The sequence below is a fragment of the Lagenorhynchus albirostris genome, chromosome 11 (genome assembly GCF_949774975.1).
Source record: "Lagenorhynchus albirostris chromosome 11, mLagAlb1.1, whole genome shotgun sequence".
In the NCBI taxonomy this organism is placed as follows: domain Eukaryota; kingdom Metazoa; phylum Chordata; class Mammalia; order Artiodactyla; family Delphinidae; genus Lagenorhynchus; species Lagenorhynchus albirostris.
The window spans coordinates 346,285-590,077 of NC_083105.1; the positions used below are offsets into that span (position 1 = coordinate 346,285).

Consider the following 243,793-nt stretch of genomic DNA (forward strand, 5'->3'; position numbering starts at 1 on the left):
CCGAAGCCTGACCCTCACCCGTCCCCTAATCCTAACCCGTACGCTAACAATAACCCGCGCCCTCACACGTGCGCTCCCCCTAAAGCGTTGTCGTACCCTCACCTGGACCCTAAACCGTCCCCGTCCCCTAACCCTAACCCTAGCCCGAACCCTAACCCTAACCCTTCCCCGAAGCCTGGCCATAATCCGTCCCCTAATCCTAAACCTTACGTTAATACTAACCCGTGCCCTCACACGTACGCTCCCCCTAAAGCGTTGTCGTACACTCACCTGGACACTAAACCGTCCCCATCCCCTAACCCTAACCCTAGCCCGAACCCTAACCCTAACCCTTCCCCGAAGCCTGACTCTCACCCGTCCCCTAATCCTAACACGTACGCTCACACTAACCCGCGCCCTCACACGCACGCTCCCCCTAAAGCGTTGTCGGACCCTCACCTGGACCCTAAACCGTCCCCGTCCCCTAACCCTAACCCTAGCCCGAACCCTAACCCTAACACTTCCCCGAAGCCTGACCCTCACCCGTCCCCTAATCTTAACCCGTACGCTAACACTAAACCGCGCCCTCACACGCACGCTCCCCCTAAAGCGTTGTCGGACCCTCACCTGGACCCTAAACCGTCCCCGTTCCCTAACCCTAACCCTAGCCCGAACCCTAACCCTAACCCTTCCCCGAAGCCTGACCCTCACCCGTCCCCTAATCCTAACCCGTACGCTAACACTAACCGGCGCCCTCACACGCACGCTCCCCCTAAAGCGTTGTCAGATCCTCACCTGGACCCTAAACCGTCCCCGTCCCCTAACCCAACCCTAGCCCGAACCCTAACCCTAACCCTTCCCCGAAGCCTGACCCTCACCCGTCCCCTAATCGTAACCCGTACGCTAACACTAACCCGCGCCCTCAAACGCACGCTCCCCCTAAAGCGTTGCCGGACCCTCACCTGGACCCTAAACCGTCCCCGTCCCCTAACCCTAACCCTAGCCCGAACCCTAACCCTAACCCTTCCCCGAAGCCTGACCCTCACCCGTCCCTTAATCCTAAACCGTACGCTAACACTAACCCGCGCCCTCACACGTACGCTCCCCCTAAAGCGTTGTCGGACACTCACCTGGACCCTAAACCGTCCCCGTCGCCTAACCCTAACCCTAGCCCGAAACCTAACCCTAACCCTTCCTCGAACCCTCACCGTCACCCGTCCCGTAATCCTAACCCGTACGCTAACACTAACCAGCGCCCTCACACGTTCGCTCCCCCTAAAGCGTTGTCGGACCCTCACCTGCACCCTAAACCGTCCCCGTCCCCTAACCTTAAACCTAGACTGAACCCTAACCCTAACCCTTCCCCGAAGCCTGACCCTCACCCGTCGCCTAATCCTAACACGTACGCTAACACTAACCCGCGCCCTCACACGTACGCTCCCCCTAAAGCATTGTCGGACCCTCACCTGGACCCTAAACCGTCCCCGTCCCCTAACCCTAACCCTAGCTCGAACCCTAAACCTAACCCTTCCCCGAAGCCGGACCCTCACCCGTCCCCTAATCCTAAACCGTACGCTAACACTAACCCGCGCCCTCACACGTACGCTCCCCCTAAAGCGATGTCTTACGCTCACGTGGACCCTAAACCGTCCCCGTCCCCTAACCCTAACCCTAGCCCGAACCCTAACCCTAACCCTTCCCCGAAGCCTGACCCTAACCCGTCCCCTAATCCTAACCCGTACGCTAACACTAACCAGCGCCCTCACACGTTCGCTCCCCCTAAAGCGTTGTCGTACCCTCACCTGGACCCTAAACCGTCCACGTCCCCTAACCCTAACCCTACCCCGAACCCTAACCCTAACCCTTCCCCGAAGCCTGGCCCTAACCCATCCCCTAATCCTAAACCTTACGTTAATACTAACCCGTGCCCTCACACGTACGCTCCCCCTAAAGCGTTGTCGTACCCTCACCTGGACGCAAAACCGTCCCCGTCCCCTAACCCTAACCCTAGACCGAACCCTAACCCTAACACTTCCCTGAAGCCTGACCCTCACCCGTCCCGTAATCCTAACCCGTACGCTAACACTAACCCGCGCCCTCACACGTACGCTCCCCCTAAAGTGTGTCGTACACTCACCTGTACCCTAAACCGTCCCCGTCCCCTAACCCAAACCTTAGCCCGAACCCTAACCCTAACCCTTCCCCGAAGCCTGACCCTCACCCGTCCCCTAATCCTAACCCATACGTTAACACTAACCCGCTCCCTCACACGTACGCCCCCCCTAAAGCGTTGTCGTACGCTCACCTGGACCCTAAACCGTCCCCGTCCCCTAACCCTAACCTTAGACCGAACCCTAACCCTAACACTTCCCAGAACCCTGACACTCACCCGTCCCCTAATCCTAACCCGTACACTCACACTAACCCGCGCCCTCACACGCACACTCCCCCTAAAGCGTTGTCGTACCCTCACCTGGATCCTAAACCGTCCCCGTCCCCTAAACCTAACCCTAGACCGAACCCTAATGCTAACCCTTCCCCGAAGCCTGACCCTCACCCGTCCCCTAATCCTAACCCGTACGCCAACACTAACCCGCGCCCTCACACGTACGCTATGCCTAAAGCGTTGTCGTACCCTCACCTGGACCCTAAACCGTCCCCGTCCCCTAACCCTAACCCTAGCCCGAACCCTAACCCTTACGCTTCCCCGAAGCCTGACCCTCAACCATCCCCTCATCCTAACCCGTACGCTAACACTAACCCGCGCCCTCACACGTACGCTCCTCCTAAAGCGTTTTCCTACCCTCACCCGGACCCTATACCGTCCCCGTCCCCTAATCCTAAACCGAGCCCGAACCCTAACCCTAACCCTTCCCCGAAGCCTGACCCTCACCCGTACCCTAATCCTAACACGTACGCCAACACTAACCCGCGCCCTCACACGTACGCTCCCCCTAAAGCGTTGTCGTACCCTCACCTGGACCCTAAACCGTCCCCGTCCCCTAACCCTAACCCTAGCCCGAACCCTAACCCTAAACCTTCCCCGAAGCCTGACCCTCACCCGTCCCCTAATCCTAACCCGTAGGCTCACACTAACCCGCGCCCTCACACGCACGCTCCCCCTAAAGCGTTCTCGGACCCTCACCTAGACCCTAAACCGTCCCCGTCCCCTAACCCTAACCCTAGCCCGAACCCTAACCGTAACCCTTCCTCGAAGCCTGACCCTCACTCGTCCCCTAATCCTAACCCGTACGCTAACACTAACCCGCGCCCTCACACGCACGCTCCCACTAAAGCGTTGTCGGACCCTGACCTGGACCCTAAACCGTCCCCGTCCCCTAACCCTAGCCCGAACCCTAACCCTAACCCTTCCCCGAAGCCTGACCCTCACCCGTCCCCTAATCCTAACCCGTACGCTAACACTAACCAGCGCCCTCACACGCACGCTCCTCCTAAAGCGTTGTCGGACCCTCACCTGGACCCTAAACCGTCCCCGTCCCCTAACCCTAACCCTAGCCCGAACCCTAACCCTAACCCTTCCCCGAAGCCTGACCCTCACCCGTCCCCTAATCCTAACCCGTACGCTCACACTAACCCGCGCCCTCACACGCACGCTCCCCCTAAAGCGTTGTCGGACCCTCACCTGGACCCTAAACCGTCCCCGTCCCCGTCCCCTACCCCTAGCCCGAACCCTAACGCTAACACTTCCCCGAAGCCTGACCCTCACCCGTCCCGTAATCCTAACCCGTACGCTAACATCAACCCGCTCCCTCACACGCACGCTCCCCCTAAAGCGTTGTCGGACCCTCACCTGGACCCTAAACAGTCCCCGTCCCCTAACACTAACCCTAGCCCGAACCCTAACCCTAACCCTTCCCCGAAGCCTGACCCTCACCCGTCCCCTAATCCTAACCCGTACGCTCACACTAACCCGCGCCCTCACACGCACGCTCCCCATAAAGCGTTGTCGGACCCTCACCTGGACCCTAAACCGTCCCCTTCCCCTAACCCTAACCCTAACCCTAACCCTAGCTCGAACCCTAACCCTAACCCTTCCCCGAAGCCTGACCCTCACCCGTCCCCTAATCCTAACCCGTACGCTCACACTAACCCGCGCCCTCACACGCACGCTCCCCCTAAAGCGTTTTCGGACCCTCACCTGGACCCTAAACCTTCCCCGTCCCCTAACCCTAACCCTAGCCCGAACCCTAACCCTAACCCTTCCCCGAAGCCTGACCCTCACCCGTCCCCTAATCCTAACCCATACGCTAACACTAACCCGCGCCCTCACACGCACGCTCCCCCTAAAGCGTTGTCGGACACTCACCTGGACCCTAAACCGTCCCCGTCCCCTAACCCTAACCCTAGCCCGAACCCTAACCCTAACCCTTCCCCGAAGCCTGACCCTCACCCGTCTCCTAATCCTAACCCGTACGCTAACACTAACCTGCGCCCTCACACGCACGCACCCCCTAAAGCGTTGTCGGACCCTCACCTGGACCCTAAACCGTCCACGTCCCCTAACCCTAACCCTAGCCCTAACCCTAAACCTAACCCTTCCCCGAAGCCTGACCCTCACCCGTCCCCTAATCCTAACCCGTACGCTAACACTAACCCGCGCCCTCACACGCACGCTCTCCCTAAAGCGTTCTCGGACCTTCACCTGTACCCTGAACCGTCCCTATCCCCTAACCCTAACCCTAGCCCGAACCCTAATCCTAACCCTTCCCCTAAGCCTGACGCTCACCCGTCCCCTAATCCTAACCCGTACGCTAACACTAACGCGCGCCCTCACACGCACGCTCCCCCTAAAGCGTTGTCGGACCCTCACCTGGACCCTAAACCGTCCCCGTCCCCTAACCCTAACCCTAGCCCGAACCCTAACCCTAACCCTTCCCAGAAGCCTGACCCTCACCCGTCCCCTAATCCTAACCCGTACGCTAACACGAACCCGCGCCCTCACACGCACGCTCCCCCTGAAGCGTTGTCGGACCCTCACCTGGACCCTAAACCGTCCCCGTCCCCTAACCCTAACCCTAGCCCTAACCCTAACCCTAACCCTTCCCCGAAGCCTGACCCTCACCCGTCCCCTAATCCTAACCCGTACGCTAACACTAACCCGCGCCCTCACACGCACGCTCTCCCTAAAGCGTTCTCGGAACTTCACCGGGACCCTAAACCGTCCCCGTCCCCTAACCCTAACCCTAGCCCGAACCCTAACCCTAACACTTTCCCTAAGCCTGACCCTCACCCGTCCCCTAATCCTAAGACGTACGCTCACACTAACACGCACCCTCACACGCACGCTCCCCCTAAAGCGTTCTCGGACCCTCACCTGGACCCTAAACCATCCCCGTCCCCTAACCCTAACCCTAGCCCAAAACCTAACCCTAACCCTTCCCCGAAGCCTGACCCTCACCCGTCCCCTAATCCTAACCGGTACGCTAACACTAACCTGCGCCCTCACACACACGCTCCCCCTAAAGCGTTGTCGGACCATCACCTGGACCCACCCGTCCCCGTCCCCGTCCCCTAAACCTAGCCAGAACCCTAACCCTAACCCTTCCCCGAAGCCTGACCCTCACCCGTCCCCTAATCCTAACCCGTATGCTCACACTAACCTTCACCCTCACACGCACGCTCCCCCTAAAGCGTTGTCGGACCCTCTCCTGGACCCTAAACCGTCCCCGTCCCCTAACCCTAGCCCGAACCCTAAACCTAACCCTTCCCCGAAGCCTGACCCTCACCAGTCCCCTAATCCTAACCCGTACGCTAACACTAACCCGCGCCCTCACACGCACGCTCCCCCTAAAGCGTTGTCGGACCCTCACCTGGACCCTAAACCGTCCCCGTCCCCTAACCCTAACCCTAGCCCGAACCCTAACCCTAATCCTTCCCCGAAGCCTGACCCTCACCCGTCCCCTAATCCTAACCCGTACGCTAACACTAACCTGCGCCCTCACACTCACGCTCCCCCTAAAGCGTTGTCGGACCCTCACCTGGACCGAAACCCGTCCCCGTCCCCGTCCCCTTAACCTAGCCAGAACCCTAACCCTAACCCTTCCCCGAAGCCTGACCCTCACCCGTCCCCTAATCCTAACCCGTACGCTCACACTAACCTGCACCCTCACACGCACGCTCCCCCTAAAGCGTTGTCGGACCCTCTCCTGGACCCTAAACCGTCCCCGTCCCCTAACCCTAGCCCGAACCCTAAACCTAAACCTTCCCCGAAGCCTGACCCTCACCCGTCCCCTAATCCTAAACCGTACGCTAACACTAACCGGCGCCCTCACACGCACGCTCCCCCTAAAGCGTTGTCAGATCCTCACCTGGACCCTAAACCGTCCCCGTCCCCTAACTCTAACCCTAGCCCGAACCCTAACCCTAACCCTTCCCCGAAGCCTGACCCTCCCCCGGTCCCTAATCGTAACCCGTACGCTAACACTAACCCGCGCCCTCAAACGCACGCTCCCCCTAAAGCGTTGCCGGACCCTCACCTGGACCCTAAACCGTCCCCGTCCCCTAACCCTAACCCTAGCCCGAACCCTAACCCTAACCCTTCCCCGAAGCCTGACCCTCACCCGTCCCTTAATCCTAAACCGTACGCTAACACTAACCCGCGCCCTCACACGTACGCTCCCCCTAAAGCGTTGTCGGACACTCACCTGGACCCTAAACCGTCCCCGTCGCCTAACCCTAACCCTAGCCCGAAACCTAACCCTAACCCTTCCTCGAACCCTCACCGTCACCCGTCCCGTAATCCTAACCCGTACGCTAACACTAACCAGCGCCCTCACACGTTCGCTCCCCCTAAAGCGTTGTCGGACCCTCACCTGCACCCTAAACCGTCCCCGTCCCCTAACCTTAAACCTAGACTGAACCCTAACCCTAACCCTTCCCCGAAGCCTGACCCTCACCCGTCGCCTAATCCTAACACGTACGCTAACACTAACCCGCGCCCTCACACGTACGCTCCCCCTAAAGCATTGTCGGACCCTCACCTGGACCCTAAACCGTCCCCGTCCCCTAACCCTAACCCTAGATCGAACCCTAAACCTTACCCTTCCCCGAAGCCGGACCCTCACCCGTCCCCTAATCCTAAACCGTACGCTAACACTAACCCGCGCCCTCACACGTACGCTCCGCCTAAAGCATTGTCGTACCCTCACCTGGACCCTAAACCGTCCCCGTCCCCTAACCCTAACCTTAGCCAGAACCCTAACCCTAACCCTTCCCCGAAGCCTGACCCTCACCCGTCCCCTAATCCTAACCCGTACGCTAACAATAACCCGCGCCCTCACACGTGCGCTCCCCCTAAAGCGTTGTCGTACCCTCACCTGGACCCTAAACCGTCCACGTCCCCTAATCCTAAACCGAGCCCGAACCCTAACCCTAACCCTTCCCCGAAGCCTGGCCCTAACCCGTCCCCTAATCCTAAACCTTACGTTAATACTAACCCGTGCCCTCACACGTACGCTCCCCCTAAAGCGTTGTCGTACCCTCACCTGGACGCAAAACAGTCCCCGTCCCCTAACCCTAACCCTAGACCGAACCCTAACCCTAACACTTCCCTGAAGCCTGACCCTCACCCGTCCCGTAATCCTAACCCGTACGCTAACACTAACCCGCGCCCTCACACGTACGTTCCCCCTAAAGTGTGTCGTACACTCACCTGTACCCTAAACCGTCCCCGTCCCCTAACCCAAACCCTAGCCCGAACCCTAACCCTAACCCTTCCCCGAAGCCTGACCCTCACCCGTCCCCTAATCCTAACCCATACGTTAACAGTAACCCGCTCCCTCACACGTACGCTCCCCCTAAAGCGTTGTCGTACGCTCACCTGGACCCTAAACAGTCCCCGTCCCATAACCCTACCCTTAGACCGAACCCTAACCCTAACACTTCCCAGAACCCTGACCCTCACCCGTCCCCTAATCCTAACCCGTACGCTCACACTAACCCGCGCCCTCACATGCACACTCCCCCTAAAGCGTTGTCGTACCCTCACCTGGATCCTAAACCGTCCCCGTCCCCTAAACCTAACCCTAGACCGAACCCTAATGCTAACCCTTCCCCGAAGCCTGACCCTCACCCGTCCCCTAATCCTAACCCGTACGCCAACACTAACCCGCGCCCTCACACGTACGCTACGCCTAAAGCGTTGTCGTACCCTCACCTGGACCCTAAACCGTCCCCGTCCCCTAACCCTAACCCTAGCCCGAACCCTAACCCTTACGCTTCCCCGAAGCCTGACCCTCAACCATCCCCTCATCCTAACCCGTACGCTAACACTAACCCGCGCCTTCACACGTACGCTCCTCCTAAAGCGTTTTCCTACCCTCACCCGGACCCTAAACCGTCCCCGTCCCCTAATCCTAAACCGAGCCCGAACCCTAACCCTAACCCTTCCCCGAAGCCTGACCCTCACCCGTCCCCTAATCCTAACACGTACGCCAACACTAACCCGCGCCCTCACACGTACGCTCCCCCTAAAGCGTTGTCGTACCCTCACCTGGACCCTAAACCGTCCCCGTCCCCTAACCCTAACCCTAGCCCGAACCCTAACCCTAAACCTTCCCCGAAGCCTGACCCTCACCCGTCCCCTAATCCTAACCCGTAGGCTCACACTAACCCGCGCCCTCACACGCACGCTCCCCCTAAAGCGTTCTCGGACCCTCACCTAGACCCTAAACCGTCCCCGTCCCCTAACCCTAACCCTAGCCCGAAACCTAACCGTAACCCTTCCTCGAAGCCTGACCCTCACCCGTCCCCTAATCCTAACCCGTACACTAACACTAACCCGCGCCCTCACACGCACGCTCCCACTAAAGCGTTGTCGGACCCTCACCTGGACCCTAAACCGTCCCGTCCCCTAACCCTAGCCCGAACCCTAACCCTAACACTTCCCCGAAGCCTGACCCTCACCCGTGCCCTAATCCTAACCCGTACGCTAACACTAACCTGCGCCCTCACACGCACGCTCCCCCTAAAGCGTTGTCGTACCCTCACCTGGACCCTAAACCGTCCCCGTCCTCTAACCCTAACCCTAGCCCGAACCCTAACCCTAAACTTTCCCCGAAGCCTGACCCTCACCCGTCCCCTGATCCTAACCCGTACGCTAACACTAACCCGCGCCCTCTCACGTACGCTCCCCCTGAAGCGTTGTCGTACCCTCACCTGGACCCTAAACCGTCCGCGTCCCCTAACCCTAACCCTAGGCCGATCCCTTACCCTAACCCTTCCCCGAAGCCTGACCTTCAGTCGTCCCCTAATCCTAGCCCGTACGCTAACACTAACCCACACCCTCACACGTACGCTCCCTCTAAAGCGTTGTCGTACCCTCACCTGGACCCTAAACCGTCCCCGTCTCCTAACCGTAAACTTAGCCCGAACCCTAAACCTAAAACTTCCCCGAAGCCTGAACCTCACACGTCCCCTAATCCTAACCCGTACGCCATCACTAACCCGCGCGCTCACACGTACGCTCCTCCTAAAGGGTTGTCGTAACCTCACCTGGACCCTAAACCGTCCCCGTCCCCTAACCCTAACTCTAGCCCGAACCCTAACCCTAAACCCTCCCCGAAGCCTGACCCTCACCCGTCCCCTAATCCTAAACCGTACGCTAACACTAATCCGCGCCCTCACACGTTCGCTCCCCCTAAAGCGTTTTCGTAACCTCACCTGGACCCTAAACTGTCCCCGTCCCCTAACCCTAGCCCGAAACCTAACCCTAACCCTAAACCTAACCCTAACCCTAACCCTAACCCTAGCCCGAACGCTAACCCTAACACTTCCCCGAAGCCTGACCCTCACCCGTCCCCTAATCCTAACCCGTACGCTAACACTAACCGGAGCCCTCACACGCACGCTCCCCCTAAAGCGTTGTCAGATCCTCACCTGGACCCTAAACCGTCCCCGTCCCCTAACCCTAACCCTAGCCCGAACCCTAACCCTAACCCTTCCCCGAAGCCTGACCCTCACCCGTCCCCTAATCCTAACCCGTACGCTAACACTAACCCGCGCCCTCACACGCACGCTCCCCCTAAAGCGTTGCCGGACCCTCACCTGGACCCTAAACCGTCCCCGTCCCCTAACCCTAACCCTAGCCCGAACCCTAACCCTAGCCCTTCCCCGAAGCCTGACCCTCACCCGTCCCTTAATCCTAAACCGTACGCTAACACTAACCCGCGCCCTCACACGTACGCTCCCCCTAAAGCATTGTCGGACACTCACCTGGACCCTAAACCGTCCCCGTCGCCTAACCCTAACCCTAGCCCGAAACCTAACCCTAACCCTTCCTCGAACCCTCACCCTCACCCGTCCCGTAATCCTAACCCGTACGCTAACACTAACCAGCGCCCTCACACGTTCGCTCCCCCTAAAGCGTTGTCGGACCCTCACCAGGACCCTAAACCGTCCCCGTCCCCTAACCTTAAACCTAGACTGAACCCTAACCCTAACCCTTCCCCGAAGCCTGACCCTCACCCGTCCCCTAATCCTAACACGTACGCTAACACTAACCCGCGCCCTCACACGTACGCTCCCCCTAAAGCGTTGTCGGACCCTCACCTGGACCCTAAACCGTCCCCGTCCCCTAACCCTAACCCTAGCCCGAACCCTAACCCTAACCCTTCCCCGAAGCCTGACCCTCACCCGTCACCTAATCCTAAACCGTACGCTAACACTAACCCGCGCCCTCACACGTACGCTCCCCCTAAAGCGATGTCGTACGCTCACCTGGACCCTAAACCGTCCCCGTCCCCTAACCCTAACCCTAGCCCGAACCCTAACCCTAACCCTTCCCCGAAGCCTGACCCTCACCCGTCCCCTAATCCTAACCCGTACGCTAACACTAACCCGCGCCCTCACACGTACGCTCCGCCTAAAGCATTGTCGTACCCTCACCTGGACCCTAAACCGTCCCCGTCCCCTAACCCTAACCCTAGCCAGAACCCTAACCCTAACCCTTCCCCGAAGCCTGACCCTCACCCGTCCCCTAATCCTAACCCGTACGCTAACAATAACCCGCGCCCTCACACGTGCGCTCCCCCTAAAGCGTTGTCGTACCCTCACCTGGACCCTAAACCGTCCACGTCCCCTAACCCTAACCCTAGCCCGAACTCTAACCCTAACCCTTCCCCGAAGCCTGGCCATAACACGTCCCCTAATCCTAAACCTTACGTTAATACTAACCCGTGCCCTCACACGTACGCTCCCCCTAAAGCGTTGTCGTACACTCACCTGGACGCTAAACCGTCCCCATCCCCTAACCCTAACCCTAGCCCGAACCCTAACCCTAACCCTTCCCCGAAGCCTGACTCTCACCCGTCCCCTAATCCTAACACGTACGCTCACACTAACCCGCGCCCTCACACGCACGCTCCCCCTAAAGCGTTGTCGGACCCTCACCTGGAACCTAAACCGTCCCCGTACCCTAACCCTAACCCTAGCCCGAACCCTAACCCTAACACTTCCCTGAAGCCTGACCCTCACCCGTCCCCTAATCTTAACCCGTACGCTAACACTAAACCGCGCCCTCACACGCACGCTCCCCCTAAAGCGTTGTCGGACCCTCACCTGGACCCTAAACCGTCCCCGTTCCCTAACCCTAACCCTAGCCCGAACCCTAACCCTAACCCTTCCCCGAAGCCTGACCCTCACCCGTCCCCTAATCCTAACCCGTACGCTAACACTAACCGGCGCCCTCACACGCACGCTCCCCCTAAAGCGTTGTCAGATCCTCACCTGGACCCTAAACCGTCCCCGTCCCCTAACCCTAACCCTAGCCCGAACCCTAACCCTAACCCTTCCCCGAAGCCTGACCCTCACCCGTCCCCTAATCGTAACCCGTACGCTAACACTAACCCGCGCCCTCAAACGCACGCTCCCCCTAAAGCGTTGCCGGACCCTCACCTGGACCCTAAACCGTCCCCGTCCCCTAACCCTAACCCTAGCCCGAACCCTAACCCTAACCCTTCCCCGAAGCCTGACCCTCACCCGTCCCTTAATCCTAAACCGTACGCTAACACTAACCCGCGCCCTCACACGTACGCTCCCCCTAAAGCGTTGTCGGACACTCACCTGGACCCTAAACCGTCCCCGTCGCCTAACCCTAACCCTAGCCCGAAACCTAACCCTAACCCTTCCTCGAACCCTCACCGTCACCCGTCCCGTAATCCTAACCCGTACGCTAACACTAACCAGCGCCCTCACACGTTCGCTCCCCCTAAAGCGTTGTCGGACCCTCACCTGCACCCTAAACCGTCCCCGTCCCCTAACCTTAAACCTAGACTGAACCCTAACCCTAACCCTTCCCCGAAGCCTGACCCTCACCCGTCGCCTAATCCTAACACGTACGCTAACACTAACCCGCGCCCTCACACGTACGCTCCCCCTAAAGCATTGTCGGACCCTCACCTGGACCCTAAACCGTCCCCGTCCCCTAACCCTAACCCTAGCTCGAACCCTAAACCTAACCCTTCCCCGAAGCCGGACCCTCACCCGTCCCCTAATCCTAAACCGTACGCTAACACTAACCCGCGCCCTCACACGTACGCTACCCCTAAAGCGATGTCTTACGCTCACGTGGACCCTAAACCGTCCCCGTCCCCTAACCCTAACCCTAGCCCGAACCCTAACCCTAACCCTTCCCCGAAGCCTGACCCTAACCCGTCCCCTAATCCTAACCCGTACGCTAACACTAACCCGCGCCCTCACACGTACGCTCCGCCTAAAGCGTTGTCGTACCCTCACCTGGACCCTAAACCGTCCCCGTCCCCTAACCCTAACCCTAACCAGAACCCTAACCCTAACCCTTCCCCGAAGCCTGACCCTCACCCGTCCCCTAATCCTAACCCGTACGCTAACACTAACCAGCGCCCTCACACTTTCGCTCCCCCTAAAGCGTTGTCGTACCCTCACCTGGACCCTAAACCGTCCACGTCCCCTAACCCTAACCCTAGCCCGAACCCTAACCCTAACCCTTCCCCGAAGCCTGGCCCTAACCCGTCCCCTAATCCTAAACCTTACGTTAATACTAACCCGTGCCCTCACACGTACGCTCCCCCTAAAGCGTTGTCGTACCCTCACCTGGACGCAAAACCGTCCCCGTCCCCTAACCCTAACCCTAGACCGAACCCTAACCCTAACACTTCCCTGAAGCCTGACCCTCACCCGTCCCGTAATCCTAACCCGTACGCTAACACTAACCCGCGCCCTCACACGTACGCTCCCCCTAAAGTGTGTCGTACACTCACCTGTACCCTAAACCGTCCCCGTCCCCTAACCCAAACCCTAGCCCGAACCCTAACCCTAACCCTTCCCCGAAGCCTGACCCTCACCCGTCCCCTAATCCTAACCCATACGTTAACACTAACCCGCTCCCTCACACGTACGCTCCCCCTAAAGCGTTGTCGTACGCTCACCTGGACCCTAAACCGTCCCCGTCCCCTAACCCTAACCTTAGACCGAACCCTAACCCTAACACTTCCCAGAAACCTGACCCTCACCCGTCCCCTAATCCTAACACGTACGCTCACACTAACCCGCGCCCTCACACGCACACTCCCCCTAAAGCGTTGTCGTACCCTCACCTGGATCCTAAACCGTCCCCGTCCCCTAAACCTAACCCTAGACCGAACCCTAATGCTAACCCTTCCCCGAAGCCTGACCCTCACCCGTCCCCTAATCCTAACCCGTACGCCAACACTAACCCGCGCCCTCACACGTACGCTACGCCTAAAGCGTTGTCGTACCCTCACCTGGACCCTAAACCGTCCCCGTCCCCTAACCCTAACCCTAGCCCGAACCCTAACCCTTACGCTTCCCCGAAGCCTGACCCTCAACCATCCCCTCATCCTAACCCGTACGCTAACACTAACCCGCGCCCTCACACGTACGCTCCTCCTAAAGCGTTTTCCTACCCTCACCCGGACCCTAAACCGTCCCCGTCCCCTAATCCTAAACCGAGCCCGAACCCTAACCCTAACCCTTCCCCGAAGCCTGACCCTCACCCGTCCCCTAATCCTAACACGTACGCCAACACTAACCCGCGCCCTCACACGTACGCTCCCCCTAAAGCGTTGTCGTACCCTCACCTGGACCCTAAACCGTCCCCGTCCCCTAACCCTAACCCTAGCCCGAACCCTAACCCTAAACCTTCCCCGAAGCCTGACCCTCACCCGTCCCCTAATCCTAACCCGTAGGCTCACACTAACCCGCGCCCTCACACGCACGCTCCCCCTAAAGCGTTCTCGGACCCTCACCTAGACCCTAAACCGTCCCCGTCCCCTAACCCTAACCCTAGCCCGAACCCTAACCGTAACCCTTCCTCGAAGCCTGACCATCACCCGTCCCCTAATCCTAACCCGTACGCTAACACTAACCCGCGCCCTCACACGCACGCTCCCACTAAAGCGTTGTCGGACCCTGACCTGGACCCTAAACCGTCCCCGTCCCCTAACCCTAGCCCGAACCCTAACCCTAACCCTTCCCCGAAGCCTGACCCTCACCCGTCCCCTAATCCTAACCCGTACGCTCACACTAACCCGCGCCCTCACACGCACGCTCCCCATAAAGCGTTGTCGGACCCTCACCTGGACCCTAAACCGTCCCCGTCCCCTAACCCTAACCCTAACCCTAACCCTAGCTCGAACCCTAACCCTAACCCTTCCCCGAAGCCTGACCCTCACCCGTCCCCTAATCCTAACCCGTACGCTAACACTAACGCGCGCCCTCACACGCACGCTCCCCCTAAAGCGTTGTCGGACCCTCACCTGGACACTAAACCGTCCCCGTCCCCTAACCCTAACCCTAGCCCGAACCCTAACCCTAACACTTCCCAGAAGCCTGACCCTCACCCGTCCCCTAATCCTAACCCGTACGCTAACACGAACCCGCGCCCTCACACGCGCGCTCCCCCTAAAGCGTTGTCGGACCCTCACCTGGACCCTAAACCGTCCCCGTCCCCTAACCCTAACCCTAGCCCTAACCCTAACCCTAACCCTTCCCCGAAGCCTGACCCTCACCCGTCCCCTAATCCTAACCCGTACGCTAACACTAACCCGCGCCCTCACACGCACGCTCTCCCTAAAGCGTTCTCGGACCTTCACCGGGACCCTAAACCGTCCCCGTCCCCTAACCCTAACCCTAGCCCGAACCCTAACCCTAACACTTTCCCTAAGCCTGACCCTCACCCGTCCCCTAATCCTAAGACGTACGCTCACACTAACACGCACCCTCACACGCACGCTCCCCCTAAAGCTTTCTCGGACCCTCACCTGGACCCTTAACCGTCCCCGTCCCCTAACCCTAACCCTAGCCCAAAACCTAACCCTAACCCTTCCCCGAAGCCTGACCCTCACCCGTCCCCTAATCCTAACCGGTACGCTAACACTAACCTGCGCCCTCACACTCACGCTCCCCCTAAAGCGTTGTCGGACCATCACCTGGACCCACCCGTCCCCGTCCCCGTCCCCTAAACCTAGCCAGAACCCTAACCCTAAGCCTTCCCCGAAGCCTGACCCTCACCCGTCCCCTAATCCTAACCCGTATGCTCACACTAACCTGCACCCTCACACGCACGCTCCCCCTAAAGCGTTGTCGGACCCTCTCCTGGACCCTAAACCGTCCCCGTCCCCTAACCCTAGCCCGAACCCTAAACCTAACCCTTCCCCGAAGCCTGACCCTCACCAGTCCCCTAATCCTAACCCGTACGCTAACACTAACCCGCGCCCTCACACGCACGCTCCCCCTAAAGCGTTGTCGGACCCTCACCTGGACCCTAAACCGTCCCCGTCCCCTAACCCTAACCCTAGCCCGAACCCTAACCCTAATCCTTCCCCGAAGCCTGACCCTCACCCGTCCCCTAATCCTAACCCGTACGCTAACACTAACCTGCGCCCTCACACTCAGGCTCCCCCTAAAGCGTTGTCGGACCCTCACCTGGACCCAAACCCGTCCCCGTCCCCGTCCCCTTAACCTAGCCAGAACCCTAACCCTAACCCTTCCCCGAAGCCTGACCCTCACCCGTCCCCTAATCCTAACCCGTACGCTCACACTAACCTGCACCCTCACACGCACGCTCCCCCTAAAGCGTTGTCGGACCCTCTCCTGGACCCTAAACCGTCCCCGTCCCCTAACCCTAGCCCGAACCCTAAACCTAAAACTTCCCCGAAGCCTGACCCTCACCAGTCCCCTAATCCTAACACGTACGCCAACACTAACCCGCGCCCTCACACGTACGCTCCCCCTAAAGCGTTGTCGTACCCTCACCTGGACCCTAAACCGTCCCCGTCCCCTAACCCTAACCCTAGCCCGAACCCTAACCCTAAACCTTCCCCGAAGCCTGACCCTCACCCGTCCCCTAATCCTAACCCGTAGGCTCACACTAACCCGCGCCCTCACACGCACGCTCCCCCTAAAGCGTTCTCGGACCCTCACCTAGACCCTAAACCGTCCCCGATCCCTAACCTTAACCCTAGCCCGAACCCTAACCCTAACACTTCCCCGAAGCCTGACACTCACCCGTCCCCTAATCCTAACCCGTATGCTAACACTAACCCGCGCCCTCACACGCACGCTCCCACTAAAGCGTTGTCGGACCCTCACCTGGACCCTAAACCGTCCCCGTCCCCTAACCCTAGCCCGAACCCTAACCATAACCCTAACCCTTCCCCGAAGCCTGACACTCACCCGTCCACTAATCCTAACCCGTACGCTAACACTAACCTGCGCCCTCACACGCACGCTCCCCCAAAGCGTTGTCAGACCCTCAACTGGACCCTAAACCGTCCCCGTCCCCTAACCCTAACCCTAGCCCGAACCCTAACCCTAACCCTTCCCCGAAGCCTGACCCTCACCCGTCCCCTAATCCTAACCCGTACGCTAACACTAACCCGCGCCCTCACACGCACGCTCCCCCTAAAGCGTTGTCGGACCCTCACCTGGACCCTAAACCGTTCCCGTCCCCGTCCCCTAACCCTAGCCCGAACCCTAACCCTAACACTTCCCCGAAGCCTGACCCTCACCCGTCCCCTAATCCTAACCCGTACGCTAACATCAACCCGCTCCCTCACACGCATGCTCCCCCAAAAGCGTTGTCGGACCCTCACCTGGACCCTAATCCGTCCCCGTCCCCTAACCCTAACCCTAGCCCGAACCCTAACCCTAACCCTTCCCCGAAGCCTGACCCTCACCCGTCCCCTAATCCTAACACGTACGCTAACACTAACCCGCGCCCTCACACGCACGCTCCCCTTAAAGCGTTGTCGGACCCTCACCTGGACCCTAAACCGTCCCCGTCCCCTAACCCTAACCCTAGCCCGAACCCTAACCCTAAAACTTCCCGAAGCCTGACCCTCACCCGTCCCCTAATCCTAACCCGTACGCTAACATCAACCCCCTCCCTCACACGCACGCTCCCCCTAAAGCGTTGTCGGACCCTCCCCTGGACCCTAATCCGTCCCCGTCCCCTAACACTAACCCTAGACCGAACCCTAACCATAACACTTCCCCGAAGCCTGACCCTCACCCGTCCCCTAATCCTAACCCGTACGCTAACACTAACCCGCGCCCTCACACGCACGCTCCCCCTAAAGCGTTGTCGGACCCTCACCTGGACCCTAAACCGTCCCCGTCCCCTAACCCTAACCCTAGCCCGAACCCTAACCCTAAACCTTCCCCGAAGCCTAACCCTCACCAGTCCCCTAATCCTAAACCGTAGGCTCACACTAACCCGCGCCCTCACACACACGCTCCCCATAAAACGTTGTCGGACCGTCACCTGGACCCTAAACAGTCCCCGTCCCCTAACCCTAACCCTAGCCCGAACCCTAACCCTAACCCTTCCCCGAAGCCTGACCCTCACCCGTCCCCTAATCCTAACCCGTAGGCTCACACTAACCCGCGCCCTCACACGCACGCTCCCCCTAAAGCGTTGTCGGACCCTCATCTGGACCCTAAACCGTCCCCGTCCCCTAACCCTAACCCTAGCCCGAACCCTAACCCTAACCCTTCCCCGAAGCCTGACCCTCACCCGTCCCCTAATCCTAAACCGTACGCTCACACTAACCCGCGCCCTCACACCACGCTCCCCCTAAAGCGTTGTAGGACCCTCACCTGGACCCTAAACCGTCCCCGTCCCCTAACCCTAACCCTAGCCCGAACCCTAACCCTAACACTTCCCCGAATCCTGAACCTCACCCGTCCCCTAATCCTAACCCGTACGCTCACACTAACCCGCGCCCTCACACGCACGCTCCCCACAAAGCGTTGTCGGACCCTCACCTGGGCCCTAAACCGTCCCCGTCCCCTAACCCTAACCCTAGCCCGAACCCTAACCCTAATCCTTCCCCGAAGCCTGACCCTCACCCGTCCCCTAATCCTAACCCGTACGCTAACACTAACCCGCGCCCTCACACGCACGCTCCCCCTAAAGCGTTGTCGGACCCTCACCTGGACCCTAAACCGTCCCCGTCCCCTAACCCTAACCCTAGCCCGAAACCTAACCCTAACCCTTCCCCGAAGCCTGACCCTCACCCGTCCCCTAATCCTAACCCGTAGGCTCACACTAACCGGCGCCCTCACATGCACGCTCCCCTTAAAGCGTTGTCGGACCCTCACCTGGACCCTAAACCGTCCCCGTCCCGTTACCCTAACCCTAGCCCGAACCCTAACCCTAACCCTTCCCCGAAGCCTGGCCCTCAATTGTCCCCTAATCCTAACCCGTACACTAACACTAACCCGCGCCCTCACACGCACGTTCCGCCTAAAGCGTTGTCGGACCCTCACCTGGACCCTAAACCATCCCCGTCCCCTAACCCTAACCCTAGCCCGAACTCTAACCCTAACCCTTCCCCGAAGCCTGACCCTCACCCGTCCCCTAATCCTAACACGTACGCTAACACTAACCCGCGCCCTCACACGCACGCTCCCCTTAAAGCGTTGTCGGACCCTCACCTGGACCCTAAACCGTCCCCGTCCCCTAACCCTAACCCTAGCCCGAACCCTAACCCTAACACTTCCCGAAGCCTGACCCTCACCCGTCCCCTAATCCTAACCCGTACGCTAACATCAACCCCCTCCCTAACACGCACGCTCCCCCTAAAGCGTTGTCGGACCCTCCCCTGGACCCTAATCCGTCCCCGTCCCCTAACACTAACCCTAGCCCGAACCCTAACCCTAACACTTCCCCGAAGCCTGACCCTCACCCGTCCCCTAATCCTAACCCGTACGCTAACACTAACCCGCGCCCTGACACGCACACTCCCCCTAAAGCGTTGTCGGACCCTCACCTGGACCCTGAACCGTCCCCGTCCCCTAACCCTAACCCTAGCCAGAACCCTAACCCTAAACCTTCCCCGAAGCCTGACCCTCACCAGTCCCCTAATCCTAAACCGTAGGCTCACACTAACCCGCGCCCTCACACGCACGCTCCCCATAAAACGTTGTCGGACCGTCACCTGGACCCTAAACCGTCCCCGTCCCCTAACCCTAACCCTAGCCCGAACCCTAACCCTAACCCTTCCCCGAAGCCTGACCCTCACCCGTCCCCTAATCCTAACCCGTAGGCTCACACTAACCCGCGCCCTCACAGGCACGCTCCCCCTAAAGCGTTGTCGGACCCTTATCTGGACCCTAAACCGTCCCCGTCCCCTAACCCTAACCCTAGCCCGAACCCTAACCCTAACCCTTCCCCAAAGCCTGACCCTCACCCGTCCCCTAATCCTAAACCGTATGCTCACACTAACCCGCGCCCTCACACCACGCTCCCCCTAAAGCGTTGTCGGACCCTCACCTGGACCCTAAACCGTCCCCGTCCCCTAACCCTAACCCTAGCCCGAACCCTAACCCTAACCCTTCCCCGAATCCTGACCCTCACCAGTCCCCTAATCCTAACCCGTACGCTCACACTAACCCGCGCCCTCACACGCACGCTCCCCATAAAGCGTTGTCGGACCCTCACCTGTACCCTAAACCGTCCCCGTCCCCTAACCCTAACCCTAGCCCGAACCCTAACCCTAATCCTTCCCCGAAGCCTGACCCTCACCCGTCCCCTAATCCTAACCCGTACGCTAACACTAACCCGCGCCCTCACACGCACGCTCCCCCTAAAGCGTTGTCGGACCCTCACCTGGACCCTAAACCGTCCCCATCCCCTAACCCTAACCCTAGCCCGAACCCTAACCCTAACCCTTCCCCGAAGCCTGGCCCTAACCCGTCCCCTAATACTAAACCTTACGTTAATACTAAATCGTGCCCTCACACGTACGCTCCCCCTAAAGTGTTGTCGTACCCTCACCTGGACGCTAAACCGTCCCCGTCCCCTAACTCTAACCCTAGACCGAACCCTAACCCAAACCCTTCCCTGAAGCCTGACCCTCACCCGTCCCCTAATCCTAACCCGTACGCTAACACTAACCCGCGCCCTCACACGTACGCTCCCCCTAAAGTGTGTCGTACCCTCACCTGTACCCTAAACCGTCCCCGTCCCCTAACCCAAACCCTAGCCCGAACCCTAACCCTAACCCTTCCCCGAAGCCGGACCCTCACCCTTCCCCTAATCATAACCCGTACGTTAACACTAACCCGCTCCCTAACAAGTACGCTCCCCCTAAAGCGTTGTCGTACGCTCACCTGGACCCTAAACCGTCCCCGTCCCCTAACCCTAACCCTAGACCGATCCCTAACCCTAACACTTCCCAGAACCCTGACCCTCACCCGTCCCCTAATCCTAACCCGTACGCTAACACTAACCTGCGCCCTCACACGCACGCACCCCCTAAAGCGTTGTCGTACCCTCACCTGGACCCTAAACCGTCCCCGTCCCCTAAACCTAACCCTAGACCGAACCCTAACCCTAACGCTTCCCTGAACACTGAACCTCACCCGTCCCCTAATCCTAACCCATACCCTAACACTGATCCGCGCCCTCACACGTACGCTCCCCCTAAAGCGTTGTCGTACACTCACCTGGACCCTAAACCGTCCCTGTCCACTAACACTAACCCTAGCCCGAACCCTAAACCTAAACCACCCCCGAAGCCTGACCCTCACCCGTCCCCTAATCCTAACCCGTACGCTAACACTAACCCGTCCCCTCACACGTACGCTCCCCCTAAAGCGTTGTCGTACCCTCACCTGGACCCTAAACCGTCCCCGTCCCCTAACCCTAACCCTAGCCCGAACCCTAACTCTAACACTTCCCCAAAGCCTGACCCTCACCCGTCCCCTAATCCTAACCGTACGCTAACACTAACCCGCGCCCTCACACGTACGCTCCCCCTAAAGCGTTGTTGTACCCTCACCTGGACCCTAAACCGTCACCGTCGCCTAACCCTAACCCTAGCCCGAACCCTAACGGTAACCCTTCCCCGAAGCCTGACCCTCACCTGTTCCCTAATCCTAAACCGAACGCTAAAACTAACCCGCGCCCTCACACGTACGCTCCCCCTAAAGCGTTGTCGTACCCTCACCTGGACCCTAAACCGTCCGCATCCCCTAAACCTAACACTAGCCCGAACCCTAATCCTAACCCTTCCCCGAAGCCTGACCCTCACCCGTCCCGTAATCCTAACCCGTACGCCAACACTAACCCGCGCCCTCACACGTACGCTACGCCTAAAGCGTTGTCGTACCCTCACCTGGACCCTAAACCGTCCCCGTCCCCTAACCCTAACCCTAGCCCGAACCCTAACCCTAACGCTTCCCCGAAGCCTGACCCTCAACCGTCCCCTAATCCTAACCCGTACGCTAACACTAACCCGCGCCCTCACACGTACGCTCCCCCTAAAGCGTTTTCCTACCCTCACCTGGACCCTAAACCGTCCCCATCCCCTAATCCTAAGCCGAGCCCGAACCCTAACCCTAACCCTTCCCCGAAGCCTGACCCTCAGCCGTCCCCTAATCCTAACACGTACGCCAACACTAACCCGCGCCCTAACACGTACGCTCCCCCTAAAGCGTTGTCGTACCCTCACCTGGACCCTAAACCGTCCCCGTCCCCTAACCCTAACCCTAGCCCGAACCCTAACCCTAACACTTCCCCGAAGCCTGACACTCACCCGTCCCCTAATCCTAACCCGTACGCTAACACTAACCCGCGCCCTCACACGCACGCTCCCACTAAAGCGTTGTCAGACACTCACTTGGACCCTAAACCGTCCCCGTCCCCTAACCCTAACCCTAGCCCGAACCCTAACCCTAACACTTCCCCGAAGCCTGACACTCACCCATCCCATAATCCTAACCCGTACGCTCAAACTAATCTGCGCCCTCACACGCACGCCCCCCCTAAAGCGTTGTCGGACCCTCACCTGGACCCTAAACCGTCCCCGTCCCCTAAACCTAACCCTAGCCCGAAACCTAACCCTAACCCTTCCCCGAAGCCTGACACTCACCCGTCCCCTAATCCTAACCCGTAGGCTCACACTAACCCTTGCCCTCACACGCACGCTCCCCCTAAAGCGTTGTCGGACCCTCTCCTGGACCCTAAACCGTCCCCGTCCCCTAACCCTAGCCCGAACCCTAACCCTAACCCTTCCCCGAAGCCTGACCCTCACCCGTCCCCTAATCCTAACACGTACGCTAACACTAACCCGCGCCCTCACACGCACGCTCCCCTTAAAGCGTTGTCGGACCCTCACCTGGACCCTAAACCGTCCCCGTCCCCTAACCCTAACCCTAGCCCGAACCCTAACCCTAAAACTTCCCGAAGCCTGACCCTCACCCGTCCCCTAATCCTAACCCGTACGCTAACATCAACCCCCTCCCTCACACGCACGCTCCCCCTAAAGCGTTGTCGGACCCTCCCCTGGACCCTAATCCGTCCCCGTCCCCTAACACTAACCCTAGACCGAACCCTAACCATAACACTTCCCCGAAGCCTGACCCTCACCCGTCCCCTAATCCTAACCCGTACGCTAACACTAACCCGCGCCCTCACACGCACGCTCCCCCTAAAGCGTTGTCGGACCCTCACCTGGACCCTAAACCGTCCCCGTCCCCTAACCCTAACCCTAGCCCGAACCCTAACCCTAAACCTTCCCCGAAGCCTAACCCTCACCAGTCCCCTAATCCTAAACCGTAGGCTCACACTAACCCGCGCCCTCACACACACGCTCCCCATAAAACGTTGTCGGACCGTCACCTGGACCCTAAACAGTCCCCGTCCCCTAACCCTAACCCTAGCCCGAACCCTAACCCTAACCCTTCCCCGAAGCCTGACCCTCACCCGTCCCCTAATCCTAACCCGTAGGCTCACACTAACCCGCGCCCTCACACGCACGCTCCCCCTAAAGCGTTGTCGGACCCTCATCTGGACCCTAAACCGTCCCCGTCCCCTAACCCTAACCGTAGCCCGAACCCTAACCCTAACCCTTCCCCGAAGCCTGACCCTCACCCGTCCCCTAATCCTAAACCGTACGCTCACACTAACCCGCGCCCTCACACCACGCTCCCCCTAAAGCGTTGTAGGACCCTCACCTGGACCCTAAACCGTCCCCGTCCCCTAACCCTAACCCTAGCCCGAACCCTAACCCTAACACTTCCCCGAATCCTGAACCTCACCCGTCCCCTAATCCTAACCCGTACGCTCACACTAACCCGCGCCCTCACACGCACGCTCCCCACAAAGCGTTGTCGGACCCTCACCTGGGCCCTAAACCGTCCCCGTCCCCTAACCCTAACCCTAGCCCGAACCCTAACCCTAATCCTTCCCCGAAGCCTGACCCTCACCCGTCCCCTAATCCTAACCCGTACGCTAACACTAACCCGCGCCCTCACACGCACGCTCCCCCTAAAGCGTTGTCGGACCCTCACCTGGACCCTAAACCGTCCCCGTCCCCTAACCCTAACCCTAGCCCGAAACCTAACCCTAACCCTTCCCCGAAGCCTGACCCTCACCCGTCCCCTAATCCTAACCCGTAGGCTCACACTAACCGGCGCCCTCACATGCACGCTCCCCTTAAAGCGTTGTCGGACCCTCACCTGGACCCTAAACCGTCCCCGTCCCGTTACCCTAACCCTAGCCCGAACCCTAACCCTAACCCTTCCCCGAAGCCTGGCCCTCAATTGTCCCCTAATCCTAACCCGTACACTAACACTAACCCGCGCCCTCACACGCACGTTCCGCCTAAAGCGTTGTCGGACCCTCACCTGGACCCTAAACCATCCCCGTCCCCTAACCCTAACCCTAGCCCGAACTCTAACCCTAACCCTTCCCCGAAGCCTGACCCTCACCCATCCCCTAATCCTAACCCGTACGCTAACACTAACCCGCGCCCTCACACGCACGTTCCCCCTGAAGCGTTGTCGGACCCTCACCTGGACCCTAAACCGTCCCCGTCCCCTAACCCTAACCCTAGCCCGAACCCTAACCCTAACCCTTCCCCGAAGCCTGACCCTCAGCCATCCCTTAATCCTAAACCGTACGCTAACACTAACCCGCGCCCTCACACGTACGCTCCCCCTAAAGCGTTGTCGGACACTCACCTGGACCCTAAACCGTCCCGGTCGCCTAACCCTAACCCTAGCCCGAAACCTAACCCTAACCCTTCCTCGAACCCTCACCCTCACCCGTCCCCTAATCCTAACCCGTACGCTAACACTAACCAGCGCCCTCACACGTTCGTTCCCCCAAAGCGTTGTCGGACCCTCACCTGGACCCTAAACCGTCCCCGTCCCCTAACCCTAACCCTAGCCCGAACCCTAACCTTAACATTTCCCCGAAGCCTGACCGTCACACCTCCCCTATACCTAGCACGTAAGCTAACTCTAACACGCGCCCTCACACGTACGCTCCCCGTAAAGCGTTGTCGTACCCTCACCTGGACCCTAAACCGTCCCCGTCCCCTAACCCTAACCCTAGCCCGAACCCTAACCCTAACCCTTCCCCGAAGCCGGACCCTCACCCGTCCCCTAATCATAACCCGTACGTTAACACTAACCCGCTCCCTAACAAGTACGCTCCTCCTAAAGCGTTGTCGTACGCTCACCTGGACCCTAAACCGTCCCCGTCCCCTAACCCTAACCCTAGACCGAACCCTAACCCTAACCCTTCCCAGAACCCTGACCCTCACCCGTCCCCTAATCCTAACCCGTACGCTCACACTAACCTGCGCCCTCACACGCACGCTGCCCCTAAAGCGTTGTCGTACCCTCACCTGGACCCTAAACCGTCCCCGTCCCCTAAACCTAACCCTAGACCGAACCCTAACCCTAACGCTTCCCTGAACACTGAACCTCATCCGTCCCCTAATCCTAACCCATACCCTAACACTGATCCGCGCCCTCACACGTACGCTCCCCCTAAAGCGTTGTCGTACACTCACCTGGACCCTACACCGTCCCTGTCCACTAACACTAACCCTAGCCCGAACCCTAAACCTAAACCACCCCCGAAGCCTGACCCTCACCCGTCCCCTAATCCTAACCCGTACGCCAACACTAAACCGCGCCCTCACAGGTACGCTACGCCTAAAGCGTTTTCGTACCCTCACCTGGACCCTAAACCGTCCCCGTCCCCTAACCCTAACCCTAGCCCGAACCCTAACCCTAACGCTTCCCCGAAGCCTGACCCTCACCCGTCCCCTAATCCTAACACGTACGCTAACACTAACCCGCGCCCTCACACGTACGCTCCCCCTAAAGCGTTGTCGTACCCTCACCTGGACCCTAAACCGTCACCGTCGCCTAACGCTAACCCTAGCCCGAACCCTAACCCTAACCCTTCCCCGAAGCCTGACCCTCACCTGTTCCCTAATCCTAAACCGTACGCTAAAACTAACCCGCGCCCTCACACGTACGCTCCCCCTAAAGCGTTGTCGTACCCTCACCTGGACCCTAAACCGTCCGCATCCCCTAAACCTAACACTAGCCCGAACCCTAATCCTAACCCTTCCCCGAAGCCTGACCCTCAGCCATCCCTTAATCCTAAACCGTACGCTAACACTAACCCGCGCCCTCACACGTACGCTCCCCCTAAAGCGTTGTCGGACACTCATCTGGACCCTAAACCGTCCCGGTCGCCTAACACTAACCCTAGCCCGAAACCTAACCCTAACCCTTCCTCGAACCCTCACCCTCACCCGTCCCCTAATCCTAACCCGTACGCTAACACTAACCAGCGCCCTCACACGTTCGTTCCCCCAAAGCGTTGTCGGACCCTCACCTGGACCCTAAACCGTCCCCGTCCCCGTCCCCTAACCCTAGCCTGAACCCTAACCCTAACCCTTCCCCAAAGCCTGACCCTCAACCGTCCCCTAATCCTAACCCGTACGCTAACACTAACCTGCCCCCTCACACGCACGCTCCCCCTAAAGCGTTGTCGGACCCTCACCTGGACCCTAAACCGTCCCCGTCCCCTAACCCTAACCCTAGCCCGAACCCTAACCGTAACACTTCCCCGAAGCCTGACCCTCACCCGTCCCCTAATCCTAACCCGTACGCTAACACTAACCCGCGCCCTCACACGCACGCTCCCCCTAAAGCGTTGTCGGACCCTCACCTGGACCCTAAACCGTCCCCATCCCCGTCCCCTAACCCTAGCCCGAACCCTAACCCTAACACTTCCCCGAAGCCTGACCCTCACCCGTCCCCTAATCCTAACCCGTACGCTAACACTAACCCGCGCCCTCCAACGCACGCTCCCCCTAAAGCGTTGTCGGACCCTCACCTGGACCCTAATCAGTCCCCGTCCCCTAACACTAACCCTAGCCCGAACCCTAACCCTAAACCTTCCCCGAAGCCTGACCCTCACCCGTCCCCTAATCCTAACCCGTAGGCTCACACTAACCCGTGCGCTCACACGCACGCTCCCCCTAAAGCGTTGTCGGACCCTCACCTGGACCCTAAACCGTCCCCGTCCCCTAACCCTAACCCTAGCCCGAACCCTAACCCTAACCCTTCCCCGAAGCCTGACCCTCACCCGTCCCCTAATCCTAAACCGTATGCTCACACTAACCTGCGCCCTCACACGCACGCTCCCCCTAAAGCGTTGTCGGACCGTCACCTGGACCCTAAACCGTCCCCGTCCCCTAACCCTAACCCTAGCCCGAACCCTAACCATAACCCTTCCCCGAAGCCTGACCCTCACCCGTCCCCTAATCCTAAACCGTACGCTCACACTAACCCGCGCCCTCACACGTACGCTCCCCCTAAAGCGTTTTCCTACCCTCACCTGGACCCTAAACCGTCCCCATCGCCTAATCCTAAGCCGAGCCCGAACCCTAACCCTAACCCTTCCCCGAAGCCTGACCCTCAGCCGTCCCCTAATCCTAACACGTACGCCAACACTAACCCGCGCCCTCACACGTACGCTCCCCCTAAAGCGTTGTCGTACCCTCACCTGGACCCTAAACCGTCCCCGTCCCCTAACCCTAACCTTAGCCCGAACCCTAACCCTATCATTTCCCCGAAGCCTGACCCTCACCCGTCCCCTAATCCTAACCCGTACGCTAACACTAACTCGCGCCTTCACACGCACGCTCCCACTAAAGCGTTGTCAGACACTCACTTGGACCCTAAACCGTCCCCGTCCCCTAACCCTAACCCTAGCCCGAACCCTAACCCTAACCATTCCCCCAAGCCTGACACTCACCCGTCCCATAATCCTAACCCGTACGCTCAAACTAATCTGCGCCCTCACACGCACGCTCCCCCTAAAGCGTTGTCGGACCCTCACCTGGACCCTAAACCGTCCCCGTCCCCTAAACCTAACCCTACCCCGAACCCTAACCCTAAGCCTTCCCCGAAGCCTGACACTCACCCGTCCCCTAATCCTAACACGTAGGCTCACACTAACCCGCGCCCTCTCACGTACGCTCCCCCTAAAGCGTTTTCCTACCCTCACCCGGACCCTAAACCGTCCCCGTCCCCTAATCCTAAGCCGAGCCCGAACCCTAACCCTAACCCTTCCCCGAAGCCTGACCCTCACACGTCACCTAATCCTAACACGTACGCTAACACTAACCCGCGCCCTCACACGCACGCTCCCCTTAAAGCGTTGTCGGACCCTCACCTGGACCCTAAACCGTCCCCGTCCCCTAACCCTAACCCTAGCCCGAACCCTAACCCTAAAACTTCCCGAAGCCTGACCCTCACCCGTCCCCTAATCCTAACCCGTACGCTAACATCAACCCCCTCCCTCACACGCACGCTCCCCCTAAAGCGTTGTCGGACCCTCCCCTGGACCCTAATCCGTCCCCGTCCCCTAACACTAACCCTAGACCGAACCCTAACCCTAACACTTCCTCGAAGCCTGACCCTCACCCTTCCCCTAATCCTAACCCGTACGCTAACACTAACCCGCGCCCTCACACGCACGCTCCCCCTAAAGCGTTGTCGGACCCTCACCTGGACCCTAAACCGTCCCCGTCCCCTAACCCTAACCCTAGCCCGAACCCTAACCCTAAACCTTTCCCGAAGCCTGACCCTCACCAGTCCCCTAATCCTAAACCGTAGGCTCACACTAACCCGCGCCCTCACACGCATGCTCCCCATAAAACGTTGTCGGACCGTCACCTGGACCCTAATCCGTCCCCGTCCCCTAACCCTAACCCTAGCCCGAACCCTAACCCTAACCCATCCCCGAAGCCTGACCCTCACCCGTCCCCTAATCCTAACCCGTAGGCTCACACTAACCCGCGCCCTCACACGCACGCTCCCCCTAAAGCGTTGTCGGACCCTCATCTGGACCCTAAACCGTCCCCGTCCCCTAACCCTAACCCTAGCCCGAACCCTAACCCTAACCCTTCCCCGAAGCCTGACCCTCACCCGTCCCCTAATCCTAAACCGTACGCTCACACTAACCCGCGCCCTCACACCACGCTCCCCCTAAAGCGTTGTCGGACCCTCACCTGGACCCTAAACCGTCCCCGTCCCCTAACCCTAACCCTGGCCTGAACCCTAACCCTAACACTTCCCCAAATCCTGACCCTCACCCGTCCCCTGATCCTAACCCGTACGCTCACACTAACCCGCGCCCTCACACGCACGCTCCCCATAAAGCGTTGTCGGACCCTCACCTGGACCCTAAACCGTCCCCGTCCCCTAACCCTAACCCTAGCCCGAACCCTAACCCTAATCCTTCCCCAAGCCTGACCCTCACCCGTCCCCTAATCCTAACCCGTACGCTAACACTAACCCGCGCCCTCACACGCACGCTCCCCCTAAAGCGTTGTCGGACCCTCACCTGGACCCTAAACCGTCCCCGTCCCCTAACCCTAACCCTAGCCCGAACCCTAACCCTAAACCTTCCCCGAAGCCTGACCGTCACCAGTCCCCTAATCCTAAACCGTAGGCTCACACTAACCCGCGCCCTCACACACACGCTCCCCATAAAACGTTGTCGGACCGTCACCTGGACCCTAAACCGTCCCCGTCCCCTAACCCTAACCCTAGCCCGAACCCTAACCCTAACCCTTCCCCGAAGCCTGACCCTCACCCGTCCCCTAATCCTAACCCGTAGACTCACACTAACCCGCGCCCTCACTCGCACGCTCCCCCTAAAGCGTTGTCGGACCCTCATCTGGACCCTAAACCGTCCCCGTCGCCTAACCCTAACCCTAGCCCGAACCCTAACCCTAACACTTCCCCGAATCCTGAACCTCACCCGTCCCCTAATCCTAACCCGTACGCTCACACTAACCCGCGCCCTCACACGCACGCTCCCCACAAAGCGTTGTCGGACCCTCACCTGGACCCTAAACCGTCCCCGTCCCCTAACCCTAACCCTAGCCCGAACCCTAACCCTAATCCTTCCCCGAAGCCTGACCCTCACCCGTCCCCTAATCCTAACCCGTACGCTAACACTAACCCGCGCCCTCACATGCACGCTCCCCCTAAAGCGTTGTCGGACCCTCACCTGGACCCTAAACCGTCCCCGTCCCCTAACCCTAACCCTAGCCCGAAACCTAACCCTAACCCTTCCCCGAAGCCTGACCCTCACCCGTCCCCTAATCCTAACCCGTAGGCTCACACTAACCGGCGCCCTCACACGCACGCTCGCCTTAAAGCGTTGTCGGACCCTCACCTGGACCCTAAACCGTCCCCGTCCCGTTACCCTAACCCTAGCCCGAACCCTAAACCTAACCCTTCCCCGAAGCCTGACCCTCAATTGTCCCCTAATCCTAACCCGTACGCTAACACTAACCCGTGCCCTCACACGCACGTTTCCCCTAAAGCGTTGTCGGACCCTCACCTGGACCCTAAACCATCCCCGTCCCCTAACCCTAACCCTAGCCCGAACTCTAACCCTAACCCTTCCCCGAAGCCTGACCCTCACCCATCCCCTAATCCTAACCCGTACGCTAACACTAACCCGCGCCCTCACACGCACGCTCCCCCTGAAGCGTTGTCGGACCCTCACCTGGACCCTAAACCGTCACCGTCCCCTAACCCTAACCCTAGCCCGAACCCTAACCCTAACCCTTCCCCGAAGCCTGACCCTCAGCCATCCCTTAATCCTAAACCGTACGCTAACACTAACCCGCGCCCTCACACGTACGCTCCCCCTAAAGCGTTGTCGGACACTCATCTGGACCCTAAACCGTCCCGGTCGCCTAACACTAACCCTAGCCGGAACCCTAACCCTAACCCTTCCCAGAAACCTGACCCTCACCCGTCCCCTAATCCTAACCCGTACGCTCACACTAACCCGCGCCCTCACACGCACGCTCCCCCTAAAGCGTTGTCGTACCCTCACCTGGACCCTAAACCGTCCCCATCCCCTAAACCTAACCCTAGACCGAACCCTAACCCTAACGCTTCCCCGAACACTGAACCTCACCCGTCCCCTAATCCTGACCCATACCCTAACACTAATCCGCGCCCTCACACGTACGCTCCCCCTAAAGCGTTGTCGTACACTCACCTGGACCCTACACCGTCCCTGTCCACTAAAACTAACCCTAGCCCGAACCCTAACCCTAAACCATCCCCGAAGCCTGGCCCTCACCCGTCCCCTAATCCTAAACCGTACGCTAACACTAACCCGTGCCCCCACACGTACGCTCCCCCTAAAGCGTTGTCGTACCCTCACCTGGACCCTAAACCGTCCCAGTCCCCCAACCCTAACCCTAGACCGAACCCTAACTCTAAAACTTCCCCGAAGCCTGACCCTCACCCGTCCCCTAATCCTAACCCGTACGCTAACACTAACCCGCGCCCTCACACGTAGGCTCCCCCTAAAGCGTTGTCGTACCCTCACCAGGACCCTAAACCGTAACCGTCGCCTAACCCTAACCCTAGCCCGAACCCTAACCCTAACCCTAACACTTCCCCGAAGCCTGACCCTCACCCGTCCCCTAATCCTAAACCGTACGCTCACACTAACCCGCGCCCTCACACCACGCTCCCCCTAAAGCGTTGTCGGACCCTCACCTGGACCCTAAACAGTCCCCGTCCCCTAACCCTAACCCTAGCCCGAACCCTAACCCTAACACTTCCCCGAATCCTGACCCTCACCCGTCCCCTAATCCTAACCCGTACGCTCACACTAACCCGCGCCCTCACACGCACGCTCCCCACAAAGCGTTGTCGGACCCTCACCTGGACCCTAAACCGTCCCCGTCCCCTAACCCTAACCCTAGCCCGAACCCTAAACCTAATCCTTCCCCGAAGCCTGACCCTCACCCGTCCCCTAATCCTAACCCGTACGCTAACACTAACCCGCGCCCTCACACGCACGCTCCCCCTAAAGCGTTGTCAGACCCTCACCTGGACCCCAAACCGTCCCCGTCCCCTAACCCTAACCCTAGCCCGAAACCTAACCCTAACCCTTCCCCGAAGCCTGACCCTCACCCGTCCCCTAATCCTAACCCGTACGCTAACACTAACCAGCGCCCTCACACGTTCGTTCCCCCAAAGCGTTGTCGGACCCTCACCTGGACCCTAAACCGTCCCCGTCCCCTAACCCTAACCCTAGCCCGAACCCTAACCTTAACATTTCCCCGAAGCCTGACCGTCACACCTCCCCTATACCTAGCACGTAAGCTAACTCTAACACGCGCCCTCACACGTACGCTCCCCGTAAAGCGTTGTCGTACCCTCACCTGGACCCTAAACCGTCCCCGTCCCCTAACCCTAACCCTAGCCCGAACCCTAACCCTAAACCTTCCCCGAAGCCTGACCCTCACCCGTCCCCTAATCCTAACCCGTACGCTAACACTAACCTGCGCCCTCACACGTACGCTCCCCCTAAAGCGTTGTCGGACCCTCACCTGGACCCTAAACCGTCCCCGTCCCCTAACCTTAAACCCTAGACCGAACCCTAACCCTAACCCTTCCCCGAAGCCTGACCCTCACCCGTTCCCTAATCCTAACACGTACGCTAACACTAACCCGTGCCTTCACACGTACGCTCCCCCTAAAGTGTTGTCGTACCCTCACCTGGACCCTAAACAGTCCCCGTCCCCTAACCCTAACCCTAGCCCGAACCCTAACTCTAACACTTCCCCGAAGCCTGACCCTCACCCGTCCCCTAATCCTAACCCGTACGCTAACACTAACCCGCGCCCTCACACGTACGCTCCCCCTAAAGCGTTGTCGTACCCTCACCTGGACCCTAAACCGTCCCCGTCCCCTAACCCTAGCCCGAACCCTAACCCTAACCCTTCCCCGAAGCCTGACCCTCAACCGTCCCCTAATCCTAACCCGTACGCTAACACTAACCTGCGCCCTCACACGCACGCTCCCCCTAAAGCGTTGTCGGACCCTCACCTGGACCCTAAACCGTCCCCGTCCCCTAACCCTAACCCTAGCCCGAACCCTAACCCTAACACTTCCCCGAAGCCTGACCCTCACCCGTCCCCTAATCCTAACCCGTACGCTAAAATCAACCCGCTCCCTCACACGCACGCTCCCCCTAAAGCGTTGTCGGATCCTCACCTGGACCCTAATCCGTCCCCGTCCCCTAACACTAACCCTAGCCCGAACCCTAACCCTAACACTTCCCCGAAGCCTGACCCTCACCCGTCCCATAATCCTAACCCGTACGCTAACACTAACCCGCGCCCTCACACGCACGCTCCCCCTAAAGCGTTGTCGGACCCTCACCTGGACCCTAATCGGTCCCCGTCCCCTAACACTAACCCTAGCCCGAACCCTAACCCTAACCCTTCCACGAAGCCTGACCCTCACCCGTCCCCTAATCCTAACCCGTAGGCTCACACTAATCCGCGCGCTCACACGCACGCTCCCCCTAAAGCGTTGTCGGACCCTCACCTGAACCCTAAACCGTCCCCGTCCCCTAACCCTAACCCTAGCCCGAACCCTAACCCTAACCCTTCCCCGAAGCCTGACCCTCACCCGTCCCCTAATCCTAAACCGTATGCTCACACTAACCTGCGCCCTCACACGCACGCTCCCCCTAAAGCGTTGTCGGACCGTCACCTGGACCCTAAACGTCCCCGTCCCCTAACCCTAACCCTAGCCCGAACCCTAACCCTAACCCTTCCCCGAAGCCTGACCCTCACCCGTCCCCTAATCCTAAACCGTACGCTAACACTAACCCGCGCCCTCACACGTACGCTCCGCCTAAAGCGTTGTCGTACCCTCACCTGGACCCTAAACCGTCCCCGTCCCCTAACCCTAACCCTAGCCGGAACCCTAACCCTAACCCTTCCCCGAAGCCTGACCCTCACCCGTCCCCTAATCCTAACCCGTACGCTAACAATAACCCGCGCCCTCACACGTGCGCTCCCCCTAAAGCGTTGTCGTACCCTCACCTGGACCCTAAACCGTCCCCGTCCCCTAACCCTAACCCTAGCCCGAACCCTAAACCTAACACTTCCCCGAAGCCTGGCCCTAACCCGTCCCCTAATCCTAAACCTTACGTTAATACTAACCCGTGCCCTCACACGTACGCTCCCCCTAAAGCGTTGTCGTACACTCACCTGGACGCTAAACCGTCCCCGTCCCCTAACCCTAACCCTAGACCGAACCCTAACCCTAACCCTTCCCTGAAGCCTGACCCTCACCCGTCCCCTAATCCTAACCCGTACGCTAACACTAACCCGCGCCCTCACACGTACACTCCCCCTAAAGTGTGTCGTACCCTCACCTGTACCCTAAACCATCCCCGTCCCCTAACCCAAACCCTAGCCCGAACCCTAACACTAACCCTTCCCCGAAGCCTGACCCTCACCCGTCCCCTAATCCTAACCCGTACGTTAACACTAACCCCCTCTCTCACTCGTACGCTCCCCCTAAAGCGTTGTCGTACGCTCACCTGGACCCTAAACCGTCCCCGTCCCCTAACCCTAAACCTAGACCGAACCCTAACCCTAACCCTTCCCAGAAACCTGACCCTCACCCGTCCCCTAATCCTAACCCGTACGCTCACACTAACCCGCGCCCTCACACGCACGCTCCCCCTAAAGCGTTGTCGTACCCTCACCTGGACCCTAAACCGTCCCCGTCCCCTAAACCTAACCCTAGACCGAACCCTAACCCTAACGCTTCCCCGAACACTGAACCTCACCCGTCCCCTAATCCTAACCCATACCCTAACACTAATCCGCGCCCTCACACGTACGCTCCCCCTAAAGCGTTGTCGTACACTCACCTGGACCCTACACCGTCCCTGTCCACTAACACTAACCCTAGCCCGAACCCTAACCCTAAACCATCCCCGAAGCCTGGCCCTCACCCGTCCCCTAATCCTAAACCGTACGCTAACACTAACCCGTGCCCCCACACGTACGCTCCCCCTAAAGCGTTGTCGTACCCTCACCTGGACCCTAAACCGTCCCCGTCCCCTAACCCTAACCCTAGACCGAACCCTAACTCTAAAACTTCCCCGAAGCCTGACCCTCACCCGTCCCCTAATCCTAACCCGTACGCTAACACTAACCCGCGCCCTCACACGTAGGCTCCCCCTAAAGCGTTGTCGTACCCTCACCTGGATCCTAAACCGTAACCGTCGCCTAACCCTAAACCTAGCCCGAACCCTAACCCTAACCCTAACCCTTCCCCGAACCCTGACCCTCACCCGTTCCCTAATCCTAAGCATTACGCCAAAACTAACCCGCGCCCTCACACGTACGCTCCCCCTAAAGTGTTGTCGTACCCTCACCTGGACCCTAAACCGTCCCCGTCCCCTAACCCTAACCCTAGCCCGAATCCTAACCCTAAAACTTCCCCGAAGCCTGACCCTCACACGTCCCCTAATCCTAAAACTTACGCTAACCCTAACCCACGCCCTCACACGTACGCACCCCATAAAGCGTTGTCGTACCCTCACCTGGACCCTAAACCGTCCCCGTACCCTAAAACTAACCCTAGCCCGAACCCTAACCCTAACACTTCCCCGAAGCCTTACCCTCACACGTCCCCTAATCCTAATCCGTACGCTAACACTAACCTGCGCCCTCACACGTACGCTCCGCCTAAAGCGTTGTCGTACCCTCACCTGGACCCTAAACCGTCCCCGTCCCCGAACCCTAACCCTAGCCCGAAGCCTAACCCTAACCCTTCCCCAAAGCCTAACCCTCACCCGTCCCCTAATCCTAACCCGTACGCCAACACTAACCCGCGCAGTCACACGTATGCTCCCCCTAAAGCGTTGTCGTACCCTCACCTGGACCCTAAACCGTCCCCGTCCCCTAACCATTAGCCTAGCCCGAACCCTAACCCTAACCCTTCCCCGAAGCCTGATACTCACCCGTTCCCTAATCCTAAGCATTACGCCAAAACTAACCCGCGCCCTCACACGTACGCTCCCCCTAAAGCGTTGTCGTACCCTCACCTGGACCCTAAACCGTCCCCGTCCCCTAACCCTAACCCTAGCCCGAACCCTAACCCTAACCCTTCCCCGAAGCCTGACCCTCACCCGTCCCCTGATCCTAACCCGTACGCTAACACTAACCCGCGCCCTCTCACGTACGCTCCCCCTGAAGCGTTGTCGTACCCTCACCTGGACCCTAAACCGTCCCCGTCCCCTAACCCTAACCCTAGCCCGAACCCTAACCCTAACACTTCCCCGAAGCCTGACCCTCACACCTCCCCTATCCCTAGCACGTACGCTAATTCTAACATGCGCCCTCACACGTACGGTCTCCGGAAAGCGTTGTCGTACCCTCACCTCGACTCTAAACCGTCCCCGTCCCCTAACCCTAACCCTAGCCCGAACCCTAACCCTAACCCTTCCCCGAAGCCTGACCCTCACCCGTCCCCTAATCCTAACCCGTACGCTAACACTAACCTGCGCCCTCACACGTACGCTCCCCCTGAAGCGTTGTCGTACCCTCACCTGGACCCTAAACCGTCCCCGTCCCCTAAACATAACCCTAGCCCGAACCCTAACCCTAACCCTTCCCCGAAGCCTGACCTTCAGTCGTCCCATAATCCTAGCCCGTACGCTCACACTAACCCGAACCCTCACACGTACGCTCCCTCTATAGCGTTGTCGTACCCTCACCTGGACCCTAAACCGTCCCTGTCCCCTAACCCTAACCCTAGCCCGAACCCTAACCCTAACACTTCCCCGAAGCCTGACCCTCACACCTCCCCTATACCTAGCACGTACGCTAATTCTAACATGCGCCCTCACACGTACGCTCCCCGAAAAGCGTTGTCGTACCCTCACCTAGACTCTAAACCGTCCCCGTCCTCTAACCCTAACCCTAGCCCGAACCCTAACCCTCACCCTTCCCCGAAGCCTGACCCTCACCCATCCCCTGATCCTAACCCGTACGCTAACACTAAGCCGCGCCCTCTCACGTACGCTCCCCCTGAAGCGTTGTCGTACCCTCACCTGGACCCTAAACCGTCCGCGTCCCCTAACCCTAACCCTAGGCCGATCCCTAACCCTAACCCTTCCCCGAAGCCTGATCTTCAGTCGTCCCCTAATCCTAGCCCGTACGCTAACACTATCCCGCACCCTCACACGTACGCTACCTCTAAAGCGTTATCGTACACTCAACTGGACCCTAAACCGTCCCCGTCTCCTAACCGTAAACCTAACCCTAACCCTATCCCTAAACCCTCCCCGAAACCTGACCCTCACCTATCCCCTAATCCTAAACCGTACGCTAACACTAATCCGCGCCGTCACACGTTCGCTCACCCTAAAGCGTTTTCGTAACCTCACCTGCACCCTAAACCGTCCCCGTCCCCTAACCCTACCCCGAACCCTAACCCTAACCCTTAGCCGAAGCATGACCCTCACCCGTCCCCTAATCCTAAACCGTACGCCAACACTAACCCGCGCCCTCACACGTACGCTCCCCCTAAAGCGTTGTCGTACCCTCACCTGGACCCTAAACCATCCCCGTCCCCTAACCCTAACCCTAGCCCGAACCCTAACCCTAACCCTTCCCCGAAGCCTGACACTCACCCGTCCCCTAATCCTAACCCGTACGCTAACACTAACCCGCGCCCTCACACGTACGCTCCCCCTAAAGCATTGTCGGGCCCTCACCTGGACCTTAAACCGTCCCCGTCCACTAACCCTAAGCCTAGCCCGAACCCTAACCCTAACCCTTCCCCGAAGCCTGACACTCACCCGTCCCCTAATCCTAACCCGTACGCCAACACTAACCCTCGCCCTCACACGTACGTTCCCCATAAAGCGTTGTCGTAACCTCACCTGGACCCTAAACCGTCCCCGTCCCCTAACCCTAGCCCGAACCCTAACCCTAACCCTTCCCCGAAGCCTAACCCTCACCCGTCCCCTAATCCTAACCCGTACGCTAACACTAACCCGCGCCCTCACACGTACGCTCCCCCTGAAGCGTTGTCGTACCCTCACCTGGACACTAAATCGTACATGTCCCCTAGCCTTGACCCTAACCCTAACCCTAACCCTAACCCTAACCCTAACCCTTCCCCGAAACCTGACCTTCAGTCGTCCCCTAATCCTAGCCCGTACGCTAACACTAACCCGCACCCACACGTACGCTCCCTCTAAAGCGTTGTCGTACTCTCACCTGGACCCTAACTGTCCCCGTCCCCTAATCCTAACCCTAGCCCGAACCCTAACCCTAACACTTCCCAGAAGCCTGACCCTCACACCTCCCCTATACCTAGCACGTTCGCTAACTCTAACATGCGCCCTCACACGTACGCTCCCCGGAAAGCATTGTCGTACCCTCACCTGGACCCTAAACCGTCCCCGTCACCTAACCATAACCCTAGCCCGAACCCTAACCCTAACCCTTCCCCGAAGCCTGACCCTCACCCGTCCCCTAATCCTAACCCGTACGCTAACACTAACCCGCGCCCTCACACGAACACTCCCCCTAAATCGTTTTCGGACACTCACCTGGTCCCTAAACCGTCCCTGTCCCCTAACCCTAACCCTAGCCCGAACCCTAACCCTAACCCTTCCCCGAAGCCTGACCCTCACCTGTCCCATAATCCTAACCCGTACGGTAACACTAACCCACACCCTCACACGTAGGCTCCCCCTAAAGCGTTTTCGGACCCTCACCTGGACCGTAAACCGTCCTCGTCCCCTAACAGTAACCCTAGCACGAACCCTAACCCTAACCCTTCCCCGAAGCCTGACCCTCACCCGTCCCCTAATCCTAACCCGTACGCTAACACTAACCCGCGCCCTCACACGTACGCTCCCCCTAAAGCGTTGTCAGACACTCACCTGGACCCTAAACCGTCCCCGTCGCCTAACCCTAAACCTAGCCCGAAACCTAACACTAACCCTTCCTCGAACCCTCACCCTCACCCGTCCCCTAATCCTAACCCCTACGCTAACACTAACCAGCGCCCTCACACGTACGCTCCCCCTAAAGCGTTGTCGGACCCTCACATGGACCCTAAACCGTACCCGTCCCATAACCCTAACCCTAGCCCGAACCCTAAACCTAACCTTTCCCCGAAGCCTGACCCTCACCCGTCCCCTAATCCTAACCCGTACGCTAACACTAACCCACGCCCTCACACGTACGCTCCCCCTAAAGCGTTATCGGACCCTCACCTGGACCCTAAACCGTCCCTGTCCCCAAACCCTAACCCTAGCCCGAACCCTAAACCTAACACTTCCCCGAAGCCTGACCCTCATCCGTCCCCTAATTCTATCCCGTACGCTAACACTAACCCGCGCCCTCACACGTACGCTCCCCCTAAAGCGTTGTCGGACCCTCACCTGGACCCTAAACCGTCCCCGACCCCTAAACGTAACCCTAGCCCGAACCGTAAACCTAACCCTTCCCCGAAGCCTGACCCTCACCCGTCCCCTAATCCTAACCCGTACGCTAACACTAACCCGCGCTCTCACACGCACGCTCCCCCTAAAGAGTTGTCGGACCCTCACCTGGACCCTAAACCGTCCCCCTCCCCTAACCCTAACCCTAGCCCGAACCCTAACCCTAACACTTCCCCGAAGCCTGACCCTCACCCGTCCCATAATCCTAACCCGTACGGTAACACTAACATGCACCCTCACACGTAGGCTCCCCCTAAAGCCTTTTCGGACCCTCACCTGGACCCTAAACCGTCCTCGTCCCCTAACACTAACCGTAGCCTGAATCCTAACCCTAACCCTTCCCCGAAGCCTGACCCTCACCCGTCCCATAATCCTAACCCGTACGCTAACACTAACCCGCGCCCTCACACGTACGCTCCCCCTAAAGCGTTGTCAGACACTCACCTGGACCCTAAATAGTCCCCGTCGCCTAACCTTAACCCCAGCCCGAAACCTAACCCTAACCCTTCCTCGAACCCTCACCCTCACCCGTCCCCTAATCCTAACCCGTACGCTAACACTAACCAGCGCCCTCACACGTACGCTCCCCCTAAAGCGTTGTCGGACCCTCACCTGGACCCTAAACCGTCCCCGTCCCCTAACCCTAACCCTAGCCCGAACCCTAACCCTAACCCTTCCCCGAAGCCTGACACTCACCCGTCCCCTAATCCTAAACCGTACGCTAACACTAACCCACGCCCTCACACGTGCGCTCCCCCTAAAGCGTTGTCGTACCCTCACCTGGACCCTAAACCGTCCCCGTCCCCTAACCCTAACCCTAACCCGTACACTAACCCTAAACCTTCCCCGAAGCCTGACCCTCCCCCGTCCCCTAATCCTAACCCGTACGCTAACACTAACCCACGCCCTCACACGTACGCTCCCCCTAAAGCGTTGTCGTACACTCACCTGGACCCTAAACCGTCCCCGTCCCCTAACCCTAGCCCGAACCCTAACCCTAACCCTTCCCCGAAGCCTGACCCTCACCCGTCCCCTAATCCTAACCCATATGCTAACACTAACCCGTGTCCTCACACGTACGCTCCCACTAAAGCGTTGTCGTACCCTCACCCTGACCCTAAACCGTCCCTATCCCCAAACCCGAACCCTAGCCCGAACCCTAACCCTAACCCTTCCCCGAAGCCTGACCCTCACCCGTCCCCTAATCCTAACCCGTACGCTAACACTAACCCACGCCCTCACACGAACACTCCCCCTAAATCGTTTTCGGACACAAACCTGGTCCCTAAACCGTCCCTGTCCCCTAAACCTAACCCTAGCCCGAACCCTAACCCTAACCCTTCCCCGAAGCCTGACCCTCACCCGTCCCATAATCCTAACCCGTACGGTAACACTAACCCACACCCTCACACGTAGGCTCCCCCTAAAGCGTTTTCGGACCCTCACCTGGACCGTAAACCGTCCTCGTCCCCTAACAGTAACCCTAGCACGAACCCTAACCCTAACCCTTCCCCGAAGCCTGACCCTCACCCGTCCCCTAATCCTAACCCGTACGCTAACACTAACCCGCGCCCTCACACGTACGCTCCCCCTAAAGCGTTGTCAGACACTCACCTGGACCCTAAACCGTCCCCGTCGCCTAACCCTAACCCTAGCCCGAAACCTAACGCTAACCCTTCCTCGAACCCTCACCCTCACCCGTCCCCTAATCCTAACCCCTACGCTAACACTAACCAGCGCCCTCACACGTACGCTCCCCCTAAAACGTTGTCGGACCCTCACATGGACCCTAAACCGTACCCGTCCCCTAACCCTAACCCTAGCCCGAACCATAAACCTAACCTTTCCCCGAAGCCTGACCCTCACCCGTCCCCTAATCCTAACCCGTACGCTAACACTAACCCACGCCCTCACACGTACGCTCCCCCTAAAGCGTAATCGGACCCTCACCTGGACCTTAAACCGTCCCCGTCCCCTAACCCTAACCCTAGCCCGTACCCTAACCCTAAACCTTCCCCGAAGCCTAACCCTCACCGGTCCCCTAATCCTAACCCGTACGCTAACACTAACCCACGCCCTCACACGTACGCTCCCCCTAAAGCATTGTCGGACCCTCACCTGGACCCTAAACCGTCCCCGTCCCCTAACCCTAGCCGGAACCCTAACCCTAACCCTTCCGCGAAGCCTAACCCTCACCCGTCCCCTAATCCTAACCCATACGCTAACACTAACCCGTGGCCTCACACGTACGATCCCCCTAAAGCGTTGTCGTACCCTCACCTGGACCCTAAACCGTCCCTGTCCCCAAACCCTAACTCTAGCCCGAACCCTAACCCTAACACTTCCCCGAAGCCTGACCCTCATCCGTCCCCTAATTCTATCCCGTACGCTAACACTAACCCGCGCCCTCACACGTACGCTCCCCCTAAAGCGTTGTCGGACCCTCACCTGGACCCTAAACCGTCCCCGACCCCTAAACGTAACCCTAGCCCGAACCGTAAACCTAACCCTTCCCCGAAGCCTGACCCTCACCCGTCCCCTAATCCTAACCCGTACGCTAACACTAACCCGCGCTCTCACACGCACGCTCCCCCTAAAGAGTTGTCGGACCCTCACCTGGACCCTAAACCGTCCCCCTCCCCTAACCCTAACCCTAGCCCGAACCCTAACCCTAACACTTCCCCGAAGCCTGACCCTCACCCGTCCCATAATCCTAACCCGTACGGTAACACTAACATGCACCCTCACACGTAGGCTCCCCCTAAAGCCTTTTCGGACCCTCACCTGAACCCTAAACCGTCCTCGTCCCCTAACACTAACCCTAGCCTGAATCCTAACCCTAACCCTTCCCCGAAGCCTGACCCTCACCCGTCCCATAATCCTAACCCGTACGCTAACACTAACCCGCGCCCTCACACGTACGCTCCCCCTAAAGCGTTGTCAGACACTCACCTGGACCCTAAATAGTCCCCGTCGCCTAACCTTAACCCCAGCCCGAAACCTAACCCTAACCCTTCCTCGAACCCTCACCCTCACCCGTCCCCTAATCCTAACCCGTACGCTAACACTAACCAGCGCCCTCACACGTACGCTCCCCCTAAAGCGTTGTCGGACCCTCACCTGGACGCTAAACCGTCCCCGTCCCCTAACCCTAACCCTAGCCCGAACCCTAACCCTAACCCTTCCCCGAAGCCTGACACTCACCCGTCCCCTAATCCTAAACCGTACGCTAGCACTAACCCACGCCCTCACACGTGCGCTCCCCCTAAAGCGTTGTCGTACCCTCACCTGGACCCTAAACCGTCCCCGTCCCCTAACCCTAACCCTAACCCGTACACTAACCCTAAACCTTCCCCGAAGCCTGACCCTCCCCCGTCCCCTAATCCTAACCCGTACGCTAACACTAACCCACGCCCTCACACGTACGCTCCCCCTAAAGCGTTGTCGTACACTCACCTGGACCCTAAACCGTCCCCGTCCCCTAACCCTAGCCCGAACCCTAACCCTAACCCTTCCCCGAAGCCTGACCCTCACCCGTCCTCTAATCCTAACCCATATGCTAACACTAACCCGTGTCCTCACACGTACGCTCCCACTAAAGCGTTGTCGTACCCTCACCCTGACCCTAAACCGTCCCTATCCCCAAACCCGAACCCTAGCCCGAACCCTAACCCTAACCCTTCCCCGAAGCCTGACCCTCACCCGTCCCCTAATCCTAACCTGTACGCTAACACTAACCCGCGCCCTCACACGTACGCTCCCCCAAAGCGTTGTCGTATACTCACCTGGACCCTAAACCGTCCCCGTCCCCTTACCCTAACCCTAACCCTAGCCCGAACCCTAACCCTAAACCTTCCCCGAAGCCTGACCCTCACCCGTCCCCTAATCCTAACCCGTACGCTAACACTAGCCCGCGCCCTCACACATACGCTCCTCCTAAAGCGTTGTCGTACCCTCACCTGGACCCTAAACCGTCCCCGTCCCCTAACCCTAACCCTAGCCCGAACCCTAACCCTAACCATTCCCCGAAGCCTGACTCTCACCCGTCCCCTAATCGTAACCCGTACGCTAACACTAAACCGCGCCCTCACACGTACGCTCCCCCTAAAGCGTTATCGTACACTCACCTGGACCCTAAACCGTCCCCGTCCCCTAACCCTAAACCTAACCCTAACCCTATCCCTAGCCCGAACCCTAACCCTAACCCTTCCCTGAAGCCTAACCCTCACCCGTCCCCAATGCTAACCCGTACGCTAAACCTAATCCGCGCCCTCACACGTACGCTCCCCCTAAAGCGTTGTAGTACCCCCAACTGGACCCTAAACCGTCCCCGTCCCCGTCCCCTAACCCTAGATTGAACCCTAACCCTAACACTTCCCCGAAGCGTGCACCCTCACCCGTCTCCTAATCCTAACCGTACACTAACACTAACCCGCGCCCTCACACGTACGCTCCCCCTAAAGCGTTGTCGTACCTTCACCTGGACCCTAAACTGTCCCCGTCCCCTAACCCTAACGCTAGCCCAAACCCTGACCCTAACACTTCCCCGAAGCCTGACCCTCACCCGTCCCCGAATCCTGACCCGTACACTAACACTAACCCGCACCTTCACACGTACGTTCCCCCTAAAGCGTTGTCGTACCCTTACCTTGACCCTAAACCGTCCCCGTCCCCTAACCCTAACCCTAGCCCGAAACCTAACCCTAACCCTTCCCCGAAGCCTGACCCTTACCCATCCCCTAATCCTAACCCGTACGCTAACACTAACCCGCGCCCTCACACGTACGCTCCCCCTAAAGCGTTGTCAGATCCTCACCTGAACCCTAAACCGTCCCGGTCCCCTAACCCTAACCCTAGCCCGAACCCTAACCCTAACCCTTCCCCGAAGCCTGACCCTCACCCGTCCCCTAATCCTAACCCGTACGCTAACACTAATCCGCGCCCTCACACGTACACTCCTCCTAAAGCGTTGTCATACCCTCACCTGGACCCTAAACCGTCCCCGTCCTCTAACCCTAACCCTGGCCCGAACCCTAACACTAACCCTTCCCCGAAGCCTGACCCTCACCCGTCCCCTAATCCTAACCCGTACGCCAACACTAATTCGCGGCCTCACACGTACACTCCCCCTAAAGCGTTGTCGTACCCTCACCTGGACCCTAAACCGTCCCCGTCCGCTAACCCTAACCCTAGCCCGAAACCTAACCAAAACCTTCCCCGAAGCTTGACCCTCACCCGTCCCCTAATCCTATCCCGTACGCTAACACTAATCTGTGCCCTCACACGTCCGCTCCCCCTAAAGCGTTGTCGTACACTCACCTGGACCCTAAACCGTCCCCGTCCCCTAACCCTAACCCTAGCCCTAACCCTAACCCTAACCCTTCCCCGAAGCCTGACCCTCACCCGTCCCCTAATCCTAACCCGTACGCTAACACTAACCCGCACCCTCACATGTACGCTCCCCCTAAAGCGTTGTCGTACCCTCACCTGGACCCTAAACCGTCCCCGTCCCCTATCCCTAACCCTAGCCCGAACCCTGACCCTAAAACTTCCCCGAAGCCTGACCCTCACCTGTCCCCTAATCCTAACCCGTACACTAACACTAACCCGCGCCCTCACACGTACGCTCCCCCTAAAGCCTTGTCGTACCCTCAACTTGACCCTAAACCGTCCCTGTCCCCTAACCCTAACCCTAGCCCGAACCCTAACCCTAACCCTTCCCCGAAGACTGATCCTCACCCGTCCCCTAATCCTAACCCGTACGCTAACACTAATCCGCGCCCTCACACGTATGCTCCCCCTAAAGCGTTGTCGGACCCTCACCTGGACCGTAAACCGTCCCCGTCCCTAACCCTAACCCTAGCCCGAACCCTAACCCTAACCCTTCCCCGAAGCCTGACCCTCACCCGTCCCATAATCCTAACCCGTACGGTAACACTAACCCGCACCCTCACACGTAGGCTCCCCCTAAAGTGTTTTCGGACCCTCACCTGGACCGTAAACCGTCCTCGTCCCCTAACAGTAACCCTAGCCCGAACCCTAACCCTAACCCTTCCACGAAGCCTGACCCTCACCCGTCCCCTAATCCTAACCCGTACGCCAACACTAATTCGCGCCCTCACACGTACGCTCCCCCTAAAGCGTTGTCGGACCCTCACCTGGAACCTAAACCGTCCCCGTCCCCTAACCCTAACCCTAGCCCGAAACCTAACCAAACCCTTCCCCGAAGCCTGACCCTCACCCGTCCCCTAATCCTATCCCGTACGCTAACACTAATCTGCGCCCTCACACGTCCGCTCCCCCTAAAGCGTTTTCGTACCATCACCTGGACCCTAAACCGTCCCCGTCGCCTAAACCTAACCCTAGCCCGAACCCTAACCCTAACCCTTCCCCGAAACCTGACCCTCACCCGTCCCCTAATCCTAACCCGTACGCTAACACTAACCCGCGCCCTCACACGTACGCTCCCCCTAAAGCGTTGTCGTACCCTCACCTTGACCCTAAACCGTCCCCGTCCCCTAACCCTAACCCTAGCCCGAACCCTAACCCTAACCCTTCCTCGAAGCCTGACCCTCACCCGTCCCCTAATCCTAACCCGTACACTAATACTAACCCACGCCCTCACACGTACGCTCCCCCTAAAGCGTTGTCAGACCCTCACCTGGACCCTAAACCGTCCCGGTCCCCTAACCCTAACCCTAGCCCGAACCCTAACCCTAACCCTTCCCCGAAGCCTGACCCTCACCCGTCCCCTAATCCTAACCCGTACGCTAACACTAATCCGCGCCCTCACACGTACACTCCTCCTAAAGCGTTGTCATACCCTCACCTGGACCCTAAACCGTCCCCGTCCCCTAACCCTAACCCTGGCCCGAACCCTAACCCTAACCCTTCCCCGAAGCCTGACCCTCACCCGTCCCCTAATCCTAACCCGTACGCCAACAATAACTCGCGCCCTCACACGTACGCTCCCCCTAAAGTGTTGTCATACCCTCACCTGGACCCTAAACCGTCCCCGTACCTAACCCTAACCCTAGCCAGAAACCTAACCAAAACCTTCCCCGAAGCTTGACCCTCACCCGTCCCCTAATCCTATCCCGTACGCTAACACTAATCTGCGCCCTCACACGTCCGCTCCCCCTAAAGCGTTGTCCTACCATCACCTGGACCCTAAACCGTCCCCGTCCCCTAACCCTAAGCCTAGCCCGAACCCTAAACCTAAACCTTCCCCGAAGCCTGACCCTCACCCGTCCCCTAATCCTAACCCGTACGCTAACACTAACCCGCGCCCTCACATGTACGCTCCCCCTAAAGCGTTGTCGTACCCTCACCTGGACCCTAAACCGTCCCCGTCCCCTAACCCTAACCCTAGCCCGAACCCTGACCCTAAAACTTCCCCGAAGCCTGACCCTCACCTGTCCCCTAATCCTAACACGTACACTAACACTAACCCGCGCCCTCACACGTACGCTCCCCCTAAAGCGTTGTCGTACCCTCACCTTGACCCTAAACCGTCCCCGTCCCCTAACCCTAACCCTAGCCCGAACCCTAACCCTAACCCTTCCCCGAAGCCTGACCCTCACCCGTGCCCTAATCCTTACCCGTACGCTAACACTAACCCACGCCCTCACACGTATGCTCCCCCTAAAGCGTTGTCGTACCCTCACCTGGACCCTAAACCGTCCCCGTCCCCTAATCCTAACCCTAGCCCGAACCCTAAACGTAACCCTTCCCAGAAGCCTGACCCTCACCCGTCCCCTAATCCTAACCCGTACGCTAACACTAACCCGCGCCCTCACACGTACGCTCCCCCTAAAACGTTGTCGGACCCTCACCTGGACCCTAAACCGTCCCCGTCCCCTAACCCTAACCCTAGCCCGAACCCTAGCCCTAACACTTCCCCGAAGCCTGACCCTCACCCGTCCCCTAATCCTAACCCGTACGTTAACACTAACCCGCGCCCTCACACGTACGCTCCCCCTAAAGGGTTGTCGGACCCTCACCTGGACCCTAAACCGTCCCCGTCCCCTAATCCTAGCCCGAACCCTAACCCTAACACTTCCCCGAAGCCTGACCCTCACCCGTCCCCTAATCCTAACCCGTACGCTAACACTGACCCGCGCCCTCACACGTACGCTCCCCCTAAAGCGTTGTCGGACCCTCACCTGGACCCTAAACCGTCCCCGTCCCCTAACCCTAACCCTAGCCTGAACCCTAGCCCTGACCCTTCCCCGAAGCCTGACCCTCACCCGTCCCCTAATCCTAACCCGTACGCTAACACTAACCCGCGCCCTCACACGTACGCTCCCCCTAAAGCGTTCTCGGACCCTCACCTGGACCCTAAACCGTCCCCGTCCCCTAACCCTAACCCCAGCCCTAACCCTAACCCTAACCATTCCCCGAAGCCTGACCCTCACCCATCCGCTAATCCTAACGCGTACGCTAACACTAACCCGTGCCCTCACACGTACGCTCATCCTAAACCGTTGTCGTACCCTCACACGGACCCTAAACCGTCCCCGTCCCCTAACCCTAACCCTAGCCCGAACCCTAACCCTAACCCTTCCCCGAAGCCTTACCTTCACCCGTCCCCTAATCCTAACCTGTACGCTAACACTAACCCGTGCCCTCACACGTACGCTCACACTAAACCGTTGTCGTACCCTCACCCGGACCCTAAACCGTCCCCGTCCCTAACCCTAACCCTAGCCCGAACCCTAACCCTAGCCCGAACCCTAACCCTAACCCTTCCCCGAAGACTTACCCTCACACGTCCCCTAATCCTAACCCGTACGTTAACACTAACCCGTACCGTCACACGTACGCTCACCCTAAACCGTTCTCGACCCTCACCCGGACCCTAAACCGTCCCCGTCCCCTAACTCTAACCCTAACCCTAACTCTAAACCGTCCCGTCCCGGTTCCCTAACCCTAACCCTAGCCCGAACCCGAAACCTAACCCTTCCCCGAAGCCTTACCCTCACCCGTCCCCTAACCTAACCCGTACGCGAACACTAACCCGTCCCCTCACACGTACGCTCACCCTAAACCGTTGTCGTACACTCACCCGGACCCTAAACCGTCCCCGTTCCCTAACCCTAAACCTAGCCCGCACACTAACCCTAACCCTTCCCCGAAGCCTTACCCTCACCCATCCACTAATCCTAACCCGTACGCTAACACTAATCCGTGCACTCACACGTACGCTCACCCTAAACCGTTGTCGTACCCTCACCCCGACCCTAAACCGTCCCCATTCCCTAAACCTAACCCTAGCAAGAACCCTAACCCTAACCCTTCCCCAAAGCCTGACCCTCACACGTCCTCTAATCCTAACCCGTACGCTAACACTAACCCGTGCCCTCACACGTACGCTCACCCTAAACCATTGTCGTACCCTCACCCGGAACATAAACCGTTCCCGTCCCCTAAACCTAACCCTAGCCCGAACCCTAACCCTAACCCTTCCCCGAAGTCTAAACCTCACCCGTCCCCTAATCCTAACCCGTACGCTAACACTAACCCGCGCCCTCACACGTACGCTCACCCTAAACCGTTGTCATACCCTCACCTGGACCCTAAACCGTCCCCGTCCCCTAACCCTAACCCTAGCCCGAACCCTAGCCCTAACACTTCCCCGAAGCCTGACCCTCACCCATCCCCTAATCCTAACCCGTAGGCTCACACTAACCCGCGCCCTCACACGCACGCTCCCCCTAAAGCGTTTTCGGACCCTCACCTGGACCCTAAACCGTCCCCTTCCCTAATCCTAGCCCGAACCCTAACCCTAACCCTTCCCCGAAGCCTGACCCTCACCTGTCCCCTAATCCTAACCCGTACGCTAACACTGAACCGCGCCCTCACACGTACGCTCCCCCTAAAGCGTTGTCGGACCCTCACCTGGACCCTAAACCGTCCCCGACCCCTAACCCTAACCCTAGCCCGAACCGTAAACCTAACCCTTCCCCGAAGCCTGACCCTCACCCGTCCCCGAATCCTAACCGGTACGCTAACACTAACCCGCACCCTGACACGTACGCTCCCCCTAAAGCGTTGTCATACCCTCACCTGGACCCTAAACCGTCCCCACCCCTAACCCTAACCCTAGCCCGAACACTAACCCTAACCCTTCCCCGAAGCGTGACCCTCACCCGTCCCATAATCCTAACCCGTATGCTAAGAGTAATCCGCGCCCTCAGACGTACGCTCCCCCTAAAGCGTTGTCGGAACCTCACCTGGACCGTAAACCGTCCCCGTCCCTAACCCTAACCCTAGCCCGAAACCTAACGCTAACCCTTCCTCGAACCCTCACCCTCACCCGTCCCCTAATCCTAACCCGTACGCTAACACTAACCCGCGCCCTCACACGTACGCTCCCCTTAAAGCGTTGTCGTACCCGCAGCTCGACCCCAAACCGTCCCCGTCCCCTAACCCTAACCCTAGCCCGAACCCTAACACTAACGCTTCCCCGAAGCCTGACCCTCACCCGTCCCCTAATCCTAACCCGTACGCTAACACTAACCCGCGCCCTCACACGTACGCTCCCCCTAAAGTGTTGTCGTACCCTCACCTGGACCCTAAACCGTCCCCGGCTCCTAACCCTAACCCTATCCCGAACCCTAACCCTAACCCTTCCCCGAAGCCTGACCCTCACCCGTCCCCTAATCCTAACCCGTACACTAACACTAACCCGCGCCCTCACACGTACGCTCCCCCTAAAGCTTTGTCGGACACTCACCTGGACCCTAAATCGTCCCCGTCCCCTAACCCTAACCCTAACCCGAACCCTAACCCTAACTCTTCCCCGAAGCCTGACCCTCACCCGTCCCCTAATCCTAACCCGTACGCTAACACTAACCCGCGCCCTCACACGTAGGCTCCCCCTAAAGCGTTGTCGGACCCTCACCTGAACCCTAAACCGTCCCCGTCCCCTAACCCTAACCCTAGCCCGAACCCTAACCCTAACCCTTTTCCGAAGCCTGACCCTCACCCGTCTCCTAATCCTAACCCGTGTGCTAACACTAACCCGCGCCCTCACACGTACGCTCCCCCTAAAGCGTTGTCGGACCCTCACCTGGACCCTAAACCGTCCCCGTCCCCTAATCCTAACCCTAACCCTAGCCCGAACCCTAACCCTAACCCTTCCCCGAAGCCTGACCCTCAATTGTCCCCTAATCCTAACCCGTACGCTAACACTAACCCGCGCCCTCACACGCACGTTCCCCCTAAAGCGTTGTCGGACCCTCACCTGGACCCTAAACCGTCCCCGTCCCCTAACACTAACCCTAGCCCGAACCCTAGCCCTAACCCTTCCCCGAAGCCTGATCCTCACCGGTCCGCTAATCCTAACCCGTACGCTAACACTAACCCGTGCCCTCACACGTACGCTCCCCCTAAAGCGTTCTCGGTCCCTCACCTGGACCCTAAACCATCCCCGTCCCCTAACCCTGACCCTAGCCCGAACCCTAACCCTAACCCTTCCCCAAAGCCTGACCTTCACCCGTCCCCTAATCCTAACCCGTACGCTAACACTAACCCGCGCCCTCACACGTACGCTCCCCCTAAAGCGTTGTCAGACCCTTACCTGGACCCTAAACCGTCCCCGTCCCCTAACCCTAACCCCAGCCCTAACCCTAACCCTAACCATTCCCCGAAGCCTGACCCTCACCCATCCGCTAATCCTAACGCGTACGCTAACACTAACCCGTGCCCTCACACGTACGCTCATCCTAAACCGTTGTCGTACCCTCACACGGACCCTAAACCGTCCCCGTCCCCTAACCCTAAGCCTAGCCCGAACCCTAACCCTAACCATAACCCGAAGCCTTACCCTCACCCTTCTCCTAATCCTAACCCGTACGCTAACACTAACCCGTGCCCTCACACGTACGCTCACCCTAAACCGTTGTCGTACCCTCACCCGGAACCTAAACCGTCCACGTCCCCTAACCCTAGGCCGAACCCTAACCCTAAACCTTCCCCGAAGCCTTACCCTCACCCGTCCCCTAATCCTAACCTGTACGCTAACACTAACCCGTTCCCTCACATGTACGCTCACCCTAAACCGTTGTCGTACCCTCACCCGGACCCTAAACCGTCCCCGTCTCTAACCCTAACCCTAGCCCGAACCCTATCCCTAGCCCGAACCCTAACCCTAACCCTTCCCCGAAGACTTACCCTCACCCGTCCCCTAATCCTAACCCGTACGTTAACACTAACCCGTACCCTCACACGTGCGCTCACCCTAAACCGTTCTCGTACCCTCACACGGACCCTAAACCGTCCCCGTCCCCTAACTCTAACCCTAACCCTAACCCTAAACCGTCCCGTCCCCGTTCCCTAACCCTAACCCTAGCCCGAACCCGAAACCTAACACTTCCCCGAAGCCTTACCCTCACACGTCCCCTAATCCTAACCCGTACGCGAACACTAACCCGTCCCCTCACACATACGCTCACCCTAAACCGTTGTCGTACCCTCACCCGGACCCTAAACCGTCCCCGTCCCCTAACCCTAACCCTAGCCCGAACCATAACCCTAGCCCGAACCCTAACCCTAAACTTTCCTCGAAGCCTTACCCTCACCCGTCCGGTAATCCTAACCCGTAGGCTCACACTAACACGCGCCCTCACACGCACGCTCCCCATAAAGCGTTGTCGGACCGTCACCTGGACCCTAAACCGTCCCCGTCCCCTAACCCTAACCCTAGCCCGAACCCTAACCCTAATCCTTCCCCGAAGCCTGACCCTCACCCGTCCCCTAATCCTAACCCGTAGGCTCACAATAACCCGCGCCCTCACACGCACGCTCCCCCTAAAGCGTTGTCGGACCCTCACCTGGAACCTAAACTGTCCCCGTCTCCTAACCCTAACCCTAGCTCAAACCCTAACCCTAACCCTTCCCCGAAGCCTGACCCTCACCCGTCCCCTAATCCTAACCCGTACGCTCACACTAACCCGCGCCCTCACACGCACGCTCCCCCTAAAGCGTTGTCGGACCCTCACCTGGACCCTAAACCGTCCCCGTCCCCTAACCCTAACCCTAGCCCGAACCCTAACCCTAACCCTTCCCCGAAGCCTGACCCTCACCCGTCCCCTAATCCTAACCCGTACGCTCACACTAACCCGCGCCCTCACACGCACGCTCCCCCTAAAGCGTTGTCGGACCCTTATCTGGACCCTAAACCGTCCCCGTCCCCTAACCCTAACCCTAGCCCGAACCCTAACCCTAACCCTTCCCCGAAGCCGGACCCTCACCCGTCCCCTAATCCTAACCCGTAGGCTCACACTAAACCGCGCCCTCACACGTACGCTCCCCCTAAAGCGTTGTCGGACCCTCACCTGGACCCTAAACCGTCCCCGTCCCCTAACCCTAACCCTAGACCGAACCCTAACCCTAAAACTTCCCCTAAGCCTGACCCTAACCCGTCCATAATCCTAACCCGTACGCTAACACTAACCCGCGCCCTCACACATACGCTCCCCCTAAAGCGTTGTCGTACCCTCACCTGGACCATAAACCGTCCCCGTCCCCTAACCCTAACCCTAGCCCGAACCCTAATCCTAACCCTTCCCCGAAGCCTGACCCTCACCCGTCCCCTAATCCTAACCCGTACGCTAACACTAACCCACGCGCTCACACGTACGCTCCCCCTAAAGCGTTGTCGGACCCTCACCTGGACCCTAAACCGTCCCCGTCCCCTAACCCTAACCCTAGCCCGAACCATAACCCTAACCCTTCCCCGAAGCCTGACCCTCACACGTCCCATAATCCTAACCCGTACGCTAACACTAACCCGCGCCCTCACACGTACGCTCCCCCTAAAGCGTTGTCGGACCCTCACCTGGACCCTAAACCGTCCCCGTCCCCTAACCCTAACCCTAGCCCGAACCCTAACCCTAAAACTTCCCCGAAGCCTGACCCTAACCCGTTCCATAATCCTAACCCGTACGCTAACACTAACCCGCGCCCTCACACATACGCTCCCCCTAAAGCATTGTCGTACCCTCACCTTGACCCTAAACCGTCCCCGTCCCCTAACCCTAACCCTAGCCCGAACCCTAACCCTAACACTTCCCCGAAGCCTGACACTCACCCGTGCCCTAATCCTAACCCGTACTCTAATACTAACCCGCGCCCTCACACGTACGCTCCCCGTAAAGCGTTGTCGGACCCTAACCTGGACCCTAAACCCTCCCCGTCCCCTAACCCTAACCCTAGCCCGAACCCTCACCCAAAAACTTTCCCGAACCCTGACCCTCACCCGTCCCCTAATCCTAAACCGTACGCTAACACTAACCCGCGCCCTCACACGCACGGTCCCCATAAAGCGTTGTCGGACCCTCACCTGGAACCTAAACCGTCCCCGTCCCCTAACCCTAACCCTAGCCCGAACCCTAACCCTAACACTTCCCCGAAGCCTGACCCTCACCCGTACCATAATCCTAACCCATACGCTAACACTAACCCGCGCCCTCACACGCACGCTCCCCCTAAAGCGTTGTCCTACCCTCACCTGGACCCTAAACCGTCCCCGTCCCCTAACCCTAACCCTAGCCCGAACCATAACCCTAACCCTTCCCCGAAGCCTGACCCTCACCCGTCCCCTAATCCTAACCCATACGCTAACACTAACCGTGACCTCACACGTACGCTCCCCCTAAAGCGTTGTCGTACACTCACCTGGACCCTAAACCGTCCCTGTCCCCTAACCCTAACCCTAGCCCGAACCCTAACCCTAACCCTTCCCCGAAGCCTGACCCTCACCCGTCCCCTATTCCTAACCCATACGCCAACACTAACCCGCGCCCTCACACGTACGCTCCCCCTAAAGCGTTGTCGGACCCTCACCTGGAACCTAAACCGTCCCCGTCCCCTAACCTTAACCCTAGCCCGAACCCTAACCAAACTCTTCCCCGAAGCCTGACCCTCACCCGTCCCCTAATCCTAACCCGTACGCTAACACTAACCCGCGCCCTCACACGTACGCTCCCCCTAAAGCGTTGTCGTACCCTCACCTGGACCCTAAACCGTCCCCGTCCCCTAACCCTAACCCTAGCCCGAACCCTAACCCTAACCCTTCCCCGAAGCCTGACCCTCACCCGTCCCCTAATCCTAACCCGTACGCTAACACTAACCCGCACCCTCACACGTACGCTCCCCCTAAAGCGTTGTCGTACCCTCACCTGGACCCTAAACCGTCCCCGTCCCCTAACCCTAACCCTAGCCCGAACCCTGACTCTAACACTACCCCGAAGCCTGACCCTCACCTGTCCCCTAATCCTAACCCGTACGCTAACACTATCCCGCGCCCTCACACGTACGCTCCCCCTAAAGCGTTGTCGTACCCTCACCTTGACCCTAAACCGTCCCCGTCCCCTAACCCTAACCCTAGCCCACACCCTAACCCTAACCCTTCCCCGAAGCCTAACCCTCACCCGTCCCCTAATCCTAACCCGTACGCTAACACTAACCCGCGCCCTCACACGTACGCTCCCCCTAAAGCGTTGTCGTACCCTCACCTGAACCCTAAACCGTCCCCGTCCCCTAACCCTAACCCTAGCCCGAACCCTAACCCTAAACTTTCCTCGAAGCCTTACCCTCACCCGTCCCCTAATCCTAACCCGTACGCTAACACTAACCCGTGCCCTCACACGTACGCTCACCCTAAACCGTTGTCGTACCCTCACCCGGACCCTAAACCGTCCCCGTTCCCTAACCCTAACCCTAGCACGAACCCTAACCCTAACCCTTACCCGAAGCCTGACCCTCACCCGTCCCCTAATCCTAACCCGTACGCTAACACTAACCCGTGCCCTCACACGTACGCTCACCCTAAACCGTTGTCGTACCCTCACCCGGACCCTAAACTGTCCCCGTCCCCTAACCCTAACCCTAGCCCGAACCCTAACCCTAGCCCGAACCCTAACCCTAACCCTTCCCCGAAGCCTTACCCTCACCCTTCCCCTAATCCTAACCCGTACGCTAACACTAACCCGTGCCCTCACACGTACGCTCACCCTAAACCGTTGTCGTACCCTAACCTGTACCCTAAACCGTCCCCGTCCCCAACCCTAACCCTAACCCTCACCCTAACCCCAATCCTATCCCCAACCCCTAACCCTAACCCTAATCCTAACCTAACCCTAACCCTAACTCTAATCCTAACCATAACCATAACCCTAACCCCCTAACCCTATCCCTAATTCTAACCCTAATCCCTAACCCTAACCCTAAACCCTAACCCTAACCCTAACCCTAAACCCTAACCCTAACCCTAACCATAACCCTCTAACCCTAACAGATACCCTAACACATACCCTAACCCTAAACCGTAGCCATACCCTACTCTGTACCCTAACCCCACCCAAACCCTAACCCTAACCCTAACCCTTACCCTAACCGTACCCTAACCCTACAATGTACCCTAACCCTAACCCATACCCTAACCCTCACCCTAACCTCTACCCTAAACCTAACCTCTACCCTAACCCTAATATGTACCCTAACACGTAGCCGTACCCTATCCTGTACTCTAACCCATACCCGAACCCTAACCTTTACCCCTACCTGTACCCGAACCCTGCCCCATTCCCTAACCCTAACCCGTACCCTAACTCTAACATGTACCCTAACCCACACCCTAACCCTAACCCGTAGCCATACCCTAACCTGTACCCTAACTCGTACCCGAACCCAAACCCTAACCCTATCCCATACTAGTACCCAAACCCTACCCCGTTCCCTAACCCTAACATGTACCCTAACCCTGACACATATCCTAACACATACCCTAACCCTAAACCGTAGCCGTACCCTAACCTGTTCCCTAACCCCACCCGAACCCTAACCCTAACTCTAACCCATACCATAATTCTAACCTGTACATTAACCCATACCCTAACCCATACCCATACCCTAACCTGTACCTTAACCCATACCCTAACCGTATTGCTAACCCTAACCTGTACCCTAATCCTAACCTGTACCCTAAACCTAACCCATACCCTAAACCCTAATCCTTACCCTTAACTTAATTTTTTGTGTGTGTTTTAAAAAATATTTTTCTGGGGTTAAAACAAATTAGCAGAACAATAAAATAAGACAGAAAGTAACCTGAATGCCCCTCCAAAAGATAAGTCTGAAATACTTGGTACTTCTGTTCTATGGACTTTTATGTAGCCTATAAAAGGTGTGAGAGCTCAATCTGTTTTTCTACATTGAGAAACATGATGTTCCACATGTAAGGAACACCTGAATAAAATGAGAAAGCTATACATTATGCTGGTCGTTTCAGGGAGTGCAGAAGGATGGCAAGTGTTCAAATATTTTCTTTGCCTTTAATCTTTTTAAATTTCCATTGTTACAAAGAACTTGAATTATAATTGTACTTTTTAAAAGTAACAATGGAAATTTAAAAGAAAAAAATGTATATTGTGTGTTTAACTACATTTCATAGAATTATTATCCCTGAATCATAATTCTGTTAGTACACCAGTATAGAGATTAGTTCTTAATATTTAGGTGAGAACCATTTCCTTCTGTTTTTGAGAATAATTCTGTGAACTCATTTCCAGTAATGGCACTCTTCCCCAAATCAAAGGTTTAACAAGGGAGATGCAGGCAGAATAATCATGAAAACACAAAGCAATACAACAGCAACAAAAAATTTCTAACTTCCAATAACATCACAATTTACAAGAGGGTTTATATCTTCAGAAGAAAAGCATTCCTCCTTGACTTTCTAACCAGTCAAAATCTATGTATTCTACAGAAAATCTGTGATGTTATTCCCATAAATCTACCCTTTACTGCTTCTGTCTCCATTAGATTTCCTAAGCACTGGCGTTTTAATGGACAGGTTAAAAACAAAATCGTAATGTGATTTATTTATAATGTGTGTGTTCTTTGTCTTATCCTAGAGTCTAAAGTCTGCTCCTTGGCTGGACCCCAAATAACATTCCTTTCCATGCTAAGTGACATCTGGAGAATGGAAGAGGTTTAATAAATACCCTAACTCTAAAGCATACCCTAACCCTAACCCGTACCCTAACCCTAACCCGTAGCCGTACCCTAACCTGTACCCTAACTCGTACCCTAACCTGTACCCTAAGCCTAACCCTAACCCCTAACCCCTAGCCCTAGCCCTAACCCATAACCCCTAACCCTAACCCCTTACCCCTAACCCTAAGCAAGTTCACAAGTAAACTTCTTGCCCTCCTGGAGAGAGTGATTTAATTTTAAAGAGTAAAGACACAATCAGCTCAGTAATTGGCCACGGGGTCTTGAGGGGCCAAGGCTAACCTGAGCTGGAGGAACATGGATGCTTGCCTGGACGCTCAGAGGCCAAGGGCTGTTCTGAGACCTGCTTATACACCCATGCAGATGGAACAAAGGATCCATCCTGTCCCAGGAGGGCCCCACCAGCCCTCAAGAACACAGCACCGGACTTCCCTGGTCACGCAGTGGTTAAGAATCTACCTGCCAATGCAGGGGACATGGGTTTGAGCCCTGGTACAGGAAGATCCCACATGCCGCGGAGCAACTAAGCCCGTGCGCCACAACAACTGAGCCTGAGCTCTAGAGCCTGCTAGCCACCATTACTGAGCCTGAGCTCTAGAACCCGCGAGCCACAACTGCTGAAGCCCACGTGCCTAGAGCCTGTTCTCTGCAACAAAAGCAGCCACTGCAATGAGAAGCCCCCACTCGCTGCAACTAGAGAAAGCCTCCGCGCAGCAATGAAGACCCAACACAGCCAAAAATAAACTAATTAATTTTTTTAAAAAAGGCAGCACCTGGGGGCTGGCAGATTGATGCACCGAGTCTTATATAAACACACACACGTCTACTTAGTATCCTGCATGTCAGGGCCATGCTGGACCTGGGGCTGCCCAGACAGAGTGGGGCCTGCATCACACTTCCCAGGACGGAGGGTGGAGGGAAACCCTGCATGACCTCTGAAGCCCTAAGAACCCTTGACTAAGGCTGAGCTCAATTTGAAACAGTGAGTGACCAGAGCAGACATTTCATTCATCTATCAATCAGAATCCAGGACTGGAGGAGCAGAAAACAACGGCCGAGCTCAACCTTGACGCTAATCCTGACATGGATCCTCACCCTAAACTCTGGTCCTGACCCGAAGTCCTGACCTAACCTTAGCCCTAACCCGTACCCCAAACCTGTACCTTGCCCTAACCCATACTCTACCCGTATCGTACCTGTACATCAATTCTAACCCATACCCTAACACCCACTCTAACACAGAACGCTAACACCCTGAGACCAAAACCATAAACCGTAACCAATAAGCAAAACCATAACCATAACCAAACCATAAACCATAAAATACATTCATTAACCATACACATAAATAAGTCATAACCATAAAACGTAAACCCTAACAGCAATCATAAACCATACACAGCCTCAGCCCTCACACCAGTCCCAGCCCTAATGCTAACGCTCCAAACCACCTACACTGAGCCAAATCTAATCAGATTATACAAATACATCTTAAAAAAGAAAACTATGGAATTCTCTGGTGGCCCAGTGGTTAGGACTCTGTGTTTTCACTGCCAAGGGCTCGGGTTCGATCCCTGACTGGGGAACTAAGATCCCACAAGCCATGGAATGTGGCCAAAATAAATAAATAAATAAAATGAAATAAAACCACTATTTAAAAAAAGATTTAAAAATAAAGAAAAAAAAGAAAACTACACCAATATAACTTATAAATATGAATGTAAAAATCTATCACAAAATAATAGCAACATGAAACCAACAGAACTTTAAATGGATAATGCCATAAGCAAGTATCTCTACACCAGAAGTTTCAGGTTGCTCAACATATTAAAAGTAAGCAATGTAATAAATCACAATAATGGTATGAAGTAAAAACACATAATCATATCAATTAATGCAAAAAAACTACAATGAAAATCCAGTGTTATTTCATGATAAACACTCAAGAAAGCAGGACTAAAAGGAAATTTGTTCAATATGGAAAAGAGTAGTACAAAAAGCCACAGCAAACATCATGCTCAACGTTAAACACTGAAAGATTTACTCCTGAAATCAGGAGCAAGGCCAGGAAGCTGGCCTACATCACCGTTACTCAGTAGTGACTGGAAGTTCTACCCAGACTCTTGAGGAAAAAATGAAAGGCATCCGTGGGTGAATGGAAAAATTAAAACTGTGTCTCTTCACAGAACATAGGTCACATCATCTTATATATAAAACTACCTAAAATCAGCAAAGAAATTATTTGAGCTAATCATCTAATTAAGCAAAGTTATAGAACAAAATATCAATTCATGAAAATCTGTCTTATATGTATATGCTAGCAAAAAATAATCTGAAAAAGAATTTATGAAAACAATTCCATTTTAAATAATGTCAACATCAATATTTAGGAGTATATTTAATCAAGGTACAAGACTTGTTTTATGCATGTAAAGTTGTATGTTTGAAATTACTGGAAAGTAAATTACTTTTCAAAATATCATGTATGCCAATAGCATGCCAGAAAAGCAGAGAAAACATCAAACTTCCATATAGAAGCCAAGATTTACCCAGATCCAGTTCACCCAAAGTCCACATGTCATTTAGAGGCACTGTGGGAAGGTTATATTAGGAGCCACTGTCCTCCGTGTTGTGGACGACCTGGATATGATAGAAACAGTGGGATTTTTGAATTCCAATTTTCCACCTCATTCCACAAAAAAAACTATTAGAACTAATAAATGAATTCAGTAAAGTTGCAAAATCAATGCACAGAAATCAGTTGCATTTCTAAACACTAATAATGAACCATCAGAAAGAGAAAGAAAGCAACCCTATTTACAAATGCATCCAGAAGAACAAAATACCTGGAAATAAAGTTAACCAGGGATGTGAAAGACTTGCACACTGAAAAGTTTAAGACATTGATGAAGAAATTGAAAAACACATGAATAAATGGAAAGACATCCTGTTCTCAGGGAATGGAACAATTAATATTGTTAAAATACCCATTCTACCCAAAGCAATGTACACAGTGAATGCAATCCCTCCCAAAATTCCATGGTATTTTCCCCCAAAATAGAGCAAATCCTCCTAATATCTGTGTGGAACCAAAAAGGACCGCAAATAGCCAAAGCAACCCTGAGAAAAGAGAACAGGCTGGAGGCATATCCCTCCCTGACTTCACACTACATTACGAACCTACAGTCACCAAAACAGTGTGGAAGTGGCTCAAAACAGGCACAGGGACCATAGGAACAGGACAGAGAGCCCAGAATTCAACCCACAAGGACGGGGTCAGTTAATTTATGACAAAGGGACCAAGGACACACCACGGAGCACGACACTCCCCACAGTAAATGGTGCTGGGAAAACTGGACACCCCATAACTCATGCTGGCTACCCTGCACACAAACCTGACCAAAAACCCAGCTTTGCACACCAAGCCCTTCCTCGGTCACATGAAGACGGACCCCCTCAGCCGTCAGTCGCCCACAGGAATCTTCTCCCCACTTTTCCTCACTGTCTCTTCTCCTTTCCCTCAGGCATCACCTGGGTCCTCAGGAAACCTGTTCCCTAGTCAGCGTGGACGCAGCCCCACTTTGTCCTGAAGTCGAAACCCCAGCGAGTCCTAAGGAGACGGAGACCGAGCTCCTCTCAGCAGAGACGCTGAGCCGGGCGTCCCACCCGAAGCCCCCGCCCCCGCGCCGGAGGAGGCACAACTCATCTCAGCTGCGCTCAGAATCGAGTCCTCAGGGAATGGGCATACGCTGTGGGTCAGAGAGGGGAGCTTGGCGCCACCATGTGGTCAGTGCAGGAAGTGCAGGCAGCGCCTCCCTCACAGGTCACTGGAGACAGCGCCCCCTACTGACAGAACTGCTGAATCCATTAAACTGGAAATTCAAACTGAAATGGAGTCTCTATCCCAAACGTTTTCTAAAATTAGTTAAGGAACAATTAATTGGAAACCATTTGGAATGAAATGAATGTAGATTCAAACTTTACAACTTGTACCAAATTCACTCAAAGTTATTCAGAGGCAAATTTTATTTTATTTTATTATTTATTTTTGACTACGTTGGGTCTTCGTTGCTTCATGGGGGCTTTCTCTAGTTGCGTCGAGCGGGGCTACTCTTCGTTGCGGTGCACGGTCTTCTCATTGCGGTGGCTTCTCTTGTTGGGCAGCACGGGCTCTAGGCGCGCAGGCTTCAGTAATCGTGCCGCGCAGGCTTAGTTGCTCTGCAGCATGTGGGATCTTCCCGGACCGGGGATCGACCCCTTGTTCCCTGCATTGGCAGGCGGACTCTTTTTTTTTTTTTTTTTTTTTTTTTTTTTCTGCGGTACACGGGCCTCTCACTGTTGTGGCCTCTCCGGTTGCGGAGCACAGGCTCCGGACGTGCAGGCTCAGCGGCCATGGCCCACGGGCCCAGCCGCTCCGCGGCATGTGGGATCTTCCCAGACCGGGGCACTAACCCGTGTCCCCTGCATCGGCAGGCGGACTCTTAACCACTGCGCCACCAGGGAAGTCCCCACAGGCAAATTTTAAATACAAAACTATTCAAAATTATAGAAGAAAATTGACATGAGCTTGGGTTTGCCCATGTAAATCATGAGCTTTGGAGTTTTAACACACAACACAAAAAGGCAATCTAAAAATGAAAACAAGCAATAACATGGACTTAATTAAAGATTTGTACTCTGTGAATGACCTTACTCAGAAAATCAAAAGACAAGTCACAAACCAGGAGAAAAATATTTGCAAACACATATCTAATAAACGTTTTGTATCAAAACATACAAATAACTCTAACACAAACAACCCAATTAAAATAGGGAAAGATCTGAATGGACACCTGGCCAAAGAAGATACATAGACAGTACACAAAACTATGCCCAGGACTAGGGGGCAGAAAAACAATGGTCCAGCTCAACTCCCTGAGCCATCTGTAACTGTGGACTAGTCCTGTCCTTCATGGAGGTGTCAGAGACATGGAGAGAGAGGAAGGGGAAGAGGCCCAGTTATGCTTAAACCTAACTCTAACCCTGACCATTCCGGCCACTTTCATTTGACATGGTTTAAGAAGTCCTAGTCATAGTAATGAGATTTAAAAAAAATAAAAATAAAAGAATCTCATGGCAGAAGAAAAAGTAAAACTGTCATTATTTGTACATGACATGGTACTCTATACAGAAAACCTTGAAGAAGACACCCAAAACCAAATAGAACTCATCAGAAAGCACAGTTAAGTTGCAGCACACAAAATCAATCTACAGAAATCGGTTGCATCTCTATACACTCACAACAAAATGCCAGAATGAGAAATTAAGAAAACAACCCCATGGACAGTAACATTAACAAAGATAAAATGCCTAGCAATACATCTAACCGAGGAGGTGAAAGACCTATACTCAGAAAACTGGAAGACATTGATGAAAGAGATTGAAGACGACACAAACAAATGGAAAGACATACCATGCTCATGGATTAGAAGAATTCGTATTGTTAAAAGGATTCCACACCCCAAGGCTATCTAGAGATTCGATGCCATTTCTAGCAAAATACCAATGGAATTTTTAGGAGAACTAGAACAAGACATGAAGCCATAAAACTCCTAGAAGAAAACATAAGCAGTACACTCTTTGACATCAGTCTTAGCAATATTTTTTGGACCTGTCGCCTCAAGCAAGGGAAACAAAGGCAAAATAAAGCAATGGGACTCCATCCAACTGAAAAGTTTTTCAATGGCAAAGGAAACCATCCACAAAACAAAAAGGCAGCCTACTGAATGTGAGAAATATTTACAAACAATATGTCTGGTAAGTGGTTCATACACAAAATAGACCAAGAACTCACTCACACAAGTCAGCCTCCAAAAAAAAAAAAACCCAAATAAAATATTGGCAGAAGACCAAACATGTTTCCAAAGAATATATAGAGTTGACCAAAAGACACATGAAAAGATGGTCAACATCACTCATCACCAGGGAAATGCACATCCAAACCACAGTGAGATTATCACCTCACACCTCAAAGAATGGCTACCATCTAAAAGACAACAAATAACAAGTATTGCTCAGGATGTGGAGAAAGGGGAACCCTCATGCACTTTTGTTGGGAATGTTCATTGGTACAACCACTATGGAAAACAGTATGGAAGTTCCTCAAGTAATTAAAAATAGACCTACCATATGATGCAGGAATTACATTTGGTGGTATCTTTCTGAAGGAAACAAAACACAAATTCAGAAAGATATATGCACCCTTATGTTCATGGCAGCTTTATTGGCAATAGTCAAGATGTGGAAGCCACCAAAGTGTCCATCAATAGACAATTGGATAAAGAAGTTTTCATATATAGGTATGAAAACTGGACACACACACACACACACACACACACACACACACACACTGGAATATTACTCAGCCATAAAAAGAATGAAATCTTATGGCAACGTGAATGGACCTAGAAGGCATTATGCTAAGTGAGATGTAGCAGACAGAGAAAGACAATTACCTTACGATATCACTTATATGTAGAATCTACAAAACAAAACAAATGAACAAACACCACAAAACAGAAATGGACTCATAGATGCCAAGAACACGCTGGTGGCTGCCAGATGGGAGGGAGTGGAGGGATGAGTGCAATAGTTGAGAAAGATTGGGAAGTTCCAAATTCCAGTTATAAAACAAAAGTCCTGGGGTGTGGTTTACAGCATAGGGAATAGAGTCCATAATACTGTAATAACATTGTATGGTGACAAATTGTAACTAGACTTATCTTGGTGATCATTTTGTAGAGTATAAAAATATCAAGTCACTATGTTGTGTTCCAGAAAACTAATATATAATATTGCCTGTCAAGTATACACCAATTTTACAAAAGAAGAAAAAACACTATCTTAAAAAGAGGAGGGGGTTATAAAGCAGAAACTAACACACCATTGTAAAGCAATTATACTCCAATAAAGATTAAATAAAAAACCTCAGGTATAAAGAGAAAGAAAAAGAGAAGGGGGAACTTCCCTGGTGGCGCAGTGGATAAGACTGTGCTACCAATGCAGGGGGCCGGGGTTTGATCCCTGGTCAGGGAATTAGAACCCACATGCATGCCACAACTAAGAGTTCACATGCCACAACTAAGAAGCCCACATGCTGCAACTAAGGAGCCTGCCTGCCGCAACTAAGACCCGTTGCAACCAAATATATAAATAAAGATATATTTTTTAAGTGTTGGGGACTTCCCTGGTGGTCCAGTGGTTAGGACTCTGTGCTTTCACTGCTGAGGGCACAGGTTCAATCCCTGGTCAGGGAACTAATATCTGGCAAGCTGCACGCTGCAGGCAAAAAAATTTTTTAATTAAAAATGTGTAAAAAAGAGTGTAGTGAGATAAAGAGCGGGCGTCAGATGAAACTTTGAAAGGATGCTGATTGAAAGGCCAAGTGCCTCCTGAAGTTTGACTCTCAAGTGGTCCAGACAAATTGAGGACTTGAAGAGGAGGAGTCATATGATGCTACTGGAATGTTCATTTGTTTCTTTGTTTAAATGGGGTTTATTATTTTTTTAAAGAAGTTTTGAATGCACGGCAAAATTGGGCAGAGTACAGAGAGGTGCCACGTGCCCCCTGCTCTGCTGTTACTGCTCTCTCCATCCACCCCCTCCCCCCACCCACACAGGTGCTCAGAGTTTCCCTCTCCCCAACTAGCCTATCAACATTCTGTGTGTTGGTCATTATCGCGGAATCTACATGGACACATCATGGTCATCAGAGTCCAGAGTTTACACTAGGGTTCACTCCTGGTGTTGTACATTCTATGGGTTTTGACAAATGTATCTCGCCATGAATGTATCACAATGAATAGTTTCACTGCCTTGAAAGTCCTCTGTGCTTGAGCTGTTTATCATACCCCACCCCTTAACCCTGCCACAAACCCCTAGCAACCCACCCTTTCTGTGGTTCACCTTTTCCCAAATGTCATAGGTAGTTGGTACCCTAAGATGTGGCACCTTTCCAGATTGCCTTCTTTCAGTGAGTGACATGCAGTTAAGGTGCCCCACCTGTCACCCCGTGGCTCCCTCTCTCTCTCATTTTTCTTTTCGGTGCTGAAGAACATTCTGCTGCATGGATGGAGCCCCGTCTATCTGTCCATTCACCTCCCGAAGGACATCTTGGTTGCTTCCAAGTTCTGGCAGTTATGAATAAAGCTACCGTAAACGTCCAGAGGCAAGTTTCTGTGTAGATGGAAGCATTCGACTCATTTAGGTCCATCAGTACCAAGGAGTTTGAGGGCTGGATCGTAGAGGAAGAATGCGTTTCATTTTGAAAGACCCAGCCCATGTTCACAGAGCTTCTGAAGATGGTCGCTGAGAGCATGTCAGCATGCTGAGGAGTCAAGCCAAGGAAGGAGGTAGAATTCAAAGGTGCCGGCGGGGAAGATGTGGCCGAGACCGAACCTGACCTCCACCCTCTTAGAGCTGACGGCTGGTCCTGAGAATTAAATGGGTGTGAAACAGACTCACAGGAGGGAACCATACACATTTATTTCCCACAAGTTTTACCTGAGCCAGGGCCCCCTCCTAAGGAAATGAAGACCCAGAGAAGTGGCAGAAATTCTTTTCTGTTGGGTTGAACACAGAGGCGATTGTGGAAAAAGAACTACACTATGTGGGGAGGCTAAGGAGGTTGAGAATTAGGTTGAACAAGGTCTGTTTGTACAGAATTCTTTCACTCTCCACTGTCTGCCCTTGACGATCGCAATGTCACTCTACTTCCAGCAGAGGGAAGGCGTCTTGCTGGGGGTGGGGCGGGGGGACATGTTATCTGCTGCTTCCAGGAAGGAAAAGGAGAAGGCTCAGAACGCCCTTCTGCACCTGCTGTATTGGGGGGGGGAGTTGTTTTTGCTTTGTTTTTTGTTTGTTTGTTTGTTTGTTGTTTGTTGTTTTTTTTCTGCGGTACACGGGCCTCTCACTGTTGTGGCCTCTCCCGTTGCGGAGCACAGGCTCCGGACGCGCAGGCTCAGCGGCCATGGCTCACGGGCCCAGCTGCTCCGCGGCATGTGGGATCTTCCCGGACCGGGGCACGAACCCGTGTCCCCTGCATCGGCAGGCGGACTCTCAACCACTGTGACACCAGGGAAGCCCTGCTTTGTTTTTTGAAGTGTCCGTAGCTCAAGACAATATTCTGGTTTCCTTTACATCTAAGTCCTTTCCCTGGGGTTAGGCTTCTGACAAGAGGAGGGACACATGTTTCTGACATGACGGGCTGGGCAGGCAAGGAGGGATAAGATGGGATGGGTGCAGGCCTATGCCTGTTCTCTTCTCATGTGTTGGGAAGATGATTCTGCTCTTGCCAAATGGGATCTAACTTCTCCATGAACGATCTAGCAAGATAACAGCTGAAAAGAGGAAGAGTAAAGGTCAGTAAAATGTGGAGAAGATTGCTGATAGATGCTGGGGTCTCCTGAGCAGTGATTTTATCGGAGACACATGCACATCTCTGGTCTCTGAACCACCATGTTTAAGGCCGATTTGGTGTGTAGGTCATTTTCAATGTACGGTGGTACCATCAGGCCACTTTGGGGTACTGTCTCCGGCTAACCTGAGTGGTGCCGTCATGCCCACATAAGACGGGGCTCACCCGGGGTTGGCATGGTGCCAGAGAAAGGGAGACAGCGGTATGTCATTGAGCTTAAGGTATTTCTAAGAGAGTGGCTCTCTGGAGAGGTTGAGGTAGAAGGAGGCCAGCTGGATGTCTGTCTGCTTGTTTGTTGGGTATTGGGGGGGAGGGGCGTGTGCTGTTTATTTTCTGGATGAGGCGAAAGAACTCTTCAAATAGAGGTGTTTGTACAAGGGGTCTGGCAGGATGGGAGGGTGGGGCTCGGTCCATGTACCAAGATATCTAGAGAATCTATAGTGGCTCAGACTCAGGCCTTTTCTCATAAACAGGCAGGGAGAGGAGGTGGCTTTGTCATCACAAAGCTAACTAGCATCACAGTACTCACGACAGAAGGTTCCCAGAATGAACTGATTTGCAGGAGCCAACACACACAAACTGGAAAAGCATTCCTCATAACCAAGGCCGGAGAATACCTGTGGTCCAAAAACCTCTTGAAGATCAATGTTCTAAAAAGAGAGCAAACACATGCAATTCCAGTGAGAGGCCGTGCATATGGCCAGTGTATGTGAGAGATGCTCAACCTCTCAGATGAGGACACATGCAAACATAAACACTGTGGAGACAGCTTTGGTCACCACAGTGTTTGGTCACTGGCAGGTTTCTAGTCTGGTGACCACCAGCCCAGGGGACAAAGTGAGGAAGAAGAGGCCCCAGCAGATCCCCTAGAGGGAAGAGTGACCAGACACTCATCTCTGGGAGAACAGTGTGCAGGACCCATCAAAGTCCCACAGGTGCATCACTTTACTAGCAGTGATGATTCTTAGACTTGATCCCACTAAAATTCTTGCCCAATTTTTCAGAGATGTCATTTCAAGGGTATCCATCCCAGTACTGGTTGAAATAGTAGGGAACTGGCAACAACATGAATGTTCATGGAGAGGGGATGGGATCCATCATTTCTGGTCCACATGGACGAATGAATGCTTTGCAGCTAGGAAAGTGGGGACAGGGTGTGTACCTCATGAAAGGGGAGACCTCAGGATTCTCTTAGGTGGGAAGCATGAGGACCAACCATCTGCAGCCTGGATCCCATCTGTAAGACCACAAAGAGGTGAAATAAACAGAGATGTCAATAAATCTGCTTGTGTGGGAGACAGAGATAGAGAGAGACAGGAGAGAGACAGAGCCTGAGAGAGATGCACCAAACCGTTCATGATGGTCACCTCTGGGGGTGGGATTTGCAAACCTCTTCTCTTCTCCTTTAGGTGGTATTTCAATTCTTTATAATATGTGTATAATTCTAAAAAGATTAAAATCATGTTAAGTGTGATCCATTTATCACTCATCGTTGGAATAATTAAAGTAACATCATTTCATGTTTTAAAGATTTATTACAAGGACAGTAACCACTTATGAGGGTAAAATAATGAATTCTAAAGGAATTAAGAATCAAATAGGGCTTCCCTGGTGGCGCAGTGGTTGAGAATCTGCCTGCCAATGCAGGGGACATGGGTTCGAGCCCTGGTCCGGGAAGATCCCACATGCCGCGGAGCAACTGGACCCGTGAGCCACAATTACTGAGCGTGCATGTCTGGAGCCTGTGCTCCACAACAAGGGAGGCCGCGATAGTGAGAGGCCCATGTACCGCGATGAAGAGTGGCCCCCGCTTGCCACAAGTAGAGAAAGCCCTCGCACAGAAACGAAGACCCAACACAGCCATAAATTAATTAATTAATTAATTAAAAAAAGAATCAAGTAAAGAACAAAAGCTATTGGTGACTCAGTTCCAGGCCTGCTAGGCAGCAGTGAATGGCAGGGTTGGGGCAAGTTTCTCCCGGAGGTTGTATATGTTCTGAATCAGCATCCAGTAGAGGTGAGGGAAATGTGGGTAAGACTTGTACACTGAAAACAACAATTGCTTGTTGAAAGAAACTAAGAGAGAGCTAAATTCATGGAAAATAATCCCATATTCATGGATCAGAAGGCTTAATTCTATTAAGACGGCAATACTCCACAAATAAAGATTCAAGTCAATCCCTACCAAAATTCCAGGTGGTGTTTTGCAGAAATTGACAAGCAGTCTAAAATTCATGTGGAAAAAGGGCTCAGAATAGATCAAAGAATCTTGAAGAACAAAGTTGGAGGTATGGAGAGCCAGACAGAACCCCATGGTTGGTATAAAGACAATTTAAGCTGAAGATACTTGAGATTCAATAGATGCAGGAAAAAAAGAGCTTTCTTGGAGCTTCCCTCATCTGAATAAAAGCAGAAACTTCTGAGAAATGACCACTGCTGTAAATTCCCTCTTCAGGGTGGCTTCTATTCCCAGGAGAGAGACCAAGAGTAAACCCACCATAAGTCCCTTCTGTGAGGTGTTTTATGACCCTGAAGAAGACGCAAACATTATCACAAACTTTCTCATATCCCATTGTTTTCCAAAGAACCTGTTTGTCTTTCCTGAAGAAACCTCTCTGTTCTTCCCATAGAAACCAATTCTCCCCTCACCCTTTCCCTGTTAAGTTAGGTTATAAGCCTTTGACTCTCATTATTTAGCACTGAGTGACTGTTTTGGTTGGCTCCTGTGTGTGTGGAAACAAACATTTTCTCCTGTTAACCTGTCTTCTGTAAGTGTAATTTACAAGCCCCAGCCACTAATCCTGAGAAAGTCGAGGAAATTGTTTTCTTTTTTCACAGTTTTGGTGAACACAAAGGGAAGGCTGGGGCACACCACTCACTCCAGAGGCTGTGATGGATTCTCAGGACGTCTGAAAGAACAAAGAAAAGGTAATAATTCTGACTAAGTCAGCCTCCCAGATATCTGCTCTGACTGGGTCAAATGAGGGCAGTGACAATCTCTCCTTGTCTTCTCCTTTGCTCATCTAGACTGGCATGAGGAAACACTTGGGGGGACCTCTTCTCTGGGCATTGTGATTTTGCATGGCCCTCAGTTCTGGGTCCTCTCAGTGTCCTTTCCCTCCAGGTACAGCATTGCTTTCCCGTTTGCCCCATTTGGTATCCTGGGAGATTGGCCTGGATCCATTGAGAGTGTTCCCTCTGTGTCTTTCCTCCTGCAAGGAACACTGGTTGTATAGCCTGAGTGTACTGGCAGCCAACTGTCACATTTGGGTCCTTAGAATTTGTAGCTGGTTGTCCAGAAATGTGGGTTGCACCCCACTTGAGGCTGATGTGCTACTTAAGGGGCTGCCAGCTCTCAGGGACTCATGTAGTCTTTATTTCTTTTGGCTGTCTTTGGGAGTGACTCTGTATCACGGCTGCTCTTTTTTTCAACCTCTTTAGTGACATCTTTTTGTCCATTGTTAAGCTATAATAAGGCTTATTGGTTTTGAGGCATGTTTAGGAATAAGTATACCTTTGGAAACCGCCTGGGAGGGGAAAAAAGGGTTCAATACAGGAGAATTTACTGGTTGTCCTGGTCAAACACCTGATAAGATATTTGCAAGGATATTTTTAAAAGGTTCTCATCCCCTAATTGTCCATCGACAGATGAATGGATAAAGAAGATGTGGCATATATATACAATGGACTATTACTCAGCCATAAAAAGGAACGAAATTGAGTTATTTGTAGTAAGGTGGATGGACCTAGAGTCTGTCATATAGAGTGAAGTAAGTCAGAAAGAGAAAAACAAATACCGTATGCTAACACATATATATGGAATCTAAAAAAACTGATGCTGATCAACCTAGTGGCAGGGCAGGAATAAAGACGCAGATGTAGAGAATGGACTTGAGGCCACAAGGCTGCAAGGAGAAGCTGGGACGAAGTGAGACAGTAGCATTGACATATATACACTACCAAATGTAAAACAGATAGCTACTAGGAAGCTGCTGCATAGCACAGGGAGATCAGCTCGATGCTTTATGACGACCTAGAGGGGTGGGATAGGGAGGGTGGGAGGGAGGCTCAAGAGGGAGGGGATATGGGGATACCTGTATATGTACAGCTGATTCACTTTGTTGTACAGCAGAAACTAACACACATTGTAAAGCAATTATACTCCAATAAAGATGTAATAAATAAATAAATGTTCTCACCCTAAAACAAATATCCTATTGAAACCTCTCAGATGATCAAATTTTTTAAAAAGACGAAGAAGTATCATAGCGAGCCTAAGATCACTTCCTTAACAAAACAAAAGAACGGAAATCAGATTTAGAGGAAAAAATAAAATCCATGTACACAATCAACCATCACCCCATATATATACACTCTGCTCATGCCATTCTTCAGATGCCCCTGGAGAAAACCCTCTCCGAGACTGCAAATGGCCAGGTCCTTGGCCAGAACCTCCTGCTAATTTTCAGAACTTGGCCCCGTTGGAGGCTGCTCTTCAGGCCTGAGAGGAGTGATTTGTGAGGCCTCCTCTGCTAAGACCACCTGGGCTAAAATGGAACCATGCGCTCTGAGCGAGACAGAGCACGCCAAGCCTTTGTGGAAGGATTCGTGAAAACATCCCAAAGGCACACAGCTCTAATCCGCACACGAGAATTCTTTGATTTACATCTTAGTTGGAAATCTTCTCCTTGTTATAAAGAGGCAAATCCAAGATAGTGAAGTTGGATGGACAGTTCAGCCTCTTGAAATGATCACTGAGCAAGATATGCAATTCCTTGAAGAATTAAAAACAACCATCCTTGCTTTACTAATCTCATCTGCACGAAACAGAAATGCAGCTGTAGGAGGAATTCAAAGCCCACCCACCCTTCTTATCGATATGAAAGTCTCCACTTTCTTCTCATGTCTGGGCGTTGTGAAGAGAACTGTCCGACACTCCAGAATGAAGATAAACTTAAATAGTAATTGCCCTACATCTCTGATAACAGGAAATATGCCCCAGAAATTCTTATTTTAAATGCTTCCATCCTTCCCCAGGCCCTTCTCCCAGCACGAGCTGTGTCTTTAAATGTGAACATCCAAGGAAATAACTCTAAGTTGAGGGTGTCTTGCCTTTAATTGTGCTTCTTGCCTCCTGTCATAAAACATGAGACATTTCAAAAATATATCATGGACTTCCCTGGCAGTCCAGTGGTTAAGACTCCGGGCTTCCACTGTGGGGGGCACGCGTTCGACCCCTGGTCGGGGAAACTGCATGCCACTTGGTGCAGCCAAAAAAACAAAAACAAAAACAAAAATATATTATTATTAAGGATATTTGAACACGATTTACAGTATTCAAGATATTCAACTAGTCTCAAGGTTGATAATGTTTCTTGAAAAAAATTAGACATTTATTTCTTCACCTCATAAGTGCAATTAACACCCCCTCCCCCCCAAAAAAAAATCCGCAATGCTTTCTTGCCTGTCATGCCCAACCGTTGAACAGTAACTTACTCCACTAAAATCACTACCTGAGACCAGAAAGGAAAAAGCTAATTGTAGACAAACTAGATATTTTATCCACTCAGATTGATTTAAAAAAAGAAAAACAAGATGGATACATAGTATTTCCAGAAATTCCATTGTCCAGAATTCAGTCCACAGCCTCCATAAGATTACATATCAGGGCAAATCAAAAATCTTAAAAGTCTTCTCCCCATATATTAGTGAAAAGCTTTGGCTCTCACTAGGCAAGCAATCTTTGTCTTCCCTCTGCCAGAAACACAGTTCAGAGTCTACTATTTCACAGAAACAGATGATTTTGTATGACTCCGTTTTACTGACTCACAGCCAAAAGTTTGGAAATTTCTCTATATGCACTTGTCTGGATGATTATGTATGTCTCTTATTATGGGGGGGGTCCTCATCCAAGAACCTAGGAGGGTAGAGGGAAAATTATTCTTCCTCCCATTCACATGTAATGAAATACTATTCAGAAATAGGAAGGAATAAACCATCAACCCATGCACAAAACATGGGTGAATCTTACATGTATATTGCTAAGTGAAAGAATCCAGTCTGAAGAGGCTGCACACTGTATGACCCCATTTGTATGACATTCTGGGACAGGTAAAGCAGAGATGGTAAACAAGTTATGGGGTGGGCATTGAAATATTCCACATGATAATTTAATGTTGGATACCTGCCACTATGCATTAGTTTAAACCCATGGATTTTTACAACCCAACAAGTAAATAATATATAATCAAATTTAGTTATTTAGGATATAGGAGTTTCACAGGATGGAATAGAGAATGTGACAAGGAATCTAACTGATTTAGAAGTATACAAAACTCACTGTTGGTGGGGTGAGGTGTGGGGGGGCAAAAGGTACTTGACCTAATTAACCATGGAAAACAATGGAATCTGTAGAACAAAGGCGAAATGTACCATACATAAATACTGGAGTCTAAGTTCTTTCCCATGGTGATAGAAGCTAACAATACTGAAACTACTAAATCTGTAATCTGGACTGGAACAAGCAATGAATTCAATAAATGACAGAGGTGGAAGCCAGTTATCTTACACTCGGAGTGGGAAGTTACAGATAAGCAAAGGAGGACGGTTACAGTATCCATGTAATAATGGACAGATTATATTTCCTCAATTTTAAAAACTTCTGTGCATCAAAAGGTGATATACAGAGAGGGAAAATACAGCTCACAGAATGGAAGAAAATATTTGCACATCATATATCTGACAAGAGTCTGTTCTTCAGAATATATCAAGAACGTTTACAAATCATCAACAAAAAGACAACCCAATTTTTTTAGTGGAAAAGGACTTGAATAGGCACTTCTCTAGACAAGAAATACAAATAGTCAATAAATTCTTAAAAAGACGTCAAACATCAGTAATCATAATGGAAATGCAAGTTAATACCGCAGTGCAATCCCCCTTTACACATACTAGAATGGTTATTTAAAAAAAATAGAAAATATCAAACGTTGCCAACAATGTAGAGAAATTGGAACTCTTAAGCATTGCTTGTGGAAATGGAAAATGGTGCAGCCTATGTGTACATTTTTGACATTTCCTCAAAAAGATAAAAATACAGTTACCAGGCTTCCCTGGTGGCTCAGTGGTTAAGAATCTGCCTGCCAATGCAGGGGACACGGGTTTGACCCCTGGTCCGGGAAGATCCCACATGCGGCGGAGCAACTAAGCCCGTGCGCCACAACTATTGAGCCTGCGCTCTAGAGCCCTTGAGCCCCAACTACTGAGCCCTCGAGCCACAACTACTGAAGCCCACGCACCTAGAGCCTGTGCTCCACAACAAGAGAAGCCACTGCAATGAGAAGCCCGCGCACCGAAACGAAGAGTAGCCCCCACTCGCCGCAAGTAGAGAAAGCCCGCGCGCAGCAACGAAGACCCAATGCAGCCAAAAATAAATAAATAAACTTATTAAAAAATATATCTATACAATTACCTTATTACCTTATGGTTCAACAACTCCACTCCTAGATATAGACATCAAAGAATTGAATAATAGATGTTCAAACAAACGAAAAATATATATATATATACGAATATTCATAGCAGCACTGTTCACAAGAGCCAGAAGGTAGAAGTGACTGAAATGTCCATCAAAGGGTGAATGGATAAACAAAATGGGTAGATCCATAAACTATCCTATTATTCTACTATACAAAGAAATTAAGTAAAATGGCGCAGCCGCTGTGGAAAACAATACGGCAGCTCCCCAAACACTTAAGCAGTTAACGTACGATCTGTCAATTCCACTTCAGGGCATAGACTCAAGTATTTGAAAGCAGTAAGTAGAACGGTTATTTGTACAACCATATTCATACCAGCATCATTCACAATGGCCAAAAATGTGGAAGCAACCCACGTAACCATCGACTGATGAACAAATAACAAAACGTGGTATATGATATGATTCAGCCTTTAAAACTAAGGTAATTCCCACACATCGCACACATGATGAAACTTGAAGTCACCATGCTAAAACTAAGTTGGTCACAGGACAAGTATTATATGATTCCACTTATATAAGGTATCCAGATAAGTCAAATTCGGAGACAAAGACAATGTGGTTGCCAGGGGCTGAGTGGAGTTAGTGTGTAATGGACAGAGAGTTTCACTTGCGGAAAATGAAGAAGTCCCAGAGACGGATGGTGAGAATGATTGTACGACAATGAGAGGCAGCTAATGCCGCAGGACTGTACACTTAAAACGCTTAAATGGTAAATGTCATGTTACACATTTCTAATCACAATGATAAAAATAGTTAAGTACTGATATGTATTACAACATGGATGAACACTGAACTCATCCACAGTAAAAGGTGCTCTACAGAAAAGGCCACCAAACACAGACTCGCATCATGTGCTCTAAACCCCTGAAGACTGTAAAAATAAGGGGAAATCTCAGTAACGATTCCAGAAAAAGAAAACTGGGTCAGGATGCAAAGAGACATTTCCAAACAGCTGGAAAACCTGCTGAAAGTTGAAGTGGGCCTGTGGATTAAATTATAAAGTGGAAACCTTTTGATTTACTCATTTTTGGGTTATATGCTGGCTCCTGGGGAGAGTGTCCCTATTTTGGGTAAAATAAACTGGAATATTTCATGTGAAGTGGCAAATGTGAGCACTTTTTACTGTTATTGAAAGTGTTCTGTATGTTTGAAATGACTGGGAAGTAAATTACTTTTTAAAACAACCATGACAATACCATGTCAGAAAAGCAGAGGAGATATCAAACCCTAACTCTGACCCCTAACCCTAACCCAACTAATGGTCCAGTTCAACCTTTCATTCATGAGTGACCCTTAGAGAGTGCCGTCCTCCTAGAGGTCTCAGGGAGATGGGGAAAAAAGGAGAGAAATGTGGGCCAGTTACCCTTAACGCTAACATAACCCTCAAACCCTAATCCCTAATCTCTATGCCTAAATTCACTACTCCTAACCCTAACTCTAACCCTAACCCTGTAACCCTCTAACTCTAGCCCCTAGACCCCTTGGCCCTAGCCCTAGTCCTAAGCCCTAAATCCTAAAACCTAGCTTTTGTCCTAGCCCTAACCCTAGCCCTATCCTCTACTCTAACCCATACCCAAACCCATACCCTAACTAACCCATACTCCAACCCAAACCTGAACCCTAGTCCCTGACTCTTAACCCTTGAACCCTATCTCTAACTTCTGATCCCTGAACCTTATCCTAGATCTTGGACCCCCGACCACTGTCTCAAACCCTGATCCTGACCCTAACTACTAAACCCTAACTTCTCACCATAATCCTAATCTAAGATAATTAAAGAGAATAAGAAACAGCCAGAAAAGCAAGAAGGAAACCGAGAGAATGTGGTATCGAAAAAAGCAGTCGAATGCTGCTGAGAGTCTGGTATAGCTAAGCCTGGAATGTACTCACTATATTTGGCACCAGAGACATCACTGATGACATTGGCATGTGCAATTTCTGTAGTGTTGGGCATTCAAAGTAGGTTGGAGTGGGCTTGAATGAATAGGAGTGACCAAAGAAGGCAGAGGCTCAGCTGTGATGACATGCAACTTCAAAGAGTAGCAAAAGTAATAATAATAATAATAATAATCTATTCTGGGGGAAGGGGAGCAAAGATGTTGGTATCAAAGTCCGAAGTGTCTGGCTGTGAACTTCACCAACCACCAATGAAAATACACCCCCAAAAGAGAGTACCTGGTAGCCTTCCTGGTAGTTTACGGTCCAGCATGCAAGGAGTTCAGAAGTTGACACTCTGTCCTAACAAGTAAGAAGCTAAACTGAAAAACCACCAGCTATTCTTAGAGAGGTGAGGTCACAGAGCAAACCACTGCCCCCCAAAATGAAGAGAAAGACAGGCAGAGCAGAAACCCACAAGTAGAAACACATCGCAGGAACCAGCATCAGGAAAGGTAAACCTACCTACTGTAATTGACAAGTCACTGAACACTCAGTGTGGACAAATCTGAGAGCTAAAAACTCCAGGGTGGGCCCAGTCTTAGGGGAGCTCCCACACTTTTGTGAGTTTTACCTCCAGGAGAGCTCCAGGTCTTCACAGTGAATATTGGAGAAAAATCCCTCATGCTTCCAGCAGAAGGAAAGGAAAAATAACTACTTTAAAATACACCAGGGCATTCTGTTCTTAACAAGCCTGCCCTCAGGAGAAACCATTTTGCCAGAGCCTGACCTGTTAGGGTTTTATGAGAGCTCAACCAAACTGACAGAAGAGAAATACTCAACTCCAGCTAGCTCTATCCATCCTGTCCCACCTTAGGAGGGAAAAAACTGGTGAAGTTCACAGTCCAGGGGCACAGGCTCACCAAAGACTGAGGCCTAGTCACAGGACTACAGAGCACTTCTGTTCTCCCACATCTAACATCACATTACTAAGGCCTATTTACTACAGTTCCTTTTACTTAGTACATGTCCAACTTTCAACAAAAATTACAAGGCATACTCAAAAGGAAAAAACATAGTTAGAAGAGACTGAACAAGCATCAGAACCAGAGTCAGATATGGCAAGAATTTGGAATTATCAGATTGGGAATTTAAAACAATATTTATTAATATGCTAAGGATTTACTGGAACAAATAAATAACATGGATAATGTAAGAACAGAAATGGAATTTTTAAGAATTAGTTAAAAAGAAATGTTAGAGATCAAAAATACTGTAACAAAAATGAAGAACATTTTCGATGGGCTTATTAGGATCCGGGTTGTGGCTGAGGAAAGAATCTCTGAGCTTGAGGATATAAAAACCAGGACAGAATATCCAAGACAAAAGGTGTAACATACACATAATGGAAATACCAGAAAAAAACCCAGAACAGAACAGAAGCACTAAAGCCTGAGAATTTCCACCAAATTAATGTCAGACACAAAAACAGAGACCCAGGAAGCTCAGAGAACACCAAGCAGGATAAACGCCACCAAAAAAAAAAAAAAAACACCTAAGCATACCATATTCAAACTTCAGAAAAACCAACATACAGAAAAAACCTTGAAAAAAACCACAGGGAAAAAACATCTTACCCATGAAGTAACAAAGGTAAGAATTACATACTTCTCAGAAGCCAGGAATGCAAGAAGAGAGTGGAGTGAAGTACTTACAGTACTGAGAGAAAAAACCACGAAGCTAGAATTCTATGCTCTATGAAAGTATCTTTCAAAAGTGAAAGAGAGGGCTTCCCTGGTGGCGCAGTGGTTGGCAGTCCGCCTGCCGATGCGGGGGGCGCGGGTTCGTGCCTCGGTCCGGGAGGACCCCACATGCCGCGGAGCGGCTGGGCCCATGGGCCATGGCCGCTGGGCCTGCGTGTCTGGAGCCTGTGCTCCGCGGCAGGAGAGGCCACAGCAGTGAGAGGCCAGTGTACCGCAAAAAAAAAAAAAAAAGTGAAGGAGACTTTTTCAGACAAACAAAAATTGACCTGCCTTGCAAGAAATGTTATAAAGAAGTTCTTCAGAGAGAAGGAAAATAATGTAGATCATAAACTTGGATCCACATCTACCATCAGAGGATGAATAAGTGAAGGTAAAACTTTTCATTTAATTTTTCTTTTTCTCAGTTGCTCTAATAGATAACAGTTTATTCAAAATAATAATGTCAACAATGCATTCAGTTATGTGTGCTTATATATAAGTGAGATAAAGGACAGGTGGAAAGAATAGGAGTATTTCATTATTATAAGGCACCTGCACTACCTGTGAAGTGGTATAGTGTTATTAACCGGACTTGAATATTTTATAAATGTACATTTCAAACTCTAGGGCAACCATCAAAAATGTAAAAACAAAATAAGCATGATTGATATGACAGGAGAGGGGAGGAAATGGAATCATATAAAATTAAAATGCTCAGTTAAAACCCCAAAAGGCAAAAAAAAAAAAAAAAAAGTAGGAAAGACAAAATAGGAAAAAAAGAACAAGGGCAACAAATAGAAACTAGGAACAAATAGGTAGATATTAATCAAACAATATCAATAATCACTTTGAATATCAATTGTCTAAATATACCAATTACAAGACAGATTGTCAGAGTGAATCAAACAACAAGACCCAGCTATCTGCTGTCTAAAGTAAATGCATGGAGAAAGATATATCATACTAACACCAATTAAAAGAAATCAGGAGTAGCTATCTTAATTTCAGATAGAGAGGACTTCAGACCAAGGAAAGTTATCAGAGATAAAGAGAGGTATTACATAATGATAAAGGGGTCAATATTTCAAGAAGACATGCAATCCTTAATGTATGTACCAAACAACAGTGTGTCAAACTACTTGAGGCAAAAAGAAGAACAGCAATGAGAAACAGATGATTCCAGTATTATTTTGAGACTTCAACACCCCTCTCTCAGAAATGGACACAGCCAGCAGGCAGAAAATCAGTGAGGACGTAGCTGAACTCAATAGCACCTTCAATCAACTGGATATAATGGACATCTATACACTACTTCATCCAACAACAGCAGAATACACATTCTTCTCAAGCTCACATGGAACATATACCAAAATAGACCACATTCTGGGCCATGAAACACAACTTAACAAATTTAAAAGAATACAAATCATACAATGACTACTCTAATTCCGTTCCAAAAGGCTCTTTTGCCAGACAGCCTTTGAGTGGGGACTTTCCCTAGGTTAGCACCTAATTACCCGCTGAAGCCCAGCTCACTTCCCCTGTTGCTTTCTCTCGGCGTCCTGCGCACTTTCTTCAGAGGGTTTGTCTGTAATTTTATTACAACAGCTAGTTGATTTACACGTCTGCCCCACTGGAAGGTCAGCTCCAAGATGGCAGCTCTGTTGCTCTCCGCTGTACCCTCAGTCCCCACAAGGAATGCCTGTCTTAGCCCACAGCTGCCCTCAACAGGTACTTCTTGAATAAATCAATGAATGCCCCTGAGCCGGCATCTCACTGCCGAGCTGTGTGGAGGGAGAACTAGGTTCCCTGATAAACTTGGCTCAGTCGTGGCTGTCGCAATTCTCGGTTAACAACAATGGAGTAGAAAAATATGCTCATGGGACTTCCCTGGTGGCGCAGTGGTTAAGAGTCCGCCTGCCAATGCAGGGGATACAGTTTCCATCCCTGGTCCGGGAAGATCCCACATGCCGCAGAGCAACTAAGCCCGTGCGCCACAACTACTGAGCCTGCGCTCTAGAACCCGCGAGCCACAGCTACTGAGCCCTCGTGCCACAACTACTCAAGCCCGTGTGCCTAGAGCCCGTGCTCCGCAACGAGAAGCCACTGCAATGAGAAGCCCGCGCACCGCAATGAAGAGTAGCCCCCTCTCGCTGCAACTAGAGAAAGCCCGCGCGCAGCAACAAAGACCAAAAATAAATAAACTTTTTTTTTAAAAAAGAAAGAAAAATATGCTCAGAATCGCCCCAAGAGAGAATTACAAACTTTAGAAATCACCTAGTCTTCTGCCTCCCACACATGAGGCCCCACCCCCCCCCACTTTCCCCAGCGCTGCTCTGCGCCCCTTCCATCACCCCCAAAGAAGCCCCGCACTCGGGCACCAACGCCCACACAAGACTCCGGCCCCACACCTATGGTCCACCCACCGCACCTGAGCACCCTGCCCCCGTGCCTGCACCCCGCCCCACACGCCACAGGCCCCGCCCCCACGCCTCAGGAACGCTTCCCAAGTCGTTCCCCCCGCGGCCGCCCAGTCACTCCCCAAGGCCTACAGCCGCTTGAACCCTGGCTCAGCCCCGGGGCCAAAGCCCACCCCAGACGCCGGCTATTGGAAGCCCCAGGCCGGCCCGGTCCGGGTACTCATTGACCGGCAGTACTCTCGCCCGGCACTGGACTAGCCAGCCAGCCCCCGGCGAGGTCCTTCAGGCCTTTGGCCGGGCAGCCCTCCTAGGGTCCTTGCGCGGTTGCGTAGCATCTGCGAGGACGCGGGCAGCGCTGGAAGCTGAGTGAACCGCGGTTGGGACCCGGGCTGACTCGCGGGGTCCGAGACAGGGCAGGGTCCGGGACGGGGCGGGATCCGAGGGGGACTCGGGGCCCTGAGGGCGGCTGGCCGTGGGCGGACCGACCTGCGGCGTTCCTGGTCTCCAGCCCTCGCCCGGGAACGGCCGAGAAGACGAAGTCGCGCGGGTGGCGGCCTCGCATGTGGGAACCGCCCCTCCAAGGCCGTCCTCGGGCCCTTGGCCAGTGCGGGGAAGAACGGGACAGTGGGTTCTGGCAACGGTAGGGGGAGGGGGGGCGAAGGCAGCCCAGCCTGGCTGCGGGGGTAAAGTGGTTCTCAGACCTGTTTGGTGCCCGAAAACTACTTGAGTGAAAGAGAACTTATCCACTGGGTGGCGAGGACATCGACACCCATTGAAGGTCTTTGAGAACGGGTTTGGCCGCGTTTGGCTTCCGAACAGGTCGCTCCAGCTTCAGGGTGGAGGTAGAAGGGACAGCCCCTCATTATGCTTATCAGGCATCTGCCACTTCCCAGTCACTGCTTTTGAGGCTGAGGGTACCTCGGTAAAGAAGGCTGAGTCCCTACCTGAGCAGAAACAGTAGCATTGCAGTTAGGGAAACTCAGGGGTCCTGTCGGTATTTTCCACCCTTGTGTGCACGTCTGTCATTGCTCTTGCCACAGTAGACTGCCATCGTGTCTCCTATCCGGGTGCAAGATGTACCCGTGATGAACCCTCAGTAAGTGCGAGCACTGATGCTGCGTTGTCGTTGCATCATTTTTGTGTGCCGAGTTAACTCAGAGTGTGGACTACGGCACATTCCCAGTAATGTTTGTGAAGTTATATTTGGGCTTAGGGACATGAGGATAGTGGAATAGAGCTAGAGATTGTTACGCCTCGATGTTGGCATTGGGTGGCTGGTGATGTATTGTACAGACAGGGAACGTGAGGAGCGACTTTGGGGTGGGCAGGGCTTAGGTTTCACAGGTTATTTTTGCCTGTGTGGAATAGTTCGCTATTCAAAATCTGGTAGGCAATTGCATACCTGAGTCTGGCACTGAGGGAAGCGATCTCTGTGGAGATACAGATTTGGCATCATCAGCATTTAGGAGATACCTAAAACCAGTAGAGGTTGAAATAACCCTAGAGAAGAGGGTCTGGGGAATGCCTAGTTGAGAGAGGAAAAGGCAGCTACTGATGGCAGTATGATGGAAAATGAAGTGGAAGTGAGAAGCATGAGGTAGAGGATCAGGAATACAGGTTAGGGTTCTTTGGCTGTGTGATCTGTCATTCAGTGATGAGAATTCAGGCTTACAGAGCCCTCTTTGTCAGACAGTGTCTCAACTCAATCATGTGATGTGGGCACTGAGTTTTGTCCCTGCTTTACAAGTGAGAAAACGCTTGTAGGTAAAACTTGCAAAGCTTCAACATGGCTTTAGAATAGTCTCTCCAGGTGGGAGTGGGAGTTGTGGTTCTGAGCATAGCTGAAGTAAAGAGATGACATAGGGTAAACCACTCTCAGAAGATCTGGGTGGGGACAAGATTGCAGCCCCATGATTCAGCAAGTGCTAGCCAGGTGGGTGGTGAATAGAGAAGGATGTAAGTGTTTCCTTGGGCCCCTCTCTTGTCAGCTCATTGTCTCCCCTGTCCAGGAAGAGGAAGTGGATTTGGTGGAGGGGACTTCTCATCTCTTTAACAACAGCCTCTTCTTGATCTTCCCAGACGGTGACAAGACCCCCCTCCCCTGAGCTGATCCCCTTTCTACAGCCAGGAGCCAATGGCCGGGGACAGAGCCAAACCCTGTGAGCTGGACCAAGAGAAATACGATGCCGATGACAATGTGAAAATCATCTGCCTGGGGGACAGCGCTGTGGGCAAGTCCAAGTATGTTGGGAGATTAGGGAAGAAATGCCAGGCCCAGAGTGGGTCTAGGTTGTTAGAAAAATCCTCCAGAGGCATAGAGGAGCATGGCTTCTATGGGAGTGGTGAGAGAGTAGTCTTGGCTGGAGCCCAGGTCTGCATGGGGGAACAAGGGAGCATCACATCAGCAGCTGTGTGTGTTTGGGGAGGAGGGCGTCCCCAGGGGCAAGTCACAGGACGGAGGAAATTGAGCTTTATCCATGAGTCCTGGCAGAAAGTATGGGACCGGTCACCCTAGAGACTACTGAAGCAGTCCCGGTGAGGTGAGAGCTGGGGTATTCCTGTGTGTGGTGTGGGGCTGAGAGACTGCAAGATGCAGACAGTGGGAATGGGGAGAGGAGAGTGTGAGAAGTGTGACTGGCACAACCAGCCACAGGTCGAAGAAAGGTGGTGAAGATACTGTCTTGAAAGAACTCAGAGTTGAGAAGAGTGGATAGAAATGATGCCTGACTATAATCAGCGTAAAGATTTTTTTTTTCTTAAAAGATTTAATTTTTATTTATTTTGGGCTGTGTTGGCTCTTGGTTGCTGCGAGCGGGCTTTCTCTAGTTGCAGTGAGCGGGGGCTACTCTGTTGAGGTGAGTGGGCTTCTCACTGCGGTGGCTTCTCTTGTTGCGGAGCGTGGGCTTTAGGCGCGCGGGCTTCAGTAGTTGTGGCACACGGGCTCAGTAGTTGTGGCTCGTGGGCTGTAGAGCACAGGCTCAGTAGTTGTGGCGCATGGGCTTAGTTGCTCTGCGGCATGTGGGATCTTCCTGGACCAGGAATGGAACCCGTGTCCCCTGCATTGGGAGACAGATTCCCATCCACTGCGCCACCAGGGAAGTCCCAGTGTAAAGATTGACACACTCTTTTAACTGACTTCAGTGCCTCTGTGCACAGGCGTGGAACTTCCCCTGAAGGGAGGCTCTGCAGTGCTGGCAGCTTGTCTCCACAGGGTGTGAGCCTGTTTCTCAGCTGTCTTGGACCAGTGGGGCACACATCCATTTCTGCCTTCGCAGGATGAGGGTAAACTTGCCCCTAACCAGATGCCTAGTTTAGTCTTATACCCAGGTGCCCCAGTTCCACCTTGGTTTCCACTTTTATCTGTTATTAACATATCCTTAGACCCAGGTAGCTGTCAGTAATTCCCTAGGGGCTTTGCTGATTGGGGCAGAGGTCACTAACTTTTCTCAGCCTCAAGTCTGTTTATTTTAAAAGGTGCCCTGGGAAAAGCAAAGCAGGAACTTGTGGCGGGAATCCTAAACTCAGGTCCTCATCTAAATGTCCAGACTTTAGGTGTGAGCAGGATTGTCATGCTGTAAAATGTCTAGGAAGCAACTCACAATAACTGTTTTCTCATCACAGTGCTCTGGCTAGAACTGCCAGTACTGTGTTGAATAGAAGTGGCGAAAGTAGGCATCTTCCCTTGTGAAAGGGAAAGCTTTCAGTCTTTTGCAATTGAGTATTAACTGTGGGGTTTTCATATATGGCCTTTATCCTAGAGGTAATTACCTTCTATTCCTAGTTTTCGTCATGAGATGGTGTTGGTTTTTGTCAAATGCTTTTTCTGCATTTGTTGAGATGAATATGTAGGATTTTTCCTTTGTTCTATTAATATGATATGTTTGATTAATTTTTTTAAGTTGAACCATCCTTATACTCTGAGAATAAATCTCCCTTGGTCCTTTTGATGGTGTATAATCCTTTTAATATGATTTGCTTTGCCAGTGGATTTTTTTGAGGATTTTTACAACTAAATTCATGAGGAGTATTGGCCTGTAGGTTTCTTTTCTAGTAGTGTCATTGTCTAACTTTGGAATCAGGGTACCACTGGCCTCATAGAAAGAATTATGAAGTGTTCCCTCCTCCTCAATTTTTGGGAAGAGTTTGAGAAGGATTGGTATTTGTTCATGAAATGGTTGGTAGAATTCACCAGTGAAGCCATCCAGTCCCGGACTTTTCCTTATGGGAGATTTTTGAATACTGATATAATCTCCTTACTTGGTATAGGTCTACTCAGATTTTCTATTTCGTCTTGAGTCTGTTTGGTACTTTGTGTGTTTCTAGGAATTTGTGCACTTCATCTCAGTTATCCAGCTTGTTCGTTCATCGTATTCTCTTGTAATTCTTTTTGTTTCTGTAAAATTGATGTTACTGTCCCCAGTTTCAGTTCTGATTTTGATCATTTGTGTCCTCTCTCTTTTCTTAGTCTAGCTAAGGTTTGTTGATTTTGTTGATCTTTTCAGAGAACTAATTTCTGGTTACACTGATTTTTGTCTGTTGTCTTTCTATTCTGTATTTTGTTTATCTCCACTCTAATCTTTATTATTTCCTTCCTTCTGCTAACTTTGAGTTTAGTTTGCTCTTTCATGTCTACTACCTAAAGATGTACAGTTATGTTATTGATTTAATTTGACTAAATCTTCCCTATTTGATTTAATTTCCACCTTTTTGTGAAATTTCTTGTTTTTCTTCTGTTATTAATTTCTAGTTTCATTCCATTTTATTTGAAAAGATACTTTGTATGATCTAAGTCTTTTAAATTTTATTATGACTTCTTTTTGTGGCCTAACTCATGTTCACTTGAGAAGAATATGTATACTACTATTGTTGGGTGGAGTATTCTGTGTATGTCTGTTAGGTCTAATTGGTGGTTAGACCTAGTTAGTGTGGTTCAAGTCCTCTGTTTCATTGTTCTACTCATTATTGGAAGTGGGGTATTGAAATCTCAATATATTATTGTGCAACTCTCTATTTCTCCTTTTAGTTGTGTCAGTGTTAGCTTCATATATTTTGGGACTCTGTTGTGTGGTGCATATATGTTTATAACTTTCATATCTTTTTGATAGATTGAACTTTTTATCAATATATAATGTCCTTCTTTGTCTCTTGTAACATTTGTCACTTAAAAGTTTATTTTGTCTGACTGTAGTATAGTCACCCCATTTCTCTCTTGAATACTGTTTGCATGCAATATCTTTATCATCCTTTTGTTTTCCAACTTCTTTGTGACCTTGTATCTAAAGCAAGTGTCTTACAGTTAGGACATGCCTGGATCATGTTTTTTTAATATACACTCCCAATCTCTCACTTTTAATTGGAGAGTTTTATCTATTCTCATTTGCAACAACAATAATTAAAGCTATTACTGATAAAGAAGGATTTACTTCTGCCATTTAGCTATTTGTTTTATGTCTCCAGTTTTTTTTCCTCAAGTACTCCATTACTTTTTCTTTTTTTTAATTTTTTGTAGTGTACTATTTTGAGTCCCTTCTTGTCTTGTATAATTTTTTTAGTTGTTTATTAATGGTTGCCTTGAAGATTATAATTAATATCTAAAATTTATAGCAGCCTATTTGAATACCAGTTTAGTTATAATAGTATACCAACACTCTGCTCCTATATATTTCTATCCCTCCCCTTGATATTGTTTTGTCACAAATTACAACTTTATACATTGTGATCATTAACATAGATTTACAATTATAGTTTTAGATATTTGTCTTTTAAATCATGGGAAAAAAGAGGAGTTACAAACCAAAAATATGAGAATACTGGTTTGGGGTTTTTTTTTTTTTTTTTTGGCTGCGTTGGGTCTTTGTTGCTGCGCACAGGCTTTCTTCTAATTTCTGCAAATGGGGGCTACTCTTCGTTTTGGTGCACGGGCTTCTCATCATGGTGGCTTCTCTTGTTGCAGAGCATGGGCTCGAGGTGCGTGGGCCTCAGTAATTGTGATACACAGGCTCAGTAGTTGTGGCTCTTGGGCTCTAGAGCACAGGCTCAGTAGTTGTGGCACACAGGCTTAGTTGCTCTGCAGCATGTGGGATCTTCCTGGACCAGGGTTCGAACCCATGTCCCCTGCATTGGCAGGTGGATTCTTAACCAGTGCGCCACCAGGGAAGCCCAAGAATACTGGTTATTATCTTTACCTGTGTAGCTACCTTTACTGAAGATCTTTATTTCTTCATACAGCTTCAAGTTACTGTCTAGTGTCCTTTCATTTCAACCTAAAGGACTTACTGTACCATTTCTTATAGGACAGATGTACTGGTAATAAGTCACATCAGCTTATGTTTATCTGGGAATGTCTTAATTTCTCCTTCATTCTTGAAGGATAGTTTGCTGAACATAGAATTCTTTTTTGACAATTTTTTTTTCAGGACTTTAAATATATCATTCCACTGCCTTCTGATCTCAGTGGTGTCTGATGAGAAGTTAGCTGTTTATCTTATTGAAGATTTTGTCTTTGAGTTTTGACATTTTGCCTATAATGTGGATCTCTGTGAGTTTATCCTGTTTGGAGTTTGTTGAGCTTCCTGGGTGTGTACATTCATGTCTTGCATCAGGTTTGGGAAGCTTTTAGCCATTATTTCTTCAACTAGTCTCTCTGCCCCCACCCCTCTTCTATTTATGATGCATGTGTTAGGATGATTTATGTTGTCTGATAGGCTCCTTAGGCACTGGTCATTTTTACTCGTTTTTCTTTCTGCTTCTTAGACTGGATAATTCCAGTTGCCTTATCTTCAAGTTTGCTGATCCTTTCTTCTGCCTTCTCAAATATGCTGTTGAAACTGTCTAGGGAGTTTTTCATTTAAATTATTGTACTTTTCAGCTCCAGAATATCCATTTGGTTTCTTTTCATAATTTCTATCTCTTTATTAATACTCTCATTCTGTTTATATGTTGCTTTCTAATTTCCTTTAGTTCTTTGTCCATGGTTTTCTTTAGTTTTTTGAGCATATTTAAGATAATTGATTTAACTTCTTTGACTGGTAATTCCAGGGTCTGGATTTCTTCAGGTATTGTTTCTGTTAAATTCTTTTTATCATGAGAATAGGCTATACCTTCCTGTTTCGTTGTATGCTTTGTAATTTTCTGGTTGTTAATTAGACATTCTGAGTATTTTGATGTGGTGACTTTGGAACTCAGATATTCCCACTCCTCGGGTATAGCTGATTTCTGCTTGTTTAGAGCTGGAGTATCCACTTGTAACTTTTCCATATACTATTTTTGCAAAGTGTATATTCCTTCTTGTGTGTGGTCACTGATATTTCTATTCCATTATCTGTGATCATACAGTGACCTGATAAAGATTTCCTTAAATATTTGACTCCAAAAGGGGAAAGAAACAAAGAGGTATTCCTATCCCTTTAAATTTCCAATAGATGCCAGCAGGGGAAGACTCTGAAGCCTGAGAGAGCTGAGATCCGGCTCCTCGGCCAAACTTCTTGAGGAAAGTATCTCTACTGGAGCCAGACATTTGGAACACGGGTCACTGCCTAGCTGCAGTGGGCCTGAGGAGTGGGTGACCATTGCTGGTTTGTGCGTGTTGTTCTTTTGCACAAGACCAGCACTCTCCTTTTATCCAGCACTCTACTGGTCATTGTGTCCAGTCAGGTTCCAGAGTTCTGAAATAGTTGATTCTGATCATTTTTTCCAGGTATTGGTTGTTTCAGTTGAGGGAGTGACCCATAGAACTTCATACTCCACCATTTTAAGTAATGTCCTCAAGTAATGTTCATTTTTTTCCTACGTAGATATCCATTTGTTTCCACACCATTCCTTGATAAAACAATCCTTTACCCTGTTGAATTGCAGTAATGCTTTTGTCCTAAATCCAGTGACCATACACGTGGCTATATATATTTTAAGTGTGTGTTTACTGCCTGTCTTCACCCACTAGACTGTAAGCTCCATGAAGACAGGAATTTTCCTCTGTTTTGTTAAATGTTATATTATGGCACCTAGCATAGTATCTGGCAAATGGCAAGCACTCAGTAATTATTTTAAATTTTTTTGTACTAAAATATATTTGTCCATTCTTCTGTTGAAGAACAGTTATGAAATTACAATTTTTATGGTATTAGACACAATATTGCAGTGAATATTTTTATGCCTATCATCTTGGGCACACAGTCTATTAGACTTGGGGTGAAATTGCCCAGTTTTAGGATTAGCTCAAACTTTGACTTATCCCAGTTGCTCTCCAAAGTAGTAGTATATTAAGTTCGCACTCCTACCAGCACAGTACAAGAGTTTCCACAAAATGTGCAACATTTGGTATCATACGACTTTTTCAACTTTGCTAATCTGAAGGATGTGTGTGCTATTTCATTTTATTTTAATTTGCATGAAAATCATTAATTTACATTAAAATCATTCAAGATTGAGCATCTTTTCATATGTTTTTTAGCCATTCTTCTGAATTGCCTGTTCATATTCTTAGGACCCAGGTTGTGTGTGTGTTCTCTTATTCACGTATCAGAGCTGTTCATAATCTCTGTATATTAATTCTTTGTCAGTGATTGGCATTGCACGTAGCTTCTCCCAGTCTGTGTTTTGTTTTGTTTTGTTTATTTCTTAACTTTTCATTTTGAAATAACAGATTTACAGGATGTTGCAAAGAGAATACAGAGAGGGCCTGTGTACCCTTCACCCAGTTTCCCCAGTGGTTATATCTTACATAACTGTAGTACAAGATCAAATTCAGGAAACTGGCATTAGTTCAATGCATATGTATAATTCTGTGTCATTTTGTCACATGGGTAGATTTGTGTAAGCATCACTGGACTCAAGATACAAAACTATTCCATCACTGCAGAGGCCTCGGTCCTGCTGTCCATTTATAGTCACACCCACCCCACTTCACCTCCTACCACCCCTATTAACCCCTGTAGCCACTAATATTCTCCATCTCTATAATTGTGTCATCTTGGCAACATTGTATAAAAGGCATTATACAACGTGTGACCATTTTCACTCAGCATAATACCCTTAAGATTTGTTCAAATTGTTGGGTATATCAGTAATTTTTTCCTTGCTGTTGCTGAGTAGTAGTCCATATTATAGATGTACCACAGTTTGTTTATTCCCTAAAAGGAGGAAACTGGGGTCCCTGCCCACAGGGAAAGCATCTGTGGGTGCTGGGTCAGCGTTATAGCCGAAGGGTGTCAGGAACTTAAGGGGAGTCAGAAAGAGGGTGGGTGGGTGGTTCCTGGGCATTGTCCTTGAAAGGAAACTGTGTAGCTGTGGAAGGAGTGGGAGGGGGGAAGCCACAGCTGGCTTCCAAGTTTTCAACCCTTGGGTGGTGCAACAGGGGCAGGCAGGAGCGTTGAGGGATGCACCTGACCACTTGCACATTCTCCTTACAGACTTATGGAGAGATTTCTCATGGATGGATTGTATCCTTCAAGTTTTGAAATGCTCCTTGTTCCTGTGGCCCTTTCCACCCTCAGGCCAGCTCAGCCCCACTGCCCACCCCTTTGCTCCAGCGGTCCAGGGAGGAGGGATAAGTGAGTAAATTCGCAGGTTTCATTTCATGCTGGCTTCTCACCAGCTGACCCACGTGGCATCACATGTAGTTGGTGCTGCATATTTTCAAGCTTACTCACATCTGGATCTGCTTTCTATTAGGAAAGCAGTGGAATGGCTAACAGTAAGTACCTCGTCAAATGCCTGGACTCAAACCCCACCTCTTCCTTCTTAGTAGCTCTGGCGCTGGGCAAGTCACTTAACATCTCTGACCTCAGAGCTTGGGCTCTCTAATGTTTAAACATTCTCTGGTATGAGTCAACTTTGTAAAATAGGAAGCGCCAGCCCCACCCTCCTTCCGTGAATCGTTGCATTGTGCAGGTTTGGAATGAGACAATTGGGATGGTTTTTAAAAGCTTCCCGAGCGAGTCCGTTGAGAACTGGGGGTGAGAAGAACCCCAGAGCCCCCTGCTCCCTGCCCGGGGCCCCAGCCCCCCCGTGGTAGACTCTAAGTGTATCTTACGTCACCTTCTACCAAGTTCTCCTTTGCACCCACCCACCTGCATCATCCCAGCTCCGATGGTTAAACCACACAGCATCTTGCAGCTTCAGGAAATGTTATTCCCCAAGCTTTCTGATAGGGTTGCAAAAGGCAAACTACAGTTCATAAACAGTTTGTCAGCTGTCTGGCTTATGAAGACTTTTTTTCCCTGGAACTGTCATGTTGCTTCTTATGGCTGGGTTTCCTCTCTGGCCTGCAAGAGCCCCATCCATGGGGAGCTGGGGCATCCCCGCAGTCTCATTGGCCAACTACGTGATGCTGTTTCAGACAGCTTCTCTGTAAAATTCCATTCCATGTTTTCCCTTGGACTTAGGTGGCCAGGACATAATCCCAACCTCTCCCACCCCTCACCTTTCCATGGAGCTTGTGCCTGTGATATTTGAAGTTGATCCTCTGTCTGCAACACTCATTCAATTTAAAATCTAAATAACTTCTTAAAGAAGGAGAGAGAGAGCCCATTCCATCCCCCCAGCAGCCGCCCCCCAGCACCTTGCTTACGTCTCTTTTCATTCATCTTTGCCCCTTAACCTAAGTGCAGTCAGCCCCGGCAGCTGTCCACACACGCCCTGACCCTGTACAAGCACACGGCCACGGTGGACGGCAAGACCGTCCTTGTGGGTGAGCAGCACAGTGCCGAGCCACACCACCTCTCAGGAGGGAGAAGTAGTGGGGGAGAGAGTCAAGCAGGGGGAAATGAGACCCCAGGCATGGATGAAGGGTGATAGGTACAACCCAGAGAGCCCGGAAGCCAGGGAGGGTGGGAGGAAGCATGCGGGGTTCTGTTCCGGTGCTCTTCAGCCAGTGTAAAGAAACAACAGGGTTGGTCTGAGTGTCATCTGCCACAAAGGGTTTGGCTTTAAATGTGGTCACAACCTTCCCCTTGGCCAGGCCACACGTCCGGCCTGACTGTGTCCACCCTCTGTGATCAGCACACATGGGAATTGGGCCTAGTTGTGACCTTGGAGCGTCCTGCATCTTATAGGTGGGGGAAGGAGGTCACTGACCCTCTCCCTCTTGGGGCTCCCTGTCTGTACTCTCCTTCCTCCTGGCCCTGGGTCTCCCTCTCACCCGCCCCCACACACGCCCAGGTGCGTTACATCCTGACAACACACCCGCGAGCTGTGTGGTCTCCGTTGCTCCCCATCCTCCCACGGGTGCCTGTGTTTCCGAACACAGACACCGCACAGAGATGCTCAGCGTCTGGGGCTCTCTGCCCTTCATCCCCCATCAGGCAGTCAGAGCTGTGTTCACATTGCAGACTTTTGGGACACAGCAGGCCAAGAGCGGTTCCAGAGCATGCACGCCTCCTACTACCACAAGGCCCACGCCTGCATCATGGTATGAAACCAGCTGGAGGGCAAAGGCTCTGGGCAAGTCTGGCCTGAGGGGTGAAGGGATGAAGGGCCCAGCAGGACTGAGCCCTCCTCACCAGGGCTGGGTGCTGGAGGGAAGGATTAGCGCAGGCTTCAGAGTGCACGTGCTTCCCAGAGGTTCGGAGTGAGAACACGCCAGAGCCAGCTTCTCTTCCAGGGGTGGGGGGTGGGGGGTGGGGGGATGTGTGGAGCCACCATTCCAGCGGGAGGAGCAAGTTCAGGGCCTCATCATCAGGCAGAGCGTCTAAGAGTCCAACACAGTCCCTCCCTAATGGAGGCCTCCCTCATCCGCTGCTCTCTAGGGGCAGATGCTGGGGCTGAGCAGGCTCTGGTTCCCAGGGAGCTTTCCCCTCCAAAATGGCCCCCTCCTCCGTCTCAGCCTCTCACTTTGCTGTCTAGAGCACAGCCCTCAGAGGTCCAGCCCAGTAGCCAGTGGGTGACAGGTGCCGCAGGAGAGCCTGACACTCAGCTATGGCAAGGGCCACGAATAGAGAGAGGAACTGTAAACCTGTGTCCTTTAGGACCTCCTGCCCACAAACTCACTGGCTCCTTTCTCAGGCTCTTCTGTCCCTTAAGCACAAGATCTCTTGAAATTTTCCAAAATTTAATGCTAGTACCTATAATGGGACAAAACAAAAGAGGGTAACAGGGTAAGGCAAATGGGGGCCGACTAGTGCCAGCAGTCGTGACCTCTTGCCTCTGACACATCTCCACTAGCTCCTTTTGGGCCCTCTTCTGAGACCTGGGGTGTTCGTCCTGCCAGCCTCCCTGCATACCTGTATGTGCAGGTGCCTACCACCAGCCCCAGCCTGCTGTAGGGGGCCTTGCCGGTAGAAAGCGCTCAGCCTCTCGTGACCACACGGGGACCTGATAGTCCCAGAGGGAGCTGGGGTTCCACCCTCCACCTTGAAACCCCAAAGGGTATGCTTCTCAGCCTAACCAGCTCCTCAGCTCTCAAAACAAGGAAAGGAAGCTCAGGAAACCAGACCTGGACAAAGTGCGACTGACAGTCACCATGGCAGGCAGCCATGGGAGGTGTGAAGCAGATTCCGGAAGTTTCATTACAAGCGTATTTTAAAAGAAGTCTTTATTGGGAATTCAAGACAAAGTAGTCATTTATTGAAATTGGGCCTGGAGGGTACCGTAGAAGAGCCTCTCAGGCGGACCCCCTGCTGCCTCAGGTATGACAGCTGCTGACCAGAGCCCACTGCCGTGCAGGGGGCGTCCCTGGCCCTGGACACGGTTACTCCCATGAAGGGCTGGGTTGTTTAGAAGTAAGATCTGCCATTCCAGCAGGTTACAGGGTTGTGCATCGCAATCCACTGTTGTGCTGGGGCAGTTTGGACATGTGAGTCTCTTCTGGAGGGTGTCTGGGCAACAGAAAGCTGGCCTTTGAGAAGCTCCTGCGAGGGGCTTGAAGGATCCCTGTAGCAGCAACGTGAAGCATCTTAGGGCTTCTGTCCTCCCCGCCCTAGAGCCAGTCACAGTGCTCATGCTTCTTGCGGGCACTTTTCAATAGGTAAAAACTATAAATTATAGAAAGTTAATAAAATTATGATAAGCTACAGAATAATAAAAGACAAAAGTACTTCTACAAAGTCTAAAATACAAAATTAAAAGTTTATAATTAAAAGTAAATCAAAATAACTGAAAGGAAATTCTAGAAACATTTAAGATTATCATAGAGGAGGTGTTTTGGGTTTTTTTGGCCACACCACGCGTGGCATGTGGGATCTTGGTTCCCCAGCCAGGGATGGAACCCACGCTCCCTGCATTGGAAGTGTGGAGTCTTAACCACTGGACCAGCAGGGAAGTCCCATTATAAGGGAGTTTTTAAACAAAGTTTAAGCAGTAGTTAGACTACGAAAAAAACAAAAAGCTTACCATTTGTAACGGACTTATCAATAAGTAAAATGATAAAATCCGGTTAAAATAGGTAAATAAGGTGACCGGATGAAGGTTCTAGAGGGTGAGAAGGGTGGGCAAGGCATAGCCCTTGTGGTTAGAGGGGAGGCCGCTCAGAGTGGTGCGTGGTCCGAGTTGCCAAGCCCGTGTTTGCCTGCTTGTGTGTGTGTCACCTGCGGGTGGCATGCAGAGACACTGATGCACTTGGGCTGTCTTCTTTCCTCTGCTAATTGCAGGTATTTGATGTGCAGAGGAAAATCACCTACAAGAACCTGAGCACCTGGTATGCAGAGCTTCGGGAGTTCAGGCCAGAGATTCCATGCATTGTGGTGGCCAATAAAATCGATGGTGAGGCCACCTTACATCTGGGTGCCAGCAATTCATGGGGGACCCACCATCACACGTTTCCTCTTCCTTTCCTGGGCCAGCGAACCGTCAATGGTCCATTCTTTTTCCCGACACACAGCCCTTGGTTTCTTGCCATCACTGCCCTCCCAGTAAGGATCCCAGTGAGGCAACCTGCCTTCTCGAGACACAGATCCCAGTGAAATGAACTCTCTAAGACACGTCCCCTGGTTGTCCCTGCTCATCCCTCTTCCTAGAATGGGGACCTCCAGTGACCCACCCTGCAAAATTCTCTCCCTTTGCCTTTGTAGACAGGCCCATGTCCTACCTTCTCTCTACAGCAGACATAAAGATGACCCAAAAAAGCTTCAGTTTTGCCAGGAAGTTCTCCCTGCCCCTGTACTTTGTCTCAGCTGCTGATGGTACCAACGTTGTGAAGGTAATGGGAGACTGCAGAGACAGTCTCGTAAGGCCGGGGACGGCCTGGTGCTGAAGTTACCAGGGAAGCGATGGAGAGAAGGGCTGGCTGCAGGGCTGGTGGAGAGGACGGGCACTGTTTTGGGGGCTGTGCTGAGCATGTGGTGACAGGAAGGGGTCGTGTGAGCATTGACAGTAGGGGCGGTGGTGGGTTGGGCTTGGTGAAGAAAAGGTACATTGACCATGCATGGGGTCAGGGTGACAGGGAAAAGGTGAATTGAGGAGTGACCTTGCTGATTTTAGGGTGGAGTACTGTGTGGACATATGATGGGAGCGGGGCCAGTGGGTACAGGGCAGGCAGAGTCCAGGCCACTGGCCCCACGGCCTTGTTTTCCTTCCCACCACCTTCACCTTACCTCCAGCTCTTCAGCGATGCAATTCGATTAGCTGTGTCTTACAAACAGAACTCCCGGGACTTCATGGATGAGGTTTTGCAGGAGCTTGAGGTAGGTCAGGCCCGGATGTCAGGTGGCGTAGAGGAAGCGGCTTCCCCTCATAGGGGTGCAGAGCATAACCCAACAGACCGACTTTGCAGGCCACACGTGCTCGTCGAGGGCACTGCCCCTAGAGGTGTCAGAGCTACAGTTGGTCAAATGCAAGGCCAGGCCTCACCTGCAACCTTGTTCACAGAGCATCAGCTTGGAGCAGAAGGAGGAGGATATGCTGGGCAAAGAGCCGCGTGGCCACGTCGAGAGCCCATCTCCCTCCTGAGCCACAGAAGGAGGCCTCTCTCCACGGCCGACTTGGGGAGGGGGGGAGTTCAGAATACCCCTCCCTTCTGCAGTCCTTCAGCTCTCACGTGAGACATTCTTCCAGGCCATCCCCTGCTATGCCTCCTACAGACCCAACCATCCCATTTGCTCCCCCACTGCCATGGCCCGTGAGACCTGACCCGTCACAGTTGTTCCCTCCCCTGTAGTCGGGCAGGGAAGGGGTCCGCACCAGACCCTGGGGCAGAATTAAGGATGGACACTCCAGGTTATGTGGGACGGTGAAGAAAATCGAGCAACATTCTGTGTGTGTCTCTTAAATAAAAGGAAATTTAGGTGGTTTTTTTTCCCCCTCCCAGAACTGACCTCAGGGCCTATTCGTTGCATTTCTACCAAGGGAATGATTTCTAATTCCTGACTATCCTTTTTCCTCTAGTCTCCCAACGAAACCAACCATTTTAAGAAAATGGTTTTGAACAGAGAGCTGTTCATTCCGTAAGTTTTTCCAGAGTTCTTCTAGGTACAGCCAGTACATTGATGAACAGCGAGGCCAAGATCACAGGCCCAAGTTTGTTGTTAACATCACGTGAAAGCAGGCGACTGCTCTGGCCATACTTAGTAATACACAAACATCGTAGTTGTAAACATCGAGGGTCAATACAGCCACACCACAAGGCACACCTGTTTGCATTGTAAAAAACTGACTTTCGGAAAGCTTCCTTTAAAACCCCTATTTCAACAAGGGAGGATTTCCTTCATTTTTCTTGAGGACTAGTGTGGACATTGTACCTCCTTGGGTGGCAAGGGCTGCTGAGAACTCTCATGCTGCCTTTTCCATTTATCTCCAGGACTTGTGGTTCACTAGGATGCTTTTATGATCATCTTGTACATCATTTCCATTTTTAAAATTTATTTTTATTTACGTTGAATAGATGTGCATGCTTTGTGGGCATGGATTTCTCTGAGCAAAGAGTCACAAGAGAACGAGCGGATCATCGGCCACGTTAGTAAGGGGAGACTGCCGTGACCTCTCGTGTTATCTCTAGATTGATTGTCACAGAGACCATTTCCGTGGAATTCAGTGTTTTTAAAAGAATCGGTGTTTGTTTGGGAGTCAAGAACAAGCATTTTTACCCTTTAGATTACTGACGCTTGCAATTTCAACTTCACAGATTTAACCCGACCAGGAAATTTCAGGAATGCGTTACCCTGGTGAGATGTACTTTTAAAAACAACAACAGAAACAACCCTTTAGTTATTATAAATGATTAATAAGTGTTTTTTAAATATAATGGCTTCACTGAGATATAATTCAAAAACCGTATAATTCACCATCAGTATTGGCTTTACGGAACCATTTTGCATCAGGTTCCCTGGAAGCAAAGCCTGAGAAGGCAACTCTTGTTCAGATGACTCATTGTGGCAGTTTGCTGTCTCTGCTGGGGACCAGCTTCAGTCTCCCCCTTCCTAGGGAAGCTCTGGGGGACAAACTGCCCCACGAGGATGGTCCCACTTTGAGACCAGGGCCCTTTTTGTGCCAGTTGGCCAAGCGTGAGGGGGTGGAAGGGGTGGCTTGTAGTGTCCAGGGCAAAAGGGCTCCTGTTTTAGCAAGGGCAGTTCCCTGGGGAAGGGCCGCTGTGAGTTCCAACACTCAAAGTAGGTAGGGGACAAGTGCTCGGGCAGGGTGCCAGCAATACCATGGCCACCTGCCCATACTTTGCTCAAATCCACCTGCCTCTTAAAGCAGTATGTCATCCTGACACAGGAACACCACCCCTGAGCCTTCTTTAAATAATTCATTGAGGTGAAATTACGTAACATAAAATTAAAGTACACAATGCAGTGCCATTTAGTACAGTTACAGTGTCGTGCAACTGTCACCTCTATCTAGTTCTAAAACATCTCCATCACTCTGAAGTAAAACCCCTTACTCGTTAGTAGTTTCTCCAACACTCCCTCCCCTCAGCCCCTTTGAAACACTGATCCACGTGCTTTCTGTCTCTATGGATTTATCTACTCTGGATATTTCATATAAATGAAATAAAACGATACGTGACCTTTTGTGTCTTTCACTCAGCGTGTTTTCAAGATTCACGCATATATCATGTACTTCATCCCTCTCTATGGCTAAATAATGTTCCATTGTATTAAATAACACAAGTTGTCTATCCGTTCATCCATTGATGGATGTTTGGATCCATCTTTCAGCTATTGCGAATAGTGCTGCTATGAACATGCTTATACATGTGCTTATACGAGCAGTTTTCAATTCTTCTGGTGTCAGAGTCTGCTCAGGCTGCTGTAACAAAATACCACTCACTGGGTGGCTTACAACAGGTATTTATTTCTCACAGTTCCGGAGGCCGGGAAGTCTAAGGTCAAGGTGCTGGCAAGGTAGGTTTCATCCTGAAGCCTCTTCTCTTGGCTTGTAGGCAGCTGCCATCTCACTGTGTGCCCACATGACCTCTTTGTGTTCAGGTAGATTCCTCTTAAAACACTATGTCCTGGGACTTTTACCTGGTGGCGCAGTGGTTAAGAATCCGCTTGCCAGTGCCGGGGCCCGGGTTTGAGCCCGGGCCCAGGAAGGTCCCACGTGCCACGGAGCAACTAAGCCCGTGCTCCACAACTACTGAGCCTGTGCTCTAGAGCCTGTGCCCCGCAACGAGAAACCAACGCAGTGAGAAACCCACGCACCGCAACAAAGAGTAGCCCCCGCTCGCCACACCTAGAGAAAGCCCACGCGCAGCAACAAAGACTCAACGCAGCCAAAAAATAAATAGTTTTTTTAAAAAGACTATATCCTGTGACCCCCATAATGACATCCTAATTAGGGCCCCACGCTTATGACCTCATTTAACCTTAATTACTTCCTGAAGACCATGTCTCCAAATACAATCACATGAGGGTAAGGGCTTCAACATTTAAATTGGGGGGGTGTGGGAGGAGGGCATAGCACAGTGATCTAGGAGTGGAATTACAAGATCATATAGTGGGACTTTCCTGGTGGCGCAGTGGTTAAGAATCCTCCTGCCAGTGCAGGGGACACAGATTCCATCCCTGGCCCGGGAAGATCCCGCATGCCACGGAGCAACTAAGCCCATGTGCCACAACTACTGAGCCTGTGCTCTAGAGCCTGCGAGGCACAACTACTGAGCCCACGTGCCACAACCACTGAGCCCGTGCGCCTAGAGCCTGTGCTCTGCAACAAGAGAAGCCACCACAATGAGAAGCCCACGCACCCCAATGCAGAGTAGCCCCCGCTCGCCACAACTAGAGAAAGCCTGCGCGCAGCTTTCAACACAGCCAAAAACAAATAAATTTATTTTTTTTTAAAAAAGAAGATCATATAGTAATTTTATGTGTAAACTTTTGAGGAATTGCCAATGTGTTTTCCACAGTGGAACCACCATTTTACACCATTTTACATTGCTGTCCTACAAGCAATGTACAAGAGTTCCAATTTCCCACATCCTTGCTAGCACTTGTTATTTTCCATTTTTAAAGATAAGCCATCTTAGTAGTTATGAAGTGGTACTTCACTGTGGTTTTGAGATACATTTCCCCTTCATTTGTATTATTTATTTGGAGAAACAACTATTCAAGTATTTTGCTTTTTTTTTTTTTCCCGGTACGCGGGCCTCTCACTGTTGTGGCCTCTCCCGTTGCGGAGCACAGGCTCCGGACGCGCAGGCCCAGCGGCCATGGCTCACGGGCCCAGCCGCTCCGCGGCATGTGGGATCTTCCCGGACCGGGGCACGAACCCGTGTCCCCTGCATCGGCAGGCGGACTCTCAACCACTGCACCACCAGGGAAGCCCCTATTTTGCTTATTTTTAAATTGAGTTGTTTGACTTTTTGCTGTTGAGTTATAAGAATTCTTTACATATTCTGGATATTAAATTCTTATTTATGACTTTTACAAATATTTTTCCCATTCTACAGGTTGTATTTACACTTTCTTGATAATGTCCTTAATGAACAAAAGTATTTAATTTTATTTTTGGCCGTGCCTTGTGACTTTCGGGATCTTAGTTCCCCAACCAGGGGTCGAACCCGGGCCCTTGGCAGTGAAAGCACCGAGTCCTAACCACTGGACATCAAGGGAATTCCCTGAAAAGTATTTAATTTTGATCAAGTCCAATTTATCTTTTTTTTCTTTTATTGCTCATGCTCTTGGTGTCATATCTAAGAACGCATTGCCAAGTCCAAGGTCATGAAGACTTACCCTTATGTTCTCTTTTAAGAGTTTTATGGTTTTAGCTCTTATATGTAAGTCATTGATCCATTTTGAGTTAATTTTTATATATAGTATAACGTAGGGATCCAGCTTCCTACCTTTGCATGTGGATATCCCATTGTCCTAGCAATATTTGTCAAGAACACTATTCTTTTCTGTCTGAATGGTCTTACCACCTTTGTCAAAAATCAATTGGTCATAGTTGTATGAGTTTATTTCTGGACTCTCAATTCTATTCCATTGGTCTAGATGTCTATCCTTATGCCAATACCACACTATTTCAATTACTGTAGCTTTGTAGTACAGTTTTGAACTTGGAAAGTATGAGTCCTTCAACTTCTTTCTAAAGATTGTTTTGACATCTTAGCAATATTAAGTCTTCCAATTCATGAACACTGGATGTCTTTCCTTTTTTTTCCCATTTATTTATATCTTTAACTTCTTTCATCAATGTTTGTACTTTTCACGTATGAATCTCTCACTTATTGGTTAAATTTATTTCCAGATTTTTTTTAGATGCTATTTACTTTTTTATTTATCCCTTGCTGTTTATAGAAACAGCTGACTTTTGTGTGTTGATCTTGTACCCTGAAACTTTGCTGAATTCTTTTATTAATTCTAATAGTTTTCCTGCGCATACTTTGGGGTTTTTCTATAAATAGAATCATATCATGTGCATATTGAAAAGGTTTTACTTCTTCCTTTCCAATATGGGTGACTTGTATTTCCTTTTCTTGCCTAACTCCTCTGACTGGAATTTCCAGTACTATGTTGAATTAAATAGTAAAAGCAGCCATCCTTGTTTTGTTCCTGATCTTAGGGGGAAATTTTTCAGTTTTTCACCACTGAATGTGATGTTAGCTATGGGTTTTTCATATGGCCTTTATCATGTTGTAGAAGTTCCCTTCTATTCCTGATTTGCCGAGTGCTTTCATTATAAAAGGCTGCTGGATTTTGTCTAATGCTCTTCCTGCATTAGTTGAGATGACTGTGTGGTCTTTCCACCTCACTTCTATCAATGTAATGAATTACATTGATTGATTTTTTATATTGAGCCACCCTTTGCAAACCAGTAAACAATGCCAAAACAAAAGAGCAATTTGAAAATCTGTTACTGAATGGGACAAACAAGGAGGTTCTTTGTTGCTGGATGACTTTTGGAGCTGCAGGACTTGGTTCTGCTCTGGTGGCAGGGTTTTGCTATATTAATGACCTTACAGTAATCCAACCAACACAGAAGATGCACAAATACCTTGAGAGATGTTGAGAAACTTTGTCTTGGGTATGACAGCTGGGGTCAAGTAACTAACAGCTGCAGCATCCAAAGACTTCCTAAACTCACCATTTCAGTCTTGCTGGCTAAAGATGTTTCTGTATACCTTTTTCCGAAATAAGTTCCTACATCATATGCAGTCCAGGAGCTCAAAGCAGTTGGAGGTGTAATGATTACTGCCTCTCACAACTGCAAGGAAGAGAACAGACAAAGGGTCTATTGGGAAACTGGTGTTTAGATCACATCTCCTCATGATGAAGAAAGTCCAAAATGCATAGAGGACTGTGTGGAACCCTGGAGTGCTTCCTGGAATAATGATTTAGTGAATGCCAGCCTACTGGAGAGAGACTCTCTGCAGGACATTACAGGAGACACATGGAAGATCTGAAAAAGACCGATTTTCACAGGGAATCAAACTCAAAGACCACCTTGAAATTTGTACATATATCTTTTCATGGGGTCGGACATGACTATGTGCAGTTGACTCTGCACGTGTTTGGTTTTAAGCCTCCAATTCCATTACCAGAACAAAAAGATCCCGATCCAGACTTTTATACCATTAAATGCCCAAATATGAAGGAGAGTCTGTGCTGGAAATTTCCCAGAGACTGGCAGAGAAAGAGAACGCTCAGATAGTGCTACCTACAGGTCCCAGTGCAGACCAGCTGGCTGTGGCAGAACTCCAGGAGGATGGTCAATGGAAAGTTTTCACGGGGAATGAGTTGGCAACTTTGTTTAGTGGGGGGGGCGGGGGGGGTGGATATTTGATTGCCGGAAAAATAAATCAAGAAATTCTGATGTGAATAATGTTTATATGTTAGCCTCAGCAGTCTCTCTTCCAAAATTTTGTATCCAGTTGCACTTAAAGAAGGATTTTAGGGACTTCCCTGGTGGTGCAGTGGTTAAGAATCTGCCTGCCAATGCAGGGGACACAGGTTTGAGCCCTGCTCCAGGAAGATCCCACATGCCATGGAGCAACTAAGCCCGTGTGCCTCAACTACTGACCCTGTGCTCTAGAGCCTACAAGCCACAACTACTGAGCCCACGTACCACAACTACTGAAGCTCACATGCCTAGACCCCGTGTTCTACAATAAGAGAAGCCACCAAAATGAGAAGCCCTCACACCACAACAAAGAGTAACCCCTGCTTGCCACAACTAGAGAAAGCCCGTGTGCAGCAACGAAGACCCAACAGCAGCCGAAAATAAAATACATAAATAGATTATTTTTTTAAAAAAAAGAAGGATTTTTATTTTGAAGAAATATTACCAGACTTTAAATGGCTAGGAAGTAGGATAAAAGACCTGGAAAATGGGAAAGAAGTCATTATTGCATTTAAAAAGTCCATTGCTTTTCTGCGTGGAACTTCAATTTTGAATAAAGATGGGGTGAGTACAGCCATTGTTGTGGCTGAGGTGTTATCTTAACTGGAAACCATAAGCATAACACTGAGCCAGTAACCGATTACGGTTTGTGAAAAATATGATTATCATATTTCAAAAACTTCATATTTCTTGTGTTTTGATCTGACTACCAACAAATGCATATTTGAAAGTCTTCACAATTTTGATTCTCTGAAAGAATATCCATCATATTGCATACATGGGACATTACCTGTGAATATGACAGCAGCCAGCCTAATAAGAAGTAAATGCTGGACTTCCCTGGTGGTGCAGTGGTTAAGAATCCCCCTGCCAATGCAGCGGACACGGGTTCAAGCCCTGGTCCAGGAAGATTCCACATGCCACTGAGCAACTAAGCCCGTGCGCCACAACTACTGAGCATGAGCTCTAGAGCCCGTGAACCACAACTACTGAGCCCACGTGACACAACTACTGAAGCTTGCACACCTAGAGCCCGTGCATCACAACAAGAGAAACCACTGCAATGAGGAGCCCGCGCACCACAACGAAGAGTAGCCCCCCACCCCCGCTCGCCGCAACTAGAGAAAGCCCGCATACAGCAACAAAGACCCAATGCAGCCAAAGATAAATAAATAAATTTATAAAAAAGAAAGAAATCAATGCTGCCTGTGAATAAAAATAACCAAATGATTACATTTGTTAACAAACTCAGGTTCAGCTGTTCACCGCTCAAAAGCCAATAATCGAGAGGCAAGTGTCAGTAGACAGGAAAGATGTTTTAATCAGAAAAGCCGGCAATCTGGGGAGAAGGCAGACTCACATCCCCAGACCAAATCCAAAGATTCTACTCAGCCATGACAGTTTTTAAAGGGAAAAGCGAGAGGGGGGAGAATCTCAGTGAATCATCGAGGCAGGAGGCTGTGTTCTGCATCCTTCCCTATTGCGTGCAGGCTGGCTGACTCTCCCTTCTGACGCCCGTCTTGCCCGTGTGATCTGCCTGCAGGGTGGCTAAGGGGGTTGTTGGGGATGGAGAGCTGGTCATTCTTTACTTAATTCTTTATTCTTAGTTCTTTTTATCTAGGAAAAGAATAAACAGGTTAATTAGGTTATTTCAAGTTTAGAGGGGAACAGAAATGGGCAAAAGAGCTACTTTCACACTTGCTTTTCAAAATGCTGTTTTGCTATTCTTCAGACAAGCAAGACAAAACCAAAGATAAAGTATTATGCAGAGAAGCGCACATCATCCAACCAGAGTGTCGCTGCCTTACTGAAAGAAGAATTGAAGAAATTCATTGAGGCCCTTCAATTAATTAATCAGTTAATCAATAGCTGATCTAAGGAAGGAATGGAAAATTTTACTTGAGCCAATTTGAGTATTATTACCCCGGAGACAGTCTTTCAGGAAGCCCTGAGGACTGTTGGGCCCATTTTTGGTCAAAGAACAGTTATATACATTTTTGAGACAAAGTGTTATATATCAAATGACATATTGATAGTTTACACTATCCAGATCTGCGTGTACAGAGGCAGTAGTGGGTCGTCTTTGCTCCTTACAAGATTAGGAAGGAAGGTTCTCACCTAAGGAGGTCTGGTTAATGCAGATGCACAGCACACACTAAAGGGTCTGAAGAGGCCCAGACCGGGAGAGAGAAATTTTACGTTTAATTGTTTCTTGTCTTGCCACAAAATGTGAATTTTGTTTCATCACTCGATTAAAAATTTTGAGCCCAGTAAAAATGGGCTGACCTGGCACTCTGTTTAGGTGTACACCCGTCTGTCGTTGCTTTCACTGGCACTTGGGACAGAAAAACCAAGCTGCGCCTGGACCTCGTGTTAGCATTCTTTATCTCATCCGGCTGAGTGTCTTTTTTATTTTCTTCTGGCTTGGTCAAGTAACTAAACAAGCTGTATAAATTTGAAATGACATGGTCTGGAGGGAAATTATTCAAACTTTTCATAATCTTGAACAAAACTCATTACATTAGAAGTATCATAGCAACACATTGTTCTTCCTTTAACAAAAACATAACAAAAGTGAGTTTACTAATTAAAGTGTGATTAAGCTTAGTTCCAGTGTCTTGTAATTGTGTATAGCACATTTTATTTGTCTATTTGGCTGTGTCGGGTCTTAGTTGCCGCACATGGGATCTTCGTTGCTGGGTGTAAGATCTTCGTTGCTGCACACGGTACCTTTTTAGTTGCGGCATGCAGGCTCTTTTAGTTGCGGCATGCGGGATCTAGTTCCCTGACCAGGGATCAAACCCAGGCCCCTGCATTAGGAGCGTGGAGTCTTAACAAGTGGACCACCAGGGAAGTCCCTATAGCACATTTTTAAAAGAAGCATGTGTTATGTATTTAATTGTAGAGTTAGTTAAGGAAATTAATCCATTAAATTGGCAAGAAAATGGCACTGTTCCCAGATCACTGTGGAAACGTGTTATTGTTACATCATAGGTATTTATTTACAAATTAGAATATCTGAAGCAGGGCATTTCGCGCTTCCATATGTGGCTTCAGCACCTCTGTTGATACTCTTGGTGCAGTATACATTTATTGTATATTTTAAAAATCCCGATGTTTACTGAACATAAAACAATAGGGGACACTCCTGGTGGCTTTGTTCTTGTCGCACTTCTTGGAACCTTCTCAGGGTCTGGTGTGAACTGAAATGATGTTCCTGCATTGAATATGATTTAATCAGTTCATTTTTAGGCAGCTAGAGAAAAAGCTTTTGAACTATTTAGGTGCTTCACCTCTATGTTAAATGGATTTGCTGATTTAAGTAAATAAAAAAATCAGAGCTGAGAAAGGAGCTGGAATTTATTTAGAAGTTTAACTTTTGAATTATATTTTTGTAAGTAGATTTATGCTAATGTTACTAAGAAATAAAACAAACAGATTTTAGGTGTTATGGAACACTAAAACTCCAGTTTATTGTAACATTTTTCTGACCTGAACAAAATTTCTGATCATATAAGAACCATTTATCATTTTTAATGTGGAAAAAAATTTATGGAAGGTCATTTTTGGTTGATTCTGCAGTCTTCTGAAAAAAGACTTAATAGAGAAGTGCTGTTTAATCTTAAAGTATATTCTGTTCTACATAGTTCACAGAATACTTAAACACACGTGGTATAGTTTAAGAGGTAACAATCATAAGGCCTTGAATGTAATCATACTAAACAAATTACCTATAGGAGATAGCAGTGGTATAAGAGAATTTATTTCCTAACATAATAATAATATAAAGTTTGAACTGATTAGAATGTTCAGTAAATCATGGTTTGGTTTGTTGCAGCTGTCAGCTAACATTTGGTTGAACGCACATAATTTTCAAATTATTATATTGCCACTATTGTTAATTTTTTCCTTCTTTACTTTCTCATAGCTGTGTCTTGTATGATTTAGGTAATAGACAGCTAGCCAAACGTAAAGCACCACTTTTCTGAATGAGTTTGTTTTCAAAGGTTTTGCACTGAAGAAGAAATATGTAGAATTTTTAATTTGCTTTTAAGAATGTAGATTGTCATTTAGGAAATGGCCTCTATTTTACAAAGTGGTATAATACTGTATATGTGAAAAATATGTATATTTGGCTTGATGTCCGTGTTTCAGTGACTGAAGAACAAAGCGGAGCTGAAATGATACAACAGCCCGTTCATCATCACTAAGCCACGTCTTGATGGTTACTCTCTATGAAGAGCATAGTTTTATTTGAGTGCTTTAATATAACGCAAGATTTAAGTCATCTTAATCAAGGTGAAAAGTTAGAAGCTTGGATTCTTATCTCAAAAATTTTGAAATCCAGGGCTTCCCTGGTGGCGCAGTGGTTGAGAGTCCGCCTGCCGATGCAGGGGACGCGGGTTCGTGCCCCGGTCCGGGAAGATCCCACGTGCCGCGGGGCGGCTGGGCCTGTGAGCCATGGCCGCTGGGCCTGCGCGTCCGGAGCCTGTGCTCCGCGACGGGAGAGGCCACAACAGTGAGAGGCCCGCGTACCGCAAAAAAAAAAAAAAAAAACTTAAAAATCCAAAACTAAAATGAACAGAAATCTTACAAATTCCCAAAGTATATAGACTGAGGAATCATCTGATTCCAGCCAAGCTCTGGAGTCTGTCCGAGCATGATGTTTAGCATGAGCTTAACATAGTGCTCACCACTTGGCTAACAGGATCAATTCAGTGCCCAGGCCGGCCAGGAGAGACGCAGATGGTAGCCAGCAAGTCCCAGCCTTGGGCTCTGCATTGTTTATCTTTCTCTCCAGGAATAATATCACGGGAATGAATGAATTCTCCTTGATTGCACATATCAAAACTCAATTTTCTAGAGTTTGGGGAAAAAGAAATAATGAGTGGGGCAAAATCAAAGCATATGTTGGAAATTAGCAGTGAAAACAAACAACAGAAAGGTCAGTAAGGCCGCACAGGAAACGCTTCTTGGGAAGGGCAAACCTACTTACCACCCCAAAGTAGGAACAAACTGACTGTGGGCAAGTTGTTGACTTGTGCTTGTCTGTTATTATAGGAGCAGTAATGAGTCAATTGTTTCCCTTTATTAGCAAACACTAAAAAGAGACCTAGTTTTATGAGGTGAGAAAAAGTATCCCTTTCACTAATTCAGTCCCTGCTAGCGTGTTGTGTCTTAGGGGCCTATGGGAACTCGGAAGGTGATACAGCCTACAGATACAGCCTACGCGTCCGAAGCCCTGAATTTTATTTTTTTGAGAATACTTATCATTTGCCTAACGATCCCCCAGGGAAAGAGTGAGCATATTCCTCGGATGCCTGGATGCCCTTCGGTATTGGTTCAACGTACTGCTTATCCATTGCTTCCCTGCTCCTCCTGTCCCTGTGGGCAGGGGCTTCTGCTCCAGGATCTGTGAGCCATTTTCAGGGCTAGAGTATCCACAGGGACATGAAGGCCGATCAAAGAGTCTTGCTTCTGGGCTTCCCTTGTGGCGCAGTGGTTGAGAGTCCGCCTGCCGATGCAGGAGACGTGGGTTCGTGCCCTGGTCTGGGAAGATCCCACATGCCGCGGAGCAGCTGGGCCCGTGAGCCATGGCCGCTAAGCCTGCACGTCCGGAGCCTGTGCTCCGCAGCGGAGAGGCCACAGCAGTGAGAGGCCCGCGTACCGCAAAAAAAAAGAGTCTTGCTTCGCTTATAAACAGCTTCATTCATAATTTTTAAAATGAAGATTAAAACATCCATTAGATTGGCAAGGACTGATGAATTTGTTATGAATCAGATGTGGGGAAACGTGCACATTGAGGGGGGAGCTAAAATGGAAGACTGGAAATTCCCTCCTAGGAAGGAAATGTGACACTATAGCTCAAAAATGCCCATACTGCGGAGCGTAGTTAGAGAAGGGGTCCATATGTGCTAATATGGAAATGTCTGTATTTGATAAATGAAAAAAAGGAAGTCAAAGAGTAATATCAACAGTGAAAATATAAGAAGGGGATTAGGTTATAGTCACGTGCATGGGAAGCTTGCAGAAGGTAGACAAGAACCCGCCGCCTAGACTCTGCAGGCTCCCATCAGAGTGTTCCTTGAGCTCAGCCCTGTCTCTCCAGGAAGGAGACCCAAGTGTCAGCTACAGATCACAGGCCCAGGGCAGCATTTTCCACCTCAAGGAGGAGAGAAGAAACAAACTAAGGACAGATTCCTCTCGTGGGTCTGTCTCTTCACACCACCAGGAGAGCATGGCCTCCAGCAGACTTGGACGCACACCCTTCATTTCTAGTCAGCTCACCTCACGGGAGCTGAGAGGCCCGTTGATTTAATATGCAGACACTAAGCGCTAAATGATTACCTGGACCACAGCCCCAGGTCACCTTGTTCTAGTTTTTAAAATCAAGATTTAAAAAGAACCACAATTGACATCATTAATACAAGCAGTTCCAACTTGTCGGGCGGTGAACGGAGGAGACAAGGTAGTTGAGATGAGGGATTGAGTTGGGGAGGGCAGATAGGAAGAAGTCCAGAGAGCATCTCTTTACGTACATATATTTATATTTGTATCTATAATCAGTTATTTCGAGTTTTTTTCCTCAGGAGTGAGGGGTTCAATGGGTCCGTTGAGAAGGGGGTCAGATCAGAAGGAGGCAGGCTGCTCTGGGATGTCTGTGGTCTCCATTTCATAAGTGCACTTTCTGTCAAAAAAGGCCTGCCCCTTCAAGGCCTCTATGAGCTGCTGTAGTCGCTTGGCAAAAGAAAGTGCTTGGGGAGGTTTAGTGGAAGGTGGCGGTGGGGGAGGGGGGGCCGGGGGGGGAGCGGGGAGCGGTGGAGCTGCGGGTTGGGGTCGGGCCACTGCAGTGGGGCTCTGGGAGGGAGGTGGTCGAGGAGGGTGTTTGAAGTACCAAGGTGGGCGAATAGAAGGCTGAGTGGAGGCGGGTTTAGTGGGGGGGGCTGGAGTAGAAGGAGGGGGAGGGGTGGGCAACTGAATCATGTGCAAAGCATTAGAACCAATCTTGGAAGCAATCCAGTTCAGATAGGACCAGGTAGACGTGTAGACTCCGGGGCGCTTAGCTCGGGCACAGCCTACCCCCCAGCTTGTGATTCCCACGACCACGTAGCTGTTTTCCACGCTCTCTCTGCACATGAGAGGCCCGCCGCTGTCCCCCTGCCCAGAAGGACACAGAAGTCACTCTCTGCCAGAGCCACTTTCCCTGCCCAGAAGCGTCATAGACTCTGGGAGGCATTTTTGCAGTCGTACGGTTCCCTGCTGCCATAAACACAGGCGGCTGTGGTAAAGTTGAGGTGCACCAACAGCTTCTCTGGGATGAGAAGGGTGTGGATTGTCATGGGTTTCCTCGCGGTGAGGGGGCAGGATGAGCAAATCCATGTGCCTGAGCACGTGGTGTTACGTGCGTACGTGAGCATGTGTGTACAAGGGGATTTGACGGCTTTGCATTGTGGTGAAGAGAGGTAAGCGCCCTCTCTGGAGCAGTGTCTGGATCATATGATCTCTGCGTTAGGGTGGGATACAGTTCTACAAGTGGTGACTGATCCTTTGTAGGGGCAGCTGGTGGGTGTCACCTCCCAAGCTCACTGTGACTGCAGATGCTGGAAGACGGGACCGGGGAAATTTGCTCAGGGATCCAAAAAAGAGGTGTCCGCAAGGGCCTGGGCACCCAAAGGAAAGTTACCTGGCAGGTGTCAATCTTGCCTTCAGGATACCCTGCGCACACATTGGTTGAACGAATGCGCCCATTGTACCAGCTGGTCGAGTTACATAAGTCGAGGTCGATGATGTTCACACGTGCCTCCTGCAGTACAGGTGATATCCTGGGGACTAGAGCCAGGCGACTCAGTGGTCAGTGGTCACAGAAGACGTGTTCTGGGAAAGCCTTCCTCCCTCCACTAAAACCCCATCGTCCTGAAATGCTCTGTTTAAACCTGAGATCCATGCAAGTCAATGCCCCCAGCCTCTCCTTACCCACTCCTGAAGGGAAGAAAACACACAGCTGGAAGAGCAGAGGAGAGACGGGAGATGGAGGTGGAGGAGAGAGGAAGAGAGGAAGGAGGTGCACGTGGGCAGACGGCAGGTGGAGGATGGATGGATACAGCTGGAGCGTCGTGTACATTAGTGGTAGATGATGGCTTACAGCGGGGATGTTACCAATTATACTGAGGATGCGCTGAGCACTCACTATGAATCACACAGGCTTCGTCCCATTCACTCCTCACAGCCGCCTCAGGAGTTAGGAACGGTTATTACCCTTTTCTCCCATCAGGAGATTGGAGCACCACTTGCCAAGGTCACGGCAGGGACCTGGTGCGGCTTGGATTCACACCCAGGTTTTCCTCTCTAGACTCAAGTCCAGACCATGCCTTTCGTTCTGGCTATAGGTCACCCCCCTGCTTTTTATCCTCCACCCGGTTGTGGATGGGACCCGCTGGACTTGGTCTGATGAGTCCCTCTCCATGTGCCTCGTATCTGTTTTGAGATGTGGAGAGAGCAGGGCTAGGCAGGGCCTCCACACACAGGCAGACCTGTCAGGGGCACGGGTGGTTGAAATGACCCCTGAGGCCACGTCAGAACTTCCTTTATTGCCTCAGGTGCTCGGCCATGACCAGGGGTTAAGAAAGGCCCAGCCTGTGCTGGGGCCAGAGCAGCCAGCTCCATTGCCTCTGGCTTGGAGCCCAAGAGCCCACGCGCCCGCCCCTCTGCATCACGTGGTCCCACAGACAGGAGGGCTCCACTGGCCCTGCCACAGCAGCACCCACAGCCCAGTGGGCTTGACCATCGTCTGCAGTACAGATGGGAGCTGCCAGGTCAGACCTGTCGGAGGGGCAGACCCGGAGCGCGGCTCTGAAGGCCGAGACTGGAAGGCAGGCGCCCCGTGGAGCGCTGCGGGTGGGGCAGGCACAGGCAGCATTCAGTAGACGGCTGCTGAATGCATGTGTGCGTGGCTTAGGTTACGCTTCCAACCTCCTCAGCCTCCACCTTTCCTTCCCATCCAAGCAGCAATGAGGGTTTTGTACACGCACTGCCCTTCGGGTAGGGGTAACACGGAAATAACAATGGCAAGCCTGGCTTGTTGGCCATTAAGGTGACCTCTTAAATCTATGGCAGAGCCCACAGTCTTGAAAGCCATGAGATTCACTGTTCAGAGCCAGGTGTCCTGAAACACAGAAGAGTTTTCTCAGTCCCAGCACCTTGGCTTTAAACATCAAATGCCAAAAAAGCCTGCAGGAGCTAAAAATTCAATGGAAAAAGAGGCCGATTCCCAAAAGTGCTCTTCCAGCCCCAAAGCATCCGAGTTCAAGGAACAGGTAGGTCAAGGAAAAGAAAGGTCGGAAGGAATATCACAGGAGGCTGGGGGTTTCTTTAAGACTTGGCCTTAAAGGTGGGGGATGTGCTTGCAAAAAAAAAAAGATAGAAATCTCATTAAATTTAAGGTGATTCTAGAACAAAATAGGTCTTGCGTGACGTCCAGGGTATAGGTGGGAGCCCACAGTTCTCCTGAGCAAAAGGACAGCAGAGGTGGGGTTGGTGGGCGGGTGGGTGGGGGGCGGTCACCAGATGGAAATCCTGAGATCAGCCTTCCAGGGACTGCAAGAACCCCCAAAAGAACCCCCGTCGGACGGGTGGGCAGAGCAGGGCAGGCCAGGGGATGAGAAAAGAAGAAAGTGTGTACTTGCTCTAGAGATGATGGCAGAGCCACGGACACCAACAGCCGGACAGGGATTGACACCCCAGGCCAGGGAGGAAAGGTTGTGAGTCAGCAAAGGCCAGTGAAAGCACAGGCGGCTGGGAGGAGATGCCCTTCCCCGAGGGACAGCATAGGTGGCAATCCTATCAGAAACTAAGAGCAAACTTTGAGAGAGGAGAAGACGAGTTAAGGGAAGAATCCAAAATTACCGATTTTTGTTACCAAAAAAAGAAAAAAATACTGAGTTTTAAACCCCAAATGATTGAACTGCCTTGAGTTAGGAATCCCAGATTTTCCATTATCAATGAACAAAAGAGATTGAAAGCTAAGTTAATTTCAATGATATCTTCACATCCCTAATGTGACTCACGCACCCACCTACGGAAAGCTGAACGGGCAGCTCACGAGCAGAGGCCTGTCCTACTCCGTCTTGCCCCGCTAGCAGAACCTTGCTGCCCGTTGCTGACCCGCAGAAAGCCACAACCACCGCCAGCCCCTCTCCCGGCCTCCAGAGGACACGCGCAGTAACGGCTGGGCAGGATGGGCTGCTGGGCAGCATGTGGAGCAGAGGTGGCACTAGGACAGAAGGGCCGGGCTCAGGAGTCGCAGAGCTTGGAGACCATGTGACCTGGCCCTTCCATATACAGATGGGGAAACTGAGGCACTGAGAGAGGGAAGCTTAGTCTAAAGCCCTTCTCCAAGTGCTACTTCGGGGCACGTCCCCCACTTCCAGAACTCACCCTGGGGCTCCAGGCACAGCCTCGACCCCATGCTAAAGACGCCAAGGTTCTCCTGGCGCCTGCCATCTGCCTCTCCCCGGGGGGCACACCAGCCACCAGTGAGGGGCCCTGGGCAGGGAACTCTACTCTGTTTCTCTGGCTGTGAAAGGGGACACTGACTGGACCCGCTCACAGCACCACGCTGGGGACTGGGTGGGGCTAGGGCAGGCGCCCACATATTTCCCCTTCACCTCAAGGACCACCAACGAGGTGACCAGCACTTCTCCCTGCCAGTACTCACCGTTCTCTTTTAAGAATCCCCAGCCAGCCACCCAGCATGTCTGGGGAATTCTGGGTGGGCCTGCCCGAAATTGGGGCAGGCAGCCTGGTCCAATGAAGTACCCACAGGGAACAGGAGGGGTGATCTTCATGAGAGCGATGTCGTTTGCCTCTGAGCCCGGGGAGTATTTCTCGTGAATGATGATTTTCTCAGCGTATCTCTCCTGCAGAGGCGGCTTCACTGGCTTATTGCTTCCCCACACGACTTCCTTTGCTCCGAAAATCAGCCTCCAGTCGGTAACTTTGCTGTGGGCACAGAGGTAAGCCAGGTCACCCTCACTGTGGACTGGCTGGTGACCGTGACCCTTGGAGCACCCCATCCCCAGCGGGTGTGGGTCAACCACACGGGGCCCAAAGCATCAGGTTTCCCCGGCACACAGACCCTTGGAGAACGCCCAGTTCTGAGAAGAGCCTTTCTGAAGACCCCCTCCACGTGTTCCCGCACATACGTTTTGCTCCGGAAGCAGTGAGCAGCAGTGAGCAGCCAGTGGGCGTTGAGCAAGGTGCCCCCGCACACGTGATACCGCCGATTGTCGTGGTACGTGAGGACCTGGAGGCTGACCATCCAGGGCCAGGCCCCGAGCGCTGCGGGCTGCCCACCGATGATACGCATGCCCCCTTGCGGGTTCTGCCTGAACCGTAGCCCGCAGGGGCCACTGAGGAGAGACCATGGGCACAGTTCGAATCAAGAATAGGCCAGCCTGTCCTCTTGCCTCCACAACTGGGGGAGAGGGGCATGGGGCTGGTCACAGTGGGGAAGAGCTGTGGGGTCCTGGGAAAGCAGGGGCAGCTCGAGGGTGTGGGATCCAGGGGGACGGCTGAGCAGTGGTGCTGTGGCGGCTGTGATGGGACAGGAAGCCACGGGCTCCAGGAACCTTTCCAGGGGTGGCATTTCTTGGGTCTTGTGAGTGTGGTCACAGGTGGGGATAGAGGGGCCCATGGGTAGCTAGGACAGACTGTGAGGGCCCTAGAAGTATGGGAGTTCCCTGATCAGAGGGGGAGGCTAAAGGTGGGAGCGGAGGGGGGTAATCTTGTGTGGGAAACTCCGGGAAGAGCCAGCGGGTCCTGGGGCTGCAGGGTTGGGTTGGACAATGGTAGGAGGAGAGCAGCCGCAGGTAGATACAGTGACCCCCAGGGGAGGGGGGCACACTGGGGCGGGAGCGGCCCAGAGTGGGGAAGGTCAGGGCTCTGTGTCTCTGGTGGGAGTTTGGTAGCCATCGGCATTGCGGGGCACCTTGGGGGCTTGGGATTCTACACATGGAGTGGAGGTCCCAGAGGTACCGCCTGACGATACCCTGGGGCCTTTGGGGTCACCCTCAGTGGGGGGGGGGGTGTCCCAGTGTCTGCGAGAGGACAGGAGCTCCTGAGAATCAAGACTCCCGTTCAAGAGGCAGTGAAGTCCGTCACTGGGCGGGGAGGGAGCACAGGCCTGTGTGCTGCAGGGCCCCAGGAGTCAATCTCTGGAGGAAACCATGGACGTCTGGGGCCCTGGGGGCTCTGGGATGAGGATGCTGGGAGCAGGGATGGTCTGGGTTGGGGATGTGGGTAACAGGCGCTGTGAGACCCGGGGGACTGCTGAGGCCCCAGCTTGGCTTCCTCCAGAGCCCTGGACAGAGGGTGTCTGGGTGGGGTCCGTTACTCAGAAGACACCCTCCCCGCCCCTGGTGTCTCTGACACTTACTCACACGTGGTGTTATCTCTAGCGACCACAGACACTGCCAAGACCAGCAGAACGGCAGTTGGCAGCATCTCTACCAAACTCCTGCCCCAGCCTGGCCTGGAAGCCCAGTGACCTCACAAAGCTCCATGGCCTTCTGACCAATCAGCAGAGTGACCTCCCACCGCCCACCCTCCAAGCAGTCAGGCCAGGCAGGAGGAGCCCTTTAGCCCAACCGGTTCATGCTGAAGTGACTTCCCAACTTCCTGCACAGGTTTCCCCCGCCCCAGGGTGACGCGGGTTCACATGCAGCCCCCTCCCTCTGTCCCAAGGCCAGGATCTTCAGTCCCAGTTATCTTCCAAGGTCCCACACCATCTGAGGTTCCACCTTTGTGCAGGTTCAGGGTCTGACCCTCATGCAAGCTGAAGCCACAGTCCCATTCCAACTCACAGACTGAGGGGCAGCTCAGCCACTCTGCGACAAGATGGTGCAAAATGTCAGCGGTTCGAGAGAGGCTCCACATGTTGACAGACCCTTAACACTGCGGGGGGAAATTGTCTTTCCCTCTTCCAAGTGTGTGCTATCAGCACACTTTCTGAAGACCATTTTGAACTTACCCAGCTTAAGACTACAAAGCCCACCTTTCTCTCCACAGGGTCTCGGTATCTTCTACCTGAGTGTCTCCAGGTCTCCTCCCTGGGGCCATGTGCAGCAGGGTGTTGTCTCCTATACCTGAGTGTCAGGAATTCTCAGCACAGTTACCTGAACGTCATGAAGTAAAGTTTCTTCTGATTGTCAGGAGACAGCATCTCACCTCCCAGAGTAGGAGAATGCTCACCTCACCTACCTGGATGTTAAAAAGTTTACCTCCCCTGTAAGAGTGTGGGGAGGTCGCATCTCTACCTGCTGGAGGAGCAGTCTTAGCTCCTGTACCTGAGTATAAGGTCTCAGCTGGCCTATCCGAATGTCAAGGAGTTGCACTCCACCTATATGAGTGTCACAAGGCCCCACCTCTCCCACCCGACTGTCAGGACACCTCGTGTCCTCTTTCCAGGTGTGAAGAGTTTTCAGATTGTCAGCCGACCTCGATTCCTTCACCCGAGCATCTTCTCTGACGAAATGTCCTACTTTCTCATTTCATGTAACCTTCAGGAGGTCACATCCCCCTCAACTGAACATCCAGCAGGTGGCATATATCTTACCTGAGTATCAGGGAGCTGCCATCTCCTCTCCCTGACTGTGACGATGTCTCTTTTCTTCCATCTCGGGGCCAAAGGCCTCAACTCCACCACCTGAGTGTCACTTTGTCCCATCTTCTCTGCCTGAGAACCGAGAGGTCTCACATCCTCTATCTGAGTGTCAAGAGGTTGCATCTCACCTATATGAGTACTCTGAGGCTTCAACTGCCACACTGGAGTGTCAGGGATTCTCACATCCCCACTTGACTGCCAGGAAGTCTCCCAGCCCCTGCTTGAGGAGACCGTCGTCTCCCTTCTGGAATGTCGTGAGCTTACATCTTCTCTACCTGAGCACCACAAGGTCTCCTCTCCTCTACATAAGCGTCCAAAGCTCTCCTTTCAACCCCCTGACTGTCTGAAGTCTTTCTCTCCCCTTCCTGGGTGTCTGGAGGTCTCATCTCCCCTACCTGAGGGTCATGAAATCTCTATCTCCCATGTGAGCACAAGGAGGTCTCACAGGCCCTGAGTGTCGGGAGGTCTCATCTCTTATGCTCTGTGTCTGGAGGTCCTGCCTCTTCTCTCTAAGTGACCGAGGGGTCTCCTGTCCCTTACTTTAGTACAAGCACGTCTCATCTTCCTTATTTGAGTGTCATGAGGCTTCGTTGTCCCCGGGTATCAGGCTTTTCCATCTATTCTACCTAATTGTCGGGGCACCTCACTTCCTCTCCAATGTCCAGAGACATCCTCTCACACACCTCGTTGTCAGGAAGTTATTTTCTCCACATGACTGGCCCCAAATATACTCTCCCTGCAGGTCAGAAGGTCTTGTTCTCTCCTATTACAAAGATGAGTTTGAGATTCATTATTTCCCTTCCTGCCAAGCGGGAGGTTTTATTTCCCTTATATAAATGCAATCAGGTCTCAAAGATATCAACTATTGGAATGTCACGAGATTTTCCTCTCTGCTACTGCATGTCGGGAGGTCTCCCTCTCCGCTCCCTGAGCGTAAGGAGGATTCATCTCCCCTCCGTCCGTTTCAGGGCTCTTAGATACTTTATCTGTTAGGATCTCTTACTTCCCATACCTGAGTGTCACAGGACTTGTTTCTTCTACTTGACTTTCAGGAGGACTCTTCTGCCTTACATAAGTGTTCAAGGTGTCTCTCTCTCTCTCTCTCTCTCTCTCTCTCTCTCTCTCTCTCTCTCTCCTCTCTCTCATCTCAGGTGGTCTCACCTCTTCTATCTGAAGGTTTCGAGGTCCTATTTCACCAACCTGAGGCCTTGCTTATTTTAACTCAGTGTCAGACTGTGCCTGATAAGGTAACCAAAAAAGGCTTTGGAAATATAGTTCAAGAAATGGCAATAGGAGCTCTATAAGTGATATTAAAGGTTTGCTTGTTAAAGAAAAGGTTATTCAGGTGTTTTTACAGGATTTTGATGGGCATAAAATTGATACGGTATTTAGATCCATGAGAATCATTTAACAGAATGATGTAACCATTTATTTTAAATGTTAATATGTACAATTTTCTGGAAATCATAACTTTTGCAAGTTTTTCAAAATATAGGATGAAAATGTAACATATAAACTTCAAAATGAAAAGTGGTACCCAGTTTTTCAAAACATTTAGGGGTTATGCAGTAACAAAGATTGAAGACCCAATGTCTAGATCCTAGAAGACAATTATTGTTTGACTCTTCAGAGTAGCGCCCACTTCTGAGTCTTGGAGGGGTTAGAGCACCTGCTCCCGGCCACAGTCATGGGTTGAGCGATAGGCACACGGACCAGCAGAGGCTTAATTCTGTCGTTAAACCTAATGGAAGAGTGACTGCGTTTGCCTTCTCCACGCTGTTCCCAAGAGCAAAGGAGGGAGGTGGGAAGGTACAGGACAGTTAGGATTCCGGGGCCAGAGGATGGGGTCTCAATGGCTACTGGGGGCTGGGCTCAGGCCAAGGTGGGGCTCCCGTACCCCTCCCCGCGAGGTTCCTTCTCCCCAGTCTCCAGTCCCACTCCCTCCCCACCCCGACGTGGCCCTCTAGCTGACCCCAGCCCTCCGCCCTGCTCCTGTGCACTCTGCACCCCACTCACCTGAACAGTCCAACTCCCACCCCATCTTCCTCACACTGACCCTTAACCTCTGCCGGCTCCCACCGGCCCCTGCCTCACTTCTCCCATCCTCTGTTGTTCTCCAGCACGGCCCCCGGCAGAGAAGAAACCTCATCGTCCAGCCAGCCTTAGTGCCCCCAGGACTTGGGGGCGGCTGGTGGTGAGGGAGGGTTGGAGCCACAGCCTCTGCTCCGGGTTCCAGAGAGAGCGCTGGTGAGTTGCTTGGGGCCCCTGAGAGGATAAAGCTGGAACATTCTGAGGTCGTGACGAGGCAGAGGCGGGGCAGGGAGTTCATAGTCCAGAGTGAGAAAGTGGTCACAGGCGTTTGGAGGCTTCAGCTCACTCAGCCCTGTGTCCCTCTGCCATCTCTCCACCTGCCGCTGCAGGCTTCTCTGGTATAGATCTGGAAGGTTCTGACCCATTTTCTGAGGCACTGGGGTGGCTTCCGACCCGTGGGGACATCGGTCTCCCCAGACCCCCAGGGGCCGGGACGGCAACGCCATTCCCAGGGAAGGCGGCTCCCACTGCCGAGCTCGTCCTCTCCTCCACTGGAAAGCTGGACTCGCCCCAAGTCCCGGGCCCAGTTCCGGGGGCCCAGGGTTCCACGCGCAGCTCAGAGGAGCTCAGCGCCCCAGCTGCCACAGCGCTCAGGCCCAGAGCGAGTCAGGGCCCCACCTCTGCCCCGCACACCCGGGCCCTCCCAGGCCCCCACTCCTCGACTCCCTTCTTGGCCTCTTCTGTAGGATGACCACCGTTTCTAACTTGAAAACGAAGCCAAAATTGGAAAGTGTTGAAAATTTGAAACTGGGGGGCTTTCTAGACAGACGATGAGCCTCTCTCAAGGTCCCACTGCCAAGCAGTCGCCGTCGCAGCCTCACTGGGGCCTTCACCTTCCTTTGCAGGCCGTCCAGACCTTCACCTGCTCCTCAGAGCTTCTCTGCCTTCCCCCCACCTCCAGGTAAAGACTCCTGAGTCCACCCCCCTTCTGCCCACAAGGCTTCACCCATCCACCGTTCTTACTCTCCCTGGGATCCTCACGCTTCCCTGGAGGCGTCGCCCAGGCCCCATCCTGAATCGAGGTCTACATTTGTCGTGTGTCACATTCACATTCCACCTTGACCCAGCGTGGCCAGGCTGTGCACCCACTGCCCCTCCTAAAACCCCACCGGGCGACTGGTGCCCAACTGGTCTGATAGCCCACCTCTGCGGCTTCTGGCCCTCTCTCAGACCTGGGCCCCGCAGTCTCCGCCCTTTCACGGCTCCCTCTGGGTCTCCTTGGCCCTCTCGCCTCACTGTTCCTCCTCCTTTCACTCTGCCCTTCCCGTGAGCTACCAGCCCCCACCAGGTGCCACACAGCACTTGCCCCATCAGTGGCTGGTGGCAGCTGGCTCAGAGGGGAGAAGGCCTGAACGTGGGCAGAAGCCTTGGGGGCTGGAAAGCACGGGTAGACAGAAGAGGGTTCAAAGACAGGAGCAGCAGAATTTAGGGACAACTGGATACCAGGGGGAAAAGTGGACAGAGGCCACGGAGGACAACCGGACCTATAGCTCAGAAGGTGTCGTTCACTGAGCTGGTGAGCAGAGGGCGAAGCTTCCAGCTCAGGAAGCATGGGCTCAGGTCCAGCAGGACTTGGAGAGAGAGAGGCACGGAGAAGCCGGGCACGTGGGCGTGGAGCTCAGCAGAGAGACTGGGTCAGAGACGGGGGATCGTGGCGTGTGGCTGAATGCTTACTTGAGGCCGGGGAGGTCTGTGTGAGCTGTCCAAGGGACAGCAGAGCTTGTGCTCCCAACATCTCCTCTCAAGCAGGCAACAGAGAGATGGTTTCATTTCTTATAAATTTATTACATAATAATATTATAATAATTATTATCAATAATAATAATATAAGAAACATAGATCTCTGTGGGGTGTATCACAACGTCAGGGTCAGGAGGCCTCAGGACTGGAGCAGGGGGTGAAATCCCCCAGCTGGAACTCCATACAAAAGGAGGGGTGAAGCAGAACTGACCCTGTAAAGTTAAAAACCCAAATTGAACGGAACCAAAAACCCACAGGTGAGTGTGAGACGAGTGTGTATGTGGCAGTCTGTTACAGTGACTGCTGCTGTGTGTGTGACCTGGTCTCTCGGTGAAAGGGTTACTGGGTGTGAATCCGCCCAGGGAATGGGGCCAGCGGGCTGGGGGCGGGGCAGGTGGGCACAGGCCGGCGTGCCAGGTCCCTGGGCTGTGAAAACTTCTGTTTTCTGGGTTTTTTAATTTTTATTAAAAAAAGCTAGAAATATAAACAGAAACTTGTGAGTGTCGTGGATGGAGCTTAGTCCAGACTCCACAGCCTAGGTTTAAAAACGTCCCGGGCCCCCCGCCCCACAGGTCATTGCTGAGTGTGAGTAGTCACAGTAAGGGGGGCTGGGGTGCCCGCCGGGGCCTTTGCCTCTCCCCAGGGCTCGCAGTGGCCTGGCTCTAGGGCTGCCCCTATGAAGCCCGACGGGGGGGAGAGCACTGCCTCCAGGGGCCCCTGGGGGCCTCTCCCAGGCAGCATGCCTTCGCCAAGAAGGCCCACGCAGGCTCGGCGAGGCTCTGGAGGGACAGGCTGGGCAAGCAGCAGGTCCCAGTGTGCAAGACGACCTCTGGCTTTCTTTGGAAGTGGAGACGGGGTGCTTTCACAGGCACGCACCCATGCACGCACCCTGTGCACGCTTCCGAAGCCCCTACACTAGTCCAGAGCGGCCCCTAGGGACCGCTCTCCAGTCAGGCACACGCGGGGCTCCGATGCACTCAGTCGCACCCCGAGATTCACACACTCGCACATGTGCGCACACACGCAGGGCGGAACTGGAGACTTCAGGTCTGTGGCGGGGAGGCTTCTTTGCTGTAGTCGCCCAGCAGCGTGGGGAGGAGGCTAGACCCCTACTGGGGAGGGACCCTGTGAGAGAGATAGCTGGGGGCGGGTGCCAGGGCCCTGCCCTCCCACCCCACCCCCGCCCCACCCCCGGTCCAGGGCCACGGTCTCCCAGGCCATCTGACCTTGCTAGTGCCCAGCAGGACTCGCTGCCTGCCGCCCCTCCTCCACGCAGCACCTGAAGGGTCGGTGGGGCACACTATAGCTCAGCGAGGGGAGAGGGCCCAGCCGGGGCCCCAGGGCGGGTTACTAGGACCCTGGCCAACCCCAGACCAGCTGGAGCATCCCCCGCCCCATGTGGGGTGGCAGTGGCAGTTGAGGGGCCAGAGATGGAAGACTGGGCAGCCGCAGCGGAACCAGTGGGGGGCTGGAGGGGAGGGGAAGGGAAGCTATTGAGGACAGAGATATTTGTTCCTTTTCTCGTTCCAAATATAGAGTGGATTAAAATATGCAAAACAGGGGGGCTCCTTGGCCCCCAACCGAGAACCCCAATGTCTCCCCCCTCCCCCCGAGTCACCAAGGTGTGTCTTGACCTTGCATGCTGGACTAGGATCCCCCCTCTGCGAAAGTAGCCACCAGGAGCTGAGCGGGAGATGGTCAGGCCGGAGCACCCCCGTCCCCAACCCCCTCCCGCTCCAGCCCCCCACCCCACCCCCGCCCCACGGCCCGCGCCCTTCCTGACCGTGTGCTGGGTGGGGCTCGACGGCCTGGGAGGGCACTAAGCAATGTACAGGGCAAGTCTCCGAGCAACAGCAAACAGGACGATTCATGCAACATTCCTGGCCCGGGCGCCGTTGGGGTGGGGGTTAGGGGGCGGGCCGAGCCCGCGGCCCGGGGGCGGAGGTGGGGGACCCTGCCGGCAGGGCGCGGGCGTGGGGGGCGGGGGGGCGTCAGCTGCCGTCCAGCTGCCTGAGCGCGCGCTCGATGTTCATGCGGTGGCCCACGCGCGTGACGCCCAGCTCCACGAAGTCGTCCTTGGTGAGCGCCGGCAGGTGCGCGCCCTCGATCTCGTGGTCCTCGAAGCGGTCGCGGTGCTCGCCCAAGTGGATGCTCTCCAGCCAGTCGCCCACGTCGAACTTGCTCCAGAGTTGCAGGGGCTTTTGCTGGAAGGGCCGGCGCGGGCTGGGGGCCCCGGGGCTGGGGCCAGGCGCTGGCGAGGGCAGCGGCGAAGGCGAGGGCGAGCGGCTGCGCGCGCTCACACTGCGCACCACGAAGCGCACCTCCTTCGGCTCGTGCGGGATGGAGAGGCTGGACGACTTGAGGATGGTGGGGGGCGTGAGGCCGAAGGGCCGCCCCGCGCCCCCCGCGCCCGCCCCCAGCCCCTCCACCCGCTCCAGCGACGCGGGCTTCACTGGGCTCGGGGCGCGCCGCGCCACTGGGTAGCGGCCGCCGGGCCGCACCGGGTAGGAGGCCCCGCCGCCCGGGCCCCCAGGGCTGCGCTGCGCTGAGATGGAGCTCAGCTCACCGAGGCTGCTGAAGAGCCTGCGGAGGGAGAGGGGGTCAAGGCCAGGTGAGGGGCACTAGGCCAGGTGGGGGTGGGCGGAGGGGCGGGGGCCAGCGGCCAGGAGGACTGTGGGAGGGTGGGGGCGGGAGGGGGTGGCCTGGGACTCGGTGGGTAGCCTCAGGGCCAGAGGAAGAAAGGAGGGTAGGGTCCTGTGGTTACTCGGGCCCGGTCCTCAGACTCAGAGCCAGTGCCCTGCTGGGGGAGGCGGGGCCCTAGACTGAGCGGCCCACGAGGAGTAAAACCCCTGGCCCCCTCCACTCTTTGCGGGCTCCAAGGGCAGGCTGCCAGGGGAAAGACAGCCGCTGGGGCAAAGGGCTTCCCACCGCATTTCTGACAGCCCGGGACACCAGCTCTGGACAGTGCCCCGTCCGCCCACACCCTGGAGAGTAAGACTCCGGCAAGACCCCCCACCACTTCTCCCACACACCACTTCCCCCTCTGTCATCATGAGGGGACCCAGAAAGACCTGGGCTGGCCGCACGGCTGGCTGAGTCGTGGTACAGGCTGGTGGCAGCACAAGACGGAACAAGTCCATGAGGTCTGAGACAGACACGAGGCGGCGTTCACACCCACACAGAGCGGCGGCACGTGCAGGGCAGGCGTGAGGCAGCAACACACCCATGACACTCGGCCTCCCCGCACAGGACAGCGCACAGCAGCAGCGGTAGCACTCACGTGTGTTACATACATGCAGCAGCAGTGGCAGGAGTGGCAGTGGCCTGCTCACGACAGTGACAGCAGCACATGTGCACGCGCACACACACATACACACACACACACACACACACACACACACACACAGATGGGTCTTCACTTCCCAGCATCACCTGATAGGACCCCAGGTCTTCAGCCCCACCACGCCCCCCAGCATGGCCATGGTGGGAGGCCTGGCTGGGGGAACGCCTCCAGAGAAAACCCACTCCTAGAGCCCATGCCACCTCCACCCCGTTTCTTTCCCTATCCCCTACTGTGGCCACGGGAAGCCTCATGGGGCCGTCAGTGGCACCAAAGCCCCATGAAGCCACGCAGAGCAGAGATCCAGGTGGGCAGGTGCAGCGCACAGACAGCGAGAGGCATGGGATGGGCATGCTCACTTACACAGCCGGCGCTCGGGACCACCGCGCAGCTAGACAGAGCAGCCACATGCAGATGGGCGGGAGAGAGCAATGAGAGAGAGTGTTAGCGGCCCAGGCCCTCAGAGCAGGCACATGGCCCCCAGTCACGACCACAGGGAGGGCAGCCAGGTGCAGGGACCCCCTGGCCAGATACCCAGTAAGGGAGGGATTCAGGTGCAGTGGGCCCAGGTGAGATGGGAGGGAACACATCTGGAGCTGCTGGAGGAAGGAAAGTGCGGGCACGACGTGGGCAGAGCTGGGTGGGCTCCTGGCTTGCCTGTGAGCTGTTCTCTGGCCTGTGAAGTGCAGACCACAGTGGTGTCCGTCCACAGGCTTTACTAAGAGCCCTGTGCGGCAGCTGCTCAGCAGACCCCTGGCACTTGGGGACGCTTCGTGTCCCCTTGCGTTGCTGCTGCCTGAGGGGCCTCTCTCCAGCTGCCGTCGCACCTCCCTCTCCCTGCCCTTGCCCACACTGGGCTAAGGACCCCTCCCCTGGGTTCCCCCACCCACCTCTGTGCTACCCTGACTGGCACCTGTCCCACACTGCACGGGCGCCCTGAGCATCCCTCCTCCCCTGAAAGCAGGTTTGGTCTCTTCCTGTCTCAGCCGTGCAAGGTGAGCCTCCCGCTGGAGACCCAGCTCTGTCCCTCCCACTCAGCCTGGTTTCCACTGCCTTCCACTGGCTCCCTCTCCTCAGCCTCTGTCCCTGCTGCCTCGCCCACCTGCTCAGACCCAGAGCAGAGCCTCTTGAAGAGGCCAGACCATGCTTCCCCCACCCAGCAGAGAGGGACTCAAAGGACGCCTGGGGTGATGGGCTCAAGGAACAGGCACCGATCACCAGAAGAGACCCTCCCCTCTCCCACGTCTGACCTCCACGGTACCGCCTGGGTTCCGGAGCAAAGTGGGGCGGCAGTGGAGGGTGGGGGAGGGTGCCACGGAGGTGGTAGGTGCCCAAGTGGTCGTGATTGCTAGGGAGAGGGCGAGGGGGCAGTGCTGGGGGATTGGGCCCTCCCGCACCCCGGGGCCTCAAGCATCCCACCCTGGCACGGGGACCTGCATCTCGGGATGCAGTTCTGCGTGGCCCACCCCCAGAGTCCCCTGGAGCACGGTCTGGAGCCCTGGCAGGGGCTGAGCTGGAGGCCTAGGATGAGGGCAGACTGGCTCAGAAGCACCAGGGAGACCCTGCCGAGGGGAGATACTGGGTGTGGGGAGGTGGGCACCTGCCAGAGGCTAGGGCTGGTGCCAGGAGGTACCATGAGTGAGGGACTGACCCAGCGGAGCGCAGGGGAGAGGGCGGGTCACACTCCTAAGGCCCCAGGGCATAGCAGGGAGTGGCCGGGGATGCCCACGGCCCAGATGTCTGCTGCTTCTCCCCTTCCTCTTGGGGAACAGGGCACTTCCCACATTGTCCCAGGCCAGGCACCCGGGAGTGTCCATGGTCAAGGTCCACATGTTTCCACACCACCTCTGCAGAGCCATTGCTGTCCATCACCACTCTGAGCTGTCTGACGGCCTCCCCAGCCAGCCTCTGACCACGGCATGGCCACATCACAACCGCTGCCAGCCTCCCAGAGGGCTTCTGGACCACCCACTCTCTAACATGTGGTACCTCACTAGGCACAGCACCCCTGGACGCCTTCCGGTCTTTCCCCAGACGTCTCAGCCAGGCTCCACACTCCCCAGCAACTTCACCACCAGTGTCTGAACCTTGCACTGCCTGCTTCCTCGTGACTCCTCGACCAGTGAGGTCTGCTCCTGCCCCACCACCCCGCGCCCGGCACCCTCTCCTCTACCCCTTCCTTCCTAGATGGGCTCCCCTCTCAGTTCGCACTTTCTCCCAGGCCATGTCACCCACTCCCACCCTTTCCTGTGACCGATGTGGCCAAGAAGGCCACATGTGAAGCCAACGACTCTCCCCAGACCTCTCCTGGGGTCTCCAAACACGCTCTCCCTCGCCCCAGTCCTGCCCACACCAGAGGCCTGCGAGCCACCATCAGCCGCTCCATCCTCCCCGCCATGGCCGATGCGCCACCAACTCCCAGCATTAACCCTGGCCCTCCTCGCCCGCAGCCACCTCGGACCCAGACCTTCCGCGCTCTCACTCGGGACCTTTCCTCTCACTTCCTAATTGCTATACTTGACGCTTGGTGCCTAGCTCAAAGCCAGGAACACAATATGCACTGAAAAAATGTTATAAAACAATGTGACATGTCACTCTCAGGCTCGACTGCCTGTCAACCCATTGGTGCCAACAGGCAAGAAAAAGCCCACTCCGGCCCTGGTCCCTGCCTGGAGCCTTCTGCCACTGCACTCACGCAGGGCAGGTCTAGGCCTGTGGCCTTTTGAAATTTAAGAGCCTCATTAACGGAAATACTCTTCAACAGAAGCACAAACTATATACGGGCTTGTGAGCGTCCCATTGCACTCTCTCTGGTCTCTGTGTCTCACTCCAGCCCTAACTTCTCACCGCCCACACTAGGTCATGGCTCCAACCTTGATGCACCCAGATGCCCCTATGACCCCTCCTCTGTGACCCCTTCCCGCTCCCCTAGCAGAGTTCCGTGAACTCCTGAAGCCCTGATCACATCTCCCGCGAAAACACACCTCACAGGTCCCCAACCTGTGAGGACCTCCGCAAGGACAGAGCACATCCTGGCCCCTGTGCCCTGCACTGGCCGGCAAACAACAGGTCCAGTTTCAAAAGAATAAGCCCTGAGGCACCTGCAGTCATGTATGGCTTTATCCAGATCCCTGTCGGATGGGCTAGCAGGACAGAGCTCACAGTAGGTCCCCAGGGCGGGGTTTCTCCACCATCGCAGAAACGTGCGTCTTCTGTGGGATGCTAATTAGTGATCTACTAAAGAAGCTGTCCGAGACCACAGCACACAGCACATCAAAAGTTCTGAGAAGTACTGCAGGAAAGAAACCTCATCAACTTTGGGTTTCCAAAGCTATTTCGCCATGAACTTTTTTCTGTAACATCAGATGTGACGGTCAGACAGGTGTCAAACTGAGGGCCACAGCAAAACTGAGTATTGCTGTGGGGCTCAGAGACATGTGCCCCTCAGACCACCCGTGGGGTCTGGAAGACAAAGGGAGTTCAGAGCAGATGTGGGGCTCTGAGCAGACAAATGTTCTGCCTATCAGGCTAGACCCAAAGCCAGAAGCATAAAGAGGTGGATGGTCTGGGACCAAAGTTCCAAAAAGCCAAAGGCCATGGGCCTTCCGGATGCCCCAGTGCCATTTCCACAAGGTGCTTCAAGTCCATGACATAAGGGGTAACGTCCCCTTCCCCTTCTGAGGTCTTCCTAGACCTCGGGCCGCAGAGTGTCTTGCGGGGGAAGGACGCCGGAGCCTAGACTGAGCTGCCAGCGAGGAAGGTGGGCAGAGCAGGCGCTTCCTCTCTTGTGGTGTCTGTCGGGTGAGGAGAGGGGCAGGCCTGCGAGGGAACACATGGGGGCCAGTGGACAAGGCACAGGGGTGTGACCCACTGGGTGGCCGTGGCAACTGCCCTAGGGCTTCAGCTAGGATCCATCCTGGGAAGGAAACAGCCCCGCTGGGACATCAGAACTTCCTGCACTTTGGACATGTCTCTGAAAGACAGTATCACTAGCACTTTTATCGCTGTGTGAGAAATGAGTGTCAGACTCTAGCCGCCGCTGGCGGCAAAACAAGAGCTGCCCAGCAGCGCCGATGGGCACCACGGCCACTGCCGGCCACGTGCGGGGCTGACGGGACATGGCCACAGCGTCTCCGCTCAGCCGCCTGCCAGGGGCCGGAAGTAAAGGGTCCAGGACAGGCAGTGGGGCCCACCCGGGGGCCACGGTTCCACCCAGGTCCGAGGGCAAGAAGGGGCGCGTCAGAGGATGGAAGGAAGGAAGGAAGTGTGAGCAGGAGCAGGAGGAAATGTGGAGGGAAGTGGGAGTGGAAGCGCAGGGCGGACGGGAGCTGCTGGGCCTCTCGAGCGGCACCGGCTGGGCTCAACCGCAGGTGATTTCAGAACCCACGTGCCGTCTGTCACACACCTGACCGACAGACAGAGGCTCGGTCTACAGAACGAACACACGCCCTTCTGTGTGAGGGGACTGCGGCACGTGAACACAGTGTCCGTCACTAGAAGCGGCTGAATGACAGGGGCCCCATACTCCAGTGGACAGAGAGTGGGGCTTGAGGCCAGATGCCACCATCTGCCGCTGGAATGGATCTCCTCAGAAGCTCAATTTTATCGGCTGGAAAATGGAGATTCTATTATTATCCATCGAACAGAATTGCTCTGAAGAGGAGGTAACGTGACTGGCCTTTTCCAGTGCAGAGCGCTCATTTTCCCGTAAGGACCCTAAGAGTCCTCCTACCGGCCCGCCTGAGGGCCTGGTCACCCTCACCATTTCACAGGGCTGGGACTGAAGTTCACTGAGGTTAAGTGGTTTGCCCAAGAATACAAACTCAGATGCAAGCTGCTGAGGGTGGGGATCCAGGGCCCCCTGAGCCCAGGCCGATGTCAGGGAACAAAGCCAGGTGCGAGAGCTGGCGAATGCCGTGGCACAGGGAGCCTCTTGTTTCAGGCTCTCCGGCATCTGGCACCTGTGGGAACAGCACCTGATGTTCCTTTGGATACCCGCCCCCCTCACTCAGCACCCATCCGGTAGCTCTGGCTGACCCCATGCCCTGGCTCCCAGGATAGCATATGAGGCAGGCCTGGCCAACAGTAGCCCTATGCCTCCCTGACCCCAGTGACCGTTTCAGGGGAGGCAGGGGATCCACACGAAGCCAATCGGAGGCTGGGATTCTGCAGGAACTCCTGAGGGAAAGAGGCTCACTCTCCCGTGGGCCTGCAGGACAGATGGGATGTACAGGTTGGAACTGCTGGCCTTGCCCCTCCCCCACACCACTTCCAAGAAAGGAAACAAACACAGGTTCTGGCATGACCCAGACCCACTGGCCAAGAGCGCCTCGCTGTGACAAAGGGGAAACGCTGAGGACGACCGTGAGGGACATGGCGGCAGGTCCAGCCCAGAGACCACCTCCTCCTGCCCTGTGACGGCCCAGCTGCACCACAGGAGCCAGCAGAGCTAAGGCAACACCTGGGCTCTCCTGAGCTCGGCCAAGGGGCTCGACAACCAGCAAACCTCAACCAAGTGTCTGTCCTTCTGTGGCATTTGTCCTAAGCCACCTCCCTAGACCTCAAGTCACAAAAGACAGCACTTGCGTTTAGCTTTGTTCTTGCATCCGTTTAGCAAATGTTTTATTGAGGCCTGCACTGTGCCGGGCACTGTGCTACCCGCTGTCAATGGCTTTAATTTTCATCAGGACCAAGGGGCACAGAGGAAAGGAAGGGCTGGTGGAGGGGGGAGAAACAGAGAGCGAAGATGGGGACTGGTCCAGGCTGCATCAGGGATCCCCGCCCTCTGTTCCACAGAGGCCTAGGACCTGGGCTGCTCACTGCAACTGGACACTCCTGGCCACACCCCTGACACCCACTCGAAGGGCACTTTAAACATCGCCCTGCTGGGAAGAGGGCTTTCACATTCAACTGGGAGTTGGAAGAGGTGAAAAGGGGAGGGCCCCGGCGCAAGCCTGGGGTGACGGGAGCCGGAGGGCAGCGCTGCCCAACCACGCGGGAGAGGCGTCACTCGTCTCCCGAGCCCCCACTTATCCTTCGAGTCCTCAGCTGGAAGAAAGTAGATGAGACAAGCCCTTGTGCGCAAGACCTGGATGCCTCACTGCTCTGTGAACTCTGCCTCCCAAGGCTGGCAGGAAAGACTCACTACGTTGGTCTTCAGGGTGGCGAGAAGGACTCAGGAGGTGGCAACCCAAGTGCTACCCACAAAGCCAGAGGTGGGGGAGGGCTACGGGGCACAGAAGGCGAAGGCAGACGAGGGCTGGCCAGGGGGCGACCAGCTCTGCCTCAGACCACGCGTGGGCAGGAACCAGCTCTCCCGCCAGCAAGCCTGGAGCCCACAGGCCCGAGGAGGCACCCCTTGGGGGCGGAGCCTTGGGAATGAGGTCCTCAAGGAAAGGGCCAAGGGATGAGCCCAGAGGCTCTGGCAGCTTCTGCCCAGCCAGAACAGCACCCCAGCCAGAGCAGCACCCCAGCCCCCTGCTCGGCCCCTCCCCCCACTTCCAGGGCACCATGCGGCCTCTTTAAGTCCCCACCTTGTGTAGGAAGCGGGCGGGGAGGACAGAGGAACGGGCAAAGCATGGAGAAGAGAGAGTGGACGGAGGTACAGAAAAACGGCATGATTTCCGCCCAAGAATGGCTTCCCGATGCACTTTGAAAATCACGCACAGGGACCTGGGCTTGAGAGACTCTGAGGCGGTGCTGAGAGACAGAACAGAAATGTTTCCGGGGCAGAAAACGGGAAACTGGTGGTGGGTCCTAAGAGGAAAAGGGTCCAGTGTACTCCAGGTTTCAAAAGGAAGCAAGGCAGCTACGAAAGGAAGTGAGGAGCGATGGCACCGGCCACGCGGGACAGCCATGTGGCCACAGAGAAGCCAAGTAGCTGGGGAGGGGGTGGGGCGAGCTGCACCTGCGTGTGGGCCAGAGGCCGGCCCTTGATGGTGGCAGAGGCAGCTACGTCAGGTGTGAGAGTGAGCGCAGGGGCCCCGCGCAGGCAGCCCCCAGGAGGGCTGTGAAGGCGCTCACGGCCAGCCTGGGTCTCCGGTGGGTGCCCAGCTCCCACTGCCAGCACCGACAGGGACAGAGAGAACAGAACCCCTGACATTTCAGATCGCTGAAAGAGCCTTCGGTCTCAGACAGGTAAAGCAAGGCCAGATAAAGGACAGAGATGTGGACGGGAGAAGCACAGGGATGGGTGCCACGGACAGGTGAGGGAGGGGACAGCACGGGCTGTGGAGGAGGAACAGAGGGAACCGTGGGAGGACAAGAGGAAGAACGGGGTGGGCATGGACAGGGGACAGGACCCTCCCCACACCGCCCTGCTCACCGAGCTGCCGCGATGGGCGACTTCTTGGCGGGGTCCAGCAGGCCGCCCAGGCCGCCAACCGGCTCCTCCCCCAGGGAGCGGGTGTCTTTGTTCAGCTGTTGCAGGCGGGAGCTGAGCTCACTGATCACAGTTGGCTTGTCGTCTTCGGGCCCGGGGAGCCCCCGGCTCTCCACGGGGTCCCCCCACAGCTTGGACCTTCTCTGGAAGAGGTAGCGAGGGCGAGCAGGCCCGGCAGCGGAGGCCAGCCCGGCGGAGGCGGCATGATGCTGCTGGGCCATAAGCTCGCTGTCGGAGGACTGCTTCAGCAGCGGGTCCCTGAAAGTCACCGGCCCCTTCCCCAGCGGGGACTTGAGCTTGGGCTTGGGAGGCACTGGTGGCTTCTCGAGTAGAAAAGTATGTCCGTCGGCGAAGGACGTGTGGGTGTCGGTGAGTTCCCCACTCTCCGAGCTCAGGGTGGACATGCTGGACACTGTGGAGATGGTGCTCGTGGTCTCCAGGTGGGGGTCGCTGGAGCTGCGCGTGTCGGCCTCCTCCACCCCCGAATCCGCTGCGGACTCGGGGGCAGGGGGCGGCTCGCTGCTCGGCTTCCCTGAGGCCGGGCCTGGCAGCGTGGCGGGCGAGGGACCTGGGCCAGGGAGTGGGGTGGCCAGCAGGACCCCATTGGCAAACTCTTCAGGAGGCGGCACGAGTCCGATGCGGGCCAGCTCCTCTCTGGTCTCCTCATCGCTGGAGGACAGCTGGGCCGGCGGCAGGTTCACGGCGAATACCAGCTCTGGCTCCTCCTCTGAGCTGCCCTGGCCCAGCCCGGGGTCTGTCGGGGTACTGCCAGGGGGCTGGGCCCGGGGGCTAGGCAGGGGCTCTGCCACCACGGCCGACTGCGTGGGGGCCGGGGCCAGCTCTGGGGTGCCCGGGCGCTCCTCTCCAGCCCCCAGCCCACCGGGCTCCTGCCCATTGCTGGTGGCGTGCACGACGATGAGGCCGGCTGGCCGCTGCAGGGATGTGTCCAGGACGCTGAGGATCATGGACTTCTTGTCCTCCGGTGACTTCCGCTCCTCCCGGGGAGCTTTCTCGGCTTCCCTGCGAGCAGGCACAGGAACCCAGGCGGGGCTCCTCGGGGAGAAGGCTGGGGAGGCCAGGGGCCCTCGCTCAGTGTCACGAGCCTGCACATCCACAAACAAGGGCCCAGGGCGGTCGGTGTCAGGGCTGTGCACAGGTGTGGGGGAGCGGGAGGGCGCCTGGGAGGCCAGAGCCCGCTCCCGGGCAGCCAGGGCAAGGGCCAGGGGTGAGCTGGGGTCCAGGGGTTTGCCGGTGAGCGGGTGGATGAAGGTGGAGCCCGAAGGCCCAAGGCTCGAGCTGCTAACCAATGGCTTCAGAGCAGAGACAGGGGAGGGCAGCAGGAGGTCACGGCCGGTGGTGGCGCCGGCCCCCAGCAGGCGCTCGTCAATGGAGCGGGAGGGCTGTAGGGAGGGCATATCTGCGCTAGGAGGGCTGCTCTCGACGGCTCCGACAGACAGGAAGACGGTGGAGCGCCGCCGCTCCTCCAGCCGCCGGTCCTTGCCTGGGGCCGGGCCGCCGAACGCGAGCCCGGGGCCGTCTCCGGGGCTGTAGTCGAGGCCGCTCGGCCGAGGCCCGCGGTGTGTCGGGGAGGGCTCCCGGGCGAAGCTGCCGCCCGCCGGGCCAGGGCTACCCACGGCCAGGGCCGCGCGCTCCTGCGCATCCTCCACCTGCAGCTGCTTCACCAGCGGGCTTTTGCGGCGCTGAGGTTTGGACGGCGCGAAGAGGCTGGCGCTGAAGGCGCCGAGGTTGGCGTAAGGGCTGTCGGGGCCGGGCGGCCGCGGCCGACGCTTCGGGCGCTCCGGCGGAGTGGCCGCTGGCGGGGGCCGGGGGACGTCGCCTGCCTCGGGCGCCGAGTCCTGAAGGATGATCATGGACCGCGCGCGCTTCTGCCGTTCCGGGTAGGGCAGCGGCCCCAGGGCCGCGCCGGGATCATACAGGCCCGGGGCGCCCGCGCCCAGGCGCGCCTCCAGACCGGGTTTGAAGCTGGAGCGCACGGTGTCATAGGCGCGGCCCGGCGGAGGCGGCGGCGAGAAGGCGGGGGGCGGCCCGGAGTCGAAGTAGTAGGGTGCGGGCGGGGGCGGCGGTGCGGTCTGCGGCGGGGGCGGGATACCTCGGCCCTCGCGCACTGAATCCTGCATCGACGTGCTCCTTGGGAAGCGCCCCTCCAGCAAGGACGCCAGCTTCTCATCTTCCCCTGCGGACAGAGGGGCCCCGGTGAGCCCGGCCCAGGAGCCAGGGGCCTTCGAGGAGGCCCCTCCCAACCCAGGCGCCCGCCCTCCCCGTCCGCAGAGGCCGGCCCCGCCCCCCCCCACCCCCCACCCCCGGGCAGCCAAGGTCCCGGACGCCAAGGCGCCTTCTTAATCCGCGGGCGGTGCTGGCCGCCAGCCAGAGGACGGAGTCAGGGTGGGCGTGGGCGCTAGTATGAGATCAGGGGTAGACACGGGGATCCCAGAGCAGGGGATCTAAGCAAGATCCCCAGTCTGGGCTCGTCCCCGCCGGGTTGGGAGGTCTCCTGCGGAGACTGGGGAGAGGTATCCGTTCAGATATAGCGGAGAGGAGGGCCCCCCAGCGGAGGCTGTGACAGAAGACCCAAATTCTGCCTCCTCAGGTTGGGTACATGGAGAGAGCCCAAGGTCAACACCGCAGGAGGGCAGGGGCAGCCCCACCCCCACCCCCAGTCGTGGGGACAGAACTGCAGAGAAGGGCCAGGAGGTGGCCAGCACAGGCCTTCGCACACAAGACTGCGCAAGGCCTCATCTCAGAACCACCAGCAGTGGAACAAGCAGGTGTCACTGGGAGGCCCTGGTGGCAACCAGAGGCGGGAAGAAGGGAGATGGTCAGAAATGAGCGGGAACTCTCCCAAGCGGGAGTGACGCGCTGTGGACAAGGGGGCAGCAGGGCTGTGGCCGGGGAGAGAGCCGATGCCCAGGTGAGGGAGGCTTTGTAAAGAGAAGTCCTGAAAGGCTCTACCCCAGAGACCGACGGGCACTGGACTGGGGGAGGCTGCCAGGAGGTCACTGCCATAGCCCTAGTGGCGGAAATTCAGAAAGGCTGGGCAGGAGGGAGGGCGGGCAGCAGTGGAATGGCAGGCTGAGCACCTGACACGTATTTTAGTTTCACTCCTTATGGGCTGTGTGACCCCAGGCCAGGCCCTGAGCCCCTCTACGCCCCAGTTCTCTCATGGACAACAGGGACTGAAAGTGAACCCTACTTCCTGCTGCACTCAGCTTGTCATTAGGACCTGTGCGGGGTCAGGGCTGGAGCGCTCAGAGCCCCCACTGTCCCGCCGCCCAGCTAGGACAGGGCAGGGCCTCCCGAGTGTTCCTGTGTACACAATGCGTACACCTGTGCTGCAGGTGTGTTCGGTTAGGCTGCAGGTGTAAGGCAGCCCGATGCAAGGACAGTGGAGGGGTGGCTCCTCAGTGCTGACACACAGGTCTCTGGAACAAGTCTTAGGGAATCTACACCTGGCCTCACTCTGGGCTTGGTCCCATTTTTATGAACTCACGACGATGCAGCCTGCCTGTTCCTGACCACCTCCTCCTTTGGCCACCACAGTGCTCAGCAGGCCTCCCACCCGGCACTGTTCGCATGTGTCCTGCGTAAGGGCTCAGCAAGGGGCGTGGCGCATGCGGGAGCTTTCGTGTGAGAGAAGGCTTGAGCTCCAGCCCTGCCACTTCTTGTCTGATGCCTCTTAACCTCTTGGCGCTTCAGTTTCCTCATCTCTGGAGACCTGCGCCCTCCCACGGAAGCGCGGAGTGAAGCCATTCAAAGCTCATAGCACAGGGCTGAGCCCCCAGCAGCGCCCCCAGGAAGGTGGCTGAGGTCGTCGCCGTCATCATCATCATCACCACCATCATCATTTTTAGGCCAGGCTTCCACCCCCACTGCTGGACACAGATTCCGTGCCAGGTCCGGCCTGGGTCTCCTCCCTGCTGCATTTCTTGCGCAGCAGCTCAACACCCACAAGCTTGTGCGTGAGATGGAGCCACGTGGGACAAGCTACTGCACCTGGAACACGCCGGAGGGTCAGCATGCCACGTTCTGACCCAGGGTAAAGACAAGTCACTTTCCTTGTGATGAAAATGGGAATCCAAACAACAGCCGTGAGCATTTCTCCAGCACTTTCTGTGCACCAGCCTCAAGGTGCAGGACCTGCATCTACTATCACCGTGAGCAGTTACTCAGTACTCAGTCTGTGAGTACAGCCCCCTGTGCGAACCTCAACCCTGAGGTTTCAAGGCTTGAGATGTGTGCCCAGGGCCACGTAGCCAGGACAAGGGGTAGGAGTCCCGGAGTCTGACACCTCAGCCAGCGTTCAAGTGGGTGACAGGCGGCAGGCTAGGGCAAGGGGGATTAAAGATGAGCCACCCATGGACCGAGCACAGGAGGGTCCAGGAGGGTGAGCAGGGACCAGCTGGCAGTCTCCACTGAGGCTTACAGCCTGAAGGACAGGCACTTAGATGCGGACCTGTGGCGGTCAGTGCTGAGACTGGGTGGGGCTGAGGGACAGGCCATCCAGGCAGATGAGGGCAGGTGGAGAACAGCCAGTCCTGGTAGATGTCACTCAGAGGGAGGCAGAGACAAAGGTCCCTAGATGAAGCAGGAGAGGGCTGGGGCTAGGCCTCAGGGCCCCAAGGCAAGGCAGAGCCCACAGAGGACCAACTCTAGGGATGTGTGGTGGTATCTTGTGCAGAAAGCCCCCTGTGGCCAGAGGGATGGACTAGAGGGTGAAGCTGGGGCAGGAGGTCAAGAGGAGACCAAAGCTGTGGTCTCCAGACGCTGAGGCACAAGACAATGAGGCCTGGCCAGGTAAGGCTGCAAGGACGGTGAGGAAGCCGGCCATCCCTAATTTGTCCGGGGAGGCAGAGAATAAGGAGGAAACCACAGAGGATGCCCAGGGCTTAGGCCAGGGAGGTGAGGGGGGAGTGCCTCTTGGCTCCAAAGCAGCTGCAGTCTCATGTGTCCTCTCCCCCACCCTCCTACCTACAGAAATGACGCATAGAGGTCTCTGAAGGACCACTACTGTCAGCAATTCATGCCATTATCTCTCAGAAACCCCCACTCAGCAAAGTATCTGGCATGTCTGAGCCCAAACACACACACACATGCCCGGCCTTTCTTGACACCCAAGCATGGTTGGTGCTCCCTAGTAAATGTGCTTTGCACCCCCCATGTAACTGCTGAGCTGAGCTGTCTGCAGACACGTCACCTCCTCCAACTGAGCCCCCAGACCCTGCCCAGCATCAGCCTAGAGTGTGCATCAATCAGCTGGGGTCCTGGGGTGAATGAGGGATTGGGTTTGCAGAAACTGGCCAGATGAGTGAATAGAAGACAGGTAAGGCAGCTGTGTGACCTTGGGCAAGTCATTTTACCTCTTTGCCTCGGTTTTCTCATCTATAATCCAGAGGTGCTGATGGTGTTACCTCAGCAGGGTTACTGTAAGTACTAAATGAACCAGTGTGTGTAGAACACAGAGCGGTGGGGTACACAGGGACAAATGGATGCACAAGTGGAAAGGTCAGTGGGTGAACAGATGGACAGACAACTGGACATGTCTGTAGGTGGATGGATGGACAGGTGGGCAGGTAAGGGAGGAGCAGTGGGTGGGGCTTATTAGATGACCCAGTCTGGGGTCAACAAGAGAGGAGATGGCCAAGGGTGAGATGTGATGAGGCCCCAAGGAGACAGGTGCAGAAGGCAAAGAGGCTAAGGACATAGCCTTGAGAAAGACCCACATCTTGCAGGGGAACGACGGGCACTGAACAGGTCCAGCCTGAGAACTGAGGGCAAAACCAGTTAAGTGTTGTCTTAGAAGCCCTGGGTAGGAAAATTCCATGGAGGAGGGAGCAGCAAAATCAAATGTGTCCACTGGGAGGAACGCCCTGGAAACCACTGGTGACCCTGGTGAGAACAGTTTCAGGTATGGACAATTCCCTAAAAGGCCGAGAGGCAGGCAGGGAATGGAAGACAGCAAATATGGGTGACTTCCGGAGAAAACTGGCTGTGAAGGAGAGGAGAGATACAGAGCAATAACTGGGGTGCCGGGGGGAGGGGAGAGGGCAGATTCAAGGGGAGGGTAGCTTAGCATCAGAAACGTGACAGGTACTCGGGCTGGAGGGGGCACAGCCAGGTAGGATATGGAAGACCCAGGGACAGGGATGCTGGTGTCCGTGGGAAGTACAGACGGGGGTGCCCACTGGCAGGGGGTGACAGATGGCGAGAAGCCTCAAGGGTATCTTTCAGCAAAGTATCTCTGGGTTGGGGGAAGGACTGACACCCCACACGCACATCCATATACGTCCACAAAAAATGAGATTCCTGGGTTGGGGCCAGGGAGAGACAGGACTCAGAGAGAAACCGGAAACCTCAGTCGAAAGGTGGGGAGAGACAGGGTCCTCCAGCCCCGCACGCACTCCAGCCCCCGCCCCAGTCCTCCAGCCCCATGCAGCTCCCAGCCCAGCCATACCTACAGATTTGGTCCGTGGAATCCCCTTCCGCAGGGAGCCTGGCAGCTTCTCTGGGCCTGGGAGGCCCTGGCGCTCAAACAGTGACTGTGAGAGTTGGAGGGGGTGGGGGTATATGGAGGTTCCAGAGCACTGGGGTCCCCAGCTGCCCATCCAGCCCCACCCATCCTCCTCCCAAGCCTGAGATCAGACACCCCATGTGCTAATTCCAACAGTGCTAATTCCCACGGTGTCTGACCCAGAAGCCAGGCCCAGGCCCTGCCTCCAAGGAACAGGGGCATGGCTGCGGGCCCACAGGCATAGGCAGCACTGGGCAGGGGTGATGCAGACGGGCCAGGGCAGTCAGGGGTCCTGGGTATGGCCGAGGTGAGGCTGCGGGAGCAGCCCAGAAGGTGCCAAGTGAGAGGAGTGGGCGGGGGGGACAGCGACACCATGTTGTGGCCTCAGCACGGCTGGGGTCCTTGCTCTAGGTGGCACAGAACCTGCCTAAGGCGGGAGGCGCCAGAAGAGTGAGAGCTCAGCACGAGCTGGACTGTGGCTGTTCTGAGGGCTGATGGCCCCAGGTGTCTTCGGGAGATGCTATGGGGTCCTTCACCCCCACCCCTGGAGAGTGGAGTCCAAATGATGGACCCTCACCCTCCAAAATGCACAAACACCCAGTAGGGGCCATGGCACTCTGACCCCGTGCCCCACCCATCCCCCAGCGCCCCCAGCTGCCAGGCTGGCTTACGCTGATCTCGGCAGGGGTGATCCTCCGACTGGTGGGCCGCTGTTTGACGGTGGCAGCTCTTGAGTCAGCATCCGCGATGTCTGGCCTCAGCGCCGGCTCCGTGGCAGCTGCCAGGATCTCGTCCAGCTTCTCTGCACAGCCAAGGAGGTGCCGTCTCAGCCACAGGGACCTTGAACCCGCTACAGCCCCCTGCAGCCCCACGCACGCATCCTGGCTGGTCCTCCCGGGGCTGCTGACAGAGGCCCCTGGGGCCCCGCCCACCTCGGCCCCTCCCTCCCCAAGGCACACAATCCAGAAACAAGACAGGAGGCCCCACAACTTGTATCCCATCCAAGCCCCTCACACACCAGAACCCAGACCCTGCTCCAGCCTGGCCCCTCCGTCCTCAGGGAGGCCCCAGGGGACCCCGCGCACCCCACTCCAGGAAAAGCCTGGCTGACCATTAGGGAGAGAACCAGGCAGGGGGCGGGACTGTTTACAGCCCAGAGACCTGAATTTCCCCATTTCCCTTTGCCCTTTCATTCTTCTCCTTAGCACGTGGCATTCCTCGCCTGCCTGTACCGCCACTGCACCAAAAGATAGGCTGTAGCCCCAGAACAGGCCTGCTGCACAGTCGCTGCCCACAGAGAATGCGCATAAAGCAAGAACCATGGCGGCCGGGGCGGGCTCACTGCCCGAGGCTAGAGACCTAAGAAATAGCTGCATGCAGGTCGGGAGGCCGCAGAACCCACAACCCCCGGAAGGCAGCCCCACCAAGGGTGGGGGGTGCAGAGAAGAGGACACTGGGAGGGGCAGTGCTGGGGGGCTTCCACCGGCCCCTCAGAAAGCAGCCCCAGAAGCCAGGAGCGGGAAGGACAAGCCCAAGGCTGAGCCTGAACCCGGTGCCCTCGGGCGGCGCTCTTCAAATCTGTTGGAAAAGAAAAACTGTTTGCTTGTTTTTCTTAAAGCTACCTAATGTTTCTGAAAGTGGTGCTTTTCTTAAAGCTACGTAATGTTTCTGAAAGTGGTGCTTTTGATTAGCGAGTGACTTGGAGATTTTGTTAAACACTTGTGTCTGAAACCTATCAGCTGTGGACGGATGACTGGGGAGGGCCCGCTTAGGGCCAGCACACGGGACACAGCAGGGGCTGGGGGCAGCTCCCACGTGCACCTGGCCGCCACACTGCCCCTCTCATCCAGGAGCCCCACCGCAGCCCACCCATCACTCAGCCTCGAAATCCCTGAGCCCTTCCAGACTCTTAGGAGCTGTGCCAACCATAGAGGACCACGCATCTGGTTACACTTAGTCCTTTTATGCCCCAAGTGCCCCCCTTGGAGAACTGTGGTCAGCCCTGACACCTCCTCCCAGCACTGCTCAGTCATTGCTGTGGGGAAGGAAATAAACTCCTCCGAGATGTACAGTACCCGACCCAACCCAGGCCCATCCTGTATACTGACTGTTCTGACCTAATCTCTTTGTGACTTGATTTCCTGATCTGATAACAGGCATTAAGAAAGGTACCTGCTTCAGTGTCTGTTGTGAGAATTAGCACATACGGCAGAAGTGCTACAGCTGTGCCTGGCGCGTCCAGCCTGGTCCCCAAATACAAGAGAGTTCAACAAATGCTACGAGTGACCAGCAAAACACGCTCCATCTACAGACCAGCTCGCTTGGCCTGTGCACAGCTCCCAGCGCCACCAGGTGCAGACAGGGGCGGGCTGTTAGAGGGGCCTTCCTGTTTGCTTCTGTAATGAGGTAAGTAATTGCCCTTTGGAAGCTGAAATCACCATGATCACCATTTGCTAAGTCCGTGGGGATTTCCAGAGTTAGAAGAGGTTTATGTGGCCCCTCTCATGCTGCAACCACCACAGGCAGAAGGGATCACTATTGCCCCCATTTTACCCAAGAAGAATCTGAAGCTCTGAGAGAGATAAGTTGCCCCAGATCATAGATCCGATAAGTAAGAGATCAGACTTAACAACCAGATTATCCGGAAACCACAGACATAAAGACATGAGCGGAGAGAAGATATTTCCGTGGGCCACACGGGGCGCACGCTCACCCGAGCTGTGGACTTAGAGGCTGCGTCTCTAGGTCCAGAAGCACTCAATCTCAGAGACCCAGAGCAGTGCGCACGTGAAGTTATTAGCAAAGCGAATATTGTTGGCCATGGGGCCATGGTGCTGAGGCCAGACGAGACTTATTTTCAAAAGGAAAAGCATCAAGAATTCTGCAAACTACAAGCTGGTGAGGTTGACACCAATCCCCAACAAAATGAGAAAACTATATTCTTAAATAAATGACTTTAGATACTTAACAAAAGAAATGAAGCCCATTAGGAACCAGGTCTGGGGCACTACACTGGCTGTCAGGGTCGCTATGTGGCAGGGACGCAGCTGGGGATGCAGCTGTTTGAACCAGGACCCAAGCAGGGATGAGGGGCCTGCGGGGGCGACGAATCGCCGTCACTTCCCCTACGACTGGAAGAAGCACACAGGCCACAGCAGAGCACCCTGGGAGCCCCGCTAATGAGCTGAGGAAAGAACCAAAACATTCCAGAAATAGCTTGTGTGTCTGCCTCAAAGGTGTGAAGAAAAGTGTCCCCAGAGGAGACCTAGTCATCTGTTTTATACCTGAAAAGACCCTGAAAAGGGAAAGCATTTCACCTGGGACCGGGGCAAGGGCGACGGGAGAATTCAGAGGGTGAGATCGCAGGTCACACAGGGAACCTGGGCTCAGACAGATGGGCAAGTGTGTCCCTGGCACAGGGAAGGCCCAGTGGATCCCGGAGTGAGGGGTGGGCGGGCACCAGACACAAAGACAAACGAGTGAACACACACGCCTGGGGCCACAAAGCCACCTCAGGCCCCTGCTTGGCACGGACTCCTGTGCAGCAGAAGGAGGCTCCAGGCTCCACGTGAGGTGCAGCCGGCTGGCAAAGGCCAGGCCCTAGACCCCACCAGACCCTGGACCTCAGCACCCAGGCCCAGACTGTCCCCGCCTGGCTGCTGTGCCTCACGGAGCCAGGCTGGACATCCAGGACATCCAGGAAGGAGCTTCAAAGGATCCAGGGTGGGAGGTCTGACGGGAGGGGCGGGGTGGTCAAGTCAGCAGCTCTGGGGCCCAGATTCCCGCTCCTAAAGGGCCAGGCTTAGGCTTGAGCCCGTAACAGATCAGCACAGAGGCGGGACCCACACACCAGGCACAGGAGCCCCAGGAAATAAGCAGAGAGAAGCAGCACGGGCTGGGGCTGAGCACCTGACCCCCCCGCCCCCACCAGCCCGGTCACCTTGTTCCCCAAGCGAGCTCCACAGCTGGGCCCTCTGGACCCTTCCCCCCTCTGCTCCGGGCTGTGGCACGCGCTGTGGCCTCCACTGGGACGCCTTTCCAGCTCTGCCTCAGCAGCCCCCATGGCCCTCACACCGCTGCCCCCAGCTCACTCGAGCCCCCGAGGATTGTGGCCACACTCACCATCCCAGGCCCATCTGACCCTTCCCAGGTCCTTCCACTGTGCCCCCAGCAGCCCCCCCCACGGAGAAGGCCAACAGGAGGGTGCAACCCAGGCTCCCAGACCCCCTGACTCGAACAGGAGCCCCTCACAGACAAGCACTTCCGCAGCCAAGGGTCAGGCAAAGCTGGGCCCCGAGCACAGCAGATGACTCACCCCCTTTCCTTCTCCGAATGGAGGCTTGGAATCGAGAAACAGAGTAAACGGGGTGAGAGGCAGGACTTGTCCCTCGGCACCCGGGCCCCACTCCCCACTCCCCCCCCTCCCAGCCCATCCTTTCCCTCCCGACAGCCAGGATCTCCCAGACCCCCACCACCCCTGGCCTATACCCTCGTCAGATCGCGGGTGGCAAATCGACCCAAATACCAAGTCAGTACGTGAAATTCAAGGTGGGAACAACCACAAGCAGGGACAATGCACACACACTCACACGTGCTTGTGTACGTCCACACACACACAGATATGCACACACCTGTGTGGACACACAGCTAAGTCACACTTGGTTCAATCAAACGTTTGTTCAGAAAAAAGGCAAAACCCCATAAAAACCCATTTCAGAGGCCACCAATGGAGCAGTGGCCACCCACAAGCATTCCTGCAGTGTGTTTCCAACAACAGGCAAGTCAGCGTGTTTTCCAGACCAAGGCCAGTCAGGGACCACACCCTGGCATGGCACCTGCCCTGACATTCTCATCTCGAAAGAACAAGGAACCCAGAAGTTCCAGATTTCTTAGTGGAAAGAGGATGGACAGGAGGGGCTTGGACCCATCAGGGCCCCTCTGGCCTGGGTCTCCACCAACCTCTGCAGCCCCAGCACGTCCTTGGTTCAAGCTATGCAATGAGCACCTGCTGAGTGTGAGGGGCCCCAGGGCTGAAGGGCACTAGAGGGGTCCCACCCTCCCTCCTCCCTCTCTCTCCCTCTCAGGAGAGTCCCCACCCAACCCCTCCTCTTAATGCCATTTCTGCCAGCCACCTCAGCCCTTCCTTTTTGGGGACACCAGTGCCCCCCCAGGGGGCAGGATATACCTTCCCTTCCTCTTCCCCCTGCAGGGCCCTCCAAGCCACAGGGAGCCACCTTGCGTGAGCCCCATCCTTGCCACCTGCTTTTCTGTCGCCTCACATTTTCCTTTCTTCCCAGGTGTTCAGCTCATCTTCTCAATAGCCAGACACTAAAGGGCCCTGTCAGCCCTCGATATCGTGACATAAAACTGACACGTTTCTGCTGGCAACGAACCCACGGGCCTTCCTTCTGTCCCGTAAAAGCACGAGCACTGGATCATGGGATGATCGCTTAGGCACCTGGGAAAATCCTGATGCTGGCCTGGCTTCCTCAAACCACGTATGTCTACAGAAGGTCGGCAGGTGGACTGGCTTCCCAGGACAGCTGTCGTCCAGGGGCAGGAGTGGGTTTCCTGTGGGTTTCCTCTGAACAGAGCCACGGGAAGGGCCTGGGTCCAGTTCAACAAAAGCTGTGACCCGCTCACTCAGCAGTGTGGATGGAGGCTCTGCGGTAGGCTGTCCCTTCACCCTCCCCCAGACTCTGCTCAGGAAAAGCTGGTGAAAAGGATGCTGACCTCGGGCCACAAGAGTGAGCCCCCTCCCTCTGGAAGACAGGGGTCTGTGGAGCAACCCTGTCACAAGGCAACAGAGGGGACACCCAGGCCAGAGAGGAAGGAGGCTCTTCTTCCATCCACTGGTCTCTGCACACAGAAGCAGCCCAGAGAGCAGAAGGCAAATCTTCTGTTTCTGCAGCGCAGAGTCCCTGGGTCCCTGGATGACAGACCTCAGGCTGCCCAAGCACCTCTTTCTGAACGTGCAGCTGAACGTGGCCACGTGACGGCCTCTGGCAAGAGACTCCCAGGAACCACCCACCAGAGCCTGGTGTGGGGTCTAGCCAGACCCAGCTGCCTACTGGTATTGGTTTATTGACCAGTTTGGATCTTCAATCAGTGCAGTGGGTCAGCTCCCCATGACTAGCCTTGCACCCTTGTGACCCCGGGGCCCGGAGCTTCTCTGCCTTACTCTTGAATGAGCGAGGTTACTAGGCATAGAATTCCAGGTGCAAAGGCATTCTGACCCAAGACTTTGAAGTTACTGTTCCGCTGTCTTCTAGCATCTGCTGATCAGACCTCCGCTGTCAGTCTGACCCCTGTTCCTTTCTAAGTCATCATTCTCTGGCAATTCAGGTTTTTCTTTTCGTCTATGATGTTGTGAAATTTGACTATGACAGGTCTAGGGGTAGCTTTGTTTTTACTTCATTGCTTCAGACTTACACTCCTGCAAACTGGAGTCTCATGTCCTCGTTCAATTTTAGAAAAGTCTTAGCCATTTACTCTTCAAATATTGCCTCTTCCCCAATCTTTTAACTCTTTCCCTCTGGGACTCTATTTAGGCTGGGATTTTTCTTAGTTGTCCTCCATATTTTTTGTCTACTCTTTGATATTTTGCATCTCCTTATCCTCCTGTGCTGAACTTCGGGTAGTTTCCTCAGATTATCTTTTAATTCATAGTTTCTTCCTTCAGGTGGGTCTACCATATTGTTTCCCAGGGACGGATTTTTAAAATCTCAGGGGCTCTATTTTTGTTTCAATAACATTTCTTTAGGAATCCTTTTTAAATCTGCTTATCCTTATTTCCCCCCCCCCACTGTGTTGTTCTTTCATTATGAGTTCTGTTATTTCTCTCAAACTTTGGCTTTAAACACCTTGTTTTGTCTCTTTCACAGCATTCTACGGTTCCCAGTTCTTCTGATGCTAATTCCAAGTCCTGGGCTTGGCTCTACTTTCCCCCATCTCTTGGCTTTGTGGGGGTATCAGAGCCCCAGTGCCCTGCCCGTAGGATCTGTATCGGTCCCAAGCCCTCATGGACTATGGGAGCATCTGCTTCCTCTCACTCCCTTGGCTCTGATTTCTCTCTTCATTTTCGAGAACTGGGAAATTCCTCTTCTTTTGTTTTGAGATGGCTGTGTATTTTTAGAGTTTTACTTTATTCAGAATATTTATGGGGAAGAAGGTCCTGACCACATCAGCCTAATCTATCTTGGTGGCTGTTCTCCACACCAAACTAAACTGCAGTCAAGAGTACCTGCTCAGGGCTTCCCTGGTGGCGCAGTGGTTGAGAGTCCGCCTGCCGATGCAGGGGACACGGGTTCGTGCCCCGGTCTGGGAAGATCCCACATGCCGCGGAGCGGCTGGGCCCGTGAGCCATGGCCGCTGAGCCTGCGCGTCCGGAGCCTGTGCTCCGCAACGGGAGAGGCCACAGCAGTGAGAGGCCCGCGTACCACAAAAAATAAAAAAAAAAAAAAAAAAAAAGAGTACCTGCTTGGAAGGGAAGGGCTCAGCAAAGGTCTAGGGTCAGGGATCAGTCCATGAGGGAGGTCAGAAATAATTTTAGGGGACAGGTAAGGGTTCCTTCTATGGCTGGGGCAGAACCAAGCCTGAAGCCAGGGTTGGGGCTCAGTCTAGAACCAGGATCAGGGCCCTTCCTGTGCCCACGACTGGGTTAGAGCTCAGCACACGACCAGAGTCAGGGGTCCTTCTATGGCTGGAACGAGAGCAAAGTCTGGGACTCGAATTGGGTTCAGGTTATAGAAGGATCGAGCGCGTTAACAGTCATGTGCATTGGGACATGCCATGATAAAGATGTTCATGGTCGTGTAAGTCAGGGCACAACCATTATTAACTGTCACGTATGTCAGGACACGGTCATGTATATCTGAACATGCCAATGATGAGGCTATTAACGGTCACATATATCGAGACACACCCACGATGAGGCTGCTGGTAGTCACCCTGGAATCGTGCCCTCCACATACCCATCAAAGCCTCAACACACTCTTGTTTGCCTCCTGCAACTTACGAGGACCTGTCCCATCACCATACCAGCAATGTTCACAACGGCCCCGTGAGGTCGGCAGCTCACTCTACTGAGCCCTGCTTAACTGATGTGTGAACGGGTGCTGAGAGGGTAAAGGAAATGCGAAGACCACACAGCTAGTGCCTGGTAGAGCCGGGAGCAAAGGTCAGGTCCCCTTTTCTCACTTGGATGAAATGAAGACGTAAAGTCATACTGGAGGTGTGGAGGACCAGGGGCTGCATGCGCACACGCATGCAAACACACTGGTGAGCCAGGGCCTGATTCCCCACCGCCAGACATGGTGGTCCCACTGTCTATCCCCAGCCCTGTCACCCTGCCCCTCAGCCCTCGATCCATCCACACGTCAGCTCCCTTTTCAGCCCACAGACACCCAATTCCCCCACCACTTCAGCACCCACCCATTTACCTCTAACCTGTCCATACATCCACCTCTCGGTCCTCCCTCCCCTCTGTCTCTGCCTGGCTTTGGCCCAGCTCCCCTGACCTGGGCCCCCGCCCTGGGCTATCTGCCCACCGCCTGCCCTGCCACTCACCAAGCTCCTCGAGCTCCGCCGTCATGGACTTGGAGCGCAGGGTCAGCGTGGTACTGGGGGCCCTCTTAGGGGGCGGCGGGGCTGCAAAGAAGAGGGAGGCCTTGGACCTCCTGTCCAGCAGCAGGCAGCGCGGCGTGGCCAGGTGCAGGTGCCACCTGCGCTCCACCGCTTGGATCTCCTCGTACTCCCGCGAGGACGAGTCACACTGCGCCAGGATCTTGTTCAGGCTGCGGCTGGATGCAAACTTCTTCATGGCGCTGGGAGCTCAGGGGGTGCTGAAGGCCGGGCTGGGCCAGGGCAGCCAGGGCCTCAGGCGGTGGTCGAGGGCCCCAGGGGGGTCACAGTGCTGGCCAGCCTCAGCCCGAGGGCCCACGTGGAAGGCTTCGAGGGCAGAGTCATGGGGTGGGGGCTGGGAGGGGTCTCCCGGCAGGCCGGGCTCCTGCTGCTCCAGCGCCCGCCCCCCCCACCAGGCCTGGAGGCCGCTGCCCCTCGGGGGACCAGGGTGTGGTCAGCCAAGCCAGGGCCTGGGCTGGGCTAGACCCGGCCAGCAAAGCCTCCTGGGCCCAGGCTGTGCCGCGACGTTGGCGCGGGGAGAAGACGCTTTTCCTCTTCCCTCAGGTGCCGCCTCCCCCTTCCCTCCGACAATAAGCGGCAGCGGCAGCGTCAACCTCACAGTTGCTATGGCAACCCCGGCCTCCAGGCAGCTGCTGGCAGCGTCGGGAAGGAGGGCTCTTCCATGCCAGGGGCTGGGGGGCGCCGGGAAGGAGGGGGCAGGGATCTTAGGAGGGCAACCTGGGGTCAGAGGCCGGGAGAGGGTTGGCTGTCTAACATCGGGGATTGGCACCCAGGCGGCGCACGTGGGCGTTCGCCTAGGTTCAGGCCTCTGACGTCAGCAGTCAGCAGTCTGGGGCCGGGGGTGATGAGAGGAGCATGGGCCTGGGGTCAAAGGTCTAAGGTCAGGGGACAGAGCAGGGAGACTGGGCACAGAGGTCCGAAGCCCGAGCCCTCACCTCTGCGCCGAGCCCCATCTTCTTCAGGCTTCCTTGTCACTGACACCACCTTCATGACGAGGCGGTTCCCGCCCTGGCGGATCAGAGCCACCACCTGCTTGTGCCCGACCTTCACCACGTTCACTCCATTCACCTGGGACAGTCAGGGCCCGGGGGCCATCCAGGTGAGTCCTCCTCGGGCTCGGACAGAGGCCAGCATCCCACAGGGCCACACAGGGAAGGACGAGCCTCACCTCGATTAGGAAGTCCCCCGTGCGCAGCCCGGCCCTCCAGGCCACGCCCTCCACGTCCACCGACTCGAGATACTGAAGCGCTGGGAAGGCCGGCGTGGGCGTGAACTCCTCGATGGGGGTCTCTGCTGTGGGACGGGAAGAGGGCAATAAGGACGGCGTCCTGCCAGCAGGGTCCAGGTGGAGGTGGCTGCCACACAGCAACCTCCCACGAACGACCTGGGCCGGGGGGCGGCAGGCGGGGGCTGCCCAGCGCGAGAAGAGCCAGCCCGGGAATCCAGGACACACCCCTCTGAGAGACCCCCCCCCGCCCCCGCCACTCACCCCACCAGAAAGGCCCCCGCTCCATTAGACACGCACAGCAGGGATCCTGGGAACCAATGAGGGAAAGGACCCGCTGCCTCCTACCAACATCCCAAACCAAGAATACAGAGTCACAGCAGGGAGAGGAAGCGGGTGGGGGAGAAGAAAGGGGGGCAGGGGCGCGGCAGGAGGAGAGCAGAGGAGAGGAGCAGAGGCAGGACACAGAAGACACCCCGAGTGGTGCACAGCCCTTGCCAGCCGGGTACCCCGCTCCGTTACCTTTGGCCCCCCGGAGCACAAAACCAAAGCCTTCGTGGTCCCGTTTCTGCAGGACAGCCACCTTGTCGTCAATGACATAATCGCTGACAGAGGAAAACAGAAAGGTGAGGAGAACCCTGCCGGGAAGGCACGTGCCCCAGACAGGATCCCACGGGCACGGACACAGCCCACCCTGGGAGCTGTCCTTGGACTCACCCGGGAGGCCTCCCTCCACATCTGACGCTCCATCGCACGCGTGCCCACCCTCGCCCGCCTGCCCACCTGCCCCACCTGTACCTGTGTGCAGAGAGGCTGTCATAGGAGCCCACCGTGTAGTGGCGGAAAAGTCGCTTCGTCCGGTCCTCCCGGGTTTCTGAGGGGAGGTTCAGGAGCTGACAGAGGGTCTCATCCTCCACGTGGCGTGAACCGCCCCCTGAACCACGCCCGTCACCAGCCGCACGCGCGCGCGCACACACACGCACACGCATGCACGCACGCTCACGCACACGCCCCTGGCATGGTAGTGCCCACATGGAAGTGGGGGGTCCAAATCCTGGGGTCCTGGGCCCAGCGGTCCTAGGTGAGAAGGCTGAGGGGACCATGCAGGAACTCTTGCCTCTAGGGGTCAGGGTCCAGACGGGGGCAGGAGCTGTGGCTCATCTTTCTCCCGAGTGGCTGCACACAGCAGACCGGACAGGGCCAGGGCAAGCACAGAGAGAGTCAGCAAGCCCCAAACTAAGGGCAGAGAAGCTTGCGCACGCACACGTGTGGCCTGGAGTCACGTGTAAGTGCTGTGTTCATACAGGCGCGTCTGTGACCTGCAGTCATGTGCAGGTGCTGTGCTCATACGTGTGCATGTCTGTGTGTGCATGACCCCCAGTCATGTGCAAGTGTCACGCTACATACCCCTGTGAGCTGGCACTGAGGTGGCCCTGTGTCTTCAACGTACCCCTCACCACAGAGACGCTCACCCCCATGGGGTCCTTTGCTCCAGACGCCACCTCCATGTATGGGGGGCTAGGTCCCCCTATCCTGCTGTCACTGCATCCCACAGAGCTTTATCCCCGTCTGTACTCTTGATCTCAGAGTCCCTCACAGCCACTGCAGAGCTGCCCCACCCTCGGCCTCGCTGATGTCCTGCAAGCCTGCAGGTTCCAGTCCGCACCTCCAGTCACGACCCTCCCTGCTCCAGGCTTACTTCTCCAGCTGCCTGTACATGTACACTGGATTCTCTGGTACCCTCGCACCCACTCCTGGCCCCCAGCCCCCAGCACCTCTGTCTCCAGCTCCACCACCACCTGTAATTTCACCCCTCAGCTCCTCCCCCCTTCTCTACCAGCTTAGCATTCCTCAAGATCAATTTATTCATTCAACAAGTACGTACTGAGCTCCTACTACGTACCAGGCTCCAAGAATGGAGCAGAGAACAGAACGAAGCCCCCCTACCCTGCGGAGTTTACAGGCTAAACTGTACAGATGAAGAGAGAGAGGAGACGAGAAACAGGTACACACAGAACGTGTGGAATGCTGGTAAGCAGTAAGAAAAAAGGAAGCCGTTTGGGGCGCTGCAATTCTAGGTGGTCACGTGAAGGCCTCCCCAGGAAGGGAGAGGTGAACAAAGGCACGAGGACGTAAGGGAGCAGCCCTCCGTGTGGGTAAAGGCTTTCTGGGACAGTGAACAGCCTGGGCAGCTGGGGCGGAGGGAGCAGGAGAGAGAGCAGGAAAGGAGGCCCGAGAGGGGACCTATGATTCTGACGACTGTCTCCACTAACTGTAAGCTCCTGAGGGTAAGGACCATGTCGCAGTTGTTTCTGTGATCCTAGCACCAAGCACAGCACCTGGCACACAACAGGCGTTCCAAATGCCAACTGGAAGGACAGACAGGTGGACAACTGGCTGGGGCGGGGGGGTGGATGGATGGAAGGATGGATGGAACAAGAGGTAGACAGAAGGATGGATCAAAAGGTAAATGTATATATAAGTGGATGGAGGGAAAGAGAGCAGGGTAGGGAGGTGGGGGGATGGATGGAAGGAGGGGATGGGTGGACTGGGTCTGCTAGGTGGCTTGATGGATGACAGGATGGGTGGGTGAGTGAAAGCATAGATGGATGTAAGAGTAGACAGAGGGGACTTCCCTGGTGGCACAGTGGTTAAGAATCCGCGTGCCAATGCAGGGGACACGGGTTCGATCCCTGGTCTGGGAAGATCCCACATGCCGCGAAGCAACTAAGCCCATGCGCCACAACTACTGAGCCTGAGCTCTAGAGCCCGCGAGCCACAACTACTGAAGCCTAGAGCCCGTGCTCCACAACAAGAGAAGCCACCGCGATGAGAAGCCCGCACACTGCAACGAAGAGTAGTCCCCGCTCGCCGCAACTAGAGAAAGCCCGCGCGCAGCAACAAAGACCCAGCACAGCCAAAACTTAATTAATTAATTAATTAATTTTTAAAAAAAATAGTAGACGGAGGGACTTCCCTGGTGGAGCAGTGGTTAAGAATCCACCTGCCAACGCAGGGGACACAGGTTCGATCCCTGGCCCAGGAAGATCCCACATGCTGCAGAGCAACTAAGCCTGTGCGCCATAAATACTGAGCCTGTGCTCTAGGGCCCATGAGCCACAACTACTGAGCCCGCGAGCCACACTACTGAAGCCTGCGTGCCCTAGAGCCCATGCGCCGCAACTACTGAGCTCACATGCTGCAACTACTGAAGCCCACGTGCCTAGAGCCCACGCTCCGCAACAAGAGAAGCCACCGCAACGAGAAGCCCGTGCACCTCAACAAAGAGTAGCCCCTGCTCGCCGCGACTAGAGGAAGCCTGCGTGCAGCAACGAAGACGCAACGCAGCCAAAAATTAAAAAATTTTAAAAAAAGAGTAGATGGAGCAGTGGCTGGATGGAAAGAAGAGCTCCTGTTAACATCAGAAGACACAGGTATCAGGAAAAGTATTGATCTGGATTTCAGAACCCTGCCACTAACTTGTGTGATTCTCAGTATGTTCGACAGTCCCTTTTGGCCCTCTCCTTATAAAGCAGGAAAATTCACCTTGGAGGGGCCCCCTAGGTTCACCTTGGAGGGGCCCCCTAGCTTCTGATGGCCCATAGTCTGATCTCACTGGCACCGTACCCAGTGCTCACACCCTCTCCTCCCTCTGCAGCACACCTGCACCCACCACCCTGCCGTCCCCAAAGCCAGAGCAGGCCAGGCCTCTCCTCACCTCCACCACACCCTTCTCCACGCTGACCCAACTTCGGAAACGTTCACAGTGCCTGCCTGCAGAAGGACTCCTCCCCCAAAAATGACCCTCTGCAGATCACCGGACTCCTATTTTTATATTTATCGACCAAACACAAATTATTACATAACGCAAATGAAAACACACAGCATGCCCCCCCCACCCCCAGTACTGGAAAGAAAGGAGGAGGAGGGAGGATGCCAGCCAGAGCCATAGCTTTGGTGTTCTATGCCAGCCTCCCGGATGCCCAGGGCCGCCTCCCCACTCCCTCCCCTCACAGCTCAACTCTCCCTGCTTGCAACTGCTCCTTTCACCCAGATGGGTGCCGTGGGAGCCTTGCTCTCTGCTGACCCAGGGCATCGGCCTGGCCCACACGTGTTGGCAGTATCCCCTCCTTGGCCTCTAAGTCCCTTCTCTGTCCCTGCTCCAGTCTCAGAAACAGATCTTTCTTTGGATCTGGGCCTGTTGGAAGCAGGTTCCTGTTCCTGGGCTGCCCTCTCGCCTCTGGCAGAACTCAGCCCCTGGGTCCCAGATCAGAGACTCTGCCCAGAGCAGCTGGCGGCCGGGCCTGCAGGTAAGGACAGAGGTTATTCCCACCCCCTCCCAGCAGGCAGCCCCCGCAGGCCTGTCTCCCTGCCCGTCCATGAAACGCTCCCATCTACCCAGGTACCTTCTGACACTTTCAGATGACAAATCCCAGAGCCACCCCTGTCTAGGAGCCCCACCACTGCCCGGAGGCCTATAGCTCCTTCAACAGGTTGCTCTGTGTCGTCTCCCTTCTCTATGACTCCAGTCCAGCCCTGCCCATCCCGTCTCCGTCTCCCTGCTTTGCCCTGCCTGGGCCATCACCCTAATCCTAAATGACCAGCACGATCAGGACAGCGCCCCCCAGACTCCTCCTGCGACACCGCCACAAACTTTAGCCCCTGGTCCCAGGACGCGGGACCAGCCCTCACACTCCCCACTCCAGCCCTGCCACCCGCCCCTCAACACACAGGTTCGCTCAGCCAGAGCCCATGAAGCGTGGCAGCTACAGCACAGACCCTGCAGCCCACTGCCTACACTGCAAACAAGACTGCTCCCTGGGCTGCGGGACAGAACCCTCCTAGAGATGAACTAACGACAACTGTCCCCACCTCCCAGGCACGCCGGGACGAGTCAGTGAACTCTTAGATGTAAGAGAGCTTAAAACCCAGCCAGGCATCCTGACACTGCTTGGAGCACACGGGGTGCAGCACGTGTAGGTCTAGAAGGCCATGCCGTGCCCTGGCCAACAGGCCGTGCCCTGGCCAACAGGCTCTGCCCCCACCCCCACCATGCCGACCACCTAGATGGTCCTAGCGATCCTTCAAGGCTTAGCTCAAACAACACCTCTGCTTTAAAGGCCCCCGGACTCCTTCAGACCGACCCAGGGAGGCCCCTGTGCTCACGCCTGTCACAGCCATGCAGTGTGCCCGCCTGCCCCTCGCTAGGCAGAGAGCCAGCCCCTGTGACCCCAGCTCCCAACACAGGGTCCAGCGCACGTCAAACACCTAACAAACATGGGCTGTTCTCAAATTCCAACTCCAGTCCAGACCTCCCTTCCTTCCTCCCCAGCCTCAGATTCAGCTCCAACTGCCCCTGGACCCACAGAGTTCTCAGACCAGAACCTTTATTGCCCACCCTATAGGGGCGCACAGGACCCACTCCCTACGCAGGTCTCGAGGCCCCTCCTTCCCCTCCCCTCTCCTGTCCAGTTGGCACCAGAGCCCAAACTTCCGAAACCACTCCCCACCTCAACATACCACCCCACCTGCCCACGATGGGCAGAATACAGGATGTCGTGTCCCTCCCAGGCTCCCAGCCGCAAGGAGAGCCGTCAGGGTGAGGCGGTGTGAACAGCCAGGTATGAGAGTAAAGGCTCCACTGTGAAGCAATTATACTGCAATAAAAATAAATAAATAATTCATAATAAAGGCTCCTGCTCAGGAGTGGGTCAGCGGCCACACTCCTGCTTCCCTGGGCTCTGCCACGCTCCACCCAGGGCAGGGGTCCAGGCCACACAGGGGTGGGCTCCCCTGGGGAAACCCGCAACCCAGGATAAGGGAGCACAGCAACCCTGGCTCTGAGCCCTTCATGTGCAGAAAGACAGAGGAATGCACCCTGGGTCCAGACACACCACTAGTGACCACCACCTAGCCACCATTCAGGAGGGGGCTCCCTTGTCCCACCAGCTCTCGGGGCCAGAAATAATACCTGCGGGTCGAGGGGCCTCCTGGGTGCGCAGTCAGCCCTGGCTGGGGTCTTGAAAGGACCCCGCTCCTTTCCACCGGCAGGACCACCTCAGATCCCAACTCCCAGAGGGGTCCTTCCTGGAGGTTCAGGTGGTGAGCAGGGTTGGACCGAGGCTGCTCACCAGCCGCAGGAGCCACGGCCTTTGCCCTCACGTCCTTCCTGCAGGCTAAGGATGCAGCCATCCCCCACCTGCTGCCCTCAGACCATCCTGGCCCCAGGGCACCCATGACAGCCCCTCTGGGCCCAACTGGCCTCATTTCCTTTTGGCTGGCCCAGGCCTCCCGGCACTGCCCACTTGGACAATCTGTCCACTTTGGAAAGATGCCTCTTTTCTCATACTGACCTCTTTACTTGTCTGCCAGCCACACGGCAATCACACACTCCAAGCACCCAGCATTTCTGTGAGAACCGTGTCTGGGAAGGGTTGTGGTCACTGAGAGCCACACGTGGGATCACAGACTGGTGCACGTTCATACGTGTGCGTCCCATGGGCGCGCACGTCACACGTGTCTCCACAGCTGTCCAGGATCCAGATGCACACGTGTGTGTTGGTAAGTAAGTATGGGGTGAACGCGTGCCGTGTCTGTCATGTACACGAGTTTGCACCTACTTCGAACGTGTGTTTGAGTTTGTTCTAGTCTTTTCTCTGTGTATACAATGAGGATCTGCCTCCAAGCAAGACCAACGGGAAGCTGGAAGGGGCGGCACCCTCAGGGGCCACCCAGGGGACGTAGGGGTCACTCACCGTGCCGCGTGTCATACTGTCTCATCTGCACCTCCTCCACGCAGTCAGCCGGGAACCAGCCTGTGCGGCCTTTCACGGTCCCCTCCCAAAAACCGCCCTCCCCAATGCTGAGCACTGGAGGGACAGAAGCCAGACGGGCTGTCAGGGCGGAGGAGGGCGGCCGGAGGGCCACACCTCTCCCACCAGCACCACCAGCCCCACCTCCACCTCCTCGGGCTCAGGCTCTGCCCACCCACCCTTCACGTCTCTCCTTCCCTTCCCGTCCCTTCCTTCATCCTCCTGTCTTTTTCCCTGGGAAAATTTTGGGATCCACACAGAAGACAGAAAAGAACAGATGGGCACAGCACAGGATGGGCATGTGGGGGACAGAGAGACGCACAGATGGACACACTCGAGGGGGGGACAGGAGGCAGAGGCAGGGGCCACAATCCTACTCCTGCCCTCCTAGCTGACCCCTCTCCTCCCACCTCTTCAACCAACCCCCAACCAACCTTGCTCTGTCGCCCACCCCAGGGGTCACGGCCAAGAGCTCAGGGTCACTGTGCTGCGGCCAGGGGATTAGGCCACATGATGGGCCATGGAGAGCTGACCCTCGCAACTGTGTCTTTCTTAGGCTCCACGGGCAGAGCGCGCTCATGAGGTGAGGACCCCAGTGATGACAGAGACCCTCGTAATGCAAGGAGCTTGTCATGGCACAGGACCCCCTCATCACAGACACCCACATTAACTGTCACAGATACCCCCAGAATGGCAGAGAATTCCCACATATCACAAGCGTTTCCAATGAAAAAAGTCCCAGAAGTGACACAGGAACCCCATAATTCAAGGAAGCTCTGTAATAGGATAAGGTCCTACGAACACAGAGAACCCCACCACCACCAGCCCCGAGCATGACACAGAAACACCCCCATGACGAGAGGAGCTTCTGCTGTGACACGGAAAACCCAAAATGACAGAGGATGGAGAGGGACCCACGACAGGAACCCCATAAAGACAGACACCCCTCCCTGACAGAGCCCTTCACAGCGACACAAGGAATCCCCAGTGGCAGATGCAACCCATAATGACCACGGCGACTCAGAGTTCCCAGGGACACCCCTAATAACAGACACCCAAAATGGCATCAGCCCCTCCACGGTCGCCGGGAAGCCGGGCCGGGCACCCCAGAGTGGCGCCCGCGAACCCCAGGAGGCCCCGCGCCGCGCCCCCCCGCGACCGCGCCCCCCGCGCCCCCTCACCCTTCACGGCCTCGCCGCGGTGCAGCGGGATCTCGCCCTCGCCCTGCGGGCTGTGCGCCTTCACGGCGATGAACTTGCGGCCGGGGACAGCGCTGTAAAGTTTCCGCTTCGGGCCCCGGGGCGGCGGCGCGGGGGCCGCGGGGGGCGCCGGGCCAGGGCCGGGCACGGGACCGGGGCCGCCGGGGCCGCCGGGACCGCTCGGGCTGTAGACGAACACGTAGGTGACGGACGCGATGCCGGGGGGCAGCGGGCACGCGAAGCCGGCGCCCGGGGCCTCCATGGCGCGCGGCCCGGCCCCGCCGCCGGCCTCACCGCAGCCGCCGCCGCAGCGCCCGCCGCCCGCCGCCCGCCGCGGCCGCCCGCCCGCCCGCCGGGGGCCCGGCCCGGGGCCGCTCCATGGGCCGCGCCGCCGCGCCCGGCCCGCTCCCGCCAGCGCACGAGCCGCGCCCGCTCAGGGCTCCGGGGCCGCGGGGCTGCGCTCCCGGGCGCGCCGGGCTCGCTCCATGCCACGGCCGCTCCGCGCGCCCCGCCTCCTCCGCGGCCCGGCTCCTCCCTCTGCGGGCGGCGGGCCGGGCTCCCTCCTCTCCCCCCTGCGGCCCGGTCGCCGCGGCCCCGACGCGGGAGAGGCCGAGGGGCCGAGGGGGACTACGGTGCCCAGAGGGGAAGGTGGGGGAGGGGTCAGTCCGACGGAGGAGCGCGGGGACTGGGGAGGCGGGACCGGCTGGGTGGGAGCTGGGGAGGGACTGGAGGCTTCGGACAGGAGGGAAGCGCCTCCGTGAAGGTCCGCCTCGCCGCCAGGAGGGGCTCCCCCAGCGGGTCCGCGCCCGCACCCTCCAGCTCGGGCCTTGGCCTCCTCACACCCTGACCGCTGCGTGTGCTGGGCGCCAGAATCCCCCTCCCGACCTGGGTCTCCTCCTGGACATCTGCCTCGGATGTTCATGCCCTCTCCAGGCTGACCGCCTTGCCCGGACCACTCCCCCGATCTGGGCACCGAGCCTGAGGCCTCGGCCCTACGCCTCTGCCCTGCTCAACGGCCTGCACTGGCTCCCTGGCACCTAGGCCGACCAGGTCCACGTTCTCCGCCGATAGCCAGGCTCTCTGGGACGAGAATTAGCTACACTTCAGTAACAAGGCTGGGTACCTTCTTTTCCCTCCCGCGGCCGCTCATAAGGCTGTCCCCAACACCTCAGCTATCCTAATGCTCCTCCTCCGGCCAACTGTTAAGTTACTGTCTCTCAGCTCCGAATGCACCTTTCTCTGTCCGGCTCTGTGATGGTGGTGGGGACTCTGCGACTACATTTCATGCCAGGCTTTGCCAACAGGGGGAGCCAGGGGGAAACTGCCACCTCGGCCACCTCTACCCACCACCCCACAACAGCAGCTCAAACTCAGCCGTCTACCTTCTCTCCTTCCACCAAACGTGATCTCTCCCCCTGAGGCCCTCTCCCTCCAGGGTGCACCAAACTTCCTCAGCCCCCTCCTGGCCACTCACTGGGGGACTCCCTTACCTCCAATAAAAATTACCTGGATCGCTCCCCCCCAGCTGCTGCTTCGTCCTTAGCCCCCCACCACATCTGGCACTCTAGGCACCTACTAAATGTTTGCTGGAAAGAAAGCGACAATAATTCTGTTCTCCCCACAGAGCAGGTCTTAGCTTGTGTTTGCTAAAAGAATGACCGAATATACGAAAACTGCATGAAAGCAGGGCTTCCACACAGCTCCAGCTCAGGAGCAGCCCATCTGCAAAACTGAAACACCCCAAAGTTTGTTCTTTTAGCCACTGGGCCATGCAAAAGTTTTGGGGGAGAACTGAGGTGATTTGGGGCAGGACAGGTAGCCTTGCAGTCTGGGTAGGGACATCACAGGTCGAGGCTATATGAGCAGGGACGACAGCAGAGGAAGAAATGGCTTTTATAAGCTCCTGCTGCACCCCTCTGCTGAACGCTCAGGCTTAGGAAGTTTGGGAATCAGGTCTACCTGGGGACAAGTTAAGCTGCTTCCCAGCTCTGTGACTTTGGGCAAGTCATTTACCCCACCTGAGAGTTAGGACCCTCATCTGTAAAATACAGCACAGCCTCATACACGGTCAACACTACGCTGCTGAGCCCAGCTGTCATTGTGAAAACAAAGTGCTATTTATGTAACTCTTTCAGTCAACATGTCAGCCGAGCACCTTCTATGTGACTGGCTCTGGAGCAACTGTGGGAAATGAGAAAGACAGCTCCTGCCCTCAAGGTGCAGGGAGGAGAGAGGCCTTAATCAGCAGCAGCAGGCCACTGCTGTGGGCCAGGGGGGTCCCAGTAGGGAGCCCTCACTGCCCAGGCTCCAGAAGGCTTCCCAAAGGAAATCTTTGGGTAGGATTAGCCTACCTTACTGATGAGAAAGGCAGGCACAGAGTGGTTGGCTAATCCGCACAAGGCCACACGGGAGGCAGATGCAAGGACTGCACTGGAGCCCATCCATCTGTCTGCAGAGCCAGTTTCTACCTTCCACTCCCCACTGCTCAGCTCAGTGGGGCTCCAGCCCACAGAGTCTGGTGAGGCTCCCGCCCAGGCTTTTTGCTTTAAGTTCTAGGAATGCCAAGTCCTTCAGACGTCCTTGGTTCTCAGGGTCCCAGCACTCATGGTGAGGGATAAAGAGAAGAGCCATGGGGTCCTGTGGTTATACAGGGCCAGAGGGGCTGGGGAAACACCAAGACGGAGCGTTGGGATGAAGACTCCCCCCTTGGGAACAGGGCTAGGGTCCACCCATAGATTTTGAGCCCTCATGGAAAGGAAGCTCCAGTCCCTGACCTCTTGCCACACGTCACCCAGCCCTGCCTCATCCCAGCCCTCATCCTCCTCCCTGGCACTGCAGGAACCTTTCTAAACCACAGGTCTGACCAGACCCTCTCCCCACAACATTCTCCCTCAGCTGCCCACTGCCTTCGGGACAAGTCCAGCTCCAGCCAGAGATCAGCACAGGGGCGCCTGCCCCAGGCCACAGGACCTCACCTTCTTCCCTTTCCCATCCAAAGAGACCCCTCCGCCGACCCAAAGCCTCAGCTCATCACTGCAGAGGTGCCAGGCACAAACAGGCCCCTCCCTGCCCCGCTAATGCTGGCTCCTCCAGGCTCAGGTCCCGGCCCCCACATACCTGATCTTACTCTGGCTGCCCCTGCCTGCTGCGGGGCCACTGCCGTCACTCTGCTGGTCACCATCCCGGTCCCGGTCTTTCTCCTCCTGCAGCCGCTGGAGCAGCAGCTGGTGGGGGAGGCTTCGCAGTGAAGGTCCAGGAGAAGCTGCTGGCTGCACCTCACCCTTCAGGTTGATGTCGCTGGCCGAGCGCTGCAGGGGCCGAGGAGAGGCAAGGCCGCTAGGGCCAGCCAGCCGCCGCCGCTTCGCATAGCTGGGGGTTTCCCTGAATGGTACTGGGAGGGGGTAGGGGGGACAGGTGAGACTCTGGGCAGCCAGAAAGGGTGACCAACTTGTCCTGGTTTGCCTGGTATTTCCAGATTTTAAAAGTAGAATCCTATGTCCCAGGAACTGCCTCAGTCCCGGCAAACCAGGACAGCTGGTCACCCCATGACTGAAACTATGATGCCAGGAGGGACACATACCAAACTGCCTCTACCTCTACCTTCAGGGGTAAAAGCCTGCCCTTCCTCTCAGCCAAATGAGGTCTTGGAACTGCCTTTTTCGCAGGCTTCCAGAGAGACAAAACCGGCCACATGTGACAAATCTCACCAGACTACCACTGTATAGAACTGTTTGCAGTTGACCATAACCAGAGAAACTGTAAAAGATGCTCTAGACCGGGGGTTGGCAAACATCTGTAATGAATCAGATAGTAACCATTTCAGGCTTTGCAAGCCATACAGTCTCTGTTGTAAGGACTCAGCACGGCCTCTGCGGCATGAAAACAGCCTCAAATGATGTATAAGCAGATGGGTGTGGCTGAGTTCTAATAAAACTTTATTTAAATAGCAGATGATGAGTTTAAAAACATGATCCAACTATGTACTATTTACAAAAGAATCACTTTAGATCCAGAGACACAAGTAGGCTTAAAATAAAAGGATAATGGAAGATAATTTCATGTAAATAGTAACCAAAAGAGAGCTAAGTAGCTACATTAATATCGGACAAAATAGACTTAAAAGATAAAAAGTGTTACAAGAGACAGAGGACATTATATATTGATAAAAGTGTCAATTCATCAAATAGATTAACAATTATTAATACATATACAACAAAGCATCAAAATATATGAAACAAACACTGATATCTTTGGAGAAATAGACAGTTCTACAATAATATTTAAGACTTTAACACCCCACCTTCAATAATGAATAGAACATCTAAAGACAAGATCAATAAGGACATAGAAGACTTGAACCAATTAGACCTAACATATATATATATATATATATATATATATATATATAGGACACTCCACAGAACAAGAGCAGAATACACATTATTCTCAAGTGCACATGGAACATTCTCCGAGATAGATCATTAATGAGGTCACCAAAAAAGTGTCAATAAATTTAAAAAGACTGAAATCATACAAAGTATCTTCTGCAATGACAATGGAATGAAGCTAGAAATTAAGAACAGGAAAAAAAACCTGGAAAATTCCCAAATATGTGAAAAATTAAACAACACTCTTAAACAATGTGTCAAAACAGAAATCATAAGGAAAACTGAAAACACTTTGAGAAAAGAAAAACAAAAATACAACATACCAAAACTTACGGGATGCAGTAAAAGCAGTACTAAAAGGTAAATTTATAGCTGTAAGCACCTACATTAAAAAGGGATAAAGGTCTCAAATCAATAACCTATTTAAGGAACTAGAAAAAGAGAAGCAAACCAAACCCAAAGCTAGCAGAGGAAGGAAATAATAAAACTTACTTGAGATAAACAAAATAGAGAATAGAAATACAGAGAGAATCAATGACACCAAAAGTTGTTTCTTTGAAAATATCAACAAAATTGACAAAACTTTAGCTAGACTGACTAAGAAAAAAAAGAGAAGGGGGACACAAATAACTGAAATCAGAAATGAAAATTGGGGTATTACTGCCAACCTTATACAAGTAAAAAGAAATATAAGAGAATACAATGAATAATTGTATGTCAACAAAGTAGATAAACTAGATGGACAAATTCTAGAAAAACATAAATTACCAAAACTGACTCAAGAAGAAATAGAAAATCTAAACAGACCCATAAAAAGCAAGGAGATTGGATCAGTAATCACAAATCTCCCAACAAAGAAAAACCCAGCATGAAATGGCATCGCTAATGAATTCCACCAAACATTTAAAGAAGAATTAGCAAAATCCTTCTCAAATTCTTCCCAAAAAATGGAAGAGGTAGGAACACTTCCTAACTTATTCTATGAGCAATTTTTAAATGAGCAAAGGGACTTCCCTGGTGGTTCAGTGGGTAAGACTCTGTGCTCCCAATGCAGGGGGCCCAGGTTCTATCCCCGGTAGGGGAACTAGGTCCCACATGCATGCCGCAACTAAGAAGTCCTCATGCCGCACCTAAAAGATCCCGCATGCTGCAACTAAGACCCGGCAAAGCCAAAATAAATAAATAAATATTTTTAAAAATAAATAAAAATGAGCAACATTTCTCCTGACATTTCTCCAAAAAAGATGTACAAACAGCCAACAAGCACATGAAAAGATGCATCAACAACCATTAGGGAAATGCAAGTCAAAACCACAATGAGATACCTCTTCACTTAGACTAGAATGGCTATAATAAAAAAATTTTTTGAATAAAAAATATTCTTTTAAAGGTAATAACAAGTGGTGGTGAGGATTTGAAGAATTTGGAACCCTCATGCATTGCTGGGGGAATGTAAAATGGTGAAAAACAATTTGGTAGTTCCTCGAAAAATTAAATATAGAATTATCATATGACCCAGCAATTCCACTCCTAAGTGTACACCCAAAATAATTGAAAACAGGTTTTCAAGCAAATACATTTCACACATCTTCGTAGCAGCAATATTCACAATAGCCAAAGGGTGGAAACAGCCCAAGTGTCCATCAAAGGATGAATGGATAAACAAAATGTCACATATACAAACAATGGAATATTATTCAGCCATAAAAAGGAATGAAGTAGTGATACATCCTACAATATGGATAAAGCTTGAAAACAAGGAAGCCAAATACTAAGGGTCATTCCACTTAAATGAAATATCCAGAATAGGTAAATCTCTACAGACAGAAAGTATGTTAATAGTTGACAGGGGTTGAGGGAGAGGGGAATGTGGAATAGTTGCTTAATATATATGTTGTTTCCATTTGGGAGGATGAAAATGTTTTGGAATTCAATACAGTTGGCTGTGAATGTACTAAATACCACTGAATTATTCCATTTAAAATAGTTAATTTTATGTTACATGAATCTGATTTTGACGGTGGGCTGGATTTGGCCTGGGGGCATTGTTTGCCAAGCCCTATTCTAGACTCCTGTTATGCAAAGTGTGGGCCTTGGGCCTCACCTCCAGCTTTTAGAAATGCAGAATCTCAGGCTCCACCCAGACCCTCTGAGTCAGAATCTACATTTAACTAGATCCCTGGGTGACTCAAATGTACATTGCTGAGTGAGAAGCACCTCCCTAGGGCACTCTTCAAAAGCACTCTGGGAGAGCAAGTCAGAGAGAAGTGTACTTGAAAGTGTACACACAAGAGAGGGTGGGAGAGCCTGTGGACCCAGAGGTAGCCCAAGGCAACAGGTGAGGAAGCAGAGGTGGCTGCTCCCAGGTAGGATCCCTGCTTCCAGCTGGTCAGTCTAGAGGGGGAAGGTGAGGCTGCCAAGAGGCTTCCAGGTGACCTGTCCCGGGAAGGGTGACAGGTCTCAGCCTACCAGATCCCTCCAGGTGGGCTTCGTGCCTGAGGAAAAGGAAGGATGACTGGGCAAAGCCTCCCTGCCGCTCCTCCTCTGTGTGCAGGTCCCACCCGGGTCCCCAAGCTGGGGTGGGACGTGACAACTGACTCATGGAGGGAGTGTGCGCAGAGGGAGTGGGGTAACAAGGATGGATCCCTGGATTGCTCAGGCTTTGCCATTAACCCTTCTGTGCCTCAGTTTCCTCCTCTGTAAGAATGGACTAACAACAATCACTCATTGGGGGGTTGTTAAAACAGTGAATTAAAATAACAGGGTTTATCATAAATACTCATGAACACCTGGCTGCGTCTTCTGAGTGTATGTGTGACACCTGAGCAGGTAAGGGTACATGGCCGGCAGAGCTGATGCCCACAATGGGACTAACTGATATGGACCTCTCAGCTCAGCGACAAATGCCTAACCCCAGCCGGGTGAGCTCACTCTGGATCAGGCAGACAGAAAGATAATGGTGACCCCAGGAGCCCTGGCATGTCTGTTCAAAGAGGGGCAGCTGAGGCCTGCCTGACTCTCAGCCTGGACCGTGGCCCGGCCCCCACCCTCAAGGCCACCTGCCAGAGTCCAGACCCACGGAATCGAATCCCACATGAGGTCAGAGGGGGAAGGGGTTGCAAATAACCATATTTTACTGAAAGGAACTGAGGCACAGAGGTCCCAAGAAGCTTTCCCAAGGTGACATCCCAAGCAGAAGAGGGAACCCACATCCACAAACCAGGCTTCTCCCAGGCTAACAAACACCTCCAAACACGCAGCAGCCCCAACCAGACCCTAACTGGAGCCCTTGCTCTGTCTCTCACCCCTAATTCAAACCTCAAACTTCATCACAGTTCTCTCCCAAGCAGAACCTGGGCCCCAAGCCTACACCACTTCATCAGCTCAGTTACGTGCTCGACACACGCCTACTGATTCTGCAGCCTACCCGCTGTCACAGTCCGCTGACCCTGCTTGGGGAACAAGGGGCTCCTAACCAAGCCTCACCGTGGGGAGGACTGTTCTGGGAAGACTCTATATCGGAAGACTTCTTAACATGAACTTGGCCTTCGTCTTAACCCCTGCCTGACCATAACCTCACATTAGAACCAACAAGGACTCAAAACCTGAGACCAGCTCTAGCCCTCTGCTGTCCACTGTCACTTTAAATTTGATAAAAATGGGGATATCAGGCTTCCCTGGTGGCGCAGTGGTTGAGAGTCCGCCTGCGATGCAGGGGACATGGGTTCGTGCCCCAGTCCGGGAAGATCCCACAGGCCGCGGAGCGGCTGGGCCCGTGAGCCATGGCCACTGAGCCTGCGCATCCAGAGCCTGTGCTCCGCAACCGGAGAGGCCACAACAGTGAGAGGCCCGCGTACCGCAAAAAAAAAAAAAAAAAAAAAATGGGGATATCGCAGTCCCAGCAGAAAGGGGAGCCTGGGAGTCTGTGTTCCAAAGAGAGCCGTGGGCAGAAAAGCCTTGTCCACCAAGGACAGAGGGAGCTGAGCAGGAAGTCCCTCTATGGCTAGGGGGCTGGAAGGGGCAGCCCCTGGCCAGAAAATATACTTTCCAGGAAGAGAGGCCCACCCCCCAGCCACCCCACACAGGGAGGGGCGGCAGGATTTGGAGGGCTGACAGGGGAGTGGGTGCCCCCCGACCCAGGCCCGATGTGAGCCCTCCTGCCCTGAGGTTCAGACTACAGGGCACCCCCTGGTTCTCCTCTGGGGCACGTGCGGGGCTCCCCCTGAAGCACTGGCTGCCGAAGGCTCAGAGCCCCTCGCCCCGAGACCGCTGCCACCCTCTGCCACGGGCAGCCCCGCCACTGGCTTTTGACTTCTTTGCGCGTGCGTGCATGCGTCGAGGCTTGCTACGGGCCACTTGAGCTGCTTTATGTGCCAGGATGAAGTGAAACACTGAGGGTCCGCTGCCGCGTGTCCCCTGCTGGCCCTTCACACGACCTAACAGGAAAACAAATCTTGACCCGAACTTCAACCCTGCTTTCAACCTAAGTTGATCTCTAAACCCAGCACTGGCGCCAACCCAAGCCCTATCCATTATTACCATACCCTTGACCCTGACCTGACTCTAACCCCAATCCACAGCCCTCACCTAACCATGACCTTGACCCTGACCCTTTGTCCACCCTACACAGGCCCTTCCCTCAGCACATTCCCCATACCTGCAGGGGCCACTAATGGACCACTCCCAGTTGTACTGGAAGAACTGGAGGAAAAGGCTCAGGGTATGGGGGCTTCCTTGTAACACCCCCACTGACCCTTGCACTGCTGGGCCCCGACGACCCCCACAAATGCACATTCAGCAGGGACCTGGGTGGGCAGAACTCACCAACATCCGAATCTTTGTGAGTCTTGATGACCTCCGCAAGCTCAAAGTTCCCTGCTATGATGGCCACCTGCGGGAGGGGAGGGGCAGGAGGGAGGCTCAGCAGCCCCAAACGCGCCTCCCCTGGGCCCCGGCGGCGCCTTCTCGGACCCCTGTGTGGGGTCTTCCTCAGCTGGGGGCCCCAGGTTCGGACGCTGTCCCCTGCCTAAACTCACCACCCCAGTCTGCATGGGACCGAGGGGTCTCCTGGGACATGAGACTCTCGGAGCTAAAGCTGGGACGTGCTGGCCACTCTGCCTGTTCTCTTAAGGGCCCCTCCACACACCATCTTTTCTGTCTCAGCCATGGCCCACCACTACCTTACTCCTGTCACCCTCTCTGCTCCGTGCCCCCACCCCTGCATCTCGTCATCCAGAAAGCCCTCCACTGCTGCCTCTGCCCCCTTGACTAGACAATCAGTGGCCACACCTGCTCTTCCCACGTCTCCTATGAAGGCCCTTGCTCCCACTGAGAGTGGGGTCCCAGCTCCCTCCGTGTCCAAAGTCCCCATGACGTGGTCCCTGACTCCCCCCACAAACTCCAGGCCACACAGAGACCCATCCGTCGGGTCATCCTGGTGCTAAGAACCAAACCTGGCCAGAGAAAAGGCCCAGAAACATGACCTGAGTTCAGTCGGGATCTGGGACCACCCCTCTCGCCCCTGGTTCGGCCTCTGCACCCCACCTGTCTCTGGTAGGTCAGGCCCACAACTGTTCTTCCTTGGCCCCAGGGCCCTCTAGCCCTCTTCTCCTCTTCCTGGAAGGGGGACCAAGGGAACCACCCTCAACGAACACCCCCACCACAAGCTGGGCACTGCACTGGCTCACCCCCTTCCTCCGTCCCACCCTGGGGCGATCCTGGAGTCAGAGCTCCCTTATTACTCTACAGGGAAAAAAAGCAAGGTCTAGAGAGACCAAGCCGCATACAAACAGACAAACACGCCCTGGGGCAGCCTCATGCTCCTGTAGACACTGGTGTACCTGGAAGGCTGTCTGGCTGTTATAATTGCGGACATCCTTATTGGCTCCACGGAAAAGCAGGACGCGGGCACAGCTCTCCTGTGGGAGGGTCGGAGTAGGGGTTGCAACTGGGCGACAGCACACGTGCACACCGGAGTGCAGGGCACACGTACCCACGCCTACATGTTCAGCGCACACATTTGTAGCACAGGGACAAGCAGGTCAGGTGTACACGTGCAGGTCCCACCTGGCCCAGAGGGCCCAGGTGCACACAATTCACACCTGGTTGTGCAGAACACACACACATGACACGTGTGTGCAGGGAAATGATACACACACGTAGGTCTACAAGGCCACAGCTCACTGCAGAACGCAGAACACGCACTTGTGGCGCGACACACAGGGTCAGACGTGCACACACAGGTAGTCACTGCACAGCATCACCTGTGTGTACACACACGTGTGCACAGGCGCAGGCACACCTGGTTGTAGAGGGCACAGATGTGCAGGGCTGTGTTCCCCGAGGCGTTCTGAGCCCCCATGTTGGCTCCGTAGAACAGCAGGTGCTCCAGGTGCTGCACGTGCCCGAAGCGGCAGGCCTGGGGAGGAAAGAGGTGCTGCTGGGCCCCTGGACAGAGCCCAAGCCCCAAACCCCAGAGACAGAGCCGGGGACACCCCCGCCGTCGTGCTCCCCGCCCACCTGGTGGACCTCCTGCCAGCCATTCTCGTCGGCGGTCCCCAGCCGAGCGTGGTCGTGCAGAAGCAGCTCACAGCAGAGGGCGTCTCCCCCACCCAGGGCGCTGTGGTACAAGGGCGTCAGGCCGCGGCTGTCCTTGTAGTCGGGGGAAGCGCCCAGGTCCAGCAGGGTCTGAGAGCGAGAACCTCAGTATTCATGCCAGGCCAGCCTCCTCCCGCTACTGGGCCGCACGCCCCTCCAGGCCAGGGCTGTGCCCGCACTGACCGTCAAGGCCGCCGCATTCCGCTGGCGCGTGGCACAGTGCACAGCGGTGAGCCCGTCGCGGGTGCGGAAGTCCAGGTGAGCACCGCCGTTCCTCAGCACCTTCAGCAGGTCTGTGGCGTCGTCTAGCTGGGCCGCAAGGCTCAGAGGACACTCTGGGTTCAAGGGATAGATGAAGGTCATAGTCCTGGCCATTCCAAGGCCATGCCCCTTCCTGCTCTGCTTCTCACCTCCTGAGTCAGGATCGTGGAAATTGGGGTCCAGCCCCTTGTCCAGCAGGCGTGCCACCTTTTCCGTGTTGTGCAGCTGGACATATTCCATAAACTTCTTCAGGTTCGCCTGGAATACCCAGCCATCCTGATCAGCCCACACCACGGCCACCATCATCTGACCATCACCCACCTTCCACCAGGGAGCCTCAGATTACCTGTGGGGCACCACCCCACCCCACCCTCAGTCTGACCTATCAGCCTACATCGTGACCTTGTCACTCCTCTCGTGTCACCCTAAGCCCTGCACTCCCGCTGTGGCCCCGATCCCAGCTCAGCTGGACCCACGCCCTGCTCCAAGTCCTTCCCTGAATCCCAAGCCCAACACAGCTGTCAGCCTGAGCCCAGCCAGCCCCTCGACAAGGCCAGGCTGCCCTCGCTCACGCCCCCTGAGTGAGTTCCCTACCCCAACCTCAGCCCCTGCCCTGGCTTCTCTCCCTGACTCCTGGTGCCCCAACCTGTCCAGCCTGGAAGAGCCCGAGGCCACGTGGGCAGGAGCCAGCCCAGGGCAGCCCACATCCCCATCACTCTCAAGGTAGCCTGTTCCTTATCCAGCCCACTTTCTTCACAAGCTCACCCCATGGCAGACTGCCAACTCCGGGGCCCTCCCCCATCACCAGGTGCCCCCTCCTGTCACGTGACCTTGACTGCCTTTCATTCATACCCCGAGTCGTGCGCTAATTTACCCAGCAAAGCCTCGCTGAGCTCCTGCTGGTGCTACAGTGCCACGTGCACAAGGCAAGGTGCCCTGGCCAGAGGCCCCGGGCCCTCTAGAAACGAAGTGCATCAGAAATAAGACAGGGTGCCGTAGGGCCAGCCCCATGGGAGGCAGCATCCTCCAGGGGGGTCAGGCAATGAGAAAGGAGGAATGATGCTCATGGCTGACAGGAAAGACCTCAGCTGTAGCCGGCAGGGAGGGAGGGGGGCAGTGTGATGGTGGGGGCCAGCTGGAGCCCAGGCAGGCAGAAACACGGGACTGTGGTAAGGAATCGAAACGCATCCTAAAAACGAGTGGGACTCACTGAAGGTCAGGAGTCACTGGTGTCCTGTGGGTCACTGGGGACAGTTTTGGAGGAGGGGCAACTACAGGAGGAACCCAGGGTGATAGGTCACACCGGGGCCAGTGAGGGAGTCTCTGCCCAGCCACAGAGTCATGGCTACTGACCACCACAGGCCCCGGGGTAGCAGAGCAGTCTGGCACGGAGGCTCCAGGATCACAGCGCGGCCACTGGGCCACAAGGGTGAATGTTCAGATCCCTCTCTTAGGCTCCAGAGACTGTCAATGAAGTGTCCAGCAAGCAAATGTCCATTGGCCCAGGGGAGCCTGGGGTGGGAGCTCAGGGACTCTGACTGTGGGAAGGGCCGCGGCACCCACCCTGCCCCTCCTACATTCAGAGAAGACAGGGAGGTGCCCCCCAAAGAGCACTTGGGGTCAGACCCTCCTAGCAACATTATCGAGGAGTAAAGACTCCACAAGTATGCCTAGGGGCAGGGCCCCAGAGTCAGAGAGATCTGGGTTCAGCCCCAGCATCACTGGATGCAGAGCTGTAAGTCAGTCACTTAACTTCCCTGGGACTCAGTATCTTCATCTGTGAAATGGGATAATAATAGTCCCTCACAGAAGAAAATTAATGAGATGCCTAAAGTGCCCAGCACTGGATGACTACTAAGTGCTGGGCTCCCTGTTCTCCCCACTCCTACCCAGCTCCCCGCAACAACCACATCTGGCGCCTGCTCACTTCTCCCCCACAAAGACACTGTGCCCTATCGCACTCCACCCCTTAGCCGGGGCCCACCAGAGGGGTCAGCCAGAGTCTGATCTCACTAGAACCCATCACCAGACCTACCACCCCAAAGCCATGGTGCCCCGAGTCTGCACCCAGCCCTCTAGCCGTCCCCAACACCCACTCTGGGCCCCTAACGACAAGAGAAAGCAGACTGAGCCAACGCTGGCAGGACTGACTGGTCAGCCCCAACCAAGGTCGGGTGGGGGGTTCTGGGAACAGGGGGAGGGCCTCAAGAAGGGAGTTTTTAAACAACATTTTTGACACCACAAAACCCAGTTAAGGCTGGGGTGGGTGAACACTGGTCATGGGGGGGCGGCGGTCAGAGGGGGTGTAGAAGGTGACCTTGGAGTCCACTCCCTGTGGCTGCCTCCTTACCTTTGTGTGAAGCTTTGCAAACTGCTTATCATCAATAAGGTTCTGGGCATAAACTCGTCGCTTGTATCGAAACTGCTCAGGTAAAGACAAGGCAGAAAAAGGCATCCGCCTGGGCTGAGTGAGTGAAAGTATGCACATAACCGAGTCCTGCCCACTTCTGTGCGGCTAGGGCCCCACGCTGCTCGCCACCACCACCACCCCGGCCCCCGTCACAAAACCCCTGCCGGCCAGCCACACGAAGCCATGCACACTACCATGGACACCACCAACACAGAGGTCAGGCGTGATGTACGCCCAGCTGTCCGCCTGCAGTGCCCTTTCTGTCTCATTCCCATCCCCGGGATTCCCTGGAAACCTCAGTCCTCTTCCAAGACCAGGTTCCAGGCTGACCTTCGAGACATGCCGTCTCTGGGAAGAACTGTCCCTACTCGCCGGGGCCACCACGGAGGCCAAGCCGGCTCTGAGCTCTGCCACCGTAATTCTTGGCTTCAGTGCTCATTGCACTTGCCACCCCCACCTCCAAACCGTGGGTCTGGGTCCCCTTGCTCACAGGGCGCTCAGCAGCCTTTACACCGTGGACGGGTGAGCAAACGAGGAAGCTTAGGTCGCCCTTCGGACAACTTCGCGGGCGGGGAGGAGGAGACGCTGACACCGACAAGCACACAGACCACGGCTGGCTTACTCCACACAGCGCTCCGGGCACTCACGCCTGCTCACACCCCATCGCACGTGCCGCTGACCGCACGCACGGCACGCGGCTCACACCTCACGCGCCAGACACACAACTCAACCCCCCCGCCCGCCGCTTCCACAGTAACTCGCCGCGTCCGTGCCCCTCGCTGCCGCGCCCTCCGCCGCTCCCGTCCCGGAGCTCGGAGCTCTCAGCCCGCCCCCTGCCGCGCCCCCGGCCGCCGCTCACCTCCAGGTAGGGCAGGGGCGTGTCCAGGTTGGGCGGGTATTCCTGCAGGAGCCGCTCCTCGTCCAGGAACTTGCCCGCGCGGCCCCGGGAGGGCGGCTGAAAGAGCCCGTAGTTGAGCGCGTCCTGGAGGCTGTGGTTGAGGGCGCAGAGCACGCGCTGCTTGGCTGCCCACACCGGCGCGGCCGGGTCCAGGCGCAGGCACTTCTGCGGCGGAGCGGGAGCGTGAGCGCCGATCGGCCCCGCGCGGCGCTGAGTACTGAGTCCCCGGGCCCCGCGCGCCCAGGCCGCGGACCCCGAGCCTCCGCGCCCCGCCGGCTAGGCCTCGCCCCGAGGGCGGTGCTTCCCCAGGCCCCGCCCCCGCCCTGGAGGTGGGGAGGGTCCCGGCGGAGGTGGTGGGGGAGGGGTGAGTAGCGGCGGGCCTGGGGTCTCCCGCGCAGGGCTCCGAGAGCGCGGGTGGGGGGCTGGGAGAGGAGGGCGGGGGTGCCGCCGGGATCCGGGCGGCGAGGCTCACCGTCTGCTGAAGGTCCGGGATGCCGACGCGCACGATCACGGCGCTGGCCCCGGGGCCGTCCATCCCCGCGCCCCGGCCGTGGCCGCTCGCGGCCGGGAGCTGGGCGCCCCGGGGCTCCTCGCGGCGCCCCGGCCCCCCCTGCCCCCCCACCGGAGCCCCGTCGGCCGCGCTGCGCGGGAGGGGGCCGGGGGGGGCCGGGGCCGGCACGGGGGACAGCGGCGCCGAGGGCTCCGCAGGGGCGGCGGCGGCGGCGGCGGCGGCGGCGCGGCTCAGCTGCATCGGCCCCGGCTCCGCTCGGCGCCTGCCTTCCCCGGGGGCGGGGGCGGCGGGGGGAGGGGGCCTGAGCAGCGAGGAAAGCGGGGGTGGCAAGGGGGCTGCGCCGGAGGCGGGGGCCGGGAGGGCTCAGAGCCAGCCGAGGGCGAGGGGGACTTTGCGGGGTCCCGGGGTGAGGGGTGAGGGGTGGGGTTGGTGCGAAGGGCGAGGGCCGCGCAGCAAGGCGGGGGCCTAGGGGCTGCGCCGGGGGTGTGGGGAGTCCTAGGCCTCAGTGTGGGGAGAGTAGCTGAGCAGCAAGGGCCGCGCCGCCGTTCGGCTGCGGAAGAGCATCTGTGGCCCACAGGGGAAGATGCGGCGAGGAGGGGGTCTTGGACCTGGCGTGGGGGCCGCCTTGGGCACAGGGACCAGAGGCAGGGCAGGAAGGGGAGAGAAAAACAGGAAAATTAATTTCCGGGGGTGGCAGCTTCTCTACCACCCTACCGACCTCCCCTCCCCACCCCACTCAAGCCCCGGAGGAGATGACAGAGACCAACACTGCCCCAGTCCTGGGGTGGGACGGTGGGGACCTCGGAAACCTGGAGGGGCCGGGACTTCTCCCACAGCCAGAACCAATTAACCTCACAACTTAACCCTTAGGACCACACCGAACAGTGTGCCGCGCGGCTCCCGGCTCCCCCACCCCTGGCCGAGGCTGGGGAGTTCACTCCGGACTCTGAGGCCCGCCTCTTCTGCCCTCCTCCTCAGGTCCCCTGGTCCGCCTAGCTCCAACGCCTGTCACGCCCTCCCAGTCACCTTAGCGACGACAAGATGGGGGCGCGACCTGAGAGGAAGGGCTTAGGGGAGGGGGCGCCACTAGCCTCCACCTGCAACCGGGAAGTGAATTTTAGTTTCACGCGTTGTCGTGGCAACGCGGGAGGGGGTGATGAGTAGGCGGAGGAGAGGGGAGCGCAGTAAAGAAACTAGCTCAGGCGCCACCGCCCCACTGGAGCTGGCCAGGTCCCACCAACACTCATCAGCCTCACAGAACTACCCCAGTGCTGGGAAACCCTGTGCCCCCAAGGTCCCTAAAAGCGAAGAGCGGCCCCTTGACGTCGAAATAGCCCTGATTTCCCGAGAAACAGCTTCTGACTCCCCCAGAACTCCCCCAACATGCCTGACTCCTCCCCAGAAACAGGCCCTGACCCCCGCAGCCGCTCACCCTGGCCGACCTTCACAGAACACCCCAGCATGAGGACACCTTCGGGTCCCTGGCAGAAGACAGCCCAGCCTCACCTACCTTCTCCAAGAGCAGCCCTGGGTCCCCTGAGCCTCCCGGGAATAAACTTGAATGAACCTCCCCCCCACACACACACACACAGAAAGCCTCCCTACCCCTCCCCATGACAACCTGGAAGCAGCCTTACCCCACACGGACCAGCGCTTGACACCCCCTCCAAGAACAGCCTCCTCCCCACAGAGCCCCGCAATATCCCCCCTCCCCCCCCCCCAACAGCCTCTGGTCACCCCAGACCGCGGCCCTCTTCCCCAGGACCAGCCCTGACCCCTGAGGGAAACCGGGCTCTCTCCCTGCCCAGCCGGCCCCCCTTCAGGAAAAATCTCTGCCTCCCAGGATTTCACTGACCCCGCAGAGCCGAGTTTCCAGCGCTGTCTGTGGTCTTGGCCCGCTTTCTTCCCGAGCCTGGGTGGACCCTGCCTGCCTAGAAATGTGGCCCCAGGATGTCCAGGCTCTTCCCAAGGCCACTGGCCTGGCCTGAGTTGGGGAGCTGAGGGTCCCCAGGGGCTGGAGCAGGATGGGAGGGGTAGGGGAAGGGGGGAGCAGGAAGGGGCTGTCAGAAGCCCACTTATCTGCAGGAAGCACCTTGGGAAGCACGTGGCCCAGCCCTGGAGAGAGGAAGCTAGTGCTTCCCGGCCCCCCTCCTGTCTCCACTGTCTTCCTGCCCCGTTCTCCCCTCCCTGAGTCACCCAGAGCTGCCCCCCACCGTGTCCCTCATCCCTCCCACTGTGGCGGCTGCAAGGCCGGCCGTGCTCGCCGGAGTCCCCGATTCGTGGTGGCCCTGAAGGAGGGGGCTCACAACCAGCTGCAGAGCAGCCCCGGGCCTCCGTGCTCTCCCTGCAAACCTACCCTTGACCTGGAGAGCCAGGCGCCCATGTGGCCACCCATCCTGGACCTCACGGAGGCCCCCTCGGCCTCCCCAGCAACCCACTGGCCTCGGTGAGTCCAGCACGATGAATGCCGAGCTTTCAGGAGAAAACCTCACAACCTTGCTGATGGCCACATTCCTGGTCTCCAGGCTCAGGCGGGCCTGCACTGCCAGGGCTGTTTCCACAGAGCACCTGGCGCAAAGGATGGGTACATAATGAACGAATGCCAAACCGGCACCACTCCTCTGGACCCACCACCACCCTGGCAAATGGCAAAAGTTCCAATACCCAGAAGCACCTTACCCACACAATGTCCTCCTGTCCCTGCAACATGGTGGGTTTACAGAGGAGGAAGCCCAGGGACAAGCTATTTTGTGGAGAATAAAAGACCCCCAGGCTCTTCACCACCTCCCAGCCTCACCCCGCTGCTCTCCTGTCTCTGTCCTTGAAGGTGAGGATTCCCCAGACCCCATGGCCCCTCTGCATCTCCACTCCTTCCATCAGGGCTAAGCTTCCAGAATGACCCATGGTTCTCCCATCCCCACTTCTTCCCACCACACACGTTCAGACGCCTGGGGCCTGTGGGAGCTCACATGGGCAAAGCGTCCAGAACAGTGCCTGGCACAGGATCAAACCCATCCGTGGGTTAACCCCTGCACACATAGGCCGTCTGACACCCTTGGTGCCCCACACTCAAAATCTTAAGCCCCCCCACCAGCGTGGGTGGTCCACCCCCAACTCCTGGCCCTTCCTGGTGAGGCCGTTTGTGACCCCTCCCTCACCATGCTATCCCTCCCTCCTTTTACATTCCTGGGGCCACTTCCTCACCCAAACCCTAACCCTTCCCTCCCTCTCACCCCTCGGCCTGGCCGCACAATCGCCTCTGCTGAAAACCCCACAGGCCTGCGTTCTCTCCGATCTCCCCTCACCCCTGGTTTCCTTGACAACTGGGGGCGGGGGGGGGGGGGGGGGGGCAGATGAGCGTCCCGCTGTCGGCTGCTCCCCTGGCTGCCCTCGGGCTTCTCTCCCAGTCTATGCTGCACTCTGATCTCTCCTCCGCAGAGCCCTAGTGCCCACCTGCCTGTAATCACTTACTTGTTGCTCACTGTTTAGGATCTGTCTCACCCCCAGAATGGAGGCTCCCTGTGGAGAGGGAGCTTTGCCTGTTTGGTTCACTGCTGTGTCCAAGGCCCTGGTGCTCAGTCGATGCTCAGCGTGTATTTGCTGAACCTTCATCTACAGACTGTTCACGCCCAACTTTCTTCAGAGCAGACCCTCTCCAACCTCCAGAGCAGATTGTAGGGGCAGAATACCTGAGTGTTCAGTTGACTGTCCGGATCTGGTGTACTTTTTGTGGGTAGGGTTTTGGGGTTTTGTTTGTTTGTTGTTGTTGTTGTTGTTTTGCTTCTAGTTATTTAACATCTATCAGTATATTTAGATTCTGCTTCATCCTGAGTCTGATTTGTTAAGTTTTATCTCTCTAGGAATACAAATCTATTTCTAAAGAATCAACTTTTCATTCTGTTAATCATCTCTACTTCTATTTTGTTTATTTCTTTCTACTGTTTTGGTTGTTGTTAAGATTCTTTTTCTTATTTCTTCAGCTGGGTACTCAACTCAATTTTTAGTCTTTCTCTTCTCTGACAATGAGTATATAAGGTTATAAATTTCCAAGTGTGACTTTAGTTATGTCCAGTAAGTCTTGATAAGTAGCATTTTTAATTTCATCTTGTTGATTTTCTAATATCAATTATATAGTTTGCTTTAGGAATTGCTGAAAAATGTGCTTACTTCAATTTTCAAATGTAAACTAGGTTTTCTTTGGAGGGAGGACTAACCCTTAGCTACTGATTTCTTTTTTTATTGTGTTGTGGTCAGAAGGTGATCTGCATAATGCAGATGTATATATATATATATATCTCCATTATATCAAGCTTGTTAATTGTATTATTCAAATATCCTATGGCCTTTCTAATGTTCTGTTTGCTTGATTTATAAGTTACTAAAAGAAGTGGGATAAAAATCTCACTTTAGCAGTGTCACCATGAAATTTTGCCAATTTGGGATTTATATGTCTTTCCAGACTTTGTTTTTAATGCTAACAGGTTTAGGATTATTACAGCTTCCTGATAAATTATTCCTCTTATTATTATATGGTACCCTTCTTTATCCCTATGCTTTTTGCCTTAATTTTTTTTTTCAATAATTAGCCTAGGCACGGCACTTTTCTGTGAGTATTGACCTCATATGTCTTTTCCCCTCATTTTCCTTTTATCCTTTCTACATCTTACATTCCTAGGTGTGCTTGTGGTAAATAGTATGTGTGGCCAGATTTTTATGAAAACCAATCTTACAATTTTCAACTTTTGACGGTGCTTTATTGTGATTATTGATTACTGATATGTTTTCATTTTTTTTACCATCTTATTTTGTGTTGTCGGTTGGTTTTTTGTTTTTGTCTTTCCTCTGTGCTGCTTTTTTCTCCCTTTGGGCCCTCCGTTTGATTGATCACATTATCTTTATTCCTTTTTCCCTCAACTCCCATTGTTTTGGAAGTCCAGCATTCTCCTTCTTTCATTTTCATAAACACACTTAAATTTTCAGCATGTGGGATTAACAAAGCCTGAAGTCAATTACTGTCTCCACCCACCTCGGGGAACTAGGGGGAGTTTAAGATGCTTTAGCTGCAGGTATTTGTCCACATCGTCCTCACTCCAGTGAGTCTTGAGGCTGCTTCAGGAGTCACATGTCAACCCGCTCTTTACTCACTTTCCTTCTGGCTTGAATTTCCTTCTTCCTGAAAGTAGTGACAGATTTCAGTCTTTGAAATGTCTTATTTCACCCTCATTTTGAGTGATAATTTAGCCACTGTAGAATTCTAAATTGACAAATTATTTTTTTCTCAATACTTGGAAGATTTTTCTCTCTGTGTGCTGAGTAATTTTCTGAGTAATTTTCCCAATTCTGACTTCCATCTCACTGATTCTGTTTGATTTTAATCTGCTGTTAATCCCATCCATAGGGTTGTTGTTGGTTTTTTCCCCATAGACTTTTAAATTTCAATGACCGTAGGTTCTATTTCTGTAAGCCGTGTTTCATACATTATCAAATCTGCTTGCTCTTTCTTTATATTGGCTTTTTCTTTTTTATTTAATGCAGTTTTTATTTAATGCAATTTTTAGATTTCTTTTGTCTTTAATTATTTTAAAAACATTTATTTTAAAATTCTAGTCAGTAGTTCCCTTATGTGAAATTTTTGGTGGTCTAATCCTGTTTGCGGTGTCCACCGACTCACTCACTGTAGGGGGACTGTAGGTTCTTTCTGTGACAGTTTTGTGACTTGGGGTTACGAACTCAGCTGGGCCTGTATTTATGTGGAAATCCTGGGCAGCCTAGATGTGTCCCTCAGAGGAGTACGACTAGCCCAGGACTTGTTTTATGTTAATTTCTTGGCTTGGTGGTCCTGGGGACTGCAAAGAGTAATACAGTTCAGACTCCAAAATTGTTGGGGACAGGCAGTGGTTACAACTTCATAGGGAGACTTCTCCACAGTGAGATCACCGCAAAGCTTTATGAAAATTGCTTAAATAAAAGAGAAATATATAATAAGAATTATGAAAATAGATTACTCACCAGGTTTTTGAGCACTACATGTCATCCTAAGTGTATGACATGTATTAACTCATTCAGTCATCACAAAATCACTAAGCAAACCCATTACTGTCCTCACGTAACAGATGAGGAAACAAAGCAAACTAGAAGTAACTTAACTTGTCCAGAATCACATGTGGCTCATCAGTGGAGAAACCAGGATTTGAAACACATCAGTGGGAATGTGACCCAAGCAGGACCAGTGAGAATCCTGCCCTGGAGTCTTACGCTTGCAACTAAGGGAAGAAACCCTTTTTCTACTCTTGGAATTCACAGGAGAGATGTAGCTCGGCAACTGCTAGTGACCGAGATTCCAGCCTTGGGAAGAAAGCAACGCTGCAAGGAACATAGATACAGGAGACGAGGACGGTCCTGAAGGAGCTTGAGCCCCCAGACTCAGTCCCTGAAATCTGCTTTTCTTGCCTTTGGTTTCAAGAGCCAAGGGTCCCTAGAAGGGGCTTTCCCTTCTAGGCTGAAAATCCATGGAAAAGAGAGGCTGAAGGGCTGGCCCTAGGGCAAGGGCCTCGACTGGAATCCCAGCTCAGCCACGCGATACCCCAGTGGCCTGAGAAAGCCTCCTTGCTTCCCTGTGTCTCCCTGTGAGCTCTGGTACATTGGGTACAATGGTAAGAATTACTTCATTCCCTCCCTCATTCAGGCCACAGACCAAAAACCTGCCTTTGGGCTGACAAGGTGGCTCCTTTCCCCCTGGGCTGTTGCGCAGGTTAGATGAGGTCCATGGATGTGACATGCTCACCATGTGCCTGGTACATAGTGAACACATTTTTGGTATAATCATAAAGCTAGTTCAGATTTGGTTTCTGTCATCCCAACCAAAGGAGTGCATTCTAATGCACATTCTTCATGTATAGTGGCAAAACTCCGAGGCGTGAGAAGGGACAGCTGGTCTTTGTTGTAAGTTCTTAGAAAGAGCATTAGACTTAAAATATTATTTTAACAGTGAAATTAAGAGTGAGAAATATATGCCTAGTTAATTTCACACTTAGGATTCTACTTACCCTTTGGTTCAAGACTGTGAGGTTTTGGGGGTTTTTTTTTTGCAGTATGTAGCCCTCTCACTGTCGTGGCCTCTCCCGTTGCGGAGCGCAGGCTCCGGACGCGCAAGCTCAGCGGCCATGGCTCACGGGCCCAGCCACTCCGCGGCATGTGGGATCCTCCCAGACCGGGGCATGAACCCGTGTCCCCTGCAGGGGGGACAGCGCAGTCAACCACTACGCCACTGCGCAGTCAACCAGCGCAGTCAACCACTACGCAACCACTAAGCCCCAAGACTGTGAGTTTTGCCTACATGTTTACCTCTTCTTCCCAAAGGTCACTGACAATTTAAGAACTATGTGAGGTGGTTTTTTTTAATTATTATGGTAAATAATACATAACAAAATTTACCATCTTAACCACTTTTAAGTGTATGATACAGTAGTGTTAAAAGGAACAATATATTTTTTAAAATAATAAGTCCATCCTAGTGTTAAAAGACAGGCACATGGATTGTGAATAAAATCTGTGAAGACATGATACGGACGGATCAGAAGATGGAAAAGCCAACAAAAGCTGAAGAGTCGGCTGCACAGCCCTAATGTCACAGCAACTTCTGGGGAAGGGGCCAGCTGGGCACAGTGGGACCATGCTGGAGTGGGGCGGAGTCAGCTGACTCCAGCTGCAGGGCACAGAACTGCTCCCTGAGTATAGTGGGCGGGGGACTGGAGAGACCCCTGGGCCAGAAGAGAAGTGGGGCTGTTATTGCAGGGAGAGAGGGGCTTAACTTTTTATGAAAGGTAATTCCTAGCCCCTCCTTCTCAACTTTCTGAATGACAGGGGATCCCCACCCTACTTTCTGCCAGGGTCCCCTTGCACTCACACGTCCCCACCCACCATCTTGAAGGGAAGCCCTCCTAGGGATAAATCCCACTCAGTTCATTCTTTTTGTTCTGAGCAGCATTCCATTTTATGAAAATACCATGTTGATATGCATATTTGGGTTGATTCTAGTTTGGGACAGTTATGAATAAAACTGCTGTGAATATTTTTGCTAACTTTTAAAGAAACTGGCAAGCAGTTTTCCAGAATGATAGTACCATTTTACATTCCAGCTTTTCCCATCTCCTCCATATCCTTGCTAACACTTGGTATTTCCTGTCTTTTTAATTTTTAGCCATTCTAATGGATGTATAGTGGTATCTCCTTGTGTGATTAAATTTGCATTTCTCTGATGACTAATGATATTGAGCCTCTTTTCATATGCTTATTAGCCATTCACATGTCTTTTGTGAAGTGTCCATTCAAGTCCACTGACCATTTTTTTAAAAATGTGTAGTTTACCTAATTGAAATTTTGAAGCTCTTTATATATTGTGGGAACAAATTTTTTTGTAAGATACGTGTATTGCAAAAGTTCTCTAATTTTGTAGCTTCCTCTCACTTTCATAGTAGTTTCCTTCAAAGAACAGAAGTTTTTTATTATTATAGAGTGAGCTTATCTGTTTTCTTCTATCATTTATATTCTGTATCCTATCCAAGAAATTTTTTCCTCCTGCAAGATCATAAAATTTTCTCCTGGGTTTTCAATGAGAAGTTGTAGTTTTAACTTTTCATTTAGTTCTATGATTAATTTCAAGTTAATTTTTATTTGTGGTGTCAAGAAAAGGTTGATGTTTGTATTTTCCCTTTTGGGGTGTCCAGTTGTTTCATTCCATTTTTTAATTATTTTAAAATATTTTTATTTACATTGTTTTGCAACCATCACCACTATGTCCAGAACGTTTTCATCATGCCATATGGAAACTCTGTGCCCATTAAGTAGTAACACTCCATTCCCCTCCCCCGGCCCCTGTAACCACTTTTCTACTTTCTGTCTCCACCACTATTTTAGGGACCTCTCAACACCATTTTTTTTTTTTTTTTTTTTTTTTTTGCGGTACGTGGGCCTCTCACTGTTGTGGCCTCTCCCGTTGCAGAGCACAGGCTCCGGACGCGCAGGCTCAGTGGCCATGGCTCACGGGCCCAGCCGCTCCACGGCATGTGGGATCTTCCCGGACCGGGGCACGAACCCGTGTCCCCCGCATCGGCAGGTGGACTCTCAACCACTGTGCCACCAGGGAAGCCCTCAACACCATTTTTGAAGACTCCTTTCCCACTGAATTGCCTTTGCACTTTCTTTACTTTTCCTTTAATCTATATTTATAATTTTTTTCACTTATTTATTTATTATTTTTTTTTTTTTGGCTGCGTTGTGTCTTCATTGCTGCACGCAGGCTTTCTCTAGTTGTGGTGAGCGGGGGCTACCCTTGGTAGTCGTGCGTGGGCTTCTCACTGTGGTGGCTTCTCATGTTGCAGAGCACGGGCTCTAGGAGTGCGGGCTTCAGTAGTTGTGGCTCACAGGCTCTAGAGGGCAGGCTCAGTAGTTGTGATGCACGGACTTTGTTGCTCTGCAGCATATGGGATCTTCCTGGACCAGGGCTCGAACCTGTATCCCCTGCATTGGCAGGCAGATTCTTAACCACTGTGCCACCAGGGAAGCCCTAATGTATATTTATACACTTTCTCCAATACCACACTTATCTTAATTTCTATAACTCTATACTAAGTCTTGAAATCAGATAGTGTAAGTCCTACAACTTCATTCTTTTTTAATTTTGTTGGCTATTCTAGGTCATTTTCATTTCTATGTTTTAGAAGTTTTAGAATCAGCTTGTCAATTTCTACAAAAATTAAAAGCCACCTGGGAATTTAATTGGGTATTGCATTGAGTCTATAAATATATTTAGAGAAAATGGACATCTTAACAATATTGAATCTTCTAATGTTTGAACATGGTATGTCCCCCATTTATTTTGTTTTCCTCAGGTATCTCAGCAAGGCTTAGTAGTTTTCAGGGTTGCATTCTTAAACATTTTGTTAAATTTGCTCCTAAGAATTTCGTTATGTCACGTTATTACAAATGAAATTGTTAAATTTCATGCTATAATTGTTTGTTGCTAGTATATAAAAAGACAACTGATTTTTGTAGGTAAATTTTGTAGCTTATAACCTTGTTAAATTCACTTCATTTTATAGTATTTTTGTAGATTCCTTAGGATTTTCTACATAAATCGTCAGCAAATAGCAAAATACTTCCTTATTTTGAATGTTTATGCCTTTCATTTATTTTTCTTGCCTTGTTGCAATGACCACCAGTACAGTGTCATACAGAAGTGATAAGAGCAGGCATTCTTGCTTTTCTCTCAATCATCAGTAGAAACTGTTTGCTATTTCACCATGAAGTATGTTATCTGAAGGTTTTTTTATAGATACCCTTTATCAGATTTAGAAAATTACCTTGTAGTCCTTGTCTGTAGAGAGTTTTTCATTATGAACAGATAGCTGACCCACTTAAGGAACATTTTGATACCTTACCCAATAACTGCGTACATCCTATCGGCCAGAACTGGGTCTGGCTGCAAGTGAGGCTAGAAAATGTTCTTTCTTAAGTGAGCACATTACTGCCTCCTAGAAAACCAGGGCTCTGTTAATAAGGAAGAAGTCATGATGGATATCAGAATAGGCAACTAGCAAGATGCCACTGTGGGTATACAATTCTAGATTAACAGTTATTGACATGCCACATTTTAAACTTACTATTCTATTGTCATCTTGTTGCCATTAAAATAAATACTGTTTTGAATTGTTATTCTTTCTGTAGGTAATTTGTTCTCTCTGGCTACTTTTCAGACCCTGTTGTCTTTAATATTATTCAATTTCAATATGATGTGCCTAGGTGTTCTTTTAGTTTTATTTATCCAGTTTGCGATTTGTTGTGATTCCTGAATCTGAGGAGTTATGTCTTTCATCAAATCTGAAAATTCTCTGCTATTATCTTTTTTAATATTGTACCTCCTCAGTATCTTCTTTTAAAAATATGTTAGAAAAAAAAAAATATATGTTAGACCCCATGTATGAACGTTGAAAACATTATGTGAAGGGAAATAAGCCATTCACAAAGGGCAAATATTATATGACTCTACTGATCTGAGGTTCCTAGAATAGGCAAATTCATAGAGACAGAAAGCAGAATAGAGGTTACCAGGGGCTGGGGAAAGGAGAGAATAGATAGTATTGTTAATGGGGACAGAGTTTCTCTTTGAGATAATGAACAAGTTCTGGAAATGAATAGTGGTGATGGTTCTACAACATTGTGAATATATTTTGTTAAATTATAAATTGTGAAAATTTTTAAAAGATTGGAATTTTTAATATGTATTAGACCTTCTCACTGTAACTTCTATAAAATGGTCTCATCTCCCAGTCTAACTATTTTGCATTCAGGCCCACATCCCTTTCTCTTGCCTTCTATGCAGCCATTAAAACCCAGAGCTTTAAGTTCCTGGTATTGAGAATGTCCCTGATATCACACTTGCTTACCCTGTTGCTTTTAGTTTCTACTTACTATATCTTACTCAGCATTTCCAAGTGTTTCACAATAGAGGGGTTTTAGGTTATATTGCTGGAAATCTGTTTTTCTTATTCAGCCACAGCAGTCAGCACATAGAAGTGTTTAATGATTGGTTGCTGGTCAGATATTAAATGAGTCAATAAATGAACAGAAAGACATCCTGCATTTTATTTTACTTTTTAAAATAAATTATTTATTTTTGGCTGCATTGGGTCTTCGTTGCTGCACGCGGGCCTTCTCTAGTTGTGGCGAGAGGGGGCTACTCTTTGTTGCGGTGTGCGGGCTTCTCATTGCGGCGGCTTCTCTTGTTGTGGAGCACAGGCTCTAGGCGCACAGGCTTCAGTAGTTGCAGCACGCGGGCTCAGTAGTTGTGGCTTGCAGGCTCTAGAGCGCAGGCTCAGTAGTTGTGGCGCACGGGCTTAGTTGCTCTGCGGCATGTGGGATCTTCCTGCACCAGGGCTCGAACCCATGTCCCCTGCACTGGCAGGCAGATTCTTAACCACTGCGCCACCAGGGAAGTCCAACATCCTGCATTTTAAAATGTTTATTACCCACACACAACAAAGTATGAGGGTAAGGCACTAGGAATACAGCAGTGATCAAATGGGTCCCTCCTGGTCAACCACATCCTCTCATTCACTGAGAACTTCAGCACCCTGATGACAGGTTGTCTGCTCACTCCAAGTTCTGACATCCTCCATGTCTCTCCAAGTGATCCCTCACACCATGGCCTCCCAGTTCCTCCACCTCTCATCTCACTGACTGTAAAAGCTAGGGTTTAGGTGTAGATTATAGACGCACGTACGGCTAGTTTGAGCAGAAAGGTATTTAATACATGGAGTTAGTGTCTACAACGTCATTGGAAGTACTGAAAGTAGCACTTACCCTGAGCTGCTAGAAATATACTCTCCCCCAACAATACCACAGAACTAGTCCCCTGGGGATTTGTTCTTTTTTGCCACAGTCAGCAAACTGAGGTGTCAGAAAACTGATATTCCAACTGCTGGCTCCAACAGACCACGCCTCGGAGTCTGTATTTCCAGCCCCTTTCGCATCTAGGTAAGGCCATGTCACAGAGTTCCGGAATTGGTTTGGGTAGAAATGATGTGTGCCACTCCTAGGCCTAACCCATAAATACCTCCTGCTTATCCTGCACGCTCTCTGTTCGCTCTTCCGCTGGCTGAATGTAGGCGTCTAGGATGACCTTAAATCCACATGTCACAAATGGCAGCACTTCCTTCAGCACGGGTCCCTAAATGCCTATATGGAGCAGAGACTCACCCACCCCCATTCCTGCCTATGTCGCAAACTGGACTTCCTGTGAGCAAGAAATAAATGTCTATTGTATTGAGTCACTGAGACTTGGGGGTTTATCTGTTAAAGTAGCTGGTGTTTCCTCAACTGCTATAGGAGACTCCATTGAGCTTTCCACCTTCAGAGTCCTTGTCTAGATCAGCAGGTAGTGTTGCACTGGCCAGCTGCTCAACATATCTGTTTGAATAATATGCTTGAGAACCAGGGAGATTAATACAAAATAAATTCACGTAACCATGTATCCATTGTGGGATGGACAGTGGCCCCAAATGCATGACTTGTCTGACTTCCAAAGCCCAGCTCTCATCAGTGTACTGTGGGGTCATCAGAATGTCCAAGAAGTGGGGCTTCCCTGGTGGCACAGTGGTTGAGAGTCCGCCTGCCGATGCAGGGGACACGGGTTTGTGCCCCGGTCCGGGAAGATCCCACATGCCGCGGAGCGGCTGGGCCTGTGAGCCATGGCCGCTGAGCCTGCGCGTCCGGAACCTGTGCTCCGCAACGGGAGAGGCCACAACAGTGAAAGGCCCGCCTACCGCAAAAAAAAAAAAAAAAAAAAGAATGTCCAAGAAGTGGCATTCGCTCAGAGCCAGTGCCCAACAACCCCTCCGAGCCTGAGGTGTCCCTTCCCCTAGTGCATGGCCATCCTGGCCAAAGGCCATACCTCCCTGCAGCGGAGGCCAGGGAAAAGACTTAGTACAGCCTTGGGTGTTTCTGCCAGGTCTTTCCCTCTGGCAGAGGGCTCCAGGTCTGTGAGTGACTCATGTCACTGAGGAGCTGCGCTGTGAGTCACGTCTGGGCCGTGTTCCCGAGACCCAGGGTCTTTCCACCGCTAGCCCCGCCTCCACTAGTGCTGACCCCTGCTTTTGTCCTGGAGGGTAACTCCACTGGCCAGGGAGCCAAAAATCTCTGAGGCCACGCCATTCTGCCTGACCATGATGGTGACAATACCTGCCTGGCCATGTGGCCTCTGCCACCCTAGCATCTTTTCATCCATTTCATTTGTGTCCCACAGTGGCCAGCTCCCCAGAGCCTTGCAAGGGTGTGGCTGCTTCCCTTCCTTACTCCAAGGTCCACCTCAATGTCTCAGTGAGAGCATCTTCCAGGCCCTCACAGAGGACAGTTAGGGGACAACAGAGCAGGTCAAGCACAATACACTCCCGTCCCTCTCTGTCTTTGGATGCCTTTTTCTGTATTAAACCAAAGAGTTTCCAGCATCTTGGCTTCATTCACATGGGCTGTCATGAGCCCTGGTTTTAACCACAGCACAAACAGTCAACACCATCCGAGCCCCTCAGATCCAGAACCTGTGCTCAGTCAGTCCTGCCTGACTTAGGATCATTTTCCTCCAATATCCAGGGGACAGGAATGATGGTTGCTGAGGGCAAAGTGGACGGAGCAGACCCAAAGGAGGAGGTGGAGGCCTGCACAGATGGTCTTCGGTGTCCTGGGTCCCCCACATCCGCCAGTCCCAAGAACCACTGCAGAAGCCCTTCAGGTGGGCCAAGTGTTCTCCATGAAGCGGCTGGCCCACCCCACTCACCCCAGGCAGGCCCAGGAAATGGGAGGCCCTCCCTTGCCCTAGGTGCCGAAAGAGCAGGCACGCACCGCTCACAGGGCCCCTCTCCTAACTGTGGATGTTACCAAATTAGCAATGCCCAGAGCCACTTCCGCAGCCTGGCAGGATGCCTCGCACCGGGGCTCTGTCCCAAGCTGACCCTCTTGCCGGCTCCCGCAGCAAAGCCAAGAAAGGCTCACATCTCCAAAAGACTCTGGCGCCCGCAGAGCGCGGCTTTGAACAAACACAGCTGGCAGCACATGCGCCCTCCCCCCACCCAGAGGTCAGGGCTGGGCTGGCTCTGCTGTCCCGTGTGCACACACCAGAACAGCCTCCAGAGACTGCAGGGGGAAAGTGCCAGTCATTTGCATAACAGCACAACCACAGGCCGGCTCTTCCAGAGAGTCAGGGCAGGCCCTCCGCTGCCTGGGGTAGTTCCCAGCTTGCAGCGGAGAGGGAAGAAAGTGCTTTTGGTTGATTCCTTTTAAACTCCGATTCACAGCACCAACCAGCTGTGATAGTTCCAATTACAAGTTCAAAGATTTCTGGGCCACGGAAAAACTTTCTGTCCTGGCCACCCACCCCATACTGCTCCCACGCACCGGCCCAGAAACCACACTGGAATGTGACACCAAGGGGGTGGCTCACCGGAGCCCCTTCCGTTCCCCACGAGGCCAGCAGCAGCCGCAAGCCCAGCCGTGTCTCTGGGAGTTGCTACCCTTCCAATTTTCTCCCCCACGCTGCCTCTCGTCTTGAGCTTTCATCTTTCACCAGCAAAATACCAGCTCCCCAGCCAGGGCTGCAGTGGAAACTGTGTCTTGGCCCCCACCCCAGTGACCAGAGGCCTTTCAGGGGCCCTGTCCACTCTCCCACTGGCTCCAGGGTCAGTAACCACGGGAAGCCCTCCCCAACCAGCAGCCCGCATCCTGCTCTTCCTGAGGTCAGACCTTGTGGGGGACCCTGAAGCCTGAGAGCTGCCCTGGGGAGGGCTGGGGGTGGGCGACGAATGTCCTAGGGGAGCTGCTGTGGGGAGGCTCCCTGGGGGAGTTACGTGGGGTCTTCAGCTGCACTAAGATACCCACCTAACCACCCCCTGGGGCGTTCTCTTACTTTGAAACAGCTAAACAAACTGCGGACCAAAAAGGTGAAGCCATTCGTCCGAAGCTGTGCAGTGATGGAGCCAGGACCGTCATCTCCGCTTTCGATGGGCCCTTCCCATTGGTGTAACCCGGACGCAGAGCAAACCCCATATGCCCCTCTACACAGCACACACACGCCCCACCACGCACACCGCACATCACACACACATCACACACACACACACACACCCTGACGCACAACAGACACACACATGAACGGAGGGGAAAGGGTTGGGAAGAAATTTTTATCTCCTGTTTCAAGAAAAACACCAAAAGTAGTGTTGAAGGAAAAGCCAGCAGCCCGCGGGCTCCACGGTTTTTGTTTCGATTCGCTCGCTCCACACTCTCCGGGTTCAGGCCCCTTACGGAACACACCGCGCGCCGAGCGCGAACGCCGGCAACCCGCTTGCGAGCACCTCCCCCGCCGCCCCGCACCTGGCGCCAACTGCCTCGGGGCGCAAACCGGGTCGGAGCGCGCGCGCACGACCGCGCCGCCCCCCGCCCAGGCCGCCCCCCGCCGCAGGCTCGCGACCCCGCCCCAACCCCGGTCAGAGAAGGCCTCGCCGCACCCCCGGGCCGGGCGCCCCCTGCCTGGCCCTGCGCCCCGCCCCTGCGGGGGTGGGGTGGGGTGGCCGCGCGGAAGTCACGGGGTCAGGGGGCGGGTCGCGGGGCGGGTCGCAGGGCGGGCCGGGGGCGGGACCGGGCCAGGCGGAAGCGCCGGCAGAGGGCACTGCTGCCCGCTGTTCCGCGTTCGCCCCTCCTCTGCCGTGAACTGCCTTCGTCCCGCTTCGCGCGGGTCAGCGTCCTGGGACTTCTGCCCCTGATCACGAGCCTGGGCCGGGACCTTTACGTGAAGAGGGTCAGATCTCCGCCTAAGAATCTAAAGGTGTCCTGGCCCTTGAGGGTCCCCAGGGAGTTAGATCCCAGGCTACGGGCTCCTGTGTTCTGTTGAGGTCAAGGGTCTCAGGTGCCGAGTTCGCTGGGACTTAAGGAAGGGGTTGTCTCAGGCGGGCTTAGGGGAGTATTTGGGTCTGAGGTCTCAGGGGAGGGTAGTGCCTGGGTCTGGGGTATCAGAAATTAGTGCCTGGGTCTGGGGTATCAGAAATTAGTGCCTGGGTCTGGGGTCTCAGGGGAGGGTAGTGCCTGCGTCTGGGGTCTCAGGGGAGGGTAGTGCCTTGCGTCTGGGGTCTCAGGGGAGGGTAGTGCCTGGGTCTGGGGTATCAGGGGAGGGTAGTGCCTTGTGTCTGGGGTCTCAGGGGAGGGTAGTGCCTTGCGTCTGGGGTATCGGGGGAGGGTAGTGCCTTGCGTCTGGGGTATCGGGGGAGGGTAGTGCCTGCGTCTGGGGTTCTGGGATAGAGCTTTCTGGAACCAGTTTGCCTTCCCTCCCAAGGGTCTCTTGTTACAGGCCTGTCTGTGCTGGGTGCCATGGTGGCTCTGTGGACCCTCACTCTGGCCTTGGCTGCTGGCCTGGCTGCTACCAGCCCACCCAACATTGTGCTGATCTTTGCTGATGACCTGGGCTATGGGGACCTGGGCTCCTATGGACACCCCAGTTCCACCACCCCCAATCTGGACCAACTGGCCGCAGGGGGTCTGCGGTTCACGGACTTCTACGTGCCTGTGTCTCTGTGCACACCCTCCCGGTGAGCAAGGAGACCGGGAGCCCTCACCCCAAATGCCCACCCCTGCCCATCCAGTTCCTCCCAGATGCACTCTGGGTTGCAGAGGGAGGAAGAGGGTCTCCATCCCTCTGTGGAGCAGTTCGCGTCTCTTTGTTTTTGTCCTCTCCCTCCCCTTCTCCTTGTGTCCATCTCAATCACTTTTGCTCCCTCTCACGGACTCTGTGGCTTGTCCTATAGGGCTGCCCTCCTGACCGGCCGACTCCCAGTTCGGATGGGCCTGTACCCTGGCGTTCTGGAGCCCAGCTCCCGAGGGGGCCTGCCCCTGGAGGAGGTGACCCTGGCTGAGGTCCTGGCTGCCCGAGGCTACCTCACAGGGATAGCTGGCAAATGGCACCTTGGGGTGGGGCCTGAGGGGGCCTTTCTGCCCCCGCACCATGGCTTCCATCGATTCCTGGGCATCCCATACTCCCATGACCAGGTAGGAACCACAGGGGTCCGTCCCTTTGACCCTACAGCCCCAGCCCACAGCCCAGACCTCTGAAGGAGCTGCTCCCCCAGGGCCCTTGCCAGAACCTGACCTGCTTCCCGCCGGCCACCCCCTGCGATGGCGGCTGCGACCAGGGCCTGGTCCCTGTCCCTCTGTTGGCCAACCTATCGGTGGAGGCACAGCCCCCTTGGCTTCCTGGACTTGAGGCCCGCTACGTGGCCTTCGCCCGTGACCTCATGGCAGATGCCCAGCGCCAGGGCCGCCCGTTCTTCCTGTACTACGCCTCCCATGTGAGTGATCGTGCCCCCCCCAGCCCAGGGCTGCCCGTGACCTCTACCTGCTGCTAACTCCAGTCTCCATCCCCAGCACACCCACTACCCCCAGTTCAGTGGGCAGAGCTTTTCTGGGCGCTCAGGCCGAGGGCCGTTTGGGGACTCCCTGATGGAGCTGGATGCGGCCGTGGGGGCCCTGATGACGGCTGTGGGGGACCTGGGGCTGCTCGGAGAGACACTGGTCTTCTTCACTGCAGACAACGGGTACTCCGGCAGGGGGCAGAGGATGCTGGTCGATCCCTCACAGGGCCCTGGGGTCTTCCCATCTTGACTGCTGGCCGAGGACGTAGTGGGATAAGGGGGTCTCGGGAGATGCTGGCCATATGTGGTGACACCAGGTGCATGTGTGTGGGAGGCTGGGGGCCACGAGTACATGGAGGTGCTTGTCTTGGTAGGACAGGGAGCGGACAGGCACATGCTGGCCGTTTCTGGGCAAAATGTGTAACTTAGAAGTCTGGGGCTGGGGTCACTGGGGCAGGCCAGAGACCCTGGGCCCCTCATCGCAGATAACCTGTCGGGTGTTGCAGACCTGAGACGATGCGGATGTCCCACGGCGGCTGCTCTGGCCTCCTGCGATGCGGAAAGGGAACCACTTTCGAGGGGGGCGTCCGAGAGCCTGCCTTGGCCTTCTGGCCAGGCCACATCGCTCCCGGTCAGTCTTCAGGCCTTCTCCTCCTGGACTCTTGGCCCCACCTCCCCAACCTTGATCACAGATGGAGTGACTGTACAGCCCTCTACCCGCAGGTGTGACCCATGAGCTAGCCAGCTCCCTGGACCTACTGCCCACCCTGGCAGCCCTGGCAGGGGCCCCGCTGCCCAATGTCACCTTGGATGGCGTTGACCTCAGCCCTCTGCTGCTGGGCACAGGCAAGGTAGGGCCCGTGACCTCATGACCCCTGCTCCCCCCAACCCCCCCCGGGCCCCCCCAACTTGCCCTCCCCCGGAGTGAGTATGGGGAGCACCTGAAGCCCCTGGGGCCAGGCAGACCCTCTGTCGAGCAGCGTCCAAGGGGTGCCGCCCCTGGGGCTCTCGGGTGGGCAGGGAGCCACTGCACAGCCAGGGCCCAACGCAGGGCTGAGGCTCCGGGTATGTGCAGACCCCCGACTTTGCCCCCAGAGTCCCCGGCAGACCCTCTTCTTCTACCCGGCCTACCCAGACGAGGTCCGAGGGGTCTTTGCTGTGCGAAGCGGCAAGTACAAGGCACACTTCTTCACCCAGGGTAACTGCCTCTCCCCAGCCCCGCCCACCCCTCATAGCCCCAGAGCCTACCCCCGCCGCCCCCGCCCTGTGCACAGATGTGCCCCCCTCCTCAGGCTCTGTCCACAGCGACACCACTGCGGACCCTGCCTGCCATGCCTCTAGTCCTCTGACTGCCCATGAGCCCCCGCTGCTCTTTGACCTGTCTGAGGACCCTGGTGAGAACTACAACCTTCTGGGGGGTGTGGCTGAGGTCGCCCCAGAGGCGCTGCAGGCGCTGAAGCAACTTCAGCTGCTCAAGGCCCAGTTTGATGCTGCCGTGACCTTCAGCCCCAGCCAGATAGCCCGGGGCGAGGACCCTGCCCTGCAGGTCTGCTGTCAGCCCAGCTGCACCCCCAGGCCATCCTGCTGCCACTGCCCTGAGCTCCAGCCCTGAGAGCATAGGCGGAGGCCAGCCCCGTGCCCCTCGCCCCACCCAGGCGTGTGATGGTTCATTGCTGTGCTGTGGGTGTGTAGAGGTGGTTTGTACCTGAGCACGCTAATAACACCAGCTGACACTTGTAGGTGTGAGAATTCACATGATCCTTGTGATAGCCCTGAGATAGGTGTTGTTCTGCCCGTTACAAATGAGGAACCTGAGGCGTGGAGAGGTCCAGCAACTTGTCTGAGGTCACCCAGCCAGTGAGAGGTTGGCTCTGGAAGCTGCCCCCCTCCCCCTGGTGATTGCTTGTGTCAGTGCAGACAAGCGTGGTGGTGAGTGTGGGCACACCTGTTCACGGGGGCAAAACTAGGTGCTTTTATGTGCCAGGACGGGGTGAGGAGGGGGCGAGGGCATGGCGGGCAGCAGACCCCGAAGACGCGGAGTGCCCACAAGAGCCAGGTTTTCCCCGGGGAAGAAGCACAGGAACTGGACCGCCCTGGGTGTTAGAAACCTGTCTGAAGGAGGGAGAGGGGTTACACGGTCTACTGTGGTGAAGTGGGCTGGGGAGCCCTGCCAGCTCTGAGGAAGGCATGTCAGCAGCTCCAGAGGCTTCCCCTCAGCCCCCCAGTGCCCCTTCCAGAACTCTGCATTTCCTACCTGCACACACATTTCCAGTCTCCTGGCTTCGCCTCTGCCCCCATGGGAGCCATTCCCCACCGGCAAAGTGATCTCTTAAAAACAAGCAGGTTGGGCTCCATTTGTGCTCAAAACTGCAGGCTTCCTATCATGCTCAGAATAGAACCCAGACTCCTTGGAGTGGCCCACCATGCCCCACCCCACAGCCCTCGTCCGTCAGCCCTGGCAGCTGGCCGGGTTGCCCATCATCAGGGGAAGATGCTCATCTTTGACTCTGTCTGGCATCTTCTCTGCAGAGGGGCCCCCTGCCTGCCCACCCACTGGCATCTGCGTGGTGGCATGTAGCCCTCCTGGGGTCCCCTTGTGTGTGTACCGATCCAGGGCCACGTGCTCCTAGAGCGGCTGTCACACCCCACATGCTCCCTCAGCATTGGTTGAGTGAGAAGAGTGCTGTCTGGGGGCTCAGGGCCCCGAGTGGGTGTCCTGTCCTCGTGGTAGACCAAACAGCCATCCCCGTCCTCCTAACGGTCCCCTCACTGTTTCATTGGTGGGCAGAGGCCCCGCGACCTCTGAGGTACAGGCTGTCCTAGTCCCAGGAGGCTAGTAGCCAGTCTGAGCCAATCACAATCCAGTGGTTGGTCCAAGAGAGGCGTGTGACCAAGGGTCCTGGTCAGTGAAAGGTCAGGGGCAGTCTTCTGGAATCCCGGGGTCTTCTGCATCACTCATCCTCCAGGAGTGGTGAGGACGGTGCTGCAGCATCACGGGCCCTGACCAGACATCATGCATCCGCTAAACGAGTGTCTCCAGCCACGTACCTCCAGAGCTCACAATGTAAGAAAATAAACCAGCCTATGTAAGCCGAGTGCTGCTGGCTTGTCTATTACTTGCAGCTGAAAGCAGTCTTGCTGGAATGATGTGTGAACGGGACGTGTAGAGGGCATGTGTATGTGTGCAGGGGTCCTCCTGAGTGAGCCCGTGGTGTCAGATCCTGCTGTATCTTGGAGCTGCCCCCATAGGGCAGTGGTTTCCTTGGGGGCCCCTTCAGCCACTGACGCTGACATAAGAAGGGCCCACGTGCACGTGTGGTCTGGGCATGCCCACCCCCTGCAGCCTGCAGCTTCTCTTCTAGGGGGCCTGCAGTCACCTCGAGGTGCCTTGGTTTCAGGATGAGAACAGAGAGGAATGGAAGCAGGTGCATGATCTCTGTATCACATCCAAAGATCAAACCCTCCAGCAAGAATACATGAATGCCAGCACCCAGGCATAACCTGCAGGCGCCTTGTCCAGGTCTGCCGCCCAGCTGGGTGGTGAGCATCGCTTTATTAGTTCCACAGACCTTTACTTACCACCCAGCGCTGCGCTTAGGGCTGGGGCACAGATCGACAGAGGGGACTCACCCCTGCTCCTTTGGTGCTTAACGTCTAGCAAAGGAGATGACCATCAACCCTGCGCACTCAGACCAAATGGAGTTCAGTGTGGTAGAAACTCAACTTCCCAGGTTTCGGTGTGTGGGTGTTGCCTGGGAACAAGGATCGGGAGCCGTCAGGTGCTACAGAAGTTCTCTGTCTTGACTGGGGGTGCTGGAAACGCGGCGCACACATGTGTATAATGCACTTGAGCCGCACGCTTGAGGGCCCTTTATGATGCCATGTATATTTTATACTGCAGTAGAAATAAAATATTAATCGTGATCGTGTCAACTGTATCTCGAGAAAACTGGAAGAAAAAAACTTAACTGTAGTAAATACCACAAAGGAAGAGAGCTTGGTGCTACAAAAGTGCAACTGCGGGGCGGGGCAGGGGTGCTGGAAATGATTGAACCAGTTAGGGCTGCTTTCCCGTCTGCTGAGACCTGACGGGTGGTCACTCCACCCTCCCAACGCAAGGTTCTCCCCCTCCCCCTCCACTGTTGGTCTCGCTGTGAGGCTCTGAGGGCAGAAAAGCTTGTTTCTCATCATTTTAGCTGCTTTAGTGCGATGCACCCTCTTTGTAGAGGCACCAGTGTGCGCACGTGCTCTCCCGTGTTCGTGCACACGCGCCCGAAAACGGGCCTGCATACTCGACACAGACATGCACACGCTCACGCATATTCATACACACACTCACAGCCCCAAATGCTGTCTGCGATGTCCCTTCTCTGCTGCTGTTGATTTGAAAAGCAGCCCTTTTCCTGTGAGCCTGAGACCATCCACGCCCACCGAGTGGCTTCCTCAGGGAGCCCAGCATCCTCTGGAAGGAGCCACGTGTGTTTGGAAGGAACAGAACGTTGTGCTGTGGGTGCTGTGGTTTCCCTCAGGAGGGAAGAAGAGATACCTGGACACGCCCCTCCTACCCCCCGTGACTGTGACTGTGACCCCCACATCTTACCTGTGGGTGTTGAACTCGACCCTGACGCTCATCACGGCTGGACACCGCCTGTGGGATGTCTGGAGAGTCCTGCCAGCTCCCTGACCCCAGGCCTGGTGTAGGCGGGGCTTGCTTCTTCTCTCTGCTCTCAGCCCGCAAACGAGCTGCTCTAAAGGGCAAGGGGTGTACACTCCTGGGGTGGTCTTCAACCAGTGGGGGTCAGGAGCCAGCAGGTAAGTGTTCCTGCTTCCCATCCTTCGGGTATATGGTTCAGGGAAGAACTCTTATGCTTCTCAGAAGGGCAGCCAGCCTTAAGGATGGGCCTTACACTGGCTTTTGCTCCCTCCCTACCTCATTCGTGCCCTCTCCTCACTACAGCACACAGTGGGGCTTTTACGAAACCAGCTGCCTGCCCCTCTGCCCTTGTACGTCCTCTTGCATGGAACTGAGCACAACGCCCAGAGACACAGCAGCCCTCAGGCAGTCATGAGGGCGAAGACCACACACTAAGGGCACAGGACCAAGGGAAGGAGCCTGCTGTTCTCGACGTCACCTTCTAGAAGCCACACCAGCGTCCAGGCCTCCTGCGGCACAAGAAACGCCCTGATTTATTAGACTGTCTCCCTGGGCAGTTCTCTTAGAGCTGAATGCTCTGCATCCCACCTATCACACGAACCACTGTTGAAACATTCCCAGTGACATCCAAAAAGAAGCGTGCTCTTGACATGCAGAATATAAAATCCAGGGTGTACATGTATTTCTTTTTACCTTATTGATTATATTTTTGAATCTATGATTATGTTTTTCTCCTTTTCTTGCCACTCAAACATTTTAAATCATGAATTTCTTGGTCAGCAGTTTCATAACTAGAATCTGAGCTGAGACCACCATTCTTTATTTTATAATGATCTTAGCTACTCTGCCTTAATCTTTTTTTTTTTTTTTTTGCGGTACGCGGGCCTCTCAGTGTTGTGGCCTCTCCCGTTGCGGAGCACAGGCTCCGGACACGCAGGCTCAGCGGCCATGGCTCACGGGCCCAGCCGCTCCGCGGCATGTGGGATCTTCCCGGACCGGGGCACGAACCCGCGTCCCCTGCATTGGCAGGCGGACTCTCAACCACTGCGCCACCAGGGAAGCCCGTTTGCCTTAATCTTTTTGCCCTAAATTATTCCTTGATTCTCCCAATCTCTTTCTGGCCTCAAACAAAACAAAACAAAACTCATAGATAAGAAGGAAACTGGAAAAAAAATACACCAAAACATTAGCAATCGTCTTTAAGTTGAAAAGATACGCTCAGGGGAGTCCTGCTCTTGGCCTGACAGCTGAACACACCAAATCCTATGAGACTGGTATTTCCATTGTGGCCAAAATAACTTTTTATGTTTGGGGTTTTTTGGTTCTTTTTTTTAGATGTATTTATTATTTATTTATTTTTATTTTTTGCTGCATCAGGTCTTAGTTGCGGCACACGGGATCTTCGTTGAGGCATGTGGGCTCTTTCGTTGTCGTGTGCAGGCTTCTCTCTAGTTGTGGCATGCGGGTTTTTTTCTCTCTAGTTGTGGCGTGCAGGCTCCAGGGCGTGTGGGTTCTGTGGTTTGCGGCACGCAGGCTCCCTAGTTGAGGAGCACGAGCTCAGTAGTTGTGGCTCCCGGGCTTAGTTGCCCCGCAGCATGTGGGATCTTAGTTCCCTGACCGGGGATCAAACCCTCGTCCCCTGCATTGTAAGGTGGATTCTTTACCACTGGACCACCAGGGAAGTCCCTATGTTTAGATTTAATGAATGTACCTGTACTTTTTTTAGTTTTCTGTGGGTGTTTCTATTTGCATTCGGGGGTCCCTAATAGCAACATATAATGCTTGAAACAAGACATGTTCATTGCAGAGAAAAAAAGGAAGAGAAACTGTCAGCCCCACCTCCGGCAACAAAGACTGCAGTCTTTGTGTTTTCTTTCAGTCTTTTTCAGTGTAGTTTCTAGTGTAGATTCTGCATATTTATTTTTCCTTAATAGCATAACAAATATTTCTGTATTATTACTAAATGTTTGTAAGCACACTTTTTTTGTACCAGCCCACTATTCCAATTAGGTATATATACCTTAATACAGTTAAGCCTACTGGTCGATATTTAGATTGTCTTTTGTGTTTTCAACATTTTAAACCAGAACATGCACAATACAAAGCTTTTCATTTAGGGTGCTCTCCTTGGCTGGCACAGCCAAGGCATTGGAGGCTTACTCACTCACCACTCAGGGCTCCGAGGGCCCCCAGCACGTGTGCCAGGCTCTGGGAGGACGGGGGCACTAGCAGACCCACAGTTGGCAGCCTCTGCCCAGGGCCCCCCTGCGTCCGGGAGGATAGGCGGTCACCCAGCCACATGCAGAGAAAGCTCAGTGTCCAGGGTGGAAATAATGGGGTGGAGGGAAGAGGGGCTGAAGAGGGGCAGCGACAGGGCAGGCTGAGGTCGCACAGGGAGCCACAGCAGCGTTAAGAGGGCGAGCGGCCTGCTCAGGTTCCTGTTTAAACAACCGGGTCTGGTTGCAGGAGCTGGTGGATTGCAGACACAGGTGGAGGTGGGAGCCTAGAGGAGGCTGCTTGACGCACAAAGATCCAGGCGGAGGCGGGGAGGCGGGGGGGGGGGGGGGGGGAAGCAGGCTTGGGGTGGTGGGGGGTGGTGCTGACAGCAGGGGCAGTCTAGGGTGCCTCCACGCTTCCTGCTCAGGCAACTGGAAGAGACACAAAGCACAGAATATAGAATGGGGCACATGGGGAAGAGGCTCAGGTCACTTCAAAGTGTCCGTGGCTCCCACCAGGAGTTCTGTGTCTCTGCACCTCAGGGCCCTGGTTAGGGTCCCACGTTTACCGAACTCCACCAGGCGCCTGGCCAGTGACTGGCAGAAGCAGCGCTCCTGGAGGGCGCTGGGGTTGGTGAGGTAAGGCACAGCACAGAGCTGAAGCACACGGTCTGCCGGGGGCAGGACTCTGGGGCCCTCAGCACAGGGAAGGCACCGAGGCCGCCGCGGGGGAGAGGAGGCCAGTGAGCGGACCCAGGACAGAGCCAGGGCGGGGCCTGGAGCGCAGCTGAGCCGGAGCAGACCATGAGCCAGCCCCGAGAAAGAACAGCTGGGGAGGTGAAGGAAGGTGCCCGGGCCGGTGCAGGAAAGGAGACCAGAGGCGGAAGGAAGGTGGACGGGTGTGGGAAGGTCCCTACTGACAGGAAGCTGTTCCAGGTGAAGGATGCCCAAGCGTGTCCGGCTGCTGTCCCAAAGGGCCACCGCAGGAAGGGAAAGGTATGGATACAGAGACATGAGGAGATGAGTTGGAGGGAGGGACTGAGCCCAACAGGGGCGGAGTGGGGGCCGGGCAAATGGAGCCTCCCCTGAGATGGGGGGTCGAATTTCCACCTGACAGAGAGTGAAGGGAACAGCAGGCGGGCGGGGTGCAGCCACAGGGACCTGAGAATCACGCCCCCAGGCTGAGGGGCAGAGGTGCGCGTCCAGGGGTTCTCTGCCTGCCTCATTCAACTGTAATCAGCAGGAAAGTTTTCAACTCAACTCAACTCAACTTGTGCTGAGTTGGTCTTCTTGCAGCGTCGGGGACCCTGGCCTGCGCCGGGGCTACCCAAATGCTGAAGCGTGGCCATTTACTGATTCCTAACCCGTGACTATGTTCTCTGTTTGCCGGTTGCCCTTAAATTAATTTGAGTAGAGGTGTGTGATTTCTATAGACAGTGGTTTTCAACCTTCATGCAGTGAATTTGTCTACACTGGCCTTTCTCACTCTCATTTCTTAACCTTCACCTGTTGTCTTCCTGGAGCTGCTGGCATCCTGGGCTCGGGGGGTTAGGGCGGGGGGCAGGCCCACCCTCAGAAAGGCACTGACCACCATGCTGACCTCAGCACTTGAGAGCTGGGGCTCGCTGGGGCCAGGGGGCCGGGGAAGCCCTTTCTCCAGGAGGTACCATCTGTAATCACCTAGGGCATGTGACAGTCACCTCTTTTCTTCTGGCTTTCTGTGGAGAATTTCTAAAACACTAATCTTAAGATCTAAGCAGACTGACGCCTGCTCTCTGTCTCACATACACACTCACAAGCGTGTAGGCACACGCATAAGCACGCACACACTTCCCAGCCTGGCACTCCAGTGCAGGTGGAAAGGACACACGCTGCGTGACCTTTCTCTCTGGCCTCAGCTTCCTCACTGGCCAAGCAAGTGTATTTGGAGAGCACCCGCCGCGCACCGCACAGGGACACCAGCGTGATTTCAGAGGGCAGTGAAGGGGTCTCCTGATTCCATCACCCTGGGGTCTTGGTCCCCACTGCCATGGACAGTGCCTGGGCCCCTGGCCCCTTATCTGCGCCCCCCCCCCAAGAAATAGCCATGGTCACACCAAGCAGAGAGTTTATTGAGGTGCTGGACTGCGGGGAGTGTTTGCAGCGGCATAGCAGATGCTGGTGTGGCCGGGGCCTGGGCCGGGGCACCCTCCTCCTAGCAGCGTCTGGGGCTTGGGGTGACCACGACTCCTAGTCTCCCGCAGGGCCCTACTGGGGAACCCCTCCCTGCTTACCCCTGAGCTCCTCGTGGGGCACTATGGGGGGGGGGTCCCTCTCTTTGTCCCTATGGTGAGGATGGGATATGACCCCTTGATATTCACTATAAAAATTAAAATTCCTTTATAAATCACACGGGAAAAGCAAGAGGGGATCACCTGGGAGCTCCCTCCACACGCCCCTCCCAATTCTGACCCCAAAGTAAAGAGCAGAGGGCAAGAGTTTGCAGGCACAGAGGAGCAGAGACAGACAGGAGGAGAGAAGAGGGAGGCCAAGGGCAGACCAGGGCAACACAGAGAGAAAAGATCAGGGGTAGCGAAGGTGCAGGCTCCACGCTTCAGCAGCCCCTGGGGAGCAAGGAGGAGAGTTCCCAGCACAGCCCGGAGACTCGCCAGATGCCAGGTCCCATGTGCCCCCAGTCCAGTCCTTGCCAAAGCCGAGGTGGCCGCATGAGATGCCCCCAGCCCCAGGCGCTCCCGGAGCGGGAGAGCAGCGGGTGGCTACTCCAGGTAGATGTCCTCTGTGGGGCAGGCGTACTCCAGGTGCCGCTGGTAGTACTCCAGGAAGGCGCGGCTGGGGGAGAGAGCGGCCTCAGCCCCAGGCTCCCCAGGCCCGCCCACCTGGGCCTGCCCATGCCCCCCCCACCCCCCCACCCCCCCCACCCCCGCCCAGCTTCGTCCCTCAGCCCTCCTGGCCCGGCCCCTTTTCCTTACGGTCTAACCTCAATGCTGCCTTCCCACCCCCAGCCCCGTGGTCAGTGTGCCCGTGCTGTTCCCACGCCCAGGACTCCCTTCCACGCTCCTGCCCCAAGCGTTCTGCCCACCACCTTCCCAACCCTCCACCACCACCACTGTCATCTGGCCTTCCCTCCCTTCCCCTCCCCTGTCTCCCCAAACTTCATCTCCATCCCTCCTCCCAGCCTGCTCACCACCACCCCCCGCCCCGGGGAACCGCTGCACCGGTTCTGCATCCCCACTCCAGTCCCAGCCGTCACTCCACGCTGGCCCAGCCCTAATCCTGCAACCCACTCTCCGGACTCACTCACCCCACACTCTGGGCCACGGGCCTCATCGACTCCTGGGAGACGAAAACGTGGCAGGCAAAACGGCTCAGCAGCGGGTGTTTGGTGATGAAGCCAAAATAGCTGTGGGGAGAGCGGCGGTGAGCACACGGGACGTCCCCAGGTCCACCCCTCAGCCCCCAGGGATCGAGGAGAAGAGCCAGGGACAGAGGGCTCAGGGAGGGCGTGTGGGGCTGGGGAATGTGCGGGTCACACGATTTCAAGATTCGAGGCCCCTTTCTGGGTCCTCGTCAAAGCACAGCGCTGGGCATCTGTGAGGAGTTAGCGATCTATGCTCATCTGTCCACAAGGGTGTCCCACTGCATCTTCCTTCTCCCAAGACAGTGCCAGCCGCCTCTGTGCGCCACCACCCCCCACACCCAAAGCCTGCCCCTGGGCCACAGAGCAAGGCCTCCCCGTCTTCTGGGCACCACATCTCAGCTGACTCTTCCTTGTCATGTCACCTGACACCCTGAGCCTGCCCAGTCCCACCTCTGGTCCTGCAAACCCACAGCTGTTTTCCGGGCTCTGATGTGGGGCTTGGCATGGGCCCTGACATGTGAAACAGTCTTTCTGAAGAAGCTTGTACCCTGGCTCTGTCGCCCCAGCTCTGTTCCACGTATGCCTTTCCTGAATCTGCCCTTCTTCTCATCAAGACATTAATAAAAATTGTTGTCCAGAGGGAGGCACTGCCAGAATCCTGCAGCAGGAGGGCTGAGACCCACCCCCCCACTGTGGCTAACGCAGCCCACGTCAGGTGGGATTAGGGTTTTGCGGTTCCACCAGATGGGAATCCACACGGCAGCATCATCGCTGGGACAACGTGCTCACGTTGGCCACGAACACGTCACAGCCTTGTCTTGAATGCCACGCTCAGATGATCCCATTCACGGGGAGCGCCAGGCACCGTCCTCAGCAAAGCTCTTTATGTCATTAGCTCCCATAAACCTCACAACGGCCCTGCGCGCTGGGCCTCTAGATGAGGGCGTCGGAAACGCAGCCGGTCTGTGGCGCCCTGGGGGTGCTCTCAGCCACCTGTGATCTCACACGCCACGTGCTCCCACCTTATCCGGACACAGTGTGCCCAGCACGTGCCTAATCCAGCCCGCTTCACAGCGAGATGCCTGACATTGGCTCCTTGTGGCCCCTCACTGTGCGGACTGGGCTGAGTTCTACAGTAACATGTACCAGGAAAGTCTGGGCCAGGACAGAACCGCCTTGGTCTCCTCCTGGCCATGGAACTGCATCTGGGTCAGCGTCTGGCCTGGATGCCTGAGCCTGTGGCACCCAGTTTCCCTCTGCTGTCCTTCCTCTCTCGGGTGTGCCACCCTCAGCCCAGTGTCTGTGTGGGCCACCGTGCACACTGGTCCTCATGGTGCCAGGTCTGCCCCGCCGCCTGTTCTGAGCCCTGGCCCTCCACCCCTCAGAGCAGCATCTAAACTGTGATCCCATCAAACCACCTCCCTCTCAAGGGAGAAACCAAACTGGGCTCTGACCCGGCTGAGGGTGGACACCATCGCCCAGCCAGCAGACAGAGCGCCCCTCACTCTTACCACAAGTGTCCAGGAGACACACATGCCGGCCTCAGTATCTGTCACAGCCTCAGCCCCAGCAGCAGTGTGTCCTCCCCACATCCTGCCTCCCCTGAGGACCTGCTTCCTCAAATACCACTGGGCCCTTCGGAGCCTCTGCTTGGCCCTGTCTGCGTCGCAGGTTAGCTCCTCCTGTCGCTTCATCTAGGGCACTGGCATCCTGTGCGCAGGAGGCCGGCTGGGCAGGAAGGCTGTAGCCCTCCATCCGCTGGTTACGCTTCCCTTTCACTCCCGTCTCTTCTCTCTCTGCCTGGCTATCCTGTCTGCCCCACGGCCGAAGTTACCTACCGGCTCCGAACGTACCTCCCCCCAGGTCTCCCTTCCACACTCCAGACCACGTAGCAACGGCCGCTTCACCCTCACTGCCTCTGGGTTGAACCCTGCATCGCCAGCCCGTGAGGCCCACTCACGCCAGGCCTCTTCTCCTGGCGCGTGGGTCACTAACTGCTCAACACCCAGGTCACCCTTGATTCTCTCTCCAGGTCAGCCTCTACATCCAATCAACTCAGGTCCTGCCTGCTCACCTCCTAAATGCCACTAGGTCACGGCACCTGGATAACCTCGGCAGCCACCTGGTCTCCTGCCAGCAGCACTTGGGTCCTTCCACCCTGCACAGCAGCCTGTCAACCTGACTGTGTCACCCCACGACCCCATCGCCAATGGGATTAAGTATAAGCTCCTTGGCATAGTCAAAAGGACACAGGTGCTCTTAGTGTCCCTCCACCCTTACCCAACTGCCCCCAAAGAGCCCCTAGTGCCCCTTGCCCACAGCCCTGGCTCAGCTGGCTCCCTGCCAAGAAGATCCACCCTGTCACCCACTTGCCTTTCAAGGTTTGTAGAGTGGTCTTCAGCCGCCCCGCTAAGTCCCAGGAGAATTCACCCACCTCCCTGCAGGTCTGCTCACTGCAGCCCCATGCACACGTCCACCAGAGTCCCACGAGTGCTTCGAGCACTCGCTTGTCTGTGTGTCTGTCTCCCCACCCAGACCAGATGGGAGCCTGTCTGATCCAGGTGTCCTGGGCCCAGAACAGAGTGGGCGCCACGTGGGGACTCAACTCCTGGAGCCAAGTGGGTGCGGGTGAGAGGGTGGGATGGTGAATGCGCAGCCCTCAGGGTTTGAGGGGACCAGGGGATGGGGGAGTCTCGTACCAGCTGTTGCGGGGGTGGCAGCCGCAGAACGAGATGTTCTTCATCTGGAAGAAATGGCTGCAGTGCTGGAACTAGAGCAGAGGTGGCAGGAGACGCCACGCTAGACAGAGCAGCCCAGGGCCACCCCGGCCACCCCTGCTGGACGTGCCTCACTCCTCCCACCGTCCCCTGTGCCTCAGGCCCCCACACCCCACCTCAGGTCCTCCACTTAGACTCAGCTTGACCCCCCGAAGAGAAATCTCAAGGTCACAGGAGGCAGGAGGACGCAGGTGGACGGTCAGTTTCCGGGCAGTGGCGATCTGCAGAAGAAGTGAGGGGAGAAAAGGGTCTCCAGGGCCTACGAGGGTATCTCTCCCTCCTGGCGGGACGCTGTCGATTAGGTTTGAAGACTGCTGGCAGCGATTCGGGAAGATGTGAGCGTGGCCTTGGCCTCTCCTCAGCCTCAGGACGGCCTGCCTCGTCTGCCTTCCGCCCCTCCCCAGGACTGCGGCCCCAGCAACCCCGGCCTGCTCACTGCCCGTCTCGTGCGCTGGACGCGGGCTCTCAGGCGCAGAGCCGTGCTGCTGCCCTGCTGCCCCCCCGCTCGCCCGCAGGCCCAGCAGACGGGCCGGCCCTCACCGAGTGTCCACTGAGTGAATAACGAGTGTGCAAATAACTTCCAGGGAAGGGTCTGTGAGAGCTGGTCTTGCTTTTCAGACACGAATAGGATGGGCTGAAGGAGGGGGAGGGGCCGGCGGGAAGGTGACGGGGAACAGCTGCTGAGCGCTGCCCGAGGCCTGTCTGCCAGGCCTCTGAATCGGGGCTGGGGGGGCCCGGGCCCCGAGGCCCCCAAGCATCCTGGAACCCTCCGTGGGAGAGGGCGGAGGCCTGGGGCCTCCAAGGGCTGTGCCAGCCTGCAGGGCTCAGGGGCCCCCACCTCCAGACTGACCTTCTGCATGGCTGCACACAGGATGCCATTGCCCTGGTGACAGGGCACCTCCACGGAGCCCAGGAACTGCACGTCAAAGCGCTCCACCCAGCAGGGACCCCGCTTGCTCCCTGGGAGATCACAGGGGCCTAGGTCAGGTGAGCCAGAGAGGGCCTGGGATGACAAGACGCCCCTTGGGGAAGGGGCCTCACCCAGCAGGTCCTTGGCCGGGCCGGGCACCGCGTGGGCATAGAAGGCGGGGAAGACGCCACGCTCCCCCGTGCGCATGTTGAAGCCACGGAACCAGAAGTCGTCCTCCTCGGCCTCCACCAGGACCGGGTCGTCCACATCCAGCTCAAGCTCGTCGGGATGGCGGGGAATGAACCTGAGGTCAGGTCAGAGGTAGGAGGTCACTGGGGCAGGGGCAGGAACGGTTGGGTTGTGTCCACCAGTGTCCCATAGTGTCTGTAGGCTCAGGTGGAGCGTCGCTAGCAGCGAGGGGGAGAAGCTGTACCTGAAGACAGCCCGATGGGTTTGCTCTCTCTCCTCGCCATTGACCAGGCAGGAAAAAAGGCCGAAAGACTCGGTGCCTGAGAGACAGAAACAAAAGAGACAAAGGCTCAGGGGAGGGGCAGGAAGCCGAGCTCCCCTCCCCTCAACAGTCTGGTGTGGGTTGTCCTCAGTCACCGAGGGAGGGAGAAGTAGCTCACCAGCGGGCTGGAGACAGAGCAGCCTTCCCCAGGCAACTCCCCACCCTACCCTACGGGGGCCTGGGGGAAGCCCTGGGGCCAAGGAGCCAGCCTGCTCCCCCGGGACCGCCCCCTTTCCCCACCTCCCACTCACTGGAAGATCGGGAGGTGCTGTTGACAAAGACATTGAGGAACTTCTTAGAGAAGGTGAGGTCAGGGCTGTCCGGGGAGGCAGCCCCGGGGCCCCGATCAAGGCCCAGCGGTGTGGCTCCCGCCTCTTCCTCGCTGGCCTCGCCACCGCTGTCCCCGCTGTCCTCGCCCAGGCGCGCGCAGCGCCGCAGGCTCACCAGCTCCAGCTGCGTGTGCTCGTCCACCACCAGCGTGTACTTGACCGCATCGTACACCAGCGAGGCGTCCGGCGCGGCGCCCGTGCCCCGGCCCCCGAGGGGCGCTGCCTCGGGCTCGGCTTCGTCCTCCTCCTCTTCATCCTCGTCGTCCTCCTCCGAGCAGGCGGCAGAGCAGGCGCGGCCCGGGCGGGCAGGGCGACCCGGAGCGGCCCACAGGGGCGTGATGGTGTCGCGCGTGGGGTTGCTGAGGAAGAGGCAGGGCCCGGGCTGCGCGGGGCCGGGCCGAGGGGCGGAGGGCTCGGGGGGCGGCGGCCCACACAGCGTCTCCATGTCCACCAGCTCCACGCCCGGCCCCGCCGCCGCCTCGGGGGCCTCGCCGACGGGCGACGCACACTCCCCGGCAGGACGCGGCGCAGGAGACAGGCACTGGCCAGGGCAGCGGATGGGCGAGGAGCCCTCGGAGATCATGCGGCTCACGAGGTTGCTGAGCAGCCAGGGCGAGTCGGCGTCCTCGCTGAGGTCCGGCTCAGACTCGGACCCTGACTCGTACTCGCTGTTGGTGTCGTCGGGGCCCACGGGCAGGAAGGCGGGGCGGCGCGGGGGCTCGCACGGCGGCTCGGGCTCGGGCTCCGAGGCCGGCGACGAGGCCTCCTCGATGGAGTTGGTGAGGTGCGAGGAGCGGCCGCTGCTGCTGCCGCCGTCGTCGCTGCTCCGCTCCAGCTCTGTCTCTGAGATGGAGGAAATCATGCGCCCCAGGCGCGCGCCGCCCGCGTCCTCAGAGTCGGAGCCCGGCGACGACAGCTCCCGGCTGCTGCGCCGACCCCCGCGGCCTCCGCTGGAGCCGCTCCCCAGGTCGGCCTCGATGCCCGGATCCGAAGAGGGCGAGGCCCCACCCGGCGCCAGGGGCCTTGCGGGCTGGTTGCCTTCGGAGTCGCAACCCGGATGCACAGGTGACTGCGCCCCGCGGGGGCTTCTGTCCGTGGGCGGGAGGGGGGCGGGCGGCTCTGCGGAGCACGGGGTTGGGTCAGCCAGCCCACCTCCCCCACCCCTCCCTCCCTCGCCTCCGGCGTAACCCCGCCCACCACCGCCCAGCTCACCTCTGAGGGGCTCCTGGGCGGGTGGGCACAGCACCGTTTCCGGCCTGGAGGCTGGAGGCCCTGGAGCAAACCCTCCATTGTTGTTCAGGGAGTCCTGGGGAGGAGGGGAGGGGCGGGGGGAGGAGAGCAGCGCTGAGGAGGGGCCCCAGCTCTCAGGGGTAGGTGGGGGGACAGTCTGCCGCGGGGACCAGTCCCGGATGCTGGGAACCACGGATAGCTGCGGGTCTGGGTGCCGGCTCACCTGGGCTCCCAGCGTCGTCAGGTGGAGCGTGGTGGGCCGGTGCTTGTGGGGCTCCTCCCGGGAGGGCGAGGGGATCAGGGGCTGCCGGGCGCGGGCTGCTGAGCCAGGGCCTCCCCCCTCAACCTCCCCCTCTGCTTCCTCATCTTCCTCTTCCTCTTCCTCCTCGTCGTCCTCCTCCTCTTCATTGTCATCGATCATCTCAAACTCCTGGAAGTCATCCTGGAAGGAGCAGATGGGGTGCGGCTGCTCCGAACGCCCCAGGGAAAGGCTGTCCTGCAGGGAAGAAGGCCAGGGCAGAGCTGGGCCAGTGTGGGATGGTGACTTGGGTCCCAGGCGCCAGGAAAGGGGAAAGCAGGAAGCTATAAGTCAAGGGACAGACGCCTCCCTCCAGTTCTCTCTGCTCTCCACCAACAGAGCAGCTTTTTAAAAAATCTGCTTAAGATACATAAGGATCGCTACAGTTCTTGGTAAGTAAGAGCCCAAACTCCTAAGTCTGGGTGACAGAGATACTCAAAGTGGCCCCAACCCACCTGCCAGCCTCATCTCAGCCTCAAACCCCGTCACATTTGACACCAGCACTTTTCCTTCATAGCATTTTAACACAACGCATAGTTACTGTAGAGTTTTGGGTCTGTCTCCCCCACCAAGCTGCAAGCCCTACCAGGACAGGACCGTGTCCATACTGGACACTGGTGCAGCCCACCCCCAACCGAGAACAGGACCGTGTCTGTACTGGACACTGGTGCAGCCCACCCCCCACTGAGAACAGGACCGGGCCCGCAGTAAGAGTGCAGTAAATAGCAAATGAATGCATGAAGCAAAGACAGCCAGCACCAGGCTTCACCAACCTCAGGGCCTCTGACCCACCAATCCCTTACCAGCAATGCCTCTCCTCCATTCCCTCCAACCCCCGTCATCTGCCAGTTCCTTCTAGTCCTCCCTAAGGGCACGGTTGTGTGCCACTTCCACTGGAAAATCTCCCTGATGGCCTCAGTCTTGGGTGGGTTCCCATCGTTGCACCTTCTGTCCCCTCACTGGAATCCAGCCGTTGACACTCAGGCAGCCACTGCCTCTCTCATGTCTTTCTCCCCTACTAGGTTATAAGCTCCTGAGGGCAAGAGCCACACCTGTCCTGCTCTCTTCCCAGGCACCTGGAAGCCCCCAGCACTTGCCACATGGGAGTTGCTCAGAAATGTTCTTGAATGAAAACAAAAACGTAAAGAAATGGGGAGGAGCAGATGGGCAGGGGAGACTTCAGGGCTGGAGACATGAGGCAGACAGATGGAGGCCTGAGAGGTGGGGAAAGGGCAAAGGAGGAGATGAGGTGAGATGGCAGCTGGAAGGGGTTAGATCTTTCTGGGAAGTGAGCTGAGCACAGAGGCACCAAAGCATAGACACATCTCCCCTCCCCCAAGCTAGCCCGCTGGTGGGGGTCAAGCGAGGACTGATGGGGAAGGTCCTCAGTGGACCTCTGTCAGAAAAAGAGAGGTCTGATATATCGAGGAAAACCCCGGGTCGAGAGGCCAAGGGAGAAGGGGCAATCAGAGGATTTCTCATTTCAAGGCTGAGCTTAGACCCACCCTAAAACCCCACGAGACTGCTAAGCATAACCTAAGCGAGACTCTCCCTTGAGAGAGTTCTCTGCCCCCAGCCCCTTCCCCACCTTCTCGCAGTGGTCCGAGTCGTAGCTGAGGCCCAGACCACAGTCATCGGTGATCTCAGACAGATCTTCATCATCAAATTCTTCCAGACTTATGTCCTGTGGAGGCCTGGAGAGGAGAGCAAGGACAGGGCTCCTGAGAGAGCCACCAACCCTGGACTCCCTGGCCAGGAACTGGTCCTAAGGAGGGGCTAAGGGAGACCCCCCCCCCAGCTTCTAGGCCCCGTGATCTCCAGAGCCCCCAACTCCCAGACCTGCATCCTGCCATTATCTTGGATCTCAAACTCTGCTCTCCAGCGGATTTCCCCCTCAATTTGAGCCACGACCAGCTCAGAAGAGGCACCTGTCCCCCAAACCCTCCTCCCGGCCCTCCTTCCGCAAAGAGCCAGCAGCCTCTCCCCCCTCTACCCTCAGCTCCAGGCCCCTGGGTCACAGCTCAGCCTCAGGGGAGTCAGGCTGAGCGGAGAAGGGGGAGGGGGAGCTGAAGCTGCAGCAGCAGGAGGAGGGGGAGGGGTGAAGGCTGTTCCGGGAGCAGAATCTGGCCAGTTTGTCCCCCACTCCTGCGGAAGGCAGGCCTACACCCAGAGGTCCAGCCCTCTCCCCTCCCTAGTCCCTTCCCCCAGGCCCCAGGCTTGATTTCAGCTCTCTCCCTCCCAGGGCCCTACAGACCAGGCCGGGCTTCCACCAGAGGCCCAACAAGGCCAAAAGGACACTGCCAAGCCCAGAGTGTGTACTCAGCATCCTGCGCAGGCAGGCAGCCCACCCCTCAGAGGCTCCGCCCACGACCCCTGAGGACCTCCACCTTGGAGGACCTCCACCTTAGAGGGGGGCGGCTGTTCAGGCTGGGTGCAGCCCTGGATCCCAGCAGGACTTTGGGGTTGGGGGCGGTCACTGGGGCTGGAGGACGGGCATCAGGGGAGGACAAAAATGGAGAGACCCGGAACCGAGGGGCGGGGGGCGAGGAGCCGGAACCACGGGCCTCAGGACCAGAGGGGGGGTCTGGGGCTTGGGCCCCCAAAAGCGACGAGGGGGGGTTGGCAGGGTCGGGTCGGAGAAGTCTGGGGACTGGGTCAGAGGGGGTGCTGTACGAAGGGAAGGGCCTGCCGAGGCCCGGGGCGCCCAAGTGCGTACCTGCAGCCTGGCGGCGACAGCGAGTGAAAGGTGGAAAGAGAAAACATCTCCGCCCGATCCGCCATCTTCTCCGGGGAAAGGTCCGCCGACTGCGGCGGGGGAGGGGTGCCCGGAGCGACAGCCCCGCACGCCCTTCGTCGCTCCCTCCCGCCCGCCCTCAGCCCGCCCCAAGTCACCTCGTGACACGCCCTGCGACACCCCGCCGCCAGCACACCTCGACGCCAGGACACCGCGGCAGCGCGAGCCGGGGGGGAGGGGAGGAGGGGAGGACCTGGGAGGAGGGAGGATCCGGGGGGGAGGGGAGGAGGGCGGACCCGGGAGGAGGGCGAAGGGGACTGCGGGGAAGCTGGTTGGAGGAGACAAGATGGTTTGACTAAGAGGCTCGGGTTGGGGGAGAATCGGGTTGCGGTTTGGTTTTTTCGGGGTGGGGGCAGGTGAGAAGCGGATTAGTGGGGATGGGGGATCAGTTCGTATGGTGAGAGTTTAAATGAGGAACTTGCTGTGGGGAAGTCGGTCCGCACACCTCTGGTTAACTGACTTTGGGGTGTGGGGTGGATGGGACGGGGCCTGGTGGAGTGGTGGGTGCAGCCCCAGGAGCTGTGCTGGCGTCCCAAGGAATCAGAAGAGCTGGGGTCCCAAGCCTGGCTCTGAGTGAGTCAGACTGAGACTGGGCAGCTGGAGGAGCTGTCCACGTCTGGGTGCTGACCAGGGCTGGTCGGAGCTGTCCCACAAAGGGTGCTGATTGGGCCCACGGAGATTTCTCCCTAAAACGTGCTGACTGGGACTGGAGGAGCTGTTTCCCCGACGGGTGCTGATCAGTGCTGGGCAGAGGCAGCTGCCCAAGGAGTGCCGATCCGGGCTGGACTCACAAAGCGTTGTGACCCAAACTTCCCAGATTTCCTTTCTATCCCGAGTCTTGTCATCAAACCGATTAACTTGGACATCCACATAAGTGACCCATCCAACACCCTTGACTCCTGATCAGGTCTGATGGTCTATGATCCACTAATGGTACACCTAGTACAAAACACAAAATCAAATGGACTTACGTGGGAAAACTGAAATAGCAACACACTCTCAGCAATCCTCGTGACAGATGAATCCTAAAATGTCAGAGGATACTTTCTGACAATTTTCTCATAGATTAGAAAATAAATAAATGCAAACCTTCTATCTTTTACTCTACTCACATAGCACCGAAATCACAAACAAAATAAAAATGCCAATAGCTAAAACTGAAAAATGAAAAGCTTAAGAGGGACTTCCCTGGTGGTCCAGTGGGTAAGACTCTGTGCACCCAGTGCAGGGGGCTGGGGTTCGATCCCTGGTCAGGGAACTAGATCCCTCATGCCATAACTAAAGAGTTCACATGCTGCAATGAAGATCCTGCATGCTGCAGCTAAGGCCAGGCACAGCCAAAATAAATAAATATTTTTTAAAAGCAAGAAAAGCTTAAGAGCCACACCTTGTTGGGAATACTGTCAAAACCAGTAACTTCACCACCTCCTGATTCTTGACTTTAAGCCTCCAGTTCTCTGATGATTGCCTCCTGTTTTTCTCGCTTTCTTATGGTATTATACCGTGACACTCACAATTCTTTGACTCCATAAGAAACTTATTCCAGGGAATTCCCTGGCGGTCCGGTGGTTAGGGCTCTGTGCTCTCACTGTCAAGGGCCCAGGTTCGATCCCTGATCAGGGAACTAAGATCCCGCCAGCTGCACAGCATGGCCAGGGGAGAAAAAAATAAAGAAACTTATTCCAGATACTATTGCTGTGTAGCAAATTACCACCAAATTTAGAGAATGAAGACAACCACTTTCTCTGCTTACAGTTTGGGGGTCATACATTTGGGAAGGACTCCAGTGGGAAGCTCTTGTCTGGGGTTTCTCATGCACTTGGGTTACAGCTGGAGGTAAGCTGGGCTAGATGTCGAAGATGGCTCACTTGCAAAGTTGACAGTTGGTACTGTTGACTGGGAGCTCAGCTGGGGCTGTCAACCAGCACCTACACCTGACCTCTCCAGCATGGAAGTCTCAGGATAGTTGTACTTCTTACGTAATGGCTAGCTTCTCCCAGAGTGACTGTACTAGGAGGGCCAGGGGTCAGCTGCATGGCCTTTTCTGATTTGGCCTTGGAAGTCATATGGCTTCCTATTGGTCAAAGCAGTCATGATCCCATCCAGATTCAAGAGAGCAGTCATAGACCCACCTCTTAATGGGATGAGTGTCAAAGAACTGGGGGTCCATGTTATAAACGCAACACAGATCTCCAATCCATTGATCCTCCCACTTCTTTTTTTAACATTCACTTTTAAAAAAATAAATTTGTTTATTTTATTTATTTATTTTTGGCTGCATTTGGTCTTCGTTGCTGCGTGCGGGCTTTTCTCTAGTTGCGGCTAGTGAAGGCTACGCTTCAGTTGCGGTGCACAGCCTTCTCATTGTGGTGGCTTCTCTTGTTGCAGAGCACGGGCTATAGGAGCGTGGACTCAGTAGTTGTGGCTCCGCGGCTCATGGAATCTTCCCAGACCAGGGCTCAAACACGTGTCCCCTGCGTCGGCAGGCGGATTCTTAACCACTGCGCCAGCAGGAAAGCCCGATCCTCCCACTTTTCTCATTGCCAACTCAAGTTCCTTGCTTTAAATTAAACTCCTTTCTGGAATCATCAAGTTCTTCTCTTCTGGATCATTTCCAACAGCAAACAAGCATAATCTAGTGTTAAAAATAAATGGTATATTCTCATCTCTGTTCATATAAGTGATCCAAAGCCATGGGGTTTTCAGTACTGTTATGCCTTAAAGGAAAGGACAGTTAAAATGTCCTTCTTTTGGTTTAAGAAAGAATGCTTACAAATAGTTATACCTTTTGGAAAACAGATTTCTACCAATGAGGAAAACTATCATGACAATGAATCGGACTTGAATCTTTTTTTTTAAGGGATTGTTACGAGGAAATAATAACAATCTCTGAAATCTAAATGTCTAGCTTTTTGCTTCGTTGCAGCCAAGAAAGCAAGATGGGTCACCAGCAGCTCTACCGGAGCCATCGGAGAAAATTCGGCAAGGCTCTCACTTTTGCCACGTCTGCTCAAACCGGCCTGGTCTGATCTGGAAATACGGCCTCGATATGTGCCACCAGTGTTTCTGCTAGTATGCGAAGGATATCGGCTTCATAAATGAAGCTGGACTAAGTGAACTTCCTTGAATGTGTCATCGGGGACATCTACCCTATGCAGAAACAATGCAAGCTCTTTGTATATAAAATGAAAATGTTAAAACTTCCCTCAAAATAATAAATAAATGTCTTAAAAGACTCCTTTTGCCTGAAGTACATTCTTCAGAATTTTCCTTATTGAGAGCTTTGGGAGGTAAACTCTCAGTTTGTCTAAAAATGTCTTTATGTTGCCCTATCTCCTGAAAGATGTTTTCACTGGATATAGAATTCTAGGTCAGGTAGTTCATTTCCATCGTCACCCAGTGTCTTCCTCTGAATTCCCTTGTTGCTATGAGAAGCCACCTCTCTGTCTGCCACTTCCTTGAGGTAATTTCCTCTCCAGCTGCATTTAGGACTTCTCTCCCTGACTTTGGTGTTCTGATGTTTCGATGCGGTGTATCTAGGTGTGGTGTATTTATTTTTTCTGGCTGAGGTTCACAGAGCTTCTTCACTATATGATTTCTCTTTCATCAGTTTAGAAATTTCACAGCCATTATCTCTTCAAATATTGCCTCTGCTCCGTTCCATCTCTCCTCCTTCTGGGACTCCAACAGACTCATGCTGGATGGACCTTCTCATTCAAGCCTCCATATTTCCTAACCTTTCTTTCATGTTTTCCATCTCTATGTCCTTCCAGGCAATATTCAGTTAATTTATTCACATTTATCTTTTAGGTCACTAACTCTGTCTTTAACTGTTTATAATCTGCTCTTAAAGCTGTATACTGAGTTTTAAATTTAGTTAAAATTAAAATTCAATTGGCATTTTTACTAAATTAAAACTTTTATTTTAGAGCTTCCATTTGGAAATTCTTCTCAAGCTGCTTGATTATTCATTATAGTTCTTTTAGTTTCTGCACATATTTTCAAACTTGCCTTTTATTACTATATTGAACATAGGCATGTTATAATCTGTTTGATAATTTCATTATTTGAAACGTGCTATCTGTGGTTACTGCTGGCTTGCTGCCATGATTTCCCATTATCTTTCTGTTTAATTACCTTTTTTAACTTAGAGGTGCTTGTTAGCCTTGGCATTGTATTTATGGAAAACTCTGAGGCCTAAGAAGAAAGTGAGGACCTGCAGAGAGAATCTCCGTTTGCTTCTACCAGGCACCTACAGAATTACAAACCTGAGATCATTATATATTTAATGCCCACTGAGGTTTCTTGGACCACCCTAACTGTATGAATTTGAGCTGCAACCCATGTGAAGACCAACTTCTTGTTCTAAGTTTTCAGCATCTCTTTCTCATCTCTGTCTCTGTGTCTCTGCCTCTGTATCTCTCTCTCTGTCTCTCTGTCTCTGTCTCCATCTCTCTCTCTCTCTCTCTCTCTCTCTCTCGCTCACACACACACACACACACACACACGCACACACACACACACAACTTCACTTTGCCCCCAGATTCGAAGCTGTCAATTTTCTTCACAATCCTCAAAAGACAGAGAGTATCTCTACTTCATCCCTACACGGGGGGTTTAACCTTTCACTGTCTAAGCTTTGTAGAGGGTTGGTCTCTTATTGGGCTCTCCTCCTGGGTGGGCTCTGTGCTTTATATCTGTTCTCTACGTCTCAAAGATTACATATTCGTTTCCTAGGGCTGCCATAAAAAATACTGCTAACTTGGTGGCTCAAAACAACAGAACTTTATTCTCTCACAGTTCTGGAGTCTAGAAGCTCAAAATCAAGCAGACTGTTCTCTGCACAGTCAGCAGGCCATGCTCTCTCCAAAGACACTAGGGAAGGGCTCTTTCTTGCCTTTTCCTAGCTTCTGGTGGTTGCTGGCTTTCCTCGGCTTGCGAATGCATCACTTTAATCTCTGCTTCCATTGTCACGTGACCTTCTCTCCTATGTTTCTCTGTCTGTGTCCAAATTTCCCTCTTCTTATAAGGACACCAGTCATTGGATTAGGTGACTGGTGTCACCAACCTAATCCAGTATGACCTTATATTAACTAATTACATCTGCAAATACCCTATGTCTAAATAAAGTCACATGCTGAGGTTCTGAGTGGATATGAATTGGTGGTGGTGGGGCACTAGTCAACATGGCATAGGCTATAATATCCCAAATCCAAGTTTTCTTGGTTCACCAAATGCCCTGATCAAAAGCAATGTGCAGTGCTCCACCTGTCCCTCTGGGCTCCTGTCTTATTTAGTCCCTGTTTTCTTACTAGATCATCAATGATCTTAGAAAACACTTCTTTAGAAAATAGTTTATCCTGGATTTTTAACCACTTTCAGCAGGAAATTCTATTTAGGAATGTAGCTCACCATATTACATCTCCATTCATTTTATGAAGCTACAACATGATAAGAATAGCTCAAGAAAATTAATAAATTAGGGCTTCCCTGGTGGCGCAGTGGCTGAGAGTCCGCCTGCCGATGCAGGGGACACGAGTTCGTGCCCCGGTCCGGGAAGATCCCACATGCCGCGGAGCGGCTGGGCCCGTGAGCCATGGCCTCTGAGCCTGCGCTTCAGGAGCCTGTGCTCCGCATCGGGAGAGGCCGCAGCAGTGGAAGGCCCGCGTACCGGAAAAAAAAAAAAGAAAATTAATAAATTATATGTCTATTTCTCTTATGAGCATGTGCAAAAGTCCCAACAAAATATTAGCTAATGAAATTCAACAGTTTATTTTTGTAAATGCATCCTGATCACATGGGTTTAACAGAGAAATCCAAGAATGTCTCAACATCCCACTTTCATTTTCAATGGTAATTCAACACATTCATGGACAAAGAGAGAAAAATTGCATGATCATCTCATGCAATGTGATTTTTTAAAAAATAAATTTATTTGTTTATTTACTTTTATTTTTGGCTGTGTTGGGTCTTTGTTGCTGCGCACACGTTTCCTCTAGCTGCGGCGAGTCAGGGTTACTCTTCGTTGTGGTGTGCGGGCTTCTCATTGTGGTGGCTTCTCTTGTTGTGGAGCACGGGCTCTAGGCACATGGGTTTCAGTAGTCAATGTGAATTTTATAAGATTCAACAATTAATTATGATTTTTTAAATGGCTTCCAGCCATTATGGAATAACAAGTATTGGACTTGCCCACCTGCCAAAGGGGGAAAAATCCAGACAAGTAAACAAAATATTGGAAGCAACTATTTTCAGACATTGGACAAAGGACAGCACAGGACTGTGATCCCTGAGAGAAAGGAAGCAAATTACATAACGCCTATGATTGCCCTGGTTTTCCCTGGTTCTCCAAATGGAGGCATTTCCAGACTTCAGTGTAGGGAAGAGGGTCCAATTAGAGTGTGGCGGTCTTGATGAGTTTAGAAGACAGATGTCAGAGTTTGAGGAGGCTGATGTATTTGGAATTTTCAGATAAAAGTACTAGAGGAAAAGAATCAATTCAGGGAAAGAGTTCCAGAAATCTACAATAGGATCCCCCTAAGTTTTAGTAAATACTCAGTTGTGCTTACGTAGAATAAAATTCCATAAGGCTGCGTAAAGAAAAGCTATTGGGAAACTGTAAACTATAAAATTCCCAGAGCTCATGTAGGACTGGGGGAAGGTCAAGATCCAAAAGCTAAGTGGTGAGACATATTGAACACTGTCACATTCAGTGGGGCTAGACTAACCCCAGAGTAAAGACCACTTTAGACTGATGCTTACAAAGTTTTAAAATGAACCTGAAAAGAATCAAGGATCCACAAGAAACTTAACTGACTTCCAAAACCAACTTCAATACTCTTTAGAGGAGGATAATGAAATCCAAGCACTTATGTCCTGCAACAACAACAACAACAACAAAATCCCAGACCTGCAGTGAATCAGGAAAAATCTGGAAGGAAAAAATCAGTCAAAACAGAATCAGAAAGGACAGAAATCACAGAATTAATAGACATGGACTTAGAGCAACTATTATAAATATACTCATGGATTTATAGAAAACATCAACACAATGAGCAAAGAAATGGAAGACATAAAAAAGAATCAAATGGAATTTTGAGAGATGAAAATTCAGTATATGAAATGAAAATTTTACTAGATGAGGTTAACAGTGGGTTAGACACTGAGGAAGAAAAGATAAGTGAACATGAAAACAGAGTAATAGAAACTATCCAAATTGAAGCAGAGAGAAAAAACATTGAAAAAAAATTAACAAGCCTCATTGATCTCTGGGAAAATATCAAGCAGTCTAACAACTATATAATTGGAGACACGCACAAAGGGTAAGCACACACACAAAAGCATTGAAAGAAATAATGGCTGAAATTTTTCCAAATGTTTTGAAAACTATAAACCCACAGGTCCAAAATACTCAACAAATCCCAAGCAGGAAAAACACAAAATAAACTACTTCAAAACATATAATAATCTAGTTGCTGAAAATTTATGATCAAAAAAAAGTATTAAAAACAGCCAGAAAAAAAGACACGTGCATATCAGGAAACAAGGATAAGAATTTTTGCTGATTTGTCATCAGAAACAATGTAAACCATAATAAATGGAATGACATCCTTAAATTGCTAAAAGGAAAACATTTTCAACCTAGTATTCTACATGCAGGGAAAACATCCTCCAAAAAGTGAAGGTGAAATAAAGACAACAACAGACATACAAAATCTGAGATAATTTTTCACTAGCATATCTGCAATACAAGGAATATTAAAATAAGTTATTTAGAATGAATGAAACACATCTGAGGAGAACTTGGGTGTACACAAAGGAATAAAGAGGACTGAGGGTAATCCTAAAAGATTTTTTTCATGCTTGAATTTCTTTAAAATATAATTGACTGTATACATTTTTAAAATCAGCAATGTACTGTAGAGTTTAAAACACATGTGTAAGTAAAACATACAACAACAACAGCACAAAGTGGGGGGAGGGAGAATAGGAAATACACTGTTGTAAGGTTCTTATATTTTTATTTGAGGGTAAACTATGATAATCTAAAAATGCATACTACAAACTCAAGAGAATACACATTAAAAATCATAGAGGGACTTCCCTGGAGGTCCAGTAGTTAAGACTCCATGCTTCCAATGCAGGGGGCATGGGTTCAATCCCTGGTGGGGGAACTAAGATCTCACATGCTGCATGGCGTGGCCAAAAAAAAAAAAAAATCACAGAGATATAGTTAGTTAGCTAAGAGTGGAGATAAAATGGAATTCTGAAACATGTTTGTTTAATATAAAAGAAAGCAAAAAGGAAGAGAAATAAAACAAAGGTAAGATGGGACAAATATAAGACAAATAGCAAGATGGTAGGTTTAAAGCCAAAATGTCAATAATTACATTAAATGGAAATCTTCTAAACACTTAAATGACAATGCAGAGATTGTTAGACTGTATAAAAAAGTGAGACCCAACTACAGGCTGTCTCAAGAGATGAATTTTAATATAAAAACAAAAATAAACTAGGGACTTCCCTGGTGGTCCAGTGGTAAAGAATCCTCCTACCAATGCAGGGGACACAGGTTCGATCCCTGGTCAGGGAACTAAGATCCCACATGCTGTGGGGCAACTAAGCCTGCACGCCGCAACTACTGAGCCTGTGCACCTCAGTGAGAGAGCCCACGTGCCACAAACTACAGAGCCCATGTGCCCTGGAGCCCATGCACCACAACTAGAGAGAGAAAAACCCACATGCCACAACTAGAGAGAAGCCTGCATGTTGCAATGAAAGATCCCATATGCCTCAATGGAGAACAGCATGCCGCAACTAAGACCTGACACAGCCACATAAATAAATAAATATTAAAAAAAAAAAAACTAAATGGAAAAGCCTGGAAGGGAGGAGAAGAACCAATGAATTAGAAGGAAAAAACAGAAATAAGTGAAATGGAATTGTTTTCTTAATTTCTCTTTCTGTTAGCTTATTGTTAGCATATAGAAATGCAATAGGTGTTGTTTTTGTTTTTCTTGGTAGTGCCGTGTGGTTTGTGGGATCTTACTTCCCCAACCAGGGATCAAACCTGGGCCTTGGCAGTAAAAGCACAGAGTCCTAACCACTGGACCTCCAGGGAATCCCCTAAAGGCAACAGATTTCTGTGTGTTGATTTTGTGCCCCACAAGATTACTGTATTTACTGTTTCTTTTTTTCTAGAAAATTAAAAAAATATCCCACTTTATTAACAGGAAGCTAAAGTTAAAACTCCTTGCACCTTCACAGAAATGTTTTCACTGAAATATATATTTTCCCCATTTTATTTGATTTCTTTTTTATTGCGGTATATTGATTTACATATTATATAAGTTTCAGGTGTACAACATAGTGATTCATGATTTTAAAGGTTATACTCTATTTATAGTTATTATAAAATATTGGCTATAGTCGCTGTACAATAGATCCTTGTAGATTATTTACTTTATACATAGTAGTTTGTACCTCTTAATCCCCTACGCTTATCTTGTTCCTCCCTATTTGTTTATTATTTCTAATATTTTTTGGTGGGGTCTTTAGGGTTTTCTATATATAAAATCATGTCATCTGCAAATAGTGGCAGTTTTACTTCTTCCTTTCCAATTTGGATGCCTTTAATTTCTTTTTCTTGCCTAACTGCTCTGGCTAGGTTTTCCAATACTGTGCTGAATAAGAGCGGCAAGAGTGGGCATCCTTGTCTTGTTTCTGATTTTAGAGGTAATGCTTTCAGTTTTTCACCATTGAGTATGATGTTAGCTGTGGGCTCATCATATATGCCTTTATTATGTTGAGGTACATTCCTTCTATGCTCACTTTATTGAGAGTTTGTGGTTTTTTTGTATCGTAAATGGGTGTTGAATCTTGTCAAATGCTTTTTCAGCATCTATTGAGATAATCATATGGTCTTTATCCTTCATTTTGTTAATGTGGTGTATCATATTGATTGATTTGTGGACATGGAACCATCCTTCCCTCCCTGGGATAAGTCCCACTCGATCGTGGTGTATGATCCTTTTAATGTATTATTGTATTGGTTTTCTAGTGTTTTGTTGAGGATTTTTCAATCTGTGTTCATCAGAGATGTTGGCCTGTAATTTTCTTTTTTTGTGTTGTCTTTGTCTGGTTTTGGAATCAGGGTGATGTTGGCCTTATAAAATGAGTTAGGAAGCATTCCCGCCTCTTCAGTTTTTTGGAGTAGTTTGAGATGAATAGGTATTAAATATTCTTTGGATGTTTGGTAGCATTTACCTTTGAAGCCATCTGGTCCTGGACTTTTGTTTCGGGGGAGATTTTTTTTTTTAGCGGTACGCGGGCCTCTCACTGTTGTGGCCTCTCCCGCCGCGGACCACAGGCTCGGGACGCGCAGGCCCAGCGGCCATGGCTCACAGGCCCAACCGCTCCGCGGCACGCGGGATCCTCCCAGACCGAGGCAGGAACTCGCGTCCCCTGCATCAGCAGGAGGACTCTCAACCACTGCACCACCAGGGAAGCCTCTGGGGGGAGCTTTTTGATTACTGTTTAAATCTCTGCAGTAGCGATCAGCCTATTCAGATTTTCTATTTCTTCATGATTCAGTCTTGGAAGGATGTATGATTCCAATGATTTGTCCATTTCTTCTAGGTTGTCTACTTTGTTGGCACATAGCTATTCATAATATTCTCTCATAATCCTTTGTATTTCTGAGGTATCCATTAGTTCTCCTCTTTCGTTTCTGATTTTATTTATCAGAGTCTTCTCTCTTTTTTTCTCAGTGAGCCTGGATAGATCTTTGTCAACTTTGTTTATCTTTCCAAAGAGCTACCTCTTAGTTTCACTGGTGTTTACTATTATCTTTTTGTCTCTACTTCATTTATTTCTGCTCTGCTCTTAATTATTTCCTTCCTTCTACTGATTTTGGGTTTTGTTTGTTCTTCTTTTTCTAGTTCCTTTAAGTGAAAAGTTATTGTTTATTTGAGATTTTTCTGTGTCTTGAGGTAGACCTATACTGCTATAAACTATGTTTTTGCTGCACCCCATAGATTTTTTTTAGAATTCCTTTATTTTATTTATTTATTTATTTATTTATGGCTGCGTCAGGTCTTAGATGCAACACATGGGATTTTCATTGCAGTGCGTGGGCTCTTTGTTGCAGCACTCAGGCTTCTCTCTAGTTGTGGCATGAGGGTTTCTTCTCTCTAGTTGTGGCACACAGGCTCCAGAGCGTGTGGGCTCAGTAGTTGCAGCACATGGACTTAGTTGTCCTGCTGCACGTGGGATCTTAGTTCCTCGACCAGGAATCAACATGTGTCCCCTGCATTGGAAGACAGATTCTTTACCACCAGACCACAAGGGAAGTCCCACCCCATAGATTAAAAAAATTTTTTTTTATTGGAGTATAATTGCTTTACAATGTGTTAGTTTCTGCTGTACAATGAAGTGAATCAGCTATATATATACATATATCCCCTCCCTCTTGGACCTCCCTCCCACCCGCCATCCCACCCATCTAGAGCACTGAGCTCACAGAGCACTGAGAGCACTCACAGAGCACTGAGCTGAGCTCCCTGTGCTATACAGCAGGTTCCCACTAGCTATCTATTTTACACATGGCAGTGTGTATATGTCAAAGACCCTGAATAGCCAAAGCAATCTTGAGAAAGAAAAACAGAGCTGGAGGAATCAGGTTCCCCAACTTCAGACTATTCTACAAAGCTACAGTCATCAGGACAGTGTTAAAAAAAAAAAAAAAAAAAAAAGACAGTGTTGTACTGGCACAGAAACAGAGATATGGATCAATGGAGCAGGACAGAGAGCCCAGAGGTGACCCACGCACCTGCGGCCACCTAGTCCATGACAGAGGAGGCAAGGGCGCACAGTGGAGAGAAGACAGCCTCTTCAGTAAGCGGTGCTGGCGAAACTGGACAGCTACATGTAAAGCAATGAAATTAGAGCACTCCCTGACACCATACACAAAAATAAACCCCAGATGGATTAGAGACCTAAATGTAAGACCAGACACTATAAAACTCTTAGAGGGAAATTTAGGAAAAACATTCTTTGACATAAACCACAACAAGATCTTTTTCGACCCAGCTCCTAGAGTAATGAAAATAAAAATAAAGATAGACAAATGGGACCTAGTTAAACTTAAAAACTTTTGCACAGCAAAGGAAACCATAAACAAGACAAAAAGACAACCCTCAGAATGGGAGAAAATATGTACAAATGAAGCAACAGGCAAGGGATTAATCTCCAAAATATACAAACAGCTCATACAGCTCAATAACAAAAAACAAATAACCCAATCAAAAACTGGGCAGAACCTAAATAGACATTTCTCCAAAGAAGACATACAGTTTGCCAACAAGCACATGAAAAGATGCTCAACATCACTAATTATTAGAGAAATGCAAATCAAAACTACAATGAGGTATCACCTCACACCATTTAGAATGGGCATCATCAGAAAATCTACAAACAACAAATGCTGGAGAGGGTGTGGAGAAAAGGGAACCCTCTTGCACTCTTGGTGGGAATGTAAATTGATACAACCACTGTGGAGAATAGTGTGGAGGTTCCTTAAAACACTAAAACCAGAACTACTATATGACCCAGCAATCCCACTACTGGGCATATACCCTGAGAAAACCATAATTCGAAATGACACATGTACCTCAGGGTTCATTATGACAGATGAATGTATAAAGAACATGTGGTACCTATATACAATGGAATATTACTCAGCCATAAAAAGGAATGAAATTGGGTCATTTGTAGAGATGTGGATGGACCTAGATTCTGTCATATAGAGTGAAGTAAGTCAGAAAGAGAAAAACAAATATCATATATTAATGCATATATGTGGAATCTAGAAAAATGGTACAGATGAATCTATTTCCAGGGAAGGAATAGAGACACAAACATAGGGAGCAGGCATGTAGACACAGTGAGGGAAGGGGAGGGTGGGACGAACTGGGAGATTAGGATTGACATATATACACTACCATGCACCCCTATACACTAACAATGAAAGATCAGAAAGAGAAATTAAGGAAATAATCCCATTTACCATTGCAACAAAAAGAATAAAATACCTAGGAATAAACCTACCTGAGCAGGCAAAAGACCTGTACTCAGAAAACTATAAAACACTGATGAAAGAAATCAAAGATGACACAGACAGATGGAGAGATATACCATGTTCTTGGATTGGAAGAATCAATATTATGAAAATGACTATACTACCTACAGATTTTGATATGTTGTATTCTTATTTTCATTTGTCTTCAGGTATTGTTTTATGTCTGCTTTGATTTTTTTCGTTGACCCAATGTTGTTCAGTAGCATGTTGGTCAGCCTCCACATATTTGTGATCTTCCCAGCTTTCTGCTTGTAGTTGATTTCTAGTTTCATACCGTTGGATTGGAAAATTGCTTGATATGATTCCAATCTTCTTAAATTTATTGACACTTGTTTTGTGTCTCAACATACGGTCTATTCTTGAGAAAGTTCCATGTGCACTTGAGAAGAATGTGTTTTCTGCTGCATTTGGATGGAATGTTCTGTACAAATCTATCAAATCCATCTGGTCCAATGTTTCATTTAAGGCCACTGTGTCCTTGTTGACTTTCTGTATGGGTGAACTATCCGTTGATGTAAGTGGGTGTTAAAATCTCCTATCATCATTGTGTTACTGTCAATTTCTCCCTTTAGGTCTGCTAATGTTTGTTTTAAATATTTTGGTGCTCCCATGTTAGGTGCATATATATTACTAATGTCATGTCTTCTTGATGAGTAGCCTTCTTCATCATCGTATACTACCCATTTTTGTGTCTTGTTACCTTTTTTGGCTTGAAGTCTATTTTGTCTGATATGAACATGGCTGCACCCCTTTCTTCTGGCTGCCATTTGTTTGGAGCATCACCTTTCATTCCTTCACTGTGAGCCTACGTGTGTCTTCAGAGCTGAGGTGAGCCTCCTGGAGGAAGCTTTAGTTGGGTCTTATTTTTTAATCCACTCTGTGTATTTTGATTGGCGACATCAACCCATTTATATTTAGGGTGATTATTGATAGCTGAGAACTTAGTATTGCCATGTTATTTCTTGTTTTCTGGTTGCTCTACAACTCCATTGTTTCTTTTTTCTTGTGTTTCTGTCTGCCATTTTGGTTTGGTGGTTTTCTCTTATGTTTTTCTCAGTTTCCTCTTTTTTGTTTCATGTCTCTGCTCTAGATTTATGTTTTGTCATTATCATGAGGTTTGTATAAAATGTTTCTGAGATAAAATGGTCTTTTTTCTGCTGATAGCATCTTATCTTCATTTACCTACAAGGGTTCTGTCGTTTTCCTCTTCCCCTTTTGTGTTTTTGTTGTCTCAAATTATCTCTTTTTATGTTGTGAGTTTGTTAACAAATTGAAGTAGCCATAGTTTTTTTTCTTCTTTCCCCCTTTTTAACATTTATGCTATAATAAAGTGTTTAAAAACCTATTCTGATAAAGAGTTGCAATTTTCTGTCCATTTATCACCTTACTTGAAGTTTTGTGTACTTTAGCCTTTTTGTTTCTGGTAAAAGAGCTCCTTTCAACATTTCTTGTAAGGCAGATCTAGTGGGTTGTTTGTTTGGGTTTTTTTTAATTGAAGTATAGTCAAATACAATGTTGTGTTAATTTCTGCTGTACAGCAAAGTGACTCAGTTATACATATATATCAGTACACTCTTTTTCATATTCTTTTCCACTATGGTTTATTACAGGATATTGAATATAGTTCCCTGAGCTATACAGTGGAAACTTGCTGCTTAACCATTAGGTCTAGTATTAATGAACTTCCTCAGCTCTTGTTTGTCTCGGAAAGTCTTTATTTCCCTTCATATCTGAATGATAACTTTGCTGGATAAAGTATTCTCGGGTGACAGTTTATATCTTTCAGTACTTTGAGAATATCGTTCCACTCCCTCCTGGCCTGTAGAGTTTCTTCTGAGAAATCTGCTGATAAATTAATGGGGGCTCCTATGTAGGTTAACATCCTTTTTTCCCCAGCTACCTTCAAAATTCTTTGTTATTGACTTTTGACAATTTTAATATAATGTGTCTTAGAGAAGGTCTTTTTGCATTGAGGTAATTAGGTGTTCTCTTAACTTCATGGACTTGTATATCCATAACAGGGAAGAGCCAATTTTCACTCCATGTTGGATCTGTTTCTTTGACTTTAGCCTTTGCTCTTCATTGCTTTTGTTATTATAATCATACATAATGGCCTGCCTCAGGGAACCCTACCCACCTGTGAATGGCTGCAAGAGAGAAGAAATTAACACGTCCAAGGCTGGCCATTCCAGATGTTTGCCCTTGTTACTTTGCTTCCCTCTCTGATTCTATAAAAGAAACTGGTGTCCAGACCCCAATAAGATGGTTATTTTGAGACACTAGTCTGCCATCTTCTCAGTCTGCTGGCTTTCCGAATAAAGTTGTATTCCTTGCCTCAAAAAAAAGAATTTTATCATTTTAAAAATATTTTATTTCTCTTGCCTCTTATATTTGTATCATTTCTAGATTTCTGTTTTTGCTCTTTCTCTCTTCCATATGGTCTGCTCTATTTCCAATTCTTTCTAATGCATCCCTCATCTCATCTATTGAGTTCTTCAGCTCCAGAATTTCTGTTTGGTTTCTTTTTAGAGTTTCAATCTCTTTGGTAAAGTATTCCTTCAGTTCATTAATTTTCTTCCTGAGCCCATTTAACTACCTTTACGAGTTTTCTTGCAGCTCACTGATTTTCTTCATGACAGCTATTTTGAATTCTCTATCAGTTAGATCACAATATTCCATGATTTTAAGTTTGGTTTCTGGAGAACTGTCATTTCCTTTTTGTGGTACAGTGTTATCGTGGTTCTTCGTGGTGCTTGACAAGTTGTTCCTCTGCCAGTGCATGTGAAGTAGCAAACAGCGTTCTGCTTGAGTCTGCGCTGCCTCTTGTTATATTTGAGAGTCAGCACTTTCCACCCTTCACTGCCTCTGCCAGGGGTGTCGCCCTGTGCCCTCATGATCACTTCTTGTACCTCTGGAGTCACTGGTATCTTGCTGCTGCCAGCGTGGCTATTACTGCTTCCTGGGGCACCAGGAGAGTGGGCTCTTCCATTTTGCCTGGGATCCCGTGGGCCGCAGGCTCTGCCACTGCCGGGGGAGGGTTTGGGTAGGGGGAGCCAATGTTGCACAGGTATCCCTGTCATGTCCACTGTAAGGTGCACAGGCTCTGTCACTGCAGGGTCGGGGGAGTCATGGGCCCCTCTGCAGCTGAAGGGATGGGATCCCAGGCCTCATGGCTGCCATGGTGGCTGGGGCGATGGAGTCACGTGCGTCACCTCCCCTGCTACTGCCAAGTTCTCTGGGGCTGCAGGCTCAGCTGCTGCAGGTGGGAATCCAGGACTGCAGGCACCACCCCACTGTTCCCCCAGTTCCACCTCCTCTGTGGGCTCCAGTCCACCCACCTTCAGATGTACAGAAGTGTGGAATTCTCCAGCACCCTAGTGTATGGGGCAGAGGCACCCTTTTAGCATTGTGAATGTTTTACTGGTTGTAGACTGAAGGGGAGAGACAAAGGGAAGGTCTCAATTTGCCATGTTGCAGACATCCCTCCACGAAACACTATTTTTACTTGAAAGAAAATTGACAAACTATGGTTATTCTGACTTGGGTGTTTGGCAAACACTTTCTCAAAAATGAATAAAGTGAGTGTGTCACTTCATGGAAAACAACTGATAGTATTTGTAGCCAATGATAAAATTTGTGCTTTTAAGCAAAACTTAGATTTTTGGAAAACGTGTGTCTATCATCATGAGCTTAAAGTTTCTCAATATTTAAATATTTTTCTGATGAGATTGGTGGTGACATTAACAAGTGTGATTTTTAAAATATTATATAATAAAATCTGTCAAAATTTGGAAGATCTATATAACTCAAGGAACCAGTATTTTCCAAATGACAAATGAATGCATGATGTTTTAAAATTATGCATAACTAAAAGACCCATTCTGCATGCAAGACAGAGCAATAGATTTTGATGTAGCAGAAGACGAAAAATGGGACATCCCTGGTGGTGCAGTGGTTAAGAATCCACCTGCCAATGCAGGGGACACGGGTTCGAGCCCTGGTCCAGGAAGATCCCACATGCCACGGAGCAAGTAAGCCCGTGCGCCACAACTACTGAGCCTGCGCTCTAGAGCCCGTGAGCCACAACTATTGAGCCCGTGCACCACAACTACGGAAGCCTGTGTGCCTAGAGCCCGTACTCCACAACAAGAGAAGCCACCGCAATGAGAAGTCTGTGCACTGCAACGAAGAGTAGCACCCACTTGCTGCAACTAGAGAAAGCCCGTGTGCAGCAATGAAGACCCAATGCAGCCAAAAATAAAAAGATAAATAAATAAATTTATTAAAAATTTTTTCTAAAAAAAAAAAGACAAAAAAGTTCATTGATATGGTTTCAAATTCCAAATTGCAACTAACCTCTAAGAAACTACCTCTTGTCAACTCTTGGTGTAGTATCAACGAAGATCCACAATTATCTGAAAAAGCTATTGTTTGCTTCCAACTACAAATCTAAGTCAGGCTGGGTTTTCTTCATGTTTCAACCAAAACAACACATGGAAGAGACTGACTGCAGAAGCAGGTACAAGAACCAGCCATCTCCAGTTAAGCAGACACTGAAGAAACTTGCAAAAATGTAAAAAACAATGCCACTATTCTCATCAAAGTTTTATTTTATAAAATAGTTACTTTTGTAAGATATTATTTATGTTGACATGTTGAGGGCTTATTATCATTTTAAATGAATAAATAAATCATTCCCTCATGCACATACCATACTTCTTCAAGTGCTCAGTCAGAAAAATCAAATCCTGTCCAAGGGAGAAAAATTAGTCTGGACTCAGAAATTTTCATCTCCAATATTCAAGTCTAGGACACAATGGAATGATGAGACAACAGCTGTGAGGGAAAGAAGTAGTGACTGTGGCAGGACAGGAAAATGATCCCCCAAGAGAGAGTCACATCCTAATGCTTGGAACCTGTAAATGTTACCTTATTTGGAAAAAGGATCTTTGCAGGTTTGATTTAATTAAGGATTTTGAGATGAGATTATCCTGGATTATCCAGGTTGGCCCTGAATATGATCACAGTGTGTTTATAAGAGAGCTAGAGGGAGGGTTTCCCTGGTGGCTCGGTGGTTAAGAATCCGCCTGCCGGTGCAGGGGACACAGGTTCGATCCCTGGTCTGGGAAGATCCCACATGCCGCAGAGTAACTAAATCCGTGTGCCACAACTACTGAGCCTGCGCTCTAGAGCCCATGAGCCACAACTACTGAAGCCCGCGTGCCACAACTACTAAAGCCCACGTGCCTAGAGCCCCTGCTCCACAACAAGAGAAGCCACCACAATGAGAAACCCTCGCACCACAACAAAGAGTAGCCCCCACTCGTCGCAACTAGAGAAAGCCCGCACGCAGCAACGAAGACCTAACGCAGCCATAAATAAATAAATTTATTTTTTTTTTAAAAAAGAGAGAGAGCTAGAGGGAGATTACACAGACAGAAGAGGTGGGAGCAGTGTTGACCACGGAGCAGAGACTGGAGTGATGCAGCCACATGCTCAGGAATGCTTGCAGCCTCCAGAAAAGACAAGGAATGGATTCTCCCTTAGAACCTCTGAGGAAGGGCAGCCCTGGCGACACCATCATTTCAGCACAGTGACAGTGATTTCACACCCAAAGACTTGGGTATAAGTGGTTTGTTCAGGAAGTGATTCCATGAAACACAGAGATGAAGGAGGAAAAGAGTGGGACAGGAAAGGAGGAATCGAAACGTAGGCGTGTGCTCCTTAGGTTACTGCTCTGGGTAACAACGCCTTCACTTCAGCAGGACCTCCTGAGAAGTGTACAGAATACCTCTTGGGATTGTCCAACCATTCCTCCACTGACTCCTGTCTCCAGGCCCTGAGGTTGCCCCCCAGAGACCGAGGCTGCGCTGGTGAGCAGGCCAGGTAGGCTCCTGTGGTATCAGAGAAGGCCTGGGGCAGGAAGTTCAAAGACACACAGCAGGTGCCAGAGATGCATCTCTGTAAGTCCACTGCAATTAAAGGTGTGCTGAGGGCATCATTCAAGACACCAGCTCTTGTATCCCACAGTCTACGCAGGCACCACGTTAAGTCCACGCTGCCGTGATTCTTTGAGGTGAAGTCTCGAAGGTCATGACCTTTACAAAAGCCTTAATATAAGAGTGTCAGTAGAACAAATACAGTCCCCACTGCCACACCTGCTCCTGAGGCTGTAGCTAATATTGGTCATGTCCCTTCTCCTTTGCCCATTCTAGGTTTCCCTCACTGTCAGCCAGCATTTCAGCCGGTCCACGTTGCTCTCCTGGTCAGGTTACGAGACCTCCATCCCCGAAGGCTCTGAGCCCTTGGCAGGTTGTGGCTGCTCTTATCACTTGGCATGGAAGCAACCAGACAGAACCAGGCGAGTCCTCCACGCTAGACCAACTCCTGATTGCCCCACTAAGTATCTACCTCTAATAATCGGGACCTACTATCCCCTCCTTCTTTGCCTGCTGGTTCACCGGCACAAGGAGCTCAAAGTGACCTGGTGGAATTTGCAGATTCTGGTTCAGTGGAGGAGTCCTTCCCTGGAATCAGTGGAAGCTCCCTTGTGGAAGTGTTCCCTACCTGGGAACCAGGGGGTCTAATCCAGCAGAGCTCTAGGCTGCTCGTAGGTAATACAGGGTATCACAGAAGCGGTACAGCCCACAGCAATCTATACATTGCTGTACCTTTTTCACTGTAAAATGAGTTTCTTGGTCCAAGGTAATGTTATACATGATCCCGTGTTGGTAAATCGAGCATTCTCTAAGCTTCTAGATAGTAATGCTACTCTAAGACCTTGTGGATAGGGAAGGCAAACTCATATCCAGAGCAGGTATCAATTCCAGTAAAGATGAATCAATCTCTCTCCTGGGTGGAAAGGATCTGCTGTAACGAACCTGTCACCAAGTCATCTAGGGATGGTACCATATCAGGAGCTCAGCACTAAGACTGCTAACAGGTCAGAAATTCATAGGCAGTAATAATTAGATAAGCCTTGATTAGAAAGAGCCTGTGTTGGTGGGCATAGCTTGCCACCATGACAACTCCATTCATGGCCTCACCTTACAAGCACAAGTGTAGCCAGGGACAGAAGCTGACTGACATCTGTCCATCCAATTTGTTACCCAGTGACCCCTGTGCAGTGGGTATGAACATGAGGCACAAAGATACACACACTTGTGGCCAGTGCTACAGGTCCATCTCCTTTCCCAGACCTCCTTGTCTCCAGTATCCCCTCTCGCTCTTGCCAGGTCCCTGACCAACGAGCAAGGCATCTGTCTCAACCCAGAAGTTTATGTGCTCACCTTCCTTAGGCCACTATTCTGTCCACTCCCTTCCCTCCCTACGAAGTGAGTATCCAAGTGTACTGCTCAAAGCTTTGGTCTCTGGAAGAATTCTCTTCATTACTGTCGTTCAGAGCCACCTGAAGTGGGATGGTAGCGCAGCAGTACTTCATTTTCAGCTCATACCAACACATCAAGCTGACCCGTCTGTGAACCAGACCTAAATTTGTCTTCCTGTCTGCTAAGAAGCACTGGTACAACAAGGTGGGAGACGTGCGGGCCACAGCCACCTCTTCCTATAAATGACCAGTACTCTCTGGACAGACTGGGGTCCAAACCTTTTTCATTGGGCAATGAATTGCTACTGAGCCTGGTGGATTTGCCAGTATCTAGTTTAGGACAGGCAGATTTGGTCACATGATAATTTGATGCACCATAATCAGGCACCCAGTCTCTAATTGGGCCCCATAGTGTGTCAGAAGCTGCTTTCAGTTGGTGAGTAGTTCTTCTCTGTAGCTGGCATGGTCTTGCTTCAGAACCCTAGGGGTGAGCACTCCAAATCTCCTGTCGGAGCCTACCAAAGGTGCTGCACAGGGTCCCTATCTGCCACAGACAAGCCATAACCCATTGGTTCTATTAAGAGACAGGGGAACCCATCCTCCAGTGTGGATCTTCACCAGAGCCCTCCTTTGCTCTGGGCCCCATTCAAAACCAGCAGTCTTCCAAGCCACCCGATAAATGGGTCAGAACAGTATTCCCAAGTGTGGTACATGCTGACTCCAAAATCCAGAGGTGCATGGAGTGGTAGGCCTCATTTTTCATGTTAGGGATGCAAGATGCAGCAACTTGCCCTTATCTCAGAGGTGGCAGCCTGGTTTGCCCTACAACACTGCACCCCTGGAAACTTCACTGATGACAGGCCCCAGAACTTTTGAGGGTTTATCTCTCATCCTCTGACATGCACTGTCTTACCAGGGACAGAGCACTTGTCACTTTCTTCCTCACCGTGTCCAATTAGCATAATTTCAACAGTTTTATGGAGAATGTCCAGATGATCAAGGTCTCAACGATTACACTGTGACAGAAAGCATGACTTAAAACAGACTTGAAGTAAGACAACGTATACGTTTGGCTGTCCTTCCCATATAAAAGTGAACTGCTTTTGGAAACTCACTCTTTACTACTGGAAATGGAAAGGAATGTTCACCACATCCATTGCATTATCAGGTGCCAGAGGTGCATTGATCAGTTCCAGCACAGATACCTCACCTGACACAGCTGCTGTGATTAGGGATGCTAATTGGCTAAGTTTGTGGTAGTCCACCATCATTTACTGGAATCCATCTGGATTGTGCAGGGGCCACGCAGGTGAATGGAAGGTGATGTAGTAGGGATTTATGTCTTTGAGAGTAAGCAGTCTCTGCAATCCCACATGGAATGCAGCATTGGAGAGGGTGGGGAGTTTCAGAGGCTTCCACTTTGCTCTTCCTACCATGACTCTTCTTATTCCACAGATCAGGGATCAATGTACAGGCTCTCCCCACCGCTAGGTATAATTACCCCAAGTATGTACTGGGACCAGAGAAGCGACCTCAACACTTGGGTCAGGACTCTGCTTATCATCTGACTTCCACAGCCTCCACTCCAACCAGTGACTCATGACGCTTCATATACCCTGGCACACGTGTCACCTCAGATCTTGTACCCAACAGCCCTTGAAAGGTCTGGATAGTCCCTTTTCCAAAGTAAATGTGTTACTTTGTTAAGAGGCGCTGGGTCCCTTTGGGGAAAGATTAGAGGAATATTTTTTTATGTACTTATGGTGGCACTGTAGGATCCTTTCTATAAGAGACCAAGCCTCCCTTTCAACCAGTGGACTCCAGGTCTCAGAACTGGCTCAGATTTAAATACAGAGTGAGGGATCATGATTTCCCATTGCAGTGACTGACATTTGCTTTCTGATCACCAATTCTTGATTTTTTTCTCGTTATTCAAATCAAACACCACTCAGGTCAGCTGTTCATCTACTTCACCCCAAAGAACACCATGGTCCAACAGCGCCACAGATCCCCGTGGATCAAGTCTTCCTGGTCGCCACTCCAGCATGGGGCAGAAGAAATGCAAGGAGGCATTTCAAACTGCTGCGGTGGGACAAGGAGACGTGATGCAGCCCCAGGTGCCTGCTCCAAGCTGTGAGCCTCTCCTCCTGGGCTTGATTTTAGGTCCGGAGGCAAGAGGGGTAGTGGAGCAGGACATGAAGACAGTGGTTTCAAGCGGGGTAACAATAGCCTCCTCCAGCGGCGGGCTTCAACTGACAAGGGAGTCTCAGCGGTGAGGAGGGATTTAAGGTTACGCATCAACAAATGTTTATTCGGCACCTACCAGGTGCCCCACACTCCCCACCCCCTAGATGTGAGCCACACACACACACTCTCTCCCTTTCCCCCACACTCAGGACTCGCCACACTCATTCAACGGTCCTCTTCCTTGCCCAACTGCCCCGGGGGCCAAATCTGTACAGTGAGGGGCTGCCGCCGCCGCTGCCCGCGCTGCCCTGTCCGCTCCCAGATCCTGACGAAGGCCCACCTCGCCTCACGAGCACTTTCCCGGTGACACCGCCTTTAGGCGCCGGACCGGCTTCTCAGCCCGGTACGCGCCACCCGCCCACGTGGTTCGCTCACGTGACACGCCACTGCGCCGTGGGCCCTACCGCTCAGGACGCTTCTGATTGGCCCGAACCATTTCCTGCTTCCGAGTTAAGGTCCAAACAGCACTGTCTTTTCGAGCGGCCCCGCCAAGAGAGAGAGGCCATTGGCCTTTGCTCTGAGCAGGGGCGGGGCACAGCCTTCGGAACTAGCACCCGGACGAGGGTCTCCGAGACAGCCGAGCGGCGCCGCAAAGAGCCGAATAGAGCCAAGGAGACCCGAGTACGACCCGAGCAGCGCAGGCTGGCCGGAAGCGGAGCCGAGCGCAGCCGGAAAGAGCCGAGCGCGCCCGAAGGGTCTGTGCGCGGCGGGGCGTTGGCCGAGTCAAGCCCGAGCCATGGCGGCTGAGGGGACAGATGTGGCCAGAGGCGGGGCTGTTGGAGGCCGCCTGGCCAAGGGCAGCTTGCGGCAGGCTATGTGCCCCGACGCGGCCCCGAGCCGGAGGCGCGGCTCGGCGCGGTCGCGAGACGCCGAGCGCCGAGCCTACCAGTGGTGCCGGGAGTACTTGGGCGGGGCCTGGCGCCGAGTACGGCCGGAGGAGCTGAGGGTTGACCCCGTGAGGTGGGAGGTCAGGGGTCAGCCCCTCTTGTGCGCGGGCCGGGGTCAGGCTTAGGCTCGGGCCCTCGGGACACTCAGCGTTCCTGGGCCGGGGGCGGGGCAGGGCCGGGAGCTACGGGGGGGCGCGGGGGCTGGACGCCGGGCCGGTGGAGCGGATGGCGGGCTGAGCGCGCCCTGCTGTGGGTCTGCAGCGGAGGCCTCAGTAACCTGCTCTTCCGCTGCTCGCTGCCTGACCACCTGCCCCGCGTTGGCGAGGAGCCCCGGGAGGTGCTGCTGCGGCTGTACGGGGCCATCCTGCAGGTGAGGAGGGAGTGAAGGCCGCAGTGGCCTCAGGTCCTCTCACCCAAGTGTGGCAGGTGGTATGGTCCCTACTAAGCAGTTGAGGACACTGAGCCTTAGGAGCTAAGTATTTTGTCCATTGTGATACTAACGCCTGCGCTCTGGAGCCCCGGGCAATAGAACAGGAAGTCCAGATAGAACCAACCAAATAGAACCAGATAGAACCAGATGTGGTGGGAGGAGCAAGAAGACCCTCGTGTTTGTCAGCGCCACTTTGCCTCTGGCCCCTTGTGACCGTGGTCCCTTCGCTGTCTGTTTTTCTTAAGGGAGTGGACTCCTTGGTCCTTGAAAGTGTGATGTTCGCCATCCTTGCAGAGCGGTCACTGGGGCCCCAGCTCTACGGAGTCTTTCCAGAGGGCCGGCTGGAACAGTACATCCCAGTACGAGCCCGGCCCCGACCTCCCCGAAGCATCTCCTTCCCCAGCCCCTATTCCCCTTCCCAATGTCTGCTTTCACATCCCTCACCCCAGGTAGGGAATTTTCCCCAAGCCCTGACTTCCCCCACCTCCGTTGCCCCACCCTTCCCCCCTCCTGCCCCAGCCCCTTCACCACCCTGATAGGTTCCTGGGTGCAGAGCAGGCCACTGAAGACGCATGAGCTTCGAGAGCCCGTGTTGTCCGCAGCCATCGCCACGAAGATGGCCCAGTTCCATGGCATGGAAATGCCTTTCACTAAGGAGCCCCACTGGCTATTTGGGACCATGGAGCGGTGAGTCGGGGGCCTCCTCAGGGCTCCTGCACATAGGCCGAACCCTCATGTTGGCAGTTACTACGCTGGGGTGTGACTGAATGCATCTAGTGCTCTGTCTACCTCTCCAGCTGAGTGGATCAAGTGTCCCACTGTCTAGCATGGTTTCTCACACAACAGGCTTCCAAATGATTGCCAGACAAGTCATTCGGTGACCGAACGGGTAGGACAGAGGGGAGGGATAGCAGAGTGAGTATATCCTGTTCTTGGGGCTTCAGGTATTTAAAGCAGATCCAGGACCTACCCACCACTGGCCTCCCCCAGATGAACCTGCTGGAGATGTACAGCTTGCAGGACGAGATGGGCAGCCTCAGGTGAGGGCAGGCAGGATGGGGCAGGGGTGGGGGGGTGGGGACAGAAGAGCACAGGAGATGTGCCAGGCACCTAGTGGGGTCCTACCCAGGATTTGCTGAAGGCTGGGGTCAGGGCCTCGCCCATGCGCGTGCCTCTGACCCTCCTTTCGTCACTCCTGCTCAGGACCCATGCCCGTGTTCCCCTGCAGGAAGTTGCTAGACTCTACCCCATCACCAGTGGTCTTTTGCCACAATGACATCCAGGAAGGTAGGAGAAGGCATCTGAGTCTCCCAGCCTCAGGTGAGGGGGGCCAGGGGACCCTGCAGTGACCAGAACCTCACCACATTTCTCCAGGGAACATCCTACTGCTCTCAGAGCCAGAAAATGTTGACGGCCTCATGCTGGTCGACTTCGAGTACAGCAGTTATAACTACAGGTGAGGGTAAGAGGATGGCCTCCCATGGGTCTGTTCCCACAGTGCCCTGGAAAAGCAGACCAGGCCTTCATCTCTGCATCCCAGCTGCCCAGCGTATTTGGGGACTGAGTGTCCACCTTATTCCCTCAGGGGCTTTGACATTGGGAACCATTTTTGTGAGTGGGTTTACGATTACACTCATGAGGAGTGGCCTTTCTACAAAGCGCAGCCTGCAAACTACCCCACCCGGGGACAGCAGGTATGTGGGCCAGAAGCTGGGAGCAGGACCTGGCTTAGAAGGGAGAAGGAGGTTGAAGTCTGGAAGGAATGGCGAGCAAGGGTGTTAACTGGGAAATGCTCCCCAGTCTCCCCATTTCCTGACTCTTGTCTTTTGATTTCAGCTCCATTTTATTCGCCACTACCTGGCAGAGGTAAAGAAAGGTGAGACCATCTCCCAAGAGGAGCAGAGGAAACTGGAAGCAGATTTGCTGGCAGAGGCTAATAGGTGAGGAAAGACGTGTGGGGCAGGGGTGGAGCAGGGTGCAGAGGCAAGGGGGGGAATGTGGCAGGTAGACTCACTGGGCTGCAGGTTAGGGGTCAGTGCAGAGTGGGGGCAGGAAGTGGGGATGAGGTCTGAGGCTGATGGGGAAGAACAGTTTGAGAGTGGGAAGAGTCAGGACAGGGTAGGGGTTAAGACGATAGGGGAGAAGTTAGAGCTTTGGGGCTTGACCAGCCTGGAGGAGGGGGTTCAGGCAGTGCCAAATGTGCTCTGAACCCCCCTTTTCCTGCTCCCCCTCAGGTATGCTCTGGCATCTCATTTCTTCTGGGGTCTCTGGTCCATCCTCCAGGCATCCATGTCCACTATAGAATTTGGTTACTTGGTAAGTAACCAGGTTGGGTGAGTTAGGTGTGGGGACAGGGCGCAGCAGAGGCCTTGGACCCTCTAGGCCAGCTGTGGGCAGACTGAGGGGGGTGTGGGGTGCTAGTCCCACCCCTTTTCACCAGTGCGCGGGTTTCCTTCCTTAGGAGTACGCCCAGTCTCGGTTCCAGTTCTACTTCCAGCAGAAGGGAGAGCTGACCAGCTTCCACCCCTCATCCTGACTCTCCACATCCCAACTCCTTGGATTTCTCCTGGAGCCTCCAGGGCAGGACCTTGGAGGGAGGGACAAAGGGGAGGCCCTGGGGACTGGGCTGAGCCCGAGTGAGACTGGGGTTAAGGAGGCTGACCTTCCCCCTCACCCCCCGAGTTTGAGCAGGTCCCCACCGCAGGCAAGTGGGCAGAAGCCCTGGGATGTGTACCTTAAGACAATAAACTAGCTTCTTCCTTCACACCGTCCTAACCCTGCTTGGGTGCGGCGGCAAGTACCGACCAGGGACTGCACACAGATTGACAAAGGGGCCACTGCTAGGAGCCTCAGTTTCCTCTCCTGAAAAGCGTGGCTGTTGGGTGATCTGGGCTTGAAAGTGGTTAGGGGTCCATTCTGCTGTCCCCCACCCCGGCTCCAGCTTAGAAGTGATAAATACTCAGAGGACTTGGGTCGGGCAGTGGGGAGTTCCGGGGTACAAAGAGGGCCCCGGGGTGGGGCTGCCCAACCCTGAGCACTGGAGATCAGGGAACAGGAGGCACAGCTGACACACTGGTGACCTTTTCCCTACATTCGGCTATTTTTAGCTCTAATGCCACCATCCTCACGTGAGACCCGTTGGGCGCCCCAGGCTCTCAGACCTTTGAGCCATCTTCATCTTGCGGAAACCCGGCTCCCCCCCACTCCTGATTCTCGCCTCGGAGCCGGGGAGATTCTGGTTGCCAATCCCCAACTGTTCTCTCAACCCAAATTTGGGAGTGGGTGTCAGGTTCCCGGTGAGGGCGGGACTTAGGTGGCCAGGCCTGAAGGACGTGGGGACACAGGCCATAGTGACTGTCCCCACAAGCGGACAGGAGCACACCCGAGCCGTGAGTGGAGTTGGGGGTGGCTCTGGGCTGCCGGCCTGGCCCAGGGCTCTGAGCCGGCAAGTGGGGCGGGGGAGGGGGGTTGAGGCTGGTGCCAGGGTCCCACGTGGCAGCGCTGGGGGTACGCAGACCCCGCCTCACTCCAGACCAGACCGACTCCGCTTCCGGGGCCCCTCTAGCCCCCACCCCGAGGCCGCCCTACACTGTCCTCGAGATTCCTGACGTTTTCAAGGCCCTGACCCCCTTGCGACCCCCGCACCATCGCACGAAGGTTCTGCGGCGGTTGGCGAGGCTGGGGGGCCAGGGGTGGGGGCCTCGGCGCTGCGGGTGGCCGACCCAGGGCGGAAGGGGAGGGAGGCGGGCTGGGGGCGCGGCCAGTGCCCGGGGGCGGGGCCTCGACGCGGGCGGCCGAGCTGCCCGCACACCCTCCTGCCACCTCCCAGGTGCCCAGCAACTCCCAGGTGCCCAGCAACCCACAGGATGGCGGAAGCGCACCAGGCTGTGGCCTTCCAGTTCACGGTGACGCCAGAGGGGGTCGACTTCCGGCTCAGTCGGGAGGCCCTAAAACACATCTACCTGTCCGGCATAAACTCCTGGAAGAAACGCCTGATTCGCATCAAGGTGGGCGCAGGTGGTTCTGGTCTCTTCCAGCAGGTGCAGAATCGAGCCTTCCAGGGAGGCAGAGGCTAGGTGTCAGCTGCTGCCCATTGTCAAGGTCCTCCACCCCCATCTCGGCTGACAGCTCTGTGGAGTGACAGGCTCCAGCAGTGCAGAAACCAGAGGGGTGCTCAAGGCGTGGAGAGGAGATGGGTGTGCATGAAGTGTCAGTGGGACACAGTAATCAGGTGCTGCAGGTGTGGGAGTGTGGAGGGGGGTCCACCAGACGTGAAGGAGAAGTGAAAACAGGCAAAGACTTCATAGGTGCCTGCTTACCCCAGTCCTTGCTCTGTGAGCATTCCTGTTTTTGCCCACAGAATGGCATCCTCAGGGGTGTGTACCCTGGCAGCCCCACCAGCTGGCTGTTCGTCGTCATGACGACACTGGGTTCCTCCTACTGCAACGTGGACATCTCCATGGGGCTGGTCTGTTTTATCCAGAGATGGCTTCCTGAGGGGTAAGAAGTGGGGCCATGAGAAAGGGCTGGGTGGGCTCCAAGGCCAAGGTTCCTGAGCTGGGCAGTTACAGGACAACAGCCATTGGAGGTAATAGGGGCAGCCCTCCCTGGGGGCGACCACCATCTCAGTCCCTACTTCTGTAACTTCGAGTGTGACGCACTCAGAGGCTCAGATGTGAGTGTGTCCGGGGAGTTTTTCCTCCCTTGGTGCCTCCCCCGAGATGGCTCATATACATCAGGACTGCAGAGTCAGAATCTCCCTGAGGTTGGTCTCAAGTGGACCCCCCTGCAGTCCTCTCCCCTTCTCTGATAGATGTGGCCCCTACCGGAGCCCACAGACGCGGACACTTCTCAGCATGGCCATCTTCTCCACGGGGGTCTGGATGACGGGCATCCTCTTCTTCCGCCAAACCCTGAAACTGCTGCTTTCCTACCACGGTTGGCTGTTTGAGATGCACGGCCAGATCAGCCACTTCACCAGAGTCTGGGCTGTGAGCAGAAGCTGGTGGAGGGGTCCAGGCATCGGGTTTGAGACCCCAGGGCCTCACTTTGGGTTCTGAGCTGGAGGGGACAGCCAGGCGGGGCACTGGTGCCTGGCGGGGTTTGTCCCGGTTTTGAGGGTCTGGGGTACCCCTCCAGTGTTTGCTAGTTTCCATTCTTTCCCCCAGCTTCCCCCTCAACATTCTCCACTCTGTACCCCCAGATGTGTGTCCGCCTTCTGTCCGGCCAGCGGCCCATGCTCTACAGCTTCCAGACATCTCTGCCCAAGTTGCCCGTGCCCAGCGTGTCAGCCACGATTCATCGGGTGAGGGCCTGGGTCAGACGTCCCAGTGGGCAGGGCAGGCTGGACTCAGAGAACTTATCCAAACATAAGGGACTGTCCCCTACAAAGAGTCGGCTTGAGAGGGAGCAATGGGGCTGGGCTTGGAAGACGGTCAGGACAGAGGCAGCTCTTGCTGACTGGCCCTCACACGGGCAATAACTTGGCTGGACAGTACCTAGAATCCGTGCAACACTTATTGGATGACGAGGAATATTACCGAATGGAGACGCTGGCCAAGGAATTCCAGGAGAAGACTGCCCCCAGGCTGCAGAAGTACCTGGTACTCAAGTCATGGTGGGCAGCCAATTATGTGAGTTCTACCTCCCGGGCTTACCCTCTCCCACCCTGTGTCCTGGCTGCTCACAGCCCACCCTCCTCTGCCCCAGCTCCAACCTCCCACCCACCCGCAGGTGAGCGACTGGTGGGAAGAGTATGTCTACCTTCGAGGCAGGACTCCCCTCATGGTGAACAGCAACTATTATGTCATGGTAAGGGCTAGAGCCACACTGGCTCCTGTGTGCTCAGCTCTGTCCCCAGCTCTGGTCTCAGGGCAAGGAACCTGGACGACAGTTCAGAGCCCTAGTGGTGGTTTCTGTAGGCAAGTGGGGGTTCTGAAGTGAGGCCTGAAGGAGAGGGAAGATGCGGGGGTGGGGGTGGTGGTCATATCCTGGAAGAATAGTCAGGAAGCAGCTCGCAGGCGATGGGGATACTGAGGGTCTGGAGAGCCCAGTAGACCCCACAGGCTGATACTGTCACTCCCAGAGTTCCTCAGGCTCACTGTTCTGCCCAGCTCAGGCGCTCTCACTTCCTTCCTTGTTCCCTCACTGGCTTTCCAGCCACAACTTCCCAGCCGTCCTGACGCCATTACCAGGGAGCTTCCTTAAGTGTGTCTTAAGCAGATCCAGAGCTGTTTCTTGTAGAGCTCAGGGCGTCACTGTCGGTCCCTATCCCACATGACTGACCCTTTTCCTGCTCCTAGTACAAGACTGTGCACAGCCAGCTGGGAGAGGCTGCCCAGCCACTGCCCTGTGCACCTCTTTGCTCTCCCACTTCCAAAGCACGTTTCAAGTAGCATGCTGGCATTTTCCTCCTCCACAAAGCTGTCTTTCCAGAAACCTATATGCAATTTGTCTAGACCAGAGGTTTTAAGCTGTTTTGTAGTGGCAGGACCTCTTCCTCAAAGAAAAATAAACAAAACATCAACAAATACAATGGGTTTGGAAAAGCAGCTGAGGTCGAAGCCAGGGCAGGGGGTTATCTGATCAGTAGTTATGCATTTCATTTCTTGTACTTGGTTCTCAGAGGGTGTGCAGGATGGACTGGGGAAAGGGGGCAAGACACCCCAGACAGAGAGATGCCACTGTGCACACCTGTCGCAGCCTCCTTGCAGGCTCCGTTCTCTCCCTGTAGGACTTAGTGCTCGTCAAGAACACAGACGTGCAGGCAGCCCGCCTGGGAAACATTGTCCACGCCATGATCATGTATCGCCGTAAACTTGACCGTGAAGAGATCAAGCCTGTGAGTTGGGTTGGGGGTGAGGGCGTGACCGGGAGAGGAGGCCTGCGTCTGAGCTGTGCTGGGCCGTCCTCCTAGGTGATGGCGCTGGGCATCGTGCCCATGTGCTCCTACCAGATGGAGAGGATGTTCAACACCACCCGGATCCCAGGGAAGGACACAGGTACTAGGCCGCGGCCGGGCGCCCGCGCTGGGACCGCAGGATGGAGGCCGCCCCCTCCCAGCTGTGGGCCCACCACAGCCAGATGCCCTACCGCCTGCTGGTCACCAAGCGTCCTCAGTGTCTCAGGGTCATGTAGCTGCGAAAAATAGTTTGTGGCCGATACTAGACACCTGCTGTTTACAGGCACGGTGCTAGTACTGGGACCCTGGGAGACCCAGGTCAGAGCCCCTCCCCTGCAGGGGCTCACAGTTCGGGAGTCTCCCGCACAAAGATCAACAGGAGGCCTAGTGGAGCTCCCCGCTCAAGGAGCCTGTAGAGGAGGAGGGGTGGGCTCGCCCAGGGCCCCCAGGGCCGCCAAGCAGCACTCGCATTTCTAATGCCAGGACAGTCTGTGGGATTTCCTAGAGCTTTGGTTTTCTCTTCTGTGCAATGCCTCATGGGACTGTGGTTGGCACTAAATGACAGACAGGGAAGCTCAGGGCACGGGGCCTGGCTTGGTGCCAGCAGATTCCACCAGGCGAAGGGTCCATGCGGTCACCTGGTGTGAGGCTGGGGGGCCATCCTGAGTGGCATGGGGGGAGGGAGGAGCTCCCTACCTTCCCGCCTGAGCCCACCCATGGCCTCTGCCACAGACGTGCTGCAGCACCTCACAGACAGCAGGCACGTAGCCGTCTACCACAAGGGCCGTTTCTTCAAGTTGTGGCTCTATGAGGGCTCCCGCCTGCTCAAGCCTCGGGACCTGGAGATGCAGTTCCAGAGGATCCTGGATGACCCCTCCCCACCCCAGCCTGGGGAGGAGAGACTGGCGGCCCTCACCGCAGGGGGAAGGTATTGGGGCCCAGGTTCAGGCGCCGTGAGGAGAGGAGTTGGGTCCTGTGTGCCACCCTGGAACTCGGCCAGAGCCTTCAGCAAGGGAGGAGCGTGGGCCCCAGCGTCCTCTGCGTAAACCAGGACCTGTGGTCGTAAGGGGCGTGGCAGGAGGGTAGCTGCTGTGACCTCTAACTGCTGGTGGCTAGGTGGGGGTGTGTGGAGAAGGGGGACACAGATCCTGGGAGGTGCCCTCACGCCCACAGGGGCCCCCCCGCTCACTCTGCCCTCCTGCCCTCAGAGTGGAGTGGGCTCAGGTACGCCAGGCCTTCTTCAGCTCCGGCAAGAACAAGGCTGCCCTGGATGCCATCGAGCGCGCTGCTTTCTTTGTGGCTCTGGATGAGGAGTCTCACCGCTATGACCCCGAAGACGAGGCCAGCCTCAGCCTCTACGGCAAGGCCTTGCTGCACGGCAGCTGCTACAACAGGTACCGCACCCCCAGCTCCACTGCAGGCCCCACCCCGCCCACCCCTGGCTCCTCCCCTGCCCCGCCCACCTGGGGTCCTCCCCTGCCCCGCCCACCCCAGGCTCCTCCCCTGCCCCCGGGCTCCTCCCCCTGCCCCCACACCGCCACCCCATCTCCGCCCGCTGCAGGTGGTTCGACAAGTCCTTCACTCTCATCGCTTTCAAGAACGGCCAGCTGGGCCTCAACACAGAACACGCGTGGGCAGATGCCCCTATCATAGGGCACCTCTGGGAGGTAGCAGGTCCTGGGAGAGGTCCCGCAGGGCAGGGGCGGGGCGGGGACCGGGGCAGCAGGGCAAGGACGGCCTCTCAGCCTGACCTTGCCCCTGCAGTTTGTCCTGGGCACCGACAGCTTCGACCTGGGCTACTCAGAGACTGGGCATTGTCTGGGCACACCCAACCCTGTGCTGGCCCCCCCTCAGCGGCTGCAGTGGGACATTCCTGAGCAGGTGTGCGGGCCGAGAAGGGGCAGGGGTGGGTGTGCGAGAGTGACAAGTGTCTGAGATGCCCTGTGGCCCTCCCCTCTGTCCCAGCCCCACCCTCAGGGTAAGGGTCCAGAGTGTCTCATGGTCCAGACTGGCTACAGGGAGAATAGAGACCCCAGGACTATTTCGGGGCTGGAGAAAGACATGAGGTGTGAGCTCGTGTCCAGGGAGTACCTGTCGGTGCTTCCTCCCCGACAAAGCCCAGCCAGGCATCTGTGCTGATGCCCCTGGCTTGTCCTTTGCGTCTCCTTCTCCTGAGGATGTCAAGCACACTGAGGCCTGCCCAGCCTTGCCTACATCCTCAGGCCTCCTGGACGTGACCCTGGAGTCCTCCTGGAGAGCTCTGCCCCCAGCTGACCCCTCCGTGTCTTGGCAGTGCCAGGCAGTCATCGAGAGCTCCTACCAGGTGGCCAAGGCGCTGGCTGACGACGTGGAATTGTACTGCTTCCAGTTCTTGCCCTTTGGCAAAGGCCTCATCAAGAAGTGCCGGACCAGCCCTGACGCCTTCGTGCAGATCGCCCTGCAGCTGGCATACTTCCGGGTAGGAGCCCCAGGCCACTGAGCAGGCAGGGGTGGCACCAGGGCCCACTTGCAAGGTTCATCCCTCTGTGTTCCGTAGGACAGAGGCAAGTTCTGCCTGACCTATGAAGCCTCGATGACTAGGATGTTCCGGGAGGGACGGACAGAGACCGTACGTTCCTGCACCTGCGAGTCCACGGCCTTTGTTCAGGCCATGGTGCAGGGGCGCCACCTGGTGAGCCCCCCGTGGCCTCGCACTGACGTGGCCGCTCGGCCTCCTGCCTGCTGTAGGGTCAGGGCTACTCTTCACTGCTCCGTTTCTGCCCCCAGAAAGCAAACCTCCAAGATCTGTTCCGGAAAGCGGCTGAGAAGCACCAGAATGCGTGCCGCCTGGCCATGACAGGGGCTGGCATTGACAGGCACCTCTTCTGCCTTTACGTGGTTTCCAAGTTCCTGGGGGTCAGCTCCCCTTTCCTGGCTGAGGTCAGTGTTGATGGGCGTGCCCTCTGTCCTCAGGCCCTCTCCTGGTGGGTCTCGGCCTGTTTTCTGCCCGGACAGCTGGGGCCAGTGCCCCCGGCCCACACGCCGCCCAGGCCTGTGGACTGGCACCAAGCGGGAGCCTCCCCCTCGTGGACTGGCTGTTGGCGTGAGGTGGGTGGACAGACAAACATGATCAGTCAGGTGGTGGCAGCGCTTGTGAGAGAAGGGCAGAGGCTCAGGGGAACCGGGGCGTCCGGGTGGAGGGAACCTCCAGTGCCCGGACATTGACACTGAGGCAGGAGTGTGGGATGTGGGAGGGACAGTGGGAGGGGTGGGGGGCAGAGCCAGGGGACAGACAGACAGGTCACCCGATGGTGGGTTTTGTGCAGAGGCTGTGACGGTGAGAACAGACTAGGGGACCACGGACAGCAATCAGGAAGGTCCTGTGTCCTGTCCCTTCTGCATCCTTAGCCAGGACAGTGCCAGGCTCACGCACCTGTCCGCAGGTGTGCGTGGCACCTGACTGCCGGCCTCCCTGTTGCAGGTGCTCTCAGAACCCTGGCGCCTCTCCACCAGCCAAACTGCTCAATTCCAGATCCGCATGTTTGACCCAAACAAGTACCCCAATCACCTGGGTGCTGGCGGTGGCTTTGGCCCTGTAAGTGCCCTTGAAGGTGGACAGGTGGGAAGGACCAGGGGCTGGGGTGTCAGCGGAGAGTGCAGGGCCTCGAGGAGGTCAGGCCAGAGGCAGGAGCACCGCCCTGGACCTGCCCTGCCTGGAAACAGGATAGGTACCTGTCGACCCCAGCAAGAAAGGTGGCTGGGACCCCACCCATGTTGACACCCACTGCTGGAGTGACCCTTCCCGGGGCTTCTGTACCCTCTGAAGTGGGCTTATGGAGACAGTCCAGATATCCCACTGAGACACTCATGTGGGCTAGTTTGTCGGGGAGCTAGAGACCCCCTGCAAACCTGAGGGGGGCCTCCTGAGGGAACCTGAGGTCCTGGAACCCCCGGTGGGGTCTTCTCTTCTGTTTTCATACTGTTTCCTGGGGATGGGCCCTTCCTGTGAATCTTGTGGGCAGAGCAAGGATAACATCAGCTTGGCTTCCAGATACTCAAGGTTCAGTTCACCTCTTCTTCTTCACCCCTTGTGCTGCCCTCAGGTAGCTAATGATGGCTACGGGGTTTCCTACATGATCGCGGGTGAGAACACCATCTTCTTCCACGTCTCCAGCAAGTTCTCAAGCTCAGAGACAGTGAGTGTCTCCTGCTCCCACTCAGCCTGAGGAGGGGTCGCCCCCCAGGGCATGTCTGGCTGGGGAAGAATCCTTCCCTGTGGGGACAGAGGGGCGGGGGCTCACCTGGAGGTTGGTCTGAGCTCTTGACTCCCGCAGAATGCCCAGCGCTTTGGGAACCACATCCGCCAAGCTCTGCTGGACATCGCTGATCTTTTCCAAGTTCCCAAGGCTGACAGCTGAGGGCTGGAGAAATGCCAGCTGCCCTTCTGTCCCCACATTGTGGAGGAAGGGGCCTGTGGTCCGCTTGCAGGCACAGCGGTGGCCGTGCACAGGTGCCCAGGCTCCAAGGACACCTCTGGAAGCAGGTGCTCCCTGGGCAGACGCTGCTCCCTGAGGGCTCAAGTGGTGGAGGTAGGGCTGGAGCAAGAAGGGAATCTTCTTTTTGTTTTTTTCTTGCTAGATGTTAATAAAAATAAAGCTGTATAATTCTATTTTAGCCCTTAAGTACCTGTGTTTTTTGGTGGGGGAACTAGGAGGCCCTTTCCCTGCTTCGGCCTGAGGCCAGGGATGTGGCAAGGGAAGGTCTAGGGCTGGAGACTATTTGTGAGAGGTTCTGACCTGCTTTGAAAGGTGGGTCTCTGCTGTCTACACCCACATACGCACTTGGAATAAATTCTTGCTTCAGAATGTCCACCTGTTCCCTGGGCCCATTTCTGTTTGTCTTCTGGAGAGTGGGGCCCTCTGTGCACGGACATGTCCTCTGCACCCCCTTGGGCTGGAGCACAGCTCTGTAGAGGCCCTCGGCATAGGGAGAAGCTACAGTCCCAGGCCTGAGGTCTGGGTGCCAAGTGGTCATGTCTGTGAGAGGGCGCACAAGATAATCTGGAGCAGCAGATGCTCCTTCCCTTGGGTCGGCTTTTTTATTAAAATAATATTACGAGTAAACAAAAAATTATTATGGAAAGTCTAAGCAGGTACTCAATTACTATTGCTGCATGCCTAAACGAAGGTACTCTGGTAGGCGATGAGAACCGGACATGAATTAGATACACTCGCAGGCCTTCTCTTATTAACCAGTGTTTATTGAGCAACCACTGTCTACTTGGCTCTGTGCTGGGGATTCACTGGTGAACAAGGCACCCCCTGCACACGGGGAATTCACTACTCAGTGAGGCAAGCATGGAGCAGGGAATTCAGGCTCTTGAATAATCCATTTAGCAAATACTTACTGAGCGCTACAGTGTGCTAAGCTCTGGAATACAGCAGTGAACAAAACTGGCAAAAACAATCCTTCCCTGTGCGGCTTAGAGTCTAGTGAGGGAGACAGGCAATAACCAAGAAGAATGAGCAAATGACATAGTAAGTCAGAGGGCAGATAAGTACTAAGGAGAGAAGTAAGGGGAGGGAGCAATGGAGGGGTGGATGGCAATTTCAGACAGGGTGGCAGAGGCAGGCCTTCCTGAGTGGGGCCATTTGACTCAGACCAGCAGGAGATGAGGGTGCAATCCATGTATGTACCTGAGGGCAGGGTATTCCTGGCCAAGGGGGCAGCAACAGCCAATGCTTCGGGGTGGGAGGAGCCTGCTGTGGTGGAAGAACAGTACCCGAGGGCCTGTGGCTGGCGTGGAGTCGGCAGCAGCAGGAGGGGACAGGTGGAGTGGCGCAGCAAGGGCCCTGTAGGCCAGGCTCTGGGTTCTCCAAATGATGGGGGAAGCCACCGGGGTTGGAGCAGAGGGTGACATAATCTGTTGTAAACTTTTAATGGGATCACTCTGGCTAACCAGAATATTAGAACAAAGCAGGGTGTAGTAAGGTTAGAAGCAAGAAGGCCTAGCAGAGGGTACTGCTCATGGTGGTGGCAGAGCTGGGAGGAATGATGGGACTAACTAAGGGATGGAGATTCAGGATGCTAGCGAGCCATCGAAGATAATTCACGTTTTCTATTTGGGTGACTGGGTGATTAAACAAGATTTTTAAACGTTGAGTTTAACATACCTGTAAGAAACATTGGTGAAAATGTCTCATAGACTCTTGAAAATATAAATTGAAAGAAAGGAGATTTAGGTTCCTGATAATAGCTTTGAAGGTTGTTTGAACACTGAGAACATGAGAAGATTCACAGGACAGAGGCTTCTAACCTCTTCTGAGTCTCTGTGAGAAGCTTATAAAAATAAATCTATGCTCACAAAATAGGACATTCCGTATCAGAGCTTTCCTGGGCTTCCAAAAGTATCTTCACAGACCTTTGCCTCTCCGGTGCCTGCGTGACCTACCCTGGGAAACTGGGATCTGGTCGGCTTCTGGGAGACATCAGCTCGCCCAGGCCTGGGAGAACAGTGAGCAGATTCCAACAAGCTGCCTTTTAATTAACGTTAAAATTCAGTCAAAATTGTTTTATCTGATTTGTTCTTGGTTGAAGTAAGAGAAGAAAACACAGTGCTTAACCAGGGTATAAACTTCTGGTGACCATCCACCAAATGCAAATCTGCATTAGTACCCCAGAGGTGTGCAGATCTGCATTAGTTAAGGCTAGTAGCCATAACAGACAAAGCTTGAAATCTCAACGGCTTAACCCGATAGAAGTTTAATTCTTGTTCACTTT

At 53.7% G+C, this 243,793-nt stretch overlaps 7 protein-coding genes, 2 long non-coding RNA genes and 2 pseudogenes across 42 annotated transcripts; 7 read left to right on the forward strand and 4 right to left on the reverse strand.

Annotated features, from left to right (window-relative positions):
- The first annotated feature begins 80,515 nt into the window (after positions 1–80,515).
- Positions 80,516–97,130, forward strand: RABL2B (RAB, member of RAS oncogene family like 2B). Of its 21 annotated transcripts, XR_009543312.1 has the most exons (10): positions 81,040–81,286; positions 82,270–82,421; positions 89,598–89,738; positions 91,491–91,597; positions 93,774–93,885; positions 94,224–94,321; positions 94,722–94,805; positions 94,990–95,158; positions 95,506–95,564; positions 96,002–97,130. XR_009543312.1 is itself a non-coding variant. In XM_060164936.1 (9 exons), exons 2-9 carry the CDS (start codon positions 82,325–82,327, stop codon positions 95,068–95,070), a joined length of 699 nt encoding a protein of 232 aa, XP_060020919.1. In that variant the 5' UTR covers positions 80,544–80,591; positions 82,315–82,324; the 3' UTR covers positions 95,071–95,430. The 21 variants fall into 21 exon arrangements, 19 of the variants coding, with proteins under 19 accessions (XP_060020910.1, XP_060020916.1, XP_060020919.1 ...); XM_060164936.1 differs by lacking the exons at positions 81,040–81,286; positions 95,506–95,564; positions 96,002–97,130 and adding exons at positions 80,544–80,591; positions 90,798–90,877 and having other exon boundaries at positions 82,315–82,431; positions 89,598–89,627; positions 94,990–95,430; XM_060164937.1 differs by lacking the exons at positions 81,040–81,286; positions 95,506–95,564; positions 96,002–97,130 and adding exons at positions 80,559–80,566; positions 90,798–90,877 and having other exon boundaries at positions 82,315–82,431; positions 89,598–89,627; positions 94,990–95,430.
- LOC132529223 (glucose 1,6-bisphosphate synthase-like) lies at positions 96,269–103,813 on the forward strand (annotated as a pseudogene).
- Positions 103,814–108,033: 4,220 nt separating this feature from the next.
- Positions 108,034–113,907, reverse strand: ACR (acrosin). Its single transcript, XM_060165528.1, has 5 exons — positions 113,837–113,907; positions 112,605–112,811; positions 112,118–112,401; positions 109,088–109,233; positions 108,034–108,561 (listed from the first exon to the last, which is right to left on the reverse strand). The coding sequence occupies exons 1-5, from the start codon at positions 113,902–113,904 to the stop codon at positions 108,034–108,036; spliced, it is 1,233 nt and encodes a 410-aa protein (XP_060021511.1). The 5' UTR covers positions 113,905–113,907.
- A 5,011-nt stretch (positions 113,908–118,918) lies between these two features.
- Positions 118,919–169,325, reverse strand: SHANK3 (SH3 and multiple ankyrin repeat domains 3). 4 transcript variants are annotated; one of them, XM_060164972.1, is made up of 21 exons: positions 169,047–169,325; positions 168,536–168,739; positions 167,617–167,688; positions 165,416–165,524; positions 165,189–165,340; positions 164,928–165,095; positions 164,710–164,826; positions 164,249–164,326; positions 163,233–163,299; positions 157,138–157,411; positions 154,003–154,205; positions 152,765–152,878; positions 146,808–146,883; positions 146,532–146,614; positions 145,953–146,077; positions 145,720–145,852; positions 144,710–144,790; positions 136,813–136,943; positions 136,085–136,169; positions 129,559–131,809; positions 118,919–119,106 (listed from the first exon to the last, which is right to left on the reverse strand). In XM_060164972.1, the coding sequence occupies exons 1-21, from the start codon at positions 169,323–169,325 to the stop codon at positions 119,034–119,036; spliced, it is 4,875 nt and encodes a 1,624-aa protein (XP_060020955.1). In that variant the 3' UTR covers positions 118,919–119,033. The 4 variants fall into 4 exon arrangements, with proteins under 4 accessions (XP_060020955.1, XP_060020953.1, XP_060020954.1 ...); XM_060164970.1 differs by lacking the exon at positions 118,919–119,106 and adding an exon at positions 120,643–121,477; XM_060164971.1 differs by lacking the exon at positions 118,919–119,106 and adding an exon at positions 121,556–122,625.
- A 1,832-nt stretch (positions 169,326–171,157) lies between these two features.
- LOC132529170 (uncharacterized) lies at positions 171,158–184,901 on the forward strand. The gene is made up of 4 exons (XR_009543387.1): positions 171,158–171,531; positions 171,611–171,912; positions 183,231–183,369; positions 184,550–184,901. It is a non-coding gene; the product is annotated as an uncharacterized LOC132529170 (long non-coding RNA).
- LOC132529171 (uncharacterized) lies at positions 180,705–185,029 on the reverse strand. Its single transcript, XR_009543388.1, has 2 exons — positions 184,540–185,029; positions 180,705–181,088 (listed from the first exon to the last, which is right to left on the reverse strand). It is a non-coding gene; the product is annotated as an uncharacterized LOC132529171 (long non-coding RNA).
- A 288-nt stretch (positions 185,030–185,317) lies between these two features.
- Positions 185,318–190,954, forward strand: ARSA (arylsulfatase A). Of its 3 annotated transcripts, none has more exons than XR_009543256.1 (10): positions 185,318–185,454; positions 185,959–186,211; positions 186,428–186,668; positions 186,749–186,967; positions 187,044–187,213; positions 187,537–187,661; positions 187,754–187,881; positions 188,126–188,228; positions 188,323–190,094; positions 190,393–190,954. XR_009543256.1 is itself a non-coding variant. In XM_060164589.1 (9 exons), the coding sequence occupies exons 2-9, from the start codon at positions 185,994–185,996 to the stop codon at positions 188,640–188,642; spliced, it is 1,524 nt and encodes a 507-aa protein (XP_060020572.1). In that variant the 5' UTR covers positions 185,318–185,454; positions 185,959–185,993; the 3' UTR covers positions 188,643–190,125. The 3 variants fall into 3 exon arrangements, 1 of the variants encoding a protein (XP_060020572.1); XR_009543255.1 differs by having other exon boundaries at positions 190,429–190,954; XM_060164589.1 differs by lacking the exon at positions 190,393–190,954 and having other exon boundaries at positions 188,323–190,125.
- Positions 190,955–195,990: 5,036 nt separating this feature from the next.
- On the reverse strand, positions 195,991–206,174 carry MAPK8IP2 (mitogen-activated protein kinase 8 interacting protein 2). Of its 6 annotated transcripts, none has more exons than XM_060164603.1 (12): positions 206,030–206,174; positions 204,902–205,007; positions 203,239–203,511; positions 202,998–203,091; positions 201,708–202,904; positions 201,379–201,454; positions 201,077–201,249; positions 200,886–200,995; positions 200,152–200,256; positions 199,958–200,028; positions 197,202–197,300; positions 195,991–196,729 (listed from the first exon to the last, which is right to left on the reverse strand). In XM_060164603.1, the coding sequence occupies exons 1-12, from the start codon at positions 206,092–206,094 to the stop codon at positions 196,657–196,659; spliced, it is 2,442 nt and encodes an 813-aa protein (XP_060020586.1). In that variant the 5' UTR covers positions 206,095–206,174; the 3' UTR covers positions 195,991–196,656. The 6 variants fall into 6 exon arrangements, 5 of the variants coding, with proteins under 5 accessions (XP_060020586.1, XP_060020585.1, XP_060020584.1 ...); XM_060164602.1 differs by having other exon boundaries at positions 200,886–201,013; XM_060164601.1 differs by having other exon boundaries at positions 200,886–201,249.
- Positions 206,175–209,046: 2,872 nt separating this feature from the next.
- On the forward strand, positions 209,047–209,234 carry LOC132529225 (small ribosomal subunit protein uS14-like; annotated as a pseudogene).
- Positions 209,235–229,304: 20,070 nt separating this feature from the next.
- On the forward strand, positions 229,305–232,897 carry CHKB (choline kinase beta). Of its 3 annotated transcripts, none has more exons than XM_060166596.1 (11): positions 229,312–229,776; positions 229,965–230,073; positions 230,379–230,582; positions 230,687–230,820; positions 231,078–231,173; positions 231,362–231,420; positions 231,508–231,589; positions 231,719–231,827; positions 231,970–232,073; positions 232,368–232,449; positions 232,595–232,897. In XM_060166596.1, exons 1-11 carry the CDS (start codon positions 229,553–229,555, stop codon positions 232,667–232,669), a joined length of 1,278 nt encoding a protein of 425 aa, XP_060022579.1. In that variant the 5' UTR covers positions 229,312–229,552; the 3' UTR covers positions 232,670–232,897. The 3 variants fall into 3 exon arrangements, with proteins under 3 accessions (XP_060022581.1, XP_060022579.1, XP_060022580.1); XM_060166597.1 differs by having other exon boundaries at positions 230,379–230,492; XM_060166598.1 differs by lacking the exon at positions 232,368–232,449 and having other exon boundaries at positions 229,305–229,776.
- Positions 232,898–233,036: 139 nt separating this feature from the next.
- On the forward strand, positions 233,037–241,687 carry CPT1B (carnitine palmitoyltransferase 1B). Of its 2 annotated transcripts, none has more exons than XM_060166594.1 (19): positions 233,037–233,522; positions 233,963–234,140; positions 234,494–234,633; positions 234,947–235,124; positions 235,337–235,438; positions 235,629–235,766; positions 235,843–235,944; positions 236,867–236,974; positions 237,050–237,134; positions 237,767–237,962; positions 238,243–238,428; positions 238,596–238,701; positions 238,799–238,915; positions 239,328–239,492; positions 239,571–239,705; positions 239,801–239,953; positions 240,495–240,608; positions 241,117–241,209; positions 241,348–241,687. In XM_060166594.1, the coding sequence occupies exons 2-19, from the start codon at positions 234,000–234,002 to the stop codon at positions 241,429–241,431; spliced, it is 2,343 nt and encodes a 780-aa protein (XP_060022577.1). In that variant the 5' UTR covers positions 233,037–233,522; positions 233,963–233,999; the 3' UTR covers positions 241,432–241,687. The 2 variants fall into 2 exon arrangements, with proteins under 2 accessions (XP_060022577.1, XP_060022578.1); XM_060166595.1 differs by having other exon boundaries at positions 235,867–235,944.
- The last annotated feature ends 2,106 nt before the right edge of the window (positions 241,688–243,793 follow it).

Excerpts from the sequence above, each read along its gene's own strand:
- ACR (XM_060165528.1), bottom strand. The coding sequence starts at position 113,904 with ATGCTGCCAACTGCCGTTCTGCTGGTCTTGGCAGTGTCTGTGGTCGCT. Across the intron at positions 112,812-113,836 it reads AGAGATAACACCACGTGTGA|TGGCCCCTGCGGGCTACGGT; the intron begins GTAAGTGTCAGA and ends GTCTCTCCTCAG. Across the intron at positions 109,234-112,117 it reads GGGATTCTTAAAAGAGAACG|TCCCCAGGATATCACCTGTA; the intron begins GTGAGTACTGGC and ends GCCTGGCTCTAG.
- RABL2B (XM_060164927.1), top strand. The coding sequence starts at position 82,325 with ATGGCCGGGGACAGAGCCAAACCCTGTGAGCTGGACCAAGAGAAATAC. Across the intron at positions 82,422-89,597 it reads CCTGGGGGACAGCGCTGTGG|ACTTATGGAGAGATTTCTCA; the intron begins GCAAGTCCAAGT and ends TTCTCCTTACAG. Across the intron at positions 94,322-94,721 it reads ATGGTACCAACGTTGTGAAG|CTCTTCAGCGATGCAATTCG; the intron begins GTAATGGGAGAC and ends CCTTACCTCCAG.
- MAPK8IP2 (XM_060164601.1), bottom strand. The coding sequence starts at position 206,094 with ATGGCGGATCGGGCGGAGATGTTTTCTCTTTCCACCTTTCACTCGCTG. Across the intron at positions 203,092-203,238 it reads TGACGACGCTGGGAGCCCAG|GACTCCCTGAACAACAATGG; the intron begins GTGAGCCGGCAC and ends CCTCCTCCCCAG. Across the intron at positions 200,257-200,885 it reads TGTGTGCAGCCATGCAGAAG|ATCGCCACTGCCCGGAAACT; the intron begins GTCAGTCTGGAG and ends CTTCTTCTGCAG.
- CHKB (XM_060166596.1), top strand. The coding sequence starts at position 229,553 with ATGGCGGCTGAGGGGACAGATGTGGCCAGAGGCGGGGCTGTTGGAGGC. Across the intron at positions 231,421-231,507 it reads CCACAATGACATCCAGGAAG|GGAACATCCTACTGCTCTCA; the intron begins GTAGGAGAAGGC and ends ACATTTCTCCAG. Across the intron at positions 232,450-232,594 it reads CTATAGAATTTGGTTACTTG|GAGTACGCCCAGTCTCGGTT; the intron begins GTAAGTAACCAG and ends TTCCTTCCTTAG.
- ARSA (XM_060164589.1), top strand. The coding sequence starts at position 185,994 with ATGGTGGCTCTGTGGACCCTCACTCTGGCCTTGGCTGCTGGCCTGGCT. Across the intron at positions 186,968-187,043 it reads TCCTGTACTACGCCTCCCAT|CACACCCACTACCCCCAGTT; the intron begins GTGAGTGATCGT and ends CTCCATCCCCAG. Across the intron at positions 187,882-188,125 it reads TGCTGCTGGGCACAGGCAAG|AGTCCCCGGCAGACCCTCTT; the intron begins GTAGGGCCCGTG and ends CTTTGCCCCCAG.
- SHANK3 (XM_060164970.1), bottom strand. The coding sequence starts at position 169,325 with ATGCAGCTGAGCCGCGCCGCCGCCGCCGCCGCCGCCGCCGCCCCTGCG. Across the intron at positions 164,827-164,927 it reads GCTGGCAGGAGGTCCACCAG|GCCTGCCGCTTCGGGCACGT; the intron begins GTGGGCGGGGAG and ends TTTCCTCCCCAG. Across the intron at positions 136,170-136,812 it reads TCACCCCTGCCGAGATCAGC|TCACTGTTTGAGCGCCAGGG; the intron begins GTAAGCCAGCCT and ends CAACTCTCACAG.
- CPT1B (XM_060166594.1), top strand. The coding sequence starts at position 234,000 with ATGGCGGAAGCGCACCAGGCTGTGGCCTTCCAGTTCACGGTGACGCCA. Across the intron at positions 234,634-234,946 it reads CAGAGATGGCTTCCTGAGGG|ATGTGGCCCCTACCGGAGCC; the intron begins GTAAGAAGTGGG and ends CTTCTCTGATAG. Across the intron at positions 239,706-239,800 it reads TGGTGCAGGGGCGCCACCTG|AAAGCAAACCTCCAAGATCT; the intron begins GTGAGCCCCCCG and ends TTCTGCCCCCAG.